Source organism: Phymastichus coffea, unplaced genomic scaffold, assembly GCF_024137745.1.
Source record: "Phymastichus coffea isolate CEN01 unplaced genomic scaffold, Cenicafe_Pcof_1.1 PCOF00023, whole genome shotgun sequence".
Lineage (NCBI taxonomy): Eukaryota > Metazoa > Arthropoda > Insecta > Hymenoptera > Eulophidae > Phymastichus > Phymastichus coffea.
Window position 1 is genome coordinate 8027 of NW_026706834.1, and position 288358 is coordinate 296384.

A 288358-nucleotide genomic window follows, 5' to 3' on the forward strand; every position below is an offset into this window, starting at 1 on the left:
AGACTCCGTTTGTCATCCTATCGTTCAGAACAGAATTCAATTTAATGGTTATTACGGTTGTAGCTGGGGATATCAGCTTGGAGAGTACATTACTAGCGTACGTGGTGTACGTTATCCTGTAAATCAAACTGAGATCGAAAGAACTAACGATAGTCACGAAAAAGACGTCCTATCAGTTTCTGAATCAGGCAAAGTAACTAACGGAGTGAAAGGTGCATCTGTTATGACACAATTACCTCATTTTGATATGGTATGGTCTTTTCCGTATGAGTATTTACATGCGTTATGCCTTGGAAGTGCTCTTCAAATTTGGAATGAGTGGAAAAATAGCGATTCGCTATTTCAATTAAGCAAGAAACATGTAGATTTTATTGAACAAAGGTTTTTGCACATAACGCTTATTCAAGAAATTCACAGACTGCCGAGAAGTGGTATAATCAAAGGATCTGCTAAACCTAAGGCCTCTGAAATCAAATCGTGGCTTTTGTATTTTAGTTTACCATGCTTACATAATGTTTTGCCTGAAGAAGCTTTAAAGCACTACAGCTTACTAGTAAATAGTGCTTTCACTGCACTAAAACCTGCGCAAACTGAGAGAGAACTTGAAAAATGTGATGATGACCTTTTAAGATTTGAAGTTGATTATGAGAAATATTATGGTAAAGAGAAAATGACATTTAACATACACATCCTTAGACATATGGTTAGTTCTATAAGAAAGACGGGATCCTTATGTTACAATTCAGCTTTTCCATTTGAAAGTTACATCTATACCTTGAAAACATATGTAAATGGTCCAAATGGTATGGATCGACAAATTAGCAGAAAACATTTGCAGTATTTACTATTCAAGACAGGTAACACAAATACAATTTCAACGCCAGATAGAACTAAAATGTTCTGTTCAAATTTATTTAACCCAATTAAATTCAGCAAGTCTTTTCGTCACGGAGCGGATATTGTTTATTGCGGAAAAGGTCAGCTGAAGAATGTAGACCGATTTGGTAAATGTATGGTTTACAAGAGATGTATATACAAGAACACTGTTTATCACAGTGAGAAATATGCTAAAAGCAAGAAAACCAATGATTCTGTGATACTTCTACATTCAGGGGAATACGCAAAAATAATAAATATTATAGAATACAATGCCAAACCATTTATACAGCTACGAATTTTTAATATGTTTCCGGAATTGCCATTCGAAGACGTAGAACATATAAGAAAAATACAGTCTGAGCGCAGTAATAAAATTGTTCAACCAGTGAGTGATATTGAATGTAAAGTTTTATTGGTGAATGTCAGAAATGCGAGATACTTGTGCAAAATGCCCAATGATTTTGAAGTACAATAATTATTTTTCAGTGAAAATAATATCGTTTATACTTTTTAATCTATATTTTTATATCTATATATAATTCCAGTACTGTCAATATGTTGAAATATATTTGAAGTAATTAAATTAATTGCGCTTACGATATACGTCTAATTACTTTAATGTTTACCGATACATTAGATTTAATTTAAAGCTAATAAAATAAATGTGATTAGATAGTTAGTTTCTTTAAACTTGTTAAAAAGTATTGGGATCTATTCAATTGAATATAACTGATCAGTGGGTTATATCAAAATGTATAAAAAGCTATTAACAAATATTGGATAAAATATGATTGAAGATATTGATGTTGACGCCTTTTTCGAACGCATTAAAATTTGTTAGATTAAATGTAATTGAATATTATGTTCTTTTGGAATTTATTCAAATATATTAGAAACTATAAAATAAAATATGATTGAATAGTGTGTTCTATCAAAAATGATTAAAATGCATTAAAAAATATTAGATAAAATGTGATTAAAAACATTCACGTTGGGACCTTTTTCAAATTTATTAAAAGTTGTTAGATTAAATGTGATTGAATATTATCTTCTTTTGGAATTCATTTAAATATATTAGAAATTATATAATAAAATATTATTAAATAGTGTGTTCTATAAAAAAGGATTAGACTGTATTAAAAAATATTAAATAAAATGTAATTAAGTTATTTGTCATTACATGTGCTATTGGAAGTTATTCAATATGATTGAAACTAATACGAGATTTTATGATTTGATGTGATTCCAATTAGATTTTATTAACGACGATTCAATTTTAATTCACATATTAATTAAAGATCAACAAAAATATTAAAACTGATTGGAAATTATTGAAATTTAATCAATTTTAATCAGAATCAATGGGCCATTTTTAGCAGGGGTGCGACAAAATAGAGCTTCATGTGAATATTCTCTGCATATTTGACATGTGAGAATTTTTGCTTCTTGAAACTCTTCTTTATCGTTTGAATATGTATAGTTTCTACTTGGTTTTGTTTTGTATTTTCTTTTTTCTATATCGCTTTCAATGTCTATTGCCCTTGTCGACATTTCTTGTACTGTAGTTCCTGGGCCTATTTCGTATCTGATTTCTGCTTTTAGTCCTTTCCTATAGCTTTTAGCTGCTTCTTTGTCTAGTGTAGCTTCGAATTGTGTTCGTTCTATTGCTGTGATGTCCTCCCATTTATTTATTTCCTTTATTCTTAATACTAGTTGTCGTATTCTGTTAGTATAGTGTACAACTGATTCGTCTTCCTCTTGTGATATCTGACGAACTTTCGCATATAGTGCGTGTATGTCTTCTTTGATGGGGTATGGAGTTCTGATTACATTGATTAGGTCTGTTATATTTTCCACTTTACTTTCTTTTATTGCCTCTTTTACTTCACCTTTAATTTTTATTTTTAATAATTTTGTAAGGTTTCTCTCATCAATGTCATCTATAATATCTTTTACTTCCTTTAACATGGAGATGTATTCCATAGGTGGTATGTTTTTGCCATCGAACTCCGCGACGAAGGCTGCTACATCTTTCAATTGTAATTTCATTGGTTTTTCCTGGTTATCCATATTTGTAGGTATTTTGTTAATTGATGGTGTAGGATTTTCTCTAATGATTTTTGTTTCTTGCTTTGTGGTAGACGGGTCTTCGATGAGTGTGTCGATGTCTACTGCTGCTAGAAAATCAGTTTTCCGTGTGTCTTCCTTTTGTAGATTATTTTCAAAATTTTTCGGAATTGTAAGTTCTTGTTTATCTTCTTCGGCAAGTGTTTTTCCTTCTTCTTGACTTTGTAGTTCGCGATTTAAAAATGTATCTTTTGAAGTTCCTAAGATCAGGCTTTGTTCGTTGTAAATTCCTCCAAAGTCTGAGTATCGTTGATTTTTATCGAGGTCTATTGTGGTATTTACTGTTGAAAAGTTGTTTTCTTGTATAATTGAATCTTATTCTTCTGTTTGAGTTGCTGGTGAATCTTCGGTTCTTGTAATTTCTGTTTGTGTTTTCTATGTAGGAGGCTTTTCAATTGGGGATTGCTACGCGTTTGGGATCGCGTAAGCTTCGAGTCGTTTGAAATTACTCTGCTAGTTGGGATAATTTTTTTACTCATTTGGGCATTTTATTCGAGAAAAGAAAAGGAAAAGTAAATGTATTGAATTTAGATTGTATTGAATAATTATAAGAAAGTTCAAAAGGAAATAATGAGAACTTAAAAAAAAACTAAAAATCGATAGTTAAAATTTGTTCGGTTATTGAGAGGGAGTAACGTAAAATGATTCGTATATCGTTCGATTAATAATATTGTAGCATTCATATAAGTATAATTATATAAGCATGCATATATATATATATATATATATATATATATATATATATATATATATATATATATATATATGTATGTATATAAGTAACAAATTCGTATATGAGTAAGTAAGGAATTGGTGTTTTGACCTACTTTTTCTCTACTCTTTCCTTATTTCGATTCAAGTTCCAAAATTTTTGCTGAGTTTTAGATTCTACCAGATTATTTAGTCGCGGCGCGCGATGGTCAAGTTACTACGCCAAAGCACGGTTCGCGCTTATGAAATGACACAATTTACGAACTTGATATTATGTGTTTTCAGTTCGAAAGAAATCGGTTGAAATGTAATTTGTTGTAAAAAAAAATTTCTTTCAAAATTATAAATTATTAATTTGTTATTAATTGATGCCTTGAAGATTGTATTGAAAAGTTTGAATTGGTAGGATAAAGTAATTTATTCCGATTTTGCACTTTGAATTGATAAAATAAAATGATTTTTTTAATTTCGTACCGGAACCAATTTGTTACGTCTCGTGCATAAACTACGAATAGCGAATGTGCGAAACGTACCAATATGATACAAGTGGCTGGTTGAGGCTCACAAGTAATGAGTAATATATGATATATGGATAGAAATGAATGTGTTTTATTATTTTGTTGTACTTACAGTCTCTGGAGTACCTTCAGTATTGTAGATTTCGGTATTTGGTTAGGTAAAATAATGAAGTTGCACGTTCTCACTTTTAAGGGATCGCGTATTTATTAAGATCAAATAATATAGTTTGACAAGTAGTAATTGAATAGTTAGCCAAATTGTCGAACAGGCTTGCACGCGACTGTAGCGTCGATACGTAAAGTTTATTCGTCAATTGTCGAACTGACGTGTACGGAGTAACAATAAAAAAGAACTGACTCTTTACAGGTGGTTCGTCTTATATACATAGATTTGTGCTTAATTAATCGCTGATGTTTCTGTGTAGTTGGGTAATTTTCCTTTTGAGTTCAATGTGCGTTGTGTAATGCTGAGTATGGTCTTTGTGTTTTGCTGCCGTATAGTTTTCTGGTGGACCTGTACATAGTTTTGATTTTACGAAATTCGGAATTGCACTTTCTAAAGAGTGTAAATGAATAAGGATACGTCTTGAGACGTAACAATACCACAACTTATTGAATTTGATTTTCTGGAAGATGGCCATGATTCGACATCCCTTGAATATTTAGATCTGGTAGTATATACATCTTTGATTCCTCTTCTTGTTGCTCCTACTGTCTTGTACTTGTACCCATTGTAACTCATAAAGCATAGAGTTCAGTGAAATCAAACAATACCGTTTCAAATTGATTAGCTCCTCAAACGTTTCAAGAAAATTTTCTTTAATCTGAAATGAGCAGAAATTTTAAACAAAGTATCTGAACTTTAATGCATCAAATCAGTACCAGTAATAATTTTCCAAAGAAACATGAAAAAAACTTATCTGATTTGTTGGTTAGATTTTTTGCTCACTCCCACGTCTCTTGCTATTTCAAAGTTTTCACATTCACGCTGGAACTAATACGTATCTACTTAATTGAATAGAATTATTTTTTCGAGAACATTCAGTTTTTTATTTTGATTATTATGATCAATAATCAATTGCCGTTCTCTCTCTGACAATCTGAACTGGACCAGCTCAACCTACTGTCGGGCTTTCTCTCTCTCTCTGAATGGCTGCCAACTTTCGCTCGCCAGATTTGAAAATAGCAATATTGCTGATAAAGAAAACTGCTATTTTCCGGTTTCGACAGGGGGTACAAATGAAAAATTTGTAATTTTCGAATGGTACAAATTAAATAGAAGCCATTCACTTGATTTTTTCCGTGAAAATCTAACATTTTCGTGCCAGAATCAAGATTTTCCATCACACATGCGCAGAAGGTACGAAAGTATGAACGACTGAGTTGGTCTGTGAAAATTTAATTATTACCTAATTTTGTGACGGGTACAAATGGCCAAATTGATATTTTCGAATGGTACAAATTAAAAGAAAACTGCCTATATTTTTTTATTTAAGAAAATCAATTTTTTTCCTGCTAGGAGCATAGATTTTCCAACATCCTATTATTTTCGTATTTTCTTTGTTTTCTAGAGGGGTGCAAATTATTAAAATCTTATTTGCGGGTGGTACAAATTAAAATAAAGTCAACCATGTGTAGTTTAATTGGAAAATCATTTATTTTCCTGCCAGGATCGGCACGATCTCTGGATGTTGCAATTTTCATACATATGTTAGGTTTCTTTTTCTTTTACTCTCTGATCTAGCTATTTTAACTGATAGAGAAGAATAACACAACTGAAACTTCATATTATTCAAAAACTGAAATTATGGTCGGAAATCTAGTGAAAAGTGCATCAGTGCTTGTTAGGTTAAATTTAAATAGAAATGTATATACTTATCATTCCAATTATGCTTGTAAGTATACAAAATATCATTTTATTTAGTCACCACTTTTGAAACTTTTCCTTTGTCTTTTGTATTAATTAAATATTCTTTATATTATTTTAAGAATTTTACTTTCTAAGTTTGAGTTATTTGATATAATATAATTTTCAAGTTATATTACTAAATATTTTTATAAATTACTGATGTGAAATAAGAAAGATAATTAGATCTTTTATAAAAACAAGTTATTAGTTTGATGATGCATAAAGTAGTATATTCTAAATAAAAAATACTTAATATATAATTCATATAATAGAAAGAAACTAACAAGTAAAATAATACATAATTTTATATTATAATAGTGATGAACAATCTTTTATTTGCTATACTTATTGATTCAATGATGTCTATTTAAATAATATTTTCATAAATGTGGTGGATCTATATGTCCAAAAAATGTTTTAATTTATTGGTTTTGTTATGTAACTCTAATTTACTTTCTGTATAAATATTCAAAAGTGATTTTGTTTATTTTTTTAATTATTTTAATATTCTGTTTACATGACATTTAGAAATGCATTACAATTAATTTTCCTGAAAAGTATATTTTCAACAAAACAAAATCTCAGCAAGATTTTATACAGCGCTTACATTATATCTGCAAGAAAGATATTATATAATTTTTAATTTACAGGTCGTTCACGAGAATTACACTTGTTTTTATTCTCTATTCTAATTAATAGCTTTTAATTTATTGTAAAAGTAGATCTCTATTTATACATATATAAGAATGTACAATCACTCAAGTATGGTAACAGCTAAAAATACTGATGAAAGAATGCCATTTGAATTAAATATAAAGCATTAGAAATAAATTATGTTGTATAATATACTTATTATATCAAGTTTTATAATTTATGTTATTTTTTGAATGTTTTAACAGAAAGGAATGTTTTTCTTTATAAGTTATATAGTATAAATATTTTAATTACAAAAAATTTCATCAAAACAATTTTCAGTTTTTACAAAATATAATTCATACTAATTAGATAGGTCTGTAAACTTATAATAAAATCTTTTCGTAAAAGATATTAAACTTATTAAAATTTTTCTACTTTAAGTACGACATCAGAATTAATATATTTCGACTTTATCTTTGAGATAAGATATGAATCTGGTTTGATATTTTAAAAATTTTGATTTCATTTTTTTTAGAATTATATTTCTAAGTAAGAGCAGGATGAGTATTAAAAAAGTAATTCAAAAATATTTTGTAGATGTATACTTAACAATTATTTCTATTATTTTTGTTGAATATAATTATGGCTTTAGATATAATTTTTTAGATTCTTTTTCCATAATTCAAATAATTTAAAAGTTAATCAATCTGGGTAAGCAAAAATGGTTTTAGAGAGATATATAATATATTTTTATTAACTAGACAAATCTGCATGGTTTCCTTGTTGGCTAAGTGAAGGTCATTTTCGAAGTAATTGTTTGCGTAGGATTCGATTCCGGAGTCAGAATTTATCCATCACGTCAGGTTTTAAGGATATCCTAAACAAAAGGGGGAAAAAAGACGTTTTTTGATATATTTAAGATGCCGTAACATTGCGGAAAATTGTTTTTTCTGAAAACGTGAAATAACATTTAAGGGCAATTCTTGGCTATTTCAAACAGTTTCAAACTTCAAATCACCAATTTTGTTCAAAGTTGGTAGACTTGTTACCTATACAGAGGTCAACATCTGTGCAGAGTTTTAGATCAAAATATTGTTAAGGGGCCGACTTATCAACTGTTGAAAAAATATTGGACTTTTTTTATTAATTCGATTTCTCGGAGACTAATAAAGATATGGACATGATTCTTTTTTTAAAAGACGCGGAAAGAGTTCCACTTTAAAAATGTAAATAATAAAATACCAAATCATTTATTTATGCCATTGTTATAAACAATTTTTTCAAAAAATCGACGATATCTCAAAAAACGATATTTTTTTTTTTAATTTTTGTACCATCGTGTTCCTTGTCATTTTTTACACAAGAAACCGTTGAGGAAATCGAGTGCCCGCTATTAGGATTAAGATAGGACTAGAATGAAACGAACCACGCGCTAGTCGCTCGGCCGCTCGGCCGTTTGCTACTCGTGCGGTTCCAACGTTGCTTGCTGCAATTGCCTCCTTTAACCCTTTGAAGCACAGTGTCCATCCTGATGGACACATTGATTTATTGCTTCTTTTGCCATTTTAGAACAACATTATGGATTTCAACAGGGTCTTTTGCATTCTTTCAGTTCATTAATAGTTCAAAAACATAATTTTGCAGTTGAAATCAATATATTGGGTTATTTTTTAATATTTTTAAATGAACAAAGAAGAAAAAAATTGAATTTTTGGGGAGAAATTCATTATTGACGCGAATAATGAGAGTATCCCTTTCAAATTTGGTATACAAAGGTTTTTGGGGTCGTTGAATAAGAATTTGACATCAGATTTCAAAAATTGTGTATCCAAGATGGCGGATCTAACATGGCGGGCAAGATTTCCTATATTGATACCAATACTCTAAAATTCATATCTAAAGGGTTTTAGGGGTCGCAGATAACGATTCTGATATCAGGTTTCCGAAATAATGCTTTCAAAATGGCGGATATGTATATTCTTATATTGGCTTGAATACTCTCAAACTCATATCTAAAGTGCCTCAATCTCAGTGATAATCAATATCATACTAGTTTTCTGAAATTCTGCAGCCAAGATGGCCAAAGGATATGATTGATGTACATGCTTATTTGCATGACTTGAAAGTATAATATCTCAGAATAGTGGATACTTCTTTCACTCATTCTCGGCATTACCCGGAGCTTACGACGAGGACGTGATGATTTCAAGCTCCATTTACGTTTTTTTTTGTATTTTTCATATTTTATATTTTTTTTGTATTTTTTATATTTTATATATTTTTTTTATTTTTTATATTTTATATTATTTTTTATTTTTTATATATTATTTTCTGCATTTTTTATGTTTCATTTTAGTCAATGAGTGTCAACAAATATATGGATGACTCCAGAAGCAAAGAGCCGATCTTTATTTATTTTTCGTAGGTCGGGGGTTGAGGGCCTTTTGGCGATTTGTATGAGCACCAAACACTTTGTATTGAATGTACTCGCCATGGGTCTGAGGGCCATATATATATATATATATTTTTGTTTTTTTGAGAGATTCATTCACCTAATCAGAAAACAAAATACTAGAATATTTGAAACAGAATACTAAATTATATTATTAGATTTGTTATCAGCACGACCGAAAACCCTTAGAAATTACGTTTCATGAAAATGAAGTCCCTAAAAATGAAATTTGATATCCGAATTTTTGGATCCGCCATTTTGGATATATTATTTCGGAAATCTGATATCAGATTCGTTATCAGCGAGCCCTAAAAGCCTTTACATTGAATTTTGAAGTATTCAGGCCAATATAGAAAATAAATGCCTGTCCGCCATTTTGAATTCGCCATTTTGGATACATCATTTAGGAAACCTGATATCAGATTCGTTATCAGTGACCCCTAAAACTCATTAGTTATGAATTTTAAAGTTTTCAAGCGAATATAGAAAAAAATCTATCTCCGCCATTCTGAATCCGCCATCTTAGATGCAAAATTCGAACAATCTAATGTCAGATTCATGATCAGCGACCTCAAAAACCCCTATATATAAATTTTCATCTAAATATCCTGGAGAGAAAAATGTATGCTTCAAAGGGTTAAAGAATAAATAATTTCATATTCTAACAGTCTATATGTATTTATTTAAACAATATATAGATGTATTAATTAAGTAAGTAATGTAAATGAACAATTTTTTTATACAATCTGATATAATATTGAAATTAAACATTCGCTCTCTGCGTTTGAGCGGGCTTGAGACCGACGCATATTTAGGATGCGGCCGCATTAAAAATGTTTTTTTATCAGACCTACACAATAATATTCTTAATAAGTTGTTTACAAGTAATTTTACAAAAAAAAACCCTTTAAATTATGCGTCTTATTTCAAATTCAGAAGAGTATGAAGTTTTTTTTCCTTTAATTTCCGTTGTATTGTCATCACTAACTGGAATGAATGCATGTAGTGATTGTGTTCCTTGTATAGTAAGAGCATCTTTTAATTGACTATACATGCTACTTTCAAAAATTTCATATTCTTCTTGACTACAGTAAATAAACGTTATTTTAGGCATAGCTTGCTTCGCCCATTTGTAAAATTCTGCAGAATTACTTATGATTTTACCGAGCAAGCTTTCTCGTCGAGCTAATCTTTTTATACTTCCACCAATTCCATCACATGGACTTTTAACATGATAACTTGCAAAAAAATGCCACTCTGCTCTAAATAGAATAAATGCCGTAATATCGAACTAAGTTTAAAAAATTCATTCTATTTTTATATTGGCTTCCGGCACCATCACTAACATAAATAATTTTTTTTACAGTATTTTGAAATGTATTTTTGACGAATTCAATAAAATTTTTTTGATATTTAGCATAAATTTTTTTTCGTAAGAAATTCAAAGACTTTTAAAGACTTCTAGAAGCTATTACAAATTGGTGTTTATATTTTCTACCACACATTTTTGCATATACGTCATTCTCACGCCCGATCTAACGCACAGAGCAAATGTTTCCCTCAATGTTGTTTCAGATTTATATTACTTATATTACTTTACTTATATTACTTTATAATACGTTATATTAAGTAAATAAGTCATCAAAATTTAATTTAAATTTAATTACTTATTTAATTAATTTATTTATATATTATTTAAATAAATACATATAAACTGTTAGAATATGAAATTATTTATTCTTTAAAGTAGGCAATTGCAGCAAGCAACGTTGGAACCGCACGAGTAGCAGATGGCCGAGCGGCTAGCGCGTGGTTCGTTTCATTTTAGTGCTATCTTAATCCTAATAGCGGGCACTCGATTTTCTCAACGGTTTCTTGTGTAAAAAATGACAAGGAACACGATGGTGCAAAAATTAAAAAAAAAAAATATCGTTTTTTGAGATACCGTCGATTTTTTGAAAAAATTGTTTATAACAATGGCATAAATAAATGATTTGGTATTTTATTATTTACATTTTTAAAGTGGAACTCTTTCCGCGTCTTTTAAAAAAAGAATCATGTCCATATCTTTATTAGTCTCCGAGAAATCGAATTAATAAAAAAAGTCCAATATTTTTTCAACAGTTGATAAGTCGGCCCCTTAACAATATTTTGATCTAAAACTCTGCACAGATGTTGACCTCTGTATAGGTAACAAGTCTACCAACTTTGAACAAAATTGGTGATTTGAAGTTTGAAACTGTTTGAAATAGCCAAGAGTTGCTCTTAAAAGGTTCACTCTTACCCTTCAAAATCCATTTTTAAGATTTGAGATACTTTTTTTTCCATTGAAATATGGTTGATTACAATCAAGTATTTTAGCGTCGCAGTATACAGGGCTTGATGGTTAAGGCAATTACGATATAAAGATCGGGATTTATAGCGTCGCAGGTTACAAGGCTCAACAGTTAAGGAAATTAGGGTATAAAGGTTTTGAGTTATTACGTTGCAGGTTACAGGACTCGAGGGTTAAGGTAATTAGGATATAAAGGTTCAGGGTTATATGTTGATGAAAAAAAAGATGATTAACATATCGTTGATTGAAATTAAGTATTTTAACAGTTTCGAAATAGTTAATTTCTCGGACATGCACATATGGCAAATGCAAGCTTATAACACCAGACCCTGATACCCTAATTTCTTCAATCCTTGAACCCTGTAACTTGTGATGCTAAAATACTTGATTTCAGTTAATGATATCTCCATGAAAAAAAGGTATTTTAAATCTTAAAAATGGATTTTAAGGAGGTTCAGGACCATTAGCAAAATGCACAGATCGTGACAAAATTAAAAACTATGATAAATTAGATTATTTGGAATGTCCCTGAATTTTTTCAATATTTATTACCAGCCAAATTGCAATGAAAATAAATCATGAAGTTCACCTCTTATACACAGGCTCTTATGGGAGAGATCAATCAACAGTTATTCATACCGAATTTAAGCACAGAAAAAATGCTCAGATTATCAGTCGAAAATATTTATTTGAAAGAAGGATAAATAAAGTTTCATTTTCTGTATAAAAAAGTATGCCTCACTGCGCATCCCGATTAGAAAATAACAAACAAAAACTGAATTTTTTTAGGTTACTCTAAACTTTTGATGATGTTCAAAGAAATGTGGCAACGTTGCAAACACGCTATAGATATACATACGTGTATTATTTTTGAACTCATGCACACGTTACATCTATAATAATTATATGTACTTATTTTTCATTGTAGTTTTGTAAAAATTTAATTTTAGTTTTAAAAAGTGTAATTAATATAAAATGCATTCATGGAATTAATTATTTTCTTTTGTTAACAGTGCATGATATTCATATATTACATATAATAAAAAAAAATAAAAAATTGCATAAAATCGATATTATTGTTTAAAAAAATATATATACAGGGTGAGTCATTTTAATTTTCCCAGTCTAATAACTTTTGAAACAAGCAAATTACGCAAAAATGTTTCAGACCAAAGTTGTAGGGGTTCAAGGGGGACATCTAGGGGTGACTTTGAAATTGACCTTGAGCTTGACCTTGACGGCTTTCTCAAGGTCAAGTCTATTTTTTTATTGGGAACCCCTATTTCTGACCTCGGAATCGGAAAGAGCGGGAAATTTTACATCCAGATAACATCTTTTAACATGGGTCAAAATAAACCCTTAAGGTCATGCTAAGGTCAAAACTATCCTGGAACAAGAATCGAACAATGTAAGCAAAATACGAAAAAATGACTCAGAAAAAAGTTGTAGGAGTTCAAGGGGGACGTCTAGGGGTGACTTTGAAATTGACCTTGAGCTTGACCTTGACGGCTTTCTCAAGGTCAAGTCTATTTTTTTATTGGGAACCCTTATTTCTGACCTCGGAATCGGAAAAAGCAGGAAATTTTACAGGATTTAAATTTTTTAAATTTTAAAATTTTTTAAATTTAATTTTTTTAAATTTTACGGGACTATTCTTGTTTCCGTTCCCTATCCTTTTTTATTTTTCACCGGGCTGTATGATTATTATTAATAAATTTCAAATATTGGAAGTTATTGCTAATAATTTGCTATTACAAGTCTATTAAATTAATGGAACTATTTCAGTATCAATCTGATGTTCTGCAAAGAAATAAGAGTAAAAGTTAAATACATAAGGATAAATTTCATGTTCAATGAAGAATCTATTACATTTGGAAGTCGTTTAGAAAGTAATCGCAATACGTTCAGTCGTGATTTCAATTTTGAAAAAGCTTTAAATATTACTTTTGTTTTAACCATGCTTGTGTTCATTGTATCACTATCATTATTTCTTCATCTTTGAATAAGAGACCTTTCTTATTGCCATCGATCATATGAAATCTAATTTGGACAATATTGCCTCTGTTTTCAGTAATATTTAATTTGTATCATCTTTCTATGATCTTTGCCTTTGTTGATTTGTATTGAGGTTTTTTGAAAAAATCTTTTAAATATGGCTGATTTTACCCCAACAGAGATAGTTGATATGATTTGGATTTTAGGAGAATGTAGAGGTAATTACCGTGAAGCGTAAAGGTTGTATCGAATTCGATACCCACAAAGGCGCCATCCTGATCACCGTACCATTCATCGTCTTGAAGAAAGAGCTCGACAAGGGCATCTACGAAGAAGTCGACCAAGACATGAGTATGATGATAGAGATGCTAGGGTTTTGGTTGTCTTAGGATTGGTTCACCTAAATCCTCATATCAGCAGCCGACAAATAGAGAGAGAAACAGGAATACCTCAGAGAACCGTTATTAGAATTTTAAGAAGTAATAGATATCATCCGTATCATATTACCTTAACGCAAGCATTAAACGCTAATGATATGAGAAACAGAGTAAATTTCTGTCGGTGGGCTCTACAGATGATTTTGCAGGATCCGAATTTTTTTAATTATGTCCTTTTTTCTGATGAAGCTACGTTTCATAGTACTGGCCAATTGAATCGTCACAACAGTCATTATTGGTCTGATCAGAATCCTCACTGGTACAGACCAGTCGATAATCAACATCGTTGGAGTGTAAATGTATGGTGTGGAATAGTTAATGGTCATCTCATCGGGCCATTCTTTTTTGAAGAAAACGTCAACGGCAATGCTATTTTAGAACTTTTAAGGGATCATCTCCCACTTTTACTTGAAGACGTAGATCTTGAGACTAGACGTCGAATGTGGATACAACTGGATGGTGCAGGACCGCATTTCGCTTTAATTGTAAGAGAGTTTTTAAATAGAAATTTCCAACGAAGGTGGATTGGAAGAGGTGGTCCAGTTGCTTGGCCTGCACGATCACCGGACTTAACTTCCCCAGATTTCTTCCTTTGGGGATACTTAAAAAATACTGTGTTCGCCGAAGCGCCTACAACAAGGGAGAATATGATAGAAAGGATTAGAGTTGCATGTAGACAAATCTCTAGAGATATCTTACTGCGCACTATTGAAAGCTTCGAACAGAGGCTCAGGCAATGCATCGACGTAAATGGTAATAATTTCGAGCAAAACCGATAGGAAATAAGTTTATTCTAGTTTCATCACGAATTGTGAGAGGCAAGGGGATTCACGTTAATAAAGCACCCCGAATCGTGAGAGGCAAGGGGACTCACGTTAATAAAGCACCCCAGAGGGAACATAATCCTATTACGTCCACGTCGTTGTTTCTGGGTAGTGCTAAAGATAGGAAGTTTATGATCTTAAACATCAGCATCGTTAGTACATGGCCAGTCCCTTATTCTTTGGAAGTTTATTTAACAACGGTCATATGCGATAAAAGCTTCGCCTCGAAATGTAACAAAAATAAGAGAATTTTCAAGAATTTGACCTTTGCTTCACATTGAGAATAGAAGTACGACAAAGGTCTTCGATGCTCGTTAAACCTTTTGATGTTTGAAAGCGGCTTCAATTTCTTAAGTAAAAACTGAAATATTGTTTATGTTCTTATGAAAAAAAACTAAATAGATACTTGAACGTAAAATTTCCCGCTCTTTCTGATCCTGAGATCAGAAATAGGGGTTTCCATTAAAAAAATAGAAATGACCTTGAGAAAACCGTCAAGGTCAAGCTCAAGGTCAATTTCAAAGTCACCCCTAGATGTCCCCCTTGAACCCCTACAACTTTGGTCTGAAACATTTTTGCGTAATTTGCTTGTTTCAAAAGTTATTAGACTGGGGAAATTAAAATGACTCACCCTGTATATATACAAATCTAAAAAAGACAATTTTTTCATTACTTATATTATAGGTTGTGAAATTTATTTCATAATAAATTCAAGCCAATATATAAAATGCATAATTTATTTATACATTAACTATATTTAAAATAAAAGTACAATAAATTATTTTTGCACTGTAACGGGTTAAAACCGTTTAATTATTATATTCGCGCGATTACATTAAAAGGACACGCGAAATTGTCAATGCTCACTACTATTCCGGGAGAGCACGAGAAAGTATGCGTCAGTCAACCGATAATCATTGATAACCTATACTAAATTGAGTGGAAGCTATGTGAGATGAGAGAATCAATGAAAACACTTGTTAGTAATGTAAATCGGATCTTTTATTGTCTCTCAAAATTCACAAAAGGTCGGCCCGCGCATTTGTTTACACGCACGCTCGCTCGTCGACAACACGCTTTGCCGGTACGCACTCTGCTCTTTGTTATTAGAGCCGTTACATGCACGCATCGAATGTTAGAATCAAATTGTAATTCGTATAATCGCGATCGCGAAATTAAGCTGGCCAGCTTACCTTATAATTGCAGGCGATCGGAGAACAACACGAATATCTCGCACAGCACGGAACAGTTGTTTGTTGTTTTTATCGTTCGCGAGTCGCGAATGCGCGCACGCACTGGTTTCGCCCTCGATGGCGAAACCTCACACACTCTCTCTCTTTCTCGTTCTGGCCTCTGGCTCGTAGCTGGGTAGCTCCTTGGCGGCTGCAATCCCGGATCACTAATTCCTGCTAATTTTCGAAGCGTGTAGATGTCAAGGGCACGTGAATTGGTGGAGACGATAGCGTAAGCGGACGGACACTATGATGGTCGATGCTTCACTGGTTCAAATTCGTTCGCGCGCGTTCCGTCTGCTCGCGTGCCGAATTCCTTCGTTACCTATTCTGTCCCCCCGGCAGGTGCTGCCCTCACAGGCAGCAATTAAGCTAAATGGTCAGCGCTAATTTGACGTTTACCGTCACAGCACATAGGTTATTTATAAATAAATAGTATAAGCTTACTTGGTCAACTATTATTATGATATATTACATTTTATGTTTCTTTCACTTGACTCAAAAAACCCAAAATTTCATCAAGTACCTTAGTATAAGCTGACTTGGTCAACTATTATTATGATATATCACATTTTATGTTTCTTTCACTTGACTCAAAAAATCCAAAATTTCATCAAGTATCTTTTTTGATTTAATAATCGTTGCTTTTCCATTGACTAGTCCTCTTAACAAAGTAATTGCATTTTCTCTACCTTCGGATTTATAAGTACTCAAAATTCGTGTATAGCTAAGTCCTGAAGAACACAATCGTTTTTTCATAGCTTCGGAGATGACACCGTTCATTGGTTGAAAAGAGGGTAATAATTTCTGAACATTTTCATTGTTCTCTAACGCGCTAATAACATCATCAACAGTCTCCATACTTTTTGTAATGTCATGAACGTCCAAAAAAGATGTGGTCAATTCCTCCAATAAAAATACATCATAACAAGCATCATGTGCTTCTTCTGTGGAAAGAGAGAGGAGCTTAGTTGCTAGAGTCGTAAGTTTATGGCCACTCTTTCTTTTAGGATATTTCTTTCTGAATAAAGATAACGAATTGCTAAATCCTTCAATCACCTTCTTATATTCTTCAAGTAAACATAAATTTCTCAAAGTTAATATTAGTCGCTTAGAATCAAAAGTGCAGTTATGTGCAACAAATAAACATTTTTTCTCCAATGTTTGTAGAAATTCTAAGAGTCTTTAGAAAACCATTTTCCTAGGTAATGTTTCTACTTCAACTCCATGCTGAAAGAGCTTTTTATGAACCTTCGTAAGGCCAGTTTTTGTAGATTCTCCAGGACTTATGCCTCTTGTAGGTGTAATAAAAGACTGGAATATTTTTTCTCCATGCTTGACACATACTTGCAAGATATCATCAGTTACTTTGAATCCAGCAGTTTCCAAATCGAAAAAACATATTGCTAATTCATCTGTTTCCCAAACTTTTGTATTATCAACTGAAAGTCTAACACAGGTTGATTTAGTTTCTGGATGTTTATCTAGAAGAGTCATACCACTACGATATATTTCATCTTGATTGATGTTTTTTCTATACCTGAGTTGAGATTTTTTCGCTTTCAATTCCAATCTTTTTTTTTTAATGCTGGTATGGAAGCTTTCTGTTTTTTGGATAATGAAATTTTATTCTTCTTGACAATGTGTTTATGCAAAATTCCTTTGTGTAAAATCCCGGCACAATCTAAACATCTTTGCAAATAGGCTGAGCCAATATTTTTTTCCGCAACAGTAGCACTGAATCTAAAATCAGATGACTCAGACGTACCTAATAAAAGACATTTGGGATTTTTCCTACACATCGCGTTATTTAAACTTTCATTTGCCTGGCTACTTGCTGCACTAACAAATTTGAAAGCAGTTGCTGACAATTCATCGAATAGTTTTAATAAACTGTCAAATAAGGCTGGACTTTTCAAAATAATGCCTGTATTTTCTTCATTTTCTTTACTTTTACACCAGTTACCATAGTTTTTATGGAAATCAAACAGATGATATGGCACATTCTCCAACGCAAGTTTCATTTTATCTAAATGAGTTTTGTTTTGATGTACAGCATATGAGAAACAGCGTTGAATGTGTTTAATAATGTCACCTGTCAACTCACAGTCTGGATCAGACGTCTTCTGAATGTCGCACAGCATACTTCCAACGTTGTTATAAGAATGGTTCATGTCTGATTGTTTTACAAGAGGATAATCAATCTTACTCTGAATGGCTGCCATACTACTACTATCATTGTCGCCTATAAATACTCCAACTTGACAATTGTGCTCTTTCAAAATATTGCTATTAGTTACAAGTTGCACAGCACCATCGGGCTCCATGGCTTTAGCACTTCCGGAAAAATTTTTTCGACAATCGTGTGGTTTTTTTGTACCAGTGAGAAGTTCCAAATCGCACATGCGACATTTTCGATTTCTCGTACAAAAGTCCAAAACTTTACCAGTCTTCAAACCAATCAGAGCATAATAGCCATTTAAACTATCATAATTATGTCCCGTTCCTCTTTGGCCAAATCCCATATCAAAAGAAGCAAAAATTCTAACTATCGGTCTTTCATTGCGACTAGAATCAACATTGACTATCAAATATCCTTCACGTAAATTCTCTGGCCTGATTAGAAAATAAAAGAAAAACAAGTTATAAATAAAGTGCATCAATTTTCATTATTAATAATATAATTAATTTATTGGTTTATCGATACATATATTTGTATAGTATAGTTTAAATAAAAAATGTATGAAGTAATCAAAATTAGATTACATTGATGTAAAAAGAAACTTATAACTTTGTCATTCATTAGATTATAACTAATATGCATGTTATAGTTGAATTAAATTATTTCGTAGAACAAAAAACAAAAATTATAATCAAGCTTGTATTAAAAAATCAAAAGCACTCGTATGAGTTTTAATTGGCAACTCAATTTGTAAAACTATTATTATTATTATTATTATTATTATTATTAACCAGAGTATAGTACAAAATATTACAACAAGTAGTAATAATTATACAATTATACATTACAAATTTGTAACCCGGCAGAGGATAAACCTGTTCGCTGGTCTGGTATTATAAAACTACTAACACTTAAAGAAATTAAAGGAAAAAAAAAATTTAAAACTAAGAGTCATTTTGTATAATAGTTTATAATATTTCACAAATGAAGTATGGCTTAATATTGGTAGCAAGAATGCTTCCTATAAAAGCTTACTTCACTAATATCTTCAATTGTGTTCTTCTATCTCCAATATCTGATTAACATTTGTCTGGCCGTTACAATTGTCGTCATTGATGCTTTATCAATCACATTTGCAATTGTTTCAATTATTTTTCTGTAGTTATCTGATACTTTCATTTTTTTCATGTTGTATTCAGACATTCGACGATGAGAACGATTTTGATGAAGTGTACAAGTGCCTTGTGAACACAAATATGTCCTTACATCCAAGAGAAACTTATCCTTATCCTCATCCACATGGACTTCCAATGCTGAATTTAGACTATCAAAGTTCCCTTGTTGCTTTAGTTTGTAATAGATTTGTTGTAAATTGTTGCAGTGTATTTTGTGGTTCATTGTATTCCTGTATCTAGTATCTAGTACGGATGGCCTTTGATCCATTTTTTTATTTTGTCCTTTATTGTTTTTATATTGCTATTTAAAGTTTTGAGGTGAGAAGGTAGTTGATTGAAGGTGGCTAAAGCTCTTGTATAACTATCTTTAATGCTGATTGTTAATTTTCTTTTAAGGGGCTGTATAGTTTTTTTCCTTGTTACGGAATTTTTCTTTAGGAACATATCTTGCAGGTTGACATAGTGATACACTAGAGATTCCATGGTGAATGTTTGATCTATGTTTAGTGGATTTTTTTCATTTATAAACTTGTTTTTATTTATTATTTGTAATAGTCGCGTTTGTAGTGTTTGTATATATTTGAGTCTTCCAATGTATGCTCCACCCCATGCTATAATACCATAGGTTGTTATGCTATGGAAAAGTGCATAGTAAATCATACGTAGATTATCTGTGCTGATTATCCTAGATAACTTGTGGAAAATATAAGTTAGATATTTTAGTCTATTGTATAGCATGTTTGTATGCAGGTCCCATCTCATATGGCTATCGAAATGCACTCCAAGGTACTTAGTGTTATCAACTTTTCGAATGGGTGCACCCTTTATATTTATATGTAGATATGTTGAGATGCTATTGCAGTTATTTCCAAAAGCCATATAAACTGTTTTGTCAATGTTTAGTGACAGTTTATTCAGTGCTAGCCAAATGGATATTTTGTTTAAGTAGAAATTCATATTTCTTTCGACTTCATGCCATGTTTCGCCTTTCACGATAATTACCGTGTCATCAGCAAAAACCGACACACTATCATTTGGTAGCAATTGTAACATATCATTTATATAGATTATGAAAAATAAAGGTCCCAATATTGTACCTTGTGGTACGCCAATGTTGACTTCTTGATATTGACTATATTCACCATTGATTTTAACTCTTTGTTTCCTATTACTTAGATAGCTTTTGATAAGTTCATACGCACTTCCTCTAATTCCATATCTGTAAAGTTTTTTGAGTAGAATTTTGTGGTCCACAGTGTCAAAAGCTTTCGCTAGATCCAAGAAAGTTGCTGCTATTGATTTACTTTTGTCTAGTTGATTGTATATTGAGTTAGTTAGGTAGTATAGGGCATTTTTGGTGCTAAGACCTTTTCTAAAACCAAATTGTTTATTAGAAAATAAATTATGTTTGTTGAAAAAACTTGTAATCCTGATTTGTATTAATTTTTGAAAAATTTTGGCAATATTTGATATTAAAGATATAGGTCTATAATTTGTTGGTAGATACTTCTCTTTAGTTTTATGGATAGGAATAATTTCAGCACTTTTTAATTAAAGATATAGGTCAACGGATCACTTATGTGATTTATTATCATCTTTAGTACCTGAGTGTTGATGCCGTCAGATCCTCCATTTTTGTTGCCCATTTTTCTTATTGTTTGTTGAACTTCTATTCTATTTGTTAAATGTAGAAAAATACTGTTGTTGTTCATAGATGGTAGGGTAATGTTACTATTTATTGGTTGTCTAATATTATCACATATCTGTTTGCCTACTGTACTGAAAAATGTATTCATTTGTTCTGCAATGTCGTTTGAGTTTGTAATTTTATTATTACCTATTAATAGATGATTTATGTTATTGTTTTTTATGGTTTTCTTCCCAATTTTGTTGTTGATTATTTTCCATAATTTTCGTGGATTGTGTTGATTTGTTTTGATTTGATTTTTTTCATATTTTTCTTTAGCTAGATCTATGGTCTTTTTTAAAGTTTCTACATAGTTTTTATATTTTTGTCTTTTTATTGTATTATTGGGATCTTTTTTCCAATTATTATAAAGTTTTTCTTTGTGTGCACATGATATCATTATTGCTTTAGTTATCCAATTACTCCTTGGGTTCATTTTATTCTTATTGTGTTTATTGTTCTTAGATGATGCCTTGATACATGTTTGTATTTTTTCTATTAATTTGTTCGTAGCTAGGTTATGGTCTTTTATTATTTGTATGTCAGCCAAAACAGTTCTTTTGGCTTTATTTTTTAGTTTAAAATAGTTTATTATTTTGAAATGGGTTTTTTGTGTACATTTATAATTATTCCTTAGACTCATCATTATTGGGTAGTGATCATTGAAGGGTACGTTGAGGACGTAAGTTTTATATTTGACTTTTTCTAGCCTAACAAAAAAATTATCTATACATGTACCTTTGTTAATATCAATATTGGATGGTCTTGTTATGGTATGTAGACCTGGGCAATATCCATTATCTAGCAGTACTTGTAGAAAATCTTGATCTAGTATTTCTTCTCTCAATATATCAAAATTAAAGTCTCCCATTAAAATATTGTTTTTATATTTTTTGTTTATTTTCAATAATTCTTTGAGATTCAAAAGGAATTCAGATTTAGATAAATCATGGGATCTGTAAATTGCAGACAGCATCAAATTTTTGTTGTTTTCTAGTGTAATATTAGAGTTAATTATTTTTAATTTATCTATTTCAAGAATTTCTGTAATTTCGATGATTTCTTCTTTCATGTACAAAACAACTCCATCTGATTTGTTTATTTTACTTTCATTATAATATATTTTATAGTCTGGAATATTGAACATTTCATGATTTTCTAAATACCATGTTTCTGTGCATACTATTATACATGGTTTTTTATCGAGGTTCTTCAGAAATACTAGCAATTTATTGTAATTTTTTTTTAGGCTTCTGATGTTTATACATAGAATGATATTATTTTCTTTACATATATATTTATTTAGATCATCAATATTATCTGTTTTATGTTCATTTTCAAATATAATATCATATAAATTGTTATCCATATTGTAATATTGCAGAAAACTATTTAGTACTCTTGGTTTTATTACCTGTTGGACTTGGTGTAGATAACGATGATAACGATAAATTGTTATTTATTCTCGGACGGTTATATATCTTGCGTGTGTTTGTTTCAAAGTTTATTCTACCAAAATATCTTTGATGAGTTGGTTGAATTGGATAATCTGTCATTTCAATATACCTTTTTATTTTCATTTTTAAAACTTCACACATTTCGCTGTCGATTGCACTATGGTTTACGTTGTAGTTTTTACTATATGTTTCATTGTGGAAAATGCAGTTTGGACATTGGAGTATGCTGCTACTACACATTTTTGCTTGGTGCTTGCCTGCACATTTATAACATGTTGGCTCTTTTTCTGCTTTTTCACACTTTCCGCCGCCGTGGCCAAAACCTGAGCAGTTGTAACACGGATATGTATTGATGACGTCGAAGACTCTGCAGTTTTGACAACCAATAAATAATTTGTTACTATTGTTTTTTATATGTTTATATAAAATAGATGGAACTTCTACTATTGCAGTTACTGTTTTATTTTTTTCATTTGTAAATACATGATTTACTTTGCATTTTTCTTCGTATTGACTAAAATTTCTTGCATTAATATCAGTTTCTATATCTTTTACATTTGTTGTGAAAGCTTTAGAAATTCCTACTATAATTATCGGTTTACGTATTTCTTCTTTTAGAACAGTAAGTGCCGGTAGTTTTTTTTGTAAAGTTTTTTCTAATACTGTGACATTTTCTTCGGTCATGCAGTTGACAATTATTGTGTCAGTATTTTTAATTTGTACACTTTTTGTTTGTATGTTTTTGTCTTTAATTAAGTAATGTGCTACTAGATTTTCTAAGTTTATGTTATCATTACTCTTTTTCTTTATTATTAATCTTGGTATTCTTTTGGGTTTAGGTTTTGGTAGTGCAATTGTTTCAGCATATGTTTTTCTCATAATGTTAGTATTTGCATTTTTATTTTGTTTTTCTTTAATTAGTAGTTCATTGAGCAATTCATTTTTTTCTTTTGTTTCTTTGTACAGTTCTTTCAATAGGTTATTTTCGGCTTTTAATTGTTGTAATTCATCCAAATCACTGATCTGTGTTACGTCCATATTATCATCGTTTTCATTTAAAATTTGCTTTTCATGCACAAGCTCATTTAATATTTCCTGTTTTAATTGCTCTCTACTTACAAGTTTGAATTGTGTTATAAAAGCACTAGCTTGTTCACTTAAGTCCCCATATGGCAAGTTTGATGTTAGTGCAAAATTTGGATGCTCCTGGCATATTATGAAAGAGCTGTTTATTAGTTTGATTGCATTTCCTGCATTGATTTTTGCTACTATTTCACTCGTATGATAGAAATTACCACATACTAAACACACAACTGCTCCAACTTTTGTATTTGGATGACACTTGAAATGCTTATGTAGCGATGATGCGTCAGGCGGTTGCACCTCCGCACCGCTCGACGGCGACATCGCGACTGAACTATCTAAAAAAAAGTACATGATCTAGATATAATTCATTCAAAAGTATTATGTAGTGTGACATATCAAAATAATCACTAGAAACCATTGTAGAACATTATCATTGTATAAATCAAAAGAATAATTTTCTATAAAAAAAGATCAAAAAATAAAAATTCATCAATTACGTTGATTTCATCACAATCCAGTCAATTTTTGTAACTATCTCAGTAGCAAAAAATCTACACATAATCAAATTCATTGAAAAAAATTGTCGTTAAAAACTCAAAATGTAGCTTGAAAATTTACTTTGGTCCAAGTGAATGTATATGTGTATATGTTTTCTGGAATATAATTGTTTCATTCACTTATAATTAGCTTACAGGAGCTTTTTCAAATCTTCAATACTCTCTTCAGTAAGAATCCTTTCCATCGCTGTAGCCTCTGAACAACTTTCCTTAGCCACCGCTTCAATAATAGGACCAATTATTCGTTCATGCTTTTTGTATGTGTGTGTATCAATTGAGGGCAAATCTAAGACACTGAAAAATTTGTTGATTTGACTTTCACCAACCCCAGTGTGAATAGCTCCTATAAAATCATAGGTTAGACAAATAAATTTATTATACACATAGCACATTATGTATGATAAAGTGAATATTTAAAAAAAAAATAAAACTCCAATCCAAAAAAATAATAATTACCTAATGCTAATTTTGTGTTTATAGCAAACAAAGTTTTTCCAGATATTGGATTTGTATATTCTTCTCCACTTTTTAACGTATTTATAAGCAAGCACTCATGACATCTTGTACTAAATATTGAGGCTGCTCCACGGATAGTTTCTTTTTCTGTAAATCGCAAATCTAATCTGGCTTTGCACATTGTACAACTCATGTTATTAGACATATACTCTAGATCAACTATGCGATTGGCTTTTACAGTACATGTTGCCTCTGAATCTGAGTCAATTTTTTTTTGCTGTCTCGTCTCATTTTTCCACATTCTGAGCGTTGCAGTTGACGCTGATAAACTTTTATACGAACGAACTTGCCTTTCCAACGATATTTGTCGGGCTCAACTGACTCAGACATAATAAACTACTTTGTAAACGTTAACTAACAATATTTACATTGTTTGAGGTTATAGTGCGACAAGCCGACTTGTGCACCGCGTGCTCTTGGCTCCTTATATGGCGCTAAGGCCGGCAACGTAAGAGAACAAATTTTCAATCAAGCGGTGTTGCCAAGTCTTCACATCAGTTTCCACATTTATACATTTCATAAAAAATGTAAAATAAATAAACAGCAGATTTTTTACATAAACGTTATTGCTTTTAATTTGATTTTTATTCGTCTAAATAATATATAGCCTACGTATAATCATAAAATAAAATATTAACTTTAGTTATTTTGAGTTAGCAACACTGATTTCATCCTATGTTGAAGCATAGGACCTACCCCCCTTACCTCATGCCCCTCATGACTGTCCTGAACCTCCTTAAATAGTAAGAGTAGACCTTTCAGATTCTCCCCATTTTCATAAAAAAAAATTTTCCGCAATGTTATGGTTATTTGTGGTAACAAATATACCAAAAAACCGACATTTTGCCCTTTTAAATTGGTTAGTATATCTAAAAAACCTGATATGGTGGACAAATTCTGACTATGGATTCGAATTTTTCGCAGATCTCTGATATTAATACAAAAAACATTTTAATATGGTTTTTTTTTTGCAGTTGATTTGTTAAAACATGAGACAATTTTTTTTGTAAGTAATTTGTCTAAAAGAAAACAAAGTGTATCAATTATGTTATAAAATTCAAATCAGTTTAAACAACAATTGTTGAATTTATATGAGTCTGCAGTTTGTAACATTTTTTTTTAAATTTATTTATTTATTTATTTATCGTCGCATCCCCCATCTTAGGTATTAGCGACCTTGACATTAATTTGTAATTATTTACATAAGTAGTACATATGTTGTTTTATAGATGTGATTTTAAATTAATAGAGTCGATAAAATTTATAACATTATTACATAGATTTGGTTTATTTAATAATTTATTGATCGGAAAGTTGATTAGTTTGTTTCCTCTTCTATCTTGGTTGTATCGTGGGCAGTCTATTAGTATATGTTTGACTATGTTTGGTATTTTGCACTGTTCACACAGGTTCCTGTTGCTTTTATTTAGAATGTGTTCATATGTTAGTTTGGTGTGTCCTGTGCGGAGACGAGTAATTAGAACTTGGTCTCTTCTTTTCATCTTGATTGTTGGATTGCTGTCAAAAACGTTGCTTCTGATTAATAGTAGCTTATTTGAGTTGGTGATTTTCCACTGTTCATTCCATTCTTCTTTAATTTTTTTATTTACTAGCGTACTTATATCTTCTTGGTTGTAGTGTATATTTATTTGTGGGAACTTGAGTTTGTTAATAGTCTCCACGTGTTTTTTAAGTTCGTTGGACTCTGTCTCAGGATATGTTGTGAGAGCGATTAAAATAATGTTTTGGTGGAAGTTCAATTTATGGATACTATTGTGGATGCTTGTTCTCTTTTACATTTATTGGATTCAATTGATTCAATTATTTCATGGTTGTCAGTGTGTATAATATATTTGGTGCTCGAGAGATCAATGTTTTCGATTGTTTTGAGTATTAAGACTTCTAAGGTAGTTTGAATGCTGAACCAGTGTGGAAATTTTAGTAAAATTATTTCGTTATTGTGGAGGATTGCTGCTACGCCTATATGGTTGTCTAGTTTCATAACAATTGTAAGTATATGTTCGTATTCTCGGTATTGAGTTTTTATTTGGTTTAGTGGCTGTCTATCCTTAATCGTTAATTTATTGTTTTTACTGTTCCATGGTTTGATTGTTTTATTATTGTATGGTTGTATGACTGTAATTTTGTTAATTTTATAATGTTTCAAGTCTGAGTTTATTTTGGAGTAAAAAGGGCGTTTATTATGTTTTTTGTTAATAGGTATTTCGTACTTGTTGATGTAGTAGTACGCTTGATTATTGGTATTCAGAAGCACTTTAGCACTGTAGTTTATGCTAATTTTCTTTCTTCTCAGGGAGAGCGACATCGTGTTGATCTCACTTAATATGCTGATAGTTGGGCAGGTTCTATATGCTCCTATTGCAATTCTCATACTTGTGTTGAGTATGGGCTCTAGGATTTTTAAAATATTGTCAGACGCTGAGTTGTATGCGACACAGCCGTAGTCAATTTTTGTTTGGATAATTGCTTTATATGTGTTGGTCAGGATGTTTTGATTTGTCCCCCAGTTTTTAGCTGCTAAGGTTTTTAGTATGTTTAGTCTTTGGAGGCATTGTGATTTAAGTTGTGTTTTCCAATTTAGTTTATTATCAAATGTGAGCCCAAGTATTTTTATTTCGTTAACGATTTTTATTTTATGTTTACCAATATGCAGTTTTATTTATTTGCTATTGTTGCTATATTTTTCAAATACAATACCTTCGGTTTTGCTTGTGGAGTTTTTAAAACCAGTAATGTTGGAAATTTTAATAATATTGTTTATTGTTTCTTGCATTAGTTTTTGGCTCGTTTTTATGTTTTTACCTTTGACAAAAAAGGTTCAATCATCAGCAAATGCAGCACATAGTACTGGTGGTCGGATATTTTTGCTCAGTTCATTTATTATTATTAAAAAGATCGTGACGCTAATTACCGACCTTTGAGGTACGCCATTGTCTATACAGATACTGTTTGAGAGGGTGTTTTTAATCTTAACTCTGATAGATCTATTATTTAAGAAGTTTTTTATGAAGTAATAGTTATTTATGCACCTTGGACTGTAGCACGTTGTATTACGTCGAGGGACGCTGAGAAGCGGAGGGGGGCAGTGGAGAGTCCGAGGCCGCGCAACGGCCGAGGATTCTCCGCCCCCTTCCCCTTTCTCACCAAACTGCATTAACAATTTTTTATTTTTGGCGCCCGTAAGCCGATTTTTAACCCTAACCCGGTTATAATTAGAATTGATGTAATTATGGTAAACATTTAGGTTATATTTCAAAAATTTATTGATTTTGATACACTTTTTCTTATAAATATTAATAAAGAAAACCAAACTTTTTCATAAAAATAAAATGATTAAAATGAATTTAACAAATTAAATATAAAAATATAACTTAAAATTTGTATCTATTTAATTGTTAAAAGTTATGTTACAGTTTTTGAAAATGAAAATTCCTTTGAAAGTTTTATTAGTCTTATTTTTTTTTTTTTGAGCATCTGCTATAAACTGAGTGTTTAAAACTTCATCCAATTCTTCCTTAGTGATGTTGTCAATAACATCGACTGGTGATGAAGCATCAGGAAATGGGGTACTTAAAACTTCTTCAATATTTTCTTGCGAAAGATTTTCTATTTCTTTATATTCTTGTTGTGTAACATTGTTCCCTACGATCATGTTCGATAATTGTTTCGTGTCACGCACGTTCAAATCCTTCTTTCCTAAAATATTCCTCTTCTTCTCTAGGGGTGGCATCATCACAGACATTGACTTTTCTATTAATTTGCTCGTTGATTGCTGGTTGAATAGAGATTCGTTGACATAGCTCTCAGCAACACTATTGCTAGTCCAACCACCATGCCTTTTCAATGTCATGATGTCAATGCCTTGGTCAGCGAGAAGGGTGGCCGACGTTCGGCGATAAGCGTGTCCAGTATATTTTTTTGAATCTGGTAACTGCAGGAATGTTGCAATGTCTTGTAAAATGGATGACAACTTTCCTTTCCCAACATACTAAAAGAATTTTTTAATTATTTTTCTTACAATTTAACAATCTAGATTTTCACATATTGCATATTGACATTGATAAAACCAACTAATTCAATAAATTAAAACTTGGATTACAGTTTGTAGTCAAAGAAACAGTTTGTGTTGTACATATTTTTTTTTCAGAATCAAGTCATCGGTGCCAAAAGAGATAATAATTGATTTCTCAAAAACTATTGAAGATATCAATTTGAAAATTAATATCATATCTTAAAACAACCTTAGAAATTGAAACAAATTATTAAAAGTAGCCATGGACCATTTTTTCTTCATTCGATGAAAAAAAAGTTGTTTCTGAAATGACTTTTCTGAAACGACTCTTCCAAAACCACTAGGCAGTCAGTGGTTGATCGCCCTTCTCTGAACCCACTTTGACAGGTAGAAATGATTTGATATTTTTCCAAGAACCATTTTAGTCTTTTATTGATAATTATTTCTAGTAATTTACAGAAGCAGCATGTTAGCGCGATTGGTCTGTAATTATCTTTGTTGAATCTGTTCTTACCTGGTTTAAGTACTGGAATCACATATGCTTGTTGCCATTTAGCTGGAAATGTTTTATTGTTCCAAATAAAATTATAGATTTTAATGATACTTTTAAATGCTTCCTCTGGCAGTTGTTTGAGAAGTATGTTTGGAATATTATCTGGTCCTGGGCTGGTATTTTTGTTATTTTCAATCACATTTTTGAGTTCTGAATAGGTAATTGGTTCATCTATTTCGCTTGGTGTATGTGTTTCGTATAATGGTGTGATATTATCGTATTTGTTTTTGTAGGTTCGAAATTCAGGATTGTAATTGCTGTCACTGGAGTTGTGAGCGAATTTTTGGGCGAAAACGTTATAGATTTAAACTGGGTTACTTATAATATCGTCGTTTTCCTTGATGAGCGATACAGCTTGTTTTTTCCGGCCGTCGATTACTTTAATTTTGTTCCAAATTTCTTTAATAGGTAGCTGGTTATTAATTGAGCTTAGGTATTCTAGTCATGCTTGTATTTTTGATTGTTTGATTATTCGTTTTGATATAGCTTTAAGCTTTTTGAAATTAGTTATATTATCTATTGTAGGTTTCTTTTTCATTCTGTATAGTACTCTCTTGGCATTTTTAATTGCTGTGTCGCAGTCATTATTCCACCATGGTTTACTTAATTTTTTGTGCTTTGTGACTTTGGATTTGGGAATGCTATTGTCTGCAGCGTTAAGTATTATTTCATCTAGTTTGTCTATTATTGTGTCAATTTTAGGGTCTGTGGTATTGGAGTATTCTTCGGTATATTTATTTATTTGATTGATATCTTCGGAGATAATGGTTTGGTATTTTGTCCAGTCAGCCTTGTGGAATTTGTACGATTGGGTATACGAGGATCGTTTGAAAAGTCTGTGCAAAGTCAGAGAGATGGCGCTATTAGTGCCTATCAAGGTTATTTTCAGTTAGTGGCATATCTTGGAAGAGCATACACCAAGTTTCAGCCATATCGGCCAATTACTTTACTTTTTACATTCGTTTCAATCAAAGAAATCGAGTGGTTGTAAAAAATGGACGAAAAAGAATTTCGTGTATTGATTAAACATTACTTTTTCAAAGGTAAAACGCCTCAGGAGATTAAACAGAAGCTTGATAAACATTATGGTGATTGTGCACCCTCGATTGGAATGGTTTATAAGTGGTTTCAAAATATTCGGAGTGGCCATGTGAGCACAAAAGACTAAACGTTCTGGACGCCCTGTTGAGGTTACCACTTCAGAAATCATTGATAAAATCCATGATATGGTGATGGCTGACAGAAGAGTGAAGGTACGTGAGATTGCTAGTACTGTAGGCATCTCGAGCGAACGGGTACATAATATTTTGCACCAACATTTGAACATGAAAAAGCTATTCGCTAGATGGGTGCCGCGATTGCTCACGATTGACCAAAAACGAGATCGTGTGAAGTGTTGCAAGAATGGTTTGCAGCTGTTCCAGCAAAATCCGCAAGACTTTAAGCGCCGTTTCATCACTCTAGATGAAACATGGATACATCACTACATTCCTGAGACCAAAGAATAGTCTAAACAATGGGTTACCAAGGGGGAATCTGCTCCGAAAAAGGAGAAGACAATTCCTTCTGCCGGGAAGGTTATGGCGACTGTCTTTTGGGATTCGCAAGGAATAATCTTCATCGACTATCTGGAAAAGGGTAAAACCATTACAGGCAAATATTATTCATCGTTATTGGATCGTTTGAAAACCGAGTTGCTAGAGAAATGTCAACGATTGGCTTACAAAAAAGTCCTTTTCCACCACGACAATAAGCCAGCTCGCGCCTCAGCAGTTGTGGCCGCAAAACTGATGGAGATAGGGTTCCAACTCGTTTCACATCCCCCGTATTCTCCAGACTTGGCTCCGTTGGACTACTATTTGTTCCCTAACATGAAAAAATGGCTGGCGGAGAAAAGATTTTATTCAAACAAGGAGGTGGTTATAGAAACGAATGCCTATTTTACAGACTCGGACAAATCCTATTATTTGGAAAAGATTAACAAACTAGAGCAGCGTTGGATGAAGTGTATAAGCCTAAAAGGAGATTATATTGAAAAATAAAAAAGATTTATTAAAAAAAATCAAGCAGTTTTTATTTTTGCACGGACTTTTCAAACGACCCTCGTATGGGTTATTCTTGGCTATTTCGATTGACTTATAACCCTTAGGTTACGGATTTTTTTTTAATTTGGTATAATTGTTGTACACATGAAAGTGAGATTTTTCCCAAATTTTGATGACGATACATTAATTATATAAAAAATTATTAACAAATAAAGAAAAATGATAAAAAATTTTCAAACGGCTATATTTCAAAAACTGATAAAGATATCGAAGTCGGATTTTGTTCAAAATACTTATAATGCCTTAAAATTTCGAAATAATTACAACAATAAACAATAAAAATTTTTTTTCGAAAGTTATTAAATTTTTGTTTAAACAATTGCTAATGTTACGTGACCTACCATTTACTTTATTTGACGATTAAAATTTCGCTTTCGAGAGTTCCGTTCGTGTTGTGCTAAGGCTAAGGACATAGCGATAAAATTCCATAGCCAGCAGTATTCGTGTGCGCGGCTCGGTGAGAATGAGCGAGAGAAGCTGATTTACGCTGCTGCAGCATGCTGCGATAGCATCCTGCAGTCAGCGTGCTAGGATAAGTTATATGAGGCGATTAGAAACGCGTAAACGACTAAAGCGTATGCGCTAGAGAGAGATGATATGAGAGAGATGAGAGGGAAACAAAGGATATATAACAAACTGGTGAAAACGACGAGCGAGATTAGTCAGTCAGGACTGAGCTCCCGAGCATTAACTTTATTGATACTAAGTGAGTACCATTTATTTTAAAATAATAGACAACGCGAGGCGAAGAACACGCGTCTATATATATCTCTTTCTATTTTTGCCTAATTATTTATTCATGTACTTAAACTTTATAAAATAAATATTATAAATACTACAAAACGCGCTTGAGTGTATTCATATGCTTCCTCGTTATATTAGGGATAATTCTATAACATTATTTTCTATATAATTGAGCGTGAATATATATGTGTGTGTGTGTGTGTGTGTGTGTGTGTGTGTGTGTGTGTGTGTGTGTGTGTGTGTGTGTGTGTGTGTGTGTGTGTGTGTGTGTGTGTGTGTGTGTGTGTGTGTGTGTGTGTGTGTGTGTGTGTGTGTGTGTGTGTGTGTGTGTGTGTGTGTGTGTGTGTGTGTGTGTGTGTGTGTGTGTGTGTGTGTGTGTGTGTGTGTGTGTGTGTGTGTGTGTGTGTGTGTGTGTGTGTGTGTGTGTGTGTGTGTGTGTGTGTGTGTGTGTGTGAACACATCCGATTGAATACCTTACGATCGCGGTATCGGGGGCCGGATTCAGACTTATGAAGATTTCATTATTGACGCGCGAACGGGCCGGGGTGCCCGAGAGCCTGACTGCCGCCCGAATCAAAGGCCACTCGGCTGTTGAAAGACCTACATATGGGACAAATTCGCCTCGCGCGAATTGTCACTTATCAACTGGTAGCAGAGCATGGTTGCTCAGGCTTTTATCTTTTCGCTTTTCTTTCGCGTTAATAAAATTTTTTTTAATTTATTGAATAACTTCATAAAATTAATGCATATTGATTAATATTGTTAAATTCACACACCCACAAAAGATAATAACAACTTTATTATTAAAGAATGATAACGAGTTTTATTTTCGAAACTCAAAAATAGGTTAATAACAGATATTATCAGAATCGAACTATTAATACAACTAACTGAAAAAATCATAACACCGACGAGAGAGAGGTTGCTTAGCAACGTAAACGTTCTTTTGCTCTACAGATGAGCCACACATAACATTATCCCCTCGTCTTTCAGATTGTCGTCCCGACAATCTCAAAAAGAAAGGGAAGAAAAGACCGTAGACATCAAGCGGGTTAAATCTTGGTTTTCTCAACCAAAGGCCCGTCTTTTAAAAATCAGCACAGTCTTCTCAAAATCTTCTACTTCTCAAAAATGGCATCCTCTTCAAGCGGGCTGTTCCTTCGCTCATGGCCAAAGGGTCCCTCTCTTGAATTGATCCATCTTGAAATTCCGATAGAATCATCAGGAATCATCCACTTGTCAAGCGGGTTGATCCTCAACTCATCCGGTCAAAGGACCTGTCTTTGATAAGTTATGAACGAGAGTGGGAATGTTGATGTGCTGTGGTACCACAACTCTGTTCCTGCTCTGGCATTTGCCCTGTGGCTCACGGGAAAAAACCACAGCTCAAAATAACCGTAAGCAGAGCAGTTGAGTTACCTATCGTGATAAATTGCCAGTCGGTCAATGTGGACTATCTTTGTCTTGTGTTTTTTCGAGTCTTTTGGATGTAAAACACCACGTCGTTGATTTTCTTTATGATCTTGAATGGTCCCTCCTAGTTACTTTGGAGTTTTGGTGTTTTACCTTTGATGCGACGAGGATTGTATAACCAAACTTTTTGACCATCTTGAAAATCAACTTTTCGAGCTGTTCTGTCGTAGGCTTTCCTTGTTCTTTGAGAAGAAATTCCAATGTTGAGTCTTGCAAAATGGTGGGTTTTGTTGAGTGTGGTCTTGAGTTTGTGTATGTAGGTTCCGGGGGTGAATAGATCAGCAGTGGGTGGAGATCCACGCATCAGGTCTAATGGAAGTCGTAAGTCAAATCCAGCAACCATCTCGGCTGGAGTAACTCCTGTTGTTGTATGTATCGAAGATCTGTAAGCTAAAAGGTATAATGAAACCCAACGATCCCAATTTTTCTGATTATTTGCGATGTATTTAGACAGGTATTCAAGTATTGTTTTGTTTTGTCTTTCAACTTGACCATTCGATTGTGGATGTAACGATGTTGTTCTTGTTTTTCGGATACCAAGTAAGTGAGATAATTCTTTGATTAATTTAGAGTCGAAATTACGATCTTGATCTGTATGAATTTCAAGAGGAACTCTTTATCTACTTACGAATTCTCGAAAAAATACATCCGCAATAGTTTTCGTTCTGGTATTGGAAAGAGGGAAAACTTCTACCCATTTAGTAAAACAATCTATCAAAACTAAAAGATATTTATTTCCTAAAGAAGAAATTGGGAAACGTCCTAAAATATCCATTTGAATTCTTTCAAAAGATAAACCTACATCGTAAATTTTCATTTGACTGTGGCCTTTGTTAGAAGGACCGTTATTTGTGATACAGATGGAACAAGATCTACACCACTTTTCAACATCATTTTTATAAGAAGCCCAATAGAATCTTTTACGAATTTTTTCTAGTGTTTTATTAACTCCAAAATAACCACCAGAAGGAGAATCGTGAGCTTCTTCCAAAATCACGTCGATGTAGTTTCTGGGTACAATTAATTGAAGAATTTTGGTTTTTAAATCAGAAAAAATCCATTCTCTATATAAAACATCATCTTTAATTACTAGAGAATCCTGTTGAGATATACAGGGTGAGTCATTTTAATTTCCCCAGTCTAATAACTTTTGAAACAAGCAAATTACGCAAAAATGTTTCAGACCAAAGTTGTAGGGGTTCAAGGGGGACATCTAGGGGTGACTTTGAAATTGACCTTGAGCTTGACCTTGACGGCTTTCTCAAGGTCAAGTCTATTTTTTTATTGGGAACCCCTATTTCTGACCTCGGAATCGGAAAGAGCGGGAAATTTTACATCCAGATAACATCTTTTAACATGGGTCAAAATAAACCCTTAAGGTCATGCTAAGGTCAAAACTATCCTGGAACAAGAATCGAACAATGTAAGCAAAATACGAAAAAATGACTCAGAAAAAAGTTGTAGGAGTTCAAGGGGGACGTCTAGGGGTGACTTTGAAATTGACCTTGAGCTTGACCTTGACGGTTTTCTCAAGGTCATTTCTATTTTTTTAATGGAAACCCCTATTTCTGATCTCAGGATCAGAAAGAGCGGGAAATTTTACGTTCAAGTATCTATTTAGTTTTTTTTCATAAGAACATAAACAATATTTCAGTTTTTACTTAAGAAATTGAAGCCGCTTTCAAACATCAAAAGGTTTAACGAGCATCGAAGACCTTTGTCGTACTTCTATTCTCAATGTGAAGCAAAGGTCAAATTCTTGAAAATTCTCTTATTTTTGTTACATTTCGAGGCGAAGCTTTTATCGCATATGACCGTTGTTAAATAAACTTCCAAAGAATAAGGGACTGGCCATGTACTAACGATGCTGATGTTTAAAATCATAAACTTCCTATCTTTAGCACTACCCAGGAACAACGACGTGGACGTAATAGGATTATGTTCCCTCTGGAGTGCTTTATTAACGTGAGTGCCCTTGCCTCTCACGATTCGGGGTGCTTTATTAACGTGAATCCCCTTGCCTCTCACGATTTGGGGTGCTTTATTAATGTGAGTCCCCTTGCCTCTTACAATTCGTGATGAAACTAGAATAAACTTATTTCCTATCGGTTTTGCTCGAAATTATTACCATTTACGTCGATGCATTGCCTGAGCCTCTGTTCGAAGCTTTCAATAGTGCGCAGTAAGATATCTCTAGAGATTTGTCTACATGCAACTCTAATCCTTTCTATCATATTCTCCCTTGTTGTGGGCGCTTCGGCGAACACAGTATTTTTTAAGTATCCCCAAAGGAAGAAATCTGGGGAAGTTAAGTCCGGTGATCGTGCAGGCCAAGCAACTGGACCACCTCTTCCAATCCACCTTTGTTGGAAATTTCTATTTAAAAACTCTCGTACAATTAAAGCGAAATGCGGTCCTGCACCATCCAGTTGTATCCACATTCGACGTCTAGTCTCAAGATCTACGTCTTCAAGTAAAAGTGGGAGATGATCCCTTAAAAGTTCTAAAATAGCATTGCCGTTGACGTTTTCTTCAAAAAAGAATGGCCCGATGAGATGACCATTAACTATTCCACACCATACATTTACACTCCAACGATGTTGATTATCGACTGGTCTGTACCAGTGAGGATTCTGATCAGACCAATAATGACTGTTGTGACGATTCAATTGGCCAGTACTATGAAACGTAGCTTCATCAGAAAAAAGGACATAATTAAAAAAATTCGGATCCTGCAAAATCATCTGTAGAGCCCACCGACAGAAATTTACTCTGTTTCTCATATCATTAGCGTTTAATGCTTGCGTTAAGGTAATATGATACGGATGATATCTATTACTTCTTAAAATTCTAATAACGGTTCTCTGAGGTATTCCTGTTTCTCTCTCTATTTGTCGGCTGCTGATATGAGGATTTAGGTGAACCAATCCTAAGACAACCAAAACCCTAGCATCTCTATCATCATACTCATGTCTTGGTCGACTTCTTCGTAGATGCCCTTGTCGAGCTCTTTCTTCAAGACGATGAATGGTACGGTGATCAGGATGGCGCCTTTGTGGGTATCGAATTCGATACAACCTTGACGCTTCACGGTAATTACCTCTACATTCTCCTAAAATCCAAATCATATCAACTATCTCTGTTGGGGTAAAATCAGCCATATTTAAAAGATTTTTTCAAAAAACCTCAATACAAATCAACAAAGGCAAAGATCATAGAAAGATGATACAAATTAAATATTACTGAAAACAGAGGCAATATTGTCCAAATTAGATTTCATATGATCGATGGCAATAAGAAAGGTCTCTTATTCAAATATGAAGAAATAATGATAGTGATACAATGAACACAAGCATGGTTAAAACAAAAGTAATATTTAAAACTTTTTCAAAATTGAAATCACGACTGAACGTATTGCGATTACTTTCTAAACGACTTCCAAATGTAATAGATTCTTCATTGAACATGAAATTTATCCTTATGTATTTAACTTTTACTCTTATTTCTTTGCAGAACATCAGATTGATACTGAAATAGTTTCATTAATTTAATAGACTTGTAATAGCAAATTATTAGCAACAACTTCCAATATTTGAAATTTATTAATAATAATCATACAGTCCGGTGAAAAATAAAAAAGGATAGGGAACGGAAACAAGAATAGTCCCGTAAAATTTAAAAAAATTAAATTTAAAAAATTTTAAAATTTAAAAAATTTAAATCCTGTAAAATTTCCTGCTCTCTCCGATTCCGAGGTCAGAAATAAGGGTTCCCAATAAAAAATAGACTTGACCTTGAGAAAGCCGTCAAGGTCAAGCTCAAGGTCAATTTCAAAGTCACCCCTAGACGTCCCCCTTGAACTCCTACAACTTTTTTCTGAGTCATTTTTTCGTATTTTGCTTACATTGTTCGATTCTTGTTCCAGGATAGTTTTGACCTTAGCATGACCTTAAGGGTTTATTTTGACCCATGTTAAAAGATGTTATCTGGATGTAAAATTTCCCACTCTTTCCGATTCCGAGGTCAGAAATAGGGGTTCCCAATAAAAAAATAGACTTGACCTTGAGAAAGCCGTCAAGGTCAAGCTCAAGGTCAATTTCAAAGTCACCCCTAGATGTCCCCCTTGAACCCCTACAACTTTGGTCTGAAACATTTTTGCGTAATTTGCTTGTTTCAAAAGTTATTAGACTGGGGAAATTAAAATGACTCACCCTGTATAAATTTTTATATATTCATCTTTAGAAGAAACATCTTGCCATGATAATTTTACCCCATTCTTTTTTACTATCTAAAATAGCCCGAATAACATCGTCCTGATATTGACGATCTCTCCAAATAGTTTGAGGTATTTCCTCAATAATCATACGTCTTACAGAATTATCCTTCTCATGTTTTGACTCTACATTGAAGCAATATTTGCAAGATGTATTAGGACAAGGTCGTCTAGAGAGTCCATTTGCATTGCCATGAGAAACGCCTTTGCGATGTATAATTTTGAAATCATACTGATCTAATCTTCCTATCCAGCGTGCTAATTGGCTATCTAAATTTTTGAAAGACAAAAGCCATGTCAATGTAGAGTGATCTGTTCTGACAAAAAGAGGTCTACTACATAGATAATAGTGAAAGTTTTGGACTGAGTCTACTACAGCTAGTAGTTCACGACGAGTAACACAATAATTTCTTTCAGCTTTAGATAAAACACGACTGTAAAAACCGATCACCCTTTCTACCCCATCCTGAACTTATGATAAAACCGCGCCTATACCATGATCAGAAGCATCTGTATCCAAAATGAAAGGTAAATCAGTACAAGGAAATGCTAGAATGGGTGGAGTTGATAAAACTTTCTTTAAATTTGAGAATGATTTCTTACAATCATCTGTCCATTCAAATTTAGCCTTCTTTTCGGTTAACCGATAAAGTGGTTTCGCAATCGACGAAAATCCTTTAATGAAACGTCTATAATAAGAACATAAACCTGTAAAAGCTTTTACCTGTTTTTTACAGACGGGTTCTGGCCAAGAAACCATAGCCTGTATCATTTTAGGATCGGTCCTCTTTCCTTTTTCTGAAACAATATGCTTTAAATACTCGATTTAACGCTGAAACAAAACACATTTTTTCTATTCAGCTTTAAATTAGCATCTCGAATCCTTGTAAAGATTGTACATAAGTTAACAAGCATATCATCAAACGATTTTGCCATTACCATGACATCATCTAAGTAGATCAAGCAAATTTTATTTAAAAGATCACGGAGTAATTTTTCCATTAAACGTTCGAATGTAGCTGGAGCATTGCATAGTCCAAAAGCCATAACGATAAACTGCCATAAACCATTACCTATTGAAAAAGCTATCTTTTCTCTGTCCTCTGGACGGATCTTAACCTGCCAATATCCGCTCTTAAGATCCAAAGTCGAAAACCAAGAGTTACCAGCTAACTTATCTAAAGTTTGATCGATTCTAGGTAAAGGATATGAATCTTTTATTGTTTTATCGTTCAACTTTCTGAAATCAACACAAAATCTCCTAGTGTCATCTTTCTTTCGTTTTAAAAGTTTTTAAATTCTGAAGAACCCTACAAACATGCAAACTGTTATAATCCGATTCACCAGTAAAATCAGTAGGAGCCTCTTTATCGGGTGTCAAACTTGCCCCTGAAAATTTGATACGAGCTAGTTTCCCTGTTCAGAAAAACGAGAACGCTTGTGTCCTTTTTTATAACAACCCCAACATTCAAATTTTTCAACCATTCTTGATGATCGAAAGATTGGGCCTGTTTGTCAGAACTTTTTGTGTCATCGTCAAACCTCTTTTGCGAAGAATTTTGATTATTATTTGAAGAATCTTTCAAACGTTGAGAAGCCAAATTCTTATTTTGTTCTTTAATAATTTTCACTTCCAAGGCTCGTGCAAGAGCTACTTTAAGAGAAGTAATACGTTCTAATTGTAGAGTTTCTCTGACCCCCGTGTGATAAATTCCATTGATGAATTGAAAACAAGCAATTTTATCCTGAACTTCTATCGAACATTCTGGGTAAGCTAATGCAGCTAATTTTTTTATATCGGATGCCAAAGTAGGTAGATCTTCACCGGGTTTTTGACGTCTATTTTGAAATAATGAATAGCTGTTCGCTCCGAAGATTTTCTTGAAGACTACTATGTCCGGAAAAACGCCACGAACACCGCCTCGAGTACCATTTCAAATAAAAACGAGATCTCGAACTGCTGCTGACGCTACTCCTGCTATTGTCGAGGGAGCTGCTGCTGTCAATGCTACCAATGCCACGGACACCGATTTTGCCGCTGCTAATAACCAACAACATCAAGCAGGTACTCTTGACCGTGCACATGCTCATCTAGTGCTTATCGATTTAGACTGAATATTCTTTAATAATAAAGAAGAATAACTAGTTTTATTTTCGAAACTCAAAAATAGGTTAATAACAGATATTATCAGAATCGAACTATTAATACAACTGACTGAAAAAATCATAACATCGACGAGAGAGAAGTTGCTTAGCAACGTAAACGTTCTTTTGCTCTACAGATGAGCCACACATAACAATATATATTGATTAGCACGTGTATTAATGTAATTGGTATTAATACTCTATACGTGTTGATTAGTGTGTAATATATATGTAGTATTGCATAGTGTTAATATATGTTGACGCGTATTAATTAATATTGATACATATTAATTAATCTGCCGTCATTATTATTATTAATATTTTATTTTTTATCTCATATATTATTTTACCTTTAATTTTGTATAATATTTATGTTATACTTAATTATAATCGCGATTAGAAAAATATAATTTCTTTCCTGTGCTGTGTGAAACGCGATACGGGAGAATAAGACGCTCGTTTCCGAGCAGGCTAAAGCCACGCCAGAGACGTGGAAAATTGTTTTTCACACGATCGGATGCTCAGGAATTCGGCGGAGTTTCGTTTCTTGATCGCGTAAGCGTAATTAGAGTTTTTGCTTCTGAGACCGGGTGCGTGCTTTTTCCGTTCCCACATTTTGTGCTTAGTTGACCGAATAGTATTGGCAACGTGATTCTTTTGCTTAAAAAAAAAATATTTGAAAGTCGAAACGCGGTTTAGCAAAATTTCTTTGGGGTATTATTTTATGAACGATTGTTTGAAATGTGACGTGCGCGTTTGCGAAGTAACTTGATTTTCTGGAGAATCATCTACCTGAATACTTGGAGGACATCCCACTGAATGTTCGGCAGCTCATGTGGCTACAACAAGATGGTGCTCCAGCCCACTTTGCTGTAAACGTTAGAGAATTTTTGAATGCTCAATTACGTGACCATTGGATAGGTCGAGGTGGTTCAGTTCCCTGGCCACCTAGGTCTCCTGACCTGAATCCACTAGACAGCTATTTCTGGGGATATTGCAAGGACGCTGTTTACAAGGATGCACCTACCACTAGATTAGATATGATGGATAGAGTGAGAAGAGCTTGTGCAGCTGTTACGCCTGAAATACTTACAAACGTTCTCAATAATTATCATCGGCGTTTGGAAACATGCTTAGCAAACAATGGGGGACCTATTGAACATCTCATGTAATTGTGCGTGCGCATCATTCATCACCAACTTATTGCCAGATCATTATTATTGTTATTATTGAGTTATTCCTCATCAGATTGACTAATACTGTTGATTATTACTACTAATGACTAATATTTTTTTGTTAAACTCTGTACATAAAAAATTGAATAAATTTAGTGTGTTCTAAAATTTACGCATACTTTATTTCTCATATGAAAACATGAAACTGTTCTGAGTAAAGTAATTTGCCATTAATTTGACGTTTAAATGGCCATGGAAAGTTGAATTAATTCATTACATAAAATATTTAGGATTTTTTGTACTTTTCGAATCCGGGGTTAAAATTAGGGATTCCTATTTGAAAAAACAAAGCTGACCTTCAAATGACCTTGGCGGGTCTCCCGGACCCCACGCTCAATAGGTCATCTAAACGTAGAATTTTCCGCTCTTTCCGAATCCGGGGTCGAAAATAGGGGTTCCTATTTGAAAAAACAAAGTTGACCTTCGAATGACCTTGAAAATGACCCTCAAGGTCAAAGTCAAGGTCACCATAATATGTTCCCCTCGGAGACGAGTAACTTTTATTCAAAACATTTTTCGCTAGCTCTCATAGTTTTTGGGTTATCTTGGTGCGTAAGTTAAAATGGGACACCCTGTATATTAATTAATAATAATAATTATCATTTTGTTAATAATTATTATTTGAATAAATTGATTGAATTATTAATTAATAAATTATTTATGAATAATTAATAAATTAATTATTATTTGAATAATTTAATAAATTAATTATTTATCTTGTTAAGAATTATTATTATTATTTTTTTTATTGACAACGGAAAATTTTATTGTAATGTCGCCTTTATTTATTTGTTATCTACAATATTAACAAAAAGAAAGGACCCTGGAGCACATATAATCCGTAAACTACTGCGGGGAAAATTTAGTCCGACCTTATATGAAAAAGCAAGATACAAACGTACATAGGACTATAAGCGAAATGGAGTCGGCTAGCTTACAGTTGTACAAAACAGTACAAGAAATAACGGAGTTCGATGGGAAAAATGTGCCACTTAAGGACTTCATCCAGGATATTCGCTACGGAAGAGCATTGATATCAGATATACAGGAACAAAATATTGTCCGATTAATAATTGCTAAACTACGAGGACCCGCACGTGACTGCATTTATGGAAAATCCATTAAGGCAGTTGATGATTTAATCAAAATCTTAAAGGAACGGTTCGCACCTTGTAAGGACTTCGCATACTACGATTCTAAAATCCATAGTCTGCGTATGAAGCAAGGGGACACTGTTGGAGATTTTCACGACAGCCAAAAGAAATTGGAGACTTAGTAGATATTAAACAGCCTAAAATCTTGGAGGATGCTTATAAGGAAGCATTGCGTATAGAAACAAGAAACAAATCAAGGGCAAGGCATGGGGAGTTGAACCCTAACAAATGGGCAAATTTATTGCGCAGCCTCAATGTTAACTTCGTACAAGACCAACAAAATGATCAAGAGGAACAATTAGAGGACGAGTAGGAGGAATTACCCGCAGAAATACAACAATTGTTTGTACAAAGAAACAACGGACAGCAGTCGTATACGAATAACCAGAATAACCAAGGACAGTAACAGAATCGATCTCAAGGGCAGTGACCGTACCAAAATAGGAACTGGAAGCCTCGTTACAAAAATTATCAGGATAATGGACCGCATGTAGGACGGTTATATAACCATCCCTGTGGAAAACGCTATGGAACAATAGCCTACGACTAGCAGCAAAGAGGCGAGCTTAGACCCAATCCAAAGTACCAGCAACAGAATAACGCAAATAATTTAAACTCGGATGGGGCTCGCCCAGCAGCGAATGGATTAGGCCCCTGTCAGACGTGTCGCCAGAACCAAGACAAAGTCCAACACTAACAACCGAATGCGAAGACGATGTTGACCGAATTCCAGGAAGTACGAGGTGTGTTCAAAAAGTAAGGTGACTTTTCAAATTTCACGATTATCGATTTTTTTGTTTTGTTATGTTGGTACACTCTTCCCGAACATCTGTACCAAGTTTCAAATGTATAGCATTTTTTGTTTGGTTGTTAGAGGCGTAAAGGTTATAAGTGTTTTGCGTGCTCGGCGATTTCTTGCTATCGAAAAATATGGATCAAAGGATTTGCATCAAATTTTGTGTAAAAAATAAAATAAAGTGCTCCGAAACACTTGAAATGTTGACGGTGGCATACGGTGAAATTGTTCTGAGAAAAAAAAATGTTTACAAGTGATACAAACTCTTCCAAGATGGCCGGGAAGATGCCAATGACGAGCCTCGCTCTGGACACCCAAGCACGTCAACAATTGATGAAAACGGTCAAGCAGTGAAGAAAATTGTTCTGGAAAATCGTCGAATCACTATCAGAGAAGTTGCTGAGGATGTTGGTATATCGCTTGGTATACCAGAAACCTGTAAAAAGTGGATCGTGTTCATGGTTGATAATGGATCAGGAGTGAACTTAATTAAGTTTAGTGTATTAAATTGGACTACGAGGTTTGATCCGAAGGAGGTTACTACCTTGAGTGGTATTACGGCACACACCGTTCTGACCATAGGTACGGCGATACTAACTATTAATGGAAAATCCGCAAAATTCCACATAGTATGGAACAATTTTCCTATTGAAGAGGATGGAATGTTAGGCAGAGATTCTTTGATCGATACCAATGCAGTGATTTCGTATTATCATAACAGCCTAATGGTAAATAGTGTTGTAATGAACCCGATACCGTTCTTACCGAATGATGTTCCCATTGACCGACTACAAGATGATCTGATACAAACTATGAGTATTAGAGCTCGTGAGAATGAAGTATCGGATATTAAAACTGCAGCGAACCTAGATCGAGGAATAGAACGACTGGCTTGTAAAGAAAATGCGAATAATAAGATTACAAATGGCAAAGACGGACTACCGGTTGGCACGGTACGATATACATTAGCACCAAGGACTCGTCAAGTTCTACAGATTAATTTGCTGAAGAGTACGCTCGCAGAAGGGTATATACCTAGAATAAATGTGGCTGACGATAAAGTGTTTCTTGGGGAAGGCATAGTTATTAATGATCATGAGACCTGGAAGATTATGGCTATCAATACCCATGAGAGAGAAGTAACAATAGAAGTGGACCCAAATGAAATTATTCCATTTGAATATTACAAATCGGAATTCTCTAGTGACACGAATTCGGATCAGAAAGGTAGCTTTCAGGGATCATAGACTATGGATCAACCCGAGAAACGGCGTAATCAATTATTGCAATTGATTAGAACAGGACACCTTAGCTCGCATGAACTCAATAGTGTTAAACGTTTATTGAAGAAATATCCGAATGTGTTTTTACTTCCTGGAGAACCTTTACCGTGTACTAACTTAATAGAACATGAAATACACTTAGAGAACAGAGTACCAGTTAATACCAAACAGTATAGGCATCCTCCTGTGCACCGAGAATTTATATCGGAGCAAATTAAAAAACGTTTAAGGGAAGGAATAATTAAAGAATCTAATTCACCTTATAACTCGCCGCTTTGGATTGTCCCTAAAAGCCCGGCGAGTGATGGCACACCAAGGTGGAGGATGGTTTTCGACTTTAGAGAATTAAATAAAAAGACCATTGGTGATGTCTACCCTTTACCTAATATTGCTGATATTCTAGATCAGTTGGGAGGTTTGATGTGTTTCTCAACGTTTGACTTAATCAGTGGATTTCAACAAATTCCCTTAACAGTTGAGGACAGGGAGAAGACGGCATTTTCGACCTTTGATGGACATTTTCATTATATTAGAATGCTAGAAGGACTAATGAACGTGCCAGCGACCTTTCAACGAATGATGAATGCGTTGCTGCGAGGACTGTTGAACGTAGAAATGTTAGTGTATTTGGATGACGTGATAGTTTATGCTAAGAATTTACACGAACATGAAGTTAAAGTAGGGAAATTATTTGAAAGACTTACCGACGCAGGATTAGTCTTACAACCGGACAAGGTAAATTTCGTATGTCGAGAAGTAAAATTCTTGGGACACATTGTTAGTGCGCAAGGAGTTGAGCCTGACCCTAAATTGGTTGAGGCCGTAAAGGAATTTCCAACCCTCAATGGAGTGAAAAGTGTCAGATCTTTTCTTGGACTCACCGGATATTACCGTCGCTTTATCCAGGACTACTTGAAGATAGCCAAGCCTCTCAGTGATTTAACGAAAAAGGACCAAGCATATAACTGGGGACCGCCACAGGAAGAGGCTTTCGAAAAGCTGAAGCAGATGCTTTGTAAGGCTCCTATTCTAGCTTTTTCTGATTTCGAGAAGACCTTTACCTTAACCACAGATGCTTCCGACTATGCAATAGGAGCGGTTTTATCACAGGAAGTGGATGGTCATGAAAGGCCTGCAGCATATCTTTCAAGGTTGTTGAATAAAGCGGAAAGAAACTATACTACCACGGAAAAGGAGTGTGTTTCAGATTTATATGCGATGAATCAGTTTAGACCTTATCTCTTATGCAAGAAATTTACCCTGATTGCTGATCATGAATGTCTAAACTTTATGCATAATCGCAAGGACCCAGGATTGGTCCATAATCCAAGGCTAATGAGATGGATGTTTAAATTCACAGACTATCAATATACATTCAAGTATAAACCCGGAAAATTTAATTACAACGCAGACGCACTCTCAAGGAACCCAATTAACTTGCAAGAACATTTAGACGAAAAGGTTCAGAAAGAAAAAGAGCTGAATGAAAATATCCCGAAGATTTAGGTAATAACGCTAAAACATAAGACTGGAGGAAAAGAAACAGATGAGAAAGAGAAAGTAGAGTCACAGGAACCGATTGGTAAATGGAAGAGGGCTCATACTATCTCGAACGAGCCAAGGACAATAGGAAGACCTGTTGGGGCCAAGACAAATAAAGAAAAACCAAATTTAGATCATAGTACCATTGCTGAAAGAACTCGAAGCAAGAAGTCTGAAAAACGCAGAAAAAACTCTCCGACTACTGAATGAACCCAGACCCGGCATTTCTAAACTTAAATTGGAGGTTGAAAAAGGGACCAAATTAGACAAGGATAAACCCTTACCCAAGAGGCTAAAGGCGTTACGAAAAACTACATCGGATGCTGCAACAGATAATTCCGGATTGAAAACTAGTGAATTGGACAAGGAAACCCCGCCTAAAGTTACAGAGCGGGAAGGAGTAACGTCGACTGATTAATCTGCTATCGAAGTTGCCGTGAAGGAGATTGATAGCAACGAGTTCCTTAAAGATTCGTCTTTTGGACAATATCTGCCGAGTGGTCGACACAAACGGGTACAGGATATTTTAGATCGACTGGAGAGGGAAAACATTAGTGCCGGTGTTTCGGTTTTTGATAGCGAGATCGCAATGAAACAGGTAAGCTTCTCTCGGGGACCCTTGTTATCCTCAACTAGGATGGAGGATAAAGATCCAAAAAATGTCCAAGACAGTACGGATGACCAATAGAAGATCCGCGACATAGTGGGCTGAGCAAAGAAATCGAAACGGAAGGGGACGACTCAAGCGATGAAGTTCAGAGTGATAAATTGGAATTTACTGAACGAATAGAGTTAGAAGTTAGTGGACCTTAAACCAGTGGTAACTCTGGAGAAGACGATGAATTAGCAGAAAACGAAAGTTCTACTAAAAGATGCGAAGAACGAGCTCCGGCACAGATGACTAGTTTATCGGCAAACGAAGTGTGGAAATCAGCAGAAAAATTCGAAGCCAGTTTGCGAAGGCATAATAGTTTAGATAATGAATCGTACTATTGGGATGACATGGGCCTTGCGCGAGACAACCGAACCATAGAAATGCCGTCTCATTTCTCAGATGGAGACGATTCCCCCCGAGAGCTACAAGAGACACTATGGAGCCATGACCGATATGATGAAATAAATGATTCTGATGAGGTAATGGCGAATAGAATAATGAAGTTAGTGGAAAATTCGCAAAAATCAATGGAAACCCATCTAGAACACGACAGTGGCTCGGACACAGATCGCCCGGACGAAGATGAAAATCAACGTCTCTCGGATATGACTAAAGGAGCAACTCCTGAAAGAATTAAGGAAGCTGAGGAAACTTTAAGGCAACCACGATATCTAGAGATATCGGTAACCCCGACCATTAAAACAGGAATACCGGGAGCCAGAAGTACTCCCATGGTTAAAGGACCTTGACCTACGGTAAGATTCAAAGGGCTTGAGGGCATACCTGAAGAATCAGACCTTAGTAACAAGAGCCCTGTAGAATTACACTTTTCGAAAACATCAGTAGATGACGAATTGTTCTTCTTGTTACCGCCGTCAGGACCAATTAACCAATATCGAAGACCGGAAGATTATAAGAACCCAAGCTCAAGCAGTGAAACCGGCAGCGGAAATTCTTCAATAGATCCTGCAAAATATATTTTACAAAATAATGTAAGCACGAGCCAACAATGTTTAACCTTTTTAGTTTAGGCGCCCGTAAGCAACTTTTTACGTGTAGAGCATGCTCAGCGTAGAAAGTAGTCTAGTATAGCGGAGGAGGCTCCTGGACTATAATGACTCATGATAGTCTAGCGTCCTCGACTATAATAGCCATTATAGTCCAGGAGCCTGGCCCCTCAACATTACAGCAGCTGTTATGTCGCAGGACGAGTAGAGCCCTCTACGTGGCAGTTTTCTGTACTATGAAAAAAGTATAATGCATGCCTTAGAAAATGTTAAAGAGAGGGGAGGAGGAGAAGGAAGAATTGGATGAAGTTTTAAACACTCAGTTTATAGCAGATGCTCAAACAAAAAAAAATAAGACTAATAAAACTTCCAAAGGAATTTTCATTTTCAAAAACTGTAACATAACTTTTAACAATTAAATAGATACAAATTTTAAGTTATATTTTTATATTTAATTTGTTAAATTTATTTTAATCATTTTATTTTTATGAAAAAGTTTGGTTTTCTTTATTAATATTTATAAGAAAAAGTGTATCAAAATCAATAAATTTTTGAAATATAACATAAATGTTTACCATAATTACATCAATTCCAATTATAACCGGGTTAGGGTTAAAAATCGGCTTACGGGCGCCAAAATTAAAAAATTGTTAATGCAGTTTGGACTGTAGCACGTTGTATTACGTCGAGGGACGCTGAGAAGTGGAGGGGGGGCAGTGGAGAGTCCGCCCCCGTCCCCTTTCTCACCGTCCCTCGACGTAATACAACGTGCTACAGTCCAAGGTGCATAAATAACTAATCAACGAGATAACATTTTACATTTTATATCGCGAGACTTACAAATTTAAAGAAGATACTGATTAAAAGAAATATAGTAAGTTTCCGGATTGCTAGATGAGAGGACTATACCGATGATCTTGGACCTGGATTACTAACAGAAATATTAATAAGAATTTTTGAGAAGAGTCCTATAAAAGTAATTGTTTGTTATGGGAACATGATTCTCCCACCGGCATACCAGCGGACGGAAATAATTAAAACGCTACATGACAACCTAGTGGGTGGCCATAAGGGTATCATAAGGGCCATAACCAGACATCAGAAAATTCGAGTACGATATTATTGGCCAGGACTACGAAAGGACATATTAAATTACGTACGGAAATGTCCGAGTTGTCTTGACAAGAAAATTGATCGTCACAAGACTAAGGAACCGATGCTAATTACGGACACACCAATCGAGGCATTCGACAAGGTATTGATAGATACCGTAGGAAAATTACGAACCACTCCTAGTGGAAATTCTCACCTGCTGACCATGCAATGCAATCTGACCAAATACTTAATTGTAGTACCAATAAAGGACCTTAGAGCAACCACTATCGCTGACGCATTAGCCAGACATTTAATATGTCAATTCGGTGCCCCTAGAGCAATATTGTCAGATCGCGGAACAAGCTTTCTTTCAGAGATTGTAGAATCACTATTACACTTATTCAAAATTCATCATTTAACAACTTTTGGATATAGACCTCAGACTAATGAGAGCAGCCATGGACCATTAATCGATTTCTTACGAATATATTCGGAGCGATTCGATGACTGGAATCGGTTGACCCCCTTTGCCGTTTTTACATATAATACAAGTATACATAATGGAATTGGTTACACCCCCTTTGAACTAGTTTACGGACGAATCGCTCGTTTCCCCATGAAGATCCCTAGGGAGGAAAAATTAGGGACCTATAACCAATATTTACGCAATCTAGTCTTACGTTTGACAGAACTAAAGATAGCGGCGGGTGATAATCAAATTCGTAGAAAGGAACACGCTAGACCCTTTAAAGGGAAAGTCGGTGATTACGCCTGGATACTAAATGAACCTCGGGTAGGAAAAGCTGATAGTTATTATAAAAAATCCCTAAAAATTGTCGAAATTTTAAATTATAAAAACGTTTTATTAGAGTTACCCAACGGAAAAACAATACGGAAGCATATGGATAAACTTAAGCTTCAGGCGTAGCTATATAAATTCAATCATTCACTTATCTTATCTATTCTACATTCTTCGTCTACACTATTTACTTTGTTCTGTTCTTTCAGGTATTATTTCTTTTAATATACTTCCTTTCATTTAATATGTATCTAATCATACTTTCCTTTCTCTCCGTATTCGTCCCGTCTATTATGGACCCCCAAGCTTATTCTATAGAAAAGCTAGACAGCAACCCAGGAATTTACTACGAAAGAATAGATCCAATGAAATAAAGAGGGCAGATTGGAAAGTATACATATCCATCGACCTCAATTTATTCCTGGCGAAGACCACTGCTATAATTGACCTACGAAATTGTACTGGGCATCTCAATGAGGAAACTTGCAGTAATATAATCGGCAAGGATCACATTGATCTGAAGACAATCGCTCTTGAACAATTATAAATGAAGATTCAAGGAGCTATTGAGAACATGGGACATATTCAACCACCCGATGTCCAAGGACCTAAAAATATCAGGCCAAAAAGACTGGTACCTTTTGGAGGCATAGAAAGGCTGAGTTATAGTTTATTTGGATTAGTGAATATTGACGAAACTGATAAAATAGAAGCCAACATAAATCAATTATATGCAGACCAAAAAGATCTCATTAATCTCTTCGATGATAGGACCCATATAATCACCACAGGAATGGATAAACTATATAAAATGATGGACGTTCACGGGGACAGAATTTATAATTTAAACCTTAAAATGCGGCAAAAATTCAGGAAATTAGAAAATGAAAATACCCGACTGGAATACAGGATTTCAGTACTATCACTTGGAAGAATGCTAGAGGCAAAATTAGATCATTTTATCAAAAGCTCGGAAAAACTTCTTGAAATTATTCATGCGTTAAAAAGGGGCAAAATACATCCGGACTTTATAGACCCTAACGAATAACCCGAATGATATAAAATTCATGGTAACGGACCTCGATTTCCCAATTCCAACCGAACACCTTAGAATTGAGGAAATTATTAAAATTTCCAACATTGACGCAATCCAACGAGAAAGGAAGACATTTATTGTCATTCATTTACGTCTAGTTGACAGAAATTACTATAATCTATACCATCTGCACTCAATATTGATACCACAATCACCGAGTTCAACTGAAAAATCAGCATATATTAGACACAAATGCCCGTACTTGGTGTTAAGTTCGGATCAAAAACAGTATATACAGATGGACCATCACTCATTACAAAGTTGTGTGCGAACATACTATAACTTTATATGTCTGGTAGGAGGACCTGTCTTAGACGCTAATTTAAATAGAAAATGCGAACTAGGACTGTTATTACAATCATCCAGTCATGAGTTATACCATTGTGACATAGTACTGAGAATACAACGAATTACCAGTTGGAACTATATATCAACGGATGGGTCATGGATATACTCAGCTAACCGACAAGATACAGTCCGAATTGTCTGCCCGAATTGTCTGCCCGAATCAAGTGGACCAAAAACCGAAATACAAGGGGTAGAAATACTAAGAATTGCCCCAGGGCGCATCGGTTATACTAAGGATGCGACCTTGTTTACGGAAATAGACAAAGACAATACAAATGTTTACCTATATCAACCCAACTTAACCCACAACCTAACAAATTTCTACCCGACACTAACCTACTTATCTGAAACAGATATTAAATTAGACGAATTTACTCCACAAGCTGAAACCTGGACCAGCCAAGAAAAAACATTAAGCGACATTATGGAAAAGACGGAAATGATAAGAAATCATAAAAAAATCACAACATCGCAATCAGGACTAATTTATGGAGGATTCAGTATTGATATCCTAATCATAATAATTATCAGTATAATTTATAAATGTTGCATCGTACGCACAAAAGCGTTAAATAATGCCATAGTACACGAATCACCTCACATGCATACACCAAAGTCATCTCGACACAATTCACCGCATCCTCGACACAGATCAATTCTTCATAGCTTCGGACTGACCACGAATAAGAAAACGCTTGCCCGGATGTCCGAAGAACGATCTAAGAAACAAGCTCAAACTGAAACCCTGCACATTCAACCCTCAAAGAAACCGAAACCCTCCGCAACTATACCTAATCTGTTGATAAAATCTGAAAATTCTTCGGGTTTACAAAGCCAGACAGCGGAGTCTGTAAAAAAAAATTTAATCAATAAATTATTGATCATTTGTTTCAGTACTCAATATCATCATGAGTGACATGTCCGAGCACTTGATAATAGATCCGACTTGCATCAAGATACGGTACTTAAAACATAAGCCGCTGAGTGAACTCTTGATACGATTAGAGAGTATCGGACCCATAGAGGAGTTCCATTCACTACAAAATCACGAACAATAGTATAAGAATTATTCTCTGCAAATTTCCTAGGATTAAATATGTAGTTGAAGCAAGAAAAATAAGAAATTGAAACATAAATACGATAAATCGTACCCGTATTGGAAAACCAAAATCGTTATGAACAAACAATTGTAGACCCACGCAGAAAACCCGATTATTTTGTCGACTTCCCTGGACAATTGAAGAGAGTTATAGAGAAATATCTTTTTTCCAACACTTCGTACAATTCGAACCCTTATTGTATCATAAAGTGGTGCGAAATAACAAATGAGCTCTTGCTATAGGATACGCTCAGTATTACAAAGCTGCTGATGCCGCAACAGCCTTAAAAGAATGCGACCCTATCTACGGCGCTAGATATGCTGACATACGGAAAAGAAGATGGGACCACAGTAATGAAACTAGGCACCACTAGCTTTGCGATGAATGGATAGATGCATCAATCTATGAGGATCACGATACTACCTGCAGGCGTGCTTTGTCTATTTACGTGGAATAATATACCAAAGTCACTATTTTCTCGGTAAGTCAGCACAACACGCAATGTATTTGTTTCAGTTTAATTGAAAAAAAAAACTGGAAATTCGCCTTCAATTAACTTCTGACACATTTATCAAAATTTGAGATTAAACGATAAAACATAAAATTGCTTGCACGAGCACCTAGTAATTACATTTTGTATATTATACAGGGTGACTCAATTTAAACGGGCACCGTAAATAACTCGTTAGGGACGGCCCCAATGGAAAAAATGGTAGAGACCAAAGTTGTAGGATATCGAGGGGGAAGTTATATGATAACCTTGGATTTGACCTTAAACGCGATTTTCAAGGTAATTTGAAGGTCAACTTGGAATTTTTATATAGGAACCCTACTTTATTATTGCGGGAATGGAAAGAGCGGGAAATAGATTAGAATAGGAAATAAATTTAGAATGGTATGTTTGGTTGTGGTACCGGAGGTCATCTCAAGGTCATGCAGTCAATTTTAAACCCCACCAGCACAAGTCCTCTGGCAGGGCCCAATCGAAAAAATGGTAAAGACCAAAGTTGTAGGATATCGAGGGGAAAGTCTCATAGGGACCTTGGATTTGACCTTGATGATTATTGTTTCTCGCTTTCATCAGCCGGTGTCTTCACGTCTTGCCTTCATCGACCGAATTCCAATGGGACTTGAAAATTCAGCCTGATATTTCCTCGTCGTAGGTCCTGGACATCAAGTTTCATAATGATGATGAAACGCAGGAAATGGTACGCTAAATGATAAAAATCGTTTCTTCTATTTTAAATTAACTACTTCGTTTAAAACGTAACATTTAGGCGCTTTCAGAATCCGAAGTCAAAAAAGAGTACTTTTTATAAAGAAAAAAATCATTTGACCTTGTGTGACGTCATGGCAACGACACATCTCAGGTGCATCTGAAGCTTGGCGCAGTCTCAGGGTTCAACCTTCACTCTTACCTGTGAGGTACTTTCATTTTTTATATTCGACATTAGTGAGTCCATTAAGACAAGTCGAAACCTGCTTTAATAGAAACACTAATGACTCATTTACCTCTCCAGAAAATAATTTTATATAATACAATCTTTATGGAGGTATAATAAGATATACAAATACATTTACTTAATATTAAATTGAAATCGATCACATCCATGATATTGAATTAATAATGCATATTTTTGTACTCTATCAGAAAGATAAATAAAAAGATCCAAATGATGAATGATCGCTCTTGACATTTGGTCTGGTAGAACAATTTCGAACTCACAATCGAGTTCAAGAATAATTCGAGATTCATCTTGTCTCATGACTGTTATTAGATAATTCTCATCTTCATGCAATTCATAATGACTTTTTTCAGGAAGTATATCGAAAAGCTTCATTCCAATGTTATTCAACATTTCAAAATTCATCTTGCTGTAGGTAAAGAGATCTAGAATGTTACGTATTCTTCTCGTATATTACTTCTACTACTACTTCTACTACTACTTCTACTACTGCTCTCACTGCTGTTGGTACTGATGCTGCTGCTGCTGCCGCTGCTACTACTCGATTCTTGAGACAGAATGAAGCTCTTCGAGGCTCACAGCTCTTTTAAAACCTTTCCCCACTACTTTGGTTTTTGAGCCGCCACAACCGCCTCACTCTACTTTAAATTACATTTCCATTTTATTTAACATATATATAGTGTGATGATTTTCTAATATAGGACCAAGCATTTGATTAATCATCAATATACGTTTCCTGAGTAATACTCGTGATATAACTTTATTCAATTCAGCAGTACGTCTTTGGAAACGTTCGTGATTTCGTGCTATCTGCTTCCAAATACCTTTTCTAGAGTCTTTTTCTTCGTATGGAAGATGATGTATTTTAACTTTCTTCGCAAACCATACATGCTTAGAAGAGGAGTGAGATCTCCTGTTGTCTCTTATAGCTGGCATGGCTAAGCTTCTACTACTACTTCTTATTCTTACCACTGCTTCGAACAGAATGGGCTTCCTATTAACATCTTATCGCTATTTTAGAATATAACCCCACTACTTCGCTTTTCGACTTGCTGAAATCGCCCCCTTCTCTTTTTCTTATTTTTTTTGTTAGGGAATGGTGAAAGCCCCAAACATCGCTCTCACCTGTGAGGTGCTTTTACTACTAACATTGCTTATGAGACCTTTACACTAAGTCGAAACTCAGCAGAAAGAACGCATAAGTAATTACTTCAACCTCTCCAAAAAAAGGATTTGAAGGAATAATTAAATTAGGATTAAAGACATAATTAAAATTTTAAATATAAATTTATTTACTATGTATACATTTACACATTATACTAATTTAATTTTTAAATTCAAAATTCGAGCCTTCTCGATGGTAAATAAACAACTCCTTTTTCTCTATAGTCTCGTATAATTTCTTCAACATATCTTTGTCTTTTTCTAACGCTAAGCTTACTCGCTTAGGTAGAAAAATTTCAAATTCGTCGTCTACGGTTATTACTATACTGAATCCATAACGAGTATTCAGCCATTTTAATTGCGTTATCATATAAGTGCAGTTATTTTCTAATTGCGACAATGTTTTTCTAGGTAAGAATGCCAATTTGGCTATTTTGTTGATTGATGAAAAATCCATTCTACAATAAAAAAAATCCATCAATAATTAATACTACTAGGATATAGTTAAAGAGCTACTCGTATATAAGAAACTTACTTTTAAGAAAAAATCTAGAAGTCGAATAGGAAAACTAGGAAGAGAGACTACTGCTGTTGCTTCAACCTACTGCTGAATAACTGCGACGGACTGAGGTGTGTTCTCAGTTTTGTACCATACGTCCCCTCTCTGAGAACTCGAGCCGCCGTAATTTTCCTCTCTTTTCGCCTTATCCCCACTTGAGTAATTTCTCATATGATTCCATTGCCCATACTCCTCCGACTTCAGTCGCCATGTCTACCGTTGTCCCCCACTCTACCGTTATCCCCAATCTCTCACTATTCTATCCTTAGTCTTTTTCTAACTGAGCCTACTTCCTCTCCACTATTACTACTCTATTCTAAGCGACTTCTATCGGAGGTTGGAGGAAGCTTATAACTTTCTTGAGGATTTTCTTCCATTTCAATGATCTTTCTTTTCCTTCGTTGTTCCGCACTCTTGATTTTAAACTTTGACGTTTCAATAGTTTTGTAATGACCCCACGGAAGTGTATCAGGATTTTTATCGAATATACATCGTTTGTCATCATATGTACTTAGTACTACTTTCTGCACTCTTTCTGTTGTTACTTGGTGCAATACACTTTGTATATTGCATTACTCACGCCTAATAATTTCTAAATCCAATAAACAGTTTCGAAAATCTTCTTAATCTATTGTTTTCATGACAGTATATGTTTTTACGCCTTTTGCTTTCTTTATTGCTTGATGGTTTTCTATTAGTATACTATACATTTTACTTCGAAGTCCAATGAATTCTCTCATAATATTAGTATTGCATTCATCTTTCATAATACCGAGAACTTTTTTATTAACTAACGGCATATTAAACTGATTATTTTCTGAGTAATCTGATGCATCAAATTTATTGATATCTTCTTTCATTATTTCATATATATCAACATCTTGAAATTCATATACGAGGCTATCTGTATCAGTATAAAGTAATTTTGCTTTATGAGGTAGTCTTGCTTTTATGTAGCCATAGTGGAAGTTATATACTAATGTTTTTGAGAGATCTAGTACACAAAGTCCAATATATATTGGTTTTTTAATACTAATAGACGTCCATGATAACTGTATTGCTACTAAATTTTCATCAAAGATTGAACTACTATGAAAGTTGGGTTGGGCGATCCGTGCTTCTGCTCCATACCTGCCACTCCATGCACTAATTAATTTAACGTCTTTTCGTTTCCTTTCATCGTCCATAGTCTTTCCCTATACTGCATTAATCATGAGTTTATAGAATAACTTATCAAATTCATTTTTAGCTTGTTTTCTTTTTTCCGTATTCAAATCTACATAAGTTTTAAGCCAAGGCTTTTGATTAAACTGAAGTGCACTGTGTATTTGTTTTATTTTGAGTCCGTATTTAATAGCCTGCTTTAGCGCTCTATAATGAATATTACCGCTCTATAATGACATACCGTTCTTTATTATATAGTGTTTCAAAAGTTGTTTTTGTCTTGATCCGGGTGGTGTGTTATGTTCAGGACAAAGTGGAAGGTCCTTATGTTCGTCGTGTAGTTCTTTTGGATACACTAGATCAACTTCTAAAATATATCCAACCTCATTATTATCGGAAACATTGAAAAAATGAGGCTCATCGATGTTAGAGACCCACTTCAAATTTTTATACGGTAATGATTGCATCATAGCCCATCCATATAAATTGTTAACATCAAAGTACATCAAAGTCTTGGTAGGTTCTTTTTCATTATATTCTGAGCTCATATATCGATTATTAGCTTTTGAATATCTATTACAGCATTCACTAATACCTCCTCGAATACCTTTTTGAATGAATAAAACCATGTCTATATCGGTTAAAAGTTCTGGCTCAATTTTTGTACACTTTAACATAGCATCCCATGTTAATCCAGGAGTAGTATAATAGTGTGCTGGGTCGAGTTGATACGCATCCATACAAGTTTTACGAAAATTTTCAAAAATATCGGCCAAGAGTAATACGTCAGTTTTTAAATATAAATCAGAATACTGCCTAAATCAATGATATCAAATGCATTCCACACTTTTTGTGTATGCTCATAGTCAGCTTCAGAGATGTTGCTATCTATCAATTAACTATGAAAATCTTCGATAGGTGGTAATTGAGTCTGTTTTAATCTTTCAAAACTGTTAACATACTCATATGGAAAAACGCATTTTCTCTTCAATAATTCTATTTGTGTTTTTGTATATTTATCTATCTTGAATTCATGCTCTACGATATTTAGTTTGGTTAAGTATGAAGCCAGTTTTTCGAGAGATGATGGCATAAAACGAAACGAATCAATAAATCAAAAATTTATAGTACTACCGTCCACGTGTTTTGTGAAAGCTATATATCTTTCCTTGTTTTCATCTAAAACAGTCACATTTCCCTGAAGATCAGAGCTAGTAGCTATTTCCTTTATTATAAAATGAGAATCATATCTAGTAAGGTTATGGAAGACGACTGGTATAAAATAAGGATTCTTATAATTTAAATTACAGGATGCGTGAAAAGCACCTCTAAATCGACCCGTCAAATGACAATGATCTCTAAATCTTGTTTCATCACGTTGAAAATATTTTCTACAAATATGAAACACTTTGCTCATCTTCAAATCCATTTGATTACACCGTGAAAGATTCATTTCTATTGCATTCTTATATATTTGATGCATTTCATCTAACAAAATCTGAAATTGTTTGATAAGCCATTGTGCGGGTGATTGTTCGTCATTCAGTTTTTTTCTATACATCTTAAAGACTGATTTGGAATCATCATAACTACATTTTATATAAAGCGCCACACTAAAGGGTTCATGATCTTGGAAGGATCGTCCATTATTTACTGGTTTCAATAAGCACTCTAAATCAGCATACGAGGTGTGTTCAAAAAGTAAGGTGACTTTGTATTTTTAAGAAAAAATATTTATTTATTTATCAATATTTATGTTGTCCTCTTCAAAGTAATCCCCCTCAGATACAATACACTTATGCCAACGGTTTTTGCAATCCTCAAAGCACTTCTCATAAGCACTTTTCGATAGCCTTGAGCTCTTCCAGCGATGCAGTCTTTATCTCTCCAATCGTTGCAAATCTCCGTCCTTTCATAGGTCTCTTTAGTTTTGGGAACAAGAAAAAGTCACATTGGGCCAAATCCGGTGAATATGGTGGCTGAGGCATGATTGTGGTGTTGTTTTTGGCCAAAAAATCTCTCACAAGCAAAAATGAGTGAGCAGGGGCATTATCGTGATGCAAAAGCCATGAATTGTTTTTCCACAATTCTGGGCTTTTTCTTCGTATTGCTTCTCGCAAACGGCGCATAACTTCAAGATAATACTGTTTATTAACCGTACGTCCATATGGTAAATACTCCTGATGCATCACGCCATGGTAATCGAAGAAAACAGTGAGCAAAACTTTGACATTTGATCGAACTTGGCGTGCTCTTTTTGGTCTTGGCTCATCTGGGCTCTTCCATCGGGACGATTGGACTTTGGTTTCGATATCATAACCATATACCCATGATTCGTCACCAGTTATGACCCTTTTGAGTAAACCTGGGTCGTCGTTGTCGTCATTCAACAGTTCTTGAGCGATGCTCATGCGACGGTTCTTTTGGTCAAAATTTAGCAATTTCGGAACAAACTTCGCTGACACACGTCTCATGCCCAAAACGTTAGAAAAGATTTCATGGCACGAGCCAAGCGATATACCAACATCCTCAGCAACTTCTCTGATAGTGATTCGATGATTTTCCAGAACAATTTTCTTCACTGCTTGAACGTTTTCATCAGTTGTTGACGTGCTTGGGCGTCCAGAGCGTGGCTCGTCATTGGCATCTTCTCGGCCATCTTGGAAGAGTTTGTACCACTTGTAAACATTTTTTTTACTCAGAACAGTTTGACCGTATGCCACCGTCAACATTTCAAGTGTTTCGGAGCACTTTATTTTATTTTTTACACAAAATTTGATGCAAATCCTTTGATCCATATTTTTCGATAACAACAAATCGCCGAGCACGCAAACACTTATTACCTTTACGCCTCTCACAACCAAACAAAAAATGCTATACACTTGAAACTTGGTACAGATATTCGGGAAGAGTGTACCAACATAACAAAACAAAAAAATCGATAATCGAAAGTACGTTGTCCGTGATATTTGAAAAGTCACCTTACTTTTTGAACACACCTCGTATATAATAAACGGAACCATTTCTTTTCGATCATAATGATTAAATTTCAGAAGAGGAAAATTAGGTAGTTTAACTCTATATTTATTTAATTTTGAACAATCTGTCTCATGAATATTCAAATTTTCTTTATTATTAAAATAGTGGAGACAGCGTTCAAATAGATAAAAAACCCCGCAAGATGCCTATGAGAAAAGTGGTTTCGGTTAATTTGGCTGCATTTTTGATATGTTACTCATTTCGGCATCCTGAATAAATGTCTCAATGGGCATAAACTCAAATCTGAATAGGTCCCAAGATAGGGCCCGCTAAAGTCAGTATAACAAGGTACCAGTGCTATACATTTTTTGTTCTACTTAGTACTGTGGTTTCCATTGATATGGCCCGATTTTCGGTTTAACATATCTCAAATAAATACTTTAATGGGCGCGAACCCTACAACTCAATGGGCTCCAAGATTACCTCGGGGTCAAGGTAAAATCAAGGTCAAATCAAGGTTATCGCATTAATCTTGGGCTAGGGACCGTTTCTATATGTTTTTGAGGTCGATGAATCCGAATCCTGGGTACGTTTAAGCCCTCCTTAAACCTTGGTACATTTGTACCTATTTTTATAGTGATTGAATCCGCAATTAAGTATATTTGTAAAATCATTCCACATACAGATAAAATGGAAGCAAAAATAAAACAAAATAATCAAAATCCATATTAGTCAAAATAAAAGGAGGGACTCTTGCCATTTGCATTAGCATTACCCAGAGTTTACCACGTGGAGGCTGCAAAGTCGGACTTAAACTCCTTGGCCATCGTCAGTCTGTCAGTCATTATAGTTATTAAGTCTTGTATTTGTCGAATCTGTCTATTCTAGCGTTACTTTTGTTGTCTTTTTAATATTTATAAGTACTGATCTTTTTAATCTTTTATAATCTTTTACAAATGTCTATTCTTCACCATCAATTATTAATTCGTCTTGATGTGCACCATCATCATTATTTCTGTGGCCGGCATCTAGAATGTATCTATAAAGCGCCGTACTAGGATACTGTATGTTCTGTTCATGTCGAGCCCACCCAAGAAACCATAGAATACTTGCAATATGTTCACAGCAACCTAAAGTCCTTGCCCCAGCCTTACAGGTACAATAATATCCTAGTATAACATCACCTTCATCTTCATCTACCATTCGATCATGTTCAATGTCTACTCGAAAAGTTATCCATAATTGATAGCGAGTAGCATTTCTAAACCGAGAGTAGATTCTAATTCTTAAGAAGCCTGGTACATCTCTATTTAGATCAAGTTCGATGACATCAGAACTTTCATGTTCGAATTTGTCTTGCACATACGATGGAGCTAATTTGAATTGATGTGGACCGAGGGTCAATCGGCGTAAATATTGTAAATCCAATCGAGGAAATCCAGAAACGTGTTCCTGATTTAAACGTTCCTACATGGTATTTCTTCTAGCAAGATTATGCTCCTCATCTAACGCTTGAACTACGTTTACATAATTTAATCGAGTTCTAATCTCTCGTGCTAGGGCAACAGTCTTATCTATCATTAGAAGCGGTACTCAATATTTATTTATCAACGCTCCAGCAATTAAGTAAAAATCTCTTAAATGTAAAACATGAACTCTTGGAATAAGTCCGTCTAGAAACTTGTAAATGGATTTTATATGACCGTTTCGGGCTTCAACTACCCATCGTTGTATGGTCACCATGCGGGCGCGATTAGCCATTTCAGTGGGGAGTTGACGATTGCCTTCAGTAACAGGTGGCATGTGGACGTTATATCGTTGATTCTGCAAGAACTCGACTGCATCCCGATAACCTCAATCCACAATAAAAATGTCTCCATTTTGAAACCACTCATTAATGTTACTGACATCATTTTGAAACTGATCAATTAATATCGATGCATCATTGTTTCTACCATCTGCAAAATACGGTCCTTGAATATCGAGAATGTAACCGTCAGGTGCAGTGACCATAACAGGCTTTACTAAATGACGTCCCTTGTGTACCGAGTAACTTTGTCTTAAGATTCGGTAGTTTCCTAATTTTTCGATGTAACTATACGTTCCATCTACAATTGAAATGGCTTTTAAATCATTTGGATTATCATTGTACAATTCATTTGCAAATGGAGTGACGTGCCGTGCGATATAATCCTTACGATTTATCGCTTCAAAACCAATGTTCTCACATACAAATCGCATTATCATCACTGTTCTAACTGTTCTAATTAAATCACTAATTCCCTGTATACTTTCATAGTTAAATAAAATCTTTAGAAAATCATCAGCAAGTCCATGACGCATTTTATATAAAAAAAAAGATTTTCTCGTTATTCGGTGGAAATTAACACCTCCAGGTACAGGAAGACAAGATTCATGTAAATCATCAAGTTGAGCTTTCGATAAGGATGTTAGATAAGTATAGTTTCTGTCGGTTAAAGAGTCAGGATCAAGTTAGTTCTCACGACCTCTTACAGCCGCTTCTCTTAATAGCGTAAAAAATCTACTAACTTCTATTCCAGGTAAAATTATAGGACGATTTAAATGTTGCAAACGAGCATAGTATTCACTTAAAAGAAAACCATTTTCATCAAGGTGTTGCAAGCAGATTCGAGTTGCTAGTGGAATGTAAATGCTTCTATCCAAATATATTTCTACGCGTGCCTCAATACTAAGCCACTGCATATTATTATTTAAGCCATTACAAATCATACATGTTTCGGTAGATCTTTGTCTAAGAACCTGCAACCGAAGATGCTCAGGGTTTTGTAAGGCCTCTTGATCACGTGTAAGTAATAAGTCACAATTGAAACACACACGCGAAAGATAATCATTTATCTCAAGAGCTGGGTGGTTAAGCTCCTCACGGTACGATATAGCGATCCGCCTTTTTTCATGATTGAAGTTTCGCATAAATCGCGTGGTGTGAGGAGGAAAACCTTCATCACATACATAACATACTACACGTCCCGCCATGTTTTATATAGAGGTAGGATGTACAATTTTTTCCTGGTAACTTTAACTAATACAGTATTATTTGTGGTAAAATGGACATTGGGATCAGAAGTGAAATAATATTTGAAATTATTTTTAAATATATTATGAAAAAATATAAATTATACCGGTGTAAGATCAAGAAATATTTAAGTAAATACATTCAAACTAGCGTAAAATTAAGTAATCGTACTACTATATTTTGATATTAGAAATATATTTATTAAATCACTAAAAAAATATACTTCTAGATTTTAGAATCGTACAAAATCAGAGTGGTTTGATATATAACGAAAACGATGACTAAAAGGGCTAAGTCTTCAACGCATAGAATGAAATAAATCTAATGAACTTCTGATCTTAGAAATCAACTGAAACACGTATCAGATGTGGAAAATGAAAACTGAAGTAGGATAAAATTAAATATGACATTACGATTTTTATTCTTGTGTATTTTTTCAAATTGTGGTCTCCGTTTATGTAATTAAAAATTAATTAAAAAAATGTGGATTGCAGTAAGTGAAATTCAAACTATTAGAACAATCTGAGTTTGGTCTGAGCTATATACCGAGCTATATTTCTCGGCTAATAGAGGGCTTTTAAGGGCTACAATGGTCGGCCCCCGTTGCGCGTATTTCTTTTTCTTTCTGCTCGTCTTCACAAGTACTTTTTCGTTTGTGCGAATGTTTAAACGTTTGTGCTCATTTGCGCTTATGTTTTTTCGTTTATGCTGGTTTGTTCGTCAGTTTTTTTGTTTGTGCGTGTTTGTGCAAGTGTGTTTTTGTTTATCTTCGTTTGCGCGAGTGCCGAAAAGTTTTGTGTTACTTGATGAGTATGTATGACTACGTGTTGTTGTATGTATGGGCGTATATATGCGAATTCCCATTCGAATTCTTCTTCCTTCCCCCTTCCTCCTCCTCTCCTGCATTTCATCATCTTTGATTTTCCTACATTTAGCTCTAATCTCCTTTCTTCGAGCTATCTCTTTAATTTTTTCAGCATTGCTTTCATTCCACTTTCACTCTTTGCCATCATCACTATATCATCTGCATATCCTAATGTCCATATTTTCTTCCTTCTTATCGCTACCCCTCCTTCCTGCACCTGCTTGATCTTCACTTTCAGGTCGCCGAAGGCAAGATTAAATAGCGTGGTGCTCAAAGGGCACCCTTGCCTTACGCCTTTGTAAGTCCCAAACTCCCCAATTATTTCTCCTCTAACTTTTACCTTACTTCCTGTTTTCTTGTATATTTCTTCTATTCTTTTCCTAATTTTTCTATTTATCCCTTTCTCTTTCATTGTTTCCCATATTTTCTTCCTCTTTATCTTGTCAAAAGCGTACTTTATGTCGGCAAAGAATACAAACAGTTTTCCTTCTTTTTCCCTTATTTCCTTCCCCATTATTGTTTTTAATACATATATTGCGTTCATTGTTCCTCTTTTCATTCTGAATCCCATCTGCGTATCGCTTAGCGTTTGTTTCGCTTCTAGTTCACTTTTCAGCTTTTTTCTCAGTATTTCCGCATATATTTTATATCCCGTGTCCATCAGCGTTATTTCTCTATAGATTTCTACTTCTTCTTTCCTCCCTTTCTTATGTATAGGTACTATTATTCCCTTCCTCCATTCTTCCGGATATCCTTCTCCGTTCCATATTCCGTTTAAGCATTTTGTCATATCTTTTATCAAGCCTTCCGTGTCTTCCATCCACGCTTCATTTGCTATACCATCTTCTCCTGTCGCCTTTTTCTTTTTCAATTTTCCTATTACCTCTTTTACTTCTCTTTCTTTGATTTCTTCACCTTCCTCTCCTTCGCTGTCTTCGGTTTCTTCCCCTTTGCTTTCTTCCTTTTCTTTCTCTCCCAATTGTTCCTTGAAGTGCTTTATCCATTCTTCTTTTCCTATATTACCATCTAATCCAATTCTTTTCTTCCTATTGCCATTCACTTTATCCCAGAATTTTCTTCTCGTCTTATCTTTTCTTATTTCTTCTGCCACTCTTTTCCCCTCATCTTCTTTTGCTTTTCTTATTTCCTCTCTGTATTCTCTCTTTGCTTCTAAGTATTTGCCTCTGTCTCCTTTCCCTTTCCTTACCTTATTTAACTCTGCCATCACCCTATCCCTTTTTGCCTTACATTCTTTTCTCCACCAGCTTTTTTTTGATCCTTTTTTTTTCCTTATCTTCTATTTTACAACTGTGTTCTTCACTCTATTTTTTATCTCTTTCCATTTTTCTGTTCCCTCTATTGCGTCTATCCATCTCTGATACTCTCTTATACCTTCTTCGCTCCAGTCGTCTACCATTCTTTCTTCCTCTTCTTTTCTTTCTTCTGCTATTTTGTCTCCCAATTCCACTTCTACTGGTAAATGGTCCGACTTTATCCTCTCGTTTATTTGAACCCTTTTTATTGCCTCATCACCATCCCCGTTACCTCCTACATAATCTATCGTTGACATTCCTCTCGCTCCTATATGTTATTTGTCCCTCTTCATCTCCTTCTTTTCTCCCATTCGTTATCACTAAACCCATTTCTCCTAGCCATTTTAACATTTCTTCTCCCTCTGCGTTTAACACTTTACCCTTGGCCTTTATTTCTTCAAGGTTTTCTTCTGTATCCCATTCTCGCCCTTCATTTCCTGTTCTTGCGTTGAAGTCTTCTCCTAAAATTATTGTTTTTCCTCTGTTCTCCTCTATCTCTTCGCTTAGGTATTCATAGTTTTCCTTTTTCTCATGTTGCATATACACCGTTGCTCTCATGTATTTTCTCCCTCCGATCTTTATTTCTCCTACTATTACCTCACTTGTCCTTTCTTTCTTGCATTCAACCTTACTCATCCCTTTCCTCTCTCTTACCGCCATTATTCCTCCCCCTATATCTCTCCCCCTTCTTCCTTCCCTTCTTGAGTCTCTCCACTCTATGTTGTACCCTTTCAGTTGTTTCTCTACACCAGTTCTTGCCCCTTGCCTCTTCACCCAGGTTTCGGTTAGCTCTATTATATCAAATTCCCTAACATATTCCCAGTCGTCTTCCTCCATGCTCCTAATCCTCGCCACGTTCCAGAATAGTATCTTTACTGCCTCTTTTCCCTCTCTCTCCCTTCCCTCTCTCTCTCTCTCTCTCTCTCTCTCTCTTTTCCCTATTATTTTCGAAATCTTTTCGCCCTTTTTCCTACCATTTTTCCCTCTTTCTCGCTCCACCACCATTCTTCTTCCTCTGAGTTCAGCCCGTTATGCCACATCTTTACTTCTTTATCTTTACTTTTTATTTCTCTCGCTTTCCTTCTTACTTCCTTTCTTATCTTCCTCTGCGTCCATGTCCAGTCCTGATCTATAAAGATCTTTTTTTGCCCCAGCTTCTTTTTCCTCTTCATAATTCCTTCTTTTTGTTCTAATGAAGCGCATCTAAATTGTCACATCTTTTTTCCTCTTTCTCTCCGATCATCCCTCCTCGCTGTCCCTCCTATTCTTCTCAGATTCACTATCTCCCCTTTCATTTCTAGTTCCTTTCTTAACCAGTCCTCTGCCTCACCCTTCTTTTCCCATCTTAATCCACCCTCTAAGTCTGTCACTATTATATTGTTTATCCTACTTTCTCTATCCATTTTTTCTCTCATATACGTTATTTCTTCCTTACTGCCTATTTCTGTTCCTCTTTGCTTCTCGTTCCCTCCTTCTATACTTTCTTTTAATTTCACGCACGCTTATTCCGTCTGGTTCATCCTCTCTCCCCATTTTTCCTGCAGTTTCTTTTCTCTGAATTCTGCATTTTCCCTTTCTTCTTTCGTCTGTCTCCTTCTTTCTTTTCTCTCTCTCTCTCGTTCTCTCCTAACTTTTCCTATTTCTTTCTCCCATCTTTCTTCTCTTCTTTTCCCCTCTGTCTCCATTCTTTCCATTTTTTTCATCATTTCTTTTAACATTTCTGTCCATTCTCTCTTTTCTTCTTCCCATACCTCTCTGAAATCCCTTATATCTGCCCGTTTCTTTTCCATTATATCTTCTACTCAACTACTTTTTCCCACTTCTCTTATCGTGTTGTTCAATCCTTCTCCCCCCTCCCCTTCCATCTCGCTCCCTTCACTTTCACTCTTGCATCTTTTTGCCTCTCTCATTTCTCCTCTAATATTCTCCCTCAGCCCCTCTCCGCTCTCTCTCCCCCTCCCCATCTTTACTCTTTTCTTCTTTTCCTCCTCTGGGCCTTTCTATCCATCCTTCCACCTTTATCTCTTAATTTTTCAGTTGTCATAAATCCTTCCATAACTATCCCGTACGCCTTAATTCGTCTCTCTAATTCTACTCATGATCTCACCTTTATTCTCTGTCTTACCTTTTCTATCTCTGCCTTTACTTCTTACCGCCCCTCCTCTCTACTTGCCTTTCCCGCTTCCTAATATTCTCTCTTAACCTCATCTTTTCTTTTATTCTTTATTCCTCTCTCTCTGCTTTTCCCTGCTCTTCTCCAAACCCCTCTCTCTCTCTCTACTTCACTTCGCTTCCGCCTCCACGCTCTTTTCACCTCTGTCTCTGTCCTCAAACACTTTGTAACGGGTTGTTTGATATATAATAATAACAGTCGGTGAATTACTGCAAGGTGGTCCAGGAAAGACCAGCGACAGCTCTCCGTACTCCGAATTGCACTAGCGCAGTGAATTGTAAAATAATTTACAATTATCAATTTATTTATTTTTTTTTATGTGCTGTTACGCGATGAGCACCAGCGGTACTATTTATAAATAATTATTATAACCTGCTATTCTTCCAAAACCTCCTCCGAAAGTCGTCATATCAATAAAGGCTGTTCACTTCAAGAAGAAGAAATTAACCAACGCTGCCGTAAACATATATTGCAAGAAAGAAAATAGGCAATTACGGAGCAATCAACTCAGACACGTAGAATAACTCAAGAAGAGCGTTCGAAAAATACATCTAATATGTATTTTATTTTTGCGTAATTAATTGCTTAATTTTGCGTGAATGTATAGTAAATTTTCTTTATGTTACCAACGTACGTAAAATATTTTCTTGATTTTTGTTTATACAAATATTGGGCAACTTTTATGATTCGGTCTGCGTACACAATTAATACTGAATATTTCTAATAGCAAAAATACGTAAAAATGTACGTAACATTTGCCGCAGAAGTGTATGTCAAAATATTGAAATTATCTTTTCACAATTATCTATCAAAAATAATTGTAAAATCTATCTAATATATAATGAGTGTGATAGCAATTAAAATGCTGCTTGATATACATATTCATATGCTGCATTAGCCACGCCCACTTATATCTATGCCTACGTTGAATAGAAAGAGATAGCTTAATAGATAGAAAAGGTTGCTAAATCACGTTGCTAAATGTGGAAGCCGCTAATTTAACGATAGACAATTTAGATTGAATAAAGATATCAAGTTTACTCCAGTCTCAAAGTGAGTACTGCACGACTTATTGTTCACCAGTAATTTTACGTCTATTCATTTCACTGCATTGCACATTAGCGAAATTAAGAGTTAGGTAAATAGTGCCAAGAAGAGTACGTAAGAGTTTCGCGTTAGCGTTCGAAACTCATTATACGTGTGCCTGATTTCAAAGTTTAAATTTTTCATTTTATTATTAGTCTGAAGTTATAAGTTCCTAACCGAACGGTTATTCTGATTGTTATTAATTTCACACAAGACAGTTACATAGATTGTTATTTAATAAATCGGCTCAATTTTATACCACTCCAATTACTTTACTTATTCCAATAACATGCTTCCTTTGTCTATCCAACCTTGGATATTATTCAAATCACACAGAGAACAAAGGGAGCTAGTAAATATTTTGAGCTGGACCTTCTCCGACTGTTTGCTATCAAGGTAAGCCACAACCCAGCATCAAATTGAGCTTAGCCGCTGATACGTATCGCGGATAAACAAATCTATACACCTATTGATTCGCGAATAATATTTTGTCAGCTTCGTAGTTCAAAGGGATTAGATTGCTCTATATAAAATTACTTGCAGTGTTAACTAAAATTCTTAACACCAATTATTATTATTCAGAGCGGCACTCCCCTGAAAAATTATTTGTGTCTAATTAATTGGTAGTAGTGCCTGGCACCCAATAATCTAATAAATTAACTATCGTAACTTGTAATTTATATTACGCCAAGTACCATGGTGATTGTTAGTCGGAAAAATACCATGTTACAACTTTTCCTCTCAAACTTTCTCACCAAAACTCGCACTCATAGTCAAGACACGTCTACTCCCTTCCACAAGTCGAAACCCACTCATGAAGGAAATAACATTCGTTTGTTTATTAATAATGTAGAATATTATAGTGTAATAAAACGTACGAAAGAGTAAGGTCTTTCAATTATCAAATTTAATTTAACATATGGAAAATAAATATCAAAACTGAACCAAATGAAGTGATGTTATTAAATTCTTTAATTTTATTCATACGTTGAAAGTGAGAGTTGAGAATACTTATAATTAAGAAAAGAAGATAAAAATACTATCAAATGAAATGTGTTATCTGTCCTATATATATCATACAAGTTTTTCTAAACATAAGATATCAGTTTAAATTCCATGTATTTACTGGACGGACGTGATTCGGGGAGTTGAATAAATTCTTCAATATTTTGAAATTTAAATTCATTAAATAATTTATTCTTAATTTCTGTTTTATCGAAAAGATGAGAAATTTCGAATGTTTATTTTTCATTCCATTAACACAGTCTATTCATAAAAGTAATTGCAGTATTTATGATGAGAGGCAATCCTTTAAAAGTAATCAATTTATTGCTGGTATACTTTCAAACATTGGAATTACTGATAAATAGCCCAACTACTTATCAAGAAAATCTTTTAGCGGAAAACATAAAAAATATTTTAATAGATTCGATGGACGAATTTCACGATGTAGAAATAATTTCAGAAGAAACGTTAGATTTCCAGGAGGAATACAAAAATCTTGATGCACGAATTATTATTTAAAATATTTAAATAATGTCGAGGACGTTATGATGCATCACTTTCCTCCTCCTGTAGAGTGTCCAACAAATCAGTGTAAAGATAGAGAAGATTTATATTTCGATTATAAAGAAAGAGCAGTAAATTATTGGCGAAGTGGGAAAAGAAAAAATTTCAGTCTTTAGAGTGTGAAAAGTAAATTCAAAAAGATATCTTCTATCAGTCATCTTCGACGTTGGGCTCACACCGTCAACCAAGGTGGTAATTACAGAGAAAAAATTGTCCGAATTTGTGATTATGTATTACAAAATGTTAAATCTGCTGTTGACGCTTATTTTATTGTTCATGATCAAGATTTGCGTTGTTGGACATTACACAAAGATCTAGAGTTTGAATATTTTATGTTCAAAGCTTCAAAATACTGGTTATCAAGATTTAAAATTGCTTACAGAATTGTATAAAAAAAAATTAACAAATTCGTTACCCGAAAAACTTTCGACAATAGTGCAGAACTAGAGAAACAAGCTCTTACATTTGTTACCAATGTGAAGAAAGCTATTGAAGGAATTGGAATTCATAATACATATAATACAGATTAAAGTGAATTCCAATTGGAAATCCACTCCGGAAGGATACTTGCGGTGGAAGGTGAAAGTCAGATTTAATGTCTAATAAAATCGCTATCATCAACGACACACAGCTATACTATACAACCCCCAAAATCAGGTGAAGGAAAACTTTTGTCACCTCTCCTTTTAGTTTTAAAGGAACAATCTAGCTAGTTTGGACTAATTGTAGAATCCAATTGTTCAAACCCCAAAATGTATACGTAGAAGTATCTATATCTGGAAAATTAACTTCAGATAAGTAATAATTAAATATAATTTAAAAATAACAAAATGTTGGTAGAAAAATGTTGAACAAATTCTTTTATTGCAAATCTTTTTAAAATTTTTGGTCGAAGAACATTTTTCATCCAAATTTTGGTCCTACCAGTTAATTGCTACTAGATTCTTGGAGTGGTCTCTGCGAAAAAGTAATTGAAGAAACTAAACCAGAAAATAATATCGTTAATATTATGAAAATTCCAACTGGAACTACCGGAAAAATCCAACCATTAGATGTATACGGATTTCGAGTGTGGAAAAACTTTGTTCGACATTTTTCAGATAACGTTATTTTAATGGATTACGATATGAATTTACATTCGACAAATAATATTATTAGGCTCCAGTCATTGGTTCATAACCAATTTTCGTCACCAAGATATTTAAATCTTTTTAAATATTCTTAGTTGACAAGTGGATATCTCGAAGAAAAACGGAAAAAATTTGATAATCCGGTTGATTTCAGTTTCGGGGACTTTTGTAGTTCCAAATGCGAAATCGAAGGTTCTCGAAATGCTGCAATTATACGTTGTGGCTAGTGTAAAAAGGCCCTATGTTTCAAACATTTTTTTATGATTATCATTACTATTCAGACTTTAACAAATAAAAAATGTTAATAAACCGTTCCTTCTAAATTGTATTAAATTTTATAAAAGTTTATATTAGTAAGTGTGCAGCACTCTATCAAAAAATTGATACAAAGACAAATGAGTTAAAAGTAGAATCATGTGAGGTAATATACATTGAATATAATTTTTACTTTTTATCGATTCTGTATAAAAATAAGATTTTTCACCATAAAGGGTTATAATAGGAATTCATATAAATTTTTCCAGTTTATTTTCATTAGAAACGGGAGTTGCAATGCCTATAATTTAATTAAAAACAAAGATACGGTTTATCTCTATTTTCTTTCAAAACATAAACATCTGCTCAAAACTAAACTATTTTTCCACTGCGAAAATTCATGTTAATTTTTTAATTTTTCACCTATCAAAAATAGGTCTTGCAAACTCGAAAAGTCAATGTCACCAGAATTTGTTATAGTTTCGATAAGGAATATTACCAGCTTGGTTTTACTAAAAAATATTGAATAAGAAAAAAGCAATTTAAAAAAACCTGTTTTTTCACCCTTTAAATTTGTTTTTAGAATATTTTTATTTTAATAATATCTTGTGACGGTAAACGTCAAATTAGCGCTAATTACCTAACCTAGTAGCTGCCTGCGGGGGCAGCACTTACCGGGAGACGAAAAATGTGAAAACGGAATTCGGCACACGAGCAGACGGAACGCGCGCGATTGAAAACGAACCAGTGGAGATCCAGCTACCGGTACGGAAGCCAGGAAAGTTCAGGTTCGCGACCTGATTGCCCGTACATGTCCCAGAGTCCTGAGTAATTGTCATCGAGCTACACGGCGGGTAGACCTGAGCCAGCTGAAGAGCATCGTTACCTGCGGCCTCGAGAGTGTGCGTGTGTGAGGTTTCGCCATCGAGGGCGAAACCACGTGCGCGCGAATTCGCTATCCGCGAGTAACGAAAGACAGACTTTTCCCGCAGTGAGCGTGAGAATCATACTTCTTGTCTCCGTACGTTTGCTAAATAAAGGTAAGCTGGCCAGCTTAATTTCGCGGTCGCGATACAATTGTTACTCGGCTAATCACTCGAAGCGTGCATGTAATAGCTCTACGGACAAAGAGCAGCGAGCGTCCCGACACTGCATGTTGTTGTCGAGCGAGCGCCGATGTAAACATACACACGCGGGCCAATTCTAGTGTAGCATTTAAAAGATAATAAAAAGTTTTCGTACATGATATTCACAGTAATTTCAGAGCGTTCTTTCCGTATTTGTAGTTAGTTGGTTGACTGACACCCGTTCCCTCTCGCTCTCCGGCTTCCTTGTTTGATACAGGTGATTACGAACGTATTTACGCGATCGCCTCAATAAAATTAATTAAACGGTGACTACCCTGTTACAATCTATAAAGGAGTAAAAATTAAGAAATTCGCTTTTAAATAATTTTAATATCAAAAATTCTAATTTTCATTAATAGAGGTAGCTTTATCCTCTAAAAATATTTTTTAATAAAAATGCTGGAAAACACAAGCTTATTTTTTCTATTTTTTTTATAAATTGTAACGGTGTAGCTATCCGTTTATTTAATTATGCGCGCGATCGCGTCGAAGAGCGCGCGGGATTATCTACACGTTTAAATTAAAAAATCGGAGAACAGTAAGGAACGGGTGTCAGTCAACCAACTTTCTACTAACACAAAATGATAATATCAGAATTACGGTTAATATCACATGCGAGATCGTTTTTTTCCTCTAAAGTTTACAATGTATTCGGTCCGCGTGTTTATGTTTACAAAACGCGCGCGCGACAATAACATGCAGTGTCGGATCGCTCACCGCTCTTTATTCGCCGGGTTAATACATGCACGCTTCTTACGAAATACGAAAGATTAGTCAATAACAATTATAGCAATCGCGGAATTAAGCTGATCAGCTTACCTTATTAGCAGTTGTACGGTAGCACGAGTGTAAACGTTCGCACCCTAGATGCGGAAAAGTCAGTCTTTGTTGGGAGGTATCTCGCGTTTTCAGTTTCGCCCTCGATGGCGAAACTGCTCACTCCCGCACACTAGCACGCGCTCGTTCTGGTCTGGATCAGGCACAGCTGCTCTCGATCCTTATCAGTTGACTCTGTCAGGTGATATCGATAGCTAATTCTCTTAGCACTCCAAGAAAACTCGGGAAAAACTCTGATCTTTATTAGCAGCAGCTGAGTGTGCGGGTTCTAATCTTCCACTGGTTGGAGATATCGACAGCTAATCCTCGACTTGTTCATTTTCATACGCGCGGGTTCCGTCCCGTCGCGTGCCGAATTCCCTCGTCACATCTTTCCCCAACCGATAGGTGCTGCCCCCGCAGGCAGCCGCAAGGTTGGGCTGTCAGCGCTAATAAGACGTTTACCGTCACAAAATATAAAAATTTGGTTATAATTACACTATTTTTAAAGTTTTTACTGCAGAAAATGATGTTAATTTTTCAATTTTTCGTATATTAAAAATAGGGGTTGCAAACCCCAAAAGTCAAACACACCAGAGTTTGTTTTACTTTTTATTTACTTATTATTACCCACTTTGTTTTACCAAAAAATATTGACTAGAAAAAAAGTTATTTGAAAAAAAATGTTTTTGGGCATGGATTTCACCCCTTAAATATGTTTTTCCACCGATAAAAAAATACCAATGTCTTGTTTTTTTAATGTAGTACAACATATACAAGAATTATCAAAATCGGTGACTTCGGGTTGGGGTACCTTCCTTTAAGTGTACGACGAGGGAGAAGGTGGGGGAAAAATAAATAGTCGATTTTTCCGTTCTCAACTGCCACCAGCGATGCAGTCGGCCGATAATCGCAGCTTTTATTTATTATCGATGATCAATCGTTGTGCGCCAGCTACTGTCCTCGCGTTAGGAGGGCAGATAGCGCTGCAGATCGGCTGGGTTCTGGTCGCTGTGATTCTGGTGATCCCGTTGTCTCCCCCGTATGCTGACCTCGTTCGCTACCTATAGGATGTTAGAAAGAAAAGGGAGCGCGAAGTCCTAAATTAAACGGGGGGGGAGGGGGAGAGAATATTAACTACCCATGGCTGCGGCTCGACGGCTAGTCATTATGTCGGAGCAAAGGCTCTTGTCTCAGCAGTGGGTAATCGGAGCGGCGTCTTAGGACACCTTGTTAACGATCCAAAGGCAGTAGAGAGTTCAGATCAACCGGTCACGTGGACTGAAGCGGCGTCGAGATGTCGACGCGTTAACTAATTTCGCGCAACCGATCGCGTTAGTTACGGGAGATATGGTAAGATCAGATGGGCTGAAGTTATTAACAACAATGGTTTAAGCTAGGATTCATCTTTATTAATCAAACTTATTTTACCCGAGTCAGCCCAAGGTCAATTATCTCGCGACTCATTTTTTGCCCATTCATAATCGGCTGTTCGCGACGGTATGCTTCGCCTAAATTTACTAAGGACGCGGATGGCGCACCGTGACGCGATTTCGATCCGCTTTCGTGGCGATCGAGGGAGGTTAGGTGATCTAGACTAATACGCGGGCGGTCTCGGGGATTGCGTGGCGGTCATATAGAGTCCTATTGATATGCGAACATTTACGACGGCACAAAAAGCATCGACGACAATCTAATGCTATTGCGGGGAACTTAGCGAACATCACGAAGGTCAAACGATATTTATTTTTACGCAGGGGATTAACGATCACACAAAGAAAATTCGTGTCCATGTAACGCGCGCACGAGAAACTTGTCGGTCGCGCGAAGGTCAGACAACACTCATTCGATGCGCGCAATTTCGAAAGATCACGCTAAGGAAATCGGTGGCAAACTAACGCGCGCGCGAGGGGTTTGTCGGCCACGCTAAGGTTAGAAAGATCGTTCGATGCACGAACTCAAAAGATCGCACAAAGAAAATCGGTAGCAAACTAACGCGCACGCGAGGAATTCGTCGGTTTCGCGAAGATCAGACGGCACTCCCGGTAGTGCGCGAAGATCTAAAGCAAATTTCAACATGGGACAGGCGGCAATCTAACATATGCGTGAAATTCATCGATCGCGCGAAGGTCGGACGGCACTCCCGTTAACACGCGAGGTCTAGACGGTCCCGTATAATAAGAGGGTGAGAAAAAAGTACTCACTTTTGGTTATTTTGTGTTGCCCGTTGGCTTTTCTGTTGCTGCTGCTGCGGCTGAATATTATGCTGCTGCTTTTGTGTTATGCTGCTACTTCTATGTTATGCTGCTGCTTTTCTGCTATGCTGCTGCCTCTTTGTTCTGCGCTCACTCTCACTCGCGTACTCAGGACGTCCGCGTGGCTCTAGAGTCTGGCGGTTACTCTGGTGACTACTCAGCGGCTACTGGCGCGATCTTTCGCGGCGTTGCGTCGCTTCTCCTAACTTGCTTCCCCTTAAAGTCGCGAGATTTTACCTTATTGTTCGGTTTTGTTGCTAAATCGGATGCCAACGCCGTCTATTTTACTAATTTGACTAGCGCAATTTTACGACTGGTCAGTTCATTTCGCATAATTTCCCTATTTGTTAAATAGATAGCGTCGGTTTTATCCTATTTGCTAAACCACTCCTAGCTTATTACCGTTTGGTCGGTTAAGTAGCGTCGTTTTAGCTAATTCGGCGATCTACCCCTATCCTATTATCGATTGGCTAGTCAAGTCGTGCGCGTCGGTCAGTTTTGCGTCGTTATCGGCTATCTCTTTCTAACATGCGCTCGTTAGCCCTACCGATTTCCCCTCGCTCGCTTCTGATCGGTCTCGTATCGTTGTCTTGTTCGCTCTCACGCGCTCGGTTGCCCCTCCCTTGGTCTAGCCAGGTCTAACTCTAGCTTAATAGCAGTTGCTATGATCAGCTGATCTCAGCTGCAATCTTCTTCGTCATCTAGCTTCCTGGGGGAGTATCGGTTCGGGTCGTGAGTGCGCGAGTGGTTGTACGCGGGTGTAAGTGTTGTGCGCATCAGTTTGGTAGACCCTGAGGAGTGTTAAATCGCGAGATCTCGGATGTGCGCGAGTGGGCTATGCGGCATCAGCTGTTCGATCGCATCCTCTTGTCGGGAGCGGATTTCGTATGAGCTCAATAATAATTTAAGTGATGACGCATCATCAGAAGTATTCCGTTTGGCCAATACAAATTCATATTAATGAACTTCCACAAAATGTTCGATCTCAAATAACCATAACTTGAATGCTGTGTTTTGGACGTATTAAACCAAATATAATATATTTCCTTCGTCCTTTTGTCGAAAAAATGAATGATCAGAAAATCGAATATTATACAAACTGAAAAATTAAACGAAAATTTAGCATTTGTACTATTATGCTGTTGCGTTGATGTTATTGCTCGTGCATCTATGCAAGCTATTATTCAATTTAATGGGTACTTTGGCTGTAATTGGCTTTACGCCCAGGTGAGTCTGTTCGTTATAATACTGGATATACTATGAAGTATTCCTAAGAGTAAAACAAAAATTATCGAAAGACTTAGCAAATTCCAAAGTACTCACTCAACTACGAGGTCTGTTCAAAAAGTATCACGAATTTTGTATATTTTGTAACTGGTTGGAGTAGTTGGTACAAATTGGGTTTATAAAAGAACAAACTCCCACGATGCCGAGCTAACCGCCGCTCCGTTAAACACGTATGAGTATACGTGTATTCGCCTTTACGTTTGATATTTTCGTTCGATGTCTCCTTTCCAACAGAATTGAACTCACCTTAAGTCACCTGACTTGTGATACTCGATCTATCTTAGGTGTGAGTGACCTAATGCTTATTCGAACTAATCCCCTAAATGAAATCGGTTTAAAATTTAATCCGTAATAGATCCATTAAACTAATAAGAATCGAAATGCCGTATTGCGGTGATAAAAATTATTATCGTTTACGACTAGAAAAATTACAGTCTTCGATGGGCTGAAAGACTAACGCACGAGAATAGGATTTACAAATTTTCAATAATACGGGGAGAGTAAGAGAGAGAGAGAGAGAGAGAATTCAAAATTCTACCGCGAAATCCAACGCTCGGCGCGAATACAAAAGAAAACGGTTGCGATTGACAAAATACTATCGCAAGTATTTTGCCGTGCAGAAAAAGTGCATCTATCCTGCGGTAAACTTTTCTGGATCGTCAAACGGCAAAAACACAGTGGAAAACTTTGGCAGTATTCTAACGAACAGCTGAGGCTTAACTGATAAATTAATTAATTCGCGCGCCCACTCTCTCTCTCTCTTAGACGTTTGCTATAACATTGCGAGTACCACCGAATCGCGAACGTATCGATTAATCGAATCGACTACCGTTGCAGCCCCCTCCAAGTCCTGACTACTCGGACAGGACGAATACCCGCGATTTGCCGTCATCAGAAACCTGAAAAAGAAGCGAGAAAAGCAACCAAATGATTAGAATTTCTTCTTCGATTTAAGGCTGCTTTATTTATGGCCCTCTAGGGCCAACACTATTTCTTGGCTACACCTGGCCCTCTATGCTTTGGGTAGCACCAGTGTGTAGCCTTCTTTGGGGACCGCTGGCAGTTCGTCACCCTGGGCTCCCTGCAGATGTAGCAGCCCCTCAGCTGCGATCAGGATTGACCAGCCTTCTGATGCTGTGCGATCTGCTCCGTAGACAGAGGGGACTGCTGGGCGCTGGTTCTCTGAGAGGCGGTGATCGTCACGTCTCCCACCGTGGTGGTCGCACGTACATCCTGCGACCTGAACCAAGATCGTGGTGTCGGGAGCCACGTGCCCGTCTACGTGGACCGTGAGCATCGGCCCAGCACAAGTAGCTCCCAAGGCTCTATTCTCTTGAGCCGCCATCGGGAGTGCTGCGGGGGGACTCCTGTCTATTTTCCACCCGCAGCAGGGTCTCTCCATAGGCTCTCTGGCTCTGAACAACTTCTGCCCATGTCGAGAGCAGCTTTTCTGCTCCCTGGCGGTTCAGAAAACGTTTCAGGTGTTCATGCACCTGAGAATGGAGTTCTTCGACGAACCGCCAGACACTCTCCATCTCGTTGAGCTCAGACGTACGTGTCTGAAGTCGAGGAGGAGAGTTGGCTGCTTTGGGATACGGGCGGTGGTTGCAGACCCAGTGCGATGCCCCACAGATTTCCCTGGGTCCTGGGCACTGGCTTGCACTGTCCGATGTCTGGGGTACGCCAGACTTGGAAACCTTCTTCGGGATGACCCACGTCGCGTCCCGGAGAACGCCCGCCACCGATCCTTGGTAACGCACCCTTCGATTAGCCTCCGCCAAGTGTACTCTGGCGAAGCTATGCAGATCTTCAATTAGTTGTGTTGCGTAAGTCCCAGCTGCAGATCCAAAAGCATCTGCATGACCACCTTGAAGGTCTCCTCTTCCACAACGATTCTCCGATCCATCTATAACATCCAAAAGAAAAAGATTGAATGAAACTCCCTGCGCGAAGAAAAATCTACTATACGCCGCATCCCACCGGGTTACGCGTTCCCTCGCTTTTCCTTGCGTGAACGCCCTGGTCATCGTCGGTCACCACTCCCTTCCCGTCGCTTGTTCGGCATAATCGGCTCAACCGTCTTTTATCGGCTCAACCATCATTTGCTCGAACTCGACCTCTCTTGCTTTGTGCGGATATCGGTAAATCTGAAGCCTTGGTGGAATAATTACTTACGGCCGTGGGGGCTACTATTTCGATCCGCTCGCTCGATAAATCCCCTCCCGGATCTTCGCACGCTCTCGTGGAATCACTCGCCTCCTCCGGTCCTTCTTTACGCGGCTCGCGAGGTTCATTGTCGGTCGCTTGTTCGCCCTCTTCTTCGCCCGTACCATAGTATAGTTCAAGGTCTTTGGCATTAAAGAGCTCGGGCTGTATGTGTTGGAACCACATATCTCCTCAATCGCATACGGACCGGTGTATTTCGGCGTCAATTTGGCTCATATGTCTTGGGTAGCCAAGGAGAGAACCCTGTTTATCTTCCAAACTCAATCTCCGACCTTAAACTCGGGTTGCCGTCTCTTTCGGTCATAATAAGCCGCCTAACGCGCAACTTCCTCCTTTGACTTCGAGTTGGCCCGTTCCCATAAATTAGGGAGCTTCTCCATATGTTCAACCCAATCTACCAAAGCTTGACCCTCCGAACATTCAAGGGCCTGCTGATCTTGGGTTCTTCTGAACGTCAAAGGAGGTACCGGCTGACGTCTAAAGATGAGCGCTTGCAGGACTATATCCAGTGGCGCTATAAGTTACCGAGTTCAATGCGAAGTTGAACTCTGACAGGTGTTCGTCCCAGCTCTTATGATCACAGCTTACGTAAGACGTGATCATGGTTTTAAATGTCCTGTTTACTTGCTCAGTGGGATTCGCTTGGGGATGATACACGGGAGTGAAGGCGCACTGGGTGCCGTTTATCTGGAGGTATAAATCGACTTCCTGATTCTTCAAATCGTTCCCATTATCCGATAAGAATACCTCTGGTGCGCCAAACCTAGTGACAATCCGCTCGTGTAATTCCTTTGCGATCATTCTACCATTCGCTTTGCGTATCGCAATGCACTCCACCCAACGAGTTAAAAGGTCTATAAAGATCAGGATATACTCAAAACCTCTAGAGCTTTTGGGGAATGGTCCAGTGATATCACCGGCCGCCATCTGCCAAGGTCATGATACTTATCGACGACCCATCGCCCACAAGGTGCTCTTTGTTCCACCTTGCATTGCTGACATACCGGGCAATTCTTCACGTACTCCCTGACCTGATTATAAATCTTAGGTCAGTAATACAAGCGCCTAGCCCTGGAGAACGTACGCTCTCGGCCTTGATTCCCTGCCATTAGAGCATCATGGACGTCCTGGATCACTTGGTGCCTTTTCTCTCTAGACACCGCAAGCTTCCACGCTTTCTCGTTGTTAAATTTTTAGATTTATCGGAAAAAAAACGGACGGATCGGGGGATCGAATGCGCGTCCTAAGAATCCGCAGGCCGATGCTCTACCGCTAGAGCTACAGCCACTGTTACTACGGGCAATACCGTATTGTGTATACTAGCTACACGATTGATATGTGGGAGGCGGCGGCGGCGGCTGCTGCTGGGGAGGACCCAACCACTAACACATACAAATGATAATAAATTTTAATAAATGTACTAATTATAATAGATATTATACATAAATATTTATTATAATTGGTATATAACGAATAATAATAATAATAATTTTTTTTTATGTTCAATGTGCGCGCGCGCGTGTGTGTGTGTGTGTCTGATCGCTGAAATAAAAAAAAGACATATTATTATTAATAATTATTTATTATATAAAAAATACAACAAAATATAAAAAATGTACAAAAAAATACAAAAAATGTACAAAAATTTATAAAAAAACTGACGCTTAGTTATCGTTATCATCGTCGCCATCTTCATCATCGTCATCATCATCGTCATCATTATCATCATCATCGTCGTCGTCGTCATGATCAGCGGGGAAAAATTTGGCAACTTTATAGCGCGGGGCGCCGTCGACCGTTTCGTCCATGATGCACAGTCGCTTTTTTTCCCCGTGATGTGGAGATTCTGCATGAGCGCCGTTGTGGGTGATTCCGCGGGCCTACTCAACGGAGCTAGCGACGGCGATCGAAAAGGCTGGTGCACAGCGGGGAACTTTCGGGACTGCACGACCTTGATGTAAATAATCTGCGTACCACGTGTCTGACCGCCCCATTCCGATCGACGTGCCGCCTGCTGCCACGCTGCGGTGCTGATTCCACCTACTGCGTCTGCCGACTGCAGCGACCAGCGGCGCAGTGTACGCACTCCCAGCTCTCGCATACTGGCATGGTGTTGTTGTTTTTGTTGTTGTCGTCGTGATCGTCGACCTGCAATAAAAAATGAAAAAAACTTAGAACATACTACCGCCGATTAGAAAAAAAGAAAAGAGAAAAAAATATATCATACCTGTTCTCGTCGGCGGCAGGGCGTCTCTTGTATCTCTGGTGAAATTAAGTTCACCAAGAGCGGCTGTTGTGGCGTTGTGATGTCGATCACGGGTGCTACTCGAGGCGTCACCAGGTGGACGTGTGTCACGTGTCGTGATGATGGTGGTGGTGGTGGTGGTGGTGGTGGTGGTGGTCGTGGTCGACGCGAGACAATTACCTGACAGACCATCTCCACGTCGTCGTCATCGTCATCAGACCTGCAAAAAAAAAAAGATTCTTAATTTGAAAAAAAATCAATTCATATATCTATCTATATATATAACAATATTCAACGTACACATTCACCGTTAGAAACAATCGCGAGCATGGAGACGGTGGCAGTAAATCAAATGGCGACCGATGCCTGCTGTAATAGGAAACACATGTATTTGTACTGAAATTCCCTGTATAATAAAAATGTGAGAGTAACAGTGTAGTATGCCGATAACGACTACGACGACGAAAACCAGACATCGTAAAAAAAAGAATGCGATCCAAAAACAAAACAAGAAATTTAAACTACGTGAGAAAAGGGGACATTAAATTTTAATTTGGAGTATACGAGTATACTCTCTCCCTCATATACACACGTACATACATATTATATAACGAATAATACTTTTACATTAATAAATTGATAAATTATCTATATAAAATGTTATCAATTTATCAATTTATTAATACAATATTATTAGATATATAAATTTTTAATTGCTTAATCATTCTCGCACATTCCTTATTCAATGAAAAAAAAGAACAGAACCTCTTTTTTAATGTAAAGAACATATATGCTTTTATTATTATTATAAAAAATTTATTTATAACTAATACCATTATATTGATAAATTAATAAAATTTAAATATAATTGTGTTATTAGTATAATGGTATTAATTATATATAAAATTTTATAATAATAAGAACATATCTATTTACATTTAAATGATTTTGTTCTTTATATTATAAAAAAACAGAATGAGAGAGAGAGAGAGAGAGAGTAAAAGAGAATGAAAAAAATTGGTACTTACAATATTATTGTAGGTGGAGGTGTCAGTGGCATCTGAATTGTTGTCGCTTCGTGGATGTCGTCGTCATCGTTTCTCCTCGGCGAAGGTGTTCGTGGCTGCTCGACGACTTCGTCTAACGCTGCTTCATTCACTCCGAAGACTTCATCTTCGGAAAGATCGCCGTCCTCGCCAAATGCTTCCATAGCTTGATCCAATGCGTCTTGCCACGGCCTATCGTCTTGCGCAAACAATTGCTGCAGAACTCTCACTTCACTATTATATTCGCGCTGCATCTTCCTTCACCAAAGTTGACTTTCCAACCAAAAAAATCACTATGACGTAACGTTGCGAGGCGTTCAAATTTTATTCAGTTTTGGAAACACTTGCCGCGCTTCGGTCATTAGTCGAAGATTTGGGAGTAGGGGGTGCGAGACTACGCGACAGCACGGATTTTGTCGCGCGCATAAGACGATCATAATTAGTGGTGGGAGTAGCTAATGAAAATGTGATTAGTGCGGAGAAGAGACGCCAATGTGTATTAATATAGGATCGCGATAGCGCGTACGCTCTTTTTTTCTCACGCAACGGACGAAGAGTAGGTGGTGGCAAGCCGTTGGTAGTGACAAGTTGCAGCGAACGAACGATCGGCCCTTTTCTGGGCCACTTTTTTTTCAAGTTGACGAAGCTGTACAATCCCGACAGTTAATCGATATCATGATCAGATCAGATAAATTTAAAACAGCACTTTTCAATGCTAAATTTTCAATAAAAAACTTATATTATTTTTTTATAAATCAGCACTTTTCAATACTATTCAAACGTATGGTTAAATATAACATAGACTAACTATTTGTTCAATAAAAAACTTGTATAATTTTTTTAAAAAATCAGCACTTTTAAGTGCTATTCAAACTTGTGCGCAAATATATCGTAGCCGCAAAGGTAAGTACTAAAAACAAACGTTTCAACAAAAAACAATAACAATTTGAAATTACGAATAAATTAAACCTTGTATTTTTCTTTATTCTTTCCCCTCCATTTTCATCGAAACGAGCAGGTAAGTATAAGGTAAGTATTCTTTAATTAGTTAAAAAATATATACAAAATTAAAATAGTTCGTTTAATTCAGTGTACAAAATAATACTAAAAAATGATAATTTTTCCTAAATCATGAAGTAATATACAGTTAGTACGCACTACCTTTAGAAAGAGCGACAATGACTCAGACGGTAGAGCACTGTCGTATAGATGCAAAGGAGGCTAGGTTCGATTCTCCTGTATGTCTATTACCGAAAGATTATTACGAGTAAAAAGTTCGATAAATAATGTTACTAATTTTTTCTTATAGAGTATTAGATGTAGACAATTAATTATTTGTATATAAATTGCCAACAATTAAATTCAACAGAAAGGACAGGTAATTTCTTCTTAATTAAAATAATTGAAATATCGTTATTAAAAAATAACAACAACAAAAAATGTCTCTAAAAATCAGTGCGTATATGCGACAGTTTTAAATAACGTCACTCGCATAGACCGTTGAGTCAATTCCCCACAAGTTGTATGCTTTACATACGCATACGCGCACGTGTATGTATAACTCATAAAAATTAAATGAATTTTTTTTTATAGAATGTATGGCATGTATGGAATGAATGGAATGTATGGCACGTATGGCATGTATTGAATTTTTTTAATGGAGAATGGTGGGGGGGAAATCTCAATCGTCCGTTATAAAAATGAGCTGCATTTCATCAGCAGTTGCATTCACATCCAGAGTGAACTAGTGTAAAGTGTGAAAGAAAAAAGGTTGTACGAACATTCTACAATGAGCTGCAACAAGATTTACTATATGTAATTATTTGTTTTATTGTTTATAGAACATACTTTATATATATTTTTTTCAATATTTTTTTTATTTGTGCAGATTTGAGCAAGGGAGGCTGGATAGCTTCATGTCTCAATGGACATGCGCACACGTACGACCAGCAGATCTTGCTGCGGCCGGCTTTTATTATACGGGACAGATCGATCAAGTACGCTGTTTTGAATGTGGTATGGAAGTCTGTCGTCGGGAAGAAGGTAACGACCCTATGACGGAACATAAGCGCTGGGATGGCGGCTGCCTTTTCATTCGTAACAGAAGTTGCGGCAATGTGCCGATCGAATCGAGTCCCGTACCGGTACCTCCCCGAAGAAAAAGTAAAGATGTTTGTGGACCGTATAAGCTCGAGTATCGGGCAGCAACAGCGTACGCAACAACTAGCCCACCTTAGAGTACAGACGAGCCTGCGTTATCGTTATTGATAGAGAGTTTTGTTACAAAGCTGTTTTTCGATTTACATTTGAGGGAAAAATGTGCTTCGAAAACCATAGCAAATGCAACTGTTGGTATGGTATCTGTTTGCGAAGAATTTGTACGAGGTTATAAGAAAAGTATCGATAAACAAAATGAAAAAATGTATAAAATTCGCGAAAGGGTTGAAAAGTCGCAGCGAGATATACGCAATATTTTGCGTCAACTTGAAATTACCAGATGTAAGATATGTTTGGATGCTAGGGACGCTGTACTTTTTTTACCTTGTGGACATATCTCTATATGCATGGAATGTGCGTCAAAAATTGACGATTGTCCAATATGTCGTCAAACTATTACCAAATGCGTTCATGCTTATTTTGCGTAAATTTGTTCTTGTTTGGTTTTAATAAAGTTCCTGTTACTTAAAAAAAATATTTGTGTACTTTTTTTCTCTTTTAATCTAATATTTTTTGTATTTTAATGTTAAATTTTTTTTTGTTTCTTATATATATATTAATAATACACATTTCTAATATTTATATATTATAAGTGAGTAACAAAACAAGGATTGATCGATACGTTAATTTTTTAAATTTATTTTCAAACTTAGATATAAAAAAATCAAATTACATATCACGACTTTTGCGAGCGAGCATCCATCTACTGATAGCCAGCGCGTTTTTAAAGGCACACGGTGGATTTGATAGACACGCGTTGTGGTTACTGCATACGGAAATGCTATCGTTTTAAAGATTCTTGAGTGATGGACAACCCAAATCTTCAACGTTAACCACAGTCGTTCTGTAAAAAAAAATCATTAGATATCATTTTTTCTCTTTAAGATGATACGCGACGAAAAGACACTTACTGTGCATTGGTCAACAAATTTCTCAGCCATTTTATTTTTTCAAGACCTTTGACAAAAATAGTTGCTCCAAAAGGTGTTTTTTTCATTATTTGTCCAAGATCGTCGTACGGTAAATCGCCAGATTCCCACGGAATACCATGAACATTTCTCGCTAACCACCGGTTTTTATACTGATTTTTCTTTAATAACCACTCCCATGGGTAAGATAGTTTAAACAGAAGCACCGATGGAGTTGGATCTTCTTCCAAAGGACAAACAGCAATCTCCTTGAATACGAATTCGTATAAGGTAGTTTTGAAGCCCTGTACGTCTACAACAAAATCCATCGTAGTAACTGAGGAATCGACGTCGACGACTGCGTCAATACAGACGAATGAATGTCTTTTTATACTGAGCTTGCACTTGTTGATGCCCCACTATAATTTTTCGATCAATCACAATTGTTCATCCCCTTCATACTTTTTCCAACCAATCAGCATTGACTAGTAGTGAATATAACGCCATGGATTTGTCAAATCTGCTCAGTTGAGTAACTAGCATCATGGCTGAGTATTTCAACAACACAACTTTGTTGCTCTTGCGCGCATATCGTCTGGCGAATGCAGGTTATGCTGCTGCAGGTTATCCCGGTATACCATACAAAGTGCACTACGTTTGGATAAAAGACTTATCTCGATTGATGATGTATCGACAGTTGTCATTTCGCAAATGTAAGTCGTACATATGCGATCGTTGCTTGCACTATTTTCTAACTGAAAAGATTGAAAACGCACGAGATCGACTGTAAAAATGTGAATATGTGTAAAATTGTGCTTCCCAGTGTCAAGGATAAATATTTACAATTTGAAAATTTTAAAAATGAGTACGCGGTACCGTTCGTCGTGTACGCCGATTTTGAGAGTCTCTTGGAAGCGGTGTCCAACGACGAGCGGATCTATCAACGTCACAAACCGTACAGCGTTGGCTTTTTTGTTAAGTGTAGCTACGATGACTCTCTTTCGCGTTATCGAAGCTACAGACAGAAAACCGTCGATGACGTTGGTCCGGCCAAGTGGTTCGTTCGCAATCTTCACGATTTGGCCAAGTATCTGCACGAGTTGTACAGAAGCCCGCAGCCTATGGAAAATTTAACGTTCCAAGAGGCATTAACTTTCTTCGTGCTACGCTATGTCATATATGTAATAGGCCTTTTGTCGAGAAAAAAAAAGACAGAAAAGTTCGCGATCATTGTCACTTTACGGGAAAGTATCGTGAAGCTGCTCACAGCACATGTAACATTGCTTATCAAGAATCGCGTTTTTTATCAACTATACCCGTTTTTTTTCACAATCTCAGCGGATACGATGCGTATCTATTTATCCGGGAAATCGCGAACGAATTTCCCGGTCGAGTGAGCCTCATTCCTCAAACCAAGGAAAAATACATATCTTTTACGAAGTACGTGGAAGGTACCGATATAAAGCTGCGTTTCGTCGATTCGTTTCGATTTATGGCGTCCTCGCTCGACAAACTATCGTTGTACTTGGAAAAACACGATATTCTAGAGCGACATTTTCTGCAAGATAACGGATACACACTGCCGCAGATTGCCCTACTCAAGAGAAAAGGTGTATTTCCGTATGACTATGTGTCGTCGTTTACAAAACTCGAGGAGACGACGACTCTTCCACGAAAGCAAGATTTTTACAACAGTCTGTACGATTTGGATATCAACGACGAGGAGTACAGTCACGAGGAGAACGTTTGGAGAACGTTCGACATCGCCGATCTTGGCAACTATTCAGATTTGTATCTCAAGACGGACGTTTTCTTGTTGGCCGAAGTTTTTGAAAATTTTAGAGCCAAGTGTCGAACGGTGTATCGTTTGGATTCGGCCCACTACTATACGACGCCCGGATTGAGTTGGGACGCCATGTTGAAGTATACGAGTGTAAGGTTGGAGCTCTTGACGGATATCGACATGCTCATGTTTGTCGAGCGCGGCATTCGCGGTGGAGTTAGCCAGTGTTGCAACAGGTACACTGCCGTGAACAATCCATACATGGGCGACGACGACGACGACTACGATCCACAGAAAGATGACAAATATTTGATGTATTTTGACGTCAATCACCTTTACGGTTGGAGTATGACCGAGCCACTTCCACTCGGTGATTTCGAATGGTGCGACATTGACGCCGCCGCCGCCGCCGCCGCCAACTTTTCCTTCGATATTCCCGATGACTCAGCCTTCGGTTACATACTCGAGGTGGATTTGGAGTATCCAGAAGAAATTCACGATGCGCACAGAGATATGCCATTTTGTCCGAAGCACAAAGCCGCTCCGGGATCCAAGCAGAAAAAGCTCATGACGACTCTCCATGATAAGGAGCGTTACGTGATCCACTACAGAGCTCTAAAACAAGCAATAGGGCATGGCTTGCACCTCGCGAAGATACATCGGGTTTTAAAGTTTAAGCAGAGCCCATGGCTCAAGACGTACATCGATTTGAATAGCGAGTTGCGTAAGCGAGCGGCAAACGAATTCGAAAAAGTGCTGTACAAACTGTTCAACAATGCGATGTACGGCAAGACCATGGAAAACGAGAAGAAACACATCGACGTGAAGTTGGTGAACAAGTGGGAGGGGCGATACGGTGCCGAGGCTCTGATAGCTCGACCAAATTTCCACAGTAGCGACATTTTCGACGACGAACTGGTGGCGATTCAACTGTTGCGTACGGAAATCACCGTGAGAAAACCCATTTACATAGGTCTCGCTGTTCTCGACTTGTCCAAGATGCTCGTGTATCGATTCCACTACGACTACATGCTCGGTGCCGCCATTGGCGAGGAGCGTTGCAACCTTCTGTACACCGACACGGACAGTCTCGTGTACGAGATCACCAATGTAGACATGTACGAGGTCATGCGTCGTGATATTCGCGAATTCGATACGTCGGATTTTCCAGAGCCGAATCGCTTCGTGATTCCCAGAGCCAATAAGAAGGTGGTCGGCAAGATGAAGGACGAGAACGCCGGAATGCTCATGCTCGAGTTCGTGGGACTCAGAAGCAAAATGTACAGCGTGAGAGTTCGGAATAGAGATGCAATAAAGAAGGCAAAGGGGATCAAGAATTCGGTGCTGAATACCACGATTACGTTCGCGGACTACGTCAAATGTCTCCGAGAAAATGTGATTTTGAGCCGACAGCAAAAGTCTATCAGATCGCGTCATCATCAATTGTACAGCGAGAGACAAACAAAGATCGCGCTCAGCGCGCACGACGATAAACGCTTCTTGCTGCCCGGAACCACCGATACGCTTTCTTGGGGCCATTACGGCATTCTATTGGTGGAGATGGAGGGGCGGATAGAGGCGTTGGGAATGATTGCAGTCGAGCTAACGGTCGCTGCTGCTGCCGCCGTCGCCGCTGCGGCCGCCATCGCCGTCGCCACCATCGAGACGCCAGCCGACGCCGTCGAGCCGTCAGCCGACGCCGTCGAGCCGCCAGCTGGTGCCGCCGCCGCTGTCGTGTCGCCGTCGCCGAAAAAGAACGAAGTGGCGGACGGGTTATATCAATCGGCACCCGAGGCTTTGCAGCTCATTCTCATCGAGACAAAGTTACCAGCAACGTTGACGACGACGACGAGTCCATGCTCTTTTAGCCATCGGGCCACCACCTCGATGGAGGCGTTTCCTATATATTCTATTTCCTCAACGCTCTTTGCCGTGACCACTAGTGCTACATCATCGGCAAAAGCTATTATCTCTGTTCCCCTTGGGAACTGCTGTCTTATTAGGCCGTCATATAGGACGTTCCATAGCAAGGGGCCAAGCACCGATTCCTGCGGCACTCCTCCCGTGATGTTGTATGAGTGTGTGCCATCGTCGGTGTTATAGTGCAGGATTCGGTTGCTTAAGTAGCTCGATAGGGCTCTACGCAAATACAGCGGCACCCTCAGTCCTTCCATGGCTGTCATAATGATGTCCCATCTTGCCGAGTTGAACGCATTTCGGATGTCTAATGCGATCACAGCGCACATGCGTCTTGCGCTCCGTCTGTGTGTGTGTGTGTGTGTGTGTGTGTGTGTGTGTGTGTGTGTGTGTGTGTGTGTGTGTGTGTGTGTGTGTGTGTGTGTGTGTGTGTGTGTGTGTGTGTGTGTGTGTGTTGTTTCAAGTCAACTGAGTTTAAATATCATTGTTTTTTCTACAGATGGATCTCGCGCAGCTGAATAATTTAGCTTGTAATCAGTTCAAACCCACTTTAAAAATTCGTGTCTTGGACACATAATCCAAGTATATGATCACCAGACTCAAGCAAGTTGAAACACGACACGGTGTAAAAATCGTAGCCGAAGTGAACGAGGAGTTTCAACTGTTTCTACCAAACACGGTATCGAGTGCACTGATCGTGAATGAAAAGCTGTTCAACGATATGTCGGATTACGCTAATAAACTTAAATTATTTCTCACCCATAAGGGTAATGGTTGTATAGAATTTACAACTGCATAAATATCTTATGTATATAAATGTACGCATAACAAAAAAAAGAAGAAAATAAACTTTCTTTATATTTTTCAAATCAAAATATGTGTGTGTGTTTATTTATTAATTCTTCAATCTACATAGTTTTCTTTTTTTTTCTCTCTACAATTCGGTTCTATTTATCCAACTATTGTGCGAATCATCAAATCCTAACCACTTTACGAAAACTTGATTACCATGCATCTTAATAACCTTTTCCACTAGATAGATGTCGGGAGATTTGGTTTTCTGAAGTACCTGTCCGTAGAAGCCACCTAGGATAGGCTTATTTTGATAATCTTTCAAATGATAAGTAGTTGGATTTGTTGGTGCCACGCGCACAATTGTAAATATTTCCGTTGACCAATTTGGTGTATATCCCTTTTCAAATATTTGCTTCGCTTTGCTCACTCTGACTTTGTCGCCAACTTTGAACTTTAGCTTTCTTCTTTCTCTTCTTCCAACATATTCTATAAATTTTTTTAATACTTGAGCTTGATTCGCCGCTGTAACTTGGATAGGTTTTATACCAATAGTTTTGTGTTTGCGATTATTGTAAGCAGATGTAGGCTCTGGTAGTACGTCGAACCATTTGTAGTTCCCACGGAGACTAAACTTTTTCCACTAGCGTTCTTCAACGTGCGATTAAATCGTTCGTATATCGAAGCTTTGAGCGAACTATTGGTAGAATACAGATTGATATTATATTTTTTCACGAGAGCTTGAAAATCTACATTGTAGAATTCCTTGCCTCTATCCGTATGAAGATTCTTTGGCCGTCTACCTTTCGCTAAAATAGATTTAATGGCCGCTGTCACATCGCGACCGGTTGTCCTTTTCACTGGCACAGTCCACATGTGCTTGGAAAAATTATCAATTATCGTGAGAACCCAATTGTAGCCGCGATTTTGTCTAGAATAGGCCTGCATATCGACGAGATCGGCTTGCCACGTGTCATCGATACCTCGAACGTCGTACTTTCGTCTTGGATAATTACGTCTCGTTGGTTTGTGCAACTCCTCCACCACCGCTTCCATATAATCGACTGTTTTCTAAATTTTCAACACTTGACTTTATTCGTGGTAATTCCTCTTGGAGAATTGCATCCAAATCCTCAAGATCACTCCTTAATCGTGCGATCACGTCTCTCGTAGATTTGATTGCCATCTGAACGATGTTTTCTGTAGTTTCCCAATTTATAGCGTCTTTAGCCTGCCGCGGAGGAGCAAGATTTTCCAATCGTTTATTTTCTAAATCGTAATGGTACTTACTTGTGAACTTGAACCCAATACCGGGCGGACCGCGAAGACCGTGGACTTCTTGCTCTTTAAATTTACGTCCGAATATGTTTACGTTCATTTTGAAAATGCTTAAACGATAGGTGTGCTCTTAGTATGTATGTATATGTATATGTATATATATGTGTATATATATATATGTACATATATATATATATACCCACCCTCGCGTAATTCTTCGATTATTGAATGAATTTCGTTGATGTGATTATTGTGACTAGCTGATTGCTCAGCCAGTAACAATCGAAGACGATCAACGAGCTCATTCGGATCATCCCAGTATACGTAATCCATAAAAGTATTGTTTCGCGCAATCTTGTAGATAGGCAAAGACGTACCAGTCGTCTGTATCAACCCCTTCCCTCCTTTTGTATTTTTTTTAGTCAAACCAAATAACGGACCAATTATGTTATTGAATTTATTACTATTGTGCGCTCGTATAGCCTCGTTTGGATTATTCTTTTTCTTCCTATGAATATTAGAAATCTCCAAGATTTCTTTGTAGCTCTTGAGATCATTGGAAGTGATTAAATTTTGATCAGGTTGCTTTGCAACCAGTAATTCCATTAAACCCTGTGTTTTTGGATACTTGAAACCATCGACGTCTACGTTATCTTTGTCAAAAATCACCGTAGATTTTCCAAGCGTGTATAATCCATTTCGTTTTTTACGTACTCCATAAATCAAGTCTACAAAATTCGAATCACTTTTATCCAATGCATTCGTGTACTTGTCGCCAGCTAAATGCTCATCCTCGCTCGGCTCGTCGGATAAACTGTTATAAAACTGTGTAGTATTGTGCGTGACAGTAGCATCGCTATCTCCGCCACTAGACTGAGCGGTTTCGTACTTGTCGACATTATCAGCCGAATTGATTTCGTATTTTAATTTTTTTTTTGTTTAGAAATTTCGGCTTTTTAAGAACTGTAACGGGAGTTTCGGGGAAAAGATTTTTTTTTGTTCCTTCTCACTTATTATGAATTTAAGAGGATCGACTATTTGTTTGAATGTCTTATTCAAGACTTCGTCGGTATACTCTCGGTTATGCTTCAATAAACTATATTTTCGTCTTATCGCGTATTGCGCTTTTACGAGTTGAGAAAGCACATGTTTTTCCCTTTGATGATCAGCCATGTTAACGCTTCGACGATCATCGAGAGACTGTCTACCGCATTACTATCGTGATATATTTATAACAAAACAATCAAAGCCCTTTCGATATCTTCCACAGTTTATAGCTCTGTCTTTGTCGATCACTAAAAACCCATATTTATCATCCAATCAGCATTTTGCACAAGTTCCTTAAATTGATTGTAAGTCATATCTGAATTCACATGATCGTCGTATATATGTTTCATATTTGCTTCGTCTTGTCGAAAAATTGCCAATAAATTGACGTTATCTCTCACGAGATGCTTAGGAATACACGCGTACGTTTGCGAGAGATAGAAACAATCGACGCTCCTATGTCTGCCCATACAAAAGAAAGCCCGTACATTGTCCTGTTTCTCACAGGCGATGTCGTCGAATATCATAATTGAATTAGGCAATGCATGCTCGGGATCGATCACGGATTCGTGCTCCTTGAACGGAAAATACTTCACTCCGTCTATCGGCTTTAACAACTCTTCCAATAATTTATAATTTGGCTGATCGAGCGATTTCGAGTACACGTAAACATTTTCGAATCTTCCGTACGATGACGTCAAAATGTTCTACGGAAAGTTTCACAGTTTGTTTCTTGAAATTCATACTCACGAGACAGAGTTCGAACGATAACTGACCACATGGCTATATATATTCCTGTTTTTATAGTTTCAAACGTTAGTCGTGTGTTGGACTTGATCGAGTGATGATCATATCATATGCAAACGTCAAAGAGCAAAGAAAGGACGAGGATTCGTCAATGATATCATTAATAAACTTCCATTTGAACTCCATATTCCAGGCTATCAATATTACGGACCAGGAACTAAGTTACAGACACGTTTAGCTCGCGGCGATCCAGGAATCAATCCTCTCGACGCAGCTTGCAAGCAACACGATATAGCGTACTCGAAAAATCGAGAAAATATCCAGGCTAGAAATATCGCAGACAAAATTTTAGCTGAAAAAGCGATCAAAAGAGTCTTCGCTGAGGATTCTAGTTTTGGTGAGAAAGCAGCTGCTTACGCTATATCTATCGCCGTGAAATTAAAATTAAAGTTTGGTATGGGTCTCGCGAAGAGAAGAAAGAAAACCAAGACGAAAGGACGCAAGAAAACGAAAAAGTTAGTTAATTTGAAAAGCGTGATCAAAGCGGCCACATTCAAATGGTCCAAGGGTAAATGTGCGCGCAAAGTCATCGGTTCTGCTTTGAAAAAAGCTTGTACAACCGCCAAAAAAGCTGGTGGAAAAGCAAACATCAATGTTCCACGAATTCTGCCAATATCAACTAAGCTGAGTGGAGCTTTGCCCTTCCTCATACCACTTTTTGCAGGCTTGAGTGCAACTGGCGCTCTATCTGGTGGCGCCACGGAATTCGCGAAAGCCGTAAACGATGCAAAGTCTGCAAAACAGCAATTGGAAGAGAACAAGAGACACAACAAAACGATGGAGACCATTACTCTGGGAAAAGGCTTGTATCTCAAACCTTATAAAAAAGGCTATGGACTTTATCTCAAACTTTATCTGGGATCAAGTTTGAAAAAAAAAAGTTCAAAATAAATTTACCGGATAGAGCCCTCACAAATGCCGACTTGATGAAGTATGCAAGTTTTGAGTAAACCAAATTTTCGCGGAGTCTTCATGAGAAATGACTTACCGAGTTCTGTACCATATTATCACGAATCAGCTATAGTCAATCTTGATGGCGTCGAAGGAACAGGAACGCACTGAATGGCTTATCGCAAAAACGTCACATATTTCGATAGCTTTGGAGATCTTAGATCACCTATTGATTTAATGACGTATCTTGGCGATATCGAGATGAAATATAATACGAAATGATATCAAGATTTCCATTCTTACGTATGCGGTCATCTTTGTTACATTTTTTGTGCGAGGGTATAAAAGTAAAGGCAACGTGAAAATATCGGTAATCATGTTCACACAGTCATGGAGGATTCGTTAACTCTGACGCTCTCGGGTAATTCTTCACTGTTGAAAGCGCACTATTTCCCACCAATTGAACTATCACAGCATAAACATTACAAGTTGGGCTTAGTCGAGTTTCTAACGTTCAACTCGATACCTAAGATCGACCTACATAATAATAAATTTTACGTCGCAAATCAAATTATCGACATATCTGTCGGGACGTACGAGATCGACGACATTGATAAATTTCTTTGCAAAGCTGTGCAGCCTCTCCGTACTGATAATAATAATAATATAATATTAAGTTTGAAACCAAACAACAACACCTTGCATTGTACAATCAAGTGTTCCGAACCTATCGATTTTCATCCGCAGAATTCTATCTGACGATTGTTAGGTTTTTCACAACGTACATTAGAGGCAAACGTTTCTCACAACTCCGATCTGCCCGTCAGTATTTTCAGGGTGAATGCTGTGATAGTCGAGTGTAATATAACCGCTGGAGCTTACTTGAACGGAAACACCGTTCACGATATTCACGAATTTTTTCCAGAAGTACCACCTGGATATAAAATTATTGAAATTCCCTATCACGTGAATTAAATGTTAATAGCTCAACTAGACCAAGAACGTATTTTTTGTTTGGTATCAATTCGATCGGTGGAAAATTATATGTTTCGGGTACGGATGATGTTTCCGAGAGACTCCATGTCAGTGTATTCTTCATGACAGATTCATATCAAATGATAGTTATTCGTTGAATGAGTATTTTTAATACTAGTTGTCTTTTCTATAGTTTGTTTAAAAGAATTTTTTCCAGCAGTACAGCCTGGACATAAAATTATTGAAATTCCTTCTCACGTGATTTATCTTCCAGTTACCAAAATGTCCGTAGATTATTTACAATTACGCATCGTCGATCAAAACAGAAATTTAATTAATTTTCGTGGTGAAGTCATAACCATCAGATTACACCTCAAAAGCGTATAATGAGAATTGTTTACGATTTAAAGAGTGGTATGGGTTATATAAGCATTGAAAAATGCAAACCCATCATCAGTCGTCGACTGAAATTGAAAACGTCAACACGGCGAACTCCAGTCATCAATCGTCATCGGAAAGCGAAAGCTTTAACGCGTCAAAGCATAAAGTTCCTAAAAAGTCTTGGGTTAAGAGTAGTTCCAGCTGGAAAATAAATTGCCTAATTTTTTTTTTTTTGCTGCTGCTTTGAACGAAACAATGGAGAACATTCTAGAAATACAGTCACCTGTCGTCTTCTATGAATCTTTGCCTCATTACGAGATCCACGCTCATCAGCCTTACATCAATTCATCGTTCATAGTGACGAGATTCGTATATCAATTCAACATCAAGACTTGTGCCTTTTACCACCTCACAGCTCGTTACACATTTGTGGACAATTACGCAGCAACAATAACACTTTGTTAACGAATACTGATTTTTTTAATAATGCCATTTGTCTCACAACCGTTATGAAGAACTGGTTATCTCTCACTCCAAGTCAAACCTTGATTGCCGAAAATGCCGGATGGATAAATACCTTAGAACGAGAGGACCGTAAAATAACTAATGCGAATGGCGACTTTGACTTTTTGATTCCTCTGAGCTTCATACTTGGATTCGCTGAGGACTATCGCAAAGTGCTAATGAATATGAAACATGAATTAATTCTCGTAAGATCGAGTACTTATTTAAATGCAGTTTATCAAACGGAGAAAACCGTGGCCGACGTTGAAGTTTACGGAGAATTCAAGATTAATGTAACACGTCTCGAATGGCTTATGCCCTATGTGACTGCATCGAATGCAAAGAAAATAAGTCTAATCGACTTTCTAAAAAGCGAACGAAGTATTTTAATGAGTTTTCGTAGTTGGGAACTGTACGAATATCCTGCGCTGCCTGCAAACACAAATCACGTCTGGACAGTTAAAACGACAAATCAGTTGGAGAAACCACGCTACGTCATCTTAGCCTTCCAAACCAATCGAAAAAATAAATCAAACTCTAACGTTAGTATATTTGATCATTGTAACATCAGAAATGTAAAACTGTACCTCAACTCTCAGTACTATTCATACGGTAATCTCAACATTGATTTCAGTAAAAACCAGTACACAATGTTGTACGATATGTATGCCAATTTTCAAAACGTATACTACCGTAGGAATGCCGAACCGATGCTCAAAAAACTCAAATATAAAAATTACATGCTACTCGTAGTGATTGACTGTTCGAAACAAAACGAATCATTAAAGATTGCACCAGTAGATGTGCGCTTGGAGTTCGAAACCAGAGAAAATATTCCCGAAGGAACTACAGCGTATTATCTTATTCTACACGATCGCATCGTTCAGTATAATCCGATAAATGTAGATGTGAAGAAACTTATTTAGGAGAGGGGGGGAAAGGTATTAAAGAATTGATTCTTTCCTTAAGCAGCTCAGTAGTAGCTTTCTATCGCAATGGAGTACGTAGTGGATATGCAAGGCTTCATAATGCCTGGCAAAACTTATGCTGTGAAAGAGTTAGCGATACTTCCACTTAACTACAAAGAAGAACCGCTCGTACGCTTGTTCAAACCTCCCTTTCCATGGCGAAGACTAACGGAGAAATATAAGCGAGAAAATCTCTGGTTAGAACTCTACTATCATGGATTAACATGGAACTCTGGCGATTATAAATACGAAGAGTATAAATTCATCATCACAGATACACTCAAAGATGCCACAAAAATTTTCGTTTCCGGAGATTTAAAAAAAGATTGGTTAGAACGATATGGCCTCAAAGTTTTCGATTTGAATGATTGGGGCTATTCGCCTTTCGAAAAATTAAAATCAGTTACCGTGTTCCCTAATCATAGCGGCAAATACGTAACGTCATGTGCACATCAAAACGTTAAATTAATGAAAAAGTTTTATATCGATGGCTGTTGTATGGACTGGGAAGAGAGCGATGAAGTCGTTGAAGGATTTCTATAGTGATTTTGTTTTTTAAGTAAATACTTTGTAGAATAATATGTATTTTTTAAGAACATGTAGAATAAGATATATTTTTTATCAATAAAAAATTTTTGTTTCAATTGATAAAAAAAAATTATCTTTTATTTTTTTATTAAACCATCCAAAAAAAGCGAAATTCTTCGCTGACTCTGACGATGACAGCAGCAGCAGTTCATCTTTGTTATAATAAATTTTGTATTTTTTTATCTACAAAAAAATTTATACAACATAGAATTTAGATGAAAAAATGTTTATTTATTAGTTGAGGTAGTGTACAATGATGACTTGTATACATATGATTATTATTTCTTCTTTTCGTTATTGAACTGCTGATAGCCTTTTTCTTCAGGAAAATTTTTAGTATTGCTCGAAAATTTGGAAATACTTTGTTTCCATGTCAATGATTCTTTGTTCTTCTTTTCGTCCGGGTCTTCCTGTGGAAGACGAGAGTACTTTACTTTAGAGTAGCGATCCATTTTATTGGAATGCTGGTTGATGAATGATTCGATAATTCTTACACTGTGCTATTTATAGTAGCTTACAACCACGAAGTCTACAAATAAAAGAAAGTAAGCATGTACTTGCACGTTTTTTCTAGTAAACCATCTTCGATAGATGAGACACGCATGTACGCACACACACGCGCGCGCATATTGAACATCAAAAAAAATTATTATTATTATTCGTTATATACCAATTATAATAAATATTTATGTATAATATTTATTATAATTAGTATATTTATTAAAATTTATTATCATTTGTATGTATTATTATGCCACCGCCGCCGCCGCCCCCCACATATCAATCGTGTAGCTAGTATACACAATACGGTATTGCCCGTAGTAACAGTGGCTGTAGCTCTAGCGGTAGAGCATCGGGCTGCGGATCCGGAGGACGCGCGTTCGATCCCCCGATCTGTCCGTTTTTTTCCGATAAATCTAAATATTTATCACACACGCGCGCACACACACAATAAAAAATCAAAACGCGTAACACAGAACGCGTGCGCGCGCGCGCATCGAGAATACATCAGATCACGAGGAGAGAGAGAGAAGGAGAAGGAGGGAAGGGGAAGTGCAGAGAACGCACGTTGCGTCAGAACACATCAGCACACAGTGCATAGGAATCAAATCAGTAGGCTGGGAGAGGGGGGAGTGCGTAGAACGCACGCCACATCAGATAAACTCAGTAGGGGAGGGGGGAGTGCGTAGAACGCACCGGTATAACTTAGTAGGAGGAGGGGGGAGGTGAGTCGACAACGCACGGGCCGATCAGTAAGGGGAGGGGGGTGAGGTGAACATGCACACACCTCAACTCACACGCTTCAACTCAGTGAGCTGATACTCCTCTGAGTTAAGGCCCCTCTGGTTTACCTACTTACCCGCAACCACCACCTGGTCTCATCCTCTAGGTCATATGCATGAGTCGCATCTTTGCCTCCCTTCGTCGTGCTTTTCAGCGGTTTTTTTCCTTCCGTTGCTGCGACGACGATGGGCTTGCTTCTACTCGTGGATTTCTTCGGTAGAGGAGCTTTTTGTGTGGGGAGGCTTCCCTCAATCGAGTCTTCCTTCTCCTCCACAACCTGTATTTGGCCACCTGGTCCTTCCAGGATGACTACTCCCCTATTCTGACGAGGGCTGGTATCGGGCTCGATCGCCTTCTGCTTTAACGTACCGCTAGGTCCTGGGCTCCCTTGATGTCCTTCCAGGACCTGTTTTGATACCTGGGTCGCCGACGATTTGCTGTTTCCCATCGACGACCCGCAGCGAGAGGTCGAAACTACTAGAGGCGCGAAGATGACCTCTTCTCTTCGGTCTCCTTGCCGGGTTAATATTTTCTAGGCTGCACGCTTAATTCACGTTCTCTGCACTTATCGTCGCTTGGTGTTTCGGCCCCCCTTTATCCACTAAAATGTGGCTCAAACTAACTAGCACCTGTTAATTTACAACCAGTGAATCGCTTCGACCTATTGATTATTACCGCTTTCGGCCCTTATTTACAATAAATATTACATTTATAGAAAAAGGTCGAAGTGATTTCTTTTTCCCCCTGCAGAGTGCGTACCGCTCACAATCTCACGTTATCACCCACTCAAACCTTCCTAACCGCTCGCGTAATCGTCTCTTTCTCCCGTGCGTCGATTATCTCCGACGGACCATTCTATACGCATGTAACGGGTCCTAATACCGGTTGGGCACCATGTAACGGGGTGGATTAGCTGGTACAAATGGAGTTTATTAAAGAACAAACTTCCACGATGCAGAGCTAACCGCCGCTCCGTTAAACACGTATTAGTATACGTATATTCACCTTTACGTTTGATACTTTCGTTCAATTGTCTCCTTTTCCAACAGAGTTGAACCCACCTTAAGTCAACTGACTTGTGACACTTGCTTACTTAGGTGTGAGTGACCTAATGTTTACTCCAACTATTCCCTAGATGGAATCGGTTTGAAAAAATAATCAATGACGGATCCGTTAAACTAAAAGGGAACGAAATAACGTAATGCGGCGAATAAAATCAAGATCGTTTATAACTAAAAAAACTACAGTCTTCGTTGGGCTTAAAGACTTGCTCACACTAATAGGATTTACAAATTTTGAATAATACGGAGTGAGCGAGAGAGATAGAGACTTCAAAATTCTAACGCGAAATCTAACGGTCGGCGCGAATAGGGTGGTAGGAAGATATGCGGACAGTACAGGTAAAGCTGGGCGAGATATGCTTGATGGAAGGAAGGGAATTGTAGATTTATATTTAAATTCAACCCTCACCATCCAAGAAATCTTGAATGGTGTCTGTGTGCTTTTGCACACAGAGCCAAGGACCACATTTTGAGATAGTATAATGGTATAAATATATGAGGTGGCAATAAATAAAATTGCGAAACGTTTATAATAAAATAAGTGTGTAGTTTATTTATAGGGATGACTCCTAAGATCAAGATTATTAATATAATTATCAAACATCAGGAGTGGAAAAAATTAAGAATAATTTATATAATGGTATAAATATATGAGATCCGTGGCATCGGTTTGAGTCGCTTTATTCTTTCCCATCTTTAAAATTACATGCTTACTCTCTCTAGTATTCGCACGTATAATGTATTGATATACAAATTTGCTTGAGGGTGAATCCCCGGTTTTAATAGAGATGTATGAAATGTGCCTCGTTCTTTACCGTTTCTGTATCTCAATAGGTACGTATCTAGGACTTTTGTAGCTTTGATTATATACAGACCTTTATATAAGTTTAAGAATTTTTTAATTATTTCGTCTTTGTTACTTATATTTTGACTTCGTAATAATACATAATCATTAGTTTTATATTGATACTGATTAATATTTTTATTGATATTTCCCGCACGTTTTATAAGTTTTGAAAGCATTTTCTTTCTTATTCCCTCTATTTGATTATGATGTGTTTGCACGTTGGTTTTGGTATCTGGTATCCATCGATGCCAAAATCTCTCCGGTTTGAGGTGAACGTATGCTTCCATACAAGTCACTTTAATTGTCTCGTGATATACACAGTTTATAATTTTTTGTATTTTGGGGATTAACGGAGCCCAGTCTTTATGATTTTCATTGACGCAAGTCCTTAAAAATCTTGCCAATCCACTGTGTATCCGCTCCACGATATTGCTCTGTGGATGATGGATACTAGAGTATACTAATTTTATATTAGCTGAAGAATGTTTTTCTTTTCAAGCTTTTGCAGTGAACTGAGTACCGTGATCACATATAATTGCCAGTGGTTTACCAACGTTAGGAATATCACGTTCGAAAATCTTTTTGATGGTAGTATATGTTGTTGATCTATTTATAGGATGCATAACAACAAATTTACTAAAACAATTTATGGTTGTTAAGATATATTTAAATCCTCCATGTTAAGTCGGCAAAGGACTATAGAAATCTGTTGATAGTAAATCGTTTCGTTTTAAAACGAGTATTGGCTGCATTCAAGATGATATCATTTTAGTATAATACTTCGTGCACTGGAATAAATCACATCGATTTATAGTTTCAGCGACTTTTTTACGAAGTTTATGAATATAAAAATTTTCTTGTAACATCTTAGTAATTTTTCGTGATCCGACGTGACCATAGATCTCGTGTAATTCTTGGATTAATCCTGGAATAACTACTTCAGATAACAATATTTTATTGTTAATTTTATCCTATTTATATATTCAATAGTTTTTGATTATATATCTATAATTGAAATTCTCCTATTTTTCTTAATTTTTGAATGTAGTCATCATTTTCTTGTAACAAATCAAGATTTTTGAAATGCTTAATTAAATCATTAGAAGGATTCTTTATCAACGTAGCGAGTTGTATTTCATCGGTGTAGTCATTGCTGCAGTCCTTAATGTATCTTGATAGAAGTGGCTTTATTTTTGTTGCCTGGTAAACACTCGTACGTGATGTTCTAGTCTTGTAAAAACAAGCACCACCTCACTAATCTCGCATTTGTAAATTTACAAGTAATCAAAAATTTCAGCGCTTCGTGATCTGTACGAATAAATATTTCTTTAGCACCTCTCATTTTAAAATTTTTCTAATTTTAAATATAACCAATCTACTGCTAAAAGTTCTTTTTCGATAGTGAAATAATTCATTTCTACGCCTTTCAAAGTTTTAGATATAAATGTTACAACTTCTTCTTCGCCTTCGTTATTTAATTAAGACAAAGCAGCGGCTATAGTATGATAACTAGCATCAGTCGTTAATATATAAGGTTTACTAGGATCAGGAAATTTTAAAGTAATAGTGTCAATAAAAATCTTTTTTACTTTTTCAAAAGCTAATTGATGCTCAAGTAACCACTTTGCTTTGTTGTAATAAGTTCATCAAAGGTATATACCTCAGCATAATTTTTCGCAAAGTTTGTATAAAAATTGAAAAATCCAAAAAAACTATGTAAACTTTTTAATTTTCAGGAGCTTTGTAGTTTTTAATTATTTCTAATTTACTTTTTTGAGCTTTTATACCGTATAGAGTAATAACATGTTCTAAAAATTCAATTTTTTCTTGAACTAATTTAGATTTAGAAAATTTCAATATATAATTATCCCTACGACAACATGTAAATAGCGTACTTATGTAATGTATATATTCGTTAAATGTTTTAGAAATACATAATATATCATCAACAAACCAGATTATAAATTCTTTTAAATCGCCGATTGATAAATTTAATGCTCTTACTAATGCTGCTGTACTAGTGCATGTACCAAAAGGTACTACATTGAATTTGTAGATATTACCTTCAATAATAAATGCCATATATTTTTTACTTATCAAAACTAGATATAAATTTTATTCCGAAACAATGTTGACAAATATCATTCATATGTAGTGGAGCTTCATAATCTTTTACTAATTTTTTATTTAATTTTCGTGCATCTAGACAAAATCATACTGACCCGTCTTTTTTTATACTTATAATAATCGGATTAATATAATTACTAACTAATCGACGAATAACGCCATCTTTTAGCATTTCTTTGATTGCAATTCGAACATTTTCTTGATGATCTAACAATATATGATACTGCTTTGAAAAATAAGGCTCTTTATCTTTTAAAATCAATTTATGAGTATACGAGGTGTGTTCAAAAAATAACGAGAATTTTCGTTTTATGAAAAAAATATTTATTTATTCATCTACATTAATGTTGTCGCCTTCAAAGTAGTCCCCTTCGGATACAATACACTTATGCCAACGCTTTTTCCAATCCTCGAAACACTTTTGAAACTCGATCTTTGTAATAGCTTTTAGCTCTTTCAGCGATTCGCTTTTAATGTCATCTATGCTTGTAAAACGACGGCCTTTTAATGTTCTCTTTATTTTTGGAAATAGAAAAAAGTCACATGGAGCCATATCTGGCGAATATGGAGGCTGAGGCATCGTTACAGTTTCGTTTTTGGCCAAAAATTCACGAACAAGCAATGAAGTGTGAGCAGGCGCATTATCGTGGTGCAAAAGCCATGAATTGTTTTGCCACAAATCCGGGCGTTTTTTTCGGATTGCTTCACGCAAACGACGTTGAACTTGTAGGTAGTACTGCTTATCGATTGTTTGACCTTGTGGCAAGAATTCATAATGCACTATGCCATTAAAATCGAAGAACACAATGAGCATAACCTTCACATTCGACCGTACTTGTCGAGCCTTTTTCGGTCTTGGCGATCCAGAATGCCTCCACTGGGACGATTGAGCCTTAGTTTCGACATCATATCCGTAAACCTATGTTTCGTCACCTGTTATAACACGTTTTAGTAGTTCTGCATCGTTATTGACTTGATTTAGCGACTCCTGAGCAACTTCCATTCGCCGCTGTTTTTGTTCGAAATTCAACAATTTTGGAACGAATTTTGCTGCCACACGTTTCATACCCAAAACATTCGAAAAAATTTGATGGCATGAGCCAACTGATATGCCAACATCATCAGCGACTTCTCTGATTGTGATTCGGCGATCGTTCATAACCATTTCTTTCACTTTTTTCACGTTTTCATCGGTTGTTGATGTGCTTGGGCGTCCGGGTCGTTCGTCATCTTCAACGTTTTCGTGGCCATCTTGGAAACGCTTATACCACTCATAAATCCTTGCTTTACTCATAGCAGACTCACTATATGCCTTTGTTAACATTTGACAAACTTTACTACACTTTATTTCATTTTTTACGCAAAATTTAATACAAATTCTTTGATCCATTTTTTTTCACAAACGAAAATCGCCGAGCTCGAAAAACACGTCTAACGTTAGCGGCTGCCACTTAAAAAGTAAGCAATGAATATTGCTGAAAATTTTATCGTACTTCAGGGGCATGTGTACCAACATAATAAAAAAAAATTTTATACAAGCGGACTCTCCAAACCCGCGAAATTTAAAAATTCTCGTTACTTTTTGAACACACCTCGTATACTTTTAATAAACCTAGTTTTTTACGAAAATCTTTCAATTCGTACAGAGTGAAGCTATCTCTTTTTTTTGATCATCGGTTAGGCTTGAGCCTTCATCTATTTTCTCATTGATTTATCCTCGAGTTAGCTCCGCAGGATCGTTGTTTGCGATCCCAGCATGTATTTCATTTTGAGTTAGATCAATGAACGACGGCAGATCATTACAAAATTCCGAGACAGTGTCATACTGAACAGTTAAGCTTTGAAAAGCACATTCTTCTATAAATGTATGGTTATATTTTAGGTTTTCTAAATTATTATCAATTTCGAAATAAATTTGTTCATTATACGTATCAAGTTTAAGCTTTATATTTTTCGTCGTATCATAAGCGATAATGCAATCTTTTAGTAATTTAGAAATGATTACACAGGCAGACAGAATTTGACAAAAATATTTTACCAAGAACCCGAGTATAGTTTTCCGAAGGTTTTTTGCGCGCTGAATCCGAATCCGAGGTCAGAATTACTCTGGTGGCTCCGGTTTTCGAGATATCCTAACCTTAAAGTGCAAAAAACGCGATTTTTGCCTATATTTGAGGTTATGTAGCAAAGAAAAGAAATTTTTTTTCAAAAAACTGTATACATCAAATTAAAGTATGAGTTTTCTTCTTTCAAATGCCGTTGAGTATGCTCGGATATCTTTTTTTTTCACGAAGTTACACAAATTTGAAAATTTCAAATTTTATGAATTTAAAAAGCACCACATCATTCAGCCCAAGCTATCTAACAAATAACCATATTAAAGAGCCACTCACCAATTTAAACCAAACTTGGAAATATGACAAAACACTAAAAAATATTGTGAGCATCGTGCTTCTATTTACAAAATGCTCTCTTACGGGTAGAAACCACCCCTGCCAACCCCTAAACAGGCTCACCCACATATCCCTGGGTAGAGCAAGTTTAATTAACTGCTTTTTGATAAAAAAACTCATTTTCTAATCACAGGTATGCGTATTAATATGATCTAGATAGGCCTCATCCCCAAATACCTCCTCAACCCTTTAAAACCAGCCCTCCCAACCCCTAAGCAGGCACACCCACATGACGCTGGGTAAAGCAAGTTAGCCAAGTGCTTTTTATTTCAAATTTGTGTAACTTCGTGAAAAAAAAAGATATCCGAGCATACTCAACGGCATTTGAAAGAAGAAAACTCATACTTTAATTTGATGTATACAGTTTTTTGAAAAAAAATTTCTTTTCTTTGCTACATAACCTCAAATATAGGCAAAAATCGCGTTTTTTGCACTTTAAGGTTAGGATATCTCGAAAACCGGAACCACCAGAGTAATTCTGACCTCGGATTCGGATTCAGCGCGCAAAAAACCTTCGGAAAACTATACTCGGGTTCTTGGTAAAATTTTTTGTCGGCCTGTGTTATGAAGATAATATTAAGATATTGATTACCTTATTTTATATTTAAATAAATTTTTTTCTTTAATCTCACTAATTTTTGGCTCGTATCCACTTTAATGGTACGCCTATATTTAATGGAATCGGTTTTGTACTGTTATTATATTTCTTTTTATTTACTTTATTGTTATTATTTTTATCAATTGATTTACTATTTTCAACACTTATACTATTGATTTGCTACTCTCCACGTCTATCTTTTCGAGTATAGCGTGAACTAATATAATCATCATTATCTAGAGAAGATAAGATTTTAATAAATACCGTTTTTTTTTATGTGTTCAGCTTGATCTAATAGACGTACGTCTCTATCAAAATGCCGAGAGAGTATATCTATTAAATCTTCCTCATCTAAATTTTCATTTATATCAAACGCTAAATTTATTTCGCGTATCGCCTAATTATAGCGAGTTAATTTTCCGTTTCCAAAATATTTACCAAACTCTATTTCACGAGTAATATTTCGTCAAATTTCCGCGTTCCAAAATTTCTCTTTGAATAATGTCTCAAAATCTTTAAAAATTTTTCTTTCGTGCTGTACTAAGTCGTACCACGAAGAATTTACTTCCGTCATAAATTGAGATAGCAAACATAATAGCTGAGCGGTATTATAATTACTCACTTTTAAATAACTTTTAAATAAATAAGATCATTTAGATATTTCACCGGACGATATTTATAACTTTCATTAAAAATTGGATACGTCAAAGCTGGTTGCTTAATCGTTTCAATTATTGTTTCATTTACGATAGATATATTTTGATCATTATTTTTAAGTTTATCAATATTTTCGTGAACTACTGAAAACGTTTCATTCATTTCCAAAGTAACATTATTTTTTGCACGAATAATATCATTGAAATTATCGTCATATCTTTCTTTTAAGATAACAATAATTTCATTTGATTTTTCCAAATTTAATTCTGAATTTTTAATTATTTCATCCTGCTCAATAATCCTATTTATCAATATATCCACTTTATTACTGAGATTACTTATTGTTTTCGAAATTATTTTTAAATCGTTCTGCAATTTGAATTGATCAGTATGAAATGTTTTTAATTCATTTACTACGGTCCTTTCTAATTCGTGCGTTCTTTTTTGTTGCACAGTCAATTCCTCGCCAATTAGTGATTCACTAAGTTCGTTTAGAATTGTTTTGGGAGTGCACTCTGTAGAGTTATAGATTGGACGTTTTTCGTTCAACATTTTAGTAATACAATGAAAGAAATATAAAAGATAAAAACAATCCAATAAGCTACTTATTTTAACCTAATAAATGATATTTTTCCTATGACTCGGTTAATTTTGATAATAGAAAATTTCTGACAAATAGTTAGATAAGCAAATTAAATTGATTATTTTCTAAATCTTATTGTTATGTAACGAAAGCTCGTTCGTTAACCATTACTTAAAGGTGGGCAAGTGAGGCGCACTCGCTTATAGCAATTGAGGCTCGAAGGGGGAAGAGACAAAGAAATGAAAGTGGTTAATAAATTATACACACATAACATAAATTCGCATTTTAACAAATCTAATTAAATCAAACAAAAGTTAAATTACACTTAAACTTCGCAATACCACACATTAACAAATCGCATAAGATTAAACCGCATTACACACACACTCTTAATCGAATAAACACAACGACGTTCTTAACACCTATTACAAAAAGAACAAATTAACTAACTAATCGCGCTCACTAATCTATACAAAACAACGCGAGTCGCCCAGCAGATGACCGCCTTGACGACAAACCGACTTAGGCTATTTAGCTAAAAGAGAAAGTCGCCCGGCGAGGGATGACCTGGACGATTTCTCTTTGCACGATTTACTGCCCTACCGTCATTAGGGCAGGTAGCCGGCGTGTGCACGCCTTGCTACCCACCTAATATTTTAATTTACGCACAGTGCCGTCATTGAAGAGAGAGAGATTAATTTGCAAACTTGACCTTTAATGCTGGAACTGGAGTCCTGGCTGCGCCCTGCGCACGGTGTTGCAGGTCGTCGCTGGGCAACTCCTGCCGGCTTCCTGGGTAGCGTCCCGGGCAGTTGCAGGATCAAGTCGTCTTCTTTCGGTTTCTTCTCGGCCCTCTGTCCTCGGCTGAAGTTCTGTCGCCGCTGACCGTCCACCGTCCTGCTCCGAACGACTCGGAAAACCTTCTGAGTCTCTACTCGACTTACTACCGTCTGTGTCGCTCGTTTTTCCTCGCGATCTATAGCTTCTTCGTCGATATTTTCTCTCCCCACATGACCTACTAATTAGGTGGCGCGCGACCAATGCGCTTATTGGTTCGAAACGCGCGCCTGCCAAATCTTGCGTAAGGCACGCACGCCCCCGACTATTGCTCTCTCTCTCTCTCTCTCTCTCTCTCTCTCTCTCTCTCTCTCTCTCTCTCTCTCTCTCTAACATCTCTATACTCTCTATCGCCAGCGTAGCAACTTCGGGCCTGCTCGGTCCCGCTCGGCAATCTCCGTCAGCTGAAACAGAGACCATGCATTAGACGCATTCTTGAATGCGCCCAATGCTGGTCACCGTGCCTTGCCGATAGAGAGGGGAACTTGGAGAAATTCCGACGAGAATAAGCGCAACATTTGCTCTCGTCACAGTTAATTACAATTTTTTAATAAAAATAACTCTATAATTCATAATATTGTAATGTTATTTAAATAAATAATTTTGATAAGTAAACAAATATTAATTATCATAAATTATGCACCGGGAGCAGGCCTAGATGCCATTATATAATCCACGGTGTCAGCTAAATGATTTAAATAAGAACACATATTTCGAAAACTTGTATCAAACAATCGCATATTATGTTTATAATTTTTCCCTAAGTTAACAAACGCATTCGCAAGTTCCGAATATAAAGTCGCGCAATTCACGTACTTCTTTCTCTAAAGACGTATTTGTACGACTTATAGCACGCATTTGCTTATTTCGCTTAGGCATTAATAAGTGTAAGTAAGACTTTAGGCGGTCGCCAAATGTGATGTTAATATCACTTATTATTTATTATTTCGTTTGTACTCTCATGATCTGTTGCGTTAATGAGTAAGAATTCGTTTAACTTTGAAAATATATATGAATATTGAATTTGAAGTAAAATTATAAATGAAATATCTATAATTGTTAGAATAGGATTTGAGGAAAGATAGAATTTACCCTAGTTTCTTATGGTGCGAAGTGTCCCATAAGCAGAGCTTAAGTCTCCATGAAAAAAAGATGTAATTCAGCCCCAGTTTCTCATAGCGCAAAATGTTCTATGAGTCGAGCGTAAATCACAATAGGAAAGGAAAGAATTGCTTAGTTAATCACTAGAGAGAAGTAACTTGGGTATAAGCCACGTTTATTCAATCTCGAGCACTCACTTTGCAAGGCTAGGAGAGAATACCAGTCTATGCAAAAGTCAGCGTATTGTAAACAGATTTTCCCGTCTATTTTTGCAGGGCAGCCCTCTTCGGCTGTTTACGCAAGTGTGCAAAATCATTTTTTCTTGTTTACAATAGAATAGACAGCACTAACGAATTTCTAAATCATGTAAAATTTACAGAAGTTGATATGGATTATTGAAGTATAATTTACACTTATCGCAAAAAGTAGAGTTAAAAGTGATTAACTAATGAAGTTAGTTAATAGAATAGCGCAATATTTACAATAAAATAATAAGAAAATCTTACATATAGCAATAGTTTATTACTTATAGAAGTGATTCCAAAAACGAACAACGTAAATTAGTTAATATTAATAATAATCAATTTTCGTATTTACGCAAAATCTGATAATGTAAATATTAAATCAGTTAATTAAGTTTAATAAATTATAACAATGTTGTTATTATGTAGAGAATTTTTTTTTTTTTTTTTTTTTTTTTAAGTGGTAAAAAAACAGGATAAATCCTCATGGACCATAACGGTTGGAGTGTGACGGCAGTTCACCGAAGCTACCCACCTACACTCTCCCACCCGCCGTGAGACGTGACTCGCAGATCCTCTCAGATCGGGATGTTTCAAGCGATCTATCAATCGAACGCAAGGAGACTCCAGATCATCAAATACCAACTAACCGTCCAAATCCCGCTTCCCTTCAACCGGAAGGTGAACCGTCCGGGGAAGAGTAGTAAAGTCCACCTAAACCATTCTCCAGCGGCGAACCGTGTAAGCATTACTTCCCGCTGGAGAACCGCGTCAAGTTCTCTCATTGTCAACGAATCCTGTATCGTTTCGTTAAGTCCGTCTATTCACATTCATCCATTTGTTCATACCATTTACTCTCGCACTTTCTCGTCTAACACTCGACTTCCAGGCATCCGTCCGCCTTTTTCCCTCGTGGGATAGTCTCGACGTACGTCGCCGTTACCGTCCAGTAGTCTTTGTCTTGCAGCATCTTTGCCACAATGTTGTTGGGCGTGATGCTTCCAAGTGTCGTCTCCAGTCTTTGCCTTTCGTCGTTCCAGTGAGAGCATTCGAAAAATGTATGCTCTGCGTCGTCACCTTCGTGTCCGCAGTATTTATAGTCGGCGCTGTTAACTTTGTCTCTGTCAAACAGATATTTCCTGAAGTACCCGTGGCCGGTAAGGAACTGGGTCAGGAAAAAATTCACTTCCCCAAATTGCCTCTCCGTCCACGGCCTCAGGTCGTCGATGAGTCGTCTCGTCCATCCTCCGTTCGTGCTCGTCCTCCATCGTTCGTTCCAGTCCGTCATCATCCTAGTTCTTTCGTCCTGGGCAGCTTCTGTTCTGGTCACGTCGCCGTTTCGTTCGTACACGCGTTTCCGTTCTCTGGCGAGCAGGTTTATCGGGATAACCCCCGCCACCACCAGAACAACCTCAGCCGAGACCGTCCTGTAGCGCAGGCTCAGTGCTACCTGTCTTTGTACGTTTGTCAGTCGTTTGCAGTATTTCTTGACCCCCAACGCGTCGGCCCAGACCTCCGCCCCGTAGAGCATAATCGAGTGGGTCGTTGTCATCAGATCTCGTCTCTTCCATTGTCTCGGTCCAGATGTGTTTGCCATAAGACGACTGAGAGCGGAAGTCCTCTCTGTCGCCTTCCTCGCTGTCTGTTGTATGTGCGGCCAGAAGGTCATCTTCGTATCTAGGGTCACCCCCAGATACTTGATCGACCCACGGGTCTGCACCGGTACCTCTCCGACTGTCATGGGAATCAGGGTATTAATCCTGCTTCCCGTCAGAAGGATGAGTTCTGTCTTGGCCAGGGCAAGGCTAAGTCCGCGTCCAGTCATCCATCTATTGATTCGTAACATCGCGCGGTTCAGTAGCATTTGCGCCAGCTCCGGGGTACGGGCTATTATCACCACAGCCACATCATCGGCGTAGGCAACCAGCTCCATCCTCGGTGGCATCGGTAGTCGTAGTAGTGCGTCGTACAGTATGTTCCAGAAGTCGGGTCCAAGGATTGAACCTTGGGCGATTTCTGCTGTGATTCGTCTGGTCACTATTCCGTCGGTCGTCTCGTATCGAATCCATCTATCGTATAGGTACTCCCTCACCACCCGCATCAGGTATTCGGGAACCCCGAAATTTTGTAAGGCCTCCAGAATATCCCCCCACCGAGCGGAGTTAAAGGCATTCCTGACGTCAAGAGGACGCCCGGCGGCAGGCAATGCATTCCCTACGGAGGAGGCCAATCTCGTCCGTCCACCAGTACATTGCTCGTTTGTTCGTTCAGCCCTTGCGTCGAGTCATCGTGGCGTCGCACAGTTGCGTTATCAGTTCCATTGTCTTGTCCGTTATCCATTCGGCACGCTCCCGCGGAACAAGCTCTGCCGGGACAGACTCGGCGGGTAACGGTGCCTGCTGTAGCAGTTTGTCAAACAGCTCTCTGTCTTGTCGTCGTAGGTTCCAATACGTTGGAGTCCTGTCTCTAGTTTGTCCGTTTCGGACGTTCGTCGATTGATCTGTCACCTCAAAGACGATGTGTTGGTGATCGCTGGTTGTATAGTCCTCGGTCACCCGCCATCCTCTTATCCGCGACGAGATCCTGTCTGACGGCATCGTCACATCGGGTATTGAATATCCGAAGCCCGGTCGTCTAGAGGTCGTTGTCGTCCCTTGGTTGACCACTACTAGATCAAGCCTTGCTGCCATCTCCAGAAGCATCCTTCCTCGTTTGTCCGTCGTTGTCATACCCCACTCGATCGCTCTCGCGTTCATGTCTCTCGCGACGACAAAGTCACCCGGGAGATCTGTGAGGGTGTCTTAAGCTTACCGACTTTTTCCTCGAACACTGCCATCGTGCAGTTTGGGGTCAGATATACGCTGACGTAGGTGACGGCATCCACCCTCACCCACGCGTAATCTTCCCTCCTGCCAGACGCCTGTATTCTCCTAGCCGGTTTGCCTCTGACCCATATGTGGCCGACGTACCGAGGGTATTTGAGAACCAGCCGTCCTGTTTTCGTAAGTCCCACAGTTGCTCGCTCAGTATCAGTACGTCTGCGTTTCGTTCCTTCGCTGTCTGTGATATAAGCAGCTGGGCTGCCTCACACCTACGCAGGTTTCCTTGTAGGATTCCTGTCATTGTCGTGTCTGCTTCCGCCAGCGCGGCCCGGTAGACCGCGCACGCTCCCGTTCCCAGAACGTGCGCTCTCTCCGTTGCACGCGCCTCGGAACATAGGAAACACGTCGGCCGCTTGGTGGGTGGGGCTCTCCCGACATGGCCGGTCTCGCCGCACCTCCAACAGCACTGTCCTCTGTCAGGTCCTTTGCAGTCCGTTCGTCTATGTCCGTATCCGAGGCACCGGTAGCACCTCGGGACCGTCAGTCTTTCTCTCAGCCGACAGTTGACCCAGCCGATCTTGATTTTGCCCTTCTTGAGCAATTTGTAGGCCGTGTCTCTGTTTGCTTCGAACACCGCCATACAAACGTCGTACTTATTAAGTCCGAAAATGTGGATCTTAAAGTCCACATCTTGTCCTGTTTCTCGTTTCAGTGCGTTCTGTACATCGTTCGTGTCTGTAACACAGTCCAGGTCTAGTATCTCTACCGTCTGTCCGTGTGTCATGTCTCGTACATTACCCTCATTTCCAAGAGTAACCTGAAGTTTCTCCTGGAACTTCCGTCTTTCGTCTGCGTTACAGCGAAAGCGCATGAGGAGTCCTCCGTCCTTAGTCTTTCGATAACCCGAAATACTCACTTTAGAGCCTTCGGGATTGATCTCTGTCTTTAGTCGGCGTAGAGTATCCGCATACGTTCGTCCGTCGTTTGGCCGTATCAGTATAACGTTGGTCCCCCCCTTCCGGCGAGGACCAGCCGCCCTGGGCCGGTTCTTGTCCAGTTCGGACCGCTTGTTTCCGTAGGTAGGCGTCGCCGCTGCGGGTGTCGAAGCTTGTGGCCTCTCCGTCCGCGCGCCCAGCGCCACCACAAGGGTAGTCTGTTGCGCCTTCTGTTTGAGGGAAGTCGTCTCCGTCGTTTGGTCATTAGTCTTCTGTTTAGACTTCCTCTTTTTTCTGTTCGCGGGGTTCCGCAACCTTTTGATAGGCCACGGCTTGCTCAGGGCTGGCCCCGGTTGCCTCCCTCTTTCTTTTCTGTCTTTCTGTCCTCCTATCGTTTACGGACTTCAGTAGGGGGTTTAGACGGTCGCATTCACTCCATGCAATCTCCACCACCTCCTTTATTACAGCCATACTAGTCATTATATCCATACTAATATTTCTCTGTATCTTCGTCCGTGCCTCCATCTTTTCGAGCGCGGCATCAATGCGCCTGAGCTGCGCGCGAAAAAGCTGGAGGTTTTCTGTCGTCTGTCCGTTGTCATTGTCCACGTCTTTCATGTCGACGTCGGCGTTGGTGGTCGACGTTGTTGGCGTACTGGGTTGCACTTGAGGCTGCTTTTCGGAGTCCTCGTTTTTCCGCGCAAGTGGCACTGTAGAGCCTGCTATATTAGTTTTTTTGTTCTCCATGGTTCTTTCTACGTTGTGTGTAGTAATGTATCGTGTAGTGGTCAGAATAAAACTCATCGTGACAGAAGACCAGCGATCCGTCCTCGACACCTCCCCCCCCCCCCCAGTACCAAAGCGCCCCGACAGTCCAGTGGCCTCGGAATACAATGGCAGCCGCGAACGACCACCACCATAAACGTTTCTAGCCCCCACCTCCCGCAGCATGGACCCATCCGATCGCCAATCGGCACTACTACAAGAAGCAAGATTTCTAGCTTTCGCTATACCAATGTGCGGGGCAACCTCCCAAGTTGGCTATACCTGGGTTCGGGTCCCATCCTATTGGCGGCCCAGCAGTGCCAGCTGGTGTTAACGCTGTACCCTCTTAGAGTGGAGGCACACACTGGCATGGGGAGGTCCTCTCTTGATCACCTTTATCTCCCTTTCACGATTCGTATCTGCTGGAATCCTTAGTCTGACCGCCTCAGTCTCTCTCGAGCGATGCTCGTTTATAGAGCCCTCGTCCTGGCGTGTTCGTATGGGATTAACCGTTTATAGGTCACCCGTCATCATATTCTCTGGTGTTCCTCGTTTATAGAGCCACACATTCATACTGCAGGACAGACTTGATCCCGTGTAAGTGTGAGTGATGAGTGGTGGTTTGACACATTAGCAAGGTACCACTATTCTTGCCTCATATGTGAGCCATTTCTTCCTATTAGCCGTGCCCGTTATAGCGTTGCTGCTCAGAGCATTGACGCGACGGACAGCGTTTCCACCGGGCACGGTCGTGGACGTTGGAAGCTAGCATTTGCCCAGTGAGGTGTAACCACTCACTGGACCAGCCCGGCATTATGTACAGAATTAATGCTTTTGTTTCATATACTATTTTTTGTTGAAATAAATTATTAAATTGTTTATTTATTGATAACAGTAATAACTAAGTTGTTATCAATGAAACGAATTCTTACTCATATTTCTCATATAGTCATCTTGAGTTCAGAGTATCCGCTTTATTATAATAATTAACATTTACAAAGTTATAAACAAATTAATATTGTATATTAAAATTCAATAAAATTTAGTAGTTGAAAATAATTTAAAATATTATATTAATCTATGTTCTAAAATCTATATAAAAAATACTTTGTTTCATTGAAATTACTCTTAATAACGCATTTTAACACATTGAAGAATAAAAATTATCATATCCATATCTATAAGTAGAGTGACGTCACGCTCCTTATATAGAATTTGACTCTATCACTAATATAATAGGTGAGGTGGCGCCGTTTAATATACTAATTGATATATGTAGATTCATTAGTTTAGCGGGTTGCAGTAATCCAATGAAAATTAGAGAAGAGCTCATAGATAGGACGGTTACATGATATAAATATGAAATTTAGTTGTGAAGATTTTGCTCAGCAAGTTGTTCGTGATTTATTCTTACTTCAGAGTATATGATATCAATATGTACAAATTGTTTTAGTAATGCTTTAGAGAATGGTGACGATACAAAATGTATATATGTACCTGTTTTTATCACGTAGACTGTGGAAAAGCCATATGTTGGAAACGATAAAATTATTAGGAAGTGTATAAGAGTATAAAATAAACGATGAAAAAACGACAAGTGTATCTGACAAATTAAGATGGAAATTATGTCTGAAATATATTCATAGTACTGATTAAACTAACGCGACATAAATCAACAAAGGCGCAGAAAATACATTTTATTTGATATACATATGTTAATTGATTTTGTCAACTTCTTCGTGAACAAAAATTAATCAGAAATGTACCGAATGCTCTTAGAGATCAATGAAAGACTATTGAAAAATATACGGTTATATAATATCATAATAAGTAAAAATATATTTATTTTATTATCTTGCAATATTTATTGACTATGTATTTAATGTATTTCCAGTTTTTTTGTGAGCGTTGGTTGAACAAAAAGTTATTGGTTTATTTGAAAAATGAAAAAAAACAGAGTTTCGAGCGGTTATAAAACATTTTCATTTGAAAGGCCTTACACCAAAAGAAATCACAGTTGAGTTGAATACCGTTTATGGCAAGTATGCCCCTGTGTTTAAGACTGTTTATAACTGGGTAAATGAATTTGAACGCGGCCGTACAACAACAAAAGATGAACCTCGTTCAGGACGCCCCGTAGAAGTGAGTACGCCCGAAATGGTCAACAAAATCCACGATATGGTGTTGAGTGATTGAAGATTAAAACTGCGAGAATTAGTTGAGGCCACAGGGGTATCAAAGGGTACAATCATTTCAATTTTGCATGAAAAATTGGGAATGAAAAAAATATCAGCAAGTTGGGTGCCGCGTTTGCTCAGTGTTGAAAACAAACGAACCCGCATGGTCACCTCTGAGGCTCTTTTGGCACGCATATATCGTAATCCGGAGAACTTTTGGCATCGATTCGTAACTGTAGACGAAATATGGGTACACCACTACACTCCTGAAACCAAAGAACAGTCCAAACAATGGATTACCGCAGGAGAACCAGCCCCAAAGAAGGCAAAGACAGTAAAGTCAGCTGGCAAGATTATGGCCACGGTTTTCTGGGATGCGTATGGAACCATCTACATCGACTACTTGGAAAAGGGCCAGACGATCACTGGACAATATTATGCGTCATTATTAGGTTAGCTGAAAGAAAAAATCAGAGAAAAACGTCCTCATTTGAACAAAAAAAAATGCCTCTTTCTTCAAGACAATGCTCAAGTTCACACGTGTGCAGTTTCGATGACAAAAATTAACGATTTAAAGTTCGAATTAATTGACCATCCACCATTTTCGCCTGATTTGGCTCACAGGGACTTTTTCTTATTTCCTAACCTCAAAAAATAGCTTGCCGGACAACGATTTACGTCGAATGAAGAAGTCATCGCTGAAACAATTGCCTATTTTGAGGAATTTCAGAAATCATATTTTTGTGATGGCTTAAAAAAACTGGAAGGCCGTTTAATAAAATGTATCGACCTTCAAGGAGATTATGTTCAAAAATAAAAAAAAATTACATACGCAAAACTTTTTTTTCTTTCTTTTTGTAAAGACTTATTGACCCCCTCGTATTACCGATGGATATAATAAAAATCATCGCTCGTTCCAAAATAACCTGGCGATAAAAAACTCTTGTATAAAACTTTGAAAATTGCTGCAGTCCAACATTTTAAAGGGGTGGACGGGTGGTTGTTAGGGATTGCGACACGTGAAACTTCACTTGTGCATAGCTATTACCGATGAATACAGGGTGTCCCAAAAGTATGGACACATCTGAATATCTCGGAAAATAAGGCTACTAGAAAAAAAACTTCAATCACTTCAAACTTTTAGGAATTTGAAACGGTCGTTTGTCAGTAACCTTAGGTTTCACCTTGAGCATAACCTACAAGGTTATTTCGAGATCAACTGCAATATGCGCAAATTCGCGTAAACATGCGTAGTATGAAAAATCTGCAAATAAAACTTCATAAAGTTGCAAAAATTACAAACATGCAAGAATTTGGATAAAAGCAAGTTTTTAAACATTTGAAAATGTTTTCAAAATTTCCGGAGCTCTGCAAAATTTTAAATATTAGAGAAATCACGGCAACGCATTGTTGACACGATTCAGGCGATCCCGAATGATAAGATTTAAAGATAAGTGTCAGCATTTTATGATCGCACATTACATTGTCAACTATGAAATGGGACATTTCGAACAAGAACTTTAACAATAACTGACAATTTCTAAGAGATTTTTTACTTTGCCTTTACTGATAAGGTAAAAAATAAAAATAAAAAATAAAAATAAAAAATATAACTAAAAAATTAGCATGTCTCGCCTTAACCGGCCAGACATCATTCCAATTAACATAGACAAGGGGACTCGCGTTAATCGGACACCCTAAAGAAAACAACAGAATTTACTACATCCACATATTGTATATATTATAGTTCAAAATGTGGCCTAACACCATATATATTCAAAATATATGATCTCTTTTATTGCATGAGTCATGTAATTTCGAAGCAGTTGCAGCTGTTAAATTAGACTGAATAGAGAATGCTTCTATCAATCTATTATTTAAAATTCCAGCCTGTACATTTAATTTCTGAAGGTATTATGTAGTATCTTCGTGCATCCAATCTGGATTATCATTTCACCAATATCGATAGTTGTGCCGATTCATACATCCATTTAATTTATTTGAAAACGAATGTAGCTATTAATAATCACTATATAATTATGCAACATACTAACAATTTTGTAAAAAACTGATAGAATTTTACAAATGCAATTTAAAAAAGTACATGTTGTTATATATAGCTTCACGAATTTACAATTATACACACGCGTGCGCGCGTACGCACACACACACACATACACCTCATGCACATACACTCAAAGACACACACATGTGCACACGTATATCTCATGTATCAACGTCGTTGCTTTTAGTTGTTTGGAGAGTAAAGTTACGAAAGTACAGTGGTTTTATCTGTCAATTTGTTGTCTTGACGGTTCAAATATGGTTTTTATTTATATGTAGAATTTGGTTATTGGGTTAAATCCCAACTATAAAAAAGCATTGAAATGCTTCTTTGTTTTTTTAAAAAATCAAGCAGACCAATTTTATTCGCATTCAATACAGTCGCGTATAGCATAAGCTATTCGAAATGCTTTATATCAACCTTAAAATCTTCGTAAATATCCATATCATTGACTCGTTTTAGTATTTGATAGGCGAGATTAACGTCAGTACTCTATCCTATGAAAATTAATTTATGCTTCATATTTACTAGTGTATTTCGTTAGCCCTCATAAAATCTGAGATTAAAGCTCAGTATTATTAAGATATCAAAGTTACTATATTGATCGACAAGTATGCGATTTTTTTCTATGTCTACTCGGCCAATATATTCAACCATCAAAGTTGGATTTGGAGTGAGAGATAGCCAAATTTTCATAACAGTTGATAGAGGAAATTCGTATGTTTATCAGTTTTTATAGCATTTAACTCATATCAAACAGATGACAAATAGCATTATTAACAAATCTAGTATTTGTTAACTGCAAATTATTATCATTTCTTATGCATAATCATCCACAAATGTGTAATGAACAGTGAAATGGTAGAGTGCATAAGTCTTGATGAAATATTCTGGATGGATAGGGATCACTTTTAATTATATAACGTAACTTATTCTTATTCGCCTTGAAGTTTACAGCATTATGATGTTCCTTAAAGTTCTTCTGAAGAAATATATTAATGTCGTCAAGCTCGTAGCTACTCGTAGATATAGTGGTTACACTTTCACCAATATAAAATATATTGTGCGTTGCCTTAACGTTAAGTATTGAGTTGAATGTTAAAAGTTCAATTAAACCTAGAAGGTAATTTTGATACGATGAAACTTCAATTGATGAAAAATCATAATGCACTTTTAGCACTGGCGATGTATCAGTAAGAGTTAAATGAATAAGTTCTTTATGACAGTTCAAATACGAAGGACCATTATGCTGTATACAATCGCGTCTTTTCCTGAGTTACGTACTCAAGTGATTAAGATGCGGAGTAAAATAAAAAAGATAGATTGCTGGCGTTGCAATAAAGTGGATTGTAAATAGGTTGAAATTTATTGGTTACTGCCACAAGGAAACTACATTAGGTTTTTTTCTCGTACTGTTTTCGTATTTGTACTGACCTCTTTATACCTGCATCTTGGAGGTCTCTTTCTATATGTGCCTTGATATCGCCTTGACTAGGTTGCTTCGTAAATGTGATCCAGAGATTTCTGCTGCTAGGCCGGTCAACTGTTAGAAAACGACGAGGACCGGCGATGCACCCTTTTTTATATTGAGGGCTGAAGCACAAGAGCATTCTTTGATCCTTTTATTAGGTTCAAGGGAAGGAGGTAAAACTGGCCCAGGTGGTGTCTCTCCCAAACGCAAAATTGTTGCAACAAGGGTGAAAGGTGTGACGTGAATACATGATTCGATATGAAAGCTGAAACTTGCTTAACAATCAGAAATGTAATTCAACTTGTTGTCGAATTACATTGTAGGGATAGAACCCAACCCTAAATATTTACACTTTGTGTTTGCCAAACAGTGACGTCACACATTTCTTTCCTTCGACCAACTGGTTTGGCAAGAAAACATCCAAATTAGAGATTTCATGGTAAAAGAGGAAAAGAAGAGAAAAAACAAAGCAAGGTATCCCTGCAATCAGGCCGAGTGGCCTGGACATGTAAAATTGTCTTTACTTATATACCTCTGTACAGAATCTTTAGGCAAAGATGACCACAGATGTAGGTATCGAAATTTTGATATCTGTTGAGATTGTACGTAATTTCCTATATACATCATTAAACTGAAAGGTATAAGAACATCGAAACTATCAAAGGATGTGACGTTCTTTTTATAATTTTATGATAAGTAAACTAGAGTGTTTGTTGTTTATTAACGTCATCCAGATTGATTATTGTTGCTTCACAGTAGCGTGGTCCAGAACTTGGCAAATCATTTCTCATAAATACACTGCGAAAATTTGCTGTTTCAAATTTTAGTGTACTTCATCAAGTTGATATTTGTAAGACCTCTACCAGATAAGTTTATTTTAATCTTGTTTTTTTAACTTATCGTGTATATAGTCTCAGGTAAAGCCCATAATCTACTTTATAAGGTCTTAAAAAAAATCCTTTTCTTTTGGCAATAGCTTCTATGGTATTATTATACCTTTTGTTCTCTTTTAATTCTCGTTTCGTAGCGTTGTCAAATCTCTAGCAACTACGACAGTCAAATGCGAGTCGAACGTGATGACTAGTGTAGTAGGGGGATAACTACCTTAATGAATTTTCACGTGAACCAAAAATGCATAAATTCATTCGCGAATAGCTCGAAAGTGTTTCATCTAAATATAACGCTTTTTTAAACAGTATGTTGAAATTCAATCCGCCTTTTCATTTACAGATTGGAATAAAGATTGGTTACCTGGACCATATCCAAAAACTGAAGAAGAATGTATCAACGCCGCAAAAAAATATAATTTACATCCTGAAGAATATAAACCTTACCCTGATGACGGATTTGGATATGGCGATTATCCAAACCTACCATACAAAGGCGTAGCACTTCGTGATCCTTATTATCCTTATGATCAACCCGAATATAAAAGAAACTTCAACGAATCTGTGAGAAATTATAATTTTTATATTTTTACATGAATCATAAGTTAACCTTTTCATAATAAAGAAATTCTTGAATTCAATAATAATTAACGTTGTTCTCAATATAAATTATAGTTCTTCATCCAAGAATATCGTCCTCAATTTCAAAAAAATTTTATTACTATGTTATTTTAAACTATTCTATTCAAAAATTAAAAGTTTGGTATCTCAGTGAAAAATGAATGTATCAAAGTAAGTCTGGGTGTATTTTCAAAGGTTTTTTCAAGATTTTGTTTATGATATGACTGTAAAATACAATTGATACGATCTTCTAATTTTTTGTAACGATATATCCAACTTTGAAAATTCAAACCTTTTTTGCTCATCTCATCTCCGGACTATATCATAAATCAACTCGTACAAAATTATGAAGTAAACCATTTTGTGGCTTTTTCCAAGCACTACTTAAAGCACTTAGTAAAATTCTAATTCCTAATCAGTACTTCTGTAGCGCTTGTCTAGTATGAACTAGTAAAGAAAAGTACAGCAACAATAAACAAATAACAAAAAACAGGTGAATAAAGAGGTTTTGTAGATTTTAATAAGGAACTCTTATATGTAGAGCTACATAGTTTTTACCATTTTCGGCGCTAAAAGGGGGTTTAAATTAAATGGCCACGCGTAAAAATTGATTAAATAATTTTATCTAAAAAAAATCATTAAATTCAACCATTTGTTGATTGACTAACAACTTTGACAATTTGTAAAGTATGATTTTCCAATTCACTTTAAACTAAACGTTTTGAAGAGAGGAAGTAATGGGATAAATTTCGAAAAAAAATGTTGAAAACTGTTCTTGTAAAAGCTATTGTTATTAAAAAAGAGACTCTTTTAAAAGTTAATTTCTTGCGATTAGTGGTGTCGTATAAATTATTGTAAAGGCTTCATTTTCGCTGAAACTTCTACTTTAACGTAGACTTATTTTCTCGATTAATTATATAATTGAAAATGTTCAAAAGACGCTCTAAAGTATACAAGGTGTGTTCAAACAGTAAGGTGACTTTGTATTTTTAAGAAAAAATATTTATTTATTTATGAATATTTATGTTGTCCCCTTCAAAGTAATCCCCCTCAGATACAATACACTTATGCCAACGGTTGTTCCAATCCTCAAAGCATTTCTCATAAGCACTTTTCGGTATAGCCTTGAGCTCTTCCAGCGATGTAGTCTTTATCTCTTCAATCGTTGTAAATCTCCGTCCTTTTATAGGTCTCTTTAGTTTTGGGAACAAGAAAAAGTCACATGGGGCAAAATCCGGTGAATATGGTGGCTGAGGCATGATTGTGGTGTTGTTTTTGGCCAAAAAATCTCTCACAAGCAAAGATGAGTGAGCAGGGGCATTATCGTGATGCAAAAGCCATGAATTGTTTTTCCACAATTCTGGGCGTTTTCTTCGTATTGCTTCTCGCAAACGGCGCATAACTTCAAGATAATACTGTTTATTGACCGTACGTCCATATGGTAAGAACTCCTGATGTACCACGCCATGGTAATCGAAGAAAACAGTGAGCAAAACTTTGACATTTGATCGAACTTGGCGTGCTTTTTTCGGTCTTGGCTCATCTGAGCTCTTCCATTGGGACGATTGGACTTTGGTTTCGATATCATAACCATATACCCATGATTCGTCAACAGTTATGACCCTTTTGAGTAAATCTGGGTCGTCGTTGACGTCATTCAACAGTTCTTGAGCGATGCTCATGCGACGGTTCTTTTGGTCAAAATTTAGCAATTTCGGAACAAACTTCGCTGACACACGTCTCATGCCCAAAACATTAGAAAAAATTTCTTGGCACGAGCCAAGCGATATACCAACATCCTCAGCATCTTCTCTGATAGTGATTCGACGATTTTCCAGAACAATTTTCTTCACTGCTTGAACGTTTTCATCAGTTGTTGACGTGCTTGGGCGTCCAGAGCGAGGCTCGTCATTGGCATCTTCCCGGCCATCTTAGAAGAGTTTGCACCACTTGTAAACATTTTTTTTACTCAGAACAGTTTCACCGTATGCCACCGTCAACATTTCAAGTGTGTCGGAGCACTTTATTTTATTTTTTACACAAAATTTGATGCAAACCCTTTGATCCATATTTTTCGATAGCAAGAAATCGCCGAGCACGCAAACACTTATAACCTTTACGCCTTTCACAACCAAACAAAAAATGCTATACACTTGAAACTTGGTACAGATGTTCAGGAAGAGTGTACTAACATAACAAAACAAAAAAATCGATAATCGAAAGTACGTTGCCCGTGAAATTTGAAAAGTCACCTTACTTTTTGAACACATCTCGTGTGCTGGAAATAGCTTAATTAACAAATTGAATAGCGTCCATTCTAAAAGCGATTATTATTGGTAAGTAATACCCTCCCAAAGCTTCAATTTTTTGACGAATTTACCAAAAAAATGAATTCGTTAAGTGTAACAGGAGCAAAGATAGACTTTTTTCAAAAAACTCTCATGGCTTTATTTACTAAGTTTTTCCAATGCAGTTTTCATCAATATCTTCAGCGAAAGGTGAAGTTACTTCAACAATATCAGCTCGTTAATAGAATTGAAAACCATCCAAGAATTTGTACTCTACAAGAGAGAAAATTCCGGCCATGGACCATGAGCGCGCAATCCGGTGGTGAGGGAAGAGAGACTGTAGGTTGTGCTCAAGCCGCACAAAAACTTGTCACGCGCCTTCAAAGTGAAACCGGACGAAATTTTTTATTATCTCAGCAACTACTGCACCGATTTTCTTCATTTTTTTTTTAACTTGGGGTAGCGCGACGAAATATCAACGTTTGCATAATTGATTTTCATGAAAAAAACATTATTTACCATTATAAATATTAACTAATATTTTTGGTCGCCAGGCTGACCCATCGAATACAAACTTGCTTGAGTTCATAATCAGTTTCGTTGAACAAAATTCAGAATAATATCATTACAATTTTCTTTGAAAGAATTAATTGCTGAATTTAAAAAATATTACGAAATCTGAAGAAATTTTCGATTTGCCGACAATGAGAGATACAAAAGAATCATATTTTAGAAATGATATATCTACTTATAGTTACAAAGGTGATTGTCAATTTTGTTTTATTAAATACACAAATCAAATTCTCCGAAAAGGATAGATCGACAAAATAAATCAAACAAAAGATTATTTGGAATTCAAAAAACAAATAGTAAAAAGTGCATCAAAAATAATTTTAAATGAAACACGTGAGAAATACTATACAACCGATGAATATCCCCAGCTTCTCATTATGTTTCAGATAGCATTGAAGAGTAATGCCCACATTTCTTGAAATTGTTTTTAGAAATAGTAATCAAAAGCCACAAGAAGTCCAAAATTAATAATAAAAAGTGGGACAACCGAGTATTGATGTTTACCCATTGCTTGGTTTCATCAATGAGACTATGTGTGTATATATCTCCACTTATGCTTGGACTATCCATAAGTATATACAAAAAATATGCATCGCGAAATTTAATTGATTCTCTCGTATACTTTGGTTTTTATGAATCTTACCGTGAGACATTATTATTCGAAGATAGCATTGAAGAAAGTAGAGAGCATAAAAGTTTTTTACAATTTATTTTCGACATCGCCGATCATAATACTAACACGTTTGATAGACGAAGTACTTTCGTTATTACAGGTGGTATTATATGTGCTATGCTCGTGAAAGATATTGTTGTAGATAGAGTAACAAAGCTACTGAAAGACAAATCTCCATCTTGCAATACTGACAATCTCGGTCTTTTAACATGAAAACCATTTCTTAGAAGAAATATTGATGGACTAAATGCTATTTTACTTGATCATGTAAATACTACACAGCATATTCGTATCCAGTTATGAAAATTAAAGACTGCATGTAGGTTTATGAAAAAAAAATAAACCCAGAGAAAACAGTTCGTTGGAATGGCTTCATGGAGCTGTGCGCTGATGAAAAATCTTACCAATAGTCAAAAATAACTCGCGGTCAAAGCATATATTCGTTACTTTTGATCTCCCAAAATACCAAAAAGCTCAAGAGATTATGGTTTGCATAAAAGGCACCGATTTTTAGTATAAAATAAGTTCAGTTATCGTTAGGCTTGGTTGAAGTTTTGAAGCACTTTGTTGAGGCAGAGAGAACTGGAGATTGGCCGTTATATTTGCAATCTGTACAGCAAATGTATCCATATTTACATGCTGCAAGACACACATCATATACAAAATATCTGCATTGGATCTTCAGTAAATGCTACAGTTAAAAAAAATAATGGATCCCGTGGATAGTTTGGATAATAGAATGGATAGTTTCCTCGGTAGCTCTAGCTGACATTGTTGATCAAATGGAAGATTTTACTAACGGTAATTATGAAACATCTGAGCAGCATATTGATATTTCGAAAGCCAAAGTGAACAGAGATGTGGCTGACATGAATAAAATTAATACGTTTTTCGAATATCATAATTTCTTTCACTGAAAAATTCATCTAAATAGCAACAGGTGTAGTTGATAATGAAACAATTAATTTATTTCTTTATTTTATATTTATTTATTTAATCCAACGTAATATACATAAATTACATGATAACATACACTCCCGCCCAATAATCTTTGCCCACCCGAGAACAAAACGACTCTAAGTTTGAAACTCCATATCTCGGCTGGAAATGAACTACGGAGTTTTGCGAAGACTCATTTGAAAGGTATTTTTACGCACTGTTGAATAGTGTATATTAAAATTATGTTAACATATTTTCCTTCTGTATAAGGGGGCGAATGTCAAAACAAAAATTACGACATTTTTGTTGTTTCTTTAACCGCTCGCCATTACGAGAAAAAAATCATAGAAAAAATCTAAACAAAGCATTTTGTAGCTCTTATATTATACTATCCAAAGCACTCATTCATAAATGCTGTTAATCTAAATTCAACGATTATATGAGCATTTCATTCAAAAACAGCGTCTATATTCCTTACTCTTTCTCTCGGAAAATTCGAATCGTAGAAAAAAATTTACTTGGAAGATAATGCTCTATTTTATAAGAAGAATGCGTAAACGACATTTCATAATTATATGAAAACATTTTTTTCAGTCATAATATCAAGTAGCCTAATTTTTTCAATATTTCATTTTTCTTCACTTTGGAAGAATAAAAAGGATCATTTTTACGTGAAGCTATTCTATTTACTATAGACAAATTTTAACTGTATGCAAATCTTGATCAACGAAAAATTTGAGTCAGTGTAAAAACTATTAAGAAACAATTGTAATGCGATATACGTTTGTTGAAATTCAACAGTCATGAAAATAATATTTGATTTGAAATAAGAACATTTTTGTTGCTCTTTTTTGTATCAATGTAATTAACAAAATTAATCTAATCTATTAAATCTAATCATAACTAATGATTAAAAAAAAATAAAAAGTAAATGTTCTTGTAACCTTCGTTTATTATTTTTTTACCATAGTAATATATTGTTGAAGTATTATTGAAGTATGGCACCAAGAGATTTGGGTAAACGTTATGAAGTTATTGGATTATACATAAATGGTAAAAGTAATCATCAGATCGCTAATATTCTCAATATTCCTCGTTGAACCGTACACTATAATGTAAATAAATTTAAAAGTAGTGGCAGTGTTGCAGACAAGAAACGCCCTGGTAGACCACGAAAAACAACAAAGTGAAGAAAAATGAAATATTGAAAAAATTACGATACATGATATTATGACTGAAAAAAAATGTTTTTATATGATTATGAAATTTCGCTGTTTTTCAATGAAATACTTATATAATCGCTGAATTTAGTTTAGATCAAAAGCATTTATGAATGAATGTTTTGGATATTATAATAAAAGAGCTACAAAATTCTTTCTTTAGATTTTTTTTCCGATTTTTTTTCACATAATGGCCTTGCGGTTAAAGAAACAACAAAAATGTCGTAATTTTTGTTATGACATTCGCTCTCTTATATAGAAGAGAAATATGTTAGCATAATTTTAATATACACTATTCAACAGAGCGTGAAAAGAACTTTCAAATGAGCTCCTGTAGAGCTCTGTAGGTTTGTTTCCAGCCGAGATATAGAGTTTCAAAGTTAGAGTCGTTTTGTTATCGAGTGAACGAAGATTTTTGGGCGGGAGTGTACATACATATATTACATATTAAATGTAATCCAGCAGAGGAAATGTATTCTTGTTTGCTGGTTTGGTGTAAAATTAAAACTAAAAACTTAAAACTACATGGAACACATTCATAACTTAACTAGAATAGTCTGGGCATGTCCGCTTATGCTGAAGTAGCATTGCAGTTCAGTTCACTTATTGGTTCTATATTATCGATTTCTATTCTAACATTTGTTTTGCAGTTGTGGTCGCATTCATGTTTTTTCTGTATATGAGTCTTTCAAAATTGTTGAGTCTTGCTGAGCATGTAAGTTCAATTGCACATGTTTCTCTGTAATGTGAAAAGACTTCTTTGTGTTCCTGCTAAAGTTTTAATTCTGTATAGGCTTCCCCGGTGCTAACATTGGATTCTTCACACGTATCTTGTTTTTTTCGTACATGCAATTGTTTTCTTCTGCTATTTTATCTATTTCATCAAAAACTTTTTCAATAGGAGTTTTGTTCGTTAGTTTCGGCTTTTGATCTGGGTACATAGCTCTTATAAATTGTATATTTTTGATATTCTTGTTATATGGTGCAATATTAAAATGTTTTAGTAAATCGTTTGCCATCTTGATTATTTTGTTTCTGTCTTTTTTAGTTCTATCTAGTATTTTTGAGTAATAGAAATGGGTTAATCTTGTGTGAGATCTTCTGTAGTACATGTTACAGTTTTTGTTTTCACAGATGTATGTTCTTATATCTAATAGTAACTTGGTGTAGTTATTTACATCCTCACGGACTTCTAGTGTAGGGAGCAAATCTCCATAGAATTTAGTTAATTTTTATATCATATTTTTATAATTTATTTTATTCTCTATTTTTTCTTTTTTTTTATTATTATAGGTTTTCTTTTATCCATTTTTTGAGCTTATTTTTTCTATTATTCAAACTATCAATAGTCTTAAGCTCGTTTGGTAGATTGTTGAAGAGCATTATGGCTCTTGTGTCTTTTTGGGTGTTGCAGTTTGTTAAATCTAATTTTTTTTCGTCTTTTATATTGTATTTCTGTTGTAATTCTTTACAAAGAAAAAGTAGGGATTTTAGTGATAAAATCTGTTCCAAGTTAAGTGGATATTGCTCTATAACAAAATGACTTTTATATACTATTTTGAGTAGTCTGTTTTGTAGGTTTTGAATCCCTTCAATTCTACCTGAATACCCTCCTTCCCAAACAATAATTTCATAGCATATAATGCTGTGAAAGAGTGCGTAATAAAGCATTTTTAATAAGTCAAAATTCATTATTATTGATAGTTTGTAGAAATCATACATCAAATATTTGGTTTTTTTGTATAGAATATGTAAATGTAGATCCCATTTCATGTTGCTGTCGAAAGTAGCCCCTAGGTATTTTGTACTATCTACAAGATTAATTTTATTGCCAAGGATTTTTATTTTAAGATTCTTTGGTGTGCTGTTATAATTACTACCGAATTTCGTGTAAGCTGATTTATATATATTGAATGAAAGTTTATTTAACATTAGCCAGGTTCCGACTACTTTTTAGTTTTCGTTCATATTTGTTTCTATTTCATTCCAACTCTTACCAGTCGAGATAATAGCTGTATCATTAGCGAAAGACATTATTCCGTTTTTTGGCATTATTAGTAATAGATCATTTAAATAAAGTATAAAAAGTAGCGGTCCTAAAATTGTTCCTTGCAAAACTCCTGTTTTTACTGTTTCTTTGTTGGTTATGGTATTGTTAACTTTTACTCTTTGTTTTCTATTGTCAAGGTAGCTTTTAATAAGGTTATATGTACTGCCCCTTATTCTGTTATTGTATAATTTGTTTAATAAAATCATATGGTATACTGTCTCAAAGGCTTTGGCCATATCAAGAAAGGTAATTGCTATTGGATAACTTGAGTTGAGTTTGTTGTAAATGATGTTAGTTATGCGATGTAGTGCATGCTTGGTGCTTCTGTTTTTGCGAAATCCAAATTGTTTTGTAGATATCAGGTCGCTACTTTCTATGAAATGTAATAATCTTTTGTGTATGATTTTTTCAAATATCTTTGAGAAGTTGTTAGGTAAGGGTTTTTCATTAGATTTGTGTAGTGGTATAATTCCGACTTTTTTCAGTACATCAGGCCATATTTATTTTTTAATGCAGTTATTTATGATATTAGTAATAGGTTCTGATAGGAAGTTCATTAGTAATTTTATTACTTTGGTATTGATGCCATTAACTCCACCATTTTTGTTTTTTAATTTGAATATTATTTATTGAATTTCATGTATACTAGTGTAATTTTAAAATATACTTTTTGTGTTCCTATCTGGTAAAATAATATTTTCATTTTGTGGTGGTGTAATTTTGTTACTTACAAGGGAACATTCCCAACCGTCCGTCTTCAATGTCGTTGCAATTTGAGATATGTTATACTTTATATAAAAATAAGAGACACGTATTTTTTTTTTCATCAGCGGAAAAAGCTGTCTAGGGGATGAAAATCACCCTCAAACGTCACCAGTTTCAAAACAGTTAAACAGCAGTAACCTTGGTTGTGATGATTCTTTTTTGATGGAACAAAATGGAAAAAATTTCTTATTTAAAAAACAACAAAACCGCATGGTTTTAGACTCGAGGGGTTGTAACCTCTACGATGTACAGGGGAAAAACTACACTTTTGAGTGGATTTTTCGTGTACAGAATCACAAAATTATCATAAAAAAATTGAAAAATAAATTTTCATCGGGAAATGATAAAATAAAATTTGCCTTGTTTCGGCGTTTTTTCATTTTTATGTATTTCGAGGGCGAATACCCCTGAACCCTATTAATACTGTAATGTATTCTCCTCTGATTTCGAACGAAATACGTTGCTAAGCGATTTTGTTAGTTTGTTTTGTTCGCTTTGTTTTCTCAGAGTATGTTTTGCATTGAGACGATAAACATATAATTGTGGTTATTTCAAATAAATACATTCTCGTTCTTCTTATAACAAAGTTATTATTATTATTTTGCGTGAGTGTACGTGTTAGCGTAACATTTTTGGGGGCTCGTCCGGGATATTTCGAGATGTCAGGAAAAACGCCGCGCACACCAACGCATGTACCATTCCAGACAAAGACAAGAGCACAGATTGCCGCGGACGAACAAGCCGCTGCAGTTGCTATTACCAGTGCCGAGATTGTTGCTATGGCCGACGTTGTGCTTATTAACAATGACACCGCTGCTCCTATTGAACATCGACCGGAAAAACAAACAAGACCTACTAAAAATACAGGTACTGTTGCTCGCACTAATACTAAAACTGCTCATGTCGATTCAGGGGACGACTCGACGGCTGACGGCTCGCGCTCAGGGATCAATGTCCGGGTAGTGATTGCGGACGTTTTGCCAACGCCGCCGATGGTCGCAGATGCCTCGGGTGCACTGACCGATGAGTTGCGGGCGGTGACTGAACCCGCCCTTGCGCCTACAGTGACCGATATCCCATTGCCACAAGCTACTCTCCAGGAAGCGCTGTTAGCACTTAATGATGCAAGGGTTGAACTCGATAAGTACCGAAGACAACTGGAGGTTATACAAACCAAACGAGAGGTCGAGCGAACATATAGTAGACAATTGGAAGAAAGATTACAACATCGCAGCGTCGAAGAACAGAACACTACGACGGAGCTTCGTCTACGCGATGCTACTGTTACCGATCATCGTCGAACCATTGAAAATCTACAGTCACAACAATGTCTTCTTAAACAACAACTGACCCAGTTCCGTCAACAACTAAACCAGATGAGCTCCTCTTCCTACCTAACTACACAAATTACACCAACAACAAATACAGCGAATACAAGTAACACGTGTACACAATAGATAGGGTTAGATAATAGAACAAATAGGGAGGTAAATACACCTATTGTAAACTCAACCAGATCAATTGAAGAAGGGTTAGGCTATAACTTCAAACCTGACACTTATGATGGCACAACTCCTCTATGTGAATACTTAAATCAATTTAATTTAATTGCAAGAGCTAACGGGTGGAATGATGAAAAGAAAATGATAGCATTAGCAGCTTCGTTACGTGATAAGGCAAAAGGTGTATTGAGTAGCTTTACCGATATGGAAGTTTTGGATTTGAAATCATTATTGGAGAAACTAGAAGCACGATTCGGTGAACATTTAGAATAAAATAGTTATTTCTTGTTTCAAAATAGAAGACAGAAAATAGGCGAAGATCTTCCAACATAAGCTGCTGATATCGAGAAACTGGCATCGTTAGCTTATCCTGAATGTTCATTAGAGATTCGCGACAAAATTGCTTGTGCTCAATTTATTATAGGTATCTATCATACTGAGGTTAGGAAAGTTCTTCAATTAGAACTTATCACTTCTTTGAAAATAGCTTTAGCTCACGCTCTAGAAGTGAAATCGATCAAAGAAAGAAACAAGATTCCCGTCTTTCGAAATGCGCGAAATTTCCAAAATAACCCAAATTCTTCAGAAAATAAATTTCAAAATGAAGCAAATAGTATAGATAATAGCAAACAGAGTCAATCATTCGATCCTCGAGAATGGTTGAAGAATATTGAATGGTATCATTGTCATAAAAAAGGACATACACGCTCTCGATGCCCGGAGCAGGGAAACTAGGATGTGTCGAACTTTCAGGAGCGGGTTTGACATTTAGTGAACAAGCTCCTTCCAATAATGATTTGTCGAATATGCGCGTTCGTAGAGTTCTTGGAAATTTGAAAACTTTTAGGTTTGAGGGTAGTATAGACAGACAGTTATGCGTTTTTAAATTAGATACAGGCTCAGACGTGTCGATCGTCAATCTTCGATTTGTTGATCCTCATTATCATAAAACTTTCTATGATGCTCCGAATGTGAGGTACCCTACTGGTGAAGAAGTTCCTATCCAATTCAGAACAATTGTCCGCGTTAATTTGGGTCGATATTCAATCTTGATGACAGTTTTTGTTGCAGACATTACTGACGACTGTATACTTGGGTGTGATTTTTTGAATAAGACCGGAATTACAGAATCAATAAGTGACATTTTTAAGAGTACTACAGGTATGGTTGTCAGTGATGCTACCGCAGAATGTTGTAGAATGACAGAATATATTAAGGAAGTACCAGATTTCTTGCTAGACCTCTTCGAAAATAACATTAGTAATTTAGATCCTTCACAAAAGAAGAAATTTGCTCAACTTCTGACTGATTTCCAAGACATTTTTCAAGATGATGATGTTGCGGGAAAATGTAATTTAATAGAACATAAAATTGAGCTGAGCGATCCTCATCCTATTAAACAACCAGTTCGTCCGGTTCCTTTTCATATCCAAACAGATATTAATCAAATGATTACTGATATGTAAAAGCAGGATATTATCGAAGAATCTTCTAGTTCTTGGTGTTCTCCAGTAGTTTTAAAAAAAAAAAGGATAAAACTTGGAGATTTTGTGTAGATTTTCGGAAGTTGAATGAAAAAACACTTAAAGATTCACATCCATTACCTAAGATCGACCATATTTTAGATAAATTAGCTGGCAAATCTTGGTTCTCGACTTTAGATCTCAAAAGTGGATATTGGCAGGTGAGGATTCGTCCGCAAGATAGAGAGAAAACAGCCTTCTCAATTGGAAATGGTTTGTGGCAGTTCATCGTTATGGCTTTTGGCTTATGTAATGCTTCGGCCACTTTTGACAGGTTAATGGAGAAATTGCTCCGAGATCTTTTAAATGAAATCTGTTTAAATTATCTTGATGATGTTATGGTTATGGCAAAATCAGTCGATGAGATGTTAGCCAATTTACGCAGAGTTTTTCTGAGGATACGTGACGCTAATTTAAAATTGAATAGGAAAAAATGGGTTTTCTTCCAACACGAGATAGAATGCTTAGGACACACTGTTTCAGAAAACGAAAAAAAAACTGATCCCAAAAAGATAGAAGCTATGGTTACATGACCTGTCCCTCGGTGTAAGAAACACGTGAAAAGTTTCACTGGATTATGCTCTTATTATAGACGGCTCATTAAAGGATTTTCTTCTATTGCTAAATCTCTGTATCGCTTAACTGAAAAGGGAACCAAATTCAATTGGACAAGTGATTGCCAAAATTCATTTGTGAAATTAAAAGAAGTTTTAACAACTCCACCTATTTTAGCTTTTCCTCGTACCGATTTACCTTTTATTTTAGACACAGATGCTTCAGATAATGGGATAGGAGCTGTCTTGTCACAAGTTCAGGATGGGGTACAGAGAGTAATAGGTTATTATAGTCGTGTTCTAACAAAAGCCGAGAGAAATTATTGTGTTACTCGTCGTGAATTATTGGCAGTAGTAGATACAACTAAACATTTTCATTACTACTTATGTGGTAGAGCTTTCTTCATTCGTACCGATCATTCGGCGTTAACATGGCTTCTTTCTTTTAGGGATTTGGATGGTCAATTAGCTAGATGGTTAGGAAAATTAGCTCAATATAATTTCAAAATTTTACACTGCAAAGGTACATCACATGGTAATGCAGATGGTTGTTCTAGACGACCCTGTAGTAATTCTTCGTATAGATACTGTTTTAATATAGAATCACAGTATGCACAGGGTGATTGTGTAGGGCGGATTGTCTTTGAAGAAACTCCTCATTCAGTTTGGAAAGATCGTCAATTTCAGGATGATGTCATTTGTACTATTTTAAATAGTAAAAAGAAAGGTAAAAGATTATCATGGCAAGATATTTCTTCTGAAGATGAATACATGAAAATATATACATCTCAATGGGACTCCTTAGTTATTTTAGATGACATTTTTTATAGAGAATGGCTCTCTTCTAATTTGAAGTCAAAAGTTCTTCAATTAATAGTACCTAGGAATTATATTAACACGGTTTTAGAAGAGGCTCATGATTCCCCTTCCGGTGGTTATTTTGGTGTTAATAAAACACTACAGAAGGTACGGAAAAGATTTTATTGGGCTTTTTGTAAGAAAGATGTTGAAAATTGGTGTAGATCTTGCTCGAAGTGTATAGCGAGAAAGGGACCTTCAGATAAAGGTCACAGTAAGATGAAGATCTACAACGTAGGATTACCTTTTGAAAGGGTTCAAATGGATATTTTAGGCCCTTTTCCGATTTCTTCTTTAGGAAATAAATACCTCTTAGTCGTAACAGATTGTTTTACAAAATGGATAGAAGTTTTTCCACTCTCTAATATGAGAATGTTACGTGACGCTTCATTGTATTATTTTTTTTATTTTGTCAAATAATATTTCGGACCCGAGACTTCCGTTCGGACATAGTATAATCAGCAGTATTCGTGTGCGCGACTCGGTGGGAACGTGCGGCAGAGGCTGATTCACGCTGCGCCAGCATGCTGCGACGGCATGCTTCGGTCAGCGTGCTTAGCTAGGTAAGACGATCCGATACGAGAAGCGTAAACGTTTAAAGTATATGTGCGAGAGAGAGACGAAAAGCGAGGGACAAAAGATATATAACGAACCGGCGTAAACAACGAACCAATCCTTAGTCAGTCAGAAGTCAGCGCTCAACTAAGAAGCCTGCAAGAGTTTGAGAATATTACAGTAAAGTTATATCGAAATACCGAGTATCGTTATTTCTAACGATTTTTCTTGCGTGAACAACAGTCATACCAGGACTCACTTTATTTGCTATTGGAATACTATTGGAATATTATTGGATAAAGAAAATATATTGGACCAGTTTATTGAACGAGTTCGAAACCAGTGATTACCTATATCACAAATCAAACAATATTTTGGACCTAGACGACAGAGTGAGTACTTTTGGGCTCTATTTTCGATAAGCTAAAATCTCTTCTTTATTGTTTTTCTTTATTATCTCTCCCCCTCTGCGCTCTAATATTACTAAGCATAATCAAGGTTCCCCTTTCGGTGAATCCACGTGATTGCGTACCGGGACCAAGTGTGTAAACACCGCTGACCGCGTAAACTAAAATATTTATTTTAATAAATCGCGAACCACATAGTAGCGCGATATTATTATTAGAAGTGTTATCCGACGTATTAAAATATATATATATAAACTTATCTAACATACCGGCGTAAGTTCATTTAAGTCAATCGGCGAAGCCCCCCTCCCTTTTTCCCGCCTGATTACTGCCGCCTGGCTCTCGCAAGGACGAACTTCGGATATTATCGGTGAAGACGCGATCCATTCGGTGACACGGTCGGGGTACCGTACTGAAGGTCTAGTCTACCCGAGTTAGGACCACTCGGAGCTAAAAACGGTCTAACACGCGCCAGTTTTGAAGAGACATCAAAACTGGCACGTAACAGAGAACAAAAACTATCGCCGAGATATTTGTTCGTGAAATTGTATGTAGATATGGAGTTCCTCTTGAAGTTCATACTGACCAGGGTCGTAATTTTGACGCTACACTAATCAAACAACTATCCCAATTGTTAGGTATACAAAAGACTAGAACAACACCATTACACCCACAATAAGATAGCCAAGTAGAAAGACAGAATAGGACAATACTTGACTACTTAGCTAAATACATATCAGATAATCAAAAAGATTGGAATCGTTGGATTGCCTTGTACCTTTTAGCTTACAGATCTTCTGTCCATGCCACAACTGGAGTTAGTCCAGCGGAAATGTACACCGGTTCAGACCTGAGACTTCCCTTAGACTTGATGCGCGGACGTCTTCCTGAAGTAGAGACTCCTCATACACGAGAAAACTACATACACAAATTCAAAAACAACATCGACAAAATACATCATTTTGCAAGAACACACATCAAAATTACATCACAACGATCGAAGAAATATTACGATAGAACAACTCGACAAATAAATTTCACAAATAACCAAAAAGTATGGTTTTTCAACCCTCGACGGCTCAAAGCAAGGACACTGTTACGTGACGTCTTATTATGTTACAAAAATATACTATCGAATAAAACCTTGCTCTCGGGATTTTTCGTTTGGACATAGCATAGCTAGCAGTATTCGTGTGCGCGACTCGGTGGGAATGAGCGATAGAGGCTGATTCACGCTGAGCCGGCATGCTGGGACAGCACGCTGCAGTCAGCGTGCTTAGCTAGGTAAGACGACCCGCCACGAGAAGCGTAAACATCCGAAGCGTATACGCGAGAGAGAGACGGTATGCTCGGGACAAAGGCTATAAAATAAACCAGCGAAAGCAGAGCGAGAGAATTTAGTTAGTCAGGAGTCAGCGCTCGACTAAGAAGCCTGCAATCTTCCTACTTAAATACAAGAGTTTGAAAACATAACAGTTAAATTACATAATCGAAATACCGAGTGCCGTTATTTCTAACGATTTTCGCGTGAACGAAAATTATACCAGGATTACTTTATTGCCTATTGGAACATTGTTGGATAAAGGAAATATATTGGACCAGTTAATTAAACAAATTCGAAAGCAGTGATTACGCCTATAACGAACCAAACAATATTTCGGACCTAGACAACAGAGTGAGTACTTTTGGGCTCTATTCTCGATAAGGTGAAATCTCTTCCTTATTGTTTTTTTTATTATCTCTCTCTCTTCACTCCAATACTACCTAGCATAGTCAAGGTTCCCCTTTTGGTAAATCCGCGTGATTGCGTACCGGGACCAAGTGTGTAACCACGACTGACAGCGTAATTTAGAATATTTATTTAATAAATCGCGAACCAGATAGTAGCGCAATATTGTTACTAGACGTGTTATCTGACGTATCAAAAAAAATATAAATCTATGCAACGTAGCCGTGTAAGTTCATTTAAATAAACCGGCGAAGCCCCTCCCTTTTTCCTTCCCGATTACTCTCGCCTACCCCTCGTGGGGACGAACTTCGGATATTATCGGCAAAGACGCGATCCATTCGCTGACACGGTCGGGGTACCGTACTGAAGGTTTAGTCCGCCCGAGTCAGGACCACTCGGAGCTAAAAACGGTCTAACACGTGCCCGTTTTGAAGAGACATCAAAACTGTCACGTAACAGACACCAAAACTCCAGAGTAATTGGGAAGGTCCTTTTACAATTATCAAGAAGATCAATGATGTAGTCTTCTGTATCCAGAAGACTCCACGACATAAAAAAAAGATTGTCCACATTGACCGATTAGCAACATACCACGATAGGTAGATTCTTCTGCTCCGCTCACGGTTTTTGAGTCGTGGTTTTCCCGTGAGCTGTAGAGCGAATGCTGGAGCAGGGATGAAGTTGCGGTACCACGACAAGTTTACCCCCCACTTCTATCCAAGAATTACCTAAAAGATAGATGTTCATCGATGATACCCTGATGTTACCTGGATTTGATGATTCTATATTGTAAGAGACGGGTCCTGTAACCAAATAAGTCAAGGATTAACCCGCTTAAAAATAGAAGATTTTTAAGATTTCACGATTTCAAGTTGACGATACGCTAATTTCAAGAATGAAGATGGATCATCTTTTCAAGAGACGGGTCCTTTGGCCGGGTGAGTCAGGGATCTACCCGCTTGAAAAGGACGGTCTTTCTTACGTTTGTGAGATTGTCGGGACGATAATCTAAAAGAGGGGGAATAATGTTATGTATTCTCCTCTGATTTCGAACGAAATACGTTGCTAGCGATTTTGTTAGTTTGTTTTGTTCGCTTTGTTTTCTCAGAGTATGTTTTCCATTGAGACGATAAACATATAATTGTGGTTATTTCAAATAAATACATTCTCGTTCTTTTTATAACAAAGTTATTATTATTATTTTGTGTGAGTGTACGTGTGAGCGTAACAATACTATATGAATAGTTACTATATAAATAGTCACTGGACCAGCCCGGCATTATTATTATTATTATTATTATTTTTTTTTTTTACAAGGAGTTGCGGAATCCTTTTTGTGGATTCCCCTTAGTCTTGATATCTAAGGAGGTATGTGGGACTCCCCAAAAAAAGACAGGCCTACCCACTAAACCGCCATCTCCTTGTTGTCCTTCCCCCAGCCAGGGACTATGTTGATATTACTTCTGACTGGGGGTTCTGTTTGTGTTCGTTCGTTCGTATCGTTTCACCGTGCGTCGTTACTTCGCGTCAATCCGTCTGCTCAGTCGTCCTTCAGACAGTCGTCCGCGTTCTTACGTCTTAGTATGGTTTCCGTATAGGTAGCGACTAAACGCCACCATTCGGGTTTATGCAGCATCACCTCTACAATGTTATCGGGGGTGATGTTGCCAACTGTTGTCTCTAGTTCTCGTCTGAGTCTTGTCCAGCGGTCGCACCCGAAAAACGTGTGTTCCGCGTCGTCTCGTTCGTGTCCACAATACTTGCAGTCGGGTGTTCGTACTCTGTTCATATTGTGGAGGTACCGTCGAAAGTACCAGTGGCCCGTCAAGAGCTGGGTGACGTGAAAATTCACATCACCAAAATTCCTTCCAAGCCACGGTCTCACGTCCCGTATCAGTCGTCTCGTCCATTTGCTACCTCGTTCTTCTGTCCATCGGTCTTGCCACATGTCGATCGTCCTTTCGCGTTCAATGATTGCCGCGTTCTTTCGTCCTATGTCTGCACTGCTCCCATAGATCCTTTTGAGTTCAGAGGCAAGAAGATCCACGGGTATTACGCTCGCCACCACCAGGACAGCCTGCGCAGAGACTGTTCGGTAGGAGCAAGCGATTCGCAGAGCGCCCTGTCTCTGTACCATCGTCATTGTCTTACAGTATTTCTTTGTCTTCAAGGAATCTGCCCATATTTCCGCGCCGTATAAGAGGATCGAGTGAGCTGTCGCCATTAGCAGTCGCCGCTTTTCTGGTCTCGGTCCCGTCGTATTTGCTATCAGGCGGCTCAAGGATGCTATCATCTCTGCCGCTTTTCGGGCTGTCTTCTGTATGTGAGGCCAGAAGGTCATCTTCGTATCGAGGGTTACCCCAAGGTACTTGACTTCCCCCTTGGTCTCCGTTTCGTATGTACCCACTCTCATGGGTAGTATCGTCTGTATGCGTCTTCTCGTGAGAAGCATAAGTTCCGTCTTTTCTGTTGCGAGTTGCAGTCCGCGTTCTGTCATCCATCGTCCAACTCGTCTCATGGTCTGGTTCAACGTCAACTGCGCCAGCTCGGGAGATCTCTCCGTGATCACCGCCGCCACGTCATCAGCGTAGGCGACGAGGGTCACTCCGAGTGGCATCCCAAGCCGAAGCAGACTATCGTATAGACCATTCCAAAAGTCGGGTCCCAGTATCGACCCCTGAGCCATCCCAGCGGTGACCTGTCTCGTTACCTGTCCTTCGATCGTCTCGTACGTTATTCGTCTGTTTCTCAGATAATCCTCCACAACCCGAACCAGGCACGGTGGGATCCGAAAGTTGCTTTTCAGCGCCTCCAAGATATCCACCCTCCTGGCCGAGTTGAAAGCATTTCTGATGTCGAGCGTCGCTAGCAGCACAATGGATCGCGCCGCATGGCAGTGTCTTTCTAGTTCCAGGAAAGAATCAATCACCTTTTGGATCGCTCCAATCGTCGACCGACCCCTCCTGAAGCCGAATTGCAAATCTGAGAGACCCCCTCCGGCCTGTGTCGCGTCCGTCAGTCTCGGTCTGAGTAATTGTTCAAAGAGTTTACCAGTAGTGTCAAGTAAACTCAACGGTCGGTAGGCCGAAGGAGTGCCAGGGTCGCCCTTACCTTTTGGAATAAGAACGAGCCTCGCCTCCTTCCACCGATCGCTGAACGTAGTTGGCAGGGTGATGTACCACCAAAAGCCCAATAGTGATTACCAAGATGAGTACGGGTACGAGGATACCTGGAAACTTGTCGTGCCATCGGAAGACCGAAAGGCTGTTCTGTTCGAGAACCACGACATTGAGACCGCCGGACATTTGGGGCGTGAGAAAACCTTCGCTCACATCGCCCAGTCCTACTATTGGCGAGGCATGCACGCAGATGTCAAAAGATACGTCGAAAAATGTCAGATCTGTCAGCAGTGTAAGGTTGAACAGCGACTGCCGCGCGGACTCATTAAGGATTGGATGTTGTCCACACCTTGGTAAGTTGTAGTGGGCGACATTGCCGTACCGTTCCCGAGGAGCCCTCAATTTATTCACAAGATGGGTCGAATATATACCTATACGTAGTGCCAACGTTAAGTCGATCGTAAAGGAACTCCGAGAACGAGTAATCCTACGCTTCGGCACACCTAAGGTCTTTCCTGTCGATAATGGCACTGAATTCCGTAACCAGCTTGTAGACAGATACCTGAGGGAACAGGGGATAAACCGGACCTTTACGCCGATCTATACCCTACAAGCTAACCCTACCGAAAGAGTTCATAGGACTCTGAAGACAATGTTTACCTCGTATCTGCACGGGAATCATATAGTGGTACCGAGTCTCACCTGAACTCGCGTTCGCATTGAAAACTGCTATCCACTGCTCCACGGAAACCAGCCCTGCTATGCTTAATTACGGGGGCAGCCGGAAGCCCCGAATACCCTCCGTAGGCAAAGGGATGAGCTTGCGACCCGAGAGGAAGATTTGTTCCGAATAGAGCAATGGAATGAATACATGAAGAATAATAAAGAATATGAAGAATAAATAAGTTATTCAGGAAGCCCGAGAGATCGCCTCTAACGAATCCCTTAGACAGACGTAATACTATATTATTATGCCAAGCATAGGGCTTCGGGATTCAAGGAAGGGGACTGGGTATGGAAAAGAAACTGCATACTATCCAGTGCGACACAGGGTATTTCCGGAAAGCTAACGCCGAAATTCGTGGGTCCTTATGTGATCATTAAGGTACTCGGAGATAACTCGTACCGCCTTACCAACTAACAGAAAGAGGTTAAAGAATTGGTTCACGCCAAAGACCTTAAACCCTATTATGGACAGGAAGACACATTGTCAGAAGATGAAACCTGAAGGCGAGATGACGATGATACCCCTACCACCGAGGCAGCCGAGGCGACGAGTCACCCGCCTATAGCGAACGCACCCCTTCCGATCATCCTGATAAGACCTCGATAATAGCTCCATCGAATAGTATGGTAAAGCGCCCACGGAGACGGCCTCGCAAAAACACGCTAACTATTCGGGCTCCGCCGTACCTGTTAAATCCACGTGTCTCCCTTCCCACCGTCGTGAAAAAGAAGAGAGGGAGACCACTGAAAACACCGACCGTTGACGAATGACACTCTGCGAACGAAGGATCTGGGAGACCGACGCAAAGGACCCCACCTTCAATCTCGGCGACGAAGGCCCTGGGCAGCCGAACAGGCGCCCACCTTCGATATCAAAGGAAAAGATTACCGATACTGACATATAGAAATGTTACAGGATGAAGATCATGCAGGAGCAGATAGAGCAAGCGGCGGCCGCTCTTATTGGACTGGATTTGGGCCCCGCAGTCAACGGAATAGGTACACGCCGCCCTCCACACCATCGAAGGAAAGAGAAAAGAGGAGGAACAAGCACGGATACGAGCTCACGAGAGCTCGTCATCCGTGCTGATCGAGGAGGTAGACAACGATAAGCCCCAGATTTCGTCGTCTTTCCCGGGCATTATGCGCAAGGAGACCGCGTCATTGCCAGGGCCACCAGCTGGAGCCATTTCAGCGGCGGTGCCAAAGGTGTCGATGGGCACCCAAACCGAAGGTGCTCCCGTCTGTACTGCCTGGCGCCCCGATTTCCTCCACCAACCAACTACGTCGGGTAGTACCAGTGGTGCGAGGAAATCGTTGAGGGCTGGAGAGAGGTCGAGCAAGGTTGGACCACCCTCGTCGGCGCCAGTTCGCCGCCGCACTGAAAGAGGTGCAACATCGTCACCGCCAGGCCCTCGAGGGCCCGGGTGGTGACCGATCTTCGGCCGCCATCTAGGCTTCCACAACCAAGGCACCAGAGAGTGACCCGGTGGAGAGGTCGCTGTGATCCGCGCTCACCCGGGGAGATGGGTTGCCACTAACCCCCAGAGAGCGAGGAATCCCACAGGGCACCATGTCGCGTGCACAGTGAGAAGGCTGCAACATCTGCCACTGCCCCGGAGTAACCCGCACGGACCGTTGCCCTCATGTCCGGCAGCATCCAGAAATTGTGACTGAAAGACTGGATTGGGAGGTACGCGGACGCCCCAACCAAAATGAGGAAGGTCAAGGAGCAGTCCCTGGATACCCGCAATCATCTTTGTAAAGGGTACCTACCCCCGTGGGCAGGGCCGACCCCGGGCCATACCCGGGCCATAAAGAAAAAAATATATACCAATGAACGTAATTTCTCGTTGCTTTTCCCGGCGCCACTTGCCCTTCCTGCTCCCCAGCTAGCTAACTAAAATTGATTACTTCGATCTTGCCGCGCGCATTCCGGTACGATTGCGCATCGTGCGAGACAAAGAAATAAAACGGAATTCACACCCCGTTACAAAATATAAAAATTTCAAAATGCGATATCTCGGCAAACAAAAATATTTGGGCAAAATTAACGACATTTAAAAATGGGATGATTTATACTTTAAGATGCTTCAAATAGTTATTTGTGAAAAATTTTTTTACGATGCTACATAACCTCAAATATGTCATAAAACAGTGTTTTTTACACTTTTAGGGTTAGAACATCTCAAAAACCTGACATGATGGGACAGTTCTGAGGTTAGATTTGGATTCAGAGCAACAAAATCCTTCGGAAATATACTATAGCTCGTTCTTGATATAAAATCTTGTATACCTGTGTTATTAATCTTGGTACTCTTTTTGACATACACTGCCCGTCAATCACTTTTGCCATGCTTACCTTGAAAATTGGGCAAACTTGAAAGTTTTGTATCTCGGTCGGAAATCATCGTATCACAAAAAACCGCAGGGAATTTTAAAGGTAATTGCAAAAGCTTCCATTTAAGACGTGCAGAGACTTAAAAATGAAAATATGTGTTTTTTACAGTAAAAAAACTGATTAAAAAAATTTCAATTTTTGTACGTTTTGGAAAAAAATGCCAAAGAGAAAAAAGTTTCATTTTGTATCAAAGAATACAAAAATAAAGTCAAAATAAAGAAATAGAGAAAAAATTTTTTTTCGGTTTTTTAGCGCATTAAAAAATAAAGGAATTTAACTTTTTTTACGCTTAGTTTTAAAATGTCTAGGGGCGTAGTAAATCACAAAAATTAAAAGACAGTTTAAAACTAAGCGTAAAAAAAAAAGTTAAATTTCTTCATTTTTTTAATACGCTAAAAAACCGAAAAAAAATTTTTTCTCTATTTCTTTATTTTGACTTTATTTTCGTATTCTTGGACACAAAATGAAACTTTTTTCTCTTTAGCATTTTTTTCCAAAACGTACGCAAGTCGAAGTAATTGAGGATTGGAAACGAAGGTTGCTTTTTACAGAAAACGCCGTAAATCGGTTAAAAAACATCGGATAGAACCCCGCGAGAGCTTGTTTTAAAGGGAAAGACATTACCCTCCGAACCCCTCAGGTCGATTTGCCCTCCACCGCCTGGTTCTAAATTGGCATTGATTTATGTCGAGGTTAAATAAATTGAAATTTTTTTAATCAGTTTTTTTACTGTAAAAAACACATACGAGGTGTGTTCAAAAAGTACCCGGAATTATCGTTTTTCCAAAAAAATATTTATTTATTCGTTTACATCAATGTGATCCCCTTCAAAGTAATCCCCCCCAGATATAATACACTTTTGCCAGCGTTTTTTCCAATCTTCGAAGCACTCTTGATATTCACTTTTTGGTATGTCCTTGAGCCCTCTCAGTGATTCGGCCTTTATTTCTTCAATCGAAGAAAAACGCCGTCCTTTCATGGGTCTCTTCAACTTTGGGAAGAGGAAAAAGTCACACGGAGCCATACCTGGTGAATATGGAGGTTGGGGCACGACTATGGTATTGTTTTTGGCCAAAAAATTACGAACAAGCAACGACGAGTGAGCAGGTGCGTTATCGTGATGCAAAAGCCATGAATTGTTTTTCCATAAATCGGGGCGTTTTTTTCGGATTGCTTCACGCAAACGTCGCATAACTTCAAGGTAATACTCCTTATTAACCGTACGGCCTTGTGATAAGAACTCATGATGCACCAGGCCCCTGCAGTCAAAGAAAACTGTAAGCAAAACCTTCACATTTGATCGAACTTGACGTGCTTTTTTCGCTCTTGGTGACGTTGAATGCTTCCAGGTGGACTATTGTGCTTTGGTATCGACATCATAACCGTACACCCGTTTCATCACCAGTTGTGACCCTTTCAAGCAAACTTGGATCGTCGTGAACGTCGTTTAACAGCTCCTGAGCGATGTTCATGCGATTGTTTTTTTGGTCAAAGTTCAGCAGTTTTGGAATTAATTTTGCTGCCACCCGTTTCATGCCCAAAACATTTCAAAAAATGTTATGACATGAGCCAATTGATATGCCAACTTCATCAGCAACTTCTCTAATTGTGATTCGGCGATCATTCAGAACCATTTTTTCCACTTTTTTCACATTTTCATCGATTGTTGACGTGCTGGGTCGACCGGAGCGTTCGTCATCTTCAACGTCTTCGCGACCATCTTGGAAACGCTTATACCACTCGTAAACACTTGTTTTTTCCATAGCAGACTCACCATAGGCTTTTTGTAACATTTCACACACTTTGTTACACTTTATATCATTTTTTACGCAAAATTTAACACAAATTCTTTGATCTATTTCTTTTAAAAAACGAAAATCGCCGAGCTCATAAAAACACGTCAAACCTTAGTGACTACCGCAGACAAAGTAAACAGTGAATATAGCTGAAAATTTCATCATACTTCAGGGGCATGTATACCAACACAATAAAAAAAAAATTTTGACAATCGGACTCTCCAGACCCTCGAAATTTAAAAATTCCGGGTATTTTTTGAACACACCTCGTATTTTCATTTTTAAGTCTCTGCACGTCTTAAATGGAAGCTTTTGCAATTACCTTTAAAATGCCCTGCGGTGTTTTGTGATACGATGATTTCCGACCGAGATACAAAACTTTCAAGTTTGCCTAATTTTGAGGTAAGCATGGCAAAAGTGATTGACGGGCAGTGTAACTAGTCATATTAGCAATTTCTGTGTATGTGCTTTTGAAGATATTTTTTTCGTTTGTTTCTTTGTACAGTTTTTTTAATAAATTATTTTAAATTTGTAGAGCTCATAACTCATCATAGTCCTCATAAGTTGTAGTTTCCACGCATTTTCCATTTTCCTTTTGTTTTTATGTAATAATCTATTTATAATTTATAATTCCATTTATAAGTTTAATTTGCTCTCTACTTACAACTTTTAGCTGAGCGTACTGTAGGTTTGAGGTTACTGCAAAATCTGAGTGATCTTGGCAGATTATAACAGTGCTGTTTAGCAATCTGACTGGGCTTTCTATATTATATTTAATCACTATTTCATTCGTATAGTAAAAATGACCACAAACTGTGCACACCACTGCATCTACTTTTAAACTGGGATGATATTTATAATGTCTGTTTAGCGTAGCATCAGGCGGGTCTTTACCTCTCGACGCCAAAATTGCGACTGAATACACAATTGCCTTAAAGTTTTTGAAATTGGTACTTTGGCAGTGAACGACATGGCGGAAAAAAGCTTTGAATGAATGAAAATGTCCAGAAAAAATGACGTGAAATCGCTGCTTGACATTCAATGTCAAGCTCCTTTCATCGCCGAAAAATGGTGAAAACTATGTATCTTTACCTATAATAGTTCCTTATTAAAATTTAAAAAACCTCTTTTTTTATATATTTTTCGCTATTTGTTATTCGTTGCTGAACTTTTTTTTTTCTTGCACGCAGCACAATCTTATTTAACAACGTGATATGCACTTTTTCACCATATAACACTTCTAGTCTTAATTAACGTTATGTGAATATACTATAATGCTTGGACTAAAAAAAAGTCACAGAAATTAAAGAGAAGAAAATAAACCATACCAAAAACATGCATTCGTCGATAGATACTGAAGAAATTAAAAGAGAGATCGAAACCTATAATCATAACGTAACTAGAATATCTAAATTTAAACATAGAATGACTACACCGCCTTTACCAATATTCTTCGTAGAACTAAAGACGAGTACGAACAACAAAAAATTTTACGAGATCGAAAAACTTATGAACCGAGTCATTAATTTTGAACCATCATGTTAGAAAATAAATATTTCCCAATGTCTATGCTGCCAAGAATTCGGTTACACAAAAACTACCGTAATAAAACTCAAATTTTTGTTAAAAAAGCGAAAAACTATTATATAACAGACTGTCTAATTCAAATAAAAATAGAAGAAGTTAATTATTCAAAATATAACGAAAATCTTGTGGCTAGTTATAAAGAATGCAGTATTAGGAATCTTTTTCAGCAGAAATTATTGCCAGCACTAAAAGACATTTACATCCATTAATTCCTCTTTGTTTGTGGAGATTCTTGGTATGAGCAGGCTTTGCGCCCTCTCTAACTCTGCAACATCTGTTCCGTTGATTGGATTGTTTTGTTGTACTGCTCACTCCTAGACCTAGTTTGGTAGCGATCTCGTGACCTGTTCTAGTTCGAATATCGAGACAGGCCTTTCGAGTTTTTTGGACGAGATATTCAGGACGTTTTGTTGAAGATCGTTAAATCTTTCTTAGATCTCTCAAGCATTTTTGCAGGTTTCAATTTATCATTAAAATTTTCCCCAAAGAGCCACTCATTCATAATAGTTTCTTTGAAGGCTTCTTTTATTGAAGAGTTTATTTTTATACGAGAATAAAGAAATTTACAGTTCTTTACATGAGCCTATTTATCAAAATATTTAATGCGTTCCTTTTTTGGAAGGTCACTTCTATAGATTTCCTTTCTTCTAACTTCAATGTCGAGATGTAATGTTAGCGGATACATCTCATTCGGTTATAATTACCATACATTTGCCAATAACCTTTAAGATGTTATCATCCATGAAGCCTGCAATGGCTCAGTCGGTAGGGCAACGGACTCGCACCCGGTAGGCCCGGGTTCGATTCCCAGTTCCTGCTAATTGATACTAGCACCACTGAAAAAAGTTTCATGTGCTTTGTTCTCAAACACATTGCAAGCCTCCGTCACTTATTAGCACTGATAGAGCATAAATAGAGCGACGTTAAATAAAAAAAAAAAAAAAATATCATCATCCAATTCCTTGTTAAGATTTTCGTCATCATCAGAGTTTAAGCTATCACTACCTGGTGACGCAAGAGTTCTTTGTTTGATTGAAACGCGTAACATAACGAGATCAATCAAAGTATAAGTAAACCAGGATACTAATAGAATCGTAAAATGGGCATTGACTAGGGATATAAATATACATTATCATAACAAACAGTGATACTTGTGGATTGGGTTGGGTTCACCGATCATGATGCACTATATTGAATTGTTATTAATAATGGAGCTCCATAAAAAAAAAGTTCAAGTACTAAAAACGCTGATTATAAATACGAGGTTGGTTTAACCTGATCAGGTCAGGTTCAAGCTCATTTCAAGGTCAAATCCGCAGAATTCATTCAAAGTAACTTGAAATAGTAGGTCTATGGATTTGTCGGGTTGCTGAATTCGTATCCGGGGTTAGTTTAACTTTTGAAGATCATATTCAATATGATTTCACGGTCAAATACACAGAATTCATTACATATAACTTGAAAAAACGGATCCATAAGCTTTTTTATTAATGAAATAAGCTTCAAGGTCATGTTCAAGGATACTTTAAGATCAAATCCGCAGAATTAATCAAAACTAACTTGAAATACTAGGTTTATAGGATCTTCGGAGCACTGAATTTAAATCTGAAGTCAGTTTAACCTTATCAGATCATATTAAAGTTCAAAGTGCATGCTCAGGTCACACGCATTTAAAGTCATTTCATGATCAAATACACAGAATTCATAAATATAACTTGAAATAACGGGTCTATAGGTTTTTTGAAAAGCTGATTTCATATTTAGGGTTGATTTGACTATTAGGTAAGTTTGAAGTTCATTTTAATGTCTTCGACGTACATAGACAACCATAACTGGACACGTGCTCATACAAGCTACGAAAAGTGACGAAGTATATTTTCCCACGTTAATACATTGGCGCTTCCAGACAAAGTAGTAAAAACATAGAATGTAAAGCGTGATAACAACAATAAAAAATAAATATTACATATTCAAAAGGTATCACAGTCAGCTGTATTTCAAGCTGTAAAGAGAGTTTGTACCTTTAAAAATTACACAGGTCAACATGATTTATATCGCACGAACATGAGCAACATATTCCGAAGGTTTTTGATGCGCTGAACACAAACCTGGCATCAAAAATGCTCTATCACGTCACATTTTCGAAATATTCTAACCTAAAAGTGCGAAAAACACGTATTTATGCTGTTTTCGAAGCTATATTACACCGCAAAAATTTTTGTTTACTGAAAACTAATGTGACCATTTGAAAGTATTGCTTCTGCCCTTTCCAACACATTTTTCAAATTTAACAAATCTTTTTTTTCGCGGAGATATCATCGAATGAAGTTCACCACTTTAGCGATTCCATAACAACAGTACCAACAATACAAATATGACAGCCCCACGAAAAAGTCATATGTGAACAAAAATGCAAAAGGTAATACCATTACATATATGTTTTTGGGGTCGCTGAATTCGAATCCACGATTCATTTGACCCGATTAGCTCAGGGGTCAAAGTTAGATCAAGGTCAAATCAAGATTATCCCATTAATCTTGGTCCAGGTACTGTTTCTATAGGTTTTTGAGGTCGCTGAATTCGTATCTGGGGTGCGTTTGACCTGGTCGGCTCAGAGTCAAGGTTAGGTCAAAGTAAAATCCAAAAAATTGCATTCAATGAACCCGAATTTAAGGTTTATCTGACCAATAACCCCCTAATATTTCTATGGCAATGTTAGCAACCCCCTAATAACCCTCTAATAACCCCCCCCTAATATAAACTATTCTATAAATATCCTAATAACCCAATGACAGTCCTATCAACCTCCAATAATGCAATGGCAGTGCCATCAACCCCTAATAACCTCCTAATAACCGCATTAATAAGAACTATGCTATGAACCCCTTAATAACGCATTAATAAGAACTATGCTATGAACCCCCTAATAGCGCGATGACAATCCTATCAACCCCTTAATAGTGCAAAGGCAAACGTTACTCCTTTCGATCAAGCGGGATTTTCACAACAGGATAGTTATGAGTCCGGTTTCCATTGATCATATGCCCTTCTTTTCAACAGTCCTTTTCAGAATAGTTGAAAGGTTCGGCGTATTTTTTGCGATCGAGCGGCATTTTATTGACAGTTCTTTTCAGGATAGTTGAGAATTCTGCTTTGGCCCACCTTACGCGCATCTTTTCAACAGTCCTTTTCAGGATAGTTGAAAGATTCGGCGTACTTCTTGCGATCGAGCGGCATTTTCTCGACAGGCCCTTTCAGGATAGTTGAGAATCCTAGTTGAAGTTTCTAGTAATCTTCATCGTCCTCGTGCTCCTAAGATCTATTTATAATGTCTCCCCGGAGTTGCGTGAACGATCCTAACAAGTTCTGCAACGTATGTGGACTTTATGCTACTAAAAACCAAAGGAGATTACGCCTTCAATCGAAACTGCTTACAAAAACTATTTCGGCTATTTTATCGTGAATGTAGACAAATCTTGGGTGCCAAACACAATTTGTGTAAGTTGCCATACAATATTAAGTCGTTAGAATAAAGACGACTCTTCGCAAAAATTGCCTTTCAGTTCTCCGATGATCTGGCGTGAGCCACGTGATCATAATGACTGTTACTTTTGTTCTATTGACCTGAAAGGTTTCAACAGTAAGAATAAATCTGCAATTTTGTATCCTAATGTCTCATCTATTACTAAACCAGTTGTACGGGGGACTCTTGTCTGTGAGAAATCATCACCCCTAAAGAAAGCAGAATGTTTACCTACTACTTCCAGGAGCCCAGATAAAATTATTAGGGGGTTACTGGGGGGGGGGGGGGGGGGGTGATAGCACTGTTATTGCGTCATCAGGGGGTTATTAGCATAGTTCTTATTAGGGGGTTATTAGGGGGTCAGTTATTAAGGGATTGATAGGATTACTGTTGGGTTTTTAAAGGGTTTATAGCATAGTTCATATTAGGGGGTTATTAAAGGTTTATTAGGGGGTTGATAGCACTGTCATTACGTTATTGGGGGTTTATTGTATGCCAACTTACACAAATTGTGTTTGGCACCCACGATTTGTCTACATTCACGATAAAATAGCCGAAATAGTTTTTGTAAGCAGTTTCGATTGAAGGCGTAATCTCCTTTGGTTTTTAGTAGCATAAAGTCCACATACGTTGCAGAACTTGTTAGGATCGTTCACGCAACTCCGGGGAGACATTATAAATAGATCTCAGGAGCACGAGGACGATGAAGATTACTAGAAACTTCAACTAGGATTCTCAACTATCCTGAAAGGGCCTGTCGAGAAAATGTCGCTCGATCGCAAGAAGTACGCCGAATCTTTCAACTATCCTGAAAAGGACTGTTGAAAAGATGCGCGTAAGGTGGGCCAAAGCAGAATTCTCAACTATCCTGAAAAGAACTGTCAATAAAATGCCGCTCGATCGCAAAAAATACGCCGAACCTTTCAACTATTCTGAAAAGGACTGTTGAAAAGAAGGGCATATGATCAATGGAAACCGGACTCATAACTATCCTGTTGTGAAAATCCCGCTTGATCGAAAGGAGTAACGTTTGCCTTTGCACTATTAAGGGGTTGATAGGATTGTCATCGCGCTATTAGGGGGTTCATAGCATAGTTCTTATTAATGCGTTATTAAGGGGTTCATAGCATAGTTCTTATTAATGCGGTTATTAGGAGGTTATTAGGGGTTGATGGCACTGCCATTGCATTATTGGAGGTTGATAGGACTGTCATTGGGTTATTAGGATATTTATAGAATAGTTTATATTAGGGGGGGGTTATTAGAGGGTTATTAGGGGGTTGCTAACATTGCCATAGAAATATTAGGGGGTTATTGGTCAGATAAACCTTAAATTCGGGTTCATTGAATGCAATTTTTTGGATTTTACTTTGACCTAACCTTGACTCTGAGCCGACCAGGTCAAACGCACCCCAGATACGAATTCAGCGACCTCAAAAACCTATAGAAACAGTACCTGGACCAAGATTAATGGGATAATCTTGATTTGACCTTGATCTAACTTTGACCCCTGAGCTAATCGGGTCAAATGAATCGTGGATTCGAATTCAGCGACCCCAAAAACATATATGTAATGGTATTACCTTTTGCATTTTTGTTCACATATGACTTTTTCGTGGGGCTGTCATATTTGTATTGTTGGTACTGTTGTTATGGAATCGCTAAAGTGGTGAACTTCATTCGATGATATCTCCGCGAAAAAAAAGATTTGTTAAATTTGAAAAATGTGTTGGAAAGGGCAGAAGCAATACTTTCAAATGGTCACATTAGTTTTCAGTAAACAAAAATTTTTGCGGTGTAATATAGCTTCGAAAACAGCATAAATACGTGTTTTTCGCACTTTTAGGTTAGAATATTTCGAAAATGTGACGTGATAGAGCATTTTTGATGCCAGGTTTGTGTTCAGCGCATCAAAAACCTTCGGAATATGTTGCTCATGTTCGTGCGATATAAATCATGTTGACCTGTGTAATTTTTAAAGGTACAAACTCTCTTTACAGCTTGAAATACAGCTGACTGTGATACCTTTTGAATATGTAATATTTATTTTTTATTGTTGTTATCACGCTTTACATTCTATGTTTTTACTACTTTGTCTGGAAGCGCCAATGTATTAACGTGGGAAAATATACTTCGTCACTTTTCGTAGCTTGTATGAGCACGTGTCCAGTTATGGTTGTCTATGTACGTCGAAGACATTAAAATGAACTTCAAACTTACCTAATAGTCAAATCAACCCTAAATATGAAATCAGCTTTTCAAAAAACCTATAGACCCGTTATTTCAAGTTATATTTATGAATTCTGTGTATTTGATCATGAAATGACTTTAAATGCGTGTGACCTGAGCATGCACTTTGAACTTTAATATGATCTGATAAGGTTAAACTGACTTCAGATTTAAATTCAGTGCTCCGAAGATCCTATAAACCTAGTATTTCAAGTTAGTTTTGATTAATTCTGCGGATTTGATCTTAAAGTATCCTTGAACATGACCTTGAAGCTTATTTCATTAATAAAAAAGCTTATGGATCCGTTTTTTCAAGTTATATGTAATGAATTCTGTGTATTTGACCGTGAAATCATATTGAATATGATCTTCAAAAGTTAAACTAACCCCGGATACGAATTCAGCAACCCGACAAATCCATAGACCTACTATTTCAAGTTACTTTGAATGAATTCTGCGGATTTGACCTTGAAATGAGCTTGAACCTGACCTGATCAGGTTAAACCAACCTCGTATTTATAATCAGCGTTTTTAGTACTTGAACTTTTTTTTTATGGAGCTCCATTATTAATAACAATTCAATATAGTGCATCATGATCGGTGAACCCAACCCAATCCACAAGTATCACTGTTTGTTATGATAATGTATATTTATATCCCTAGTCAATGCCCATTTTACGATTCTATTAGTATCCTGGTTTACTTATACTTTGATTGATCTCGTTATGTTACGCGTTTCAATCAAACAAAGAACTCTTGCGTCACCAGGTAGTGATAGCTTAAACTCTGATGATGACGAAAATCTTAACAAGGAATTGGATGATGATATTTTTTTTTTTTTTTTATTTAACGTCGCTCTATTTATGCTCTATCAGTGCTAATAAGTGACGGAGGCTTGCAATGTGTTTGAGAACAAAGCACATGAAACTTTTTTCAGTGGTGCTAGTATCAATTAGCAGGAACTGGGAATCGAACCCGGGCCTACCGGGTGCGAGTCCGTTGCCCTACCGACTGAGCCATTGCAGGCTTCATGGATGATAACATCTTAAAGGTTATTGGCAAATGTATGGTAATTATAACCGAATGAGATGTATCCGCTAACATTACATCTCGACATTGAAGTTAGAAGAAAGGAAATCTATAGAAGTGACCTTCCAAAAAAGGAACGCATTAAATATTTTGATAAATAGGCTCATGTAAAGAACTGTAAATTTCTTTATTCTCGTATAAAAATAAACTCTTCAATAAAAGAAGCCTTCAAAGAAACTATTATGAATGAGTGGCTCTTTGGGGAAAATTTTAATGATAAATTGAAACCTGCAAAAATGCTTGAGAGATCTAAGAAAGATTTAACGATCTTCAACAAAACGTCCTGAATATCTCGTCCAAAAAACTCGAAAGGCCTGTCTCGATATTCGAACTAGAACAGGTCACGAGATCGCTACCAAACTAGGTCTAGGAGTGAGCAGTACAACAAAACAATCCAATCAACAGAACAGATGTTGCAGAGTTAGAGAGGGCGCAAAGCCTGCTCATACCAAGATACTTTTACCAAATATTTTTACCATGATTTCTTCTAAGATAGTAAAGAATCTTTTGGTCAGAAGAGTATCTTAACCATAACATGAGCATTGTTCAAATATATTACCTTGAATAACTTTCGCAAAATCAAGTAAAACAAAAATGAAAGTCTTCCACAGAAGCTGCAAGTTGTCATCTTATTATATATTTCAGTGGGCTTATTCGCATGTCATTTTATGACCTTGTTGTTTGATTAATTCATGGCCAAAAAATGTTTTTACAATTCTATCTGGTCTACTTTGTTACTATTTACAATTTAAAATATTCCTATAATTTGCAATTTAATATATTTCCATAATTCTATTTAACATATTTTATTATCATTTGCAATTTATTAATAAGTCAATTTTTACTAAAATATTTTTTTCTAATGATTTTGTTAGGTTCACATCGACATCGATTTACTCAGCGAAGATAGATGTGATGTAGGTGCATCCCAACGGTATTCACGTAAATTCGTAATACTTAGCTTTTGCATCATATTTGGAGGACTTTTTGGATCATGTTATCTCTCTAATTCAGTTCCAATTTTTCAACCTGTTGTAAGTTAATAAACTTAGTCTACTAAAGTAGTATTTTTAAATAAATATCTTATCATGATAATATTTATTTCAGATGGAAAAACAATATCCATGGAACGGAAAAAAGTATTACACTTTTATTAAGAATCAGTAACATTAACCTAACGTCTGTATTTCTACCAATCTTTGAGCAATAAAATTTATTAAACCATTCAAAGTTTAATATTTGATTCGTGTTAACGTGCGATATATGTTAATAAAAGGAAAATGAGAAGTTTTGATTTTGAATAAGTTATTATCTTTGGAATGCTGTACATTACAAGAATTAATCTGAAAGTGTTACAACTCTTGCAACACCTAGGAAAACCATCATCGTCCTTTTCCTCCTTGAAACCGACCAAATAATTATTTCCAGCCCGCGTCCTAATAGACTTTAAGGAAGTGTTAAAATTCCTTTATAGACCGAAGGGGGGAGGAGCTAAAAAGAAATAAATATTCCAAAATTAGGGGCGAATCTAACATCTAAATTATCGAATCCAACCAATGACAATATTTCTTCTAGATCAAGACGGGGACCAGAGAGATTTTCGGAAAAGACGAGTTACCAAACGAATAATGGTCAGACAATGCGAGGCGATACTTACGCGTCTAAATACTTATCTCTCTCTCTCTCTCTCTCTCTCTCTCTCTCTCTCTCTCTCTCTCTCTCTCTCTCTATTTAGTTAACCCTTAACTTGCACACCCCATTTTGGCCACGTAACTGCTCGGTGGGGTAAATCTACCCCAGCCCGAAAAACATCGAATAAATCAGAGAATTGTAGATATTTTGCTATGAAAATTTTTTCTAGTATATTTCAAACCTTTTACTACAAAAAAAATATTCAAGTTAACAATTTTTAATGTTACACACACTGAAAAAAAATTGTTGAAAAAAAAAAATTAATTTTATTTATTGTTAAAAATTGTCTGGGGTAAATCTACCCCACATAGCAGTTAAGGGTTAATTTATCTTATGTTGTAATAATAATTAGAATAACTATTATATATATATATATACGTTTTAAGTTTATCCATATGTTTACCCGTTATAATAAACATTAGAATAATTATTTTACAAACGTGATATAGAGAGCCGGAATTCAAATAAGAGGAATATTAGTAGGGCGACGGACTCGCACCCGGTAGGCCCGGGTTCGATTCCCAGTTCCTGCTGATTGATACAAGCACCACTGAAAAAAGTTTCATGTGCTTTGTTCTCAAACACATTGCAAGCCTCCGTCGCTGATTAGCACTGATGAAGCATAAATAGAGCGACGTTAAAAATAAAAAAAAAAAAAAAAAAAAAAAAAAAAGAGGAATATCATTATTGACGCGTGAACGGGCCGGGTTGCCTGAAAGCCTGAGTGCCGCCCGAGTCTAAAGCCATTCGGTTGTTATAAAGGCCTAACACGGAGGAAATTCGCCTCCCGCGGATTACCACCTATCAATTGGTAGTAGAGCTTGGTTTGCTCATGCTACATCTTTTGTTTTCTCTTTTTTTTCGCGTTAAAAATCTTATAAATTAAATAATCTTTTAAATTAAAATACGTATATTGTTATGTGTTAAATCTAAGGGTGATTATTTAATTTATTCCCCCATTATTATTACTATTTCATATATTATATATTATTTTATTTCATTTTTGTACGATATCTAGGATAATTTATATTTAATTATAATCAAGATTGAATATTTATTTGATTTATGATTTAGTACTTTTGTAAAAAAAATTTTATGAGTATTTCTTCCTGTCTGTTACGCGATACGGCTGAGTAAGGCGCTTATCTCTAGGCGGGCTAAAGCCACGCCAAAGACGAAAAATTGTTTTTCTGATTCCCACGTTCAAGCGCATAGGAATTCGGCGGAGTTTCATTTTTCGGTGACGGTCGCGTAAGTATAATTAGACCTCTCGGTTCTAAAATCGGGTGAATTTTTCTTCCGTTCCCACATTTTCTGCCTACTTGGCCGAGTAGCATTGGCTACGTGATTGTTTTTAAAAATATTCGAAATTGAAGACGGCTTAACAAAAAAAAATGTTGTGTATTATTTTACGTATGACATGATCATTTGAAATTCGATGTGCGCGCTTGCAAAATGTTTCTTTTTATGAGATATTCGGAATTCTTTTATGTGTCCGTCGTAATCTTTCTTGAAATTTTCTTTAATTATTTTTATTTTTATTATCTTTATTTGATAAAAATTCGGTATAAATAATTAAAAATAATTGGTATCGCGTTAGTAATTACTTAAGGAATTTAGAATGAATTAAAATTTTTTCGGGAATTATTATTATTATTGTTTTTATTTTTATTGCCGGCGATAAATTTTCATATTGTCGTCCCAACGTTTTATTTATTATCCTAAAAGGGACCCTGGGCCTTAAATTATCCGTGAAGCGCTGCGGGGGAAAGTTTAGTGAGGCCCTGTATTAAAAGAAAATAAAATACCAGTGAACACTAGCCTATAAGCGAAATGGCGACTGAAGCGGCTACCTTACAGCTATTGACTAGCATGTCAGCCCGCTTTACCTTACAAAATATAGTACAAGGAATTACCAAATTTGACGGAAAAAATGTGCCGCTTAAGGATTTCATCCAAGACATTCGTAATGGAAGGGCGCTGATATCGGACAGACAGAAACAGAATTTTGTCCGTCTAATCATAGCTAAACTACAAGGACCCGCACGCGATTGCATTTATGGAAAATCTATCAAAGCAGTCGATGATTTAATCAAGATTTTGAAAGAGCGGTTTGCACCCTGCAAGGACCTTGCATACTATGATTCTAAAATTCATAGTTTATGCATGAAGCAAGGGGACTCGGTTGGTGATTTCCATGACAGGATCAACATTCTGCTAAACTGCGCGTAAAATGCGCTGAAGGAAGAGCTCGGAGAAAACTTCACCGAGGCAATGATGACTCCGATGCGGAATTAAACCATAAAGACCTTTATAGACGGACCTTTATAGACCTTTATATATGGAGATCTAGTAGATATTAAGCAGCCCAAAACCCTGGAGGATGCCTATAAAGAAGCACTACGTATAGAAACAAGGACAGGACACCTTAGCTCGCATGAATTCAAGAGTGTTAAACGTTTATTGAAAAGATATCTGAATGTGTTCCTACTTCCTGGAGAAATCTTACTGTGTACTAATTTAATAGAACCCGAAATACACTTGGAGAATAGAGTACCAGTCAATACCAAGCAATATAGGTATCCACCCGTACACCGGAAATTTATTTCGGATCAAATCAAGAAACGTCTAAGGGAAGGAATAATCGAAGAGTCTAACTCACCCTATAATTCACCGCTCTGGATTGTTCTTAAAAGCTCGGCTAGTGATGGCACACCGAGATGGAGGATGGTTATTGACTTTAGGGAATTACGTAAAAAGATCATTGGTGACCCTTTACCCAATATGGCTGATGTTCTAGATCAGTTGGGGTGTTCGATGTACTTTTCAACGTTCGATTTAATTAGTGGATTTCAACAAATTCTCTTAAGGGTTGAGGACAGGGAGAAGACGGCATTCTCGACCTTTGATGGACACTTTCATTATATCAGAATGCCGGAAGGACTAATGAATGCGCCAGCGACCTTTCAACGAATGATGAATGCGTTGCTGCGAAGACTCTTGAATGTAGAAATGTTAGTGACCTGGATGACGTGATAGTTTACGCTAAGAATTTACGCGATCATGAAGTTTAGGTAGGAAAATTATTCGAAAGACTTTCTAACGCAGGGTTAGTCTTAAAACCGGACAAATTAAATTTCGTACGTCGAGAAGTAAAATTTTTGGGACACATTGTCAGTGCTCGAGGAGTCGAACCAGACCCTAAATTGGTTGAGGCCGTAAAGAAATTTCCGTCGCCCAAGGGAGCAAAAATTGTCAGGTCTTTTCTTGGACTCTCCGGATATTATCAACGCTTTATTCAAGACTACTCGAAGCTCCTTAGTGATTTGGCAAAGGACCAAGCATATAACTGGAGACCACCGCAAGACGAAGCTTTTGAAAAGCTCAAGCAGATGCTTTGTGAGGCCCCTATTTTAACTTTCCCTGATTTCGAGAAGATCTTTACCTTGACCACAGATGCTTCAGACTATGCCATAGGAGCCGTTTTATCACAGGAAGTGGATGACCTTGAAAGGCCTGTACCGTATCTTTCGAGGCTACTGAACCAAGCAGAAAGAAATTATACTACAACGGAAAAGGAGTGTGTTGCAGTTTTATATGCGATGAATCTGTTTAGACCCTATCTCTTATGCAAGAAGTTTACTCTAATTGCTGACCATGAGAGTAGATAAGCAATGTATGTTCTGAGATATAAAGGAGCCGTCCGATGAAGGTGTCACGGTAGTGACACCTTTTAATCACGATAAGGTGAGACCCCATGCTGAGTGTCTAAAAGGCATTTGATGTACCTTTGACACCTCCCGCGTGCCAGTGGGCCCCTTCGAAAAAGTGAAACCCCATGCTGAGTGTCTAAAAGGCATTTGATGTACCTTTGACACCTCCTGCTGAGTACCTAAAAGGTAATCGATGTAGCTTATGCATTGAAGATTCATCGCCAATATGTGTATGTCCTGAGACAGAAGCCAGTGAGCCCTTTGACAGAGTGCCTCTCTCTCTCTCTCTCTCTCTATCTCTCTCACGCTCTCCTTCGATAGTAGGGCGCTTAGTAAGCTTATGCTGGCTGAGTGTGGGCCCTCGGAGAAGGGGAAGCGTCTCTAGCTTGGTAAGCTATATGCTGCTCTCTCTCTCTCGCTCTCTTTCGATAGTAGGGTTAATAATAAGCTTTGATTTTTGGGAACCTTTCAACCATTCTCTAATAACACTACATCTCTTGCTAATAGTCTAAAGCACAATCAATGTTCCTTTTTAAATGAAGATGCGTTCTAGCAGCGTGCACTATCCTTTTTCAGGGTCACATTTAATTTTAGGAAACTTTCGACAACTCACACCACCTTGCACTCTCACCAATAACGCTTTACCTCATGCTAAGGGTTAAAACGCATTCGATGTTCCTTTTTCAATGAAGATGCGTTCGAAAGTATGTATTACGCAGCAGGGGATTGGAGATATAAAAATCTCAATGACGAATTGTCTCTTACAATAGTTATTTTATTGCTTTTTGCCTTAGAGATTAGGTTTTTAAGTTAGCCTTGTTTAGTTGCGTTAACGTCCCCCACATGCTGAGCGTCTAAAGCGAAATCAATGTTCTTCTTCCTTTAAAGATTTTTATCAATTTGACTAGAGTTTCTTTTGAAGAGTAGCAATCATCCTGATTTTTCCGAAAATCTTTTCCGGAGTCAATCGTTCCGTAGTGCTCAAGAAGAATACGTCGACGAAGCATTTAGTATTTTTTAGTAACTGTTCTTTATTTTTTTTTAAAAAAATTTAAAGAAATGGATAGTACACAAATAATAAGTACAATAAATGCCATGATTATTTTCATGGCTAATGTTAGTATTTTATGTGTATATATATATATATATATATATATATATATATTCTATTAATTATTCAAGATAGTTTTTATCATAAATTTTTATAATTTTTTAGACTCCGCCGATCCAGCTAGCTAGTTTACCGACTAGTATATTTTATTATTTATTGATTGCTATTTTAAGAGTGGTAAGCATTTTTATATAATATAAAATATATTTATTTTTAATCATTTTATTTTTTCTTTTCAGCTAAATATAATTGTGACGGATCCGTCGAATAGGCGACATATTCAACATATATTAGAAGTAGTTATAAAGGTATGTATATATAAATAATTATATTTAAATAAGTATATTTAAATAAGTATATATATATATTTTTTTTTTGTTCTTAGTTACAGAGTGATGTTGAGAGAATAGAAAGAGCTGCAGCCGAGAGAGCCGCAAGCGAAAGGGCCGCTGTGCTCGAAAGGGCTGCTGCGCTTGAAAGGGCCGTAAGCGAGAGGGCCGCTGCGCTCGAAAGGGACGCGGCTGAAAGGACAGCAAAGGCCATAAAATATATAGCTGAAAGGGCTGAAAGGGCTGCTAACGCTGCAGACGAGAAGACGTCGAGGGCTGCAAAGTTTGCAGCCGAAAAGGCTGCGAGGGTTACGACCGAAACAATAGTCGTAAAAGCAGCCAAAAAAAGATTTGCAAACGCTGTTTCGTTAGCAGCGTTTACATCTCTTCCACCAAAGAAGAAATTTCTCAAGGTAACATTATTTATTATTATAGATAAATACATTTTTTTATTTAATAACTAAATTTTTTAAAATGAATATTATTTCTTAGATGAATGATGCTACTCATGCTGTGGATAGACATCCAACGAGTAGCATCGAAAATGCCCTTCCAATGGTAATCATCGCTACCAGCAGCAGCAGCGGCAGCATGATTTTTACTACCACTAATACCACGAGAACGCAGAAAGCGGTACGAAGGTGAAATCGATTGAAAGCATCACGGACCCTAGGGTATTTTCTTGTTTCGATAGGAAACCTACACGACCTACCAAACCATGTGGTAGGAAAAACAATTAAAAAAATTTTAAAAAAAATTTTGTAATTTAATAAAATTGTATATTTAATAAAATGTATTAATATTAATTAAATAAATTGATTTAAATTGAAAAAAAAAGAAATATCTCTCTCTCCCTCCCTCCCTTCCTCTCTCACTCGCCTTCGGTAGTAGGGTTCTCAGTAAACATACTGACTAGGTGTAAGTCCTAGGAGACGGGGTAGCGTTTGTAGCTGCTTGCTAGGAGCGTGCGCCGTATAGCCCTTGGAGAGGGAGTAGCTCTCTCTCTCTCTCTCTCTCTCTCTCTCTCTCTCTCTCTCTCTCTCTCTCTCTTTCTGTAAGCAAGCGCTATAGTAGTTTCATTAGATTTCGGGAAACTTTCAACCTCATAGTTGATTTTATTTGAATAATAAATAATAAATAATTTAATTAATAAAACTTATAGAATTTCTGTTTAATTATTAATTTATTGTTCATTCAACTATACATTAAATATAATACAGTCTGTCTATAATCTTTATTTTCAGTGATTGACATCGCTATATTGAAATATTGAGTTGAATTTTTATATGTAATATTGTCAACTTCATCAATACCAACCACTTCAGATTGCTTCCGTCTATCTTTTATCCATAGAGCAATCTTTGTGCATCTGTAACGGCACATACAAAGTTAGCTGGTTTATTGTAATGATATGTACATATTGTTTCTAATGGGTAAGGTAATGCGCTCATTGGTGGGCATCTCATCTCGCTTTCAAGTTCTAAAATTTGTCTAAAAAAGGAAAAAAGTTTTTAATTAATAATGATTTTAATTTCTAACAAAAAATAAAAATACTTACTTTTCAGGTAAAATTTCTTGTAACCAGTGTTTCTTTTTTAATCCTTTCACATAAATATTTCTAGAATTATTTAAATGAATGGTTAGTACACGTGCTAAATTTTTATTTGGAATAATGCCGGATCTCCATAATAAACCATGATGACACGTTTCTAAGAAATGATTCACTTTTCGACACTTGAAAGGAAGTTGAAACCAATGATAGGGTGGTTCGAAGACAAACACAGTTGAAACTACACTCCCGCCCAATAATCTTTGCCCACCTGAGAACAAAACGACTATAACTTTGAAACTCCATATCTCGGTTGGAAATACACCTACAGAGCTCTGCGGGGGCTCATTTGAAAGGGTTTTTCGAGCACTTTTCAATAGTGTATATTAAAATCATGCTTAGATATTTCCCTTGCAGATAGAACGGCGAATATCAAAACAAAAATTACGAAATTTTTGCTTTTTCTTTAACCGCTTGTCATTTCGAGAAAAAAAATCGTAGAAAAATTCTAAACATAGCATTTTTTAGCTCTTTTTCTGCACTATCCAAAACATTCATTCAAAAATAATTTTCTTCTAAATTCAGCGATTATATGAGCATTTCATTCAAAAGCAGCATCTATATTCATTGCTCTGTATCTCGGAAAATTCGAATTGTAGATAAAAATTTTCTTGGAAGAAAATGCTCTATTTTGTAAGTAGAATACGTGAACGAAATTTCATAATCATATGAAAACATTTTTTTTTTCAGTCGTAATATCAAGTAGTCTAATTTTTTCAATATTTCACTTTGGAATAATAAAACAGATCATTTATACTCGAAGCTATTCTATTAATTGTAGACAAATTTTAATTGTATGCAAATCTCGATCAACGAAAAATCTAAGTAGAAAAATTAATCTAATCTACCAAAACTGACATAACTAATGATTAGTGAAAAAAAATTTTTTTTAATGTTGTTCTAATCGTCTAAAAAATTGTTTACCATAGTAACATATTATTGAAGTATGGCACCGAGAGATTTTAGTAAACGTTATCAAGTTATTGGATTTCACATACATGGTAAAAGCAATCGTCACATTGCTAGTATTCTCAATATTCCTCGTCGAACCGTAGACTACAATGTAAATAAATTTAAAAGTAGCGGCAGTGTTGAAGACAAGAAGCACTCTGGTAGACCGCGGAAACGATTGCTTTTACCATTTGATGTACGAGGTAATTTTGGATACTCATACATTTTCCAAGTACGATAACTCATTGTAATTGTACGATCTCGTCCAATCTGATTGAGTAATTTGATTTTTTCTTTGTCCGCAACCATCACATATGACATCAATCATTGAACCTTAGTTTAAATAATGTTAAAACTTAATATTATTAAAACTTAACATATTAAAACTTCATTGGCATTTTCAGCGATAGAGCTCTGACATGGATTGAGTGAAAGCCAATTTTTCATGAGGGTCGTTAAGCCTACATTTTTCACTTTATCAATTTCAATAGCATTTATTTCATATCGTATTTCCTCGAACAAATGACAGAGGGCGTTGTTGACTAATAAATTGTTCTCCATTGGCGTCGGTTTGGTCAACCGACCACAAATATGAATCATACTGCGTGATGGAAGCAGAGATAAATCTTGATGTTGAATTGCTATATGAATTTCATCGCTATTATTGAAATATGAAAATGAATAAGGCTGATACGCATGAACTTCATAATGAGCTATAGACTCATTGAAAGCGACAGCTGAATGAATGTCTAGAATTCCCTCCATATTGTTGTTGTTGTTTTATACAGCACACTGATATGCACAATATTTTCTTCCACGATTTTCGACGACTTTTAGTCTCGAGCTTTTTAGGAATTGAATGTTCTGAGGTATGAGCGCTCTAGTAGCTCGCTGTTGACTGGCTGCTGTTTGACATTTTTGTTTTTTAATATAGCCTCGGCCACTCTTTATAATGTAAATGATACCCATTACAAAGATCTGGTCTTTATATGTTCTCGCACTGTGATCACTTCTCCTCGAAAGTTAACTAGGTTTCCGTCTTGATCAACTATACGAATTTGAAAATGATCAATGCTCCTCACAGCGACTGGAAAGTAAATGACGTGAGAGGAAACTTCTATAATCTTATATCCAGGTGGGACTGCTGGGAAAAATTCATATATAGTATGTACTTTGGGACGTTTATGTAAGAGCCTGTAGTAATATTACACTCTACACGTAAAGCGTTGACTTTCAGTATAGTGATGGGTAAGTCAGAACTATGTGTTTCGTTTTCAACAAGCGTGCGTTTAGTGAAACCTAAAATTTATCCAATACAATTTTCTGGTTCAAAATATATTTTTTGACTGCACTGAATGACACTACATAAAGTATTATTATTTGGTTTCAGGCTAAACGATATACCTTTAGGTGCTAATGCTTCTTTGAGAAAGCTTTCATTATCTTCTATTTTGTAGCTACCAGTCGGTAAAGTGATAGCTTCTTGACTTTCAATGTAAAATTTATTATAACCAACGTCAATGTTTGGTATTGAATTAAATGTTAATAGCTCAACTAGACCAAGAACGTATTTTTTGTTTGGTATCAAGTCGATCGGTGGAAAATAATATGATTCGAGTACGGATGATGTTCCAGAGAGACTTAATGTCAGTGTATTCTCCATGACAGATTCATATCAAATGATAGTCATTCGTCGAATGAGTATTTTTTATACTAGTTGTCTCTTCAATAGTTTGTTTAAAAGAAATTTGAGACAAAGATGGCCGCAATTATATGTATTAAAATCTTGATATCTAATATAATTATACATGATTCTATTAACTTTGAGATAAAGCAATAGATCTATAGGCGGCTGTAGATTACCAAAACTATCAAAATACATAATCTCATCACCTTTTTTTCTATATGCTACCCAATGAGTACCTGGTTCACGTTTATTATCTATATTGACAATAGCTGTCTCTTGGTATCGAGGTCCATCGGTAGGTAGAGCATCACGCATGAAAACACCTCGAAAATTTGCAATTTTTAGTATTTTAGTATATTTTCTTATATTATGATCTGTCAGTGCTCGGTTAGGTAAACTTACTTCGAGCTTTTTTTTAAAACTTTTCCACTTGAATATAGTTTCAGATAAAGACCATAACCTTTACGATGTGGTTTCAAATAAAGTCTTTCACCAATAGCAATAGCTTCCATAGTTTTATTGTGTCTATGAGCTTGTTTTAATTGATTTTGAGCGGCCTTAGCACTGTTAACGGCTTTTATAATGGAATTAAAAAAGGAAGAGCTCCACCCACTTTACTAGGAATTGGTAGAATACGAGGCATATTTATTTTTCTTTTTCCTCCAGCCTTCTTCACAGCTTCTTTAGCGCCTTTTACAGCCGAACGAATGACAAAGAGTGATTTATTACTAGGTACAACACTTCTCGAGGCAGTGTTAATAATTTTTTTCAATGCAATTGATAGATTTTTACTTTTTACATGTGTCTTTCGTCGCTGTCGTTGTTGTTGACGATTTTTTAATCCCTTACCTCGTTTCTTTCCTCGTTTTAAAATTTTAACACCCATACCAAGTTTACTTTTAACTTTCATTATATTGGCTACAGCAAACGTAGCAACTTTCTCACCAAAACTACTATCTTTCGCTTGTACTCTATCCCAGGCATGTTTAGCTAGAATTTTGTCGGCTTCGTTTCTCGCCTCAATGTTCTCTAGATTCTGAAAATAAGCAATATCGTGATCTTTACAAGCAGCGTCTAGCGGATTTTTTCCAGGATCACCACGAGCAAGTCGTTTTTTCAATTTAGTTCCCGGTCCGCAATAATGATAACCAGGCAAATGAGCTTCGAATGGTAAGTTATTAATGATCTTATTCACTAAGCCAGCACCACCAGTCTTTCTTTTGTGACAAATGATCATACCTCATCAGAAGACAAAGTCTTAATGAAACTAACAAATATATAAACAGTCTTTTTATAGATAGTAGTCTCATTCTTCGTTCCATCGGTGACTAGAAAACAATATGGACTTCGAAGAGCAACCACTTAAGTTGCAAGTCATAAATTTTGATAATGTGGTTGAGACGGAAAAACGAGAAAAAAGACATGGTGAACTACTACCTGACAGTATAAGAGCAGTTTTCTGTGGTCCTAGTAACTGTGGGAAAATTAACTGTTTGCTAACAAGAATCACACATCCTAATGGACTTAGATTGGAAAACGTTTATGTTTATTCAAAATCCCTCAATCAACCAAAGTATAAGTTTTTAAAAGTTTTTTTTGGAATCGATTGATGGTATACAGTATTATGCATTCAGCGAGTATGAGACAGTTGTTTCACCAGATAAAGCTAATCCAAATTCCATGATGATTTTTGACGATATAGCTACTGAAAAGCAGGACAACGTGAGAGCATTTTTCTGTATGGGAAGACATAAAAAAGTAGATAGTTACTATCTCTGTCAATCATACGATCGCATACCGAAACATCTCATTCGAGATAATGTGAATTTACTAGTTTTGTTTCGACTAGATGACGTGAATATTAAACATATTTACAACGATCATGTTAACTCAGATATGACTTTTGAGAAGTTTAAAGCAATTTGTTCAAAATGTTGGAGAGACGATAATCATGGATAGTTATTGATAGAGATAGACCAATCAATCATAGACGGTATAGAAAAGGATTTGATTCTTTTGCTATAAATATAGCGGAGTGAACGAATGAAGATTATTTAACTTTAGAAATTACAAGCGTCAACATGGCTAATTTTGAAAAAGAAAAGAAGATGCTCGAGCAATTATCTGAGGCTCGTGATACCATCAGACGTAAGTATCAACTAATAAAACGTGACAAAAGCTGATTTAGAAAATACATTGAATGAAACATTTAAACCTATGGTTGATCCATTGAAGAAACTTGTGGAGGTAGCTATTGATAAAACTAACGATAATACTGAACAGGAAACGAAGGAGAAAAAAATTATGTTCGATAAAGTTTTCAAGTCAAAAACAACAGCTGACACTCCCTATAAATCTCGATATTTTAATAGTACTGCTAATGACTTAAATTTTACATTACATCCACTTGATTCTACATTTGAATCCGCTATGTCTATTGCTGATACTGCTTATGATGGTGATGATAATGCTGATGTAGACGAATTTAGTAAGACTAGTGAATCATCACTCGATAGAACTGCAATAAATTTAGACAATGTTAGTTTAAATGTAACTACAAAACAACAAAAACAGCTATTGGATGAATCGATTGTAGGAAACTATATTCGACGATTACATGAACCGCAACAGAAAAGTAATTTAGACAAGACATTTGGCGTTCGCTTGCATGAAAATACATATGTCATAGGCAATTCTCCAATTTCTTTCCAAAACGATAATGTGACTGTGAATGATAAAGCATTTAGCAAGACGCCTGGATTAATGGAACTTCTCTTTCGTAAAGAACCTAATTCTAAATTAATCAGTTCATCGGATATAGAAAATTATATAAAAATTCTTGAAATCACTAACGCTCATCGTAAGAGATATGAAACAAATGGAGAATATCGCAATAAGCATGTAAATAAATTCAAAAAGTATATTGGTCCAAATTTGTCTTCAAGTGGTAGTGCTAAGAAGCGAAAATTGACTATTGATGGAGGAGGTCTTTTTCCTAACTATAAATTAGCAAGAAAAGGAACATTATTTGATTATGTATATTTGGATGATCCAAACGAGGTCGTTGATCAATTGAGATTGCTTATCGCCGAACAAACCGCTGGTAATCCTAGTCATATTAATGAAATTCATTCAATCATTTTGAAGAATTACGTGAAGCTGGCTATATATATTAAGAGAATCCTAAATATTCCTCAGTAATAAAATGAGTGTTGATGTATTTGGACGTATATTGAATAAAAAGGAGGATAATCGAGGTCCTTCTGGTGTAGGGTATAAAATCACTAAAGATGGACAATACGACGTGGATAACAAAAGAATTTCTAATATAGCTGATCCTCAGGAGAGTAACGATGCTGTAAACTTACTAACGTTTCAAAAAACTAGTGAAGCTAACGTCGCTACGCTTACAATTACAATAAATAATATGCAAAAAACTAGTGAAGCTAACGTCGCTACGCTTATGACTACAATAAATAATCTAAAAAAATCTTGAAATATAATAAGAATACAATTACGATCATGTGGAGAAGTGATTCAATATTTACAAGCAGATAATAATGATAATAATAATAAGGAGAAAGAAATAAGGATTAGGCCGTCTGACTTTTCATTCATTCAATTATAACAAATAGATTGAAATAATAAAACATCAAAGAGTGGTGGATGAGTTACATATACCAGCACGTCGAAACTATCCCTGTAGAAAAGTTGATGTACGCGGAATAGATGAGACATGGCAAGCTGATCTTGTAGAGATGCAAGGCTACTCGAGAGAGAACAAAGGCTTTCGATATCTATTAACTGTCATTGATATATTTTCAAAGTACGCTTGGGCAGTTCCTGTAAAACAAAAAACTGGTATAGATGTCACTAATGCAATGGAGTCTGTATTAAAAAAGGGACGAATTCCTAAAAATCTCCAAGTGGATAGAGACCAAGAGTTCTACAATAAAAAATTTTCAAAATCTAATGAAAAAATATAAAATAAACCTTTATTTTACATATACCAATCTTAAAGCATCAATTTGTGAACGTTTCAATCGAACACTAAAAAATATTATGTGGAAAAAATTCAGTTCAATAGGAAATTATAAGTGGATTGACTTTCTCCCCAGTTTAATAGAATCTTATAATGATCGAAAACATCGGACAATAAATATGAAACATAAAGACGTGACTAAAGAAAATGAAATGCAGGTCTCTGATGATCATGTCAAAATTCTCTTACGATCATCGTCTTTTCAAAAAACCGAAATTCCAGGTAGGAGATAAAGTGCAAGTGAGCAAATCTAAACACGTTTTTGAAAAAGAATATACGCCTAATTGGTTTACAGAAATTTTTACTATTCATCGTATTTCGAGAAATAAACCTGTAACATATCACCTAATAGATTATCAAGAAAATCCCATTGTTGGTGGTTTTTATGAGCAAGAACTACAGAAAGCTATGTATCCTGATATCTATCTTGTAGAAAAAATTCTCAGAAGACGGAGTAATGAAGTCTTCGTAAAACGGCTTGGCTTTGATAATACTCACAATTCTTGGATAAATAAGGAGACTATACAACAATGAATTACAGATATAAAATTATATGTATCTAGCTTGTATTTAAATAAATAGCGTTGTTTTCATTTATAAATATAACATTTTTTTTCATTTTAAGGATAAGAGCCCCAACCTTCGCTCTTACCTGTGAGGTACTGCATTTTTTATATTCGACACTAGTGAGTCCATTAAGACAAGTCGAAACCTGCTTTAATAGAAACACTAATGACTCATTTACCTCTCCAGAAAATAAATTTATATAATACAATCTTTATTGAGATATAATAAGATATACAAATACATTTAAATAATAAATTGAAATCGATCACATCCATGATATTGAATAAATAATGCATATTTTTGTACTCTATCAGAAAGATAAATAAAAAGATCAAAATGATGAATTATCCCTCTTGACATTCGGTCCGGTAAAACTATTTCGAACTCACAATCGAGTTCAAGAATAATTCGAGATTTATCTTGTCTCATGAATGTTATTAGATAGTTCTGATCTTCATGCAATTCATAATGACTTTTTTCAAGAAGTATGTCGAAAAGCTTCATTCCAATGTTATTCAACATTTCAAAATTTATCTTACTGTAGGTAAAGAGATCTAGAATGTTACGTATTCTTCTTCTAATACTACTTCTACTACTACTTCTACTATTGCTCTCACTGCTGTTGGTGCTGATGCTGCTGCTGCTGCTGCTGTTGCTGCTACTACTCGATTCTTGAGACAGAATGAAGCTCTTTGAGGCCTACAGCTCTTTTAAAACCTCTCCTCACTACGTTGGTTTTCGAGCCGCCACAACCGCCTCCCTCTACTTTAAATTAGATTTCTATTTTATTTAACATATATATAGTGTGATGATTTTCTAATATAGAGTAATACTCGTGATATAACTTTATTCAATTCAGCAATACGTCTTTGGAAACGTTCGTGATCTCGTGCAATCTGCTCCCAAATACCTTTTCTAGAGTCTTTTTCTTCGTATGGAAGATGATGTATTTTAACTTTCTTCGCAAACCATACATGCTTAGAAGAGAAGTGAGATCTCTTGTTGTCTCTTATAGCTGGCTTCTTACCACCACTGCTTCGAATAGAATGGGCTTCCTATTAACATCTTATCGCTATTTTGGAATATAACCCCACTACTTTGCTTTTCGAGCCGCTGAAATCCCCCCCTCTTTCTTATTTTTTTTTTTTTTTTTCTTAAGGAATGGTGAGCGCCCCAACCATCACTCTCACCTGTGAGGTGCTTCCACTACTAACATTGCTTATGAGACCTTTACACTAAGTCGAAACTCAGTAGAAAAGAACGCATAAGTAATTACTTCAACCTCTCCAAAAAACGGATTTAAAGGAATAATTAAATTAGGATTAAAGACATAATTAAAATTTTAATTATAAATTTATTTACTATGTATACATTTACACATTATACTAATTTAATTTTTAAATTCAAAATTCTAGCCTTCTCGATGATGAATAAACAATTCTTTTTTCTCCATGGTCTCGTATAATTTCTGTAACATATCTTCTTCTTTTTCTCACGCTAAGCTTACTCACTTAGGTAGAAAAATTTTATATTCATCATCTACGGTTATTACTACACTGAATCCATAGCGAGTATTCAGCCATCTTAATTTCGTTATCATATAGGTACAGTTATTTTCTAATTGCGACAATGTCTTTCTAGGTAAGAATGTCGATTTTGCTAATTTATTGATTGTTAAAAAATCCATTCTACAATAAAAAAAATCAATCAATAATTAATACTACTAGGATATAATTAGAGAGCTACTCGTATGTAAGACACTTACTTTTAAGAGAAAATCTAGAAGTCGAATAGAAGAACTAGGAAGAGAGATTACTGCTGTTGCTTCAACCTACTGCTGAATAACTGCGACGGACTGAGGTGTGTTCTCAGTTTTGTACCATGCGTCCCCTCTCTGAGAACTCGAGCCGCCGTAATTTTCCTCTCTTTTCGCCTTATCCCCACTTGAGTAATTTCTCATATGATTCCATTGCCCATACTTCTCCGACTTCAGTCGCCATGTCTACCGTTGTCCCCCACTCTACCGTTATCCCCACTCTCTCACTATTCTATGCTTAGTCTTTTTCTAACTGAGCCTTCTTCCTCCCCACTATTACTACTCTGTTCTAAGCGACTTCTATCGGAGGTTGGAGGAAGCTTACAACTTTCTTGAGGATTTTCTTCCATTTCTATGATCTTTCTTTGCCTTCGTTGTTCTGCACTCTTGATTTTAAGCTTTGACGTTTCAATAGTTTTGTAATAACTCCATGGAAGTGTATCAGGATTTTTATCGAATATACATCGTTTACCATCATATGGACTTAGTGCTACTTTCTGCACTCTTTCTGTTCTTACTTGATGCAATACACTTCGTATATTGCATTGCTCAAGCCTAATAATTTCTAAATCCAATAAACAGTTTCGAAAATCTTCTTAATCTATTGTTTTCATGACAGTATGTGTTTTTACGCCTTTTGCTTTCTTTATTGCTTGATGGTTTTCTATTAGTATACTATACATTTTACTTCGAAGTCCAATGTATTCTCTCATAATATTACCATTGCATTCATCTTTCATAATACCGAGAACTTTTTTATTAACTAACGGTATATTAAACTGATTATTTTCTGAGTAATCTGATGCATCAAATTTATTGATATCTTCTTTCATTATTTCATATATATCAACATCTTGAAATTCATATACAAGGCTATCTGTATCAGTATAAAGTAATTTTGCTTTATGAGGTAGTCTTTCTTTTATGTAGGCATAGTGGAAGTCATATACTAATGTTTTTGAGAGATCTAGTACACAAAGTCCAATATATATTGGTTTTTTAATATTAATAGACGTCCATGATAACTGTATTGCTACTAAATTTTCGTCAAAGATTGAACTACTATGAAAGTTGAGTTGGGCGATCCGTGCTTCTGCTCCATATCTGCCACTCCATGCACTAATTAATTTATCGTCTTTTCGTTTCCTTTCATCCTCCATAGTCTTTCCGTATACTGCATTAATCATGAGTTTATAGAATAACTTTTCAAATTCATTTTTTGCTTGTTTTCTTTTTTCCGTATTCAAATCTATATAAGTTTTAAGCCACGGCTTTTGATTAAACTGAAGTGCTCTGTGTGTCTGTTTTATTTTGAGATCGTATTTAATAGCGTGCTTTAGCACTCTATAATGAATGACACACCGTTCTTTATTATACAGTGTTGTTAAAAGTTTTTTTGTTTTGATCCGGGTGGTGTGTTATGTTCAAGACAAACTGGAAGGTCCTTATATTCGTCGTGTAGTTCTTTTGGATACTCTAGATCAACTTCTAAAATACATCCAACCTCATTATTATCGGAAACATTGAAAAAATGAGGCTCATCGATGTTAGAGACCCACTTAAAATTTTTATATGGTAATGATTGCGTCATCGCCCATCCATATAAATTGTTAACATCAAAGTACATCAAAGTCTTGCTAGGTTCTTTTTCATTGTATTCTGAGTCCATATATCGATTATTAGCTTTTGAATATCTATTACAGCATTGACTAATACCTCCTCGAATACCTTTTTGGATGAATAAAATCATGTCTATATCGGTTAAAAGTTCTAACTCAATTTTTGTACACTTTAACATAGCATCCCATGTTAATCCAAGAGTAGTATAATAGTGTGCTGGGTCGAGTTGATACACATCTATACAAAAATTCTTATGTTTTCACTCCTGATATTTGATGATTTTATTTTATTAAATTTCTGATCTTAGGAGTTATCCCTGTAAATAATTACACACCTTGTTTTTCTTGTAAACGTTTTGCAATTCAATTTATTGCCACCTCAGTATACATCTGTTAAATATATAAAATGAATAATTTCAAATCAAATATAGTAATAAATTAAATATAAACCTACGTTTTTTAATATGCTTTGTATTGCAATGTTGATTAAAATAAAAATTATTTCCTCACATATATAACGTCAATATAAAATTATAACATCAATTAAATAAAACAATAATTTTTTGTCAGTACGATATAAACACATCATGTCCAAGCAAATTAAAATAAAACTGATAGAATACGTTTGTATATGCTCCTAGTAAGTCACTCACGTTGTATAAGAATAGAAAGAGAAAGATTGAATGGTCTAATAAGAGAGATATGAAGAGTGGGGAATACAAAGAGGAAAAGAAAGATCAGATCATGTTAATCTCATAATACTATTACTAAATAGACTTAATGATGTTAAATATTCTCGAATATTGGTTGCTGAGATATTTTGTATCTTCTTGTGAATTAATGGTATTATCCGTAATTTTAATGTGTACTGATTCTGCGATGCATCTTTTTTTGTAATTCTGTTCTACATGTATAATTTTTGTGTTATCCCAATCAAATTCATGTTTCGGATTATTCACTATATGAGCTGGTATAGGTAGATGTCTAAATCTAGAGTTACTTGGATCTTGAATCGTTTTTTTTACCGAATATTTATGTTCATTGATTCTAGTTTTTAGAGCTCTTTTGCTTTCGCCTATGTAGTTAGATGTACATTGTTTACATTGAACATTATAAACTATACCTGTTTTTTCATATTTTATTAATTTATCTTTGCCTAGAACAATAATATTGGATAACTTGTTAGTCATTTTTGGTATGCAAACAAGGTTACTCTTCTTTAATGTTGATTTACATTTATAGAAAAATTCTTTTTCGAATGGAATTGGAAAGTATATTGTCTGTTTTTTGTTATTGTTTTTATTTTGTGTAATGTTATGACTGTATGTGTATTTTCTAATGCGATCTTTAATGCACGAATTTACAAATTCTTCAGGATAGTCATTATTATATAATATGTTTTTTACAATAGATATATTATTGCTATGGTAACTTTCATCAGACAACAATATCGATCTATCTACCAGGTTATTAACAATGTTCTTTTTTTGTTTTAATGTGTGGTTTGAGTTATAATTTAAAATACGTCCCGACATAGTTGGTTTTTGGTACCAGTTTGTAATAATTGTATTATTTCTTCTAGTAAGCGATAAATCTAGAAAATCAATAGAACCATTAACCTCTGTCTCGTAGGTAAATTTTAAATATGAATTATAGTCATTAAATGTTCCAAAAACACGATCAAAATCCATGCTCTTAATGCATATTAATGTGTCATCCACATATCGGTAATAAAAAATTGGGTTGATATTAAATTCCTCCTTCAGAAAAAGTAAACATTGTGTCTCTAAATCCTCCATGACTAAGTCTGCAAATAATGCTGATAATGGGTCTCCCATCGAAATACCAAATATCTGTTTATAAGTAGTATTATTAAAACGAAAAAATGCATTATTGAATAAGAAATTAATTGTTGTTATGATTTCGTCAAACATAATTATCGATTTCCTGTGTAATTTTTGGAACCTCTTATATATGCTGTTAAGTATTAAATATCTAGGTATACTTGTAAATAGTGAAACTACGTCGAAAGATACCAATATATGGTCTGTTGGAATGTATATGTTCTCGATACGTTTTTTTAATTCAAAACTATTTTTAATGTGTGATCTAGGTACGTCTATGGATTCTTTAAGAGCCTTGTTGATCAGTTTAGATAGGAAATGCGTAGGAGTGTTAACTGTGGATACTACAGGCCTGAGTGGAATGTGATTTTTATGTATTTTTGGAAGTCCATATGCTCTAGCTAGTGTTGTATGGGATTGTGTGAGGATAAATTGGTTAATAAGCATATTCGGGAAATATTTTTTTATGTATCCTTTTTCATTGAAATTTGTAAGGAAATACTGAACATCTTTTTGCAATTTGGTTAAAGGGTTATTTTTCTCCCAGATTGTGTAGGTACTGTTATCTGACAACAGCGAATTCATTTTTTCAATGTATTCATTTCTGTATAAGCATACAGTAATGTTGCCTTTGTCAGCTCTAGTGAAAAAAAGGTTTTTGTTTTCTTTTAGAAACATGTTAGTTGCTTTGAGCTTTTTTTTAAAATTGTTATCCGATTTTTTAACGTGTCTTTTTTTGTTAAAACTGGACTCAATGTTTTTAATCAAGATGTTTCTAATATCATTTAAAGAGTTTTCAGTGTCCGTATTATTATTATCTTTTTCTCTACTAAGTAAAAATTCTAAATTCGTAATACTGTCTATTATATCTTTTTTATTTAAATCATTTTGTATGTTGTAATTAGGGCCCAAAGATACTACTTCAATGACCTCATTAGGAATGTGTATGTCAGTAGTATTTTTGACCCAATTTTCCTTGTTTTGATTATTCTTATATGATTCATTAGAAATTCCTTTTTCCTTTTTATTAACTATTCTGTCAAATCTATTATTTAATTTTTTATCTAATTTCTGATAAATTTTGTTTGCTTTTTGTTCTGTAAATATTCTAAATTTTTCTATGGTTTTTAAGTTTATATTCATATCATAAATAAGATTTGCAAGGACATTTAAACGCTTCTGACAAAATTTTATATGTATATGTAAGTCAGAGATTTCAGTATTAAGTAATTTTTTATGAGAATCAGATTTTAATTTTATGTACTTTCCACTGGTTGAATTACTATGGAAATGAAATACTCGATTGAAAATGTTTGTAATGTGAGTAGGAGTAACATCATTTTTCCTACAATACGTAAGAAAACGTAATCTCGCTTTACTGCGAGCCAAGTCATGTCTAAATGTTGTCCATCTTTTCAAACAGCTATGTTGTGAGGTACCATATATTCTCAAAATGTATTTAAAAAAGTTACCCATAATTCCTCGACGGAATCCGATCTTATTCTTCAATCACAGATCGTATAATATAAAAAATTCTTATGTTTTCACTCCTGATATTTGATGATTTTATTTTATTAAATTTCTGATCTTAGGAGTTATCCCTGTAAATAATTACACACCTTGTTTTTCTTGTAAACGTTTTGCAATTCAATTTATTGCCACCTCAGTATACATCTGTTAAATATATAAAATGAATAATTTCAAATCAAATATAGTAATAAATTAAATATAAACCTACGTTTTTTAATATGCTTTGTATTGCAATGTTGATTAAAATAAAAATTATTTCCTCACATATATAACGTCAATATAAAATTATAACATCAATTAAATAAAACAATAATTTTTTGTCAGTACGGTATAAACACATCATGTCCAAGCAAATTAAAATAAAACTGATAGAATACGTTTGTATATGCTCCTAGTAAGTCACTCACGTTGTATAAGAATAGAAAGAGAAAGATTGAATGGTCTATTAAGAGAGATATGAAGAGTGGGGAATACAAAGAGGAAAAGAAAGATCAGATCATGTTAATCTCATAATACTATTACTAAATAGACTTAATGATGTTAAATATTCTCGAATATTGGTTGCTGAGATGTTTTGTATCTTCTTGTGAATTAAAATGATTCACAAGAAGATACAAATACATGAATAATTTCAAATTTGATTTGAAATTATTCATTTTATATATTGTAACGGGGGGGATATCTTGCAAAAATGGAAAATTTATTTATAAGCAAACTCCCACGATGCAGAGCAAACCGCCGCTCCGTTAATCACGTATGTAAGTACGTGTATTCGCTTTAACGTCAGATGATTTCTCTTTGTTGTCTTCTATCAAACGGAGTTGAACTCACCTTAAGTCACATGTATCGTGACACTCGATGAGTTTGAAGTGTGAGCGACTTTACTCCTTCTCCGCTTAATCCCCTAGGCGTAATAGGATTAACACCTAAGCCTATTTCAATTTCTTAAACTATTAGGAAAATCATATGACGAAATCGGCGAATAAGTTAACAAAGTTTATTCATAAAAAATCTATACAGTCTTTGTCGGGCCGAAAGACTGACGCACGCGAATAGGATTTACAATTAAATAATTTTCCGGTGAGAAAGAGAGAGAGAGAAGATTCGAATATTGGCGCGATCTAACGCTCGGTACGAATACAAAATTATCAACGCTAACGCGGCTGAGCAAAATAATAAATATATTTTGACACGCGATAATAAAGGGAGGTGCACCTACCCTGCGGTGCAATTACGGTGATCAGCCGTAATTGTTGATGTCAGCAAAATATCAACTGCCTCCGGTCCTAGGTTATCAGCTGTGCTGCCTCGTACCACCTATCAGCTGCAAATCTGCTGCTACCAAAACGCTGCAATCTGTAGGTCTCGTTGTTGCACTCACGCGCGTAATTATTATGGACCAGTAATTATTAGTCGGCGAGAAAAAACATAAATAGGACCGTTACACTAAGGTTTATAAATTATAAAGCTGTCATTATTACGTATAAAATTTACGCTATAAGCCTAAAAGGAGACTATGTTGAAAAATAAAAAAGATTTATTAAAAAAATCAAGCAGTTTTTATTTTTGCACGGACTTTTCAAACGACCCTCGTACTAAGCGCCCTACTATCGAAGGAAAGCGAGAGAGAGGGATAGAAAAAGAGAGAGAGAGAGAGAGAGAGACCATCATACAGTTTACCAAACACCCTACCGACTTCTACAGCAACCTACCTTAACAATCTCTGTAGGTGGGTGGGTGGGCGGGCGGGTGGCGGGGGGGGGGGGCTCCGTCGAAGGGCCCACTGGCTTCTGTCTCAGGACATACACATATACCTTATACATTGGCGATGCATCTTCAATGCATAAGCTACATCGATTACCCTTTAGGTACTCACCGGGAGGTGTCAAATGTACATCAAATGCCTTTTAGACACTCAGCATGGGGTCTCACCTTATCGTGATTAAAAGGTGTCACTACCGTGACACCTTCATCGGGCGGCCTCTTTGTGTCCCAGAACATACACATATCCCTTATACATTGGCGGCATCTTTTGTTGACTCCTTTGTATCCCAGAACATACATTGCTTATCTACTCATGAGTCTCTAAATTTTATGCATAATCGCAAGGACTCAGGTCAAAGGCTCATGAGATGGATGTTAAAGTTCACAGATTACCAATACACATTACCAATACACAAGTATAAACCCGGAAAATTAAGCTGCAATGCAGACGCACTGTCAAGGAACCGTATTAATTTACAGGAATATTTAGATGAAAATGAAAAGAAAAAGAAAGAGCTGAACGAAAATATTTCGAAAATTCAGGTAATGATGTTAAGACATAAATCTGAAGGAAAGGAAACGGATGAGAAATAGGCGATAGGAGAACGGGAATCAACTAGTAAGCGTAAGGGCGCTCATACGATCTCGAATGAGCCAAGGCCGAAAGGAAGACCTTTCGGGGCCAATACAAAGAAGGAAAAGCCGAACTTAGATTATAGTACTATCGCTGAAAGGATCCGAAGTAAGAAATCTGTGATAACAACAGACAAAACCTTTCGACTATCGAATGAATCCTGACCTGGCACTTCTGGACTTGGATCAAAAGTAGGAAAAGGGACCAAGATGAACAAGGATAAACCCGTACGTAAGCGACTTAAGGTGTTGCGTAAGACTACGTCAGATGCTGCTATAGATGACTCCGGATAGAAATCTAGTGAACCGGATAAAGAAGCCCTGCCTAAATCTACAACGCAGGAGGAAGTAACGACGATCGATGAATCTCCCATCGAAGTTGCCGTGAAAGACGTTGATAACAACAAATTTGCTAAAGACTCGTATTTTGGGCAATATATGCCGAGTGGTCGACACAAACGAGTGCAAGACATCTTAGATCGACTGAAGAGGGAAAGCATGAGTGCCAGTGTTTCGGTCTCAGATAGCGAGATTGGCATGAAACGGGCAAGTTTCTCTCGGCGATTCTTATTATCCTCAACTAGAATGGAGGATAAATATCAGAAAAAACGTTCAAGACAGTACAGATGACAGAGCTCCAATAGAGGACCCGCGACGTAGTGGGCTAAGAAAAGGGACCGAAACGGAACCAGGAGAGAACTCAAGTGGTGAAGTTCCAAGTGATAAATTGGAATCTACTGAACGAACGGAGTTAGAAGTTAGTGGACCTCAAACTAGTAGGAGTTTCGGAGAAGATGATGAGTTAGCAGGAAACGAAAGTGCAACTAAAAGATGTGAGGAACGAGCCCCGGAACAGGGGACTAGTTTATCGGCAAATGAAGTGCGGAAATCGGAAGAAAAATTCGAAGTCAGTTTGCGACGGCATAAGAGTTTGGATAATGAGATATACTATTGGGATGACATGGGCCTTGAACGAGACAATCGAACTATAGAAATGCCTTCTCACTTCACAGATGGAGACGAGCCCCCGCCAGAACTACAAGAGACACTATGGAACCTTAATCCATATGATGAAATAAAAGACTGTGATAAAGTAATGGTTAATAGAATAACGAAGTTAGTAGAAGATTCGCGAAAATTAATGGGAACCCATTTGGACCACGACGGTGATTCGGACACAGACCGCTTGGACGAATATAAAAACCAACGTCTCTCAGACATGACTAAAGGAGTAAGTCCTGAAAGAAGTAAGAAAGTCGAAGAAGCCTTAAGGCAGCCACGATATCGAGAGATATCTGTAACCCCTATCATTAAAACAGGAATACCAAGCGCCAGAAGTACCCCCATGATTAAAGGACCTCGACCTATGGTAAGATTCAAAGGGCTCGAGGGCATACCCGAAAAATCAGACCTTGGTAACAAGAGCCCTGTGGAATTATACCTTTCAAAAACACCAGTAGATAATGATTTGTTCTTCTTGTTACCGCTATCAGGACCAATCAACCAATATCGAAGACCAGAAAATTATAAGAACCCGAGTTCAAGTAGTGAAACTGCCAGCTGTAATTTTTCATTTCAACCTGCAAGATATATTCTACAAAATAATGTAAGCACGAGTCAACAATGTTTAACCTATCGACAAGATAATATTGTGCATTTTATATCTCGAGATTGCAATGATCAAACCGCTATTTCGAAGCTATTAAGTGAAATTGGGGCTATAGATCTACGCAACATAAAAACCTTGAAACCAAAAGTCGGGCAAATCCTAACGACTAAATATAAAAACCGTAATATTTTCTCTGTTATTATAAAGGACAAACATAATGACTGTATTACTATAGAAGCTATGAAAGTCGGACTTATAAATTTGAAAAGAATATTGCTTAAGGGAAACGTAGTAAGTTTCCAGATTGCTAGACGAGGGGATTATACTGATGATCTTGGACCTGGACTATTAACAGAAATACTAATAAGAACCTTTGAAAAGAGCCCTATAAAGGTGATTGTATGTTATGGGAAAACAATTCTTCCACCACCAGACCAGCGGACGGAAATAATTAAGACCCTACACGACAGCCTAGTAGGTGGTCATAAGGGTGTTAATCAGACGTATCAGAAAATCCGGGCACAATATTATTGGTCAGGATTACGTAAAGGTGTATTATATTACATCATGTAAGGCAATTCCCGAGTTGTCTCGAGAAGAAAATTGATCGCCACAAGACTAACGAACCGATGCTGATCACGGATACACCAATTGAGGCGTTCGACAAGGTATCAATAGACACTGTAGGGAAATTACGAACCACTCCTAGTGGAAATTATCATTTGCTGACCATGCAATGTAATCTGATCAAATACTTAATCGTAGTACCAATAAAGAATCTTATTGTTAGAGCAACCACTATCGCTGATGCGTTGGCTAGACATTTAATATACCAATTCGGTGCCCCGAGAGCAATCAGATCGCGGAACGAGCTTTCTTTCAGAAATTGTGGAATCGTTATGACACTTGTTTAAAATTAATTATTTAACGACTTCCGGATATAGACCTCGGACTAATGGCTCTCTCGAGAGAAATCATGCGCCCTTAATCGAGTTCTTACGAATATATTCGGAACGATTCGACGACTGGGACCAATTAACTCCCTTTGCCGCTTTCATATTTCACATTCACATAATACGAGTATATATAATCGAACTGGTTACACCCCCTTTGAGCTATTTTATGGACGAATCGCTCGTTTCCCTATGAGGATCCCTAGGGAGGAAAAATTAGGGACTTATAACCAATACCTACGCGATCTAGTCTTACGCTTGACAGAGCTAAAGATAGTGGCGGGTGAGAATCAAATCCGTGAAAAGACCGATATGACAAACACGCTAGACCCTTTAAAGGGAAAGTTGGCGATTATGCCTGGGTATTGAATGAACCTCGGGTAGGAAAAGTTGATAGTTATTATAAAAAACTCTTAAAAATTGTCGAAATTTTAAATCATAAAAACGTCTTGTTAGAATTACCCAATGGAAAAATAATACGCAAGCATATGGATAAACTTAAGCTTCAGGTGTAACTATATAAATTCAAATATTCATATATTTTATCTATTCTATACTCTTCATCTATACTATTTACTTTGTTCTGTTCTTTCAGGTACTATTTTTCTTTTTCATTTAATATATACCTGATCCTACATTCTTTTCTCACCGTATTCGTTCCGTTTATTATGGACCCCCGAGCTTATACTATAGTAAAGCTAGACATCAATCAAGGAATATACTATGCAAGAATAGATCCAGTGAGTATAAATAGGGCAGACTGAAAATTATACATATCTATCGATACCAACTTATTCCTTGCAAAGACCACTACTATAATTGACCTTCGCTCGCTATTACGAAATTGTACTGGGCATCTTAAAAAGGATACTTGCAATAATTTAATTGGCAAGGATCATATTAACTTGAAGACAATCGCTCTTGAACAAATACAAACAAATATTGAAAGAGCTATCAAGAACATAGGACACATTCAACCCCCCGATGTTCAAGGACCTAAAAATATCAGGTCAAAGAGATCGGTACCTTTTGGAGGCATAGGAAGGCTAAGTCATAGTTTATTTGGGTTAGTAACTATTGACGAACCTGATAAAATAAAAGCCCATATAAATCAACTGTATGCAGACAAAAAGGATATCATTAAACTTTTCAATGATAGGACTCATATAATCACCACAGGAATGGATAAACTTTATAAAATGATGGACATTCACGGGGACAGAATGTACAAATTAAGCATTCAAATGCGACAAAAATTCGAAAAATTGGAAAATGAAAATGTTCGACTGAAATACATGATTTTAGTACAATCGCCTGGAAGAATATTAGAGGAAAAACTGGACCATTACATCAAAAGTTCGAAAAGACTACTTGAAATTATTCATACGTTAAATAAAGGCAAAGTGCATCCGAACCTTATAGATTCTACTATGTTACATCAAATAGCGAACGATATAAAATTTATTGTAACAGACCTTGATTTCCCGATTCCAATTGAATACCTTAGAATAGAGGAAATCATTAAAATTTCAAGCATTAATGCAATTCAGTGAGAAGGGAAGTATATTGTCGTCCATTTACCTCTAGTCGACAGAAATTCCTATAATCTATACTGTTTGCACTCAGTATTCATACCACAATTACCGAGCTGAACTGAAAAATCAGCATATATAAGACACAGATACTTGGCATCAAGTCCTGATCAAAAACAATGTATACAGATGAATCATTATTCGTTACAAAGTTGAGTGCAAACATACTATACTTTCATATGTCCAATAGGAGAACCTCTCTTATATACTAACTTAAATAGAAACTGTGAATTAGGGATATTATTGCAGCCATCTAGTCATGTACTATACCATTGCGACATAGTACTAAAAATACAACGAATAACTGATTGGAATTATATATCAATGGATGGTTCATGGATATTCTCAGCTTACCTACAAGATACGGTTCGAATCGTTTACCCGAATCGAATGGACCAAATAACCCAACCCAACCCAAATACAAGGGGTAGGAATACTGAGAATTGCCCCGGTGTGCATCGAATATACTAAGGATGCAACATTGCTTACGTAAGCAAGCAAAGACAATACGAATGTTTACCTATATCAACCAAACTTGACCCTCAATTTGACAAACCTCTACCCGTTGTTAACCTATTTATCTGAAACAGTTATAAAACTAGAAGAATGGACCCCACAAACTAAATCTTGGACCAGTCAAGAAAAGATAATAAACGATATTATGGAAAAGACAGAAATGATACAAAATCATAAGAAAATCACTACATCCTAATGAGGACTAATTTATGGAGGATTCAGCGTTAATATCATAATCATAATAATTATCAGTATAATTTATAAAGGCTGCGTCGCACGCACGAGGGTCTTGACTAATGCCACAACACAAGAATTATCTCACGTGCGTGTACCAAAGTCGTCTCAACACAATTCTCCGGACCTCCGACATAGATCAGTTTTCTCTATCCTTGAACTGACTACAAATAAACAAACACCTACCCCGATGTCCGAAGAACAATCTACTAAACAAATTCAAACTGAAACTTTCCATATTCAGACTTAAAGAAAACCGAAACTCTCCGCGACTAAACCTAATCCGTTGATAAGATCTGAAAATTCTTCGGTTTCACTGATCCAGACAGCGGTGTGTGTACTTACGAGACAAATACGAGGGGTGGTCAATAAGTCTTTATAAAAAGAAGGAAAAAAAAGTTTTGCATATGTAATTTTTTTTATTTTTCAACATAATGTCCTTGAAGGTCGATACATTTTATTAAACGGCCTTCCAGTTTTTTTAAGCCATCAGAAAAATATGATTTCCGAAAACCCTCAAAATAGGCATTTGTTTCGACGATGACTTTTTCATTCGACGTGAATCGTTGTCTGGCAAGCCATTTTTTGAGGTTAGGAAATAAGAAAAAGTTACTGGGAGTCAAATCAGGCGAATATGGCGGATGGTCAATTAATTCGAACTTTAAATTGTTAATTTTTGTCATCGAAACTGTACACGTGTCTGTGTACAGTCGAGCATTGTCTTGAAGAAAGAGGCATCTTTTTTTGATCAAGTGAGGACGTTTTGCTCTGATTTTTTCTTTCAGCTAACCTAATAATGACGCATAATATTATCCAGTGATCATCTGGCCCTTTTCCAAGTAGTCGATGTAGATGATTCCATCCGCATCCCAGAAATCTGTGGCCATAATCTTGCCAGCTGACTTTACTGTCTTTGCCTTCTTTGGGGCTGGTTCTCATGGGGTAATCCATTGTTTGGACTGTCCTTTGGTTTCAGGAGTGTAGTGGTGTACCCATGTTTCGTCTACAGTTATGAGTCGACGATAAAAGTCTTCCGGATTACGACGTATGCGTACCAAAAGAGCCTCAGAGGTAACCACGCTAGCTCGTTTGTTTTCAACAGTGAGTAAGTATGAAAAAATTCTATTAAAAAATAATATATTTTATACCGCAAATTTTAAACGCGTTTTTCTCAAAAACTCAATTTTTCGATTTTCCTAATTGGCGCCACTGATTACTCAGCGAGTTTTGAAGCTATTGAAAAAAAAAATATACCATTTTAAAGGAAATTTAATTAGCTAGTCGACAAACCTAAAGGATTTTGTTTTAACAAATTATTTAATAACTCTTTTGCATTAATAAAAAAAAAACTTTTATGAATATTTTTTCAAAAGTCTGCCATTTTTTCAAAAATTTTTTTGACATTTCAAAATTAGGTAAGTGAACGAGGAATTGGTATAATAATGTTAAAAAACTTTGTTTCTTATGTTTCAGAATGACACAGCAACAACGAAACATGGCGCCAATTGAGACCAAAAAAAAATATCTTCACCTTTCATTTGATTACGTGGCTCACCTAATTAACATTATGTATATATAAAAATTGTTCATGTTTCTACAAACTATAAGAAACCATGTAATAAAATTTCAAATAAAAATATTGAATAGTTTCTTTTAATAAAATTTCTAAAGCTTGTCTTCATTTTTCGCGATCTATACGAGGATACCCCCTTAATCTCCCACGACAATATTATCATCGTCTACCTCGCAGCAAGGAGAAATCATAATAGAATATCTCCAAGAGGACGATTACTTTGCAGCGGTGTGAGATTTTTCCCATAATCGTAGTAGACTGGTCTACTTATAGCGTGGACAATTCTTCTATGGAGGACGAAGAGGAAGAGAGAAAAATGGATCCCATGGAAGCAACACCGCGACTAAATATATCGGCTTACACAAGGGAGGATGACGCCGACCGACGCCTACACTTCCTTATACCACACCACGACGAGCAACGAAAACCGTGGCCAGAGCGGCGGGTCCATGATGACTTTGCCCAATTTGATCCGATAGACTACATTAAGATTTGGCAAAGTTTTTGCGGACCTATGGAGGTGGTTAAATATATATATATAGTTGGAGTGTCACCTCAGCATTGTCGAAGCTGAACAAACGTTACAAGGCGAAACACTCGCCCCCTCGCTATGTAGCAGCAAAACTTCGTAATAAATCCATATATGTCTACCATAGCATTTGCAAGCATTATGTGACCAAAACAGAGTTGGAGTCACTTAAAATTATTTGTAAATATCAAAACCGCAAAATATTTAAAAATAAAATAAAGGACCCATTAGTTTTGCGGAAGAGGCGTTTATCTGTCCGATTGGGACCATCACTTAGAGAAATGCAATCTAGGGACCTATGACTACAACAGATCCCCTTATGATGACATACGACGATTAACGCAATTCTTACAAAACCCTTCGACCAAACCTCAGGACCGTGATTTATTGGAAGACCAAACTTCCTGTTTGTAGGACCTAGAAATACTCGACTGAACTGCTGGACAAGGGACCAGCTAACTTCCGTTACGCAGGCCAAGGACAACATCAGGACCATGAATTTTTTTTTCTCACCATAGTCACGTTGTTCATATAAATAAATAAAGCGGACTTTTAATGCAAAAGGATCCCTTTGCATTCAAAGTTCGATATCTCGGAGACAAATGATCGTAATTGAGCTCCCCGAAAAGCAGCGTGAAGCTGAATAAACAGGCTAAAAGACCTATGTATTGGCGTATCTCGAACAAATTTTTCCATGCCCGTAGAGTAAGAAACAAAATGTAAAAAATTTGGATAAAATTTGTTTTGCGCTTTGTATAAGGATCGCATGAAATACGGAGCTCCAAAAAATTTTTAACCAAAAAAACTAAAAACTAGAGTCTTCAAGCTTCAACAATTTTATTTTTTTATTTCTTGTACGACCATTTCTCACTGAAATACCGCCTGTTGAAAATCAGCCAAAAATTTGACAAATTTTTTTGTTCCCTTAATTTTTGCGAGGAGTGTAGTTAGAATTTATTAGAATATTAAAAAAAGGTGTTGAGTGCGATAATCCAGATAATTTATTACTCTTCTATAAACAAAGACTATAGAAATCATCCCTATCTTATCTGCTACTGCAACATTGAATAAAAATATATACATATATTGGACCAGTAAACTGATCAGAATGAAGGAAGACCATACTTACAAATTAACTAAATAATACCAAGGACCAATTTGTACTAATCTTATTAATACAAAGTGAGTACTACTTATTTTTATATAATAAAAATAATAGACAACGCGAGGCGAAACTTATGTGTCTAAATACTTATCTCTCTCTCTCTCTCGCTCTCTCTCTCTCTCTCTCTCTCTCTCTATTTGGTTAATTTATCTTATGTTGTAGTAATAATTAGAATAAATATTATAAATATATGTACGTATTTAAGTTTATTCATATGTTTCCCCGTTATAATAAACATTAGAATAATTACTTTACAATCACGATATAGAGAGCCGGAAATTGGATAACAGGGATATCATAATTGACGCATAAACAGACCGGGATGCCTGAATGCCTGAGTGCCGCCTGAATCTAAGGCCGCTCGGCTGTTAAAAAGGCCTAAACACGGGAGAAATTCCCCTCCCGCGAATTACCACCTATCACTATCAGTCTAATTTTTTAATTTAAACTATTTACGAAATAATTATTTATTGTAACCAATAGCTACCAAATTATCAATTATAAATTTTTAATTTCGAAAATCAATTAATTTAAAAATAAGCAAATTAAATCAGCTCGTGGGCAATTTTTTCCCATTGACTTCGTTCAAAAATTTCATTTCATAAGATAGAAATGTTTGCAATCGTTGGGAAAATAATTATCATTATGGATTTTGTACAAAGAATCGAAAGACAGGCAAATAAATCTGATAATATAGGTGAATTAGATAAATCAAAATCTTTCGATGGGTTTATATTTTTTTAATTTAGCATTAATTATGAAGGCTGAAACTGGGAGGTTCTATCACAAATTACGGAAGCCAAAGTCACAATATCGAAATGAAAGCCAAAGTCATAATATCGAAATGAAAGCCAAAGATAAGAGGTCGTGAGATGAAGAATCTGTAATAAGAATAACGAAATTAAATCTGGATCACGTAGTCAAAATATCTAACAATAACATAGCTAGATAGCTTCTAATATTTAAAGCATAATTGAACCATTTACAAAATGACGGAATCAGATCCCAAGGTCCTTGCAGAACGAATAGACACTAACAAGAGGTACGGGATGACACGAAGTGCGATTGAAACTTCCATATAGAATCTGTTCCTACAATATAAAAATTTATCTTTTTATAAAAATTTACTAGAAACACAGATTAAGACAAAACATGCGTGATATAGTGTGTATAAAAACTGTGATTGTACTCAGGCAATTATTTTCATATTTAAGAAACGCCCTTTCTCATCTAATCGTGGAGGTATTCTGTTTGCACATTTTCGCATATAAATAAAGATTTTCGCAATAGCATATTGAGATATAACAAATTAGGTCTTAAAAGTTAGCAACTGTGGCGACGCGCGCACGGCATATTTTCGATGTTCGATTGTGAAGTTGCCGTCGTAGAGCTGATTTTGTTATATTCGACGCGCCAATGTTTCTACATGATTTTTCTTTAGTCGTTATTATGACAGCCAAATCATAATCACATATTAATAAAGCTATTTACTATATATTGTCTCTACACATTCATTCTCTTCATTGGTGACCCCGAATTAAAGTATATTTAAAAAAAAAAGAAAGTTAACTTTTGAGAGTGAAGAATGGTGTTACCCTGAGACAACCAGCAAGAAGAGCTCAGTGCACAACTCGAACAGTTTCGCCTCGACAACGAGCGACTCACTCGGGAACTGGCTCAGCAGCAGGAGCAACAACTGCAACAACAGCGACAGCAGAACAATGATGGCCTTGCAGCAGGCGGCGCACCCGCCCCAGTTAACCCCATCCCTGCACCGGCAGTTCATCGTGTTGCTGTCAAGCTGCCGCCCTTTTGGTCGGATCGGCCTAGCATGTGGTTCGCGCAGGCAGATTCGCAATTCATTATCTCCAACATCACAAACGAAGTAACAAAATTCCATTACGTCGTTTCACAATTGGATACTCGTATAGCTGTCGAAGTTGAGGATGTCATCGTCAATCCGCCCGCCGATAATCCGTATACTTTTTTGCGCACCAAACTGATTGAGCGTTTGTCTGCCTCAGAGGAACAACGCGTGAGGCGCCTGATTAGTGAGGAGGAACTAGGTGATCGCAAACCCTCGCAGTTCCTTCGCCACCTTCGCACGCTTATTGGCACGACAGTCATCCCGGATAACCTCTTGCGTCAGTTTTGGCTCCAGCGTCTTCCGTCTCACGTTCAAGCCATCATCACTGCGCAAATGACGGCTCAACCGACCTTGACCCGCGATAATCAGTCCGAAATCGCTGACAAAATTATCGAGGTGTCTCCAGCAACGCCTTTATCCGTCCGAGCCACCTCTGTTTCAACGTCCACCGAACAAGAAGTATCAAACAACGCGTTGATTTGTGCCATCGAATCGTTGTCAAAGGAAGTCGCAGAGCTTCGTAGAAATCGAAGCAACAGCCGAGGACGTCAACGCAGCCAATATAAGCAAAATTTCAGTCCTGATTCATCTCGTCTGTGTTGGTACCATCGCAAATTCCAGGAAAAAGCTACGAAGTGCACCAAGCCGTGTGCTTACAAACCGGGAAACGACTACGGCAGTTCGTAAGGACGGCGTCGAACTGTTTGTCTCCGGGCAGCCGTCTCTTCGTGACCGATCAGACCTCCAAGCGCAATTTTCTCGTTGACACAGGGTCTGATATTTGTTGTTATCCTCGTCGTTTTCTTCGTCAGCGTTCTTCTCCTACTAATTTTAACTTGGTTGCAGCGAACGGCAGTGCAATTAAGACGTACGGCTATCTCCCGCTTAATCTTAATTTTGGTTTGCGGAGGGAGTTCAAATGGAAGTTTGTCATCGCTGACGTTGATTTCCCAATCATCGGTTCGGATTTTCTGTCGCACTTCCATTTGCTACCTGATTGTCATATGAAACTTCTCGTTGATGGTACCACTAATTTACGAACAAACGCTCAGGTAAAAAAAGTTTTTCAGCTCAGTGTGAAAACCGTCGCAATGTCTTCTTCGCCCGAATTTTCTCATATTCTCGCTGAATTTCCTGATTTGACTCATCCTTGTGGTAAAGATCGTGAGATTAAACACAATACTGTTCATTACATTCACACTACTTCAGGTCCTCCAGTCTCTAGTACTCCTCGTCGATTAGCTCCGGACAAACTCAATGTCGCCAAGAAACAATTTAAGGACATGGTCGAGGCTGGCACAGCCCGCCCTTCTTCAAGTTGTTGGTCGTCACCGTTGCATTTAGCTCCAAAAGGCGAGTCGGACTGGAGACCCTGTGGTGATTATCGTCATCTCAATAGCCGTACTATTCCGGATCGTTATCCTGTTCGGCACATCCACGATTTCACAAGTAATTTAGATGGTTGCACGATCTTTTCAAAAATCGACCTTGTCAAAGCGTATAACCAAATTCCTGTTTTCGTTGACGACATTTGCAAAACTGCCATTACTACACCATTCGGTCTTTTCGAATTTCCTTATATGACGTTCGGTCTTCGTAACGCAGGTCAAACTTTCCAACGCTTTATGGATGAAGTTTTGTTCGGTTTAGATTTTTGCTACGCTTATATTGACGACATATTAATTTTCTCTCGTTCTATTGATGAGCATAAAAAGCACCTCAGAATTGTTTTCGAGCGTCTTTCTCGATACGGTGTCTTAGTTAATGCGTCAAAATGTGTTTTCGGTGTTCCGGAACTCAATTTTCTTGGATATATTGTATCTTCGAGCGGTATTCAAGCTCCGCATGAGCGTATCACGGCAATTCAAAATTTTTCTTTGCCTCAAACTGCGCAGGGCTTACGTCGTTTTCTCGGTATGATGGATTTCTATCGACGATTTATTCCGCACGCTTCTGAGTTTGAAGCACCACTTCACGACGCACTAAGTAACCCACCTTTGAAAGGTAAGCAAAAGGTACCATGGACTCAAGAGCTTGAAAAAGCTTTTCAAGCTTGTAAAGATTGTCTTTCCTCGGCTACTCTTTTAGTTCATCCACGAATTGGTGTACCTCTCGGTATATTCGCTGACGTTTCGGGCTTTGCTGCTGGCGGAAGTTTTCAGCAGTTTGTTAATGGTTCTTGGCAGCCGCTCGCATTTTTCTCAAAAAAGTTGACTCCTAAACAAGCGCAGTTACCGGCATATTACCGGGAACTTTTTGGTACATATATGACAGTCCACCATTTTCGTCATTTTCTCGAAGGACATCACTTCACTATTTTCACCGATCACAAACCTTTAATTTATGTTTTCGGACAAAAGCGTGACAATTTACCTCCTGTGCAAAGAAATCAGGTTGCATTTATTTCTGAATATACTACAGATATTCAACATATCAGCGGGGCAGATAACGTAGTTGCAGACGCTCTTTCACGCATTGAGGCAATTTCAAAACCATTGAACTACGAGTCATTGGCAAGATTTCAAGAAGACGATGAAGAACTCAAGACTTTTCTGAATCAACATACGTCTCTTCAGCTTAAGAAGATCAAAGTTTCTGGATGTCAAGGATCAGTGTACTGTGACGTTTCATCTGGTAAGGCAAGACCTTTTATCTCTGCTCCATTTCGTCGCCAAGTTTTTGAACAGCTCCACAGCCTCAGTCATCCTGGAGTCAAAACGACCGTGAAACTTATTAGCGATCGTTTTGTTTGGCCTTCCATGCGGAAGGATTGCCGTATTTGGGCTCGAGCTTGCTTGGATTTTCAACGTTCTAAAATTTCACGTCATGTGAAATCATCTATTGGCATTTTCGATCTTCCAGCTCATCGTTTTTCGCATGTTCACGTCGATATCATTGGTCCTCTGCCTTCCGTTCGCTCTTTTAGGTACTGTCTGACTGTTGTCGATCGTTTCACTCGTTGGCCGGAAGTTTTCCCACTTGAGAACATCACTGCAGAATCTGTCGCTCAAGCATTCCTCAGCGGTTGGATTTCTCGTTTTGGTTGTCCTCAAATCGTTACAACAGATCGAGGTTCTCAATTTACTTCATTTTTGTTTCGTGTACTCGACGATTATTTCAGCATCAAGCACAAATATACCACTAGTTGGCACCCTCCAGCTAATGGCCTCGTCGAGTGTCTTCATCGACCTCTTAAGGCTGCTATTATGGCTCATTCTGATGTAAACTGGGTTGAAGCTCTTCCTCTCGTTCTTCTTGGTATTCGCTCTGCTTTCAAAGCCGATATTAATTCATCATCGGCTGAATTAGTCTACGGCGAACCTCTACGTCTCCCAGGCGAGTTTATTTCAGCCAACGCTCAGACCGCTGAAGGTCATCCGACTTTCCTGGCCGCTCTTCGTGATCGCATGGCTCGCCTAAGACCAACGCCAGCATCAAGACATTCAAAGCCTGGAGTTTTCGTTTACAAGGAACTTCGAGACTGCACGCACGTATTTTTACGTGAAGGGCCAGAACGACGATCTCTGCAACAACCATACAGAGGCCCTTTCGAAATTATTGACCGCAACGATAAAACTATGACTCTAAAAATTAACAACAAACCAAACCAAGTTACGATTGACAGATGTGTACCAGCGTTTATTTTAAATGAACCACCACCAGTTTTCTCATCACCATCGAAGCCTACGCCCTCATCTTCACCACCAGTTGAGAAGCCTCTGCCTCCACCTGCATCACTATTAAAAAAGCCAGAGCGGACAACTCGTTCCGGAAGACGTGTGCATTTCCCGGACCGTTTCCAACCCTGACCTTTTTCACTCCGCAGGGGGGTAGTGTGGCGACGCGCGCACGGCATATTTTCGATGTTCGATTGTGAAGTTGCCGTCGTAGAGCTGATTTTGTTATATTCGACGCGCCAATGTTTCTACATGATTTTTCTTTAGTCGTTATTATGACAGCCAAATCATAATCACATATTAATAAAGCTATTTACTATATATTGTCTCTACACATTCATTCTCTTCACAACCATAATCAGTATTTTTGCGATGACCTATAAACTAATTAACTCAGTGGATAATTCATGGAATAAACAAACAATTTTGTTATTATTATTCGTCAGTTTGTACACAAATAATCATTTTAAATACATTGCCGTCCATATTTATTTGCCCACCCAGAGAAAAAATTATCTGAAATTTAAAGTTTTGTTACTAAGGAAGTATTCATCCTATAGAAGCCTCCGGAAGCTCATTTCGTAGGCTCTGGCGAGTACTTTGAGGTACATTTCTTTTCAAATCGATTAATAATTTTATTACATATTTTATCAATACATGAAGATAAGTGAAAAATCAAAAATGTTTTGCCTACTATGCTTTTGCATACTATTGCCTCCACTATGGATCTAAAAGAAAGATTTGGAAGCTTGCTTAAAGAGCTTTCAAATGCAAGGTAGCAGAATATTTTTTCATGGTTAGCTTAAAAGTTATAGACGTTTGAAAGAAAGAAAGACACTTTTTTACAAGAATTATTATTTTGGTACCATCGACTTATACGGAAGAATTTTACTTGGAAAAAATGTGTGATTTGTAGAATCAACGTAAATTTTCTCTGATTTATTTTGGAAAATTTTTTTTTCAAAATTTTGGAATCGATTATTGTACGACTTTAATAACTGATATTCTTTAATAACTAGAACACTTTATTATAGATGATCATTTTCTTAATAAGGAACATGTAGAAAATATTAAATAATCAGTTTTTATTAGTCCATTATTGAAATGAATAATAAATATTCTGACCTCTGGCGATTGTCAAAAAGTAGTCGAAATAAATATAATAAATAAATAAATTTCAATTCATACGTTTTAATAGCTTTGGAAATTCATGTTTCTTGGCAGTAATAATAATAATAATAATAATAATAATAATAATCGCCTACGCTGATGACGTGGCGGCGGTGATTATGGAGAGGTCTCCCGAGTTGGCGCATCTGGCGTTGAACCAGACCACGAGACGAGTCGGACGATGGATGACAGACCACAGACTATAATTCACAACAGAAAAAACGGAACTGATGTTTCTCACGAGAAGACGCATACAGACGATACTGCACATGAAGGTGGGGACATGCGAGATGGAGACCAAGAGGGAAGTCAAGTACCTTGGGGTAACCCTCAATATATACGAAAATTACCTTCTGGCCTCATATACAGAAAACAATCCGGAAAGCGGCAGAGAGAATAGCATCCTTGAGTCGCCTGATGGCAAATACGACGGGACCAAGATCGGGGAAACGACGACTGATAATGGCGACAGCTCACTCGATCCTTTTATACGGTGCAGAAATATGGGCAGACTCCCTGAAGACAAAGAAATACTGTAAGACGATGATGATGGTACAGAGACAAGGTGCACTGCGAATCGCTTGCTCCTACCGAACAGTCTTTGCGCAGGCTGTTTTGGTAGTGGCTGGTGTAATACCCGTGGATCTTCTGGCCTTTGAACGCAAAAGGATCTACGGGAGCAGCGCGAACATAGGACGAACGAATGCGGCAGTCGACGAGCGTGACAGGACAATTGACATATGGCAAGGTCGATGGACAGAAGAACGAGGTGGTAACTGGACGAGACGGCTGATACGGGACTTGAGGCTGTGGCTCGGAAGGAAATTTGGCGATATAAATTTTTACGTCACCCAGCTCTTGACGGGTCACAGGTACTTCCAACGGTACTGTCACAGTATGAACAGAGTACGAACACCCGACTGTAAGTACTGTTAACACGAACGAGACGACGCGAAACATGTTTTTCGCGTGTGACCGCTGGACAAGACTCAGACAGGAACTGGAAGGAACGGTCGACAGCATCACTCCCGATAACATTGTGGCCGTGATGCTACGTGAACCCGAATGGTGGCGCTTAGTCGCTACGTATACGGAAACTATACTGAGACGTAAGAACGCGGACGACTACATTACAGATAACTGGGCAGACGGAGTGATGCGACGTAATGAAATACGGAGGAACGACACGAACGATCGAACAGAGATAGAACCTCCAATCAGAATTAATATCAATATAGTCCCTGACTGCGGGAAGGACATCAAGGAAATGGCGGTTTAGTAGGTAAAACTGTTTTTTTTTTTGAGGAGTCTCACATAACCCCTAAAGCAAGACTAAGGGAAATCCGCAAAAAGGATTCCGCAACTTCTTGTAACAAATGAAAAATAATAATAATATATACACACATAGATATACATATTAACAAAAACATCTAAACTAAAACTTGACAGTTACTCCTAATAATATAACAGTATAGGAATCTCACAAAAAATGATCTATTTAAATTTGATTAAACTAGAGAATTATACTGTAATTAACTGTTTTTTTCATCCAAATACCAACCTTTGTTCTTGACAACTGCTTTGCAGATTCTTGGCATTCTCAGGGTCAAATTTTCCAAGGTGGAAGCTAGAATCTTTTTTCATTCTTCTTACAGTATTGTTCATAAACGTTCTCTAGACGTAGAGCAAATTTTCTGTATTGCTCGGTCGTGTTCTTTCCACAATAATTTAATAGTATTTAGATCATTGAGGTGATTGAGGAGGGTATGTCATGATTTGTAGTATTTTCCGGTTCTACAAACTCTCCAAATAATTTTTACAAATGTTCGAGATATGTTTCGGATCATTGTTCTGTTGGAAAAAAAAGTTGGGACCGAGTAGACGTCTTCCAAAAGGCACAACGTTCCTTTGAAGTATACGTTTGACTGTAGTGACCGATTCACCAATACTTTTAATTACTTCTGATGATAATTCTACAGCTGTCAGGCGGTGATTTCGAGTACTCAAGCGAACTATATTATTATCTTGTTTCTTCGTTGTCTTCCTCGGTCTGCCTGCATTTTTTCTTGTGGTCACTGTGCCAAATTTGGAAAACTTTTTTACGTTATAATCAACAATACGCCGTGATAACTTGAGCGTTTTAGCTATAACCTTATTACTCTTACCGATTTTGTAAAGAACCACGATCTCACTACGGCTCTCTATTGCTAAATTCGTAGTTTTTCTCATGCTGGTGACTAAAAAGATTGTACGAATGAACTGACACTTTATGAACTGAGTTTACCTAGAGTATCACGGTATCATCGTATGTTTATAAACAAAGCTGAATTACGCTTGAAGTAATTACCAATTCTTAGAGTCTATCTTATTTTTATGATTCCAAGAGAATTTAACGATGTTGATTCATTGGATATGACTTTATATTACTTATACTTTGTAATTTAGAGATGATAAAAACCTTTTGTGATAGATTTTTTGCTGTATTTATGAAAATTCTTAGATTGATTTCAGCTCCAGAGAATTGAAAAACTGTAGAAAATAAAAATAACGATTTTTCCATTCATGAAATACCATAAAGTCGTATAATAATCATCTCCAAAAAGTAGGAAAAAAAATTTTCCGAAATGAATCTGAGAAAATTTAAGTTCATTCTACGCTACAAATTACACATTTTTTCCAAGTAAAATATTCTCGCACGAGTAGATGATACCAAAATAATAATTCTTGGAAAAAATATTTTTTTTTTCTTTCAAACGTCTATAACTTTTAAACTAATCATAAAAATACATCCTGCTGCTTTGTATTTGAAAGCTCTTTAAACAAGCTTTCCTTCTTTTAGATTTATCGTGGAAATTTTTCCTATAAAAATGTTTGGACTTAAAAGTAGGGAAAAAATTTTTGATTTTTCACTTACCTTCATGTATTAATAAAACATAGAAAAAAAATATTAATCGATTCAAAATGGAATGTACTTCAAAGTACTCGCCAGATGAGCTCCCGGAGGCTTCTATAGGATGTATACTTCCTTAGTAAGAAAACTTTTAATTTCAGGTAATTTTTTCTCTGGGTGAGCAAATAAATATGGACGGCAGTGTATATAAAATGATTATTAGGTGCTGTGTTCTGCACCCACAATTGAATAATTTTTACATGTATCATGAGTCAGAATTTAACTATGTCAGAATCGTTTCTATGAACACCCTAAAGGCCCTATTATCATTATGTCACATATCAGAATTCGTTAAAATTCACAATGTCAACATTCGTTTTACAATATATTACAATATATTATACAAGTATATTAGTGGTAATATCCTATTAGTTCATTAGTCAATCCCTTCATAAAAAATCCATGGCTTAATGAGTAAAGCCAGTTTATTCGTGATATGATTGACTGAAAGGTCACGTGGTTTGTAGTGCTGAGACCATATGTACGAGGGTGGTCCGATTAGTACTTAGCCTACAAAAGAAAAACGAAAATTTTGGAAAAGTGGCGTTTTATTTTTCAACATAGTCTCCTTTTAGTTCGATACACTTGGCCCAGCGATGCTCCAACTTCTTTAACCCGTCTGAAAAATACGTTTCCTCGAGGTCTGAAAAGTAGCCTTCCGTGGCAGCGATTACCTCCTCATTTCATTCAAATTTCTGCCCAGCGAGTGACTTTTTCAAGTTTGGAAACAAAAAGAAGTCGCACGAGGCTAAATCTGGAGAATACGGTGGATGGGGCAGCAGTTCGTAGCCTAATTTGACCAATTTGGCCATGGCGACGGAGGAGGTGTGAGCCGGTGCGTTGTCATGGTGGAAGAGCACTTTTTTCTTTGCCAAATGAGGCCGTTTTTTCTGCAATTCGACGTCGAATCAGCCCAATAATTCGGCATAGTACAGCCCTGTGACCGTTTTGACCCTCTCCAGGTAGTCGATGTAGATCACACCTTGTGAATCCCAGAAAACGGTGGCCATCACCTTTCCGGCCGATGGGGCAGTCTTCGCCTTCTTCGGAGCACTTTCACCGGGTAAAGTCCACTGTTTCGACTATTCCTTGGTCTCTGGTGTATACCAGTGGATTCATGTTTCATCGACTGTCACGAAACGACGCAGAAACTCCTTCGGATTGCGCTTAAACAGCGTCGAATGTATGCATGTGCAAACGTGCACAATTGACGTAAATGGATTGAATGGATATAGTATAACGTATAATTACTAAAGCAACAGATAACGAGAAAAGTGATTAATAAAGCGAGAAAAGGTTTCTGTATTTATTATATATAGGTTATTATTTTAGGTATTATATTTAGTTAGCAGCTGATTACCTGGGTGTAACTTATACTTACTAAAGCTACAGATAAAGAGAAATAATGACTGATGAAGGGAAAATAAGATTTTTTTATTTATTTTGGTTTTTATTTGCTCTTACTTAAAGTCGAAATCTGGTACGACATATGATTTCTTAGTTCGGGAATTAATACTTAATAAGGACTTAGTCACAGCTGTGAAAAATGTTAGATAACATTTGCTAAGCTAGCTTTACATTCGCGAGGCAATGAATATACAGCGCATAATATAATTTACGCGTTTCTCAGGATAAAATCGGATAGATGACTATGGTTAATGGCTAAGGATCTGTGGAGCTAGAGTATTAACAGCTGTTTAGGTGAGTAAAACACACACCTACTAGAGCAGCAGAATACATCAGACAGTCACTGGTGAAACGAGATTAGGTCTAGTTATATATTTTTGGTAAATATCTACTACCACTAGGCGCGGTTGAAATTTGGTATGATATATGGCTTCATAGTTCAGTGATAAATACTTAATCAGGGCTGAAGCAGAGTTAGGAGGAAAGTCAGATAACGTTTTCTATGCTGGATTTATGTTTGCGAGTCAATTAATACCTTACCCGGAATAATATTTACGCGATTTTCAGCATAAAATCGGATCTGTGACTATAGCTATTGGCTACGAATCTATGGACCTAGAGCATTAACAGCTGTTTAGGTGGGAGAAATATACACTTCCTAGAGCAAGAGAATAGGTGAAACAGTCACTGCTTTAACGAGATTAGGTTTATGTTTTTATTTTTAGTCCTTATCTGCCTTTATAAAAAACGGAAGACAACGGTTGATAAGCTAGATTTATGTTCCGGAGTAAATAAATGACCCAAAATAAAATTTACCCGTTTCTCGGCATAAAATCCGATAGGTGACTATGGTTAATGGCTAAGAATCTGTGGAGCTTGGACCATTAATAGTTGTTAATATGGGTGAAACCCATTGATGAAGCGAGACTAGGATTATGTATTAGTTTTTGGTCCATAGCTGTCATCAATCAGTGTCATTGAAATCCGGTATCCCATATGATTTGATAGTTCGGAGTTTCATTTGCAATCATTCACCTGACTCCTCTGTTAGAAACGAAAGATAACGGTTGCTAAGCTAGATTTACGTTTGCGAATGAATGATTGCCTGGCCCAGAATAAAATTTACGCGATTCTCTAAAGAAAATCCGAGAGGTTACAATTAATTTATTTTATTAATTCATGTGTGTATTACTTCTAAAGCTATTAGACCGTTTTTTAAGTTAAAGAAATGTCATTTATCTATCTAAATTGACAGCCACTTGCATAAAACAAGCTTAACTTTTTTCTTCACAAGTGAAACATGCTCATTCATTGTTATTTAACCAAAATAATCATCTCTATAGTAGCACAAAAGTTCCTCTCCAACTTCAACTTTCCTTACTGTTTTAATTTTGATAAAGTTCTTTGTTACTGATTCGTATTTGCAATTGGGATTAATCAAAGCGACAGGACCCAGCATAATCACATCTCGATTTATTCTATTACTTCTCATAATAGAAAAATCTAGATTGTGGTTCTGTAAATGTATCTTAGTTTTGGTACTGATAATATTGTAAAAACCAATCATTAAGTCCAATATTTTATCTTTTTTTATACAACTTTTAAATATTATCTTAAAACCTTCATTGTCATCACCCTTGTATCGGTTGCATTCTTGAACTTAAGATTCGAATAAGGATTAATAAATTCTAAATACAAATCTAAAATAAAGTCTAGCTAAGATGAATACTGAATGCTGAAAATCGAATAAATTCTATGTTTCTTAACTAATTTTATTAGCTCTTTTTGCAGGAACTTCAGATTATTATTTCTTACAGGTAAATGATTCCTCATTATTTATGTTATTTATGATCTAATATATTCAGGCAAAATACTATTTTTATTAATCTTGCGACTTATAAATCCACTAGAAGGATCTACAACAAGTAGTCTGCTAAGATCATCCACATATACCGAGCACTAAATCTTTAGAGAATTATTTAGTTTACAAAATTGTTCTAATTTTTTGTTTTCCATTTTGATGTCTTGTTTTACAGATATTTAAAAAATTATTGGCTTTTATGCACTGTAATAAAACCTCCAATAAAATATATTTTCACTAAACTAATTATAAATTTTCTCCATTAACAATATACGAAAAAAATTACGCAGAGTCATAAATTTGCATTATTTCAATTTTAATATACTCGTATTTCTCGATTATCAAAATTATAAATATAATCCACAAAAAAGGATTCTTAGGAAATGTACAAATTTTAAAACAGATTATCGATGTATCAAAACAATATATAAATATAATTTAAATAATGGAATTCTCAGGAAATACGAATTTCTTTTTACAGATTTGAAAGCGAGGATTATAAAATTATGATAGATCAAAAGCTTATGAAACTTTGTATTATATATAGAATATCTATTTGACATAGAACATGGATTAAACCGAAAAACATCAATGGTACATAAGATTATATTCTTTATAATTGATACAAACAGTTATTTTTTAAAAATATCTGAAAAAATTATTATTTTATTATTCAGTTTTTTATTTAAACAACTTTACTCCCTTATTAGCTTTTCCATAAATAATTACTTTAAGAATTGAAATAAACTTAAAACAATACACAATAATAATTAGTCAAAATTGCAAATTGCAAAATTAGGAAGATGTCAATCGTCAGTTTATTAATCATCAGGAAAAAGAAACTAAAGGTCATTAGATAATTTAAAAATTCAAAAACTGTTGCAGTCATGAGTGTAATTATACCCGTCAGCGACTAGCGGAAAGTTTAGTTAAGTTTACTAGTTACAATGTATCTCGAGCTGAGATGCTAATAAGCCACAACGCATGCGTAAAGGACTAGTGTAAACAGGATACGCATATGCGGGTTTGAGACGCCATATCGTTTTTTTAAGATATTTGAAAAAATAACTATTTCTTTAAATGGTTCATCATTTAAACATTACTTTTATGATTTTACTAGTTTGTTTGTCTGCAAATAATCTCTTAAAAATATTAAATACCATTTGGAAGATGTATTCAAACATCTTAACATGAAATAGGTAAAAAAAAATTAGTAAAAGTTACAAAAGAAAAAAAACGAGATCGTATTAATTGTTGAACGTAACATACTGTCTTGATTCCCTTATGATTTGTTTAAATGATAAATTTTGTAATGATGGATCGAAGGGAAATAGTGATAGATGGAACTAATGTATTAATTGTTAATTATATTTATGAAATAATAACGCCTAATATAAATTAAATTAGTAAGTATTCTAAGCTAGTCAATAGGTTAGTTAAATATTAAGAAATATATAACTGTTTTGTCCTATAGTTATTGGTACAGGCAGCAACGTAACCACAGCAGATCGCTCATGCGTGAGTATGATTATTATATGTGACGGGGCCCTGGCTAGAATAATCGGCACTGTCTGGCTCGCTCTCTCTCTCTCTCTCTCTCTCTCTCTCGCAGCCTCGCTCCTTCGCTGTTGCCCTGGCGAGCGTTTGAAAGTTACGAACCGATACCGATGCTCGCACCGCTTTATTTCAGGGCCAATACCTGAGCAGGGCATCGTCATTGGGAGCCAATTAGGAGCGGAAGCGGCTGCGGCAAGAAGAAGAGAGAGAGATTGACGTATCGCGAGTAGAGAGTGAGCGAGCGCAAGTGACCCGCGGCGATCCGCTTGCGATAGCGAAGCCGCCGGCGTTGCTCGAGCCAACGCACGAACGGTTGGGGAGAGTTCGAGCCGAGATCTTAAGATAGACGGATCGATTTGACGGCCGAGCGTGCGCACGTGAGAGAAAGCCGAATAGTCAAGTCAAGACAGAGAAGTCAGACGACATCGAGCAGAGTACAGCACGGAGAGAATTTCCAACGACCCTTGGAGCATCGTGGAATCCATTCAAGCCTGCCACAAGCCTGCCAGCAGTTCCTGCAGTGTTTCCTACCAACAGCAGCATTAGCAGCATTTCCTGCCAGCAGCATTAGCAGCATTTCCTGCCAGCAGCATTAGCAGCATTTCCTGCCAGCAGCTCCAGCAGCATTTCCTGCCAGCAGCACTAGCAGCGATTCCTGCCAGCAGTCTTCACCAGGTCAGGTCGTTTCCCTCTCTTTTTCTTTCTTCGCATCGGCGAAGTGCTCGCGATCTTCCGCGAGCACGGTGAAATTCACGAATAAAGCGAGTCCCTCCTTTGTAAACCTCTCAAACTATTGTAACATGCCCCTGTGCGATTGTCCGCATGAGCGCAGGCACGCGGCCGTCGAGGACGACGCGTGAACTCGCGTCGTCGCTCTTTTATTGTTAAGCGTAGAGGAATAAATATTGTTAACGGTTATCAGGAGTGATTATTGTGTTCGCTCGCCATTCCTTTCCTCTCAATCCGAAGCCCAAAACGCCAATTTAGTGACGAGGTCCATCGTCACCGTTCAGAGGAGCGAAAGAGCCTCCCTTACTTTTCCTCTTTTTAAATAATTTGTGATACGGCGCTTGGGCACGGACCCTTGCATGGCTCTTGGGAATTACTTTTCCCCAAAACGCGCTATATTTTACTCATTAGTGTCACATATACTACTGCGTGATTATCGATTAAATAAACGAATCATAACTATATCTTGTAAATCTGACTAAACAGCTCTGATGATGGATACAGTACAGCAGAAAATAAAATTATTGAACCATGAATTGTTGAAGTTTAGACATTTGTTTTACCGGATTAAAACGGTTCATGTTGATAACTCATAGGAGAGTCTTTGAAAATTAACTATAAAATAAAGAGAACGAAATAATTTATGTAGATATAAGTATGAAACGGAACGTTTCATAATGACTCAAGAGCCACAGTAGTGCGTTCGATAGTTATATCGTGCTTATGCGGAGATTGAGCACGTGATATTCCTAAGTATTGTAAGCTATTTTCATAACTCACTGAATCACTGCAACCCGCTAAACTCATCAATCTATTTACATCAATTAGCATATTAAACGGCGCCGCCTCACATATTATTTGATTGTCTTAGTACCAGAGTCAAATTTCATGACCATATAAAGAGCGTGATGTCACATACTTATAGATATAGATATAATAGTTTTTGTTATTTGATTAAAATTTATTAATTAAGAGTAATTTTGATGAAATAAAACATTTTTTATATAGATTTTAGAACATAGATTTAGATTATAATAATTTTAATTGCGTCTAATTATTAAATTATATTGAATTTTAATATGCAAAGTTAATTTATTTATTACATTGTAAATTTTAAGTATTAGAATAATGCGAATACTCTAAATTCATAATGAATATCTTAGAAATATGAGTAAGGATTGATTTCATTGATAATAGTTTACTTATACTGTTATCAATAAATAAATAATTAATAATTTATTTAAACATAAAGTTGTATATAGTTCGAAAGCGTTAATTTTGTACATAATAATGACAGCTTTATAATTTATAAATCTACATTAATTAATCTAGTAATTATATTATAAGATTATAGAAAAAACCGTTAGAAATATGAAAATTTATTATAATTCAAATGTTATTAACTAATTTGAGTATTTCTTTTTAGAAATTACTTCTACAATTGATAAACTATTAATTTATGTAAAATTTTATAATTGTTTTATTGTAAATATTGTGCTATTAAATTAATTAACTATGTTAGTTAATAACTTTTGATAATACTATTTGCGATAATCGTAAATAATACTAAAACAATCAATAACGACTTTTGTAAAGTTTACATATTTTAAAATTTCAGTATTACTGTTTATTCACTTGTAAATTTAGAAAATTCATTTTTCAAAATTGCGTAAACAACTCGAAGAGAACTCTTCTGCGAAAATAGGCGAGAAAATCTGTGTATAAATACGATGATTATTGTACAGGCTGGCATTCACTCCAAGCCTTGTAAAGTGAGCGCATGAGATTGAATAAACTTGGCTAATACCTAAGTTCTTTCTCTCATTATGATTAACTGAGCAAATCCTCTCCCCTCCTGTTATAATTCATGCTTGACTTATAGAACATTTCGCGATATAAGAAACTTGGGCTGAATTATATTCTTTATAAAAAAGACTTTAGCTCTGCTTATGGGACAATTCGCACCATAAGAAACTAGGGCAAAGTCTGAATTTCTTGAAATTTTTCTTACATTCGTATATACTTGATTTATTGATTTATTTCATATTGATTGTTAAAGTAAATTTGAAAAGAAACTAATTTTTACTCATTAACGCGACAAGAACACGAGAGTACGAAATATTAAATATATTATAAGTGATACGAACATCATATTACAGATCCTTTTTCCGTCTACATCCAAGTGACCATCTACAGTTATTTTATACCTTATATCGGGAGAACCTTATAACGAATGGCATGTAAGTTCGTTATGTCTCTCTCTCCCCAGGAAGCCATCAAATAATAATTATCTATAATAATTAATTATCATGTAAACATGTTTAAATAATTGCAGCGTGGACGTCAGCGAACCGGTAAGTGACGCGATTATAGTTCGATTATCGATATCGACTCGCGGCGCGAACCTCGCGGAGAGGCGAGCCCTTCGAGGAGAGAGAGAGTAGGGACAAAAAGTAAGTCTACTTCCGACCGGCAACGAACAAGCAACCGGCAACGCGAGCTCGCTAATTACTCGAGAGAGCAATTAGGTTTAATAGCCACACACGTGACAACCATCGACGCTGTTCCCGAAAAGCCCAGCGAACACTCGGTGATAGAAGCAGAGAGAAAAAGCGTAAACGCAAGAAGCGATAACGCGATTAACAAATCCCTTGTAAGCGAGCGTGCCGAGAACTACTTGCGAATCTACTCTAGAGCGACTCGTCAGTTCCAGCATTGTAAGTACCAGTCTGTTAACTTGGCTTCTCTCTCTATGGCTGTCTCCTCCTGCGTTGCTTAAATTGCGTATCCTTGTTGATACCTTACCGCATAGTTGCTTATTTCTTTTCTGTTTTCGTTCGGCCTACGAACAGGCTTCCGTTATACGCGTATTGTCGCTTCGTCCAATTTACAACGAGCAAGTGCGGTTGCCGTTTTCATCTAAGTCGAGTGACCGGGACATTTCGACCGGCTAAAGAGCCGACACGAGTAAGCGATGTCGCTTTCTCGTTCGAATGGTGCGCGCCGGCTAGCCGTCGCCATTGTGCCTAGCCGCTCTTAACAGGGTGTGCACGTGCAAGTCCTCGCTGCGTAGCATGTGCGCAGCTCGTCGGCTGCACTGAAATCTGACACGAGGCTATCCACGCTGCTATTTGTACTGCGCGCGAACTACGCTATTCTATGCTTGTGTTATGAATAAATGAATTCAATTCACTCCTTTGCTATGTGTCATTTTCCCTCGATTCCTAGTCGTACATGCGATTATGCGCTTTAGCTTCTCCTTGGCTGTCGCGCCTTGTCACACGAAAGCTTACGACACTCTCCGCGGGCCAAGTTTTCGACTCGAGAAGGAGGCAACTGAGCTGCTGGACCCAGGACGTTCGGTGCAGGAGTGCCGATCTGCTCTGGAGAGCCATTCATCTACTTTTCCGCGGTTACTTTTATATAGCGTGTCCCGCTCGAGCGAAGCTGAGCAGGAACCCCGTTATATTTTGGCGCCCAACATGTTCATCGATTTACGTCTGACTTTGCTGCGATACCCTTCGCGGAAAATTTAAGTGAAGCGTACGTGTAAAAAACGTAAACACGACAAACTGTAGAGGATAGTCACAAAGGCTTCTCACAGTATAAACAACATCGAGGAGTTCAGAGTGTTTATATCGTACAGATATACTCTGTAATAAAGGCGTTCGAAGCGAGAATCGCCACGCAAAGGTATATTTATATTAATACGTATTGTCCGAACATTTCCAATTTAAGCGTTTGCGCTATATATTACGTATATAGTTACTGCAAATATAAGCGATTATTTTGAATTCTACTGTGTATGCATGTCAGTCCTGATTTATATTATATATCGTCATAATTTATAGCGATTATAACATAATCCATAATTATTTAAAACGCGCATATAAATCAAATAAATCCTAAATTAAATAATATAAAATTATCTAAGAAGAAATACAAGAACCAAATCAAGAGTCATAACAAGAAATAATAATTAATAATAAATAAATAAAGTATAAATAATTAACAAATTAAATTAAATTAAAGATGGATAACATTAGCGATTTAACGATATTTAAAGATGAAATTGATAACAAAATTAAAGATTGGATAAAATCTTTACCCAGTGACACGTTAAATAACATTTTAAATGACCTTGAAATAGATAATAACGGTTCAATATACGAGCGCGCGAATAAACTTTACAGACGACTACAAGGAGACTATTCGACGGATGACTTCGTGGAAACGATCGACAACTTAACGCTAAAAGCGAAAGAAAGACGCGATAGATTATGTGTGACACTGATGCAATCGGAAGTCATACCGAAGTCATTACGCGATGACCTTAAGCTTATTGCAGAATTGGATAATGAAGAGGATTTTGAGAATACAAATAACACCAACACTGAAGATAATAGCGTACACGAAGACATGTCGCTAACGCCGACATCTAATACAACACAAATTTTAACAAGAGAGACTTCAACAAATAATATGAACGCAGAGAGCACACACACGGCGCAGACAATGACAACAACAAGCTTTGTCAACACACGGCCAAGAGCATCAACATCGGAAAACCGATCGATAAGCGAAATGTCACAAACGCCAGAAAGAATGGTATGGTGTTTATTGCCAACAGGAAAAACACAATACATACCAGAATCTACGGCTAGAGAGCTAAAAAGATTTATGATTAATGCGACTACGCTTCAAGAAAAGGTAGATAATTTACAAAACGATTTATCAAGAGTGCAAAGCGAGAACGCTAGACTTATAAACAAAATCGAGTCACAGCAACAACAGATAAAGTCGTTGTCTGAAACCATGGGTAACTGGAAAGCAACAAGACAGGACAAAAATGTAAATTTTCGAGAAATCTATAGTCTTATAGATCCAGAGTTTGACTTAACAGTAATTGAAAAGCCAAAACTAAACCCAGATGCAGCAGTGTTCTCATCAACAAGAAGATCGCAAATAGCTACCGATAGAACAAGCATACTAAGGAATGGGATGCCAATCGACACAGCTAATGCGAAAAGTACGCAAGACTTTCGGCCTTGCGGAATGACTTCTACCCCCGCAGCTTCGAGCTGGGGAAGGGGGGTCCTAAGAGACGAAGCGTTTTCGCTCTCGCATGCGACGGGATCGCAACCAACAAATGCGACACGGCAAGCGACTAGTTATGGACTTCCAAATTGGAGAACAAGCGCCAACAGCTCAGATAATACACGAATTCAAACAAGAAACCTGGGAAAAACGGTCAGAGACTGGAAAATCCAGTTCTCCAATGACTCAAATACCAGCATTGAGGAATTCTTAGAGCGTGTAGAAGAGAACTGCTGTTTGGATCGCATCACTGAGGATGAAATCCTAGACTCATTATCTACTCTTTTCAGAGGTCAAGCGCTCCACTGGTACTGCCTCTTGAGACCAACATGGCACACTTACCAAGAGTTTCGAGATGCAGCGCTAACCGCTTACAGCAAGTCACGTCGGTACAACCGAAACTTGTCAGTTGAAGCGCATTTAAGGACGCAAGGACCTGATGAACCCGTGAGAGATTACTTATCAGCCTTACATACGATTTTCAGCCGCTTTGAGCGACCATGGAGTATCCCTGACCAAGTCAGCTTGGCAATCGATAACATGGTTCCATGACTCAAGAAGGAGCTGAAGAAACAACAACATGCCATCACATCGTTAGTACAGCTCCTTGCCCGAGCGCAAGAAGTGGAAATCGCTGAGTCTGACGAACTTTGGAAGCCGCCGCCGTCTCCAGAGCAAAGCTTGCTGCCAGAGGCCGCATATAAGCCAAAGACTAAGACGACAATGAAGCCAAAGGCGAATGTCGCTTCAATGGCGGAAACTGCTAGTTTGTCAGACGCTGATTTTGAAAAATCTCTTCATAATTATCTAACGAAGAAATACCAGGAGTTTACCGTGACCTCGCCCAAGAACTTGCCCATTGCCAGTGTGGACACCACTCCAACTTCAACGAAAGCTGCAGCACGACAGTCACCTACTTCTCCACGAAGAGGATCCGATTCTCGTGGCAGAGGGGGCAGGAATGGAGGGCGATGGAACCCTAGAGGTGGTCGAGGAGGTGATCGACTGCCTGGAAGTCGAGCAAGAGTTATCACACCACGCTCAGACAAGAATAAAGATAAAACTCCTGGACCAGACGCAGATAAGTTACTCTGCTGGGAGTGTAGTTGGCCCGGTTATACTAAGGCTACTTGTTCTGAATGCTCGAAAAATGAGCCTGCAAAAAACGCAGACAGGAGCGAGTAGACGGGGTCCCTATCGCTCCCCTGATTCCGAGGGCCTCATCAACTAACGCCGACTCAGGAGACCGTCAGGCACAGCGATCAGCAAAAGTCGTCTGTTCGCCGGCACAGAACGATCAAGCGATTACGCTTCTGCCAGACCGAAGTACTGCGACGTGCGCTTTGTTTGAAACATACCCTCGGTGGTGGCTACCAGTACAAGTAGGCCACTTCACTTTTAGAGCACTTTATGATACCGGTGCTTCTCGAACTGTACTAAGTCCTATTGGCCTTCAAATAGCTGCGGCCCTGGATCGTCCGGTCACATTGTACGACGGCCCAGGAGCGCGCGCTATCGATGGACATTACGTGCCCATCATTGGCAGTGTTCAATTACCGTTTTCGGTCGCAGGAGCGTCTTATATGATAGATGCCCTTATTTTAAGCGAAGCCGAGTCTGAATGTACTCTAGGAGGAGACTTCATTCGTGCGTTTTCCGCTTGTCTTGATCCCGAGACGAATACCTTACGGGTAAAAGGGTGTGATCAACACGTGTCACTTACCCTCTCGTCTTTGAGCGTTGATAGTCCGCTCGCTCTGTCCGCACTTGGTATTGCAGAGATTACTCCAGAGCAACGAAAAGGGATCGACCGAGTAATTGAGGAGATACTGCCGGAATCAAAGAATGGCCACATTGGATGTACTTCATGGATTTCCCATGACATTGACGTTGGAGATGCCCGGCCGATCAAGCAGAAATACTATCCTGTTTCGCATGTTATCGAAATGGAGATGCATGCGCAGGTATATAAGATGCTTGAGGCGAAGATAATTCGGCGTTCGAAAAGCGAATGGTCGAGCCCTGTCGTTATGGTTAAAAAACCAGACGGTTCGTATCGCTTTTGCGTAGATTTTAGAAAGGTTAACGCAGTGTCCAAAGTTAGCGCATATCCGCTTCCCTTCATGGACGTGATTCTGCGAAAACTGCAGCACGCTAAGTACATTAGCGCTCTTGACTGCTCAGGGGCCTTTCACCAGATCCCTCTTACGGAGCGATCCACGCCGATTACAGCATTTACTGTTCCTGGCCTCGGGCTATTCGAGTTTGTGCGAATGCCCTATGGAGTGGCTGGAGGACCAGCTACCTTCCAAATGCTGGCAGATATGCTGATACCGCCTGAGATGGAGCCCTACGCCTTCGCATATATAGATGATTTGATCATAGCCACCGAGACCTATGATGAACATCTGAAATGGCTTTCGTGTATCCTTAATCGGATCAAAAAGGCGGGCCTAACCATCAACTACAAGAAGTCGCGCGTTTGTATGACAGAAGTTCGCTACTTAGGTGTTTTAGTCAACAAGGATGGGACTCGTCCTGATCCTGAAAGGGTTCGTCCTATTTTGGACTATTCGCCGCCAAAGAATCTGAAGCAGTTGCGCAGATTCCTCGGCATGGCGTCCTGATATCGGAAGTTTTGGCCCGATTTTGCGAGCATAGCGGATCCGCTTACCTTGCTAACCCGAAAAGACACTAAGTACGAATGGACCGAAGCGCAACAAGACGCCTTCGAGCGCATAAGAGCCCTGATCGCTACTACCCCCGTCTTGGCTAGGCCAGACTTTACGGCTCCATTTATTGTAGAATGTGATGCCAGCGATACAGGACTAGGCAATGTACTCTTGCAGCACGTCGGAGACGAAGACAGAGTACTCTGCTTCGCGAGTCGAACACTCAGTGTTACCGAGCGAAGGCTCTCGGTCACAGAAAGAGAGTGTCTCGCTGTAATATGGGCAGTTGAAAAGTTCAGACCCTATATAGAAGGCTATCACTTTACGGTGATAACCGACCATTATAGCTTAAAATGGTTGCGAAACCTTAAACATCCAAATGGCAAGCTAGGACGATGGTCGCTGATTCTACAGTCCTACAGCTTCGACATCGTGCATAGAAGAGGAAAACACAACGTAGTCCCGGACGCTTTATCGCGAATGAACGAAGAGGATGAAGAAACGGCTATCGCTAGCCTGGCTTCGCTTAAAGCGTCTCCGCAAGTCAAGGACCCATGGTACTTGAAATGGGTGGAAAAAGTTCAAGAAAACCCTACCGATCACCCATATTGGAAGTATATAGGAGACAAGTTATATATTTATAAACCAGATATTATCGTGTACGATATAATGGGTACCGATGAAGATGCTTGGAAGCTTGTGCTTCCTCGAGAACAGAGAGCTCAAGTCTTATCAGAGTGTCATGATAGTCTTACTGCGGGACACCAAGGACGCTATAAGACGCAAAAGCGAGCCGCGCTTAAGTACTATTGGCCTGGCATACACAGGGACGTAGCCCACTACGTTCGCAACTGCCTCGTTTGCCAACAGACTAAAGTGGAGCAAGTTGCTCCAGCAGGACTGATGGGATGGCACATAGTCACTCGGCCATGGGAGATTGTGGCAGGTGACACCATGGGCCCTTTTCCTAAGTCAGCGCAAGGCTATGAGCACCTATTAATCTTCATCGACCTCTTCACTCGCTGGATAGAGTGTATTCCATTACGCAAGGCTAATGGGAAAGCGATCCGCCGCGAGTTGAAGGAACGAATCTTTTTGCGATTCGGAGTGCCCGATAAATTTTTATCGGATAACGGTACGCCGTTTAAAAATAAGTTGGTGGATGAGTTCTTGGACTCTTTTGGCGTAACGCATAGCACGTGCGCGCCGTATTTACCTAAGAGCAACCCGACTGAAAGAGTGAATCGCACTATCAAAACCATGATTAGTGCCTTCATTCAAGAGAATCACACCACCTGGGACGCACACATAGCGGAATTCGCTTTCGCTTACAACACGGCGATACATGAAGCGACGCGCGCTAGTCCTGCTTTCCTTAATTACGGGCGGCACCCCGAACTCCCCGATACCAAGAAAAGGAAGGAGGATAGGGACCGAGTCCGTAACCTTGAAGCCGCCGCCGTGGAACACTGGCACACAAGGATGGAGAAGCTAGATGATTTTCGCGCTGTCGCTAGAGAGAACACTCGAATCGCGCAAGATCGCCAAGAGAAGTATTACAACGTAAAGCGAAGAAGTGTAGAGTATTGCGTGGGAGATAAAGTCTGGGCCAAAAACCGCTTACTTTCTTCAGCTGCAATGAAAATAGCTGCTAAACTGAGTCCAAAGTTTGCGGGACCTTTCATTGTAACTGCTCGCCTGGGTATGAACTCATACCAACTGAGCAATGAAGAGGGCCAAGATATAGGCAAGGTTGCTGTATGCGACTTGCGGCCTTGTCACAGCGAGGACCAATGTCCGGACGCGGACGAAGAGGAGAAGGAAGAACCCAAGTCCGAAGAAGAGTTAGGACTCAATAATTTGTTCTCCCCCGCGCCTGCGGAAGATATATCCAAGTTGGATAGACCGGGAAGTAGCGAGGCGAACGCCGAATCGCGGAAAAAACGCGGCCGACCGAAAGGCAAGAAGAGACCTGCGTTGCACGCAAACCCGCCGTCGCCGAGACGACTCCGTTCCCGCCGTAATTAAGCGACCTAATTGCGTTTTATTTTTATTATCTTTGCTTTGCTTGCTTATGCTTCTGCTTAATTTACTGCTTATTTGCTCTATGCTTTGCTGCCTCGCTTCACCGATTCCTGTTGCTTGATCTTCCTTCGCTTGCTGGACCACTCTGGCCGCTTAAAAAAGATGCTACATCAATCTTGGAATTTTTCAGATGGAATCTACTCAACAGAATGCGGAGGGAGAGACCCAGCGAGTCGACATTCCAATCGAGAGCGACGTCGCTGAAATCGCTGTAAGCGCAGAGCCCAGCATAGACGGAAGCGAACAACCGCTAAATGCTGAGGCTGCCCCCTCTGTAGAAGCGCTTGAAGCGACCGAGGAGGAGACGCTCAGCGTAGAAGCTGAACGCGCACCACCGCTCGAGCTTCTCCAGCCGATCCCTGCATCAGGAGCTCCTAATGCAGAAGCGGAAACGCCTGAGGAGGAGACGTTCAGCGCGGGAGCAGAGCTTGCGCCACCGCTCGAGCTTCTCCAGCTGGTCCCTGCCGCCGTAGCTTCCAGAGAAAAAGCTGAAACGCCCGGAGAAGAGACCGACACCGAGGGAAGCTCGGAGGCTGCCACAGATGCCATGTCGATGCCAGCCCAGAACGACATCGATATATATATACTGTTATTAAGAATTTTCATATTATTTTCGTTATCCAATGAGTTAATTAATTTAGGGGTCTTTATGAAATAGAAGTTTCATTAAAGCTTGAATATTGATTCGAATGTAGTATCTAACGATCACACTGTAGTATCAACCTCATGGGTTGTACTATAATATACAAAAAGTATGTAGATTTCTTACTACTGTATGTTTTAGAACTGAATATTTTTTCAAAGTTAATTCTATTTATTTTCGGTGGCGTTTCAATAGTAATAGTATGAGTTTTCTCAGTAGCGGTCTCTACAAGTTTCTTCAATTGATCAACAGTCGGTTTAAATGTTTCATTTAGTGTCTTTTCTAAATCTTCTTTTCCACATTTTAATAACTGATCTTTACGTCTGATTGCATCACGAGCCTCAGTTAGTCGTTGAAGTACTATCTTTTCTCGTTCAAAATCAGCCATATTATTGTTTTTGTTGTTAACAATTGAATTAATGAAAAATAAATAACGTTCGTTCACGCAGTCTATGATATTTATTGCAAAATAATCAAATTGTTTTCTATATCTTCCATGATTTATTAGTCTACTTCTATAACTAAAAATTCATAATTATCATCTCTCCAATATTTTGAATGAATCTCCTTAAACCGTTCGAATAGCATATTTAAGTTGACGTGATAATTGTAAATATATTTGATGTTAACGTCATCTTGTTGAAATAAAACTAGTAGATTCACATGATTTCTGATGTAGGATACTTTGGAATGCGTGCATATGATTGATATAGATGAAATCTATCTATTTTTTTATGTTTTTCCATATAGAAAAATGCTCTCACGTTATCCTGCTTCTCAGTATCTGTATTGTCAAAAATTATTATAGAATTTCGTTGTGTTTTATCTGGTGAAACTACTGTTCAATGCTCGCTGAAAGCATGATATTCTATGCCATTAATAGACTCTAATAAATCTTTTAAAAATTTATATTTAGGTTGATTAAGGGATTTTAAGTAGACCTGTACGTTTTCGAATCTAAGATTATTAGAATGAGTGATTAATCTTAATAAACAGTTCGTTTTTCCACATTTATTAAATCTGCAGAAAACTGTACGTATACTAATAAGCAGTCTAGTTAATTTTTGAGGAGAAGCCATCACAGTACATGTTCATACGAGTTGATACTTGTGTTGATACGAGTTGATGCTTTGATAGCAATATCGTGATTGGAACCATATACAATAGTAAAATTGGACGAAGTTATATTAATGACAGTCAGTGATCATTCGATCGTGAGCTACCACAGTACTCACACTTCAGAACATTCAGTTTCCGAAAAGTCTAAGATTAAAAATAATCGGAAATACATCTTCTGGCGAAAAGTATCGTGCACATTAGTGTACTGTTTACAACAAAATGGACGAAATTACAGATATTCGTTCAGATATCGTTTTCGATGAGTCAATAGCTCATTACGAAGTTCGTACGCATCAACCTTATTCATTATCACGTTTCAATAATGATGATGAAATTCACATCTTAATTCAAGATCAAGATTTATCTATATGTCCATCTCATAGTAGGATTCATATTTGTGGCAGATTAATCCAGGAAAATGGAAATGTAGCAATAAAAACTAAGTTGGTCAATATTGCTATATGTCATTTGTTCGAAGAGACACGATACGAGATAAATGCTATTGAAACAGATAAAAAATGTCGGCTTGACGAGTTTTATGAAGAACTGATTATCACTCAATCTAAGTCAAAGTTTAATTGCCGAAAATGTTGGTTAGACTAGTGACAAAAAAGAAACGTTTAAAAATAATGAAGGTTATTTCGATGTTACTATAACCCTTATTATACTTCTAAGATTTGCTGAAGATTATCGAAAAATCGTAGTAAATATCAAACATGAGCTTATCATCACAATATCGAGAAATGATTTGAATTCTATCATAACACTTACCAATCGTAAAGAATAATTACTTATCAAAAAATTAAAATTACTTTGAATAAAATTGAATATTTAATACTATCTATAACAGCAGCCGATAGAGAAAAAATCAAATTAGTCGTGATAGAGCAATCACAATAAGTTATCACACTTGGGAGTTATACGAGTATCCGAAATTACCTCGCTCCTCATAGTATGTTTAAAGTGTAAAGACATTCGATCAATTGGAAAAATCTCGTTTCGTTATTTTAGCCTTTTAATCTCAACGAAAAAAGGAAAAAAGCGGTTCTCTAGTCGCTTTCATCATTGTAATTTTTATGATGTTAAATTATTTATAATATAAATTTCTAATATATATTAAATTATTTTTATATATACATTTTAATTATATAACAATTTTAATTTAAACATTAATCAGAACCAGTATGCACTAATTTATGATATGTACGCCAAGTTTCAAAGTTCGTATAGTATAACAAAAAAAAATAAACTATTGCTTAATAAAAAAAATTTGATTGAAAACTTGCCATCAATTGCGATAGATTATTCGAAACAAAATGAATCTATCAAAAGTGCTCCTGTAGAAATTCGCCTCGAGTTTGACACGAGAGAAAATTTTCCTGATAATACTACCGCCTATTGTTCAAAGCTACATGATTGAATTGTGCAGTATAATCCAATCAGGGGTGATGTCAAGAAATTAGTTTAATATTGTTTAGCTCTCTAAATAAAATGTAACTAATAAAATTAAATGTAAGCTATTGTACATCACATGAAATTTTATGAATAAAAGCATTTTTAATTTCCAAAATATACGCTTTTATTTAATTCCTAAACATAGCAAAATGACTATATGTAAATCTCTCTCTCTCTCTTTCTACCGCTAAGACTAAAGAGAGAAAGAGAGAGAAACCTCTCTCTTTCCACCACTGGCGTCCGATCTCTTTCTCTTTCTCTCTCTCCTTCTCTAATTAAAAGTAAAGCACTGTTTTTTTAAGTTATTTTATTTTATGGAAAATACAAATAAATATTTTTAGAGTATTATTATTATAATTATTTTTTTTTATGGTAACAATCTTTAAGGTCGAGTTAGCTTCCTTACTGTTAGCTGATTTCGGCTGATATTAACCTATTAAGACCCATGCTAAAACAGAATGAGACAGCGCTAAACTAACAATGCCATTCATAGCATAAGTGAACCCGTGTTTTTTCTTTTGTCATTTGCAATTGTTAATAAAAAATTATTTAAACAGATTACCAAAAAAGTTAATATTTTTAAAAACTGATTGCAGCAATCGATTCTACGGGAAAAAATACGACAAAAACGTATATAACGTTTACTGGTCAGACTTAAATTTAACGCTGGGAAATGACTATAAAGTCTATCCATCCGAAAGTTTGATACCGGTGGTCATGAATATACTACAACCTTATGGTTGGGTGGATGATTTGAAAAAATTTTTATTTTATTATAAAGGTGTGAAAACCGCGTTAGAGATTACGTTTGAGTGGCGGGCTAACGGGCATTGGATCAAAATTTATACATAGATATCATTTACTTTCACTTCGAGGCGTCTATCTAACTTACGAAGTGAATTCTATATTATTTCATAATTTTCGCCATTTTTTATTCTTGAAAAATGTCAAGGCGAAAAATATCAAGGCGTAGAATTGCTGATATAACAGATTTAGTTGAGGTTGATGATGTCGAGTTCGATTCTCTAGCTAATTCTCGATCTGTCAACATAGCATTTATTCCCGGAGACCACGAAAGCTCCGATGGAGATTCTGATGGCGATCTGGATGAAGATGTATCATCTCAACTTATTCCTACTGGTTTTTATGAACATGTCAAAAGCATGTATACCAGTACTTAAAAATTACTAGAACCTAATCATGTTTTCGATCGGCAAGAAAAAGCTCTGACTCATGACATCACTGTAAATGATGACGTTATTTCAACATTGAACCGATTTCTTCTTTGTTCTATAAAAATTCTTTAGATTTTTTTGAACTATATTTTTCTAATTCCATGAAATATTATATTGTCGAAGCTACATCAGAAAATAATTTTGATTTGAGTATGATTGAGTTAGAAAAATTCATTACAATAATATTGATAACTATTTTCAATAGTAGAAAAAATCTTCGAGACTATTGGTCGACCAAAAGAATTTTACAGTGTCCTGTTGTATCGGAGCTTATGCCAAGAAACAGATTTGTTGAAATCAAGGAGAAAATTAGACTTTATAAACTTGCTGATGAAAATAAAAATGATAAAGTTTGGAGGGTTAGACAATTATATGATTATTTTCGAGAATATACCATGCAGTTCGGATTTTTTGATTATAATTTATCTATAGATGAGATAATGGTAAAGTATGTTGGAAAGTTTGGTATAAAGCAATGTATTAGAAATAAAATCAATTAGATTTGGAATAAAGATATGGGCTCTTTGTTCATCAGATGGATACATTTATGATCTTGACATTTATACAGGAAAATCAGGAGTTGATGAACGGAGTCCCTTAGTTGCCGTTTGTTTAGGATCTAAGGTAGTTATCAAATTACTTTCACATTTTTTAGAAGTATCTAAAAAAGACGATCTAAGGAAATACCATGTCTACTTTGACAATTTTTTTACCAATCCTGATCTCATGGTTCATCTATAAAAACTAGGATTGTCAGCTACGGGCACTGTTAGATCTAATTGAGTCAAAGTGAAGGTTGAAATGCCTAAAAAAGCTGAGAGGGGAATAGCTATCGCCTTGCATGATGAAAATTCAAAATTGAATTGTATTACCGTAATGGATTCGAAATCAGTATCAATGTTCTCTACAAAATATGGCGATGAACCGAAGGTTGGAATGAAGAGATGGCATAAGTCAGCTAAACAGCCGATTCTCTTTCCTCAAGTATTTTCTATGTACAATAAAAATATGGGTGGAGTCGATTTGCATGATCAACTCTGTAATGCACTCATGCCTTCAATTAGGAGCAAAAAATGGTCTTAGTGTCTATTTTTACGACTCCTTCAGGCAGCATTGACTAATGCTACTGTTGTTTACAACAAGCTCCATCCAAACTTGTCAAAAGATTCTAAGCAAATTGTGGAAGAGGTTTGCGAATACTCTTCAGAAGTTTACGAGTAAACGTTCTAACAAGCGAAAGAAGTCCAGTGATCTATCATCCAATGCACACAATATGATACAAGCTCTGTACAAGAAATATTCATCAGCATCGTGTGTAACAAGAACTGAATTTTTTTGCCAAAAATGTTCTATAGCACTGTGTAGAAAACATCAAAATGAACACATGAAAGAAACTGAATGAATATTTTAACTTTCTTGGTATTTTCTTTAAATAATTTTTTATAAACAATTGAAAATGGCAAAAGAAAAAATATAGGTAATTTTTTTTCACATATACTTTGAACGGCATAGATAGTTTGACAGTATAGGCCATGGATTTTGCTTGGGATTTGGCGTATACAGGTGAGCCTGTCCGGCCTGCAATTATTGAATGCAGTTTTACACTAACAATTCGAAGTTTGACAAGAAAACTTTATATACGTTTTTGTCATATTTTTTCCGTAGAATCGATCGCCGCAATTAGTTTTCAAAAATATTAACTTTTTTGGTAATTTGTTTAAATAATTTTTTATTAACAATTGCAAATGGTAAGAGAAAAAATAGGGGTACTTTTTTTTCACTAATGCTATGAATGACATAGTTTAGCGCTGTCTCATGCTGTTTTGGCATGGGATTTAATGGGTTAATATAATTTTTCGATGAACAGCCTTAATATTCTTCATGGATGGTCTTTTCGGGATATTTTTCTATAAAAATGAGAAAAATGTCAATTTTAATTTATATTTATTGAGAACATTTATGTATTTTTAGTACTTACCACAACAAAGAAATCAAGCGGTATGTCAGTCACGGCTTGAAGTGTCTACAGCTGCGAAATACCTAACGCAGTTATCTGCGGTTTTATAAAGCACGATAACGACGATAATGATGAGGCTGACTCTGAGGGCGACACTGATGATAACGACGATGACGACACCGATGCTGACAACGTTGCCGATGACGAAGATGTTGAGGGCAGCGCTGATGACAACGCTCTTATATAAAAGCGTTACATCTTTTGTAGATTTCATCGTCGACATTTCCAAACGTTTCTCTTTCTCAGCTATTTTATCTTGCTCTGGTTTGGCTAATTACCCTTTCCGTTTCCACTTCAATCGAGCGGATTCTTGTTTTTTACGTATGAGCTCTGCGCATTTCTGGTGATATACCCGCACCTGCACTCTGTTAGTGACCGTTTTTTCAATTTGGTAGCCAACTTGCTGTGCCGTCAATCTTGCCATCATCGACTCCTTGATCCACTAAAAAAGGAAAAAAATAATTAACATGTACGAATCAATTGTAAATAATCAAATAATAATACTGAATTTTAATTACTGTACAACAGATATCATCTGCGACAGCTGTGCGGCTTGCTATGTGTTGTTGCCAACGCACCTGGGCAACTTAAAATTAATATACATATGTAAATATATATTTTTAAATTATATTATATATATATATATATATACATAACATTTAAATAAAAACAATTATTAACAGTATTTAAAATAACAAATAATAGTCGATACAACGGCTTTCGTGGGATGGAATTTGTATTCAACAAATGAAACAATAGAAATTATAAAAATTATACATATATTTTAATTATTTCTAATTTTCACTTACATTTTCCAGAAACTGTCAAGTATCGAAGATGTTCTCCTTTTTTTAAATTTTTGGCTTGCAAACAAACATTTTTCACAAGTTAAAAAAAAAGTTTACAACACTTCAACAAATTAAAAAAAAAACTAATTGCTATTACGTTTAATTCAATTATGTTTATATGCAATTAATAATAAGTAAACAAAATGATTTTACCAGGGTTAAAAACACAGTAAGACTGTCAGCGAAAAAAAAACTGATCAACGTAACATCTAAATTTTCTCCCTCCCTAGAAAAATTTTGCTTATCTCACGCGGTGCACTAGAATGTACTTGAGATGGAATCGGAATATGTTCCTTGAGATTAATTTATTTCACATTATATGTCATATTTTGAATCATTTAAGCTTTTACCAAAAATATTTTATAAAGTGCTTTTGAAAAAAAAAATTTTTCATGTGAAAAAGAAATTTTTTATAAAAATTTATTCAAATAGCAAAAAATCAATAACCAAAATAAATGTTAACACTGGTTCGCAGTATTTCTCTGCAAAATATGTACATTTTAGGTACAGTTTTTAATTGTAAATTGATTTAGGAAAGTCGCACGCTGTTCATTATAACAAAGATATAATTGTAATAATTTCAGTTGAATCGAGAATATTTTACTCTGAATGTTGTGACGGGGAATTTCGGGGGTTTTAACCGCTCTACGAGTTTCTTCCGCCACAAGGCCTGTTTGACTCACTACCCCCGATTATTTAAGGCGCCAGACCGCCGGCTAATTAGGGCGATCATCGGGGGTAGGGCCAAAATGGGGTTTCGTCGCGGGTATCCCTGCTTGCCTTCACGGCGACTGCGCAGGGTAGGCAAGCGGGTGAGTACTCACAATTTCCTCAGTTCAGGCCTCGGTGTCCAACTACTCGATTCCAATTTTTTCCTCCTCAATTATGGTAAGCCGGTAGCTCAGATAATGGCTCCTTGATCCAGATCGTAAGTCCGTTCGAATTCGCGCGTATGTTACCTATCGTGGGACCCGAAAACATAGCGAATCAGCGTTACCCGATTATAACCGCCCGCGGCTGAAAATCACCAGCATGCAATTGAGGCAGGGTAACAGAAGTAAATTATATGTAAAGAAACAATTAATCACTTTATTGACGTTTTTATTAATTTATAAGCAAGAAGTCGGAGTGATTAGGGTCAGTACAACTCTGAATAATTATGAATTAGCAAGGGTACAAATTAATCGAAATTTAATAATTTTCCGGTCGGTCATCGATTAACAAAGATGGTGGAATGGTCAGCGCAACTAACTAAATCACGAATTTTCTTCGTTTGATCTTAACGCTCACGTTCGGTTTGCGAAATGGCGGGAAGATCAGTACAATTAAATAAGCACGGTAAGTTTATTCAGCCAATTCTACGTTCGCAACAAATTGTTAGCGAAAGGTCAGCGTGAATAACTCAAATCGCGAATTTTCTCTGTTTGATCTAAACGCTCACATTTGGTTTACGAAATGGCGGGAAGGTCAGCACAATTCAATAAGCACGACAATTCTATTCGGTTAAATGGCGAGCAGGTCAGCGCGAATAAATTAATTAATAATGTTATTCGCCTACTTCTGCGTACGCAAATAAATTCTATACGGCAAAAGGTCAGCGCGGATAACTAATCACGACCTTTAATTCGTATACCTAGCACTCACGTTCGATCTACGAAATGGCGGGAAGTCAGCGCGATTCGATAGGCACCGGCATCGACGGATCCACGCGTCGCGACGACCTACGACACTAAGAATTTCACTCCCGTACTCCGCGATTAATATAAGTGAGTGGCACTTTGCCTACTTACAATTCTTCCTTACTGTTTCGGCGAACAAAATTAGCTAGTATCAGATTGCTGCGTTCAGATCACAGAATGTCTACGTAATTAGTCCTGTGTGACGAATTTTATCTGGCTCAATCACTCCTTCTAGCTAGAAGACCGGTGGCAAAATGGACGAGAATCGGCTTTTCGCGGTCAAAGATCGCTTTTCTTCTCCTCTTTCCGAGAAAAAATGTTATTATTGGTCGATATGCTAATTCGGATATCGGTAGCCCCCTCCGAATATTTTATCATTGGTCCGTATGTAAATTAGAAGGATACAGCGCCCTCCTTAACTCTCCTACTTTCGTCGTTATTTACCCTCTCTCACCCCCCACTAAGGTAGCTATCATTAATTGTCGGAAAAGATCTACCCCTACTCTTATCTATTTTTGTATCAGGACGGAAATCAAATTTTATTCTAATTCGCTGATTGGTCGTGACGTCACTAACGAATTTCGTCAGAGGTTCGAATTCTGTCGGTTAATTTATTGCTTAAACCTAACGGGGTAGTTGTCGCTCGCTATCATAATAGGGGTGTCGGTCGCATGCGAATTTTACAATTCGGTATCTATTCTATGTTTATTCTTTTTCAATTATAATTTTAATTTGTCATGAATACGTATATAATATACGTCGTTTCATTTGTAGCGCCCTCATCCTCGCATTTGCATATTATTCTATTTATCATTTCATATCATCTGTCTCGTTCGCTCTTGTTTAGTCTATTTCGCTCGCTCTGTCTCGCTCGCTCTGTCTCAGTCTGTTTCGCTCGCTCGCTCGCAGTCTGTCTCGGCGTTTCAAAATGGCCGCTCGGTCTCTTGCGCGTACGTCTCGTGTTCCTGTATCGGTTGTTGGAGCGCCTCCTGGGGCGCTTCCGTGTCGGTTGAGTGACGTGTTCCCGGGTGATTGTGTGGTCGCTGTTGTGCTTGTGTGTAGCGCTCAGGATGTCGCCGATGGTGTTCGGCAGCCCGATACAGCTGATTGCCGGCTGCCACTTCATCGGCGATTTTCTGCTCGCCCCAGGAGTGTCAGTGCTTTGTGAGTGTTGGTGTTGGTGTCTGAGAGTGTAACGGATCTGCATGTGTCATCAACATGCATTTCCGTTGCATTTCCCAGTCAAGTTTTTCCGTTTTCTTGGGCCGGTCGGCCACGTGGTCGGGAGTGAGTGTGTGCGTGCGCTCTCTTTTTCCGTGGTGCGCTCCTTTTTTTTTCTCTCTTCTCTTTGAATGTCCGTCGGACCGCGTTTTTCGGGTTTGTTTTGCCAATATCTCCGGTGTGGTTATTCGGACATAGAAAGGGGTAATTGTTTTATATAGGGCGCGTTTGTCTTTATTTTATTCAACCGGTTACGGGGCGGCAAGGGACGGGGATGGCCTTTCTGAGGTGTTGCAAATAATGCAGCGCTCAGGAAAGGCCTTGTAATGTACCGCATTACAGAACCCCCTACTAAGCCGGTACACTACCACGTGTACCGCTAGTTTGCTTTGTTCCCTTTTACTTGCCGCCGCAGTTTTCGTCAGTTATACCGAAATCTTACCTGGTGGGGTTTTCCCCCTTGGTTCCGTGGTCTGTTCTGGTCAGAGTCCGGCGCTTGCTTGGTCTGCTTGGCTGCATCCTCTCTTCTCCTTTGGTCCATTAAGTCCAGTGGCTGGGTCGGCAAGGATTGGTCAGGAGGGGTTAATAATTAAGACGCAGGTCAGTCAGTTTAAGCCAGGGCTTGGCCCTGAAATTTATTGTGGTCGGTACAGCACACAAAAAAAAACTGGTGGCTCGCTGGTGGCTAATGATACCCACGCCTGCGACAGCGATCGCGCCTCTCCAGTTCCTCCATCTCTTGGAGGGCGCGCTGGAGTTGTTGGAGCTCCCTCAGGCGTAGGTCTATGTCGACCTTGTCATCGGAGGTCCCATGGTTATGGGACCTTCGGAGCAGCTCCCTCGCCCGCTCCTCCGCCGATGGTCTGGCGGATGAAGCGGGGGTTCCGGTGCGGGGTATAGCCCCGGTGTCAGCCGTCGGCCTCTCCCTCTCTGGCCATTCCCGGTATCGAGATCGGCCTCGGGTCGCCTCCTGGTAGGACGGTGGAGGGTCCTCCGTCTCCCGAGGGTACGAGCTCAGCTGGGTTGCCTGGTCATGGCGGCGGGGCTCGTGTGTTGGGTTTCGGTTCCAACCGGACCCGGAAGAAGTGGACGCTGGTCTGTCCACTTCATCCCACCCACTCCGGCGGCTGGTGGTCGGTCGAGGTCTCGGTGGAGGGATGGTGTTCCCCACCGGGTTGTTCGAGCCCGAGGAGCCGTGTCGGCGATGGTATGCGTCGGCACACCTCGGGCAGTCGAAAACCTCGACCCCCCGCCGGCCACAATTTCCGCAGAACGTTCCCTCTTTGGGACGAGGACAGTTTCCGAAATTGTGGTCGGTTTGCCAGCAGTTGAAACATGCTCGGAGGGGGGGGGGGGGTGTCAACTGTCGGATCGGTCGGGATCTCCCTTAGTTGCCCGAACCCAGCTCCTGTTCGGCGAGGGAGTCGACCCCAGGATGGTATCCTAGCCGCAGCAGCTGATCGTGTTGCTGCGCGGCTGGTCGGGGGTCCAGGTAGATCATCCTCTGACCCTTCGGAGGAAGGATCCCCTGCACCCACCAGGTCGTCCAGCTGCAGATGGCGCCGCGGATTGTATTATACTTGCGGCGCTTGCCGCTGGCCGTCCGGTAGTGCAGGCCCTGGACCTCCGGACGGTCGACGGGATCCATCTTGGGTATTGGTATTGGCCGAGTGATGGTGTTCCGGCCAATTGGGATCGACGTCACAGGCAGCCAGCCTGTGTGGCCTCGACTCCTGGTGGCCGACGGCTGGACGGTGGTAGCGGCGGTGGTTAGTGGTCGAGCGGTGGTGGTTGGTGGCTGCGCGGTGGTGGTGGCCAATGGTCGGTCGGTAGTGGTGGAGGTCGATGGTCGGTAGGTGGCGGTTGGAGTCGGCTTAGCGGTAGCGTTTGAGGTCGGCTGAGCGGTGATGGTTGATCTGACGGGCGACTGGGCGATGGTGGCGGGGATGGTGGAGGCGAACGGTCTTGCTGTCCCTGGGCGTCGGAGTGTAGGGGGCGGAGTTGATGGTCTAGTTGGTCGGGGGTTGATAGTCTCCCCCTTCCCAGCTGGTACTGACTCCGCGCCCCTGCCCAGGTAGTCCTCCAACTCTTTCTCCGCTTGCCCGTCTAGGGACAGATGGGACCCCTTTGAGGTGTCCAAACAATGGGATTTGGAGGTCCCATGTTCGGACAGAGTCTCAGCTGTCCTGCCGTCCGTCTGGTCAGTCGCTGCTTCCATCTCCTCCCGGATGGCACGGACTACCTCCATTCGCTGGCGTTCCTCACGCCTCCAGTCCTGTTGTTTGTTATTGTGTAATTAATGTATTAATGTTTTCTCTTAAATTCGAAATACTCTAATGTACCTATAAATATATACCTTACCGGTTTTAATTTCTCAGTACGTTAGCATTCATCAATAGGCCTAGCACGTTCATAGAGATAACATATATTATTTTATAGCAAGCTAATATTAATAAACTGACGAAAATGTTACCTAAATATAATAAAAAATTGTCCACCCATGAAGATAATTACCAAACGAGACAGAAATCACTGGGGTCCTTATGCCCTACGGACTTTCACCAAACTCCTAACTTTTTCGTCAGTAACCCGAGATATCGGTATAACGCCTTAGTTCCCGCGCAACGTATATTTGTTTACGACTTTTTTGTGTTCGTCGCATTTTGTTTATTGCTAAAAATGACAGAATAAACTGAACAAAGAATTTACATAAAATTTTGCTTTAATCTCGGTAAAAGTTATATAGAAACTATTGAAATGTTGCAAAAGGCCTTTAACAATCTTCGTAGTGGAAGCTTCCATTCGAGCCTCGGTCGAAAAAAGCCCGTGAAAGTCAAAACAACATCAAGTCAATGTTTTTTTCGATTATAAGAGTATTATGTATCAAGAATATACTCCTACAGGCCAAACAATCAACAAATAGTACTATTTTGTAATTTTTAAAAGTTTGTGTGATGCAATCAGGAGAAAACGATCGCAACTTTGGGAAATCGGAAACTGGCTTCTTCATCACGACAATGCTCCAGCACATGAATCAAACCTTGCGACGGGGGAGAGGGAGGGGAAAAATAACAGACGGTATTTCTCCGGTCTCGCACTGTCGCCAGCGGCGCGCAGTCAGCCGAGACAACGTGTGCAGCTTTATTTTATTGAGTTGGGCGCCAGCTACCGTGCTCTCGCGTTAGGAGAGCGTGGTAGCGCTGCAACGTTGGCTGGTTCTCGGCTCGGTGGTCCTGCTGGTCGCTGTGAGGTCGGGTGGTTCCCCGTTGCCCCCCTCCTCGTCGCCGTCGGTGTTCTTGCGCGCGTGGCCGGCTATCACCTGTGAGGAATGAAGCGGGAGCGCGAAGTCCTAGGCGACGATTCGGTCGAGTCTAGATCGTGTCGAGCGAAGGGGAAAGAAGGGGGCAACGGGTGGTTTTCAAGGCCACCCACGGCTGCGGCTCGTTCGGCTAGCTAGAAAATTCGGGGCATGGCGGCTCTTAACCCAGAAGCGGGTACATCGAGGGGGGGCGTCTCAGGGGCGCCCCGGTTGACGGCTAGTGGTTCAGGGGGAATAGCTCCTTCCTTGGACTGGTGGCGTAGTGGCTGCGACGGTGGTTATCGGCTAGGCGATGATCAGGGCAGTCGGAGAATTCGCGCACGCGTTTACCAATCTCACCGATCGCGAAAGCTACGGGGGATGGGCGATCAAGTGGGTATAGTCAATAATAAATCAGGCTTAAGGGTAACTCAAGTTTATTAATCGAAAGAATTTCCCAGGTCAGCCCAGCGATCTACCCGTTGCTATGGTCAGCCTGGTTTAGGTTACTGGGGACGCGAGTGGCGTACTACGGCACGAAGTCGGCTTAGACGAACAATCATTCGGTTGAATGTTTCGGACTTCAGATACGGTTCGAATACGTAACGTCGGTTTGTTTATTCGCGGCGAGAATTCCAGTTCGTTCAAAACAATTGCGCTCAGGAATTCGGTCGGTCACGCGAAGATTAACTACTGTTCGCGGTGTTGACGATACTTATAGCGACGATCGCGAACAAAATAAAAGCGAATGTATCCGAATTCTACCGGTCGAATGAAGGTCTAACGCGACTCGTGTGATGTTTAGATCGACTCAGAAAGGAATCCAAAGACGCGCACTAAGGAAAACTCGTTTCACGGATGATAGCAACACGGCGACTCGAAACTATACCCGAAAGGTCGGTGGCGAAAACATATAAAGCAACGGCAACGGGCGCGCGAAGGTCATGCGGGATTCCACGCGCGAACATTCGGCGGTCATGCGATTATTTCAGGTGCGGGACAAAGAAACGACGTAATAAGAAAACTTGGGGATAACGGCAAACGTTTTCGGTCAAGGCGTAATGCGCGCGAAGGTCATGCGGCACTCCCGAAAACGCGGCGTTCGACAACTTCAAATTGCGGACAATGATTATACGTCGGTTCGACAAAGGATTTTCGGTGGTTAGCAATAAGCGGTCGAATACTACTGTCGGACGCGCGAAGGTCGTACGGCACTCCCGAAAACGCGGCGGTCGACAATGCGCGGCAAACTCGCGATTATTGATCATGCATAGAAAATCGATAGTAAGGGAAGGGTACTTACTCTTGTTGTTATCGTTACTCCGTTATCGTTATTCTATTATTTTTATTCTATTATCGTTATCGTTATTCTATTATTTTTATGCTATTTTTCCGTTATCGTTATTCCGTTATATTTCTGTTATATTTCCGTTATCGTTATTCCGTTATATTTCTGTTATATTTCCGTTATATTTCTGTTATATTTCTGTTATATTTCCGTTGTTGTTTCACTTTCACTATTCCTTTTTTTCTATGCCTATCTCTCTCACTAATTCCTCTGTTATTTTCACTTTCACTATTCTTTCTCTATATCTACTCCTCTCTCACTATTTCCTCTGCTAGGCTTATCTCTCTCACTATTTCCTCTGCTGTACTTATCTCTCTCACTTTTACTTTATCTGTACTCACTCCTTAGTACCGCGCAACAGCGAGGCTCGGCGGACGTCCTACCGTCGAGGCTTAACGGTTACTACTGGCGCGCCGTTTTTCGGCGACGCGCCGCTTCTCCTAGTTTACTTCCCCTTCGTTGTTGCCGATTGGCTAGCTTGTTGCTAAGTCAGGTCTCAGCGCCGTCTATATTAATGTTTTTTACCCGCGCAATTTATTTATTGGTCGGTCCTTCGCGCCTAATTTGCCTACTGGTCGCGAAGATAGCGTCGGTTTTCTCTCATAAGTCCAACCACCCCTAAGCCGATAACGATTGGCCGGTCAGATAGCGTCACTTGTCTATCCTCTTCTATCTACCGCTCGTTGGTCTTACCGATTCCCCTCGCTCGCTTCCGATCGGTCTAGCATCGGCGGTCTCGCTCGCTCTCACGCGCTCGGTCGCTCCTACTTCTAGTCTAGCTATGCCTGCCTAACTAACGGGGGCTTGCGATCAGCTGATCGCGGCTGGAGACTTTAGGGGCTTCTAGCTCCCCGGGGGGTTGTCGGATCGGGTCGTGAGTGCGCGAGGGGTTGTACGCGAGCGTAAGGGTCGTGCGAATCGGTCAGGGGGACTTCTAGAGGTCATAGTTCGCGAGGTCCGGGAGTGCGTGGACGGGTGTATGGCAATAGACGCTTGGCCGCGCGTTTCTAGTGGGAGCGGGGCTAGCATAAGGCAGCGTGATTTTCAAGTGATGACGCATCATCACATAGCCCCCCACTAATCCGGTGCATTTCATATGCACCGTGATTCGTCGGCCATCGCGGGTCTACTGGTGCTCTGCTCCTGGCTGGTCCTCAGCTACTGGTTTAGTGACCTGAAAAGGGGTGTTTAAGGGATCGGATTAGGGTTAAATAAGAGTAGTCAGATGTGATTAATAGGCCCGGAGGCCGGTTTATTATTCCTAGTTGCTACTAGATTCTTCGCCCCAATTCAAACTGTGGTTTCTTCTGACCCTCTCCAAATTTCGACGTTCTGCCGCGGCCATAGCCTCCACAGCCTGGCGGAGTCGGTCCAGCTCTCGCAGGCGGCCTTCGATGTCCTGCTCTTCGTGAGGGGTCTCAGCGCGGGGTCGATTGTGGCATGGGTTGAGGCGGCTTTGGCGTCTATTGTTGGGAGGGCGTGGAATGGCGCCGGTCGATGGTCCAGGTCTATTCATGGTAGCTGGGTGTACTACTTCCTCGTAAGAGAGGGGTGGGGCCTCTGGGTTCACCATCTTGTATGTTGGCCGGTTCGCTGTTGTAGTGTCCTGGCGACGCCAGTATTCCTCAGCACATCTCGGGCAGGTTTCCACTTCGGTGCCCCTCCGACCACAGTTGCCGCAATAGCGGTTAGCTTCGGATGGACGCGGGCAGGTTCGGTAGCTATGCCCGGGCAACCAGCAGTTAAAGCAACTGCGGCCAGGAGAGTCTATGGTCGGATCCGTGGGGATTGGTCGCAAATTCCCGAAGCCTGCTCCGGTATCTCTGGGGCGGGTTTCGAAGTTTGTCCAGGTGCGGACGCCTCGTGATGGTGGTGTGCGGGTTGGGGGACCTGGCTCGTCGCTGGATGCGTCTGATTGGTCCACTGCGCTCACTAGATCATTGTACTCGAGGTGTCTTCTGATATTATATTTTTTTCTTCGGCCGTTTTCCCCCCTGATCCTTCTTTCTTCTATTCCGCGGATTAGGGTGGTCCTGTCATTTATGGTCCGCGATGTTCGGTTGTTGTCTACGACCGGTAGCCACCCCGGGTGTGGATGGTGTTGTGGTGATGCCTCGCTTTGGTTTTTCGTTGGCGAGTTTTCGGCAGTGGTCGGTGTTGGTTCCCTCGGACTGGATGACCTCCTGGTCTCTGAAGTCGAATCTGGTCTGGTCGGTCTAGTGTGGTGTATGGGGCTATCCAGGCCTTCTCCTTTTGTCAGGAGGACGATCCCCGATTCGTCCGAGCTCTGACTGCTTCCTCCAGGTTTCTCGTTCGTTTTTCCGACGAGGCCTGCCAGATGCAGTATCTTCTGGTCGTTTGTTGTTTGTTCCTTCGGGGGAACCAGGACCGCTACTCTTTTGGCGGCCAGGGTTAGTCGGTCTTGCAGTCCAAGGCGGGCCTTCTCTTTTAGGATTTCCTCCTCTATTTCCATTATATACGAGGAAATCGAGAAGGAGGGAGAAGGGGGCGTGGTTCTCTGGGTCTCGAGGGCCTCCGACACTTTTTCCTCTTCATCCGATGAGGACAGGGTGATTGTCTCTGGCAGTGGAGCGGCCTCCGTTGGCTGGAACTCCCGGTCCGGTCGGTGGTGTGGGGACCGTTGAGCGCGTGTCCCAAACTTGGGAGGCATCGTTGAGTCTGTAAATCGAAAAGGTTTTAATTTTCGGTCAATGGGGGAGGTCTGTTAGTGAAGGTCATCAGCCAGCACCAGTCGTGCGATGTTAGTCTGGTTAGTTAATTAGTTTGTTACGCGACCTACATCTCCCCCCCCCTTTGTAAAACTAGAAAGGCTTGCCCTTTCTAGTTCTCGACTCAACATGACTTTCGGGGCGTGATCTTACTTGTTTAGTTCTGTGGTCTTAGTTACGCGGTGGTCGTTCGGTAACTAACTTAACATTTACCGGATTTTCTCCTTTATAAGGTTTTAATTGGGTAACGTGGACTTTTCCTATCTCTTTGCCGGACGTATTCTCGATAATGTACACGTTGTCTGATAGCTGTTCCTTTATCTGGAATGGTCCCTCATATTTCCCGGCTAATTTCGCCGAGAATTGGTTGGCCGCATTGGATAGGTGATGAGCTTTTCTCCATACCAGGTCTCCTGTTTTGTATTTTGTTGGTCTCCGACCTTTATTATAGCGGTCGGCCATCTGGCTGTGGGCTTGGTCCAGTCGATCTTGAATTGTTTCGCGAAGGTCGTCCAGTTTCTTCAGTCGGTTCACCCATTCATTTGGGTCTGACGTCACTTTAACTTCGGTGGACTCTACCTTTCGGCGTAAGCTCTTAGGGGGCTTTGGTTGCCGTCCGAAGTTTAGAAAAGCTGGTGACGTTCGCGTGGTCGACTGTACTGCCGTATTCATCGCATAGCGGAGCTCGTTTAGGTGTTGGTCCCAATCCTTATGGTTGTTGTCGACAAAGGTCGCTATCATGGTCTTCAGTGTACGGTTCGTGCGTTCGACTGGGTTAGCCTGCGGGTGGTACGGCACGGTGGTGACATGCTTGATACCATACTCCTGAAGCATGGTATCTACGCATCTGTTGGCGTATTCCTTGCCGTTGTCGGTTAACAGGTAATCCGGGGTCTCCCAGCGAAACAAGATCAACTCCTCGAAGGCTCGGGCCACGTTCTTTCCGTTAGCTGCTCGTACCGGCTTCAGCTCTATCCAACGAGTGAACAGGTCTTGGAACACTAGTAGGTATTTATTCTGGGTCTTGCTCCTGGGGAATTCCATGGTGTCAACTGCAACTACGGCCCATGGTCGGTCGATATTCCGCCGGCCCATTAGGCCTTGAGGTCCTAGTTGGCTGGCTTTATACTTTTGACATTTTTCGCAACGGGTCACGTAATTGTACACGCTTGAATACATCCCTCTCCAGTAGTAATCTTGAGCAATTCTCAGATAGGTCTTTTCAACCCCTAGGTGGCCAGTTGTTGTCAAGCAGTGGGCATCGTACATTATTTGCTGTCTGTATTCGTCCAGTACCACAAGCTTCCAGCTGGTCTCTCCGTCGGTGACCGGGTCGGTCGACTCATCCAGTCGGTGATAGTACAGCATGTTGTCCTCGACCTTCCAGTCCGGGAATTTTGCTGGGTTCTGGTTAACATCCCATCGCCGTCGTAGGTACCAGGTGTCTTTGATCAGTTTGAAGGCTGATACGGCATCTGGTCCTGGCGACATTCGTGATAGTGCATCGGGCAGATTATGTAGGTTCCCTTTTCGGTGTTTCACAGTGATTGGCTATTGTTGTAATTCCAGGATCCAACGGCCTAGTCGACCTTTTGGTTCTTTATTGTTAAAGAGCCAGGTCAAGGCACTGTGGTCGGTCACGACGGTGAATTCGTAGCCTTCTAGGTATGGCCTCAGCTTGTTTATCGCGTATATCACTGCCAAGCACTCCTTTTCCGTTACCGAATAATTACGCTCCGGTCCTGTCAGGGATCTGCTGATGTATACTATTGGATGTTCGCCGTCGTCGAATTCTTGACTCAGTACCCCTCCGATGGCGAAATCACTCGCGTCGGTCTGGACGGTGAAAGGTCGACTGAAGTCGGGACGGGCTAATACCGGAGCTTGCGTTAAGGCTTGTTTCAAGGTTTCAAAGGCCAGTTGCTGTTCCGGTCCCCAAGTATACACTTGGTTCTTCTTTGTTAGCTTCTGTAACGGGATCTTAATTTCGGAACAATTCTTGATAAATCGGGAGTACCATTCCACCATCCCTAAAAAGCTCTTCAATTGCGTGATGGTGCGCGGTACTGGGAATTCCAGTACTGGTCTAGTACGGTCTGGATCTGGTCGAAGTCCGTCATGGTCCAGTAGGAATCCCAGGTAGTTGAGGCGAGAGCATCCAAATTCGCATTTCTTAGCGTTTATCTGTAGGCCAGCGTCATTGAGTCGTCTGAGGACTAGTTCTAAGAAATGTAGGTGGTCATCAAAGCTCTCGGTTGCTATTATGATATCATCCAGGTACGGGAAAACATATGGTTCCCAGTCTGGTCCGAACAGGGCATCAGCCAGTCGTTGGAACGTGGCTGGTGCGTTTACTAGTCCGAAGGGCATTACAACAAACTCCCACAGCCCTTCACCAGGGCTCGCGAAGGCTGTATATTGGCAACTATCTTCTTCCAATGCAATCTGAAAATAAGCTTGTCGTAGGTCTATCTTGCTGATGTATCTTGCATGCCTAAGTCGGTCTAGTATCGAGTCCATGTTTGGTAGCGGATATGCGTCTTTGCGGGTCACCTTATTCAGGTCTCTGTAGTCAATGCAGAATCTCCATGTCCCGTCAGGCTTCCGGATCATTACTGGTGCGCTTCTCCAGGCACTCTTGGACGGCCTTATAATGCCTAAATCATACATTCTCTTAATCTCGTCTCGTACAATCTTCTGCACTGCTGGTGACATTCTACGTAATCCTTGCCTCACTGGTTTAGAGTCTCCTATGTCAATCAGATGTTTTACTACGGGTGTACGTCCTAGCTCGTCTGTCTCAGGCGGTAGCAGCCTTTCTATTATTTCATTCAACTTTGCGGTCTGGGCGGTCGTCATTTCGGTCAACCCCGCACATTCCGCAGAAAAGGTTACAATATCGTGGGGTTTGCGAGGCCTCAAGTAGTGCCATCGCCCCCCACGTACTCTCCATTTCTTGTCCTTGAATAGCAACACCATGTCCCATTCGGTCAAGAAATCTAGTCCAAGGATGATGGGTGGTCCGGTCAGGTTAGTCATAGCTTTGAAGTTGAACCTGGCCGTACGCCCATCGCAGCTCACTTGGAGTGGCAATTCTCCTTCAGTTCGCTCAATGACCCCGGTCACTCCTTGTACCTCACTGAAACGCGGTATAAGTCGGTCTCGGTACCGGGCTGTGATCGAGGGTCCGATGATAGATACTGACGCGCCCGAGTCTATCAGGGCGTCGTATACTATCTTGCCAATAGCGATAGGAATAAACAGACGGTTGTCGCAGTGTGCGCTCTTAACCGAGAGGGTCCCTGGCGTATTTGTAGCCCCATACTGGTCGGTTTTGGACTCGTCTGATCGATCGGTTAATCCGGCGTCGAATAACGTAGTCGTTTCTGAGCAGTCGGCCGGCCCGCATAGCTGGGTATCCTCCTCCCTTTGCGGGTTCGCATTTGACTCCGAGTTATTTTTGCTGTCCTCGGGGTCAGCGAAGGTCACCGTCTTTACCCTGGTGCCAGTGTCCATCCCTCCTGGCTCCCAAGGTCCTATCGGTCCTTTCGGCATCCGTCTCCCTGAGTTATTGTAGCTCTCCTCAGGGCCAACGGTCATTGCTTCCTGCTGCTTCGTATTCCTGGGGTCTGCATCCATCTGGCCTGACTCCCAGGAATTTGCTTCACTGTATTTCCCCCTGGGGCCTACACTAGTCTGGCCTGACTCCCAGGGGTACTTGCCTACGCTGCTCATCGTCCCCGGCTCTGAGTTATTTGTGCTGTCCTCAGAGTCGGGTGAATCTTCTCGTTTCTGCATCGCTCTCCTGGGACCTACACTAGTCTGGCCTGACCCACAGGAGTTTTCTTCATCACTCTTCCCCCTGGGGCCTACATCCATCTGGCCTGACTCCCAGGGGTACTTATTCGCTCTGCTCATCGCTCCCGACTCTGAGTTATTTTTGCTGTCCTCAGAGTCGGGTAGGTTTCCTCTCTTCTGCGTCGCTCTCCTGGGGCCTACACTAGTCTGGCCTGACCCACAGGAATCTTCTTCGCTATCTTTCCCCCTGGGGCCTACAACTATCTGGCCTGACGCCCAGGGGTACTTATTCGCATTGCTTGCTCGCTCTCTTACGGGTCGGTCGCCGGAAATCTGGTCGTTGCTGGGCGTAGGGTCCGATCTTTCCACGGCCCGGTCAGCAGGGTCCAGGTTTTCCAGTTTCCTTTTACTCAGGGGTGGGTACGTTGCGTTCTCCACCCTTGAGTCGGTCGGGATGCACTTGGTCGGAAGTTGCAGGATGAGGGTGTCCGGTGTCTCGAGCGTCCGCAATAGTCTGCTTAGAGGCTCGTCATCCGTCCAGAGAGGTCGGTCGATGGGCATGTCTGACTCCTCAGAGCTCGTCTGCAGGGTCAAGTAAGGCGTTTCGACTACGTCCTGGTCCATAGGCCCCAGCTCCGTAGTCGCGTTTCCTCGTCCAGTGCGCCAACTCTCTATTTTCTCATCCTCTTCTCTCCATTGTGCGTCCGTCTCGAAGCCCTTTATCGCAGATTGTCGATGGTTCGGGGAAGTAGCGGGCTCGCCTGCTCCCCCGAAACCTCGTTTCCCAGAAGCCCTGTACGACGATTACTGCAGTTTTTGCAGAAGTCAAAGGGGGCTCCTGGTAACTTGCATACTTGGCAGAACATTCCTCGTGCTTCTCGCGGTCTTTCCCTTGGAAATAGTGCAGCTCTTTTTGGACATTGTCCTGCCATATGTCCAGGCTCGTAGCAAAAGTAGCATTTCCGTCTTGGGCATCTTCGATAATCGTGGTCATCCGGGCACGCTCTACATTGGTCAGGCCTATACGGCTGACGGTCTGGCTGGGGCGGCTGAGAGCTGACAGGCGGTCGTAGGGGGAGAATCGAGGGTCGTAACCATCGAGACTCATATACTTGATCTAGCTGCGAGGGATTCGAGTTCGTCGGGCCGTTCGTAGGTGGAACGGTGACGGTCGGGGGTGTCGGTGGTAGCCCCAAATACTGGTACGGGTTCATCGACGACATGACCTGGGCCAACATCGGAGTGTCAGGAGGTTCCTTGGGTACCGTGGTCGTGCTGACCTTCACGGGTTCCTTGGTCTTTGGCTTCCTGTCTGGCTTCGGTGTTAGGTCCGGTAAAGTCTCCTGGCTCCGGTTTGGTTCTACCTTATCTGAACTTATCGAAGAAATCTTGGCCATTCTTTTGCTGGTCTTCGGAGCCGCTGCTGGGAAACGAGTTTTATTCGACGGAGGATGATACTGTTCATCCATCTCCTCTAGGTTCTCCCATTTCCGCCCATAATAGGTTAGGTCGCTGAAATGTCGTATAGACTTATCAGCCATATACCTCCTATAAGCTGGTAGCAAGTTGCGCTGGGCTATCTTGATCTGGGTCGAAGTGGAGAGTGGATGTTTAAAGAAACTTGCGATATGTCGGAAAGCATCGAGGTAGTCGATGATGGTCTCCCCCGGGGCTTGTGATCGACGTCGCTGCTCCTCTTCAATGTCGTCATCGGTCAACCCGCGTCCGTAGTGGTCTCGCAGGGCTCGTTTCAGGTCCTTCCAACAGTGGATTTCTCTGGCCAGGCTACGGTACCAGGATGCGACTTCTTTGGTGAACGTGGACGATATCACGTGCAGTAAGTCGCTGCTGGTCATTCCGGTCCGGGCCTTAACTTCCTCAATCTGTCCGATAAACTCTTCCGGGCCGTCTGATCCGTTATATTTTATCTTCCTGCTTTCCAGTATCCTGATGTTCCTCAAATCACGTTTAGCTACATCATACTCCTCATAATGCCTGTCTCGATGTGGGCGCCGTCGGTCCGGACTACTTTGGAGGTCGCTCGAGTATTCTGATTCGCTGGTCTCGGATGCGTAACGTTCAGGTTCACGCCAACGGTCGTGGTCATCCCTATGACGGTGGTGTGACTGGGCCTTAGCGGGTCTGTGGCGGCGGGTTGGACTGTCTCGTTCACTACTGCTGTCTGATTCCGATGACGAATCCCTACTTCGATGGGAATGTCTCGAGTGTCGGTCAGTTCTCTCGGGCCTACGTCTTCGACCGCAGCTCTCATGCCTTTGGCGTATTCGAGGCTTCGGCGAATCGTGGTCGCAGCAGTGGGTCTTTCCATGTGATCGCACAGGGCTCGAGCTCACTTGCTTTGACCTAGACTTGCCAGAGCGGGTCGATTTTGTTGGCCGTCTGATAGTCCGATCAGGGGATCCGCAGTCAGTCGTATGTGATCGAGTACCGCGTTTGTCGCTACGTCGGTCCGGACTCGAATGTTTGGTGTGTCTATGCTCATATTGTTTCGAAGGGGGTTTACGCGGGGACGTCCTTCTATCGCTCTCACTGGCCGTATCATCTGATGATAAGGCAGCCATACAAGTAGAGGTCCTGGCCTGGCGGTGCGAACTGGTGAGCCGATCTTCACTAGGACGCAGCTGTCTACTGCATGATGTCCTGGATCTTTCTGGCCCATGCCCGGTCAGGTTTCCCTTACGACAGGTTCCTGGTTCAGCTGACAGGTCCATTCGGTCCTCTTCCGCCAGTTGAAGCAAAGATCGGTTCAGGTCAACCCTCCTAAGAGACTCTTCGCCCCGACCAATCCCTCGGCTCTCCCTAATGGCTGGCTCGTCGGTATCGGTCCCTCGGTCTACCCTTCTTGATTCAGCAACACCTCTCTTTGTTCTTGTAACTCGGCGAATGGTTCCGGTGCGTTCCGAAAGCTCCAAATGTATCTCGGGTTGGTCGACTGCCCCATGCGGCGGTATCTTTCGGATATTCTTGCCCTTCTTGGCCGGCTGTTCTATGACAGCGTCGGCTTTCTTGTGATTGCGCGCTCCACTGATCGCTGAGGCTTGTTGGGTCCGTTTGGACCGCCGTAATCTTCCTGTCGGATCGGCTGTGTCATCCTCTGAGGTACTCGGATCAACTAGGTCGGACGGGTCAGCTTGACTTGGTACTTTAGAAAGCGGGCGGACTTTAGACGCCTTCACTCCTGATCTGGCGTTTTGGTCGTGGTCGCTTTCATCGATAGCCTTAGCAACTTTGGATTTTGGGCGACTTCGTCCCTCCGCTGCTGTGGATTCCGATTGGTGCGTTTGGGCATCACTACTGGTCTCCACAGGACGCCATAATACGGTGCAGTATGCTGGAAAGGTGCTAAGGTGTAGGGATCCTTTGATTCGTTGATCCGGTTTTACTCGCTCCTCCCGCAGGCGGTACCGCAGGTACTCCAGGCGGTCAACGTCAGGTAATCCAGTAATAGGGAGTCCAAGTCGCTCCATTTCCCCATGTACCTCGTCAAGCGTCATCTCCTTAATCGTCACGGCTATTTCTCGTCCAGCATGTGATTTCTTAAGGGTGTCCCACATCCTTAGGTTGTCCCATGGCTGGTCCTCGGGTCCTTCAAAGGTGTCCATGTCCTCGGTCCTGGTGGTCGGTACTCCTGCACTTGCGTTGGATGCCATTCTGCGCCAAACAGCTAGTGCGTTAAGCACTGTGGTTTCCTGGTTTAATACCCGGTTTAATCTAGTTATCACTGAAGGGGTTAAGTCCAGTTGAGGTCTATTACTGAGTTCTACGGTCGCGAGGTCATTCGGTTCCCGAAGGTCAGGCTTATCCTTACTGGCCAGTTCGACTGGTCAGGCTTGGTCCCACTCCACGTTCGGAGTCAAGTCCAATCGGGATTTGCTACCCGGGACAGAAAGTCGCGAGGTCGTACGAACCCAGTGGTCAAACCCCTAATCAACGACCTATCCAAGGTCGGTCAATAACTGGTTTCGAGCCCTTAGCTAAACAAAAGGTCTAGCCGGATACTCTCGCAGGTCTACCACAGAAAATCTTCCCAACGCAAACACAGGGGATATAAGGTCCCAGGTCAGGCCCAACAATCGCGATCTTCTTAAAATTTAGCCGGACAACTTATGACTATTATCTCGGTCAGCCCACACATAGGTTAGTAAGTTATTATTAACAGCATAAATTCATATATATATTCACATATACATCGCATATAATTAAATGTAATCGCCAAATTCATCAAATCATTCGCTTCTGGTTATCGCCTTATTCGCGGTCGCAGTACGCCACTTGGTCGGATCGGGGGTAGGGGGTGTTGCCCTAGCCACTAATCGTCGACTAATACGATGGCGTGGGCCCCACGTTGGGCGCCATTTGCGACGGGGGAGAGGGAGGGGAAAAATAACAGACGGTATTTCTCCGGTCTCGCACTGTCGCCAGCGGCGCGCAGTCAGCCGAGACAACGTGTGCAGCTTTATTTTATTGAGTTGGGCGCCAGCTACCGTGCTCTCGCGTTAGGAGAGCGTGGTAGCGCTGCAACGTTGGCTGGTTCTCGGCTCGGTGGTCCTGCTGGTCGCTGTGAGGTCGGGTGGTTCCCCGTTTCCCCCCTCCTCGTCGCCGTCGGTGTTCTTGCGCGCGTGGCCGGCTATCACCTGTGAGGAATGAAGCGGGAGCGCGAAGTCCTAGGCGACGATTCGGTCGAGTCTAGATCGTGTCGAGCGAAGGGGAAAGAAGGGGGCAACGGGTGGTTTTCAAGGCCACCCACGGCTGCGGCTCGTTCGGCTAGCTAGAAAATTCGGGGCATGGCGGCTCTTAACCCAGAAGCGGGTACATCGAGGGGGGGCGTCTCAGGGGCGCCCCGGTTGACGGCTAGTGGTTCAGGGGGAATAGCTCCTTCCTTGGACTGGTGGCGTAGTGGCTGCGACGGTGGTTATCGGCTAGGCGATGATCAGGGCAGTCGGAGAATTCGCGCACGCGTTTACCAATCTCACCGATCGCGAAAGCTACGGGGGATGGGCGATCAAGTGGGTATAGTCAATAATAAATCAGGCTTAAGGGTAACTCAAGTTTATTAATCGAAAGAATTTCCCAGGTCAGCCCAGCGATCTACCCGTTGCTATGGTCAGCCTGGTTTAGGTTACTGGGGACGCGAGTGGCGTACTACGGCACGAAGTCGGCTTAGACGAACAATCATTCGGTTGAATGTTTCGGACTTCAGATACGGTTCGAATACGTAACGTCGGTTTGTTTATTCGCGGCGAGAATTCCAGTTCGTTCAAAACAATTGCGCTCAGGAATTCGGTCGGTCACGCGAAGATTAACTACTGTTCGCGGTGTTGACGATACTTATAGCGACGATCGCGAACAAAATAAAAGCGAATGTATCCGAATTCTACCGGTCGAATGAAGGTCTAACGCGACTCGTGTGATGTTTAGATCGACTCAGAAAGGAATCCAAAGACGCGCACTAAGGAAAACTCGTTTCACGGATGATAGCAACACGGCGACTCGAAACTATACCCGAAAGGTCGGTGGCGAAAACATATAAAGCAACGGCAACGGGCGCGCGAAGGTCATGCGGGATTCCACGCGCGAACATTCGGCGGTCATGCGATTATTTCAGGTGCGGGACAAAGAAACGACGTAATAAGAAAACTTGGGGATAACGGCAAACGTTTTCGGTCAAGGCGTAATGCGCGCGAAGGTCATGCGGCACTCCCGAAAACGCGGCGTTCGACAACTTCAAATTGCGGACAATGATTATACGTCGGTTCGACAAAGGATTTTCGGTGGTTAGCAATAAGCGGTCGAATACTACTGTCGGACGCGCGAAGGTCGTACGGCACTCCCGAAAACGCGGCGGTCGACAATGCGCGGCAAACTCGCGATTATTGATCATGCATAGAAAATCGATAGTAAGGGAAGGGTACTTACTCTTGTTGTTATCGTTACTCCGTTATCGTTATTCTATTATTTTTATTCTATTATCGTTATCGTTATTCTATTATTTTTATGCTATTTTTCCGTTATCGTTATTCCGTTATATTTCTGTTATATTTCCGTTATCGTTATTCCGTTATATTTCTGTTATATTTCCGTTATATTTCTGTTATATTTCTGTTATATTTCCGTTGTTGTTTCACTTTCACTATTCCTTTTTTTCTATGCCTATCTCTCTCACTAATTCCTCTGTTATTTTCACTTTCACTATTCTTTCTTTATATCTACTCCTCTCTCACTATTTCCTCTGCTAGGCTTATCTCTCTCACTATTTCCTCTGCTGTACTTATCTCTCTCACTTTTACTTTATCTGTACTCACTCCTTAGTACCGCGCAACAGCGAGGCTCGGCGGACGTCCTACCGTCGAGGCTTAACGGTTACTACTGGCGCGCCGTTTTTCGGCGACGCGCCGCTTCTCCTAGTTTACTTCCCCTTCGTTGTTGCCGATTGGCTAGCTTGTTGCTAAGTCAGGTCTCAGCGCCGTCTATATTAATGTTTTTTACCCGCGCAATTTATTTATTGGTCGGTCCTTCGCGCCTAATTTGCCTACTGGTCGCGAAGATAGCGTCGGTTTTCTCTCATAAGTCCAACCACCCCTAAGCCGATAACGATTGGCCGGTCAGATAGCGTCACTTGTCTATCCTCTTCTATCTACCGCTCGTTGGTCTTACCGATTCCCCTCGCTCGCTTCCGATCGGTCTAGCATCGGCGGTCTCGCTCGCTCTCACGCGCTCGGTCGCTCCTACTTCTAGTCTAGCTATGCCTGCCTAACTAACGGGGGCTTGCGATCAGCTGATCGCGGCTGGAGACTTTAGGGGCTTCTAGCTCCCCGGGGGGTTGTCGGATCGGGTCGTGAGTGCGCGAGGGGTTGTACGCGAGCGTAAGGGTCGTGCGAATCGGTCAGGGGGACTTCTAGAGGTCATAGTTCGCGAGGTCCGGGAGTGCGTGGACGAGTGTATGGCAATAGACGCTTGGCCGCGCGTTTCTAGTGGGAGCGGGGCTAGCATAAGGCAGCGTGATTTTCAAGTGATGACGCATCATCACAACCTTGTACAGCAGTACTTATTGAAACACAGTGTTGCAAGAACAGAAGTGATCCCTCTCGGCTAACAATGAAACTACTTCAGATGTACTTTACCGATTTTCTTCTCACATCGTTTTGTTTGCGCTAATTCGGCGATTTAAGGGGTGAAAACCATCCATAAAGTTCATGCCTAAAAATGGTTTTTTCCTACATTTCTCAGGAACTATTTCGAGGTTCTCGGTAAAACAAAGTAAATATTATTTGTTGTTCAAAAACAAGTATTTGTATATTATTATCACCAACAAGGGTTGCATTCCCTTATTTTTGTAAGTTTTGAGTTAAAGAGTGGCTGTAAGGTGGCAGCGAGGTGAAATGCTGCTAAATCGAAACAGGTACTTTGAGTTGAGATAGATAATATTTTGTGTCCTCTATCTTGATGATGACTGTGTTGCGTAAGGGAAATTTAATGATTATTTAATAGACCCCCCCCCACAAATATATTCTATCACGGCGGTTTTTTATTGGTTAAAATTTTTTATTTTTTAATTTGATTTCATATATATCGAGTTATTGAGTTATACCATCGAGCTGAAGTGTAAAAGAAAAACGTGTGCAACTGTGACTTCTTGTCATAGACTTAAAATATTTCTAAATTTCTATTTAAAAATAGAATCAATACTAGAATATTCATCAGATCTAGTATATGAGCCCAGAGCGAGTATAACAGCTCAGAGTGATTACATTGGAATAAACGAATAAACAATTAAAATCAATCTTGAACCTTAATGATTTTTATTCATTAAAACTTAACGTAAATTATAATTTTTCTTATCTTATATAAAAAAATGATGGCAGTTTATTCGTGATATAATTAGCTGAAAAGTAATCTCATGGGGTTGCTATCATGTGTCAATATGCATATATCATTTTACATTAAATTTCATTAATTGAGTAAATAAAAAAATTAGAATTCGTAAACAATACAGAACATTACATTTATTAAATAGCTCTGTTTCAAACTTTAGCTTCAAATAAACATAATTAAAGATGAATAAAAACGTAAATCTATAAATTATTTTATAAATATAATCTTTAAACTAATTCCGGCACATGTGATCCAGGAATTTATTTATAAAGATTTTTGAAATTAAATTAATAAATGTAAATATAAACTTAAAATCGTCACGTATGAATAGGTAAAAGGTAGCAGTGATATAACTGAAAGTGAAAATTTAGAAATAGAGTTTGCAAAAAGTAATGTTCCAAATCAGCCGAAAGTCGAAAAAGGAAATATCTGTTAACATAAAGATATCCTACTAAATGTTTTAAACCGTAGACAAATATATTAAGAAATAAAGAAAATTAAATTATCAGGCACAGCTGAGAAAAACGAAGAGAGAAAGAAACGAAGAAGATATAAACATGATTCATTGTCCATTTCTCTGGCTTATTGGAAAACATCTAAATGTTTGCTACATTATCGCTATTTTGTTTTGAAAATGTAAGTAGATCTATTAATATTAACGTAATTGGATTTTGATTTGCAAATTAATGTTGAGGGATGTTAAGCATTGTAACGGGGATTTAGATCGCTACAATATATTAATTTAACCGAGATCAAGTAGTGGCTGGCACAATTGCAGCTCTTCGCGGGATTACGTTCTGCTACGTAAGACTGGCTGGGTAGGTCAGATCGCCAACTGGCTCGCAGAGAGCGTCGTAGGTCGCGCAGCTTAAATCATGAAAGTTGAGGAAAGCGATAGGAAGGAAAGGTAGTCCGAAAGAAAAGCCATGCAGTTGTAAAAGTATATAGATATATATAGTTTATGTACGGGTCAGTGTACAGGGCAGTTCAGAGAGAGCGGTGAGATTGGCAAAGTGAGAGAGAGATTCAAGGAACGGTCGGTACTTACATTAATCGGTGCCTCTCGATTACAATTCGGCAAGATTGTTGAATTAGCTTGAGTGACTAGTCGCCTGTCACGAAGGAAAGAAGGTGTCGCACGCACAGTTACATCTCACGAACTAGTCACAATCGAAGGACACCCTCCTGCCACCAGGCGATTCACAAAGAAAAGCTAAAACGAGTATACGCACGACCGAATACCTCTGCACGGCTAGCAAGCTATCGGCTTATTGCCAACCCTTTGTCACGCAGCACGCGGCGCGGGGCTCGTCACACATATAGTTATGCCTACACGCGCACGTGGTCTCTCTCTGCCGGCACTCTCTCTTACCTTGTTCACCGCAGTCGTCGTCTGCTGCTGCTAAGGAGAAACGTAATTTATATAATATAACATTATGAATATATGGTATTCTTAATATTATCGTCGTAGAGAGATACATAACGAGTTGACATCAAACTCGTTATAGCATATTAATTAAAGTATAGAACTATTTCATGTATGCGGTATATTTTATAATAGTTTTGATTTGATTTATGCATGAAATTCAATATTAATATAAACGAAAGACTAGCGAGCGAGACACGCTTGACGACACCAATTGTTAAACAAATTTATTTATACAAATCAAAACTAATTATAAACAACATAGTTTTTTTCTGTTACACCTTTCTTGTCATAAACAATGTCGTACAGACATTGATACAGCAGCTACCACATGCTCCTCATCCTCTTTATTGGAACAAATATCTTCCACGGTATTATTTGGTTTGTCGTAGTTCAATGTTAAAGGAGTGTATCGAGCTAGTTTGAACGAGTCGTTGATGCTACCATCTTCGATTATATGCCTTTCGTGCTCCACATGTATGTGATATGCAACACTTAAATAACTGAGAAGGAGAAAATAACTGTTTCCTCGCCGACTCGATGCATAATCGTCGTTTTCTGCCATTAGACAATTGTCGATCCGTTTAAATTGGTAAATAATAAAAAAAAATTAACATTCAAATCAAAAAGAAGTTATATACACACTTATATGCATAAATAAATCTTCAAAATAAAAGAAAAAACTTACATCATCATCAGTGAAGAATCTCTCTCCACTTGATGTGGCTTCCGAAGCGACGCAACGTAGCCTCGTTTTCCTAATTGAGACGTTCAAATGTTCAAATTTCCAAAACTGTAATAGATAGATATGCCTTCGCCGCGCTTTTACTACTAATTCTTTAAGGAGGAATAAAGAGAGACACTTTCACTCTCAGTAATTGGAGAGGAAAAAGCGAAAATAGGTTCACAAATAATTACACGCACCGTTTATCAAAAGCAAAATCTTATTCCTAATCATTAACAAACAATGAATGTACAAACTCAATACAGAATTCTTACCTCTAAGAAAGAACAAAATAATTGTGTATAATAATCATAACCGGAACAGAATTAGGTGTGATCTGCCCAGAGTTTCAACACTTTTGCAGCCGCTTACCTATCGCCCGCACTTAACCTATTGAGTCGCTGCTCGAAACACAAAGAAATCTCAGGTAGCCGGCGAGTGAATGGTGAACACCTAGTTACCGAGTATTACCGAACTCAATCTACCGTGATCACAAGTCTGCCATGGTGAGAGAGATTAGAGAAAGAGAGAGTAAACCATAACCTGACCTTGTCTTCTTTGGGCTGGTTGGCGTGGTGAAATAGACGGCCGAGCGAAACTGCGTTATGTGACCTCTTCTTCAATCAGCTGTAATTCGCAAAAGGGCAGCCTCCTTTGTATTGCGTGAGTAGCTGGGTGAAGACTTTTATGACGTGGTTACTGTTCTTATTGATTTCTTTATGCAGGAATTCACTACTTTCTTCTACCTCTCACAGCGGGGGCCCGATGTACAATAATCGATGGCCCACGATTACTCACTCTCCCACAACAGCCTGCTCAGATGCTCTTGCAAGGGCGGATGAGAAGGAAGTGAACGACTACTTGCTGGTCGCGACCTTCTCGCGGTTCTCGGCTCGCGCTCTCCTTTATCCTCACTTGACCTATAATTTTTAGGCGGTATGCGACACAACGCGTATCAGTCATGCGTCGCACGCCTAGCTAGACTTATGTAGTGCGTGCACTCTTTCTCTTTTTCTCTCATTTTTTTCTCACTCTCACTATTGAAGCCTCTCGAGTCTCTTCGGCCACTCCTCAGAAATTATTGACAATGAAACAAAAGGTCAAGTATGCAGCGCATTCTAATATGCGCCCAACACTGACCACTGGGCCTTATCGAAGAAAGGGGGGAGAGGGAGAAAGATAAACAAAGAGCAAGCACACCGCTTACTCAGTCACAAAACAAAAAAAAACAAATAAAAGATTAGCGCTTAGAATAAAAGGAGAATGAAATTATATACATACATAAACATGAAAAGAAAACTTACATGATTATCGGTGACGAATCATCCGGAATATACCGCGGCGGTGTCAGTGTGCAGCATAATACAACCTCTTCAGATGTTTCTAGAAATGATGAGGCAGATTTCTGTGTATAAGATGCTACGTTTTCGAATCTTTCAAAATAGAAAAAAGTTATTAATACTTTTACTATAATACTTGGTATTATATTATTATGTATATATAAATATTGTATTAATAACAATACTTACAAATTATGAAGTGCCAAAGCAGCTGCTTCTTTTTTTAGAGAGTTATATTTAACTCTTCAATAAACTTATCGATATCCGCTATGACGCGATCACTGTCCGGAAACAACATTTGCCGCAAGATATTTTCTATGCCATACTGTATGGTCACAGATACAGATTACGTACGATGGAACTTGACAGCGTTTAAATAAGCAGACCTCCACGACTGTTTGGTGATTGAGTGGAAATACGACAGCACTGATTCTCACGCATGTTAATTCAAGAGTATATTAATGACTAAAAGCTTTAGAAAGCTAGTTCTTCCCAAAGCAACTCAATAGGGAACTCTGAGGTAGCAATTTCATAACAGTAATTTTTTTTTATCTTCAAGATTCGCAAAGTAATTTTTGCAGTTTTTAGAGGTGTGCTCATTTGTTTTGTTGACTCACAACATTCAATATTTTATATTTCTTGAGTCTAGAGTTATTGATTAATTCTTTAATTCTTTGAAAAATTCGCTAATAAGCTTGTTAGAATGGCTTTGCAGTTTAATATTGTATTTTACGTAAAAATTTTTAATTTCTTCTTTTACTGATACATTTTTTACATCATTTCGAATAATTTTATTTGAAACAAACCAGCGCGCACGTATGATGTTACGTAGCACTTTTGATTGGAATCTTTCCAGTATTTTGACTTTCGAATTTGAAGCAGCACTCCACAGTTGAATTCCAACGATCCTTACTGGTTTGAGTGTAGCTTTATAAAGTAGAAGTTTATTTTCGATTGTCAGCTTTGATTTTCCTTTTACAAGCTAGTACTTTTTCCTCCATTTAATGCATAATTGTTTTTTTTTGTAAATATGTGCTCTTTCCATGTTAACATTCGATCCAAGTACATACCTAAATATTTAACGTGGTCTCTTTGAGGAATGTATTTATCGTTTAGTTTAATAGGTGAACAGATATCTTTCCAAAGAGTAAGTGTAATGTGCGTTTATTTGCTCTCGTTTACTGTAATTCTTCAAGAGTTCAGCCAGTTATATAAATATTGATTCAAATAATTCTGTAATATTTCTGAAGCTATTTTTGGTTCCTGATGTGTTGTTAGAATTGCTGTATCATCTGTATATCTTCCTGACATAATATGTGGGGACTTTGGTAGATCCGACGTGTATAGCAGGTATAGTGTTGGGTCTAACTCAACCTGTGGCACTCTGCTTTAATTAATTGACGTTAGGATACTTTATTGTTTATTTTCACTTGAAATGATCTGTTTTGAAAATAAGATTTTAGTATCTCATAGTTCTGGAAACATTCTCTTGAGTTTATGCAGTTGCTCATGGCTATTTCCACCCCGGTACCACGTTAGCATTACGTCAGGGTGGAGCCACTTTTAAGTTCTTCTAGGGAACTATGCCTTTCTACGTGCTTCTGTTCGCTCTTTGTGCCGAATTTCCACGGTAGCGGAGGAGCTCTCGGTGAGGTAGTGGAGGAGATGCCCTCTGCAGCATCGATACGTCTTTCGCTGCCATAATCTTTGACTTCATCCCTTCTTGCGACGACTCCCCGATTGTAGCGTCCCGACAGCCTCCTAGTCTGGACCCTGGAGCTAGGTCACGCAACCAGTTTTGGGCAGCGTTGAGACGCCCGAGGCGTTTCGTTCCTTTACAGTCTGAGCGCGATCCTACTTACTACATGTTCGTTTCGCTATTCAAGGCGTTTTGTTCTGAGGAAGTCCGTAGCAAACGTTTCGATCGTTGCTCACTGCTGCCGACCCTTGAGCATTATCGGGATCATGTTCTCCAGCGTGATCGGCTCACCAAGAACACTCTATATCTCGTATTTGCCCGCAGCTCAGCAGGTGCACTCAAAGAACATGTACTCAACAGAGTCCGTCACCCGCGGGCAGTATTGATACCGCAGAGAGGTCATCCTGCCCATGCGGTAACGGTACCCTACAAATATATCGTGGCCAGTAAAAAGTTGTGTTAGGTAGAACATCTGTCTGTACTGTTGCTCGAGCCAGAACTGGATCCTGGGTATTAAACAGTGAGTCTACCACCCTGCATCCTTATGATATCACTCGTCCTACCAGCTCAGCAGGGTCTCAGCTTTATATTGTGCTTTCATCCGCTGGGCCTCCCAGCAACGATGGAGGAACCGTTACTGCCTCTCACGGGCAGGTCACACGACGGGGATGACCTCCGCGGTGACCAGAGTTGGCGACTCTAGTGACTCTAACCACCCGCCTTCTTTTGTCTTCCATCGGCCCGGCAATGTTCGGTATCATTCGGTTCAGCCCAGTAAGGAGTTTTAACGCCTTCTAATTATTTAGAATAGTATAGTACTTATAAATGGTTTCAGTTAGAAGTGAATTTAGATTATTAATGCTGTTTTCTATACAGGGCGTAACAAAAGTACCGAAACGGTCCTGTATTTTTTCAGGTAAAGTATTTTTGAAAAAGATTAGGGTCAGGTCTTTTGTAACTTTTTGCAAAGAATTCACTGGTGACCTTGGATTTGACATTAAACCTCACCTTCAAGGTTATTTCAAGGTCAACTTTTTTCCAAATGTAAACCCCTCTTTTTCATAGCGGTAATTGAAAGAGCGGGAAATTTTACATTCAAATATGTATCGAGGTCCAAGATCAAGGATAACCCTAGAGGTCAAATAAAGGTCAAACATGTGTTGTTAGGGAAACATCTGGAAATATCGCAGGATTAGTAAAGGACACAAATGACAAATTTTTTTCAAACGAAAACATCTATTTTTTATATCGACAATGAAAAATTTTACGCTGTGATAATTTATAGATTGTAAAGGTCACATCCCCATGGTATCAGTATCGTTGGAAATACAGCTTGTACAGTGATTTTTGGGATCACTAATCACGAACCTCATTTCCAAATGTTTCCCTAACAACACATGTTTGACCTTTATTTGACCTCTAGTGCTGTCCTTGACCTTGGACCTCGATACATATTAGAACGTAAAATTTTCCGCTCTTTCAATTACTGCTATGAAAAAGAGGGGTTTCCATTTGGAAAAAAGTTGACCTTGAAATAACCTTGAAGGTGAGGTTCAAGGTCAAATCCAAGGTCACCGTTGAATTCCTTGCAAAAAGTTACGAAAGACCTGATCCTAACCTTTTTAAGAACTACCTTACCTGAAAGAATACAGAATCGTTTCAGTATTTTTGTTACGCCCTATATCAGTAGCTGATTTTAATGGAAAATTGCATGTTATGCGTTCCTCGATCAAGAGGGCGTATTTTTTCCAGTCAGTTATTGTTATGTTGTTTATATTATTGAGTACTTGTAAAATAATTAATATTGGCAAGTGATCAGCTGTTAGTTCTAATCATGAAGATGTTTCAAAATATTTTTTATTTAAACCTTTTAATATTGCAAAATCAATCAAATCCGGTAACTTATTTATATTATTTGGCTAGTATGTTAGTTTATCAGTAGATATTGGAAAAGAATTATTTTTTTGTATAATATCATAAAGTATTCTGTTTCTATATATAGGAGTTGATGATTTGGATCGTCGCCACCAGCTATAAAGCGATTTCCTAACGTCTTGAAGAAGTCTGTCCAATTTTCTTTTGATATTGTTTTGTTAGGACAGAAAACAGCTAATACTGTAAGGGGGCCGTTATTATCATTTATGATGACACTAGTTGCTTGTAGATTAATTTCACTTGAGTGCGCATAAACCAAGTGATTAATTTTAGTTTTAATTATAGTCACTATTCCTCCATGAGCTTTATCAAGTAGATGATTTACGTTATTAACATTGTAAGTTGAATTATGTAAGTAGTTTTTGTTCGTAAAGTGAGTTTCTGATATTAAGATGATGTCAAAATCTTCGTAAATTAGAAATGCTTTTACTTCTATGAATCTCTGCATTAGTCCATTTGCGTTCCAGATACTTATTTTCAATGTATTCAATGTGTTCACTATGATATTTTGTTCATTAATACCGTTAGCAGATTTAACAGTTTTATTTTTTTTTATTTAACGTCGCTTTATTTATGCTCCATCAGTGCTAATCAGCGACGGAGGCTTGCAATATGTTTGAGAACAAAGCACATGAATCTTTTTTCAGTGGTGCTTGTGTCAATTATCAGGGACTGGGAATCGAACCCGGGTCTATCGAATGCGAGTCCATCGCCCTACGGACCAAGCCATTGCAGGCCTCGAGTTGAGATAGTGTCTATTCTTTTCATTAGATTTTTCATCGTATGTTCGAGTTTGTACTTGTTTTATTTATGTGTTTAATTATTTCTGATTAACTGTTTGTTTGTTTTGATTAGCTGTTGCTTATAATGTATTTGATCTAACTCTGCTTACATTTGTATTTAATTCAGGCTGAACTTGTTCATTGTTTTGAATAACTGATTTTACTCTTAATCTGGGAAATGATTTTTGTTGCAACTTCTTATGAAATGGACATCCTTTATAGCTTGCAGCGTAGTTACTTTTACAATTTGTAAGTGTTACTTCTTCAATTTTGTCTTGAATTGGACATTCCTTAGTTTGATGGTTTTATGCACATTATACATAGACTGCTCTTTTATAGCAGTAGTTTTTAGTGCGTCCGAATTCTTAGCAATTTTGACATTGAAGGATGTCTCTTTTTACGTTTGGCGGTTTGAATTTAATTACTGCGTAGAACAGTTTATTAATTTTATAAATATCTTGGCTATTGTGATTATGTCCAATTTCACCTATAAATAATAAAATTTTTGTGACTCGGTGTAACATATTACGAATACTAATCACTTTCTATAGCTTTTTTTATATTTTCAATGTTGATTGATGGATGTATACTTCGCAAGAATATTAAAACCTTTGACTTCTTTACGCTGATAAGTATAGAATTGAGTATTTTTCTCTCTTAGTGGGCTTATGATCGGCAGGTATTTTTCAGACTTTAGATTTCCACTTTGTTATTAGCTATCACTTTCAAAGTGTACCTGTTTTTGGCTCCTGTGTTTAGAACAATTTCCAGTGGGTATATATTCTAAACGTAATGAAAAAATATCTGTATAAACAAATATCGCTAAGGTGGTTTGTTTTATATGATGTTTGCTTTCTTGGGTTTTACTGTATTTGGTTCATAGTTTTGAGTTTCGTTGTCATTTTGTTGCAGTACGCCAAATCTACTAACAGATTGGCTTAGCCAGTATTCCATTAGTTGCGCTTGTTTTTACTAGGAGTTTGATCTCCTGCGCTAGTACGAAGCCTTCTGTAATTTGCGCGTTTTCACTTTTCATTTTTCTACTTGTTGTTGGGATAGACATATCGTCCCCTGATTGTGTGGCCATTTTTGGGCGTTACTTTTTAAATAAGCACCTTTATTATGTGACTTGAGCTAAGGACACTTCACATGTTTTACAAACTGTAACTACACTTGATTGAATTAGTAGATTGGCTTCTAAGAGAGGAGAGCGCAAATAACACGTCTATCTTCCATGAGTGTCAAATGTCGACGGACATTGATTACTACTTTTGTAGAAAACCATGAGTAAAAGGACTAGGAATATCTTCCTAAGTAAACTCATGAAAAGGCCCATTAAATATTCAGCTAAGGTCTTTATTTTCTATCCTTTGGTATGTACGAGATACCTTTCAACAAGGCTTGTGTTAGTAAACTTATTATATGGATAATAAATAAATAAAATGATTATGAAAGTACTGGAAGATGGAGTGTAAGCTTTTTATGATTTGCATTAACTAACTATTAACAAATTTTATTGTATCAAAAGCCTCGCATTGCCTAGCAACTTATTAGAATATGCTCAGTCAACATCTTTTCTATTTTATTAAGAACAAAAATTTAAACAATACAAATACTCATAACGTTTGTATTGTTTAAATTCATTTAAATACTAAACGAAATAGGACAAGAAAAACAAGATACAGATGGTCAAATAATGGAAACAACTACTTTCGAAAATTATGATGAATTACATGCATTAAAACTAAAAAATAACTTATTAAAAGAGCTTTACAAAGAAACTAAAGAAAAGAACGAATCAAGAATTGCTCACTAAAGAAAGACAAAATAAAACGAGTAACAATTTAAAAAGCACATATGCAGAGATTATTGCATGCAAAAAATAAACCAAAAAATAAAAGATATGCAATAAAATAATATACAAATTTTGTAATGCTAAAGGGCATTCAATAGATGGTTGCAAATTTAATAAAATAAAAGGTAACCATTGTCAATACTATCAAGTAATGAGCCATTCTGTCCCACAATGCCCACTAATTACAGAATATGAAATATGTTGGAAATGTAAAGAAAGTGGACACAGCCCATATACATGCTTAAAATTACTTAAGACATCAGAGCCCTGTGCAGCTTGCGACAGTACAGGACACGCAGTACTAAATTGCCCAAATGTAACGTGCAATCGTTGTAACAAAGTCGGTCACTCACTAAAATTTTGCCCAAATGCAGACGAAGTAAGAAGATACAGATTTGCAGCTTGTGCAATATGCAACGAAGAAAATCATGAAATAAATGAATGCAAATTAGTAAAAATTTTAAATATTTATAACAAAAATAATGGAAACAACGAAAACAGAAGTAATACAAACCCGAATTTTCATAATGATAAAAGTAGAAACGGAAACATCGATTACAACAACAGAGCTACACGATATAATAATTTTGGAAGAAACAACGATACAAAATGCGATAATTGTCACATGAAAAACCACACAATCAAAAATTGCTTAAAAATAAAAGCACTCGAAAAAAATGCAAAAAAGGTATAGTATGTTCCTATTGCAAAGAATCAGGTCATAAAATTAAATCATGTCCACCCTACTAAAACAAGGACATTCAACCGGATTGAAAATCCAATCCGCTTTGAGTCTATTTCTGAATCCTACAAATGATAATTGAAATTCATTAAAGTAGAATGAATTCACTTTAATGTTTTTTTATCCCGAAATTAATTTTACATATTATAATAATTAATTTCAGGATAGAAAAATATTAAAGGGATCGACCCAGTTTGATAAATTTAAACTGTCATTTGTAGGATTCAGAAATAGACTCGAAGCGGATTGCATTTTCAATCTGGTTGAATGTCCTTGTTTTAGCAGGGCAATTATAAAATCATTAAAAAACAGCCAAGAAAAATTTAGCACGATTTGTAAACGAACTGATCATACAGATTCACAATGTTTCAGGCGCAATAATCAGCGAAACGAATAGTTTCTTCCAAAATCGAGTGTACGGAAGAAAGATATAGTAAATTATTAACTACAGAAACGAGAAGCAATATAATGATAACGCTAAGTGCTGAAACTGCTGACACAAGCAAACTTGATACAATTAGGTCAGCTAGTCAAGACAACTTAAAAATCCAAACAGAAGAAAAATTATGTCACGAATGTAAAGGAAACATAGAATTCAAAAATACATTTAAAAGCTAAGTATCAATGTACCTTCTAAAATTAGAGAATTTATTGCAATACATACAAATACCGAATCCATTTTCAAATACTAATTTCAATCTACTGGTTGATAGTGGAGCTCAAATAATCATAATAAAAAGTAATCAAATACCAGTAAACATTATACTAGATTCATCAGGTATTAATGACAAAACTATTGAAACATTAGGCCTAGTAAAAATAGTCATTAATGGACTATTAGTTGATTTCCATGTCGCTCCAAAAGAATTCTAAATTCCTTTCGACGGAATACTAGGAATGCCCATTCTGAGAGAACAGAAATTAAGACTAGACGAAGGTTACTTAGAAATAAATAATCGAAAAATACAACTCGTATCAGTCCCCTTAAATTCAAATAATTCAATCACATTTAGTGAAAAAAAAAGAAAAGACCAAAGCAAGAATAACACAAGAACAAAAAATTTTTGTAAACAAAACTATATATAATATTAATAAAGAAAATAAAGCAGAATGTAAAAAAGAAAAAGATGAAAATTATGTAATGACTGGAATTGATTATAATTTGAAACGAAACGATGCAAAGATAATCTGTTCTACAGCTACCGAACAAATTGACACTGTAACAGCAGATAAACTAAGCAGTGACATAGTTTCATCAAACATTACGAAACAGAATACCAAAATTTGTAAAGAATCAGACGAAACATTTCTCTCTTGAAAAGGTTTTACAAACCTGAAATAAGAATTAGGAACAAAAGCCAGGTGGCGTTTAGTAATCGACTACAGAAAATTAAATGAAAAAACTGTTCCTGACCCATACTTAATTCTAAATATAACTAAAATGTTCGATCAATTGGAAAAAGCAAAATATTACCACGTTGTTGACCTAAAATCAGGATTTCATAAATTAAAAATGCACCCAAAAGACATTTTTAAAACTGCATTTAGTATACACCCCTTAGGACGATTTGAATTCCTTGTTCTACCATTTGGCCTAATAAACTCACCTAGAACATTTCAAAGAATACTTAATACAGTTTTAGGCGATTTAATTTCCAATATATGTTTCGTCTTTATTGACGATATAATTGTTTTCGGAAAAACAGTAGACGAAGTCAACGAACGTTTTTACAAAGTAGCTCAAAATTTGAGAGCAGCTGGTTTAAAACTCAAACCTCAAAAATGCAATTAGCTAAAAACAGAAGTATCTTTCTTAGGACACATTATAATTTAATCCGGTATAAAACCAGATAAAAAAATACAAGCTGTTGAAGCTTTTCCAACACCGAAAGTTACAAAAAACGTAAGAGAATTCCTCGGACTTTGCAATTATTATAGACGCTTTGTTCCGAATTTTGCTGAAATAATAAAACCGCTAACTATACTTTTGCACGAAAATGTAAAATTTTTTTGGAATGTAGAATAACAACAAGCATTGGATAAACTAAAGAAGTTATTATGCGAAGCTCCTATTTTACAATATCCACAATTTGACAAGCCTTATTTTGTTGGAACAGATGCGTCAAACCACAGTTTAGGAGCGGTGCTCTCTCAAGGAGAATGAGGTTACGACAGATCCATCGCTTATGCATCCAGAGTTTCAAACAAAACAGAACAAAATTATATGACTTACAAAAGAGAAGCCCTTGGAATAATCTTCGCGATCAAAACATTCCAAACCTACTTAGTTGGTAACAAATTTACTATAGTAACTGATCACAAACCTTTACTCTTACTAAAGTCAGCCGATAATAATAGCAGAGTGCAAAAATAGCGATTAAAATTAGTCGATTACGACTTCGATATAATTTATCGCCCATGTAAATAAAACGGCCCAGCTGATTGTTTATCGAGGAACCCTATAGAAGCTAAAACATGCGTCACGACGCGGGCACAGAAAGCAAAATTAAAAGACGAAAAATTCTTTAATCCAATTTTAGAGCCAACCCGTTGTAAAAAAATAATCAAACAATCATCACAGGTGGTTACACACGTGTGTTTCCACGTGTTTTGTTTTTTAATAAAGATCTGATGAGGTTGGATATTTACCAACGAAACACACGTGTGTAACCACCTGAGATGATTGTTTGATTATTTTTTTACAACGGGTTGGCTCTAAAATTGGATTAAAGAATTTTTTGCTGAACAAAATGGAGAGTGCTAAGAATAACATAACTATTAACGGTCGTCAATGGAATAAAGACCAGGTTCTGAGAAGGAGGAACTTTTTCAAATTTATTGCTTTTAGATATGGAGTTGAGGATAAAAATATTTTGAGAAGATGGACAGAATTCAGATTTGACCTTGCTACGGCAAATGCTAGATTGCAGTTTTTAATTAATTGTAGACGTGAGGATCTGTTGCCTTCACATATAGTACGTTTCCGTTCTAAGGGTTTTCATTTTTATAGTAAGTCATGCGAGGCGGAATTTGCAGCATTTTGTAATTCACAGTCTAAAAGAATTTTATTTGATTTGATTGTGACTTGCGAATTGAGGTAAATGTTTTGTTAGCGTGATTTTTATTTGTTTTGGTTTATATCTGTAACTATTTTCTCGTTTTGTTTTTTAATAAAGATCTGATGAGGTTGGATATTTACCAACGAAACACACGTGTGTAACCACCTGAGATGATTGTTTGATTATTTTTTTACAACGGGTTGGCTCTAAAATTGGATTAAAGAATTTTTCGCTGAACAAAATGGAGAGTGCTAAGAATAACATAACTATTAAAAGACGAAATAATACCAACTCAAACATTAAGTAACAACGACAAACTAAAAATTATGAATAACAAAAGAATTCAAGAAAAGAATAAAAAAACGAACACGTAAATTCAGCAGTACCAGTAAAACTCAAAACAAAAAGAATGAACTCATCAACAAAGACAGAATTACCAACACAAGTAGCGAAAATATCGTTTATATTAAAAATTCAATACAATTTTAAAACGATAACATAATTCACATAATCTCTGAGAAACATAAAGAATTAGACGAAAACACGAATCATATACTAATAAAAAAGAATATAAAAATCAATCAAAACTTGTCTATAAATGAAATAGGAATATTAGATTATAGGAAAAAGAAAATATTTATTTTATGTTTAAACATTGCTCTATCAACAGATATAAAAAAGCAAAGTTTAATCGAGATGTTTAAAAATTTGAAACACCTTTTAATACAAAATAACATTTCAACAGTAAGTATTTAAAAAAATATTAACATAATAAACATATGGTGGTCGGAAATAGAAAACATAATGAAAACAACTTTCAAAGGGAGTCATATTAAAATCATCGTTTGCATGAATCATATCAAATATGTCGGTGATTTAGATCAGAGAAACGAACTCTTTAAAAGTTTAACGAACTATTTGAAACTCTTTAACCCATTTCTTCCCAAGGCGCCATTTTATAGTTGATTTGTTTTTGACCGGGGAAAACCTCAAAATAATCGAAAATGTATACTAGAAGTCACTTTTCTATTGTAAAATTTCCCGCTCTTTACGAATCTGCAGTCAGAATTAGGATATTTTTCACGGAAAATTACAAAATGGCGTCTTAAATGTTGATGAAAATTTAGTATTACATTAGAAATTTTCTTTCAGAAATTAGTTGCTGAAATTTATAGAATCAGGATGAAAATGTAGATTTACATTGAAAATGTTAGTTCTTTGATAAACCTAGGCATTACGAATATTCCTGGAAAATTTTTCCAAGATGGCGGCCAGCAACATGTTGACAAGCGGGGAAATCTAAAATTTTCTAAATAAAAGCCGATTTAGAGAATGAATATATACTGTAACGGGGGGATTAATCTGCAAAATGAGAAATTTATTTAAGAGCAAACTCCCACGATGCAGAGCAAACCGCCGCTCCGTTAACACGTATGTTAATACGTGTATTCGCCTTAACGTCAGCTGACTTAACTTAGTTGTCTTCGATCAAGCAGAGTTGAACTCACCTTAAGTCACGTGCCTTGTGACACACGATGAGTTTCGAGTGTAAGCGACTTTACTCCAAATCCACTTAATCCCCTAGCTATAATAGGATTAAAACCTAAGCTTTTTAATTGTTTAAACTACTAGGAAAAATCATATGACGAAATCGGCGAATAATTTTAATAGATTTTATTAATAAAAATCTCTACAGTCTTTGTCGGGCCGAAAGACTGACGCACGCGAATGGGATTTACAATGAAATAACTTTCGGTGAGAAAGAGAGAGAGAGAGAGAAGATACGAAAATTGGCGCGATCTAACGCTCGGCGCGAATACAAAATTATCAACGCTAACGCGGTTGAACAAAATAATAAATGTATTTTGTCACGCGATAATTAAGGGAGGTGCACCTACCCTGCGGTGCAATTACGGTGATCAGCCGTAATTGTTGAAGCAAATTAAAGGTGCTCCTCCGATCCAAATCAGCTGTGCTGCCTTGATCGCAAATCCGCTGTTTAATAGCTGTCACTTATGCTGCTGCTTTTGTGATGCTGCTACTGTTGCTGCTTCCTCGCTCACCCTTGCACACGTATCCAAAATCCAAATAAACTATTTATTGGCAAATCGGTGAAACAATGTGCAAAACTATTTTGGCGGTACTACACACGTAACAGCTGAGATGTAACTGCTAATTTAAAAGATCGCGCGCCCCCTCTCTCTCTCAATACTTAGAACTAACGCGCGAAAGTCAGAATCACGAACGGTTCTTTCTTGATCTATCCATTCGTATTTATGTGAGGCTTCAAACTTTTTCTCGTTCGCGGAAAAATTTTGATACACTTCTTCATAAGATAAGGCTACTGTATCAGTGAATCTAGAAGTTCCATCAGCTTCTCCGTCATTATCGAGACCTTCTACGTCACTATTATCATCATCGGGTACCCACATAACTTCATGATCATTTTCATCTTCATCACTATGATCATTGTTTTCTACAACACTGGCATTCCTCATCGACTTACGTTTCGGTATGATTTTGCCAGTTTTATGAAACTTCTTTTAGCGTCCGAATCTGATAAATATTTATCTTGAAAAAATACTCGGTGAATAGTAAAGCTCGCCAATTATCCTGAAAAAGACTACTGGAGAGACAGCCGAAGAAAAGAGTGAATATGCTCCAACTATCTTGAAAAAGACCGTTAGAGAAATACGCACTTTTCAATCCTCCACAAGATGGAAAAGTTCGCCAATTATCCTGAAAAGGACTATTGGAGAGACAGCCGAAGAAAAAGAGTGAATATGCTCAAACTATCTTGAAAAAGACCGTTAGAGAAATACGCACTTTTCAATCCTCCACAAGATGGAAAAGTTCGCCAATTATCCTGAAAAGGACTATTGGAGAGGCAGCCGAAGAAAATATGAATATGCTCTAACTATCTTGAAAAAGACCGTTATATAATACACACTTTACAATACTCGAGAAGACAAAGGATTTATCCAACTGTAGGGACAAAGAATCCAGAAAAAAATATAGTAATTAGATTCGCAATTTTATCAACATTACCTGATTTTGGTACTACCGACGCCATATTAGATCCGCTATTTTGTAAAATTGAAAACGGACATTAGCATTGTATTCAGCGATATCGAAAACATAGGAATTGAGTACCCACTCACTGGTCAAAAACAAATCGACTATAAAATGGCGCCTTGGGAAGCAATGGGTTAAAATAAACTCAGAGGTCATTCAGGAATCAACCAAACTTACAATAAAATTAAAGAGAAATATTTCTGGGAAAATCTAAAGAAAGACATACAAAGAATAATGTCAATGTTCCAGGAATGTCAAAGAAATAAATTAAAACGTAAACGAACGAGACAACCGATGACTCTGACTGACAAACCTTTCAAACCTTTTGATAAAGTCGCCATGGATATAATGGGACTATTCGAGATTACAAAAAATAATAACACAGGTCTACAAAATAAAAAAAGTTGATGCCTATTTGACCAAACCATATAACTTTGATGTATTTCGATGCGCTGAACACGAATCCGAGGTCCGTTGATCTCCATCACGTCAGGTTCAAGGTCTTTGGAAGGTCAAATGTATTTAATACAACGGAATTTAAAATTTGACTACGGATTCGGAAAGAGCGGGAAATTTTACGTTCAAATACATATTGCTGGTATTTTCCAACATGACCTTTAAAGGTCATCTAGAGCTCAAACAAATAATAAATAGAGCTTATTTGCTTTTTATCCATATGAACTTGTTTTTGAGACGTCCGATGGGCTTCTATTGTATACTGTCATGTATCTTTGTATTCTGAATACAAACCTGGAATCCATTTGACTTCATCCAGTTAGGATCAAGGTCATTTCAAGGTTAATTCGTTAATTTTGCACAAAAAACAAATATAACTCTAGTCTTTGAACCCTGATTGCTTTAACCCTCGAGCCCTGCAACTCTCTATGACCTTCGACCTCCGCATCCTAATTTCCTAAAACCCCGAGAACTTGACCTTAAAACGCCTTGAACCAATCCCTCATACCCCCAATTCCATAACCACCGAGCACTTAATCCTAAGACCCGATTCCCCATACTCCAATGTTCTTAACTCCCCAGCACTTAACTCTGAGACATCTTACACCCAATCCCTAATACTACATTTTCCTTAATCACCGAGTCCTATAAACTATAAGCGTGCACCAGCGGCTCCGTCCGACGATCCTTTTCAGGATAGTTGGATATCCGGTGCAGCAGTGGTTCCGTCCAACGGTCCTTTTCAAGATAGTTGGATATCCGGTGCAGCAGTGGTTCCGTCCAACGGTCCTTTTCAGGATAGTTGGATATCCGGTGCAGCAGTGGTTCCGTCCGACGGTCCTTTTCAGAATAGTTGGATATCCGGTGCAGCAGCGGCTCCGTCCGACGGTCCTTTTCAGGATAGTTGGATATCCGGTGCAGCAGCGGCTCCGTCCGACGGTCCTTTTCAGGATAGTTGGATATCCGGTGCAGCAGTCGTCGTTCCGTCCAACGGTCATTTTCAGAATAGTTGGATATCCGGTGCAGCAGCGGCTCCGTCCGACGGTCCTTTTCAGGATAGTTGGATATCCGGTGCAGCAGCGGCTCCGTCCGACGGTCCTTTTCAGGATAGTTGGATATCCGGTGCAGCAGTCGTCGTTCCGTCCAACGGTCATTTTCAGGATAGTTGGATATCCTGTGCAGCAGTGGTTCCGTCCGACGGTCCTTTTCAGGATAGTTGGATATCCGGTGCAGCAGTGGTTCCGTCCGACGGTCCTTTTCAGGATAGTTGGATATCCGGTGCAGCAGCGGCTCCGTCCGACGGTCCTTTTCAGGATAGTTGGATATCCGGTGCAGCAGCGGCTCCGTCCGACGGTCCTTTTCAGGATAGTTGGATATCCGGTGCAGCAGCGGCTCCGTCCGACGGTCCTTTTCAGGATAGTTGGATATCCGGTGCAGCAGTGGTTCCGTCCAACGGTCCTTTTCAGGATAGTTGGATATCCGGTGCAGCAGTGGTTCCGTCCAAAGGTCCTTTTCAGGATAGTTGGATATCCGGTGCAGCAGCGGCTCCGTCCGACGGTCCTTTTCAGGATAGTTCTGCATTGATTTATTATCTGCAAAAATGGATGAGTGCTCAAAAAGTTTCTGTGTTCTGTGCGGCAAATACGACGTTCATAGAAACTTAATTTCTTTCTCTATGAAACTTCGCATGATCTACGACGAGTGTTTTAAAACCACTGATGTAGATATCTAAACAAACCCTGGATTCCAAAACTCATCTGTCGAGTTTGCGATTCACGTTTAAGACGTTGGAAAAGTGGAGAGCGACAAATGATATTTTCATCGCCTATGATTTGGCGCGCACCTCGAGATCATGATAATGATTGCTATTTTTGTATAAACACCAAATTTGGATTTAATTCAAGAAACATTCGATCTGTGCCTTACACAACTACTTTGTTTGTCACAATGCCAGTCTTAGTAAGCGATACCAGTCATGATGAAGATGAAGCAATGGAAATCGATATAAGTGATGAAAACATTACAGAATCTTTGGGGAACACGGACCAAGAAAATGACAAAGAAGATAAAGAAGAAGATGACGCCGAACATGATGAAATGAATGACCGAGAATGTTACGAAGAAGATGACGAAGAAACTGATTGTGATGTTAGTACAACGGGTAACGAGATAACCCCTTCAAAGTTCAATCAGAGTGAACTCAACGATTTGGTAAGAGATTTAGGGCTATCTAAAGCGCAATTGGAACTATTGGCATCACGGCTGAAAGAAAAAGGTTGTTTACACAAAAAAACAAAAGTAACATACTACAGAAACAGAGATGAGCCTTTTCGAAAATATTTTGTTCAAGGTGGTTTTTTGGTATATTGTAGTGATATAGACGGGTTGTTTAGAACATTTGGAGTTGAACGTGATCCTAAAGAATGGCGGTTATTTATTGATTCTTCTAAGAGAAGCCTTAAAGCTGTATTACTAAACAATGGGAATAAACTAGCTTCTGTTCCATTGGCTCACTCTACGACAATGGATGAAAATTACGTGAATATGGAATATTTACTTGATAAAATTAATTACGAGTTGTATAAATGAAAAATCTGCACGGATTTAAAAGTTGTCACAATAAATTTGGGACAACAATCTGGTTTTACGAAATACCCATGTTTTCTATGTGAATGGAACAGCAGAGCTCGTGAAAAGCATTATGATGTAAAGGAGTGGCCAGCAAGGGATAGTTTTGTTGTAGGGAACAAAAATCTCAAATACAATAAATTGGTTGATCCTGATAAAATAATACTGCCTCCTCTTCATATAAAATTAGGCTCGATTGAACAGCTGGTAAAAGCTTTAAAGAAAAGAGATAGTAAAGGTTTTCAATATCTCTTCTTGAAATTCCCAAAGTTATCCGAAGCAAAACTCAAAGAGGGAATTTTTGATGGACCTCAAATAAGAGAACTCATAAAAGATCTCGAATTCCCGAATAGAATGTCAGAAGATGAACGAAAAGCATGGCAGAGATTTATTGACATTTGTACGAAATTTTTAGGTAACAACAGAGATCAAAATTATAAAGAAATAGTCAACGACTTGGTCGTAAACTACAAAGCTGTTCAATGTCTCATGAGTCTGAAGCTCTACTTTTTAGATTCTCATTTAGACAAATTTCCAGAAAATCTAGGAGATTATAGTGAAGAGCAAGGTGAAATATTTCATCAAGACATTAACCCATTAAGGCCCAGGCCAAACCTGAGAAAGATAGCGCCAAACTAACTATGCCAATCGTAGCTAAATCGAAAAAAAAAATACCCGTGTTTTTTCTTTTGCCATTTTCAATTGTTTATAAAAAATTATTTAAACAAATTATCAAAATGTTATTATTTTCAAAAAACTGATAGCGGCAATCGATTCTACGGGAAAAAACACGACAGAAATGTATATAACGTTTTTTTGTCAGACGTCAATTTGTTTAAGAAAATAGGACAGAAAACTTTGAATTTTCACAAATTATACATTTGGAAATTTGACTAACATAGTAATTGTTGGGTTACGAAGTTGCAAAGAGTTTGCAAAATTTTTTTTCTATTGAAACCGTGTTAGAGATCACGTTTGAGTGGCGGGCTAACGGTTTTATGTAATATTATGGATTCAGTTTTCATTACAAAAGTTTTTAGTATATTTGGACATTTCTAGTACATTTATTTGTTTTTGGAACAAATTGACATTTGACAAAAAAACGTTATATACATTTCTTTCATGTTTTTTCCCGTAGAATCGATTGCCGCTATCAGTTTTTTAAAAATAATACCTTTTTGATAATTTGTTTTAATAATTTCTTATAAACAATTGCAAACGGCAAAAGAAAAAACAGGGGTATTTTTTTTCGATATAGCTACGATTGGCATAGTTAGTTTGGCGCTATCGGGAATAGATTTTGCTTGGGATTTGGCGTACTCGTATACACATGTACCTGACAGACTTGCAATTGTTTATAGCCGTTTTACACTAACAAATTGACGTCTGACAAAAAACCGTTATATACATTTCTTTCATGTTTTTTCCCGTAGAATCGATTGCCGCTATCAGTTTTTTGAAAATAATAACATTTTGATAATTTGTTTAAATAATTTTTTATAAACAATTGAAAATGGCAAAAGAAAAAACACGGGTATTTTTTTTTCGATTTAGCTACGATTGGCATAGTTAGTTTGGCGCTATCTTTCCCAGGTTTGGCATGGGCCTTAATGGGTTAAAGAGATGGAAGGGCGCTATCAAGGATTTTGGGATGTCAATATGATGTCAGATTACTGCTGGAACCTTAAGAGGGATACTTCAGTTAAGCACAAGAGAAAAGCGCTGAAAAGAACATTCGATGAAAGATGTAGACCTAGTAAGAAAGCACGTTTACATTGAAGAGTGGTGGCTTAACAGAGTAAGAGACATAAACCTCGATGTTAAGAAGTACCTTCCATGAGATTATAATAAAAAATGATTGTTTCACCATGACATTGAAATACTTAATATAAATTTCAGAGATTTCCTGATTTTCATACCTTTAACTGACTTTAGAAAGTTAGAAGATCTTAAATTTCGATTGGATTTCAATTCGATTTCGAGAATATCAAGGTCGGGACGTGTAGAATTTGCTATGCCGTGTTTGGGATTTTTTATGCGGTGGTAAAAAGCAAGCAAATCCTCCTATCTAGAACCCTGTTCTCTACTTTACTATTCGGAGAATCCCGGTAGCATTTGAAGTACCCATAGCACGTAAGCATCTGCGTAAGGTAGAAGTTCACTTCTCCGAAGCTCCTCTCCATCCACGGCCTAATGTCGGGAATTGAGCTTCTCGTCCATACGCCTTTACCATCTCTCGATCACCGTTCTCGCCATACCTCTATTGTTCTATCACTCTCCTCCTTGGCTACTTCTACTTTATTTTCGTTTAACCTTCTGTCATAGATCCTCTTGCGCTCCCTAGCAAGAAGATCTACGGGGATTACACCATCGACAACCAGAATAGCTTCCCTCGAGACCGTCCAGTATCCGCTAGATGTCCTCAAGGCCCCTCGCCTCTGTACGCTAAAAAGCCTTTCGCGATATAGATCGAAGTTGATCGCATCAGGGGTTCATGAAATTAGGATGTGAAGGTCGGGGTTGTAGAGTGGCAGGTTACCGGGCTCGGGGCTGAGAAAATTAAGATATGGAGATCGGAGGTTGAGAGTCCAGGGTTATAGTCACGCAGAGATGCAGGGCTCGAGGGTTCAAAAACTAGGGTTATATTTGTTTTTTTTTGTGCAAAATTAACGAATTAACCTTGAAGTGACCTTGATCCTAACTGGATGAGGTCAAATGGATTCCAGGTTTGTATTCAGAATACAAAGATACATGACAGTATACAATAGAAGCCCATCGGAGGTCTCAAAAACAAGTTCATTTGGATAAAAAACAAATAAGGTCTATTTATTATTTATTTGAGCTCTAGATGTCCTTCAAAGGTCATGTTAGAAAAAACCAACAATATGTATTTGAACGTAAAATTTCCCGCTCTGTCCGAATCCGTAGTCAAATTTTGAATTCCGTTGTATTAAATACATTTGACCTTCGAAAGACCTTGAACCTGACGTGATGGAGATCAACGGACCTCGGATTCGTGTTCAGCGCATCGAAATACATCAAAGTTATATGGTCTGGTCAAATAGGCATCAACTTTTTTTATTTTGTAAACCTGTTTAATCGATACATACTTACAATTCAAGACCAACTCTCAAAATTTATCACTCTAACAGCGTTAAAAGACCAAACCGCGGAAACAGTAAGCGAAGCTTTTATAAAAAGATTCATTTGCATTTTCGGAACACGAAAAGTAGTATTAACAGATAAAGCTCAGAACTTTAGAAGTAAATTGCTAAAACAAATAGCAAAAAGATTTCAATTCGAAAAGATTGAAACAACATCATTTTCCCCACAATACAAATGCTCTGTCGAAAGGGCAAATCATCCTCTCTGTGAATATATCAAACAGTTCACATCGAAAAAATGTGAATGGAACGAACTCTTAGAATTAACACAATTTAATTATAAGACCAGCATTCACACTGGCCACAACTTTACGCCATATGAACTTTTTCTTATCTTTCCAGCCAAACTACCATCCAGTGTACCTCTAAAAAAATCCGAAAAATTACCAATCTTTAATAGATACTTAGAGAACTTAATAAAAAATATGAACGAACTAGCACACAGAGAAAATTTGATAATTTCAAAACAAAAATCAAAACAATACCATGACCGATTTATAAATCCTATAGAATTTAAAATCGGAGACAAAGTCTTGTTCATGAAAGAATCAAGCCCGGGAAAATAAAAAAAAATATTTAGGACCTTTTAAAATATTAAAAATAACAGAAAAGGGCAGCGTTGTAATTAACGACAACGGAAAACAGTTCAGGCGAATAAATTAAGTTTAGTTAAACAGATAGATTAATATTTCTTTTTTTTTTTTTCTTCTAGAAAACACAATGGAACGATATTCATTAGTTATATTAATACTAATCAATCACTCCCCTTCAAACAAGCAAAGGACTCATCGGGTTCAACTGCGGCTCAACAAATCTAGTCATCACAACATACTCCCTTGTAGACGCTGAAGAATGTGATTTCCACGAAACAAAAGTAAATGCAACACAACCAACAATAGAACTACTACAAAAAATCGAATTTAGGTCAATAAAAATGATCGAATATAAAATAGTAATACAACGTACAGTTTTCCATTGCAGCATGTTTAACCATTTAGGTCTAACAGAAAACGCACTCCAAGAATACATCTACGATATATCACACGATGATTGTAATAACATCCATCAAACGGGTATTTTCATATACGATAATGTATATATTATAGCGGGATTAAAAATTATCTCTACGAAAACCTCAGGATTAGATTTAGCAGGAAATGTTGAGGGAAAATCTTGTTCAGGAGCGACTTATACCGACAAAATTTCGGAACATAGAGTAACGTTTTCGTACAGGGTCTTATAAAAATAACGCTATGGGAGAGTTATGCAGTGGTTAGGTTAGAAAGTGACAAAATAAGGTTAAATTCGAGAACAGTATGTAAATTTTTATACCAACATTGTATTGATATGGAAAAAGGTTATACTTTCTGGCCGTTATTACCACACGAAGTTGTTTTATGAACCAATACGAAGTTTTATATAGGGGTCCGGTCACTAAAATAACCTCGCCTAATAAAGATACAATATATAGCATAAGCACAAAAGAAGTATCTTTTGCATTGTCAACTATAGAAAATGTAAGTTTTTGTAATAGATTTTTGATAAAAACCTTACACCCAAAACTTCTTATATACGGAAGATCGGAACTCAATTTTCTATTCGACAATGCTATTTAGACAAAGCAAGGAATACTTAATTACGATTTATTCACCTATTTTAATTGTAAGTTCGTGTATGTAGAGAAACATATCAGATCAGAAACTAAAAACCTTTACCTAGATATTTTGAAACAAAAATGTGAATTGGAAAGGAAAGTCCTATACAATTCCCTATCTATTGCATCCATCGCACCTGACGAATTTGCATATAACCTCATGGAGAAGCCTGGGTATATAGCTCGGCTGGTAGGGGAAGCCGTACATATCATACAATATACGCCTACTGAAATCCAACTACTCCACACGAATAGGTGCTTTGCACAATTTCCAGTAAAATTGAAAAACGAAACATATTACCTCACACCAAAAACTCACATTTTATTTGAAGATAGGAACGCAGATAAATTGTAACACAATCATTTCCCAATAATACAAAATTGGAAACCAATGGATAAATCTCACACCAACACCGAGAAAAGCAACAAATACGGTCCTAACATTGAAATCAAACACTACAACAACATGGCAATCAACAGAATTAGAATTATTAGCAACTAGTGGCATTTATTCCCAAGAAGATCTGCAACAATTAGAAAATCATACACTCTTTCCCATGGAGAAAGCAGCACTCCTCAACCTACGAGGTCTGTCCGGAAAGTATCGGGCCTACGTTTATATCTTCGCGCCATAGTGTTCGAGCGACCTCTACCGGACAGAAACGTCAACAGTAAAGCCTCACGAATCTATTGGTTACTTACTGACACCTGCCTGACGTATAGTTCATACGCAGCGTGTCTTTGTTTACAGTGCCTTTTTCGCGTTCGTCGGATTTGGGTATTGTCAAAAATGACTTTAAAACAAGATCAACGAATTTGCATCAAATTTTGCTTTCAACTCGGAAAAACGAGTTCGGAAACTATTAAAATGATGGAAAAGGCCTTCGGAACGAGTGTATGAGCAAAACACAAATAAAACAGTAGTATAAACGGTTCAAGGATGGTCGCACTTCTGTCGATAGTGATTCTCGTTCCGGCCGACCTTCGTTGACAAAAACCGCAGATACTATTGATCGGGTGCGACTTGCAATCGAACAAGATCGTCGTATGACTGTGCGAGAACTAGAAGAAGACCTTCGGATACCAAAAACTATCGTTTCAGAAATTTTAACTGAAAATTTAGGAATGAAACGCGTGTGTGCGAAATTCATCCCAAAATTGCTCACAGCAGAGCAGATGAACATTCGCTTAGAAATCGCTCTGGACAATCTGGAAATGGTCAATAATGATGGTAATGTGCTTAGAAAAGTTATTAAAGGTGATGAATAATGGGTTTATGGTTATGATCCTGAAACAAAACAACAATCTTCACAGAGGATTCTAAATCGCCAAGACCAAAAAAAGCACGTCAAAGTCGGAGCAATGTTAAGTCAATGTTGATTGTTTTTTTCGATTGTGAAGGTGTTGTACATCACGAATACGCACCAACAGGTCAGACAATCAATAAAGAATACTACGTTCAAATTTTGAAACGTTTGCGTGATGTAGTAAGAAGAAAACGGCCGCACTTTTGGAAAAGTGGTTACTGGCTTCTCCATCACGATAATACGCCAGCGCATTCATCCAATCTTGTGCAGCAGTTTTTGAGCAAACACAATATCGCATTGCTTGGACAACTTCCATACAGTCCCGACATAGCCCCTTGTGACTTTTGGCTGTTTCCAAAACTAAAAAAACCACTCAAAGGACACCGATTCGATGACAAAACAACGGTTGAAAACAATGCGACGAATGTACTTACGGCTATCCCTAAAAGTGGGTTCCAGGACTGTTTTGAAAAGTGGAAACATCGATGGAACCGTGTTATTCAATCAAGTGGGGATTACTTTGAAGGATGCCACCCACCAGATGATAAAGAATAACGCTAGCACGAAAATATAAAGGTAGGCCCAATACCCGGACAGATCTCGTAATTGCAAGAGATATGCGAGGCGACGAAAGCATGCAAGGAGGACTGATATAAAATTTAATATTTACAGAAAAAAACTCTAACCGATCTAGCAGAAAGCACCTGGAATAAAGTCGTCAATGAACTCACTAAATTCGGCTCTATAAGTTCCGCCATTATAATGAGTATTATCATATTTTAATGTTTAAAAAACCAATTTAATGTGATAATTAGATGCTATACATTGCACTCAATATATGGATTCTCGACATATTTATTAGCAGCAGTGTTTGGCTCAATCACACACCTACTCGTAGCACTGAACAAGTCATTCGCCAAACAAGAATATAAAAATGCAATAGAAAACAACGAATACGAACTAAATCATATAATAGTTGATCACCCAAAAGTTAACATACCAAAACCATCTCTATACTTCCAAACCACATCAAAACTCATATCTTCAACATCAATCCCAAACAAATTTTCCAAAATAAATGAACAAGATAATCCAATCTTCACATTAGACTTGCATAACTAAGAAGATTATATTAATAAAGATATAAAATGAATCTCTCCTACACTATAATGTTATTATTAGTCTTAAGACAAAATTGTATAAAATTGAGCATAATTGCCGAATATCAAAACATTAACATTAATATAACAATATTCTCTTTTCTTTTATTTACGTTGATATCGTACCAATATCAAAATTGTCAAACTAACTGAACTCAGTAGAATTCCAATCCAGAAATCGTAACACTGACATATTATCTTCTTGATTACTCGACAAATCAATGTAGGCTAATGAGTCAATATTCAATAAATGACGAGTGAGGCAATCGTTGAGATTTCTCGCCCTGTTTGCCTCTCTCTCTCTCTCTTCTGCGTGCCCTTTCCTTCGTCTCTGCTACATCGATGTCTTGGTGATTCGGACCAAGTATCGACGCTCGATGTGCTTTGTTTCAGGTTTAGTTCCTGATCGGCGTCGGTGGTTGGAGCCGTGTGAGGAAAGGAGAGAGAGAAATAGTGTCGGCCGTATGACTCGCACGTGTGTACGTAGCTGGCGGCACTCGGCCGATTTTGGATGATGAGGGAAGGGGCGGGAATGCCGCGAGAATTGAGAGAGCGTGGGCAGTACTGACCTGACCAGCGTAGCGAGCGACAGGAAAGAGTGAAAATCAAGAGAGAAAGTGATCAAAGCAGTCATCGGCCCTTTTTTGACAACGAAAAGTAGCAAGAGGACTGCGAGAGGCGACCAGCCCTTTCTGGTCTCTCCTGGAAATCTGAGAGGATGAGCAGCTACTGCGAGAGGGACGTCGAGGAGCGGCGGAGCGACGCCGGCTGAAACTGATCTCCGGGTTCCCGACAACGCCCCTTTCCTAGGTCAGGTACTCTTTTGTATTATTGGTGCGCCCCTCGGTTTCCTTTCTCTCTCTCGGATAAATCATCAGGACGCGGACAGGTAGGTGCGTACGTTAACCCCCACCGCATCTGCCGGACAACGGGACGAGTGAGTGTGAGGCCAAGCTTGGTCTCCACTGCGTTCACTCACAGGAAAGCGAATGTGCCTTCCGTACTTCCCCTTTTATTAAATAATTAGTAGCGCGACGTTATTTTGGTCTATTGACTCAAAGAGCGAATGGAAAACCGAGTTAAGAAACGAAACGTGTTACAAATATATAAAAGAACGTACCGATTTCTTTCGGCAGTTGATTCGCGACTCGTGACAATTTAATTGTATTAATTCAATTACCGCTCACAGAGTGAATTCGATTTATCAAACAAAGTAAGATTTTATTAGTGTTCTTGAATATTGTGTTTAAAATTCAAGGTCTAGTGGCTAGGATACCTGACTCTCACCCAGGAGGCTCGGGTTCGATTCCCGGTACCGAAACCAGTTTGTTATATCACGACTCCGTAGCCTTGATATGTATTTATTTAAATCAATGAATTTCAATTTAAGACGGTATGGTCGAGATATATGTAAAAAGTATATATATATATATATATATATAATGGCAAGACTTACCTGGGTTGTTGATTATCAAGAAATATTATTTCCAACTTTTACTTTGTTACTGGATAATCTGGATTGTTCTTTATTAGAGGAATATTATTTCCGATTATTATTCTCGTTGATGGATGTCTTCCTATTAACTCCAATGGAAGTGATAGCAATGAATTTTAAACACAATACTTAAGAACACTAGTAAAATCTTACTTTGTTTGATAAATCGAATTCACTCCATGAGCGGTAATTGAATTAATACAATTGAATTATAACAATGAATTTTAAACACAATATTTAAGAACACTAATAAAATCATACTTTGTTTGATAAATCGAATTCACTCCGTGAGCGGTAATTGAATTAATACAATTGAATTGTCGCGCTTCGCGAATAACTGCCGAAAGAAATCGGTACGCTCTTCAATATATTTAATATTGGCTCATTAGCCGCCATTGATCAAAAAGTTAATATGTCAGTGTTACGATTTTTGGGTTGGAATTCTGCTGAGTTCGTTTAGTTTGACAATTTTGTGTTTCGTAAAGGTGTAATACATTTTAGTGCTTATTTTGCTACTTTGAGCTTGCTTCATAGCCGCTGACCTCAAAATAAGTATAGAGCTTACGTATCAGGACGAAACAATCAAAGATTTTTTGGTAAAGCAGAGTGCAATAATTCACAACGCGAGGTACGAATATGCGATTCAGAATTAACAGCAGTGCGACAATCGCCTTTTTATCTAAACCAAGTCCAACAGGTAACAACAAACAATCAAAACGAAATAATGGAGTCCGACAATTTAGTTATCATGAATGAAATAAATGCCAACAGCACAGCCACTCTAAATAAATTGTTAAAAACAGAAAATGATGTAATATTTTGTGTAAATGTACGTAGCTTAAATGCTAATTATATTAACCTAATTAACCTTTATTAATAGCTTAGAAAAAAAAACCCGAATATTATAGTATGCACAGAATCATGGAATCTTGATTATCATCAGTTTTTAAATATAAATGGTTGTGTTATGCACTATAATAATAGTAAATTGAATAAATTAGATGGTGTTGTAGTCTATATAAAGAATGAAATTACAGAAACCATCCAAATCAATAACCTAAAAATTGTAAATACTACAATTAAACTTGAAAATAAAAAAAGAATTGGTATTATTAGCTATCTATAAATCACACGACATATACAAAACAGAATTTCTAACAAGCATAAAAAACCATTTGCTAATACATAAAAGTAAGAAAAATTGTATATTAGTTGGCGATTTTAATTGTGACACACTAACAATAAATCAAGAACTACTAGACCAACCCTGCTAAAAATGACATGTTGGAAATTATTGAAATAGATTGAATTTCAATAATATTTAATCATTTTTATAAAATGATTCATTTTCAATCCAACAAGGATTAAAGTTTAATCTTTTTTAAAACATTTGAATACTAATCACAATCAATGCATATATTAATGATTAATTTTAATCTTTTTTAATCATTTTTAATATTTCCTAACAAAGCATACTAATCAATCATATTCAACTTAATATTTATCAATATATTCTAATAAATTTTTACATTTTCAACTTTAATAATATTTAATTGAATATTTTTTAATGCTTTTTTTATATTTTTTAATAAAATACTCTATTCAATCATATTCAATTGAATAATTATCAATACTTCCCAATAACTACTCGGTTGATTAACTTCAATACCATTCAATCAAATATTTTTTAATCCTTTTCAATATTTTTCAATAAAATATTTCACATAATATTTCACATTTGATTGAATAATTATCAATACTTTTTTATAACTCATCTTTATACTCTAATAAAATTTATAGAAAAAAACATAAGTTTCATTTGTGAAATTATTAAATCCATTGCAGTCAAATTGAAATTGTCCATGACAATTTTTTTTCATTTAAACATCAATTCAATATTTTGTCTATATAATTAAGGCAAATGTGTGTTAATAACTTTAAATTATAGCTATATTTTCATGGAATGTATTTAATTTATAGTATTTGATACATACAAAATATTTTATGAAATATATATTTTCATTCTATTGCACATTTTCATAATAACATATTTACAATAAGACAAAAAATTATTGAATTTCAATATTTTTGGGCAACTTACATAAATATCTTGCATTTGGAGTGTTTACCAATACAACTTTACAGTCTATATCGCTAAAGCGACTAATAATTTTTTCATGGCTCTCAGATTCAATGAGCTTGATATATGCTGAACACCTTGGAAAGGATCTTCAGGGAATACTTTAAAAATACGTATTTGAATGTAGACATTCGAATCATGTTCGATTATATGAATTATTTTGGCGAATTCTCCTGAAGTTGACTGTATAACAGAATCATTATTTTTCTTCTCCTGTACGTGCTTTTGACGGTGGTACACAGTATTTTTATAAATACATCTGTTGTAAATTAAGCTTTGTCCAAGACCGACTATATTTTTCAACGTACTCTTACCGCAATAAACGATATCTTGTCTATGGTGGAACGATTTACTGAATCTTATTGGGTTAAATAAGCTGAAGTAAGCTTTCCGGCTTTATTTGTAGAGCAAATTTCCTTAGTATTACCTGTTTTAAATATCAAATTTTGCAAGTGTTTCCTTGACATTTGTCTATCCATCCCCTTTGGACCATTCACGTAAGTTTTTAACGTATAAATATTGCTCTCAAAAGGAAATGCTGAATTGTAGCACAAAGATCCTGTTTTCCTTATAGAATTTTCCTTATAGAAAGATACAATTTTCCTTATAGAACTGACGATATGTCTAAGAGCGTTCATATTGGATGTCATCTTTTCTTCGCCATAGTACTTATCATAATCAACTTCGAATTTTAAAAGATCATCATCACATTTTGTAAGTTCTTTGTCAGTTTGTGAAGGTTTTAACGCAGTGAAAGCACTGCTTACTAGTAGACTATAATGCTTTGAAGCCTCATCTTCCAAAACATTCTTGAGACAAGGTAAGCTGTAAACCAATAGCCAATGTTTTACCTCAGAAGCCTTGGGTTTACCCGATCCTTTGAGAATACCACTTCTGGGGAGTCTATGAATGTCGTGCGTTGGTGTTATGTGCAAAAATCTTTATACTATAAACTTAATCTGACTCTTGGTGAGTTTAAATTTAGACTCGGAACTCTTCCATTGATTTAATATTTGTACAACAACTCCACCAAGTGCATGTAAGTATTCGTAGCAAAAAGACCAAACCATGTCAACGTGGGGTTCCTTTGCCATAGCAGAATCACCTTCTACTCCGTTAACGACTTTTCCAGTCGAAAGCGCATCCTCAACATCTTTTTTATGACTACCATGCGTTCTTTCAATATCGGGTTGATTGACAGGATAACTTATTCCACTTACACTGGGAATGTATTTTCCCATTTGATAACCCCAACTACACCCATGATATCCATTGAATTGAATGCGATTCTGTATAATGGGACGGCAAACAGTATCTACAGGACATGCGTGTGTACAAAATTTCAAGATGAAATCTTTTCCCTTATATGTTACTTCTATACCTTCTTCGTATAATTCTTTCATTTGTTAAACATATACTTCATTTAGGAGTAAATTAAGTAGATTACTCTTCCGTTCAGTTTTAGTTAATAAAAAACCGGCCTCTAATACATTTCGTATTCGATACAAATCGCAACCTAGGTGACAAATCGTTTTAATGTATCTGTATGGGTCAGAATCCTCTTTTTCCACTCTTGGTAAGTGGAGCTCCATCAGTATTCATATTGACGGTCAATATAATATCAGAATCATGTTTGGCGCTTGCGAGTATACTTTTGTGAATGGATCCGGCATAAACGTTATAAGTATCATCAGTTTTTCTAGATTGCACATTAGTTAAAATGTCATCCATAATATCAGGTTGAGACAACAAAATATTTATCTGATAAGTCAAATCAAGGCCTAAAAAGTTATTTAGTGACTTCGAATTTATTCTATTTTTTCCCGACATACTTCACAGATAACTTCTTTATTTCTAGATTTCTTTAAGGCTTTCACCAAGTAAACCTTCACAGCAGAACAACTGCTACAATAAAAATGGTAAGTAACATATTCGTCTTGCGATGAAAAGCACTTATCCATCATGTGCTTTGAAAGATTCAATTTAACAAATCTGTATCCGGCCTAAACTTTAGCAAATTTCCCTAATTTTATCTTTCCTTCATCTGATATTTTCAAATCTAATGACAAAGCCGTTATCATTATAATAACATCACATACCTTTAAATTAGATTCGCGGAATATGATCTGATTCAGGAAATCAATTTTATGATTATTAACGTTCATTTCATCATTACTATCGCTATAATCTACTTCGGATTGCAGATCATCAATATCAGTATCTTCCAAAGGTTCTTCAAACTCATCTTTTTCTGAAGAAGAAACGATTTCATCAGAATTTAGAATATACTCTTCGGTTTGTTCTAAATAAGTGAATGACTTAGGGATCTGAGTATTGCTTGTCATTTCATCCAAGCTATTATGTACGTAACTGGGATCATCTAACTCTGGCGAAGCTGCATTTGAATCTTTAGCGTCCATTTCCATGGTATCGTTAGCCTCCGTAACAATTGCCGAGTCCGAGCCTATAACGTGAAATGTTATTTCAGCTCATTAGTAGGTATTAAAAATTGATATCATTGGTATCTTTGTTGTTAAACGAATATGAATGCACTAAAAAGAATTAATGCACATTGATTTATATTCAGATGATACAACAAAATAATTAAAAATGATAAAAACTTTTTAAAAACTATTGGAAATTATCCATAATGATAGAAAACTACTCATATTTACCAATAATTTTCAATAGCTTTTAATAAGTTTTTATAATTTTTGATTGCGTTTTATTAGCTGACAATTAATCAATTAACATCAATTGTTCTGAGAGCCTGATTCATAATAGTATAACTGTATGAATACCAATGATGATGTAATGAAGAATAAAGTACGGACGTTTTTCGGTTCCCTTTTTAAGGATAAAAGATGCATATATAAAATACATTATAAAAAAACTAAGCTTCAGCAAAAGCTTCGTAAAGATTGGCTCGGTTTCGGGCTCGGTTCGAGCCGAGCCGAGCCGAGCTTTTGGAGCCGTCGAGCTGTACGACTCGAGCTGAGTTCGAGGCTCCGGGGCCCGAGCTTTCATCCGGCTCGAGCCGTCGAGCTCTTGAGCTTTTCGAATTTTTAACAGTTTTATGCCAACCAAGAATCGGAATAAGCGTGAAGGAGTAAAATTATAGACTTTAGAGTTTTTCAATAAGTATTTTCCATAATAAGCGAACGTGAATTTTAATTTTTATATAGAAGTAGAGGAAAAATTGATTTATCAGCACAAAAACTCATATATTCAGGTGTATTAGGATTTCAACACATAATTACAGGTTTTGCGCGCTGAATAACTTTCGAGCTTATTTCTTCAAACGCTTGGGTAAGCTCGGAGCCTCGAGCTAAGCTTGAGCCGGCTCGAGTTTTTAGTTTCGAGTCCGAGCCGAGCTTTTGCAAAAGCCTAATAAAAACCAATTGACATAACCGATTAGCATTAAAAAATCCGACCGATTTATATGAATAAGGGTTGAATGGGAACAACATCTTCAAGTTAATTAGCAAACGAGTCCTCGTATTTTCCTTTTTCCTTGTTGAACATCCATCATAATTGATCTCTATTAATTGTTATCTATTAATTTTAGATATTTGCAATTTTTCAATTATGACTGTCAAAGTGAAATAATTTATATTGTAACGGGGTTGCTTACCGTTTAATTATTTTTATTACGATGATCGCGTAAACGCGCTCGCAATTACCTATATCAAATAAGAAAGTCGGAGAGCAAGAGGGAACGGATGTCAGTCAACTAACTATCTACGGGAGTGAAGAGAACGCTCTGAAAGTACTTGTTAATATCGTGTACGAAAACTCTTTCTTATCTCCTAAAACGCTACATTAGATCGGCCCGCGTGTTTATGTTTACATCGGCGCTCGCTGGACAACAACATGCAGTGTCGGGACGCTCGCTGCTCTTTGTCCGTAGAGCTACTACATGCACGCTTCGAGTACGGAAAATTAATTGTTACGCATGCAATCGCGATCGCGAGATTAAGCTGGTCAGCTTACCTTTATTCGGCAGATGCACGAAGATCTCGGTGACAAGTCAAACTCGTGAAAGCGATCTGTTTGTTAGTTCGTGTCGCGGATCGCGAACTCGCGCGGACGTGGCTTCGTCCTCGATGGCGAAACCTCACACACACTGTTCGATGCCGCCGGTACAATGGCCTTCAGCTGGCTCAGGTCAGCACTCGGTGGTAACGGTCGCTGGTGTTCGGCTCTCTAATTCGGACACTCCGATTGTATAGTTCGATCTCTGGCTCGCGTATCGGTAACCAGCGTCGTAATTGCGGGTGAGCGTGATGATGGTCAGTGCTTCACTCGTTCAATTTCAATCGCGCGCGTTCCGTCTGCTCGCGTGCCGAATTCCTTCGTTACGTTTTTCGTCTCCCCGGTATGTGCTGCCCCCGCAGGCAGCAATTAGGTTATATTATTAGCGCTAATTTGACGTTTACCGTCACAATATCCTCGAAATATTTATTAGCATTGAAATCTTTAAAGGTATAAATAGTTTATTAAATTGCTGCATTTACATGGCCTTGTTTGTGACAATAATTAAGAGTCACATAAAATTTCGAAATAAGTATATTTTGTTAGAAAAAAAAATGTTTCTAAGAATTTGTTGAACAAAACCAATTTTCTATATGAATCCTAAATTTTAGACAAATTTAAAATTCACATTCGTAATTAGCATTTTCGAAAATATCATTTTATAGTTGGACATTAATCTATATATTACATAAAATTAGTCGTGTTCATTTAATTAAAATCGCTATATTTCTTATTTAAACGCTTATGAACGTAGTACCTTGCCCCGGTGGAAAACACTTTTTTCCATATAAACTCAATAGCTTCCTTTCTCTCTTTATATTGTAATTACTAGTATCTTATGTTCAGCGCGCTTCGCGCGCCTTCAATTTTTGGGTGCGCACACAACCTCTCTTCGTTTTAAATTATCAGCATAAATAAAAAAAAATAAAGTCAACTTTCTGCGCGTGCATTTAAAGCTTCATAACATATCAGGCCACTTATTTTTTAAAAGGGGATCCTATCCTATCCTTATTAGTGTAACTGCAGATATTAGTCGCACAATATTGGTCGCAAAGATCAGTTACTGCCACTGGATTAAATCAATTGCTTATCTAGATACATGCATATTTCAAACTTAAAAAACGGAACCGAAAAACGTCCGTACTTTCATTATTCATTATACAGTTATACGAATGTGAATCGAGGGCAGTGGTGGATAAATGACACGATTCGGAAGTTTCTTACCATATATGTAAGAAACCGGTAGAAAATGTAGAAATGAGTAATTAATGTATGTAACGTCGAAAACTCCAATAACCCATTGCGCATGCTCAACGTCATTGCGCGGGCGCATCTGCTATACAATTAAAATTTTAACACAACAGAACTAAAGTAACCTAAGTACTTCTTGGCTAAGTTCAGCAAAAAACCATATTTTTCCATATATTTTTGCAAAATTTGTAAGTTTTAATTCCATCACATAAGTTAGAATTTCAAAAGTATAAAAAGTTTTATCAATTATTAATATATTTTGTTTTTTACTTTCTAACCATGGCAGGTACGAATTTCGATATATATTTAAAAAAATCGATTTTATGATAAAAATATTAAGATCGATGAATATTTTTTCTAGGAAATTTAGAAAACGAAAATTTAGATAAACTGTTTGGAAAATTTTTCTTTGGCTATAATATACCTTTTGTAATCGTCGAATCTATACATTTCAAAAATTTTGTTCAAACACTCAATCCACGTTTCGTTCCACCGACCAGAAACACACTATCAAACTGTATACTTAATGAATGTTACAATGAGATGCAACAATCAATCGCAAATATAAGAACACGAGATGGTGTGTTATTAATTGATGGTTGGAAGAACAAGTCAGTTAATACGTAAAATGTTGTTGCTATTATTCATTCAGATGATTTAAACGAGAAAAAATATATATTTCTCCATGCAGCTAATTTTAGTACAGCAAGTAAAACTGACAGAGCACTTCGTCGGTTCGTTAATTATTGTATTGATATGGCGAGAGAAAAGTACAACATAAATATATTTGAAGTCATCGCTGATAATGCTGCAAATATGAAGCTCATGGGAAGACTTGTTAATATATGGAACACAACTTGTAACAGCCACAGTGGCAATCTGCTAGCTAAAATCGCAGTAAATGAAGAATTAGCTAAGCAAGTAAATAAATTATTAAAAGATTTTAAGCATAGATATTTAGAACGATTATTGACAGAGCTAGGAGGTAATCGTATTATTTTGATTGGACAAATCCGATGGTGCTCTCATCGAGATGCAATGCGAAGGTGCTTACAAAATTTAGATTTGATGCGAGATATCTCAAGGCGACCAGATGCTAGAAAGCATATTTCTGACGACAATTACAATTTTCTTCACAATGAAGATCTTGCACAGCAATTACTATTCAATCTCCTCATGCTGGATCCTATATGTTAGTTGACAAATGCTTGCCAGAAAGCTGAGTGTACTGCATAAGCTATAGAATTATGGTTGCGATTAGAAATGCCCGCATTCAATGATCGCATTGAACTAATGATTGAAGCAAGACGAAAACTAGCAATTAATGTGTATGGTTGGCTGCCAATTTTTTGCATCCCCAGTATCAGGACCGTACATTTGCTGAAAAACAACAATGTGATGAAGATGTTAATACATTTTTTAGAGAAATTTTATCACCACAATGATTGTTACAATTAGAAGAATATAAAAATGGAACTGGTATTTTTGCACATTTATTAGATAGAAATTATCGGTCTTGGGCAGTTTTTTGGAGTGCTGCACAGCCATTTTATGATGAATTAAGCGAATTAGCTTTGAAATTACAATTGCTCTGTGCTTCAATTGGCCAGTTGGAGAGACTGTTTTCAGAGTGGTCGCATGTGCATTCAGCTAGAAGAAATCGATTAACATCAGCTAGGTCTTCTAAGCTTGTGGCTATATACTTTGATACTCATTTGTACGATAATTATGATCTAATAAATGACGATGAAGAATAAAAGATAATCATTTTCAAAAAACAAAATTAAAACAAATGTATATCAATGAGTTAATATATGTATTAATTACAAAAATTTTGTATTAAATTTAATGTATTTATTTCTTTAATATTACAAAATATCAAATATTCATTTTAAAAACGATTTTATTTATGTTATATTTAATGTAACAGGCTGCCGCCTAGCCACAAATCCCGGGTAATCGTAGTTCTCAATACGGCCGGACGGTGCGCTATTAACTGTATGCTTCTAGCACACTTACTCACCTCGATCCGCTATACGCATGCGCCATGTCCGCTTAGCGATCTGACTTGGGTGCGCGAACCCTCCGCACAGTGGCGCTGCTGCGCTAGCTCACCAGCGCTCCGTCGGACACCGCAAGCACCTCGGTCGACGAACAGCTTCTACTACGCTAGCACAATCCGTGCTAGATTACCGGCGCATTCGAATCGGATGTCAACAATAACACCGATACCGGACAAAGGGAAAACTAAATAATAAGATCGTTCTCGGGGATCTCTAACCACTTTATTCAATTACCTCCGAACTTGTATAAGGGAGGGATTTGCCGAGAGACTAACGCACGCTGTTTCGATACAACAATTCGAACGGGGAGAGAGAGAGTGAATCTCGCAAACGTCGCGGACTATTCGCACGCTCGCTATCACTAAACCCGCCGCGCACGCTGCCCGGGATCGCACGCTAACACAATGGAAAAGTGCCGTGCACCTACCGATAGATCGAAGGGAATACGGTGGCCAACCGTATCCGACTATACTGCCGGACGATGAACTGCCTCTGCGACTGCTTCTCCGCTGGGGCTGTCGCGTTGCTGTTGAAGCCGCTGAGGTTGCTCTCGTAGCTGCCGAGGCCGCGCACGTTGAGCAGTGCGCGCACTCGGCACTCCACTCACAATTATCCTTGACACTAGTGGTGCACACGTTCTGCAGTGTGCACACTCGCCTCGTCACCTGCTAATTATCTGTTCTAACTCATGGTATCACTCGGCTGAGAAAGAACACTTTATTTTTCCGACGCAAAGAGCAGCGAGGTCGCCTGACTGAAGGACACAGTCATACTGGCTCGCTAACTCTCCCCTCCCGGTCATTGCCCCTAACGCGCCCTCTCTCTCTCTCTAACCCAAACCGATCGCGGCTGTTACGCTCAGTCACGCTTAGTAGCTCACGCGAGTTCAAACGATTTTCGGCAATCGTTGCATTAATTACTATTTTATATAATCTACATAAATAATATGCCATAGAACAATACATTTTTACAATAATGTAGTATTTTAACCCTTTAAAGCATACATTTTTCTCTCCAGGATATTTAGATGAAAATTTATATATAGGGGTTTTTGAGGTCGCTGATCATGAATCTGACATTAGATTGTTCGAATTTTGTATCTAAGATGGCGGATTCAGAATGGCGGACATAGATTTTTTTCTATATTCGCTTGAAAACTTTAAAATTCATAACTAATGAGTTTTAGGGGTCACTGATAACGAATCTGATATCAGGTTTCCTAAATGATGTATCCAAAATGGCGAATTCAAAATGGCGGACAGGCATTTATTTTCTATATTGGCCTGAATACTTCAAAATTCAATGTAAAGGCTTTTAGGGCTCGCTGATAACGAATCTGATATCAGATTTCTAAAATAATATATCCAAAATGGCGGATCCAAAAATTCGGATATCAAATTTCATTTTTAGGGACTTCATTTTCATGAAACGTAATTTCTAAGGGTTTTCGGTCGTGCTGATAACAAATCTGATAATATAATTTAGTATTCTGTTTCAAATATTCTAGTATTTTGTTTTCTGATTAGGTGAATGAATCTCTCAAAAAAAAAAAAATATATATATATATATATGGCCCTTAGACCCATGGAGAGTGCATTCAATACAAAGTGTTTGGTGCTCATACAAATCGGCAAAAGGCTCTCAACCCCCGACCTACGAAAAATAAATAAAGATCGACTCTTTGCTTCTGGAGTCATCCATATATTTGTTGACACTCATTGACTAAAAGACCGGAGTGGATTCACTATATTAGTTGAAGAGCAAATAGGCGTTTTGTATATTTGTGTTCATAATATTCTTGTTTTGCGGGCATTTTTTCTCGCCAATTAGGAATCAATTTTTACGTAGTACTCTTCAATTTTCATATTTTCTATATCAACAAATTTAGAAGAGATTTATTTTGTAACCATGGGGAGAAGAAGGCGAATTGTGAATGAAATTCCTAGTGATTCAGAGTCTGTTGATGGGTTGTGCGATTCTAATGATGAAGACGGGGTATTGGATCGCAGAGTAGATCATGTTGCTCCTTCAATCAACAATCTTCTCGAAGATGAGGCACACGAAGAAGAAATTGACGACGAAACAACCACTACAGATTTAAATAAAAGTGAAATTTGGAGATCGACGAGTATTCCAAAGACTGATTTACCTTTCAGTAGGAGTCACGGACCCATCATCCCTGACTCGGCGTCTTCTCCAAAGGATATATTTCTTTGTTTGTTCCCTGAGTCTCTATTAGATGTTATTGTAGAACAAACAAATTTGTTTATTTCTCAAAAGAAGTCAAAAGGAGATCTTATCACCAAAGATGAGTTGAAAATTTTCATAGCGATCAATATCCATATGGGTTACAAGAAGTTACCTTCGTATCGGGATTATTGGTCTAATAGCCCTCAATTCCATGATTCATATATTTCTTCACTGATGACTGTGAATCGCTTTGGATTTTTTTTGTCTCATTTGCATATCAATGATAATTCAAAAGAACCAGCAAAAGGAGATCCAGAATACGATAAATTGTATAAACTAAGACCTCTTCTCGACACACTTTCTGAAACATTCAGAGAATGCTGGAAACCAAGCCATCACCAAGCTATTGATGAATCAATGATCAAGTTCAAGGGGAGGAGTAGCATGAAACAATATATGCCAGCCAAGCCAACTAAACGTGGATACAAAGTTTGGACCCGAGCAGATGAATCGGGATTTGTTTGTCAATTTCAGATCTACACAGGCAAAACAGATAGTCCTGAAAAACAATTAGGAGCACGTGTGGTTCGTGATCTTACACGTGACCTTGTTGGTCATAATCACCAGGTGTATTTTGATAATTTTTTCACAGGAGTAGAGCTTCTAATATCTCTAAAACAGGATAACATCCTTGCATGTGGCACAGTACGATCTAATCGCGCGAATCTCCCCAAAAGTGATAAGTCTGATAAAAAAATGGTTATTGGAGAGTACGAATACAAGATCTCGACATCAGGACTCACATGGATAAAGTGGATGGATAAAAAACCAGTATACTTTTTATCAAATTTTCACGACCCTACCGAAGTAACTGTTGTGAATCGGAGGCAAAAAGATGGTACTCTAACTCCTGTCAACAGTCCTGTCTTGTGTTCAGACTATAACACACACATGGGATATGTCGACTATGCGGATCGTGCAATATCTACTTACCAGATTGATCGTAAATCCAAAAAATGGTGGTTTAGAATTTTTTGGCACTTCATCGATCTCTGCATATGTAACGGATTCATTTTGTACAAGGAAAAACAAATCAAACCACTTTTGTCATTGAAAAAATTCCGAATGAGATTGGTAGAACAATTGGTGGTACATAAGATCCCAACTCCAAAAGGTAGGAAAAGAACGGCACCAAATACTCCAAGCCATGCAAAAATCAAAGTACCTGATGAAAAGAGACTTTCTAATGCTGCTCACATGCCACAAGTCTCAGATACATATAAAAGATGTAACCACTGTTCTACAAGAGATAAGCCACAAAAGACGAGATGGATTTGTAGTACTTGTAATGTTCCTCTGTGTCTTTTACCGGAAAGAAATTGTTTTCAAAAACATCACATATAGACAGTAATGAGTTTTGTTGCTCTGGTTGTATGAAGAACATGTTTTTATGTCTAATTTCAAAGAATACTCAGTAACAATATTACAGTACAAATTTATTGATAATGCAAAGGGGATCCTCCTACAGGAAGAATGGAGGAAAAGAGGAAATAAAAACCCTGAAAATGAAACATAAAAAATGCAGAAAATAATATATAAAAAATAAAAAATAATATAAAATATAAAAAATAAAAAATATATATAAAATATAAAAAATACAAAAAAAATATAAAATATGAAAAATACAAAAAAAACGTAAATGGAGCTTGAACTCATCACGTCCTCGTCGTAAGCTTCGGGTAATGCCGAGAATGAGTGAAAGAAGTATCCACTATTCTGAGATATTATACTTTCAAGTCATGCAAATAAGCATGTACATCAATCATATCCTTTGACCATCTTGGCTGCAGAATTTCAGAAAACTAGTATGATATTGATTATCACTGAGATTGAGGCACTTTAGATATGAGTTTGAGAGTATTCAAGCCAATATAAAAATATACATATCCGCCATTTTGAAAGCATTATTTTGGAAACCTGATATCAGAATCGTTATCTGCGACCCCTAAAACCCTTTAGATATGAATTTTAGAGTATTGGTATCAATATAAGAAATCTTCTTGCCCGCCATTTTAGATCCGCCATCTTGGATACACAATTTTTGAAATCTGATGTCAAATTATTATTCAGCGACCCCAAAAACCTTTGTATACCAAATTTGAAAGGGATACTCTCATTATTCGCGTCAATAATGAATTTCTCCCCAAAAATTCAATTTTTTTCTTCTTTGTTCATTTAAAAATATTAAAAAATAACCCAATATATTGATTTCAACTGCAAAATTATGTTTTTGAACTATTAATGAACTGAAAGAATGCAAAAGACCCTGTTGATATCCATTGTTACGTCTCGTGCATCAACTACGAATAGCTAATGAATGAGACGTTCCAAAATGTTGACTAGTGGTCGGATATGTCTCACTTATAATAAATATACTCGTATGTGGATATGTATGTCTGATAATTGTACTACCTTGATAACACAGGCATGCAAGGTTTTGTTCTTTTGCAACTGAGGGTCATTTCCGAAGTAATTTTTGGCGTAGAATTCGAATCCGTCATCAGAATTTCTCCATCACCTCAGGTTTTTGAGTAATCGTCCCCTAAAGGTCGAAAAAACACGTTTTTTGGCCATATTCAAAGCTTTATTACATCGTGAGTTTATATTCTTTTCAAAAACGGTTGACGGCATCTTAAAGAAGCACTCTTACCCTTCAAAACCCATTTTTCAAATTTAAGATATCATTTTTTTTCATCAAGATATTATCAATGGAAATTTGCCATTTTTGAGGTTTCACCATGAGCTTAAAAATTCGGCCAATTGTCCTGGAAGAATACGATATATTTCTTAGTATTTTTTGGATAATGATTCTAGAATCATTATAAAAAGTAAGTTGTAAAAGAACAGTGACGACTCTCTATTTTGCAGGCCTGTGTAATCGTAGCTTTTAATTGTTGATAAAATGTAGCAGGCTCTAACTGCTTGTTGGATTGTATGAATGTAGCAGGCTCTAACTGCTTGTTGGATTGTATGAATGTAGCAGGCTCTAACTGCTTGTTGAATTGAATAAATGTAGCAGGCTCTAACTGCTTGTTGAATTGAATAGGATAGGTTGTTGAATAATACTTGCACGATATTACTTTGTAACAGTCGCGAGTTTATTAAGTAAAATGATCACCAATTGTCGGACCGGTGTGTACGGAGTTGAGTCTTACAGGTACTTATTGACTGACTGACGGACTACTGATCAACTACCGAGAGTGTTTTGTTCATTGGTTTTTATATCTTTTATAGTTCTTTTTCAGGTCAGTATTGCGATATTGTGTGACATTTTGTTTTCGCTGATTATAAATTCTTGCGTTTTGGTGACTTAGTTTCGGAGTGTGTTTCGACAGCTTTTTGCTGTCGTGTGAATAGCTTAGCAGTTTTGAATGTGCATATGTTACAAAAAGGATGCGTCGTAAGGCTTAATTTCGGAGAGTCATTTACCTCGCGTTTAATTAGCTTTTTGCTGACGTGCGAATAGTTTAGTAGCTTTGAATTTCGCAAATGTTTATTTTATAAAAAGGATGCGTCGTAAGACGTAACACCATAATGTTGTTCTAAAATGGCAAAAGAAGCAATAAATCAATGTGTCCATCAGGATGGACACTGTGCTTCAAAGGGTTAAAAAATAAATATTTATCTTTATAAAAGAACAAAGTACATTCTCATAAATTTTTGTTGTTCTCTAATAATAAAACTAAGTTGAAATCATTTTTTCTCTTTTCGTTTCATTACATTTCAGTAAGTAGAAAAGCTCTCGTATTTGATTTTCCTGCATAATATCTAAATTTTTTGGCAAGTTTATTTTGAACTCTTTGTGATTCGTATAAGTAGGTATTTTAATTAATTTAAAACAAAATTCACTAAACCTTTTGTAAAATGGTTGTACTGCTTGGTAAAATACTTTGGCATTTTCATATTTTTTTTTACATAGAACTTTGAAAATATCTAATTTGTCCTTGAATTTTAAGAAAGCACTCATAATATCTTCATCCGTGTTACAAATAAAAAATTCAATCACAATTTTTTCGCTGTCAGGCTCAAACATTTTCGATTTTATGCCTTAATAAGCGGAGTGTAAGTAATTAGCTGCTATAGAAATAAAATTAAAATTATTTTTCAATTCATCTCTAATTAAATTACTATTTCTCAAGTTTAAGTTTTCAGCTTTTATTGCAATATTCATGAAATCTTCAAGAGCATCTGCAATTGTGTATTCAACTTTTTTATTAATGTGAGACATTTCCAGAACATCAGTTAAAACATCTATCACATTTTTCAAATCCGCACCAATTTTATTTTCAATTATAATAAGAAGAAACTCACGAGTAAGTTCGTACTTGTTTTCTGTTATCATTTGACGCATACAACTTAAATTTTTAGATACTAGTATGAGCACTTCATAAATGTTTTTGTCTATAGAATTTGTAAAGCTTGTCATTGTTAAACCACCAAATTGTAATAATTCTTTTTCCTTTTCAAAGTCCATAAATTCGTTCACAATAACAGTTATGGTATCTTTCAAATTTTCATCTAAGATTAAATCAATAATTAAGTATATTGAGCTGGATAAACAATTGAAAAACCAAAAACTCCTATTAGCCTCTTCTAATCTAAGCATTCTTTCTGCGTTCGAAACAACAGCGTAAGCTTTAGTACTAAACTGTAAATTTATTTTATCAATTGACTCAACAATGAATGGTTCTGTATGTATGGATAAGTCACTCCCTATTATAAAATTTCTACCTTCATTGTCAAAAGTTAGACTCAAGATTTCTCCACATTCTTTTTGCAAACTAATTAAAAAAATATCTGAGTTACTTACTGTTTGACTAGCTTTTACCAAGTTATTGTAAAGTCTAGGTACAATTTGTTTAAGTAAATCAACCGATAGAGAAGGTTCATATGCTGGTCTTAATACTTTACAAAACTCATAAAAAGAATTAGTATCTATAAGTTCAATATCAATGCCTAAACTTAAAATAAGTTTTAGTAAGCTTTCATCTATTTTAAGTTTTGTCTTTTCATCAATGCAGTCAACGAATGATTTTCATGATGCTCCTTTTTTTTGGTGGCTGCTGTAATTTATCTGGTCCAACACTTGATACACTTTGTCTTGATACCTGCAAAAATATTTTTCATATAAGAACTATATAATTCTATCATGATAGCAATAATCACCAATTGAATAGCTTGTTCTGGCTCTGGCTGAAATCTAGACAATAGGTTCCTCTCTTTACGTTTTGCACTAGCGTTTGCAGATTCCAAAGCTGAGTTGTAGTCGTTATCTTTTTCGACTATAGAAGTAAAATTAAATTCTTCCACGTTCGTGGCCGTGACAGCATTTCCTTTTACGTTATTTCCTCTCTTAACGTTTTGCACTAGCGTTTGCAGATTCCAAAGCTGAGTTGTAGTTGTTATCTTTTTCGACTATAGAAGTAGAATTAAATTCTTCCACGTTCGTGGCCGTGACAGCATTTCCTTTTACGTTATTCCAACTGACAATAGTAGTAGTTTCACTGTCTGTGTGAAATATGCAGGATTTACTGCATAAAAAACATATACGAATAGTAAATTCTAGGTTAGCTATTAATCAAAAATTTATTTTTCAAGACAAAATGAAAACAATATAATAAAATCAAACCTACCGATGATTGCGGAGTCTGACTATAAAAGTGTTTGCTAAATCTCTTTTGCAAACTTAGCACCATGCCTTCAGCATAGTTACAGTGACTAAAGTATTATTTTTACTGGACACTTCTCTTTTTACGGGTTCGAACCCACCTTCTTTCCAATACGAGTGAAAATTTCTTCCGCCTCTATTCATTTTAAATAGTCTTTAGTAAAAAACCGCTTAAATTAATGCTGATTGTTGACACTGTCGTTAATAGACAAGAGGCACAGAAAAAGTCAACAAGGTATATATAAATAGGGTTATATTTATTGAGTCAGTCATTAACAATGTCAGCAACTATGTCATAAACTTTCTGGGTAATTTACCGGTTGATTACCTACCTACTTTCTAGATAAGTTACCTATGTAAATTACCTACCCACCACAGATCGAGGGTACTCAAAATAATTCATGCTCATTGACTGGTATTCAGTTGATAAAACATAATTAATAATTATAAAAACTTATAAAAAATTATTCGAAATTATTCCCAACAATAAAAAAATACTTATAATTCATTCAACTTTATATAGAGATCTTTACAATTCACGTTTTTTATAATTACATTATGAATAACTTGCAATAGTTTTTCATAACATTTTATAATTTTATAACGGGGGTTTGTATGCGCCTTCGCGATTTCCCCGTTAAACCAAGAAGAGGGAGGACAAACGAATAATCTTTCTGCGACGAGCAGCAAGTTGCGGGTTTCTTGAGGGCTGTGCGAAGCCCGAGCCGATAACGCAGTTTCTGCCGCTTACTCGACGTCAAGGCCGATGGGCCCGCGGCGGCATCGTGGATACAACCGGGCTGAAAGCGTGAAAGTTCCCTGCGGCACGCAGAGGGAATACGCGGGAAAAGGCTGAGGGCTAGGTTTTAGCTCGAAGGAAAGTTGTCGCTTTAAATAATACACACTTTAATGAGCATTCAGCGAGCACCAGAGAGAGAGAGAGAGAGAGAGAAAGAGAGAGAGAGAGAGATGTACGAGCTAGCACTTACAGGTCGAAGCGTCGCTCGATGGCCTTGACTCGATCGACGACGAGGGTGTCAGCTCAGCAGTCTCGGGGGCGTTCGCTCTAGGACGCGCGACGCCGGTGAGAAGCGGGCGGCAGAAGTTGGCCCGCGGTAGCACGTCACGATCACCGTTCACACACACCCGCGCCGACACAAGCTCGGTTTTCAGTCGCGGGAAGAGCGTAGCGGCGTGGTCGCGAGGCGGTCAGTTGCGCGTCGGCGAGGTTCTCTGCTTTTCTGAGACAGGCCCATACGCTTGCCCGGAGGATCGCTCTCTACCCTCTTGCCTTTTCGGCAGGTCGGCGCTTTCTCGCGCCTTCGCGCGTGCCACGATATGTCGCGACGCGTGATTGGCTAATGACGCGCGAAGGGCGCGTAGCTCTCTCTCTCTCTTTCTTCCTCGCGGACTTCTTTGCTCGCGCTCTCTGTCCCACCTGCTCCTGGCTGCTGAAAGTAGAGTCACACAATAGTGAGATAAATTATGTAACTAAATGATACATTTATTGTTATGTAGGAGAGAGAGAGACATAACGAGTGATAGCACACTCGTTATAATTTTGAATTCCGTTTTATCATGTGAATATCAATCAATGCATCAATTGTTTTGAGTGCGTTCATTATCGTTACATAAAAAACTACTGTTGATAATATAATTAAAAAATTTCAATATATACACTCGGCTAGCATACGAGTATATTCTCATGGAACGTTTTTTAAAAACATGCAACCAATCAGAGCCACTTTTTGAGAGGTTAGAGTGTCAAAAAGCAGCTTCGGTTGGTAGTTTTTAAAAACGTTCCACGAGAATATATGCTAGCCGAATGTATGTTTTGAATTGTAACTTTCGAAGAAAATGAAAGTCAAAAAATGAATTTCTTACTCTTTCAACTTGAATAAAAATGTCCAATTTCAAAATTGCTTATCAAAAACAAAATATGTTGCTACAAAAATTTTCCATTATTTGAAAATACTAAAAAAACACGTATACACAACCATGTTTAAAACAACAGAAAAAATCTCTTACAGTTTTTATTTCGACAATTTATTCTACATAATTATATAATCTAAATCTATGCATATTATTGCAATGACCAATTGTTTTTTGCTGTACGTATGTATGAGTTTTATCTAGGTAGTTCCGTAGATTTATAAAATAAAACTCGTATTTTTTCAATTTCTTAAATTGTATTGTATTTTCTTAAATTATTCAATGAAATTACTGTCATCTTTTTTATATTAATGTACGAAATAAGCTTTATATAGTTCTCTGTACTCAAAATGACAATCTAATAGAGCATGCACGTCAATATAAATATATGTAAATTAAATGGATATATAATTCTGTGTACTGTGAATATATTGAATATTGCATATTATGCATTATATG

General features: G+C 37.5%; 2 protein-coding genes across 2 annotated transcripts; both read left to right on the plus strand.

Annotated features, from left to right (window-relative positions):
• The first annotated feature begins 5862 nt into the window (after positions 1–5862).
• On the plus strand, positions 5863–153875 carry LOC131675483 (NADH dehydrogenase [ubiquinone] 1 beta subcomplex subunit 8, mitochondrial). Its single transcript, XM_058954480.1, has 4 exons — positions 5863–6130; positions 120243–120463; positions 153502–153660; positions 153734–153875. The coding sequence occupies exons 1-4, from the start codon at positions 6043–6045 to the stop codon at positions 153791–153793; spliced, it is 528 nt and encodes a 175-aa protein (XP_058810463.1). The 5' UTR covers positions 5863–6042; the 3' UTR covers positions 153794–153875.
• A 126082-nt stretch (positions 153876–279957) lies between these two features.
• Positions 279958–281643, plus strand: LOC131675486 (piggyBac transposable element-derived protein 4-like). The gene has a single exon (XM_058954484.1). The coding sequence runs from the start codon at positions 279958–279960 to the stop codon at positions 281641–281643; it is 1686 nt and encodes a 561-aa protein (XP_058810467.1).
• Positions 281644–288358: the final 6715 nt, after the last annotated feature.

What these genes read in the sequence shown, in the direction of transcription:
- LOC131675483 (XM_058954480.1), top strand. Translation starts at nt 6,043, where the DNA reads ATGGTCGGAAATCTAGTGAAAAGTGCATCAGTGCTTGTTAGGTTAAAT. An exon ending in AAAGAAACTTCAACGAATCT is followed by an intron (nt 120,464 to 153,501) that starts GTGAGAAATTAT and finishes TGATTTTGTTAG; the next exon opens with GTTCACATCGACATCGATTT. An exon ending in TTCCAATTTTTCAACCTGTT is followed by an intron (nt 153,661 to 153,733) that starts GTAAGTTAATAA and finishes TATTTATTTCAG; the next exon opens with ATGGAAAAACAATATCCATG.
- LOC131675486 (XM_058954484.1), top strand. Translation starts at nt 279,958, where the DNA reads ATGGGGAGAAGAAGGCGAATTGTGAATGAAATTCCTAGTGATTCAGAG.